The 288,358-nt window shown below is 37.3% G+C and overlaps 12 protein-coding genes and 1 long non-coding RNA gene across 18 annotated transcripts; 6 read left to right on the forward strand and 7 right to left on the reverse strand.

Moving 5' to 3' along the window:
* Positions 1 to 3,311: 3,311 nt before the first annotated feature.
* On the reverse strand, positions 3,312 to 11,201 carry LOC135721946 (uncharacterized). Of its 3 annotated transcripts, XM_065244313.2 has the most exons (7): positions 9,718 to 11,201; positions 9,365 to 9,637; positions 9,198 to 9,286; positions 6,933 to 7,277; positions 6,590 to 6,664; positions 5,134 to 5,250; positions 3,313 to 4,063 (listed from the first exon to the last, which is right to left on the reverse strand). In XM_065244313.2, exons 3-7 carry the CDS (start codon positions 9,238 to 9,240, stop codon positions 3,903 to 3,905), a joined length of 741 nt encoding a protein of 246 aa, XP_065100385.1. In that variant the 5' UTR covers positions 9,241 to 9,286; positions 9,365 to 9,637; positions 9,718 to 11,201; the 3' UTR covers positions 3,313 to 3,902. The 3 variants fall into 3 exon arrangements, with proteins under 3 accessions (XP_065100386.1, XP_065100385.1, XP_065100384.1); XM_065244312.2 differs by having other exon boundaries at positions 9,365 to 11,201; XM_065244314.2 differs by lacking the exons at positions 9,365 to 9,637; positions 9,718 to 11,201 and having other exon boundaries at positions 3,312 to 4,063; positions 9,198 to 9,355.
* Positions 11,202 to 24,464: 13,263 nt separating this feature from the next.
* p3h2 (prolyl 3-hydroxylase 2) lies at positions 24,465 to 75,035 on the reverse strand. The gene is made up of 15 exons (XM_065247115.2): positions 74,431 to 75,035; positions 39,775 to 39,927; positions 39,294 to 39,483; positions 35,711 to 35,842; positions 34,762 to 34,889; positions 31,107 to 31,196; positions 30,049 to 30,089; positions 29,874 to 29,959; positions 29,658 to 29,785; positions 29,428 to 29,523; positions 27,694 to 27,844; positions 27,398 to 27,515; positions 26,427 to 26,502; positions 26,210 to 26,350; positions 24,465 to 25,467 (listed from the first exon to the last, which is right to left on the reverse strand). Exons 1-15 carry the CDS (start codon positions 74,836 to 74,838, stop codon positions 25,375 to 25,377), a joined length of 2,031 nt encoding a protein of 676 aa, XP_065103187.1. The 5' UTR covers positions 74,839 to 75,035; the 3' UTR covers positions 24,465 to 25,374.
* A 1,426-nt stretch (positions 75,036 to 76,461) lies between these two features.
* On the reverse strand, positions 76,462 to 78,925 carry LOC135729462 (claudin-1). Its single transcript, XM_065247149.1, has 4 exons — positions 78,072 to 78,925; positions 77,830 to 77,994; positions 77,324 to 77,402; positions 76,462 to 77,218 (listed from the first exon to the last, which is right to left on the reverse strand). Exons 1-4 carry the CDS (start codon positions 78,286 to 78,288, stop codon positions 77,059 to 77,061), a joined length of 621 nt encoding a protein of 206 aa, XP_065103221.1. The 5' UTR covers positions 78,289 to 78,925; the 3' UTR covers positions 76,462 to 77,058.
* An 8,040-nt stretch (positions 78,926 to 86,965) lies between these two features.
* ccdc50a (coiled-coil domain containing 50a) lies at positions 86,966 to 105,300 on the reverse strand. 2 transcript variants are annotated; one of them, XM_065247128.2, is made up of 12 exons: positions 104,972 to 105,300; positions 101,358 to 101,420; positions 98,538 to 98,667; positions 93,485 to 93,575; positions 93,176 to 93,272; positions 89,334 to 90,176; positions 88,935 to 89,059; positions 88,799 to 88,843; positions 88,607 to 88,711; positions 88,378 to 88,475; positions 88,144 to 88,250; positions 86,966 to 88,061 (listed from the first exon to the last, which is right to left on the reverse strand). In XM_065247128.2, exons 1-12 carry the CDS (start codon positions 105,018 to 105,020, stop codon positions 88,042 to 88,044), a joined length of 1,773 nt encoding a protein of 590 aa, XP_065103200.1. In that variant the 5' UTR covers positions 105,021 to 105,300; the 3' UTR covers positions 86,966 to 88,041. The 2 variants fall into 2 exon arrangements, with proteins under 2 accessions (XP_065103200.1, XP_065103209.1); XM_065247137.2 differs by lacking the exon at positions 89,334 to 90,176 and having other exon boundaries at positions 104,972 to 105,292.
* A 911-nt stretch (positions 105,301 to 106,211) lies between these two features.
* uts2d (urotensin 2 domain containing) lies at positions 106,212 to 108,195 on the forward strand. The gene is made up of 5 exons (XM_065244315.2): positions 106,212 to 106,836; positions 107,270 to 107,374; positions 107,453 to 107,490; positions 107,598 to 107,691; positions 108,024 to 108,195. Exons 1-5 carry the CDS (start codon positions 106,737 to 106,739, stop codon positions 108,047 to 108,049), a joined length of 363 nt encoding a protein of 120 aa, XP_065100387.1. The 5' UTR covers positions 106,212 to 106,736; the 3' UTR covers positions 108,050 to 108,195.
* A 1,262-nt stretch (positions 108,196 to 109,457) lies between these two features.
* LOC135729470 (uncharacterized) lies at positions 109,458 to 112,400 on the forward strand. Its single transcript, XM_065247162.2, has 2 exons — positions 109,458 to 109,502; positions 109,748 to 112,400. Exon 2 carries the CDS (start codon positions 109,757 to 109,759, stop codon positions 111,665 to 111,667), a length of 1,911 nt encoding a protein of 636 aa, XP_065103234.1. The 5' UTR covers positions 109,458 to 109,502; positions 109,748 to 109,756; the 3' UTR covers positions 111,668 to 112,400.
* A 1,375-nt stretch (positions 112,401 to 113,775) lies between these two features.
* Positions 113,776 to 117,075, forward strand: LOC135721243 (regulator of G-protein signaling 8). The gene is made up of 4 exons (XM_065243436.2): positions 113,776 to 113,947; positions 115,604 to 115,659; positions 115,741 to 115,904; positions 116,525 to 117,075. Exons 1-4 carry the CDS (start codon positions 113,871 to 113,873, stop codon positions 116,714 to 116,716), a joined length of 489 nt encoding a protein of 162 aa, XP_065099508.1. The 5' UTR covers positions 113,776 to 113,870; the 3' UTR covers positions 116,717 to 117,075.
* A 3,865-nt stretch (positions 117,076 to 120,940) lies between these two features.
* Positions 120,941 to 123,773, forward strand: rgs13b (regulator of G protein signaling 13b). 2 transcript variants are annotated; one of them, XM_065247181.2, is made up of 5 exons: positions 120,941 to 121,125; positions 121,236 to 121,295; positions 121,415 to 121,476; positions 121,599 to 121,765; positions 121,846 to 123,773. In XM_065247181.2, the coding sequence occupies exons 1-5, from the start codon at positions 121,049 to 121,051 to the stop codon at positions 122,032 to 122,034; spliced, it is 555 nt and encodes a 184-aa protein (XP_065103253.1). In that variant the 5' UTR covers positions 120,941 to 121,048; the 3' UTR covers positions 122,035 to 123,773. The 2 variants fall into 2 exon arrangements, with proteins under 2 accessions (XP_065103253.1, XP_065103246.1); XM_065247174.2 differs by having other exon boundaries at positions 120,946 to 121,125; positions 121,412 to 121,476.
* Positions 123,774 to 130,536: 6,763 nt separating this feature from the next.
* On the forward strand, positions 130,537 to 131,782 carry rgs2 (regulator of G protein signaling 2). Its single transcript, XM_065244316.1, has 5 exons — positions 130,537 to 130,647; positions 130,739 to 130,825; positions 130,914 to 130,975; positions 131,320 to 131,486; positions 131,593 to 131,782. The coding sequence occupies exons 1-5, from the start codon at positions 130,589 to 130,591 to the stop codon at positions 131,767 to 131,769; spliced, it is 552 nt and encodes a 183-aa protein (XP_065100388.1). The 5' UTR covers positions 130,537 to 130,588; the 3' UTR covers positions 131,770 to 131,782.
* Positions 131,783 to 136,482: 4,700 nt separating this feature from the next.
* On the reverse strand, positions 136,483 to 140,996 carry uchl5 (ubiquitin carboxyl-terminal hydrolase L5). The gene is made up of 11 exons (XM_065247192.1): positions 140,787 to 140,996; positions 139,275 to 139,338; positions 139,091 to 139,196; positions 138,875 to 139,000; positions 138,725 to 138,786; positions 138,503 to 138,633; positions 138,253 to 138,316; positions 138,070 to 138,172; positions 137,871 to 137,984; positions 137,626 to 137,724; positions 136,483 to 136,721 (listed from the first exon to the last, which is right to left on the reverse strand). The coding sequence occupies exons 1-11, from the start codon at positions 140,860 to 140,862 to the stop codon at positions 136,677 to 136,679; spliced, it is 990 nt and encodes a 329-aa protein (XP_065103264.1). The 5' UTR covers positions 140,863 to 140,996; the 3' UTR covers positions 136,483 to 136,676.
* A 301-nt stretch (positions 140,997 to 141,297) lies between these two features.
* glrx2 (glutaredoxin 2) lies at positions 141,298 to 143,218 on the reverse strand. 2 transcript variants are annotated; one of them, XM_065244317.2, is made up of 4 exons: positions 142,945 to 143,074; positions 142,388 to 142,451; positions 142,069 to 142,245; positions 141,298 to 141,733 (listed from the first exon to the last, which is right to left on the reverse strand). In XM_065244317.2, exons 1-4 carry the CDS (start codon positions 142,995 to 142,997, stop codon positions 141,602 to 141,604), a joined length of 426 nt encoding a protein of 141 aa, XP_065100389.1. In that variant the 5' UTR covers positions 142,998 to 143,074; the 3' UTR covers positions 141,298 to 141,601. The 2 variants fall into 2 exon arrangements, with proteins under 2 accessions (XP_065100389.1, XP_065100391.1); XM_065244319.2 differs by lacking the exon at positions 142,945 to 143,074 and adding an exon at positions 143,088 to 143,218 and having other exon boundaries at positions 141,300 to 141,733.
* A 34,745-nt stretch (positions 143,219 to 177,963) lies between these two features.
* Positions 177,964 to 200,885, reverse strand: b3galt2 (UDP-Gal:betaGlcNAc beta 1,3-galactosyltransferase, polypeptide 2). The gene is made up of 2 exons (XM_065247212.1): positions 200,181 to 200,885; positions 177,964 to 180,239 (listed from the first exon to the last, which is right to left on the reverse strand). Exon 2 carries the CDS (start codon positions 179,978 to 179,980, stop codon positions 178,661 to 178,663), a length of 1,320 nt encoding a protein of 439 aa, XP_065103284.1. The 5' UTR covers positions 179,981 to 180,239; positions 200,181 to 200,885; the 3' UTR covers positions 177,964 to 178,660.
* On the forward strand, positions 190,208 to 195,195 carry LOC135729501 (uncharacterized). Its single transcript, XR_010525687.1, has 6 exons — positions 190,208 to 191,227; positions 191,439 to 191,459; positions 191,690 to 191,756; positions 192,009 to 192,078; positions 193,443 to 193,613; positions 194,090 to 195,195. It is a non-coding gene; the product is annotated as an uncharacterized lncRNA (long non-coding RNA).
* Positions 200,886 to 288,358: the final 87,473 nt, after the last annotated feature.

A 288,358-nucleotide genomic window follows, 5' to 3' on the forward strand; every position in this document is an offset into this window, starting at 1 on the left:
TGTCATTTGACTTCAACCTTTGGCAAAGTAGTTAAAATGTTATTAAAACTGTTTATAATTACTAGTATCCAGTAAATTATAAACTTGTTAAATTAAATAACAATATTTTCCCTAATTGCTCTTTTTTGTTTTCTGTTTAAAGAAACAGATTTTGAAGATACAGATCCATATGTTTGGGACCATGTTTGGGATCCATTTGTTTATTGTAAATAATTTTTGGTTGACTTTCAAAAAAAAAAAGTAATCCTCAAACTTCTGTATTAGCCCAATTTTTTAATCTTTTAATTTATTATCATACATAAAACTTTGGGCAAAGTGAAATATCTGTTCGCATCTAATTTTCAAAGTCTTTATTTGGGTTGATAACTGTACGATTGTGATCAGATGAATAATAGTCTGCACTGCTGTTGTATGATCACATGATGGTGCTATTCCATCAGGTGTCCTGGAGCTCAATTGGTGGTAGTCCAGTCAATTGCGTTAAGTCAAGCCAAGGAAAGGTCATGATGTGGTCATTCCAGGGATCACACATACTAATAAAATGTATACCTGTGGATGACTTTGAATAAATCATCTGCCAAATACATAAATTATTATTTGAGATTAAGGACTGGTCCCACAGGTTTGAAACAACATAAGGGTGAATAAATGGTGACAACATGTATTTGACTCTTGCTTTAATAGTTTGTATTATGACACAAGCATGTTATAAATGAATAGTCCAAACTTTAATTCCAGCTTTGTGGGGCTTACAATATGATCACCATGTGACCTTCATTGTTTGAAATGCATTGAATACAACTGTTAAACTAACAGAGACATTTTTACCTGCAGTTGTTGTTGCTTTTTCACATATATCAGATATAATAAGCTCTAAACTTTATCAAATATTATATAGTTCAGTTGTGTTTGATCATGACAAATATTTTGGAAAGAGCTGTTTTAATACAACTTAACACAGTGACTTGCTATTGCTTAATGTGACGGAACTAATTTATAACGTTTATAATTTTAATTGATTATTCTAGTTGTATATTTCAATCAGATCCTCAATCTGTTCTTAATGAAGACATTTCACAATACTTAAATTTTTATTTTCTTCTTTAAGTTGTCAAATAAGTCTTTGGTGTCCCCAGAGTGCGTATGTGAAGTTTTAGCTCAAAATCCCACATAGATCATTTATAACATGTTAAAACTGCCAATTTTAGTGTTAGCAAAAATGTGCCATTTTTTTTTTTTTTAAATGCAAATAAGCTGACCTGTGCACTAAATGGCATGGCCTTAGTTGGATAGTGCAGATTAAGGTACAGTATTATCCCCTTCTGACATCACAGGGGGAGCTCAATTTCAATGACCTATTTTTTCACAAAGAATGATTTATCAAAACAAAGTTCCTGTGATGTTCTTTTCCAGACTTGTTAGGTTGATAGAAGCACTGGGGACCCAACTATTGCACTTAAACATGGAAAAAGTCAAATTTTTGTGATATGTCCCCTTTAAATCACAGCTTTCAAGCACAATTTACTTTTAAAGGTGCCAAAGAATGCATTATATTAGAAGGTATGTGGCTTTATCAAAGGCGTGTTGCAAGATTTTTGAAAAACGCTTTGGAAAAGGGAGTTGGGCCAAGTACCAAAACACACTTGTAGCCAATCAGCAGTAAGGGGCGTGTCTACTCACCGATAACGTTGTCTAGGTTGCGTATGTGTGGGGTGGGTCTATCAAAAGAAGGTCCAGATTCTATCGGGGTAGGGGGCGTGTTTGTTAAGGTGATTTCAAATGTCAACATTGGCTTTCAGAGATCGTGCACCCCACCTTTAAGTGCAAAAATTATCTAGAGACGGTTTTCCATGTCCATTTACAACCATAGGATTTGCCTTTTAGAATGAAATGGTCTATTGGTTACTTAATTGTTTTACTATTTTTAAACCATTGTCGTGTGGGTTTGGGGTTAGATTTGGGGTTTGGGTCAGGATGTCACTTTATGTAACAGAAAGTCGTAACCCATGCGACATTTTTTTATAGGTTTATATAAAAAACTTTTATAGGTTTATAAAAAATTTTTATAGGTTTATAAAAAAATCTGGATTTTTAAACAATTGTTGCCTGACGTTAGGGTTAGAGTTGGGTTTGGGTTAAGATATCATTTTATGTAACAGAAAGTCGTTGTAACCCCAAACCCATGTGACCATAGTTAGAAAATAGGAAAAACATAACTGTAACGTCAATAGTGGAACTTCAGCCTAAACGCTAGCATATAGCATTAACTAGCATAAAGCAGTCACAACTAGTTTTTTTAGCATTGTAACAACATTGTACTTAATTTAATGTGTAATTTAATATTGGGAGCGTACATATCGACTGTAACATCAGTTGGTGTTTTAGTTAAAGGGGACATTTCACAAGACTTTTTAAGTCTTTGATGTCCCCAGAGTGCGTATGTGAAGTTTTAGCTCAATGTATCATATAGATAATTTATTATAACATGTTAAAACTGCCACTTTGCAGATGTGAGCAAAAATTTGGTTTTGGGGTGTTTCCTTTTAAATGCAAATAAGTTGATCTCTCCACTCAATGGCAGTGCTGTGGTTGGATAGTGCAGATTAAGGGGCGGTATTATCCCCTTAATTATATTTGGGAGCCAAATTTCTACCTATTTCTTTCACATGTTTGCAGATAATGGTTTCCCAAAACTAGTCACTGGGTTGTTTTTTTTTTTTTCATATTTTGAGGTTGAAAGAAGCACTGGGGACCCAATTATAGCACACATTTTCCAAACATGAAAAAGTCAGATTTTAATGATATGTCCCCTTTAAGATTAGCCTGTTATCCAGGGGTCTTTTGCATGCATGAGGTTTACATAATAAGTTTGAAACAATCCTGTTTTAGGCTCACAATATACCGTTATTATTTATCTACGCCTAAGTAAATACAGTTTTCCATTCTAAGGCACCTTTAAAGTTATGTCAACCACTATAGATTGGTCTATCCACGGCAGTGCATTCAAGCTTAGCATTTTTCCAAGCCTTATGACCTTGTTGTTGCTTTTGCCATGTTTTATTAGTTAACAGGGATTGGTTGTTTTAAACAAATTATCCAGGTTCCTCTTGTCACACTGTGAGGTTTGTAATCTTGTGAACATATCTTTTAGTATGAGTATCGAATATTAAATTTAGAGGTGTATAATCTTGTGCTATTAGTGTGGCTGATAAAATGTGTTTTAGTCTGTGTGTTTGATCTGTGAGAATTTTTCAAAGATGAAAGGGAAAATGTGTGACTCTCGTTTTAGATGTTTCTCATATTTATTTGTAACCACAAGACGTTTCAGTATGACAACTGAAAGAGGTACAAAAATAAATTCCACTAGTTTTCTTTAGGTGAATAACACTTGAATTATTAGAAGTTATGTTTTCCGAACACTCCCATTATATGTAATTGGTCAAACAGAAAGGCCCCACTCCAAACTCACATCATTATTTTAAATGTTTTAAAATCATAGTTTTCAGGAAGAATCTTCAGATATTCACAAATGCGCTAAGTATAGGAGAGAAAAGTATTTAACATAACACACACAAAAAATTACATTTGTACATTAAAAATAAACAAAATATGTATATACAGCTTTCCATGTAGTGGAAAATGCTAAATTACACCATTAAATCAATAAAGAGAATAAAAAATGTATTGAAACATTATGACGCCAATATGGCGTCAACTCCGGTTTTGGAAGGCCAGTGCAGATTTTTATTCTAACCCTAATTCAAAATATGAAATATCTCAAATATCACAAATAAAAAATACATAACAAGCTACAACGTATTTAGGATTGCTTTAAAAGCTTTGATAAGGTTTGAAACTAAACTCTGAAGGACATCGACTCTCCAGCGCTGAATAGCCCTAACTTATGGTCTGTGGTATCTGTTTTCAGAAAGAGTGTCATATTTCCTCAGTGGTTTAATGGTTTCAACTTTTTTGGATGCTGGCACGTTGCATGTGTCCTTCCGACTCCGATCCTGTCGCCAGCAGGTGGACTTCTGCAGTGCTGTGTTTTCATAAATGGCCTCTGGAAACAAACAGCAATGTAGAGTACTTGTAGGGTTACATGAAATGGTTAACCATGCAAAATACAGGCCACGCTGAGGGTCTAAAGAAAGACGGTTTTTGCTTTGCACGCACGCGCTGCACATAACTGCTCCAGTTTAACCACAGGCAAACGACAGGCATTTGATCGTCATAGACAAGACCTAATTCTCAAGAGCTCAAAACCACATGCCCACCCACACCCATTTAAAGACCAGGAAAGACAAATGCCTGTGTCTGACCTTAAACAATGCAGTCTTCCTTAATCTAACTGACTTTTCGATTAATACTCTGGATTAAGTACACTTTTAGAAAAATGGTACAAAAGCTGTCACTAAAGATTAAACATTAACAAGTCTGTATCTTTACAGAAAAAAACTAAAATAAAAGCCGCATGCAAAGCATTCTGGGAGTCCTCATCAACCTTTTACTGTTTTTCCTTCAGATTTTGGTTCCCAGAATGCTTTGCATGAGGCTGTTATTTTAGTTTTTCTGTAAAGATACAGACTTGTTAATGTTTAATGTTCATTTAACTTTGAACAAACGGTTGATAGTAAATAACATCAATTTATATTTACAGTAAGTTACTGGCAACCAGCTGCCAATAACACTGTAATTTTTACAAAACATTTTAACATTGCATTGATTGCATTTTGTTAGTAAAACAGGAAATAATTCAGACTTTCGTTTTTTAAAAAGCAAAAAAGTGTGGTTACATCGAGTTGCGTAATAAAAGGACACAGGGCCGGTGAACATTTAAGCGCACTGTTTTAATAGTGTACAGTAGCTTATAGACAACTGTTGGTATACGACTATGTGATAGAAGTGCTTACTGACTTTGTATATATTGTTATAGACATTTTTCACTGTCATGATCCATAAACTTAAAAAACACACGATAATTCTTGTAACTCTCAGGATAATAGCAGTAACAATTTGTAAAAGCACTTTTTCAAAAGTATAGCCACAAAGATGTCAACATTACACATGTTAAGACATGTTAGCGTATCTGTTATGTATTTTTTTAAATGCAATGATTTCTTACAGACATACCTTTAGTTTTGCATGATAAGAGGCATATAGCAACAACTATTATAATTAGTACTACGCATCCAACAGCCACCACTACCCATATCCACCAATTTTCAACTGCTGACTTGGTCGGTTCAGCTGTAACACAGAAAGAATTATGAAAAGATGTAAAATGTTATGTTTGACGAGTACAGAGTATGAAACGATTGCAGAAACAAGTTATTTGTATTTAATATTTTAAAAGGGATTGCAAAATGTTTTTAATATGTTCCACTTGAATATTGCAGGTATTTTGGCCATGATTTCAATTTAAAGCTTTGAAAAAAATCTGTACATATGGTGGGATTAAGAACCTGATATTCAAAATCTAAATAAACCTTAAAAATGTACAGCGTATTAAAGTTTAAACTAAATGCTATCATGTATGATAGATTCTGCTATTCTGCTAGTATGCAGTATATAGAATACTGATGGATTTAATGCAAGCATGGGGGAATACTAGCATTATTGCAAACACTAAACATATTCCTAATTCATGTTCATTTCTTCCAGTTAAATTTTTAACTTAATTTGTTATGCAGATAATATAATTTGTATAAGAATTTAGTGGAATACAGTATAGGTAACGTTTGCAGGTTTTTTATTTTACTGAATGTCATTTGACCGCTAAATCGATCAAGTAATTGCGTACAAATTTGCGAGAAAACTACAGCTTGACAACACGTAGCCTACTTTAAGTTTCTTATACTCTAAAAATGCTGGGTTATATTTTAAACCTACATTTGGGACAAAGTGGGCCAATCACATCCGTTAAGTTAAAGGAACCTTAAGAATGTCCATATTTGATCCAACCATCCAACAGCTGTGTTTGTCTTTTTTTTAGCTAACCATGGGTTGAAAACAACCCAAAATTTTGAGTGACAACTAAATAACCATTCAAAGGCTTTAAGTATTTATCAATTTTGTTTTCATGCACTGTAAAAATCTAATTGATTATGCAAGTCAATTGAACCTACTCTAAAAATACTATAAAATAGGCTGGGTTATTTTCTACCCAGTGTTGTGTCAAAAAGGGACAAGCCCAGCCATTGGGTTAAATTAACCCTCAAAATGTTTATATTTGACCCAACAATGGGTTAAAACAGCCCAGCATTTTGGGTTGAAACAATCTAGCATAAGGTAAATTACAACCAAACGGCATGGGCTCGTCCCAGCATTTTTTTTTTAGAATGTAGTATTATTTAGTTGACATAACTTATAAACAAGTTAAAATAGTTTAACTTAATTTGTTAAGTTAAACAAAAACTCATGTTCATATGTATGTTTACAGTGTGGAGAAAATCAGTTTGTTTGCAGCCACTTGCGGAGGCCAATTATGTGAATTACAATCTTCACATTTCTTTATTTAAAATGCAAAGAGTTGAATGCAAAGTATTTGAAAGTTATTGAAGTGTATGAAATCTATTAATATATTTACCACTGGGAGAACAAACTGTTGGTGAATTTGTGGTAGTCTGATTTTGATTTGGAGTCGGATCAGTGCTGTTTGGTTCTGTGAGAAAAAAATGTATGGAATGAATTAATTTGATTTTAAAATATATTAATTTCAACAAAATTTTCTGAATTTGAACAAGTAAGAATGTCTTGAAATGTCTGAAAATATGTATGCAAGAAAATGAATTTACATGTATTTATTTAGGAGATGCTTTTATCTGAAGTGACTTACAAATGAGATACCATTTAACATTTCATCTTAGAAATTTGAGAAATGCAATACAAGAGCATGTTTCCCACATTTCCCACAATACCCCTATACTTACCAACCAGAATATAAAGTCCATTACTGCAATTACGTATGAGAAAAGGAATATCTATGATTACTTTGCAGAAGTACCATCCACTGTCATAAATCCTTACGGGCATTGCGAGCTCTGACCAAGTGTCGTTACGATTTTGAATAAAGGATGATTCTTCTATTTTCTTGTGTGTGTCACATTTAGAGTCAGCTGTGTTGTTATCAAAGTGCCAGCTCACTTTGGCGTTTTTATGCGATAGACTCCAAGTACAGTTGAGTTTGACTGAAGCCCCTTCACAAACTGTAATCCTTGATGCTGGTTTCAGATGGACATGTAAAGGGTTCCCGTCAAGTGGACTCCAAATCGATGCTGATCAATGAAAAAGATCAGTTACAAATACATAACGGATCACATATGATTACAATATTAACCTGGCAGGAAACATCCTACTTTTTCCCCCATAATAATTAAATACATAAAAAATGTAGTAAAATGTACTTTCTTATTAATAGTCAAGTAAAACCCTTTAGTTACGTTTTACTCATGTAAAAGTAACTAGATACTATACTTTGAAAGAAATTGGGTATTAAATTAAATTTAATATGAAATGTAGTGGATTCAAAAGTATAATATTATGCTTTAGAATGTAGTAAAGTAAAAGAAAAACACTGTGATAAAGTACAGATACTTGAAAAATGTACTTTATTAAAGTAACAGTAGTTAGTACTTTTACACCACTGGAGATAATAGCTTTAAACACAAAATAATTTATAATATCACTTGAATTAGTGAATACACAACTGAAAACAAGCTGCTCTGAGACTACAAAGCAACATTTGTAGTTCATTTTAATAAGTCTGTAATACACTGTTGTTGTTATAAGAGACTGGGGCTAGTTGTCACAGATTAAATACCAATGTTTTCAAGATTTATTTTTTAAAAATGTAAAGGCATTGGCATTGCATCTTCCTTATTAAATAATATACAATTAATTGAACACACTTTGACTTTGTATAACACAAGCCAAGTTGTCACACTATGGGAACTAAAGTTGTCATAATGGGAACATGCTATAAAACTGCATAATATAGGCTTTTTATTGGCTTTTCCCAGTTTTTATCGAAATGAAGAGAGTAAACGTGCAGAAAATATCAAAACATATTTTATTAGACAAATGATGCTGTAAATAAACACAGCACTCCAATAGAAATGGGACAACCTGCCGCATCCTATTTTTTATTTAAGAAAATAATTATCTTTCAGTTTGAATCCTTTATATAAAGCTAGTCTTACTTAAGTGTTTTTTAATTGTGCATACTTGTTTTTCAATTAAACTTAAAAAAATTATTGGTTGTTTTAATCTGTGGTATGGTAAAATATAAACAAACCATGTTCATGTTTGAAACAACCCAGCATTTTTAATACTGTAAAAAGACTGTGGTAAGACCTACAGTAAAATCCAAAAAGTTATTTTAATCTAAGAAAGTTTTCAGTTGCATGAAACCAATACACAAAACCACAGCGAGAGAAAATACACTTTAACATAAATGGACTTCCTATGTGACAACTAGCCCCAGTCTAATTTTGGTCATACACTGTCAGAGAAACAAGAACACAATGGTACCTTTTCTGTCGCTGTGCACTCTAAAAACAAACGGTGCTATATAGCACCAAAAGTGGTTCTTTGCTCGTAATCATAAAAGAACCGTTTTTAGTGCCATATAGCACCGGTGAGGCACCTGTAGAACCTGTGAAGCACCTGTGTAGAACCACATAGTGCTATGTAGAACCATATGTGGTGCTATAGTGGTGCTATATGGCCCCTATATGGTTCTTCACTGGTGCTTCACGGGTGCTATATGGCACTGAAAACGGTTCTTCTATTATTAAGAGCAAAGAACCACTTTTGGTGCTATATAGCACAGTTTTTTTTTTGAGTGTGGTGGTATTCTGTTTTGTACCTTTACAGGCAAACAAAACATAATACATTGATGTAGCTTTTTGTGTACCTTAAGAACCAATTGTGTACCTTTAAAGGTACAGTATAATGTTTTGTATCCTTAACATTTAACTGGTACACAGTCCATCACAACAGGTCCTTAGGGGATAACATTGTATTCAAAAAGGTACACATTTTTCAATGTGTTGTATAACCATAAAGGTACAAAAATTTACCTTTAAGGGTACCACCCCAGAAGTTTTTAAATTTTGTACATTTTTCTTAAACATTTACATAAAGATTATTTCCAAACCATATGTTTTGTTAACTTAATGGGAAATCTCACTTACTTGTTACTAGCAGTAAAAAGACTCCACTGCCAAGACAATCCATGTCAAAAACAAAGTGCTCTGTAAACAACAAACTCCTAACCTTAACTCTGAAAAATGAAAATAAATAAGTTAAAAAAAGATCCAACTTTTTCAAATTGTAAATGAACAAAGATACACGACAGTACCTTGAGCCTTTACATAAGAATGCACAAAAGAAAACTTCTCATGCATTCATGGTGGTTTAATCTTCAAGTCTGATTATCTAGGCAGGTTCCTGTGTGGTCATGTCTACGAGGTTTTAGAAAATATACCGGCCCCCAAGACCATGATAGCTTCTCAAAAACCTTTTTTTGTTCTTGTTGTCTTCCTGTAGAAGATCAAAGTCCACCATGTTGTGTTTAGTTGAACATATCCTAAAGTATAGTTTCTGCAATTAATTATTTTCCAAATAGAAAGCACTGTAAAACATAGAAGATAAAGATCACGCACTGTACCGGCAAAAGTTGGGGTTTTTCAGACATTAAAATGATACACTTACCACTTTTTAGGTAGGAGGATGAGAATCACTTTGAAGCAACATGCAAGTATTTAGAAAAACTTTGAAAACAGGTCACGAGACACATTACAGTCAAAGACACAACACAGATCTGACATCTCAAGATCATACCACAGCATACTTTCAGTTCACTGTAAAAGCAGAGAAGATTGTATAGAGTTGCGATCTAACATCTTTGTGCATCAGGTAGCGCATGGGATGTGGTCGTGAACCCGAGGGGGAACCTAACCATGGTTTAAAAGTCAACTACAAAATCGAATAAAAATTTAAAACAATAACGGCATTTCATTAAATTGTACACGTTTATAATACTCTACCTTGGTAACAGAGTTTGACAGTAACAAAATTGACACTAACTAATTCCGACACGGTTTCAGAAGCAACAACATAAACAAACGGCTTTTGTGGAAAAAAACGCAATTTCCGCTATAGAATCAATAACAACAGAGTCATTTTACAGTAGTTTATTTCTATGACAAGTAAATTACCTTCATTCATTTATTATTATAGCTAAAGCGTATCAACTACTGAGCTAACGTTACTGTGTAAAGTTAATGTATACAATGTTAGCTACTGTACAGTTCTTTTAATTCTTGCCTTGTTGCCAAGCTTTCACAGTTTTGATTCATGCTCATCAACTCCCCTTGTCTTTAGCAAACCAAAACATTCTATTGTACACAAGGTATTTGTTTCAGAGATCAGTTTAGCCACTAGCTAGACCGATAAATATACAGACTGGAAGTTCACTTCACTTCAGGTAATGAAACAACCTATAGGCACTTTCATCGGATACATGCGCATTGTCGCGGATACGTGTCTGGACGGAACTTAACTTCTGGTCTCTGTTTGTATAAAGAGCACCTATTTAATTGCTTAAAAAACAACGTTATTTTATGTATTTGGTATAGGGAATGTGGAGTTGACGTCACGCCGTGTTGCATTATGGGTACTCTGCCATATTTGCAGGATTGCTTCCTATCCTGTTGTATTTGAGTTTGTGTGTTGGAGATTGTGTTTGGATTTTCTGGCGAGATTTTAATAAACTTTGATATGTTTGGTCAGTACTGCTCGATCAAGAACTGCCATAGGAGGCACGATCATTCAGGGAGGAAATTGAACAACGGAATCAGTTTATTCAGCTTTCATTCTTATAAAAACAACAAGGGAAGCCGGTGGAGGGGCTGGCGAAAAGACGCCAGATCGCGTGGTTTGCCTGCCGCAATCAGGAAAAAAACGTTTACTTTTCAAAAAATCCCTGCGTCACGAGAGTGTGTTCGCTGCATTTTCAGTCATTCAGTAATTTGTGATTAATAAAAGCAGAACCACTTAAATTGTCTTGTTTTTATGCTAACACTGTCAAACTAACTTGTAAATGTAAATTATGTATTCATTCATTTCTGATCAACATAACCACATGAGTTATAAAAATAAATCTTTAGACAATTTTGACAATTATAACAAATATTTTTTATTAAATGCAACTGCTCGAACCCACTGCTTGTGACTCTTTAAAATAACATAACGTTAGCTAAATATTTAGCAATTATACAGAAGTTCCATCTTATGAATTTGATTTATTGCACAGAATACAACGTATAATTTTTTTAATAGAATCATTAAGATACGTAGGTGTTAATACATTGTAAGTAAATGGTATATCTCTTTAGCTGGTTTGCCAACCATCATAAAACTCAGAAAGAAGAAGTTTCATCTTACTAAGAGCTTGAAGGGATTTATAGCTCTTAAACTCCTGCAAAGTGTATGCACTCAATCCAAAAACAAGGTAATTGACCAGATATGTGAGCGGAGGTAGTCTTCTGGATCCGTAATACAGTCTTGGGCTGCTAAATCATATGGATCTATGTTGTTTATTTAAATAAAGTTTTTGGGCAGTAGCATTTAGTTTCTCCCGAAACGGTCCCTTCTCTTTTTCTTTCAACTTATCAATTTCTTCCTTTCTTCTTCAATTTTACCTAGTTTTAGCTTAACACACCCACAATTAAATGGCTTGACGGTCGGCGGTGCCTCTAAACATGGCGCCCACGTCCCATAATGCAACACTGCGTGTCGTACCTTCACATTCCCTAAAAGACAATGTGTTTGCGTGGTTTATGGTTAAAAAACACATTATTTTCCACATACCGTACATTTTTGTAGCTCCAGATTTCACTCTCTTCCTAAAACCCCCTCCCTTCCGTGCTTTCATGAACGCACCCAACCCCCACCCCCAAATTCTTTTTGTCGTTTATTGGCTGGAACACTTTGTTTTGTGGTGCTAGGTTTGGCCACTATGTTGATATTGCCGTTTGTGAAGCCTGGGCTGTCTACAGAGATCGCGTTTTTTTACAGTTTGATCAGCGGACAGGCAGCAAGCAGATAGTGAGGAGATGTTTCCGGTATGTAACAAAAAATGTTTTATGGTCTAAAACGCGTCAATTCGCTTAGAGCGCCTTTAAATGTCTACAAACTGGAAGGTTGGTGGTTCAATCCCCGGCTTCATCTCACCAAGTGTCGAGGTGTCCTTAAGCGAGGCACCTAACCCCAGCTGCTCCTGATGAGCTGGATGGGGCTTTGCATGGCTAACACTGTTGTCGATGTATGAGTGAGTAAATGTGAGGCAAATTGTAAAGTGCTTTGGATGGCCATGGGTCTATGAAAGCGCTATATACATGCAGTCCATTTACAGGCTGTGAGTCCAAAATGGGAGGATTTCTACAGATCACGACCCAAGGTTGGGCTCGCATGCGATTCGCGGATTAATACCCAAATTTAAATAGGGTGAAAGTCAGGGCAGGACTTACCAGGGTGGAGGCCCCTGGGCTTGAATAAATTTTGGGCCCTACACTCTCAGAACAAAAGGTACAAAAGCTGTCACTGGGACGGTACCCTTTAAATGGGTCCTAATGTTTACCATTTAGGTACAGATATAGGTACATTTGTACCCATTTGTACCCAAAGGGTACCACCCCAGTGACAGCTTGTGTAAATTATCTTCTGAGAGTGCACATACAGTAAACAACGTAAAATAAAAAATATCATAGAACTACATTTTAGGGAAGTTTCCCGACAGGGTTTAGATTCCAGCACTAGGCCTATTGCTAGGTTATATCAGGGCATTCAAGTAGTTGAATCTAACCATTCAAGTAGTTGAATCAAACCTTACAAAAAACATTACTGGTGTGCGTCTTGAGAGGCAAAACAATGGTAATGAAATATGTTAAGATTTATCAGTGCAAGATGTGTTTAAATTAAGACAGATCAAACATGTATTTTAGGCTTGGACTAGGATAAGACCTGACTAGGAAACTGCCACTATATCTCTAAAGCAGAACATAAGCCCAGTGTAAAATTAAATCATGTTTTTTTAGGGATGTCACAAATTCACATTAATCCTGCACATTAAAAAATACCCCATAAAAACATTTAAAATCATTGTGTTAGACTTAGCTTAAGAAAAGAATAATAAGTCTTGATAAACATTCACCTTATTACACACCATATAATATTATAAACATAATCAACAAGTGTATTTTTTGCATAAAGCCTACAAGTGGTGCAGTGTTTAACAATGAAAAACAAAAGATTTTAGGATGTTATTTAATAATTATAACAAGACCATCATGTAATATTAGAAACCAAAATCCAAAGTGGAGAAGATGATCATTAATTAATTTTTGCGTCTGATATGAACGTAATACATTAAAACCTTGAACGTATATATAAAAATGAACACTTTTCAGAAGTTAAAACTGTGATTCTGTTAAGCACAAGCAAACATGCTGAAAGAGAAACTGCAGGTAGGCTAGCTACTGGATTATATCAAAAACCATCAGGACATCAACATGGCCATAATTTAGTGCATACTCACCTCCAGATGAAGTAATAAACTGGACTGATGATTTAAATGTTGACATAATCATATGTGCGTTGTTAACTCTCCGGATTTTGTTATGTTTCGTAGCTATGCTTCGAAAACTATGGTTACAGTGTCGTGTGAGCTGCAAACTGCGAGCAGATTGGATTTCATTTGGCGCTACGCAGACTGCTTGGTGATGTCAAAGTCAGATTAAAGATTAAAGTCAGAATTCTGAGATTAAAGTCAGAATTCTGGGATTTAAGTCAGAATTCTGAGAATAAAGTCAGAATTCTGAGAATAAAGTCAGAATTCAAATTCTGAAATTAAAGTCAGAATTCAAATTCTGAAATTAAAGTCAGAATTCTGAGTTTAAAGTCAGAATTCTGAGATTAAAGTCAGAATTCAAATATTTTTTTCACCAGTGGCCCTAATCCTCTTCCGTATTACGAGACCATAGCCTTCTCTAGTAATCTTTTTCATACTGAGCGCTTCATTTTCGCGTTGCTCTTTCTCGTTACATGTAAAGCTCATTCATGACTCCCATTTCGAGTTGTGCTACTAGCATCTATGGGTTTCAAAAGCAGTAAACGCGTTATATTCAGCACCAAGATGACTGACATATATATATATTAACGAATTAAATGCAGCACCAAACAATTCCGCACCAACCAATAGGCTGTAAAATAAAAAATGAAAACGACTGAACAAATCAAACGAACGCAAGCAAGCACGGAGGCCCCTATTGGCCGGGGCCCCTGGGCTCAAGCCCAATCAAGCCCAATGGTAAGTCCGGCCATGGTGAAAGTTGATCATTTGCACGTGTTCCAAAGGCAATTAACAATTTAACCACTTAAAGACGCTAAAGTGAGCAATTTTCTGTACGCACATGCGGTTGAATGTGTTCGGTCCAACTTCGCCCTTCAAAGATCAGAACTCTTGATGTATAAACTTGAGAGAGAGTTGCGCTACTGTGTCTCATACTGTTGTCCATTAAAATACATTTGGTGAATAAAGCACTGAAAAACAACGTAATTTTCACTTTATGTGCAGCGACTGTTTATTAGGGCTGGAACGACGCGTCGACGTAGTCGATTACGTCAATTACGTAATTACGTCGATTTGCCGGAAATGCGTCGATGCGTCGCACTGTTTACATTTTGAAATGAAGGCGGCTTCAGCTCTGACCGGAGGGGTATTGCACAAAAGCAAGATAAGGGATTAAGCTGCGATTTTCCAGTTATCCTGGCTGAATTTAGCCCTGACTCGGTTGCATGAAGGGAGGCTAAATTAATCTAAATGAAGTTACTATGGAGATTTACTCTTTGCAGCTAGCCTGCTCCAGAGCAGGCTAACAACCAGGCTAAGATTAATCCTAGTGATTAATTCAATTCAAAGAATTGTATTAATCCCAGGGGGAAATTGGTTTAATGTTACAATTATAGAAAATAAAGAAATTAAAGAAAAATAAATAAAAAAATAATTATATGGCCATCAATGATTTAAAAATTAAAAGATAATTTTTAAAAGAAATAAAAAAATAATAAACATATAACAAAGGGTAATTTACTTCAATAGTGAATTGTCCCAGCACTTACAAAGAGGAGTTATACAGCCTAATGGCCACAGGTATAAAGGATCTTCTAAAGCCCTCAGTAAAACACTTAGCAGTGATCAGTCTCTGACTAAATGTACTTCTCTGGTCAGCCAGCACCCTATGGGTGAAAGGGATTGTTCAGAATTGAATTAAGTTTTGACAGTATTCTTCTCTCAACCACAACATGAACAGAGTCCAGCTTCATACCAAGTTCAGAGCCAGCCCTTCTAATTAATTTGTCCAGTTAATTTCTGTCCACTACCTTCATACCAATTCACCAACAGACCACAGCATAAAAATTATGCTAAACACCACAGACTCATAAAACATCCACAGCATGGTATAGCACAGTGGTTCTCAAACTGGGGGCCCATGAGATGGTGCCGGGGGGCCCCGGTTTTTATAAAATAAATTAATTTATCATAAATTCTGTGTACTTAAATCTCAGAAAAATTATGATACTAACCAACATCACTACATTGAATAATTTAATATTTTTGTTTAATTAAAATGTTAAGTTTTGCAATTTTTTGCCATAAATTTTCATTTGGGGGGCCACAAAAGGATGCACCATATTCAATGGGGGCCGCACGCTGAAAAAGTTTGAGAAACACTGGATAGCAGACTATACCATTTCAGATTAATCGGCTAGTTCCTGTCATTCCTACTAGATATTCATGTGTTTTAGTCACTTCATGGTCCTGCATTAAAATACTAGATAAATTATAGTCTATCTAAGTATGCATACTGTTATTTTAGTGTTTTTATGAAGACTGCTGTCAGGGGTTTGATGAATACATTTATTGATGCGGTTGTTGAGGTAAGAAATAGCTGATGAAGTTGAAAGGCGGTTTCAATTAAGTACATAATTATGTAGACTAGCATTAATGCATGAGAAATATCTGACATAGAGGTACAGATTCTCAGGTGATGTAAGAAATGTCAGTCTAGCACTGAAATCACTTCTACAAGATTGCAAGTAACAGGAACAGATTCCTCAATAAAGTATTACATTAGGGCAGTCACAGGAGAACAGGCATTCTTTTGTGTTACAGCTTTCCCTGTTGTCATTGGATGCAGTGGATTGCAACCACCCCTGTGGCAGATATACAAGACTTTTTTAATGTTAAAATTAGTAAAGACGATAAAATATGTCAACAGACTTTACCTTATTTATTTCTGCAATCAAGTCACCAGCATGCAAAATGTTCTTAATCTTGATTTTCTGAAAGTGATGGATGGTCCAAATTATTATGCTATTTTAGTTTGTTTTTTAAAATAAAGTCAGTAAGTTAATTTCAATATTAATATGACAGTGTGCATGTTATTCTATTTAAATACATAATTTGACATATTTAAAATGTCAAAAGATACTTTATTACTTTAAAAAATATGCAAATTATGCTTTTCCAAATTATTATGCAAAATGCACTTTATCAAAATTCATTTATCAAAAAGTGTGTTAAAATGATCCACAAAACATTGTAAATCTGTCAAATGTGCTGCATGGACTGATAATAAAAAAAATTGTAAATCAAATAATGTATTTAACACAAGTTACATAATAATATATGAGCATATTTTTGACATGACTTTAACTCTCCCATTCATTAAACTTGTAAGTCTATAGTTTCTGTCTTTATTTCACCTGAAGATTCTAGTATTGCATCCCAAGAGTTGATGTTTGAATATGAATTATAGTGCTGTCCACCTCACACATCTTTCATATAATGATGCTCCATAAAGATATCAGAGGATTGTATTCATACTGTACCTTAATTTGATTCTTATTTCACGCCCATATTAAAATAGTCAGTGTTGCTTTTTTGCAGCATGCTATAGTGTATTATCCTGCATGAAAATAAATTAATTTTACATCTTAAAGCTACTCTATATATCTTCCAGATGCCCTTTTGGCCCCCTCAAGGGACCTTCCATCTTACTTCCCAATATTCCAGTCCAAACCAGCCTTGTTTGAACATGGTGGCTATTCACCAACAATCCAGAATAAACGATTCAGTGTATTATGGCATGTCAATGAATAAAACGGTTTGAAAACTTCATGAAGCTCACAGCAAATGTAATATTTTTGGAAGCTTTAGTTTGGGGGTGGGGTTGAAATCCACTTTTATGCACTGAAGGATCCCATATTGAGGGCTTCTTGGTATTACAGAGACACCAGCATGTTTGCTTCTTAGCAGTGGCATTTTTATTGTTGCCTTTTCCTAATATTTTCCTTTAAAAATTCTTCATATGGTCAAATCCTGTACATAAATTACATTATAATGATTCAATGATTATAAATTGTTATAGGAAATAAATAGCTTTTTTAAGATAATGCACACTTTTTTGCAAGTGTTTGCAGTTGCATGATGAATTTTTATGAGTTTTATACATTTTTGCATCAGTGATTCTGTGATCGATCCCGTGGTCTGTTTAAGAATGCCTTGAACGTTCACTTATCCTAGCTAGCTACACCTGGCTTGACATAGCTGCACGTTCTCATCCTGGCTTAGCAATCGTGCAACAGACTAAGCCAGGATGGGCTGATTAAACTAGGTCAAGCTGGGCCTTTTCTGTTATCCTGGCTTTCTTAATTCTACTTTTGTGCAATACCCCCCGGGTGATACAAGTGTTATACCAAACAAACAGAACGCGATCAAAAGTGTGGGAATACTTTAAGCAGAGACCAAATAAAACACATACTGTGTAAAACTGAAATGGCATACCACAGCAGCGCAACACCTGTGTATGATCATCTTAAAAGAAGAAAACCTGGAGCTCTCCGACCTCAAAATGACGAGACGTCAGCGTAAGAATTTGAACTATTACAGTAAGTTTTTATACTTACTCTATAAACAATAGAATCAATACATATTGTGCTTAATACAGCTGCGTTTACATCTTCGTTTAATACGAGCTGCGAGACGCCTGACAGACGTGAGGGACGTGCACAGGGGGGTTGCTCAGGTTGCCCGGGCAACTGCCCATATGCCCTTCTTGACTCAAGTTGCCCTTCCGAGGTGGAAAAAATTTTGTACTTTCGTTTACACTATGCAGCGTTCCTTCGTTACTGTATTTGAATTAATTACGAAATTTGTATTTTATTTTTAAATTGCTATCTTGTGTTTCTGGCGCATTCGCGAATTAATGACTCGTTTGAGTCGATTCCTTACAAAGTTTTGCAAATAAACGAGTCTTTGAGTCGATTCTTTACAAAGCGAATGGGCCAAACGTTTAAATTGGTTCGCGAATCAGTTTGAATGAATTGTTCAGATCGCTTCAAAAACGGAATCGTCCGAAGCTGTTTTACTCGTAACCTATGTAGAAACACGCAGAATATAACCATTTTTGGGTGACGTGGAAATGAATTTACCAATCTTTTAACTAAAAGCAAAACTTCACACATGTACCCGCCATTACATACACACGACCTGTTCGTCGTCAGACACAGTTAAACGCGTGCAACCTCCAGAAGCATTGTAGCACAGATTGAAGAAAATCCATCGATGATTGACATCTGATTCGCTGTATACTGTACTGTATATGATGTAAGTGATTCTCACAAAACACACGTGACATGACAACGTAAGAAAACATGAGTTTTGTCTAAAATAATTTTTATGTAAGTGTAAACTGTCAATGTCCTCAGACCATCTTAGGAGATTTCTAACTTTATACATATGCAAAACTGTTGTCAGCTTACTTGTCTGATATTTCAGCTATAAGCTACGTCAACATTGAGACTATAGTTAATTTGTTAACTTGAAATGCCTGTCTATTCTGTGTTTGTATTCTTTTTTTCTGTACTGTTTGTGTATGTTGCAGTTTTACACATACTGTAGAAGTGCCCTTCATAAGCATTCTTCTGTTTGTTGTGGAGTCAAGATATGTCTAAACATTAAAAGATGAACATGAGACAAAAGTACAGAATCTGTCAAATCATTATTTTTTAATGGTCACTTAGCTGTGTCCTGATTGTTTACACATGAAAAGCATTAAATGTGTAGGATCAGTTTGATTCACGTATGTGCATTTGTGTACAACATACATAAGTCAGCATTTAATGCTGTTGTTCTTTGTTGTTAAAGCATGTATGTGTTGAAACATAAACAAAGGTTAATAAAATGTGACATTCTAAACTTCTGACATACTGATACTTATCTTACCAATTTCTGGTCTCCACAGCAAACAGAAAAATCTTGTCTTACAGTTCTGATACTTATGGAGGGCACTGTATTGGGTGTGTGTGTGTGTGTGTGTGTGTGTGTGTGTGTGTGTGTACCTGGTAATTATCACGTTGTGGGGACCAATTGTCCCCATAAAGATAGGAATACCAGTGTTTTTGTGACCTTGTGGGGACATTTTGATGTCCCCATGAGGAAACATGCTTATAAATCAAACAGAAGCTGTGTCTGAAACCGTTCCCTCGTTCACTCATTCACTATTCCCTATATGGGGAATGACAATTGAGTCCACTATATGGGGAAGAAGCAAATGAAAATGAGTGAGCGATTTCGGACACTGACGTAAATATCATGCGTCAGAGAGCTGTCGCAGAGATTCATCATAAACACCTGTGTGGCTTTATTGATTGTGCTGTGAAATGGTAAAGTTTACTTTCTTACTGTTTTTCACATTAGTCATGTTTATTCTATTAGTTGATAATAAAGAGAGCAAAACAACTTATAATATTTATCTACTGCTGTTTATTTATTGTTTAATAAAAATGTGTATTCGATTTTAAATAAAAGATAACGCAATTATTTTTCATTTGTTTATTTTCAAAAAGTAGAAAATAACTGACAACAAGAAGTAACAAAAGTGTATAAACCTAAATGTTTGGTGTTTACTGTCAGTATCCTTCAGCTGATTCAAGTTACGCGTTCGTCTCCCGTTGCATCATGGGAAATATGAGTGAACGAGTGTACATCGAATGTACCCTCAAAATCAGAGTGCATTGTGGGTAAAAAGTAGTGAATGAATGTAGGGAATGAAGTCGTTCACTCAGGTTTCGGACACCACTACAAAATGGCCGACACCCGATATAGTGCACTATATAGTGGATAGGGAGCGGTTTCAGACACAGCTAGAATGATGTTTATTGAGAGTGTGAAGTATCAGAAAGTTTTGTGTGATGGTTGGGGTTAGGGAATGGGGCAGGTAAGGGGAATAGAATATACAGTTTGTGTGGTATAAAATACATTACGTCTATGGAATGTCCCCACAAAACATGGAAACCAGAATGTGTGTGTGTGTGTGTGTGTGTGTGTGTGTGTGCGTGCGTGCGTGTGTGTTTGCGCGTGTATATCTAGATTTATTTTTTCATGAGTAACTAGTAACTCGCTACTTGAGTATTATTTTCATTGCATACTTTTTACTTCTACTTGAGTAATTATTTATTTAGTTACTTGTACTTTTACTTGAGTAAAGTTTTTGGCTACTCTTTCCACCTCTGTTAAAATCTTCATGAATCTAGTCTGAGTTTGCCACGTTTAAGCCTAAATAATCAGACAGATAAGCTAGCTATCATAGCTTGCAGACAAGCAGCCTAGGCTACAATTTTTTTGGTAGGCATTAGGCAAACATCTTATAGTAAATTATAGTATAATAAAGACCCTGTTATTCTCAATCCTTCATATAGGCTGTGTTTAAAAAAATATTTAGGGGGGGGGGTGCCCTTTATTTAGGTCAGAGCAACTGCCCCTAAAAATTCCTGTGCACGTCCCTGCATTGAGAACTGCTAGGCATGTGCCCGCGTGCACTGAAAGCCAGCTGGCAGTGCGGAGTTCCCAATGAACGTCTTTTTTGCGAATATGTGCGCAGATATTACAGAAGCTCGTCTTGTAAGGTATTCCTGACATGCGTTTATTTAAAGTAACAGCGGCGTAAACGCTGTTTATAAAATATTAGAAGATCATACTAACTGAACTTGTTTTTTACCCGGAACTTAAGAAAAGTTAAATGTTAAAGTTAAATGAGAATGCAGTACTACTAATAGTAATAATATTAACAGTAATAATATAACCATTACATCTTATATAAGGGTTCATGAATCACAATGAACTTATTTTTACTTCAGTCTGAACTAATGCTGAGTTAATGCATGTACTAATCATAAACTAATGTTTAAAATATTAATATATGCCTATTTTATTGTTTAAGGTGAATAATGCCTCTTTTAAAGTGGCACTGCCACTTTATTTTTCATGTTGAAAATTTTGGTTTGTGTGTTTGTTTAATTAAGAAAATGCTTAAATAAAATGATAGCGTTAATGGCAGATGTTACATTTATTATTTGTTGGGGAATTATATGTATAAAAAAAATCATTAGACTATTCGATTAATCGAAAAAATAATCGATAGATTAATCGGTTGAAAAAATAGTCGATAGTTGCAGCTCTACTGTTTATGCTGCATCTTCTTCACGAAGCACCATTAGGCATTCGTCTGTCCTCCGTATATGTGTGTGCGCGTGTTTAAGTGCACTCAACAAATGTAGTCATGTCAAAATTACAGTTATGCCGCTTACATAATGATGTAACAATGATCAACGTACATTGATCAGCCTACTTATTTGTATGTCCCACATTTGACATGGAACATTATTAACCGGTTCGTAAAATTAATTTTTTTGTTCTAACCGGTTCAGGAACGTCAACTTTAGGGTTGAACCGAAACTGGAAACATTAAAGAGCCAGTCAGATGACAATTTTAAGCATCCTATCACTATTTATAAGTCCCGGACAACAGGTTTAAATGCATGCAAGGTCAAAAAACACTGTAATTTTCTCAAAATATAAATTTAAAATTACCCCATTTCTCAGAGATCCCCAAACGATTCGTGTGAAGCCGTTCAACGACTCAAGTCTGCCTAAACCCCACCTTTCAGTAGCCTACTCTGCTCTGATTGGTCAACTGACAGAGTGTCTTTGCACAGATCACAGATCAGTCTCACAGACCACATATCGGTGGCACAGACCAACAACAGTGCAACATGTATTGACCTCGTGCTAACATGATTTACTGAGAAGACATTATCAACATCAATACACATCATTCATTATTAATCCAAGCAATAACAACGACGATTGAAACTAACATTTTACACTCATTTAAGCATTTATGTAAACTAACCGGGTCATAACAAAACCGTAAATGAGCATGCGTTAGCCGTTTGCTAACGTGACTCTCTGACAGTAAATTAGAATTATAAACACACAACATCATTCATCATTAATCCAAACAATACAAACGACGATTGAAACTAACAATTTTACACTCATTTAAGCATTTATGTAAACTAACCGGGTCATAGCAAAACCGCTTGCTATCGTGACTCTGACAGTATATAAGTTAGAGTTTAAACAACGATATCATTCATCATTAATCCAAGCAATAAAAACGAATATAGACATTTTACACTCTTTTAAGCATTTATGTAAACTAACCGGGTCATAACAAAACCGTAAATAAGCATGCGTTAGCCGTTTGCTAACGTGACTCTCTAACAGTAAATTAACAGTTTAAACACACATCATTCATCATTAATCCAAACAATACAAACGACGATTGAAACTAACAATTTTACACTCATTTAAGCATTTATGTAAACTAACCGGGTCATAGCAAAACCGCTTGCTATCGTGACTCTGACAGTATATAAGTTAGAGTTTAAACAACGATATCATTCATCATTAATCCAAGCAATAAAAACGAATATAGACATTTTACACTCTTTTAAGCATTTATGTAAACTAACCGGGTCATAACAAAACCGTAAATAAGCATGCGTTAGCCGTTTGCTAACGTGACTCTCTAACAGTAAATTAACAGTTTAAACACACATCATTCATCATTAATCCAAACAATACAAACGACGATTGAAACTAACAATTTTACACTCATTTAAGCATTTATGTAAACTAACCGGGTCATAGCAAAACCGCTTGCTATCGTGACTCTGACAGTATATAAGTTAGAGTTTAAACAACGATATCATTCATCATTAATCCAAGCAATAAAAACGAATATAGACATTTAACACTCTTTTAAGCAAGTATGTAGCTATAATCATACTTACAGTTTGTGGTTAGGAGACGCATGTTGTTCCAAATAAAGTGGGTACTGAACCATCTTTCATTGCCAAACGTCTAAATCCCTCCGATAAAAATTAATTTAAACCACTGATTCTTCAAAGCCAGACACGTTTAGTATATTCCTCCTTGAAAAAGTCTCCTTTGGTAGTGAAAACAACACAAGCTGAAAACACTGCGTGAGCTGATGTTTACACTCAAACACAAACTAGCTGTGGGCGGGTCATAGTTTTCGTTTCCCCCGGGCAAGGCTGTAGGCGGAGATTAGTATCTCATGTGACGTGGATAAGTTCGTGTGACGTGGATAATATCAGGAAGAAGACTCACTCCCTATAACGACTCGTTTCAGCGATTCAGAGTCGATTCCCTACTTTAGAAGCCAATAACTTTATTAATCGTGCACTTTTTGGTTTAACTACTTTACACGTTGTTTAGATTGATGGACAGCTACATGACACACTGCAATAAAGGTAAGTTTCGATTTTGGATCTGTGTGGCTCTTTAAAATATTGTTTCTGTTCGGAACGAACCAATTGGGAAAAAATTCTGGTTCAAAGCCCTGCACCAAAGGAAATGTAAAATCGTGAATCAGGTCATTGGTACTCTTTAATGGTCAGGCTAATGGGTGAACTGAACTCTGAAACAAATACCTTGTCGAAAAAACCAAATGTTTTTGTTTCCTAAAGACGAGTAGAGATGGGGTTTATGGATCACCGCTATGTGAACGGAGTTTTGGCAGCCAATCTGTAGTTAACATTGGATACATTAACAGCTGGTTCAGTCCCAATTTATGGGTACTGTATATGTCATGATGGGTAATAGCACCTTTAGAAATATGTTAACTAAAGAAAAATGGTGACGTGTTTAATACTTATTTTACCCACTGTATAAGAACCTTTTTACAGGAAAAAAATACATTTATGCATTTGGCGGACACTGTTTATCCAAAGCGACTTACAGTGGATTACAATACAAGGTATACGTTTTTTTATCAGTATGTGTGTTCCCTGGGTCCAAACCCGTTAACCTTTTGCGATACTTATCAATGCTCTACCACTGAGATACGTAGGAGCACTAAAACTGTAATAAAAATATTGTGTGTAACATCTTGTGATCCATGAAAAGTTATGAAAAAATTGAAAAGACACAAAAATACACAGAAAATGAAAGACAGAGGCAGAAATATTTTAGTCTTTAATTTAATCATATTGCAAACATCATTGTGAATGACATACAACTATAAATACACACGTAATTAAATATCAGTGACAAAAGTGGCCATACTCCTTTCTCGAAATTCAACAACAGTTAAAATAAACTAAGATAACTGCAGACATGATTCATTTCAAACAGCTCAGTGCAACGCACACAGCAACTGTACACGGATTAGGAGTCAATGAATTTGAAAGGAAAGGACAATTTTATGCCACATTTAAATTCAAATTCCTTGAAACAGGAACAAATGCAATCTTTTATTAAAAAGGTCACTAATATATAAAGCTGACGCCTGTTATCATGATGAAACCACACAATAGCTGTGAGTCAGTTTATCTGTAAACAGTCATCTAATCCCATGGTTTTAAAGCATGAGATAAAATAAAAAAATCTGAAAGCACTGTGCGACAAAGTAAATCACAGTGCTTTAATAAAACTACAATAAACTGACAGCTATATCACTTTTAAGTATACAGTAAATACATAACTGTGCAAATTCTCATTTTTCATAGTCTGTTGTCGCTTTGATCCTTAGTTAAATAAAATTGAATATAAAAGAATTCAAAAACAGCTATTACGACTATAAATATACAATGTTATACAGTGTCAATTCACCATATCAATGTAGTTTTAGTCATATATAATTTCCATACAAATTCCCTGTTTCTTGTAAATGATGAAAACCAGCAGTTGCAAAGTCAAACTGTGAAATGAGGTCTTATATGTACCAATAATAAAAATAATATAATTTTTCTCCAAATGGCTGAAAACAAACAAAAACATCCTCACATCAAAAAGTAAAAAAATAAAATAATTCAAATCATTAAATAAATATGTATTGACATGAACCCTGTGCCTGTCTCCCATTGGCTGTCGGACTACAACTCATCTTTTGGGTTTATATGCAGGCCGTGTTCCCACATGTGTTGGTCATCCAAAGATTGAACCACTTCATCTGCTTGAAGCCTTTCCTGTAATTCAATTAAATTTTCGAATTCAGTTTCTGTTTCACATATTTAAATGTAAAGGTTTCAACATAAAATCATCCTACAACTTTGATGCTCCAAATTTCATTATTACACTACGAGATGCCAGACAACGTCACATACTATATATGAATAATAGTATCCGTCTTACTTCCTGCTTATACGTGGGTTGGCCAGGTTTCTGTGCAGCAAAGAGGCATTTCTTGCATGTGGTCTACATGTGGGTGGTCAGGTTTATGACATCAGAAGTTCAATGTTTCCTAGCGAGCCATTTTTGCAGCTTAGTTTAAAAATTAGCTTTAAATCGTTTGTAGGATATTCTGAAAAGTCCTCACGATTACTCATAACAGGTACAGTATTATTATTCAAAGCCGTATAACCGTTTGTGTTTATTTATTTAAAGTGGTCAATGTGGAAAATCACACCAGGTGAAAGGCCTTATAAAAGTTTGTATGGGTATGTAAATACGTTGGTATTATTTCGCTTTGTTGTGAGAACAGGAAGCGGTTTGGCGGTTTGAAAGTACTCATTGGTGGGTATAAAACTTTATAGGTGGGTATCTGTGGCTCAGGGCTCGGGCTTAAGCTACAATAGAAATTTTGACTTAAATGTCATATTTTGCTTATGTAGAGGATCTTATTAAATGTTGAATGCAAACTACAACATAACCTCAAATGTGATGACGTGTTTTTAAATTAAAAAAAAAAAAAACGTGTTTTGTACTCACCAGTTCCCTGTAGAGGGGGTCTAAAGTGAACCATATGGCCACAGCACATCGCTGCCCCCTAGTGACGGCACGCACGCCATGCGGGTTCTCTCCTCCTGATGAGAATCCTACCAATCGCCCGCATCTGGGTTTAACCGAGGCCTGTAACAGGAAACGGGACTTTAACATAACCAATTTGCACGAGTGGGTCAAATGTTAAAAAATATACAGTTCTTACAGTGATAGTCTTGGCATCCATTTCCGTAAAAATAAATTCTCCACCATCAAAATCTCCATTCAGGTAGAGCAAAGCACTGAAATATTAGCAAAAAAGACCATGTTTACAACTGCAGTTTGGGTCTTCAATGTTAAAGCGATAGTTCACCCAAAAAGGAAAATTCTGTCATCATTTACTCACTCTCATGATTGCTACAAACCTCTATAAATTTCTTTGTTCTGATGAAAATTAAGGAATTTTGAGGAATGTTTATAACCAAACCAATCAGAAGCCCCATTCACTTCCATAGTATTATTTTCCCACTATGGAAGTTAATTGGATTTCTGGTTGGTTTGGTAACAAACATTTCTCAAAATATCGTCCTTCGTGTTCATCTGAACAAAGAAATTTATACAACCAAACTGATCAGAAGTCCCATTCACTTCCATAGTTTTCTTTAATCTGACTCTGGAAGTTAATGGGGCTTCTGTTCGGTTTGGTTACAAACATTGCTCAAAATAGTTTTCTTCGTGTTTATCAAAACAAAGACATTTATATAGGTTTGTAACAATATGGAAGTGAATAAACGATGAAAGAATTTTCATTTTTGAGTGAACTATCCCTTTAAGTAATTTTTTTACTTTCACCATCTGATAGGTATTAGAAAAGTGATAGCATGCATCTCCTCAACAATGTAAACATTTAAGGCAGTGGTCTCCAACATGGTGCCTGCAGAGTCTGTGAGTTGCCCGCCAAAGCACATTCTATTAATAGCCTGTATTTTAATATTTATTTATAACATATTTTTACATAAGCTTGGCTTCTTTTATATATGTTAACATTTTAAACAATAATAAAACCAAAAATAAAACAAAAAAGGTTTGAGTAGACTATATCAAAAAAGTAGCCCTCCAGATAGTTTTATCCATTGTGATAGCCCTTGCTCACAAAAAGGTTGAAGACCCCTGATTTAAGGTATAGACAGATCTTACCTGTAGTCTCGGAAGGTGTAAGCGGGTGGCTCTTTCCAGCACTCATTGGCCTCTGGGTCCAAAAGACAGTTGTCAGCATGTATCGGGTGACTGAGGTCATTCCTGTAGTCCTGTTGCCCTTTAATACGGAAATATTTTTTTGATTATAAATGCAATTTAGCAAAAATACCAAGTCATAACCAATACATTGCTTAAGATTACATTAATCAATCATTCAATAATTAATGTCACAATAAGCGTAAAAACTTCACTGTGGTTTAACATGAGGTAAATAAATAAGAGTTGAGGTCCCGTACCAGATATGGCCGTCCGACATACAAGATGAGTGTATGAGAAATGCAAAGTTGAATTAAGCATGAAGTATGACTCAATGATACTCCTGGCCTTCTCGCTGACATCATAAAAGAGACGGGCACTTTTTAAAGGTATACGTCCCTCATATCCATACTGTGGAGGGTAAGGCATAAATAATTAATACAACCGTGACAATTTTTTTAAATAAATACAGAGATGAAAAGCAGAACATATGTGACATGGCAACCCATTCTAATGAATTGCGTATAAATAACTGGCCTTTTGAAAAGGTGTGCAATACATACGCTAAAGTCCAATTTTGCATGCATATTATACACCAGTCCTTCCTGTTCACTTAATATGGCGCATCTTTTCATGTAATTTTATGTATTGGCTTCTCTTTTTTTAAAACCATTGTCGCTTATGGTTAGATTTGGATAGACCAGACATGATAGAGGCGGCAAAAACACGCTATTCGCAGGTAATTAAACACTTGATCATTTTAAGTTTACTCGCTTAATTCTAAATTCTAGTCATTCGAGACATTCACATGGAAATTTGTGTCATGGGAGGGCTTCTGCGACCCCGCTTGCTTCATGTAATCACGTCAATACTAGAGCAAGATCCTGATTCCGTGGCGCAAATATCTGCTTAAGTTCAGATTTTTCAACTTGTGCATTTCCTGTGGCAACGCTCAATTTCGGCGTGCCTTCGGATGCCTATTCATGTCTTTGCATTGATTTAACATGTAAATCACTCTCGCTTGCCGCCTCTTCCGTGTCTGGTGTGAACGCACAGTTAGGATCATTTTATGTATAGGACTCTCCATTTTTTTTCTATTTTCAAAACATGGTTGCTTGGAGTTGGGGTTAGAGTTGGGGTTTGGGTAAGGATGTCTGAAATGTAACAAGAGGCTTGTCGACTTCCTGCGGCGCTGCAAGAATCGACAGCCGAATGAGGTCAACGTACCACAAGAGCGATTCGAGAAATCATATGGAGCAGTCTGCTTTTAAATCACTCTCGTGGAACTTTGACTTCATCCGGCTGTTGATTCTTTCGCGCCGCATGAACAAGTCGAACAAGCCTAAAGAGTTGTAACCCCAATCAACAATGTTACAAAAATAGAAAAACCAATGAAAAGATGCGTGGTATTAAGTGAATGGGAAGGACTGGCGTATCATATGCAAGCAAAATTGGACTTTGGTGTATGCATTGCACGACTTTTCAAAAGGTGTCCTATTTATATGCAATTCGTGAGAATGGGCTGGACATGAATAAGTTTCAAAAATTAGTGTGCCACCTATAGTACCTAGACAGCATTTTAAGACAACATGACGGCCAATTCAAAACATATTGCAGCAACTTTATGCTTTGTTTCACTTTTAGTCCTATTCTAATTTTAAAATTTTATTTTAAATTTTAAGGCAGCACTCTATGTACTCTTATGGAGAAGGCAATTTCAGAATGCATTTGGATTTTTTTTAAATCATATAAAATGGCAAACGAAACGAGGGATCAAAATTTAGACTTATACATCGATATACTTTAAATGTAAGTATATAAATTAAAAAAATCTAAATCCGACATGAAATAGTTAGCATAACTCTCGCTATATACTGTATACTATTAGTATGCTGCCTACATAGGCAGTAGACAACAAGACAGCCAGCTACTTTTTCAAACAGAGCTTGACTGTACTGTAAATATTATTTACTGTAAAATGAAGGAGGTCTTACTTTCAAAGTTTTCAATACTGTTGCCCCTTCAAATTTCTCATTGGGTGTGTGCGGAGACATTTTTCCCTTGTAGCCATCACCTGCTGCAGTGACGCTCTGCAAATGTTCAAAATATTCATACATCAAATCCCACTCAGTGAACACATTCATTAATGAAATATACAGGATAATATACAGCTCTTGATAACAGCATTTGTTAAATGCAAAATAAATGTAAAAAGTACACTCACATATGCCAGTTGTTTGAGCTCAGAGCATTCGTCGTCAGTGATGACATCATCAAGAACCACTCTCTGTGATCCATTCAGAGCTTCAGAGTTTAACACAAGTCTCACATTCTCATACAGCAATGGACCTCCTACAAACACACATAAACCTCAGTGTGGTTCGCAACTTTCACACATTTACAATACCAAACTTTCAGTAGGTTTAAAAGTTTAAATCACCATCTCTAAGTTCTACAGCCACTGTAACGTTCTTCTTTGCTGAAATTGGCACATAGTCCATCCAGCCATCCGTACCTGAAGGAATCCTACAAACATATGTTTAAGATATGAGAAGAAACCTTCACAAGATAACACAACACTGGTAACTGAAGATCATGTAAGATTCATTGTGTACCTGTTCGCATCTTCTCGACCTCCTGTACTGCTCCAGTAATTCTGATGACAAAGACATATGGTATTACTGTGAATGATTTATCATTTATCAAGTGCTCCATAACAATATGCTTTTGAGTGATGTCAATAAGCGCTTTTATTTTGCAACCCACGTATCATATTGAGATATGTTTTGTTTTAATCAAATCAATAATGGCGATGTCTGTACAGATAAATCAAAACAAAATCTCACCATGAATAGGGTGACCATACGTGCCATTCTTCCCGGAGGAATAATCCAGTCATAGAGGATTATTATTATTATTATTATTACAGAAAGCAACCATTACATTTTGAGGTAAGACTGAAACTACGATTGTATGTCTTATGTTTTTAACTGAATGGTGTATGCGGTCAACAAATACGACTTCCAGAAGACGCACCGAAATCCTGGACAAGAAGCGTCCGGGAAAATGGCACGTATGTTCACCCTAACAATGAACTTTTTGTTTTGTTGTTGAATAAACAGATGTAAATCGGCCTAAGACTGTTGTTAGATATTAACTTTAAACTAAAAGTTATTAACTTTTTTGACTGGTTACCAGTATTTTTTTTTTTTAACCAGAAAGGTCTATTGAGATGGAATATTTATTCCAGAGAATCATTGTATGCTTGCTTGACAATCCTAACACAAGGGGGCGATGTAGGTCAGTTATTTATTCAGCTGTTCTGACCACCTGTTCCCCGTCAGCTGGCATGAGCGCAGAGACATGATGTTCATGTCAATAATAGCGTAAAAAAAAATTGTACACTATATACACTGTCACTGGGGAGGTACACTCAAAGGTTATTTTTTGTACCTTGAAATGTTTTTACAATATTATACCCAAGGACTTATTGTGTACCGTAAGGAACAATTTTGTACCAGTTAAATTTTAGGGGTATTATATCTATGTTTAGTATACCTATAAAGGTACAAACCATTGGGTACCCCCCAGTGACAGAAAATGTCCTTTTTGACAGTGTATGTTGTACTGCTTGTGTAAATAAACCAAACTTTGAACCCCAATTTTGACATACCCCTTCAATGTAGGGCACGCCAAGGTTTTGGCTGCCAATCTGAAGGAGATCTAACTCCTGTTTGTGTCGTCTCAGGTACTCTTCAGCTTCCTGTGGAAAACAATGCAGGGTAGGGTTAGATCAATACCAGAGGTTTGGCTAGCCTCTGGAACCTTACATTTTAAATCAATACCTTGGGAAACAAATACACTATTCCTATCCCTAAATCATACTTGGTTTATAAATAGTTTGAACCATTTTTATTTAATCTTTTTTTGTAATTTTGTACCTTGTCATCTTCAGTGTTCATCTAACTTTAACATAGAAAAAAAGAGTTATTCTTTAAATGAAGAGTTATTCTTTTTTGTGTGACTTATATTTTCTACATAACATCATCCTACATAATGTAAAAATATTGTGTAAAATATAACCCTGATATCTTTAAAGCAACACTATGTAGATTTTTTACATTTAAATAATGTCTCTGAAATTATTTCAGTGATAGAACAACTTTTAACAGGACAAATTGTACTGTTGCTGCAACCTGAGCAGCCTCCTAGCTGCTACAAGCACACTCTGAAAGTGGCGGTGGAGGGTAGGAAACACAGCCCCGCCCCTCCCCCTGCCTGCAGAAGAGTGTCTGATACCAGGCACTGTTGCGCTTTTCAACCACATGGGGGTGCTGTAAGTCATTTTTACATGGAAACTACATAGTGTTGCTTTAATATTGACTGAGTAAGGTCATGTCAAAGATTGAAATCAAACTTTGATGCTCCTGATCTCAGATTAAGAGACTTCAACATGGATTTCACAGATGGGATCAAATTGTTTCTTTTTTTAATAATAACTTAAACGTCTTATCTGGCATTGATTTATAGATAAATTACAGGATGAAACAATTACAGTTAATATGAGATATATAGATAATGACAAAAATATAAACATATTTACATAAGATGAATCTCACAAGTCAATGCATTAACTTTCACTTCACTGCCTGAAATACTGATGGTGAGGTCAGGCTGATCTCACGAGAATTCGTACATATTTGACGAAGTGAATTGTACAAAAAATGCGATTATCATAAAAAACTATAACAAACCCCCAACTTTTACCCCAACGTCACAAGGGCAAATTAACGAAATAATATGAATTATCCACCTCGTAAAATATGTACAGATTGCCATAAGATAGCGTTAGTCAGGTACAATAATTTGCTAAATTGTTATTATGTTGTTGTACCTCTGTTTGATTTTGTACTATTGTACGGTGCAAATGCCAAGTTTGGCTTTCAACCACACAATGTTACGCTTTCTACTCCCATTAGATTATTGAAGATTATCACTAATTGTTAATCTACCTACCAGCTTGTTTGCGGTTTAACATAATAAAAAGATACCCGAGGGATACTTGGCCGTTCCGCAACCTGTGCCATTTCTTTTGCCATTTCACAACAGCCACTTTTTATTAAAGGTCCCTGCATGGTTCTTATTAATAGCAGTATGTTCTTGCTGGGATAAAAGGCTGCAAGTGTGGTTCAGACCGCATTTAATAGCAGTCATGTTGCCCTTGGGAGGAAAAGTTGAATGCTATGAATTTAAGTGTTACAAAACTGCGACCATCAGTAGCATCCGTGGCTTTGCGTTCCCCTTCGCTAATCTAAACAGCTACCAGATTGTTTGGAGGTGATTTCATGTCAGCTTCCTTTTCCAAAATTTGAAGACTATTTTGTCAGCACTGTATCTTAGCTTTAGGTTAACAAGATCCCAGGGAAATCGGGCAATAAGAAGTGGCAGCGTGCCAGAGAGATGGAAACATTCTTCAATGAGGTGGAAAAAAACAATGTGGCTGTAACAATGGTCTTGTATTGAAAGACATAACCAAGCATGTTGGCTCTTGACCCAACAAACATGTGTGCCTTTACAGTGCTAATCGTTTCCAGGATTTTTAATGAAAAACTTTGGATGGTCCAAGAATATGTGCAGACATTACTGTACAGTACATTTCAGAAACCGAATACACTAAACACAATGATTGTTCCAATGTGTTTATGCATATATCATAGACTGTAAAAAAAGATGGACGTAGTGTCCGTGATGTCACCCATTGGTTTCTGAAGATCGTTTTTGAAGCTTAAAGTAGGCGTTGCCTTCCGTCCCATCTTGGCCGCGCGTCATCGCGCATCACTCGCGGATATCCGAAAATGGGTAAAGAGTTGGGACGTGAGTGAAGCTGAGGTGTCTGGTTGCTGAAACCACACCTGCCTAGCTTGATTCTAGTGACCGCAGTGGCTGTTCAACCGTCACTCAAGTGGCCACGCCCTTAATTATGCAGAACTTTAAAGCTTAATATTATTTAAACGGAAGAGTTACAAATAAATGTACCCGCCTCACAGTTGTCATGAAGGGCAAACTTAGCTATACAGGCAAAAAACTATTTTGTACCAGGCTGTAAACATGTTATTTTCTGCTGTAAAGTTGGCCATTTTAACATGGGGGTATATGGGAATTGACTCCCTTTTGGAGCCTGCCTCTAGCGGCCAGTCAATGAATTGCAGTTTCTGGAGCAGTACCTTTTCAAAAAATACACTGTTGCACCAAAAGAGTTCAAATTAGAACCTCAGAGGTACATACTGCTACCAAATAGTAATATATACATACTATATTTGTACTTAAAATCTGAATTATTAACACTGTTTAAGAGTTGGTTGTTCAAAAAAGCACGGATGCAGTATTTCTGTGCCAAATGCACTTCCGCAGTGTTTGTACAAGTTTCGGAAAGTTTATTTCGAACATGAAAGATTCATACGTAACAATCTTGCTTTAATTCTTTATATGGGCAATTTTAGTGCAGGACGTACAGTGGAAATCCTTATATGGGCACTTTAACCGGAATAGCGCACGCACATAGCCCACAAAATAAACGTCACCAAAGAGTTGTGTTGTTGTTTGTTAAGAAAATTTGCCCAAAGAACCCAGCATTATAAAAACAATGGATATAGCACCATTGCACCAGATTTGTGCGTGTGTGCTTGTTTAACGCTGGATTTTGTTGAAATGAGGTGGTCTCAACCGGGACATGAGTTAAATAAAATCGCATCAAATATCTGTGTTTTGTTGGCAATCGGCATGTAAGTGCATATTATGTAAAAAACACAAACATGTAGTGAATCATAAGTTATACAGAGATAGTGGGTTAATGTTTTGTGTGTGATGCTTGCTCGTGACATAGTAATGGCATCTTGATATATCCAGTATCTTTGCTCATATGCATTATTGATAGCATGAGGGTGGGTTAATTTCTTACTGGAATAAAAAGTTGTAAGTGTGGTTAACCGCAACTGATAGCAATGTGTTGCCCTTGGGAGGAAAAGAATGCTATGAATTTAAGTGTTACAAAACTGTAACCATCAGTAGCATCCGTGGCTTTGCGTTCCTCTTCTTTGCAAGGCTAATGTAAACAGCTACAAGATTATTTGGAGGAGATTTGATGTCAGCTTCCTTTTCCACAATTTGAAGGCTATTTTGTCAGCACTTGGCTCTGTATCTTGGCTTTGGGTTAACAAGATCCCGGGAAGAAACTAGAAATCGGGCTAATAACTTAGCTACAAGAGTACCTTTTACTATTAAATCAAACCCATAAATCTTCACTGTTGAGTGTTCATCTTGCATCTCACCTTACGAGGTTGACCATCACGGCCAAGTATTTCTCTGTAATGTTGCACGTTCTCGGTCATGAACTCGTCCTCTTCGTGGAACAACAGATATGAAAGAGCGCATGCCAAAGCCTCCTCAATCCTCCCCGCTAAATACAGAGGAAAGAATTTAGCATTAGATTAAGTTGACGTTTCACACCAAAGCAACTTAAAGTGTGTTCAAGTAAGTGTGCTCTCTTTGAATCGAACCCATGACCTTTGAGCTGCTAACACAATGCTACAGGAACACTATAGTACTCTGTTAATGAAACATCTGGAGCATCTGTTTCTTGGTTTATGTCTCTGATTATTCATTTAATGGTACTGTCGTCCTTTCGCACCATAATCTGATTTCCTTTTGCAGACCTGTGAGTTCGGAAACACTCGCATTCCAAGTCAGTGACCACAATGGAAGAAACACAGCAGAGCTGAGCTAGTGGAAACACGCCACTATGAGACATTCAACAGAGACAACGCACACACCTGTGTATCTGCAACAGATATCACTGACTTTTCTGAATATCCTGGGAGCACTTTGGTTGAGTGATGTACTAGTGAATGTGCAGCTGTGATGCTTTCAAGAAAATAGACATCTTATCTTAACCCCGACTGAATTATTCTTAGGATTCGCCCTTACCTTTTAGGCCAAGTGATTCATTTGATTTCATGATTAATGAGGTTGTTTATCTTTTTCAAATGGCTTGCGTTAGATATAATTGCTGTTTATAATTTTCTTTCAAATCCAAATTGGATTCAGGATAAAAATGGAGTCAGAATGAGCACCATTTACCATTGCAAAAGGATGTGGGTTCGATTCCCAGGGAACACACGTGTACTGATTAAAATGTATAGCTTTAATGCACTGTAAGTCACTTTGAATAAATGCATCTTTCAAATGCATAAATGAAACAGTATATAAAGAAAGACATACCTTGGAAATATGCAAACTGTAGGTAGTCATAATGGAGGGGCAAGTAGTTTTCCATAGGTGACAGGCGACCGGGGCGTGTTGCCAGATCTCTCACACATTCATGCTCACAGTGAAGAACCTGCGTGTAATGATCTGAAACATAAAGATCAACATGAATTAGCTGGCTACATCTCTATTCCTATTTGAAAATTCAGCTTTGTAGACTGTGTTTGGATAAAAGCTTCTGTTAAATGAAAAGTTCAAACCCTCTAAGTGCATCTGTCAAGTTCCCTTAGTTGTAAATATCAGGTAAACCTAATTTAACAGGGTAAAAACTCCACTGCATCTTAATGTAGGCGCGGTTAATATCATTATCTCACATTATCTCATTTTTGAGATGGCATTTCAGCTCTTCAAATGTAAATGTAATAAATGTGAATTAGGCAAAATACTCTTAAATTCAAAATCATGCCAGCATTAATATAAATAATGTTTTTTGTATTCATATATTTAAATTAATATTAAATATGTAGCTTTTTGTTTAATATTTTCAATTAAGTGATATAAACATTTATTAATTAATAAAAAATGGTATCTTGTATTTATTGTCAATAGTATTTACAAAAAAATTGTATAGTTTATTACAGCTGTAATCTGTAACTTATAGCCCAATATTGCCATCTCTGAAACATAAAATTGCAATACTTTACCAATCCATACCTGGGTTGTGAAGGCTTCAAAAGCAAAGTTTAGTAAAAAGGTTAAGTAATCATGTTAAATAATCGGGATTATGATTTTTACTAAAATAATTGGGATTATAATTTTCCCTACAATTGGGCAGCTATAGTTCACATAATGTAAAAGCTAAAGGGGCAAATTAAAATCTGCCCATATGGCTCTCAGTTAGGGCTCGCGGCAATTCCATTTTTCACCACGGGGGAAAATGTGGGGCGCTGTTGAGTTCAGCTTGATCATTTCAGTATAGCCAATTAAGCCGTTCACACAATTTCTAAACAAATTTAACCAACTTTACGACTTAAAATAGTCTAAAAACTCTAAAAAAAAAATTGTTGAAAAATATTAGACACATTTACGAGTTAAAGGGGACATTTCATAAGACTTTTTTAAGATGTTAAATACATCTTTGGTGTCTCCAGAGTACGTATGTGAAGTTTTAGCTCAAAATGCCATTCAGATAATTTATTATAGCATGTTAAAATTGCCACTATGTAGGTGTGACGAAAAATTTGCCATTTTGGGTGTGTCCTTTTAAATGCAAATTAGCTGATCTCTCCACTAAATGGCAGTGCCGTGGTTGAATAGTGCAGATTAAGGGGCGGCATTATACCCTTCTGACAACACAATGGGAGGAAAAATCAATGACCTATTTTTCACATGCTTGCAGAGAATGGTTTACCAAAAAAAGTTACCGGGTTGTTCTTTTACACATTTTCAAGGTTGATAGAAGCACTGGGAAGTTGTGGGAACCCAATTATAGCACTTAAACACTGAAAAAGTCAGATTTTAATAATATATGTTCCCATTTAACAGTTTAAATGTGATTAAGTTAATAAAGAGTTCTATGTTTTCAAGTGGATTCATATTTTGGTGGGGCACTGCCCTGCCTGCCCATACAGATAAGCCGCGCCTGGTTGAAGCCAAACTGGCACCAAACTGGCATTCCAGTGAAATGATAAAATCATTATTATAAGCTTACTGTTTTGAATCAGGGTAAGAAGAGTGATTTTTATATGACTTTTACAGACTGTTTAAAACTGTTTCTAACAATAAATTATTTATTTCTCACAGACACCCAAGTTGAACCATATTATTCAGCTGGGCTCTGTCTATATCTGAGGTGCTGGTGTATTTCATGTGGCAAAGCTCAAGGCCAAAGACTGAATTAGAGAGATGAGAAGAGACAGGGCATGGCAGAACTCGCCCACTTTAAAGAGCATGTTGGTCTGTTTTGACAGGGTAGATTAATATGCAGATTATTTTAACAAGAAAGATGAGAGATTAGCTAACAGAAAACATGAGTAAATGCTACTTTCAAAAGACACATTATGGGATAGATAGGGGGTTATGGTATTTGTGTCGAGTAAGTCTATTCACATAATCACAAAGGAATAAAACTAGTTTTTGGCTTTCTTTGTAAAGATAACACAATGACAACCTGGAAACCATGGAATAGCTCAGCCCATTTGTATCAAAAGACATTTTGTTAATTTGGGAGTAAACGAGTTAAGGCTTGTTCACACGAAAGACTATAACTATAAAGTTGCAAAATAGTTTTATAGTTTTCATCGGTCTGGATATAAGTATAGTTATCATTATAGTTATTGTTTTTTGTTGTGAAAGGGCCTTTACACTGTCAAACATCAAACTTTTATTTTCACCGTGGCTTGCATTTGAAGTCAAGGAACAAAGATGATGTTTGTGTCCAGCATGGAAAAACAGTAACATGAATCAAAGAGCAAACAATAAAAAGATCCTAACATACCATCAATCTGACAAAAAATGTATGCACACACACGCGAGTGCCCTCATTCATACAATAAATCACCGAAAGTGACATAAACATGACATCATTCCGAATGTTTTCCATAGATTCCATGCTGATGAACTCGGAGACGTTCCACACTTCACAAAACCCCCTAAAGCTCACATCAACACTGACAAGTCCCTCTGAGAACAAGTCCTTTCACGATTGACCGTGAACATTGGCTCTTCTCAGCCAGCGAACATGTTTTCCACATTCATGTCACGGTTCAAACATTTGGAACTTGGATGGCTGTCAATCATGCAATAGTATCTCAAGGTCTTCCTCGATTCACTGAAAATAACTGGTCATGAATTGGAAACATTAGCTCAGAAATGCACATTGTTTTATAAGCAAAGTGTTAGCGGACATTATGGCACAAAATATGGCTCCCTGTGGGACTTTATTAGCTGAAGTGTTTTGATAGTCTAATGTTGTTTTCTGTGACTTTCACGCTGCTTTTACTTTACTTTCCAAGATTTTGCGTAAAAAAGTTTTTGAGTCTTTTAAATGTAGTTTAGTCCATTGCAAAACAATAGTTTGGCTTTGTGCAAACTCTTTAATGCAAACCAAACATGGCTCACTTTTAGTCTGTATTACTTCAAAGTTTAGTCTGCTTTGAAGGCGTCAAAATAAACAATAAGATAGTGTTTTTGGATGCACCTGGATTTATATCAAAGCCAAATAAAGCTTTTAAAGTTTTAAGTTCAAAACATTGCACAGGGTGATTACAGAGAAAAGTAATGCCGTTTGAAGGTAGTAGTTGTACAATCATGAATTTCCCCTTAGACACAACAATAACAAATTGTAATTACGGTTTGGAAAAACAACTTGCCTACTTCAGCACAAGGTCACAACCCAAAGGTCAGTCAAGGGAAAAATCACTATTACTGGAAGTACAAATAGTTTTTGAAATGAGAGAAACATGATAACCGCAATAGAAAGTCCCAATGAGCCACTCGAGGCCGGCAAAATTGCCAGAATTCCCTTTTCAGAGCCATAGATAATAGCTCTACCATGTTAAAAGGAAGTGAAACGGTCAGAGTAAAAAAGCATGTGTACCTGAGATCAGCTCATACAGGCTGTATTTGTTCAAAACATGATCCTGTTCCTGAAAGTAATGTGGGCCTTCGCAAAGGGCCCGACACTCCACATCAGCACGGTAATATTCAGTCAAAGCCTCTTCGAAGAAGCTCACAGCCCCTTCATAGTCGTTCTTATCGTAGAACTTCACTCCATCAAAGAAGGCTTTCTGTAAATACAATGATGCATCCGGTTCATGACTGACTGACCTAGCTCACATAAAAAACTTAATAAAAAAAAATAATCAGAAAAACAAATAATAATTAACCAGAGACAGATGTTGATGCTAAGTGTAAACATGGTCTGTCTTTGTAGGGTGTAGATTTGGTTTGAACAGCGTCAACTGTACATCATTTTTTCAATAATCATAGTATAAATGTTGGGGAGTTGTAATTGCTTGTTTTAATTATTGGGAGGGTTACCGCCCACCCATCCCTCCGAAAACTGCACAGAAACTCACCTGATGTGGGCGAGCTTCCAGGTCAACAAAATGTTCCTCTTTTACGCCCTCAAGGGCTTTGTACTGCTCTAAGTCATCGCCCATCTCAACATGCTCAGGGTTGGCCTGGAAATAAGTGTGAGCGGCGGATGCGGCTTTATCCAGCTGGCCGAGCTGTTTAAAAAGAGACACAAAACAGAAACACTGAGAAACCGGCGCAAATTAATACAAACTACAAATGTTGTAGGGCAGGAAGAAGTACATGTGCAAAAAATATGACAAAGCCCGAACCACTGTGATATCTCATTTATTTTATCGGCATATGTTGCGTTTGGGATGCTAAAAGTCTCTTGACTACCTTAACCTCCTAAGACCCGAGCTTTGGTTTGTCTTTTTTTGTTCAGATTTCTTCCAGCTATTTTGGGGTTAGGAAGAACTAATAAATATAATAACCAAATATTTTTCTTTGAACATGAAGCAGTGTAATTGTCCACATTTGTGTACAACAGGTTCCAGTTACACAGAATTATTGTACAAATAAGAAAAAAAGTGATGTCCTCGTATGTGGACATCCAGGATTTAGGAGGTTAAAGGGGACATATCATGAAAATCTGACTTTTTCTCTAAGTGCTATAATTGGGTCCCCAATGATTGTATAGATCTAGAAAATGTGAAAAAGAACAACCCAGTAACTTAGTTTTTGTAAACCATTCTCTGCAAGCATGTGAAAAAATAGGTTATGGAAATTTGGCTCCCCTTGATGTCAGAAGGGCATAACACCGCCCCTTAATCTGCACTATCCAACCACAGCACTGCCATTTAATGCAAAGATTAATTTATTTGCATTTTAAAGGACACACCTACAAAGTGGCAATTTTAAGATATAGTAAATTATCTATGCGGTACTTTGAGCTTAAACTTCACATGCATACTCTAGGGACACCAACGATTTATTTGACATTTTAAAAAAGTCTTATGAAATGTCCCCTTTAACCAGCAAGCCTCCCTTGGTCTACCTTTTAAGAAAGACCATGCTGGTTGACCTTCATTTTTGGCAGATGAACATCATCATCACTATGTTGGTCCAATATCAATACAGCATAAACCAAATAGGGAAAAATGCATGAAAATTCTGTGGTCGCTTTTTAAAGATTTGGCTTCTGATGGTTTTGGAGACTTAAATTAAAAACCTGGGGACTTAAACAGCAAAACAAATTCTCAGAAGCCATCATCTGTTAGTTTTCCAACCCTTTATGAATCACAGACCTAAAATCTGTTTTGCACATTTGGTATTTTTGCACATCTTCCTAAAACAATGAATGGTATAAAACAGACGCCTAAATATAATGAGAAATGCCTTGTGTATTACAAAACAATGCCAACATTTGATTTAATATGCAGAAATCATCTTTCAGCTTTTGCATTGCAAAGAAAAGTACATTAAGACATAGAAAACACCCTGAAAAACAAAATAGACACAAAACACTAGTCAGATTTAGTGATTAAACTAAAAATATACAAACCAATACAGGGTAAAAAACAAAAATAAATGTAAATTATGTTACACAAAATCCAATGTGCAATGTACATTTTGAGGACCTCATACAAACATACAGTCCAAAGCAGACTATTAAAGAAAGATCAATTTAATTTGTCGTTCTTTTGCAACACTCAGCCAAAGGTTGGTGGTTTGTTATCCATCAGGAATGAAGCAGGGAGGATAAGGGCTTAGTGAGACATGCTTGGTTTCCTCTGAAAGGCCAAAGTGCAAACTGCCGCCAACAGCATTCCTTCGTATTCTATCTCTGTCTTTTCCGAAAGACACATTGCAACTGAATTGCAAGGACCCTGACTGAATGCAGGAGGTCTCATTTAAATATGATATCAGATTTCAGGACCCAAAGATCTGACTGAGATGTATAGTCACCGGGCGAATTTGGTCCACACCTTTAAAAAAATCCTCATGCTCTGACAAATCCCGAAACTTCACCGAACAATAAATGACTAAAAAGTTCATAAGGGGGAGATGAAAAATGGCCCAGCTAGTCACAAACTCGCCTGTGAATTAAAACAACTTACGGGACAAAAATCCCAACAAACAACAAATCCTAGGGTTATATTATGAAACGTTCACTGTGTGGTGTTGACATTTATTCAACATTTGATGCGCTTAAAAATGCTTATGACCATTTTATATTAAATGTGAGCCCGGTTTGTGTAAACCCAATTAGTCATTTTTGGTGATTTACTGTTTTCTACATAAAATCATCATATATAATGTAAAGAACATATTGTTAAAATACAACCTTATATGTTTAATATTGACAGAGTAAGATCATGTCAAAGATTGAAATCAATGTGAAATCAATGTCTCGACTTCAACATGGATTTTACAGACAGGGTCACAAACGATGACAGCAAAACAACATACGTTTTTAGTCATGAGCCGTTAGAGAGTCTTGCTGACAGGGAATCCTGGGCATTGGCTACTGTTCAAAGGTATATGTCTCAAAAAATGTAACAAAACGGCCAAAATTTCATGTATGTGACCGAAGGAGTGGATGTTAAACAAAGTTGTGACTCATCGACCCTGTTGAGAGCAAGTATTTTAGTTTTACATCTAAATGACTTGAACAGATGGTTTTACAGCTGCAAGGCTCATTTCACACACGCTTACACACTTAGCCACAATGTCTCCTTTTAGCATACTCTCACACTAAATCAATTACATCCTAAATTTTGTATGTATTCATTTTATATCAAAGGATCCCATAAGAACCCACCGGATCGTTGACAAACAAACTGCGCAACACTTTGGAACCGAACGAAGCTAGCTCTTTTTAATCACATAAACAGACATTTGTTTGCTTGTTTTTTTCTCTGGTAAATATTTACCAGAGAAAGCACCTGTGATTCCTAAACTGCTCTTTAATACAAGGGTTCTCAACCTTTTCTAATTCAAGGCCCCCTATAGTCCATTACAAAATTTGAAGGTCCGCCCACTCATAATTTCAACCTAATAAAATATACTAAAGCATGGCATATCTAGACAAAACGTATATATTTATTTCAAAATAACAAAAAACTAAAGAACATCAAAAAAATTGTTGCTTTAGCTTATTTAATTTGTTGTTTTGTCTTATTCTGAATATTTTTAGGTCATCTTAAGGCCACCTTGAAAGTTTATTGAGGCCCCCTAGTGGACCCCGGCCCCCTGGTTGAGAAACACTGCTTTAATATACACAGCCACAGTTTTTTACCCCAGCCGGAGCATACAAACTGTTTACTCACGAGCTGTAAAAACTGAAAAACATCGCTCTTGATGTGGGATACAGCTGAAGCCAATGTCTCCTTTACATGTGTTTTTTCTGGTAAAGCAGTCAAAGAATGTCAACGGGATGTTGTTGGAACTGCAGCTGCATTTATGTGTTGAAAAATTTTACCCTGACACAGAGAGACCATAAACAAGCGAGAGCATCCCTTAGTGTGCTTATTTATTACACTGTAAAAAGTAATAAAGTTGGATCAACTTTACAAATTAACTCCAATTGTTAACACCTAAAAAATGTTTTTTCAACTTAAATCATTTTACAGAGGCGTAAACATATAAGTTGAAAAAATTTTACTTGTTACCAATTTCACTTTTTAAGTATGTATACACAATTTGGTCACACTGGAATTTGTGCACAAGTCGAGTGCAATGTATTGTGGGTTACTGTACTTTGTACAGTGTGGTCTGATAAATACTAAACATTTTGGTAAATGTTAAAGGCCATACAGGTACACTGTAAAAAGATTTGTTGGTTCAACTTAAAAAAAGTTACCTGGTTACATTCAAATTTACCGAGCCCCTAAGGTGACATAGGAGTAAAAAAATCTAAAGTTTAGTTTTGCGTGCTCAGTAGTCTACTAGTACTAGATTACAATCAACTTTTGTATCTTCTATGAACCAACCTTGAGGTAAACAAACATAAAAATGTACTTTTGAGTATAAATATCCTCATAGGGCATGCTGGGAATTCTTGGGTGTGGACCGGACAAACAAAACTGATGGCCTGTGTACAAATGAAATAACTAAAGCAATTTCCTTTCATAGAGTTCATCAATGTTCTCCAAGGACCAAGCATAGTCACAACTTATTAATGGTTAAACTGAGCATAATTTTACAACAAACTAAGTATTACATTTCAATCTGCAACAAATAAACTTTGTGTTGTGTAATCAGTATGGGATTTAAACAGCCATTTGCCTGCCTTTGATCAACACCAAGCAATATAAAAAGGTCAAATACACTAAAACTCTCCCTTGGTATTAAATGTAAATTCAGTATGCTTACAAAGAGGTTGATTTATTCAATATGAAACTCGTCAGAAGTGTGTCAGTTTTTATTTGGGATACAATGCCAGGGAATGGTGAGAGTTACAGTACTTGTGAGCAAAAAATATTTTCGAAAATGTCCTTGCATCATTATCAAAGCATCTATTAATAATAAAGCACATCTACTGTCTAAACCAAACTGTCATACACTGTAAAAAGTGAAAGCTGCTCTACATAAAAAATTACTATTTGTTAACACCTAAAATTAAACGTTTTCTCAATTTAAGTTAAAAATTTAAGATCAACAAACTTTAAAAAATGACTTTAATTGGTAACGACTAATTATTTAAACAACTTCAACTTAAATTTTCACTTAAAAAACGTCACATGAAAAACTTCACATTTTTAGGCGATACCGGTTGAAGTCATTTTTTAAGTTGATCCAACTTTTACTTTTTACATAATAAATTCAAGTAGAACTAGTCCTCTTTCTAAAGCAAAAACACATCCAATTAATCCCTTCTCTCTCCGCTGCAGTCAAAAGGCCACAGGGCACGTACCACATGTGGAGCACAAGCTTCGGAAAATAGCCTGGGTTTGTGGGAATCCTGTGGATGATGTCATACTTGTGGGGCGTGGCTTACGTACAACTTTTTTTAGTGCTGACAGTACAGCACACTACTCCTTTTCTCTTTGCCCGGGCCACACTTACACCGCATACATGTTGGTTTAATAAGGTAATGTCTAAGGAATGCCTTTAAAGCCAGAAGGAACAGACGACCTCTTTCATTAGAGCAAATACGTGAGAATATAGCATAACTGGAAAAAGCGCAAAGTTAAAATAGGTCTGTAATAACCCCCGCTACTGTATACAGCCAGAACCAAAGCCACAGATGAATGGAAAACTGTTTTCATGGGGTCTGGTTCTCAGGCGGTTCTTTGATTGATTCCTACTTAGAAGAGATGTTCGGCTTTAGTCTGTTTATTTTTAACGTAATAGGAGAAGAAACGTTTTAAGAGTAAGATGTAAGTACAGAGTAAAGTAGTCAATTAAAAGCAATTTAAAAGCAAAAGTCAATTAGAAGCAAAATCTAAAGCAATTTACAACACACTTTTTAAATCAGGTCAAATCATGGGCTAAAATGTAAACCTATTAATATATCTAAAAAGTGTTAGCAATGCCAAGAGACTTTCTCATATAGTACAACAGCTGTGAGAGGCTGTCAATGTAAAAAGAAAACAAATGACTGGAAACAAAGGACCTACAATATCTCCTATCTGAAGGACAAATTGAAAACATCCACAGTTGGGAGAACACTGTAAAAATCTTCACACACAAGGAAACCCTTTCTGAGCAGCTTCAAATGTAGATTAATACACGTGTTTAATAACCCTCATCATTTCTTTTTTCCCAGCATCTCGTCTTTCATGTCACCCAGTAGGATCTGTTGGCCTGGAGCTGAAGGGTGAGTCAGTCCTCTCTACACATCCTTCACATTCCTGCTGAGCTCTTGACCTGAGGGAGGCCGGACCCCTCGGATGAGTGCGGATCAAAACCTGAATTCACGCTGGTTTCCTAATGACCAGATTCCCTGCTGGACAGCCGCTGAGCAAAACTAACACACTTAAACTGATGTGAACTTACAGTATAGTTAACCTCTGTTAGTGGTTTATACTGTAAATTTGTTTTTGTAAAATCTAAAATTAAATTATATAGAATTTATAATTATTTTGTTTTTTACTAACAAAGTTTATGCTTAAAAACTGTTTGGCAATAGGGCAAGAAAATGGGCATGTTTCTTAATAGCTGTTCTTTAAAGGCGCTCTAAGCGAATAATGTGCGACGTCACTTCCTGTTGATGTTTGAACTGTTTTCAAACAGACAGAGCGTAGCTAACTCCTCCCCCTCCCCCTCCCTTCCGTGCTTTCATGAACGCGCCCAACCCCCACCCCCAAATCCTTCTTGTCGTTTATTGGCTGGAATACTTTGTTTTGTTTTATGCTGCTAGGTTTGGCCATTTGTTGATATTGCCGTTTGTGAAGCCTGGGCTGTCTACAGAGATCGCGTTTTTTTACAGTTTGATCAGCGGAAAGGCAGCAAGCAGATAGTGAGGAGATGTTTCCGGTATGTAACAAAAAATGTTTTATGGTCTAAAACGCTTCAATTCGCTTAGAGCACCTTTAAGGAATAGTTCACCTAAAAATGAGCCAAACACACTCATAGTTATGTTAAATAATATCTTGGTTCTTCTTAGTTGTGTAACTGAATAGTGCCCAAGTTTTGAAGCTCCAGAAAGCACATTTATCCATCAATATAGTAATCCAAATAACTTCAATGGGTTTCGTTGTGCAAAAAACGCAGTGAACCATTCTTTTTTTTTGTTCGTTTTCATAGTTTTCTTTAGAGCCAAAATATTATTTATTGTAACTCTGATTATGCATGAGGGTGAGTAAATTATGGCATAATTTTTGGGTGAACTATTCCTTTAAAGGTGCAATGATGCACTACGAATGAGGCGTTTTTATCTACATACACAGTGGGTCCCCTTACATGGAAGTCGCCATTTCACGATGTTTCTACAGTAAATGACAAACTGCTCTATAGAGCGCGATTTGTCACTACGTTGTCTCAGTCGATGACGTGTTTGTCCTGTGGCGACTACTGTAGCTTGCCTATGCATTTAGCCATTAGTTGCAATTCACAGTCTCAGTGCTAGATGCCGCTAAAAATCTAATAAAACTATAGTCAACTAGTGAAAGTTTTATCCAGTGTGTACATCAGAAAGCACTATCAGATGTTTACGGATGAGTTCTTATTCAGGTCAATAAGATCATAATGGCTTCTGCTCAAGTGAAGCATATCATGGCCGTGAAACACATAGGTTGGAAACAAAGTCAGCTGGGCTTTGTACTAAAAAGTCTAAAAATCTAAAGCAGCCCTGGACTTTGTTCACACACAACAGAGCTTTATAATAGGCATAAAGGAGGTAATGCTATCACTGCGCCTGCACAATGCCACCATTCATTCTCCCACGAAACAAGCTAAAGCTCCAGCACCCTCCTATTCCTCCCTGGAGACCTCATGTACTGTACTTTATGTTACAGATGCCCATACAGTATTTAAGTGTGTATGTAAAGGAAAAAGCAAAGGCTACTGTATTGACCCTGTCAGGTGTGAACTTTTCACAACAGCTGAGACCGCAAAGGATTCTGGGAAACCACTGATTGCCCTGCGATGAAAGATTTGTCCACGCTGTCGTTAACAAGCTGTAGATGGGAGGTCTGGTTTTCTGGGATATCATGTTTAAATGTGAAAATTAAAGTTAGTCTCCTACATAGAGGTAAAACTGTATACTTTGATTGCACTGCCAAATGCTTTGGATAAAATGTGTACATGTGTAAACATCTTAGACTGTATAAGTTGTACTTTTGGTATAACTAACTATAACACATTTTAGCAACTGTTCATAAACGCTTTCAAGAAAATATTTGTCTCTCATCTGTTTTGCTTATTTGCTTTGCTATGTGGATCCACACAAAGCAACACGAACATCCTGTCACACAGTACACTACAAAAGTCTGATTGATGTGAAGTCTGTATTCAACTTCTCACTCAACAAGATGTGATATGACAAGTTTCACAGGCGAATTCATTTATCCTCCTCACCAACACCACGACACGAACACCACAACAGCCATTGCCGTTTAATACACAGGTATGTAAGGTCGATTTTGACCAATGACATGATTGTAACAAAGCACAAATACAACCGAAATTAACTATAGCCATATCAGGATAAAATATGAGGCATGATTTTTATGATGTTTGGCTTCTGACAATCTCAATTCAGGCCAAGTCTTATAGCATCCAGAGTATACAAAGCTCGGGTCCTAATTTTTAAGATCACAGCATGAGGCAGTTTGTTAACCCAGGGGGACCAGAAAAGGGGGTTTTGGGTCTGTTATTTTTGGAGAAGTGGAGATCTTGACAGTAGTCTGACTAGCGATATTACTGGTGTGGTGCTGCTGTGAGTTTAGTGGAAGCCCCCCTTAAACCCAGGAGTCACTTGAGCATCTCCCTCTGGGGTCCATCCAGACCCCCTGCCGAAAACAAGACTGGCAGTACTCTGACAAGCGAGTATAAGTGGCTGACTTGGTTGCAACTAAACTCTTCTGAGATGAAAATACAGTTCTTAAGTTGATTAGTTTGGATTCATACTTTTAAAAAGTTGCACCTGGTAACATTGTATGCTTTTCTAGTTATTTGTAGTTTCTAGTAAGTGATTTAAAAGAGAATCAATCAACCAGTTTGTGATAAATGCTTGATAAATTTAGTTGCAACTAGATTTATACATTTCTTAAATAAAAATATTTAAAAAAATTCTCATGCAACATTTGGTTACTACTATATGGTCCTTGGCTGTCACTGGGTCAGTACCCTTTCAAAAAGTACATCTTTACCCCTAAATAAGTCATATAAGTACCTCCGAGGTACATACTGGTACTTCAGACAGGGCTTTAGCCGAGTCCCATAATGCATGTTTAAGCTGTCTTAACTGAAAACAGCTTGCACTGACATTTTAAAATATATGTGTCCCTGGATCACAAAGTCATATGGTTATATCTGTAGCAATACAAACAATACATTGTATAGGTCAATATTATCAAAAATATCAAATAAAGATCATAGTTTCATAAAGATATTTTGTCAATTTCCTACCGTAAATATATCAAAAATGTATTTATTATTAGTAATAATATGTGTTGCTAAGAACTTCACTTGGACAACTTTAAAAGCGATTTTCTAAATATTTTGATATTTTTTTGCACCCTCAGATTTCAGATTTTGAAATAGTTGCCAAATATTATCCTATCCTAACAAACCTACCCAGTCTCATGTAAATGCGTCTAAATAGCACGAAGTGGGAAAATTGTTCACTTAAACTGTAGGACTGGCATATCATATGCACGCCAAATTGGAATTTGACGTATGTATTGCACGATTTTCACACTTCGTGCTATTTATACGCAACTCCGTGAGACTGGGTTCAACAAACCATACATCAATGAAAAGCTTATTTATTCAGATAAATGACCCTTATGACTAGTTTTGTGGGCCAGTGTCACATATCAGTGCCTTATACACATATCAGAATCTCAAGATGCACACCAGTAATGTTTTAGTAGGGTACTACTTAAATGTCCTAACAGAACTAAGCCCTTGTCCTGGCTTAATCTAAACCCTATCCATTAAACCAATCCTTAATATACAGAAACAGACCATGACACATTCGATTCCTGATGTTAATACATCAAGCTCCTGTCATTGAAATACTAAAAAATTGCACAGCGTCTAATGTACCACACAAAAACATCTGGGAAATCTTTTCTTTCCTGTAATATGTTCCACATTTCCATCTGAGGACTACGGGTAACTCCACTCCAATCCTCTATGCACCTTATGTTGATCAATAGCTACAGCTTAAATGTCACAAGGTCACCTTTGGCTCGACTCTCATCTGCTTTCAGTCAGTCTCAAAACATTTTGATTTATGACTGATGAGTGGATCACTTAATAACACACGGGCTGAGGGAAAAACAGTATTCAAATAAAATCCACAGCACATAAAATACAACTACAGTTAGGAGCCAATACATCAGCTTTTTAAAAGATGAACAGCTGACACTCTTAACAATAAAGGTGCTTGAAAGGTTCTTCACAGCAATGCCATAGATGAACTGATTTTTGCAATGTAGATATTTCATTCAGTTTTTGAATAAAACCCAAACGAATGTTTGCTTGTTCAGCATAATCGGCATAAGAATGAGTTTGTAAAGAAATCATTTTTTAAATGCATAAACATACCTTAGAGTAAAATGAGAGCTAAAATAACCAAAAAACAAAATGTCATCTGCTGACCTATGCCCCGCTGGGAATAACTCAGATCAAAGGGTGTAAGTTATGTTTCCCTTACATATATTTATAGGAAAAGAAGGGCATAATGGGATGGGGGTCATAAAAACACAACAGGTCTGGCTACAGAGATGCGTATGTGTGTCAGAGGATCAGGGATCTCGACCTGTGGGGGGATGACCTCACTGTAAGGAGACCCTCGGCTGGTGCCAAGAGTCCTATAGTGCTCGGGAACCTTCTGGAATGATCTGGGACGACTGCAAAAGTTGAAAGGTCACACTCGGCAGGATCTAACACATTTCTCTTACAAAAACAAACGCTGAGACAATTTCACTGACCACCCAGACTGCAAAACACAATGAACAGAATGCAGCCAAATCTGTGTCACATTTTATTGCTTAAGGTTTACAACACAGAAACGTCAAGAATTTGGCAAGACTATTGAAAGCCATTGTCACTACAAGAATCCCTGAAGCATTCATGTTAAAAATCTTCTCGAGTCTCCCACAAAGTGGTTTTAATTTAGGCTACAACTTTGTTTTTTCTTTCTTTTTTGCTGCGATGTGTTTCTAAACAAACGTGAGGGATGGCCTTAAGCTGCACGGGCCTGTAATAATAGAAGTGAATTAGCTGTGTTTCGAGGAGTGCATTTGGTTTTCATTGCCCCAGTTTATAAAAAGCAGACGTGCTCTGTTGGTCTTAAGCTGATTTCTGGGTGCATGCAAACACTTATCACACCGACATTAGGAAACCGCAACAGCTTTTGTTGTGGCTGCACAGATTTCTGGTTACTTCATTAAAACCATAATTTTCTATAGTGTCAGAAACTTTATAGCTTAGTTTAAGACTAAAAATATTGGTTTCAATCTGTGATATGTTATAATAAGAACTAAATTGAAAACCAATTAAAGTAATTAGGTTAAAATGCACATTTTACTTGAAAAATCCTTAGCCAAAAAAAATATTAGTATTGTTAGTGCGACAGTTGGAAATACTTGATCGTGATACTTACAAAGCTTGCACATTAACACATGCTTCAGAGCAAGAGTTTGAATAACCTGCTATTAAGTAGTGAAGCCTGCTTGTAATCTGTTACATGTCTTTGTATGTTCCCCAAAACTGATGTACTGATGTAAAATAAATCTTTGGTGTCCCCTGAGTGCGTATGTGAAGTTTTAGCTCAAAATATATAGATAATTTATTATAGCATGTTAAAATTGCCACTTTGTAGGTGTGTCCTTTTAAATGCAAATGAGCTGATCTCTGCACTAAATGGCAGTGCCGTGGCTGTATAGTACAGATTAAGGGGCGGTATTATCCCTTTCTGACATCACAAGAGCAGCCATATTTCAATGACCAATTTTTTTCACATGCTTGCAGAGAATGGTTTACCAAAACTAAGTTACTGGGTTAATCTTTATCACATTTTCTAGTTTGATACAAGCACTGGGGACCCAATTATAGCACTCAAACATGGAAAAGTCAGATTTACTTGATATGTCCCCTTTAAGACTCAAGAGTGAATCTAACCATATCTATTTCCTCTCTTTATCATTTGTTTATTAAGATCTTCTTGTGATGGTGCTACGGTATGACTAAAAGTGGTGCTATCAGCATCTAAAATTAGTTTCAGGTGGTACTTTAGCTGTTGTAATTGATTTTTAGCGTGTCCAAGCTGGTCTTTAAATGATTCATGATGGACTACCAGCCATTTGGGTCCTGGTAAAGTTGGCTGACCTTGGTCAAAGGTGCGGGTCAAGCTGCTAGTTGGTAGTTAATTGGTTTGGCTTGGCAAGAACCAGCAACCATATTCCAAAAAGCATCTTAACCTGCTTTTAGCTAAGGTTAAATATGCAATGCATGTATACTCACAAGTTTAAGCGTTATTGATTAAGAAACAATGCATTTATACTGGGCAAAACTATGCGTCTTTGAGTCTACCATAGCAGATTACATTCCCAGCCAACTTTAGCGGTTGAATCCCAACATCTGGGAAAAGTTTGCTAAAGCTGTGTTGGAGATGGCTAATGAGAGTTACAACACTACCGAGCTCCAATACAGTGCCTAACATTAACAATCTGTTTCTGGTCACTGCCACTACATTGAAAAAACAAACTATAATCTCTTATCAGGACATTCTTCTGCAACAGACAAAATGTCCTACCACTCATCATTTGTCGTAGTTCATATTTACATAACAGAGTGTCAACATTATGATATGTCCATTTAAGGTAATCACATACAACCTGATCTCACAGGAAAGCATCAAAGCGTCTTTTTTAAGTAGCAAGACCTGTCATATACCGCGCATATGCAAAGTTTAATGCTGTGAAGTACTACGGCTGTTTGAATGGTAACAAAGCCCCTTTGTCATTCTTTAACGGTTGACGATTGGCTTTTTTTGCCTGAAGGTAGGACTGGGGAGGCCAATATTGACCGTTGCGATCTCCCCCATTCCCCCATGCAAAAGCAGTGATGCATCTTGTTAATATCAAAGGGGACAATTTACAAGACTTTTTAAAGATGTAAAATAAATCTTTGGTGTTCCCAAAGTACACATGTAAAGTTTTTCCTCAAAATACCATTTAGATAATTTATTGTTATATGTTAAAATTGCCACTTTGTAGGTGTGAGCAAAAAATAGCAATTTTTGGGTGTGTCCTTTTAAATGCAAATGAGCTGTGGAAATACAAACACTGATCGCTATGATGGTGGTTTGTTGAAATTGAAACTCAATTGTGCTGTCAATTGGCAGTGCCGTGGTTGGATAGTGCAGATTAAGCGGTGTTATTATTCTAATAAAAGCCAAATTTCAATTACCTAACTTTCCAAATAATCATCCTGCAGAGAATGGTTTACAAAAAACTAAGTTACCGGTTTGTTCTTTTTCATATTTTTTAGGTTGAAGCACTGGGGACCCATTAATAGCACTTAAACCTAAAAAAGTCAGATTTTCATGATATGTCCCCTTTAAATATCTTTAAAAGTGTAACTATTTTACAAATGAAAAATCCATTTCGTAAGATAATAAAGACTTTGCTTAAAACGTTTATACAAATTCACTACTAAAATCATGTGTAAATTCACAAACAACCTGATCTTAAACTAGTTTACAAAGTGGAAAGTTTGCATAAATGTCATAAGATGTGAATTTGACAAACACTTACATTTATAAGGAAAATTAACATGAAGCCCAACCCCTACATACAAAAACGTACAAATGGGATCAAACAAATTCATCTGATTTAGCCAAAATGTAAAATCATTACAAATTGCCTTGACGTGTCACATACTGTATATTGGCTTGCAAGTCATGCTAAACAATAATAAATCATAAATAACACAAACAGGACTTTATGATGTTATATAAATATTTGAAGATTCTTGGTTTAAATGTCAACACCCCCATATCCTTGAAGCAAAGAGGCCAATGAACTCAAAATATTAAGTTCCTGTTTACTCTCACTCTGAGACAAGCCATTACAGATATTATAGTTAGTTTAGCAAACGCAAATCTTCCAAAGATTTTCTGGTCAGCTGACCTCCAAACATTAATAAACTATAGAGATGGATGTGTATTCAAGGGATGCATGCTTTTAAGTTCGAATAATACATGTTTATGCGTTTTACAAAATGAACAGCACACCACATTCCTAAGCTATACTGTGTAGAGCATTCGTGAGCGGAGTGTTTACAATTACGCATCTGTTTAATGTAAAGCAGCATTTTGTTTTCTTGCTGAAAGAGTTTCCATCCCAGCGCTGTAGGGGTTTAATACATCTGTTTAGATGGAAAATGTGAATTGCATAGTTGCTAACCGCAATTTCACAAAACCCTTGATTACTTAAATGGTTTAGATTAATCCAGGACTAGGCCTTAGATATTTTAGGACATTTAAGTCATCCTTACAAACATGCCTTACAAAAAACAATACTGGTGTGCATCTTAAGACAAAACAATGGCATTGATATATTTTAAGATATGCCAGTGAAAGATGTTTTAAATTAAGACATGCTCAAACATGCATTTTAGTCTGGGACTAGACCTAAACCCTGTCTGGAAAAACCGCCCCCAAAGTGACTTAAAGATCTACTTATGGGGTGGTTTCCCAGACAGGGTTTAGATTAATCCATGACTAGGCCTTAGTTATTTTAAGCCATTAAAGCTTACACTGTCAGTGGCTTAAAGTGTTTATGAAAGTACATTTTTCACCTCACCGGTGCTATGAAATGCAAAGCACTTCTAATAAAAGTCCTACCCATATATCTGCACCACAGAAAACATTTACAAGAATCTATTTATAATCTTATTCTGGAGTTTCCGACTCTGCCGGCCAAACACTGATGAATGAATTGCTTTCAAGATCAGAATTAGGGCTCAAACAAGTCATAGCCTACACCTTAAGGCCGGGGTATACCTTTTATCCGCGTCCGCGTCCAGCTCGCAGCTTTCCAAGTATACTCCCCGCAGCTACTTGCGGATGGCCGCGTTCGACATTATACGCAATACAAATGATTTCTTATTCAAATTGTTAGTCTAACAGGCCGTCAGGGCAGCACTGATTTGGCGAAATTTACAGTACATTAAAACATTAGGATAGGTGAAGAAAAGTAACTGATCCACCATAGTTTAGAACAAACAACAAGACAACAAAGAACAGGAATCAAACATTATGGTAACGAACATTCTCCACAGCTTTCTGTTCTTGGAAGAAGTAAAAGTTAAAGAAGAAAAACGATAGTGTGTGTGCAAAAGCTGTCTATTTCCTTTGTATAATTGTTTGTAGTGGAGTGTCCTGTTTAAATACTTTCACGCGCTGTTGTATGGTCTCAAATTTTGGGCTTCTTCTTCTTCTTCCGTTTTAATGGCGGTTGGCAACTAACTTTAATAGTGCATTACCGCCACCATCTGGACTGGAGTGTGGTACTAGAGTCTAATCCTTTCAAAATATGAGATAAACAAATATGAGAAAAAAAAAAAAAAAAAAAAAAAAATCTAAATTCTTTTAATTAATCCTGTATTCCTCAAAAAGTCAATTACATACTTAAAACAAATTCCACCTGTGCTTATTTGTAAAATGTCCTGTAAATTTAACCTCATATGTTCTACTTGCAATTGTGCTATTAATCTTTGTCTTTCTTCCTGATATTTAGTACAGTGTAAAATAACATGCTCTATTGTTTCTGAATTACCGCAAAATTGACAGTTGCCATCAGCATGCTTCTTCATTATTACCAGTGTATTGTTTAATCGTGTGTGACCATATCTCATTCTTGAAAATACATCCTCCTCCTCCTTACTTCTGTTCGTATTTCTGCCCTTTCCCACTTTGTTCTGTATACTATAGTACTGTCTTCCAGTCTGCCCACTGTCCCATAATGTTTGCCATTTTCCCTTCATTTTGTTTTTAACCATACTTTTAATTTCTGATTTACTGTAATTTACCTCAATATCTATGTTTGGTTTTCCAGCTGCTTGCTTAGCGTATTTATCTGCTGACTCATTTCCTACAACTCCTATATGAGCTGGTACCCATACAAGAGTTACATCAATTCCTGACCTTACCAGATTGTTTGCCACTTTAATAATATCATATACAATATCCTGCCTTGAGTTTGACTGAAACGTTTTGACACTGATTAAGGCTGAACTGGAATCTGAAGCAATTATTGCCTTCCTAGGCCTATTGACATCCACCCAAATCAAAGCCAGCCACACAGCAATCAACTCTGCTGTGTAAACGGCTAAATCATCACTGATTCTTTTACCCACTTCAATTTTTAATTTAGGGATAACATAAGCAACCCCCATTCTTGTATCCGTCCGTTTAGATGCATCTGTATATATAATTAAATCCTCCCTATACCTCTCCATTAAATAGTTCTGCACCCTGTATTTGTCTATGCAAATTTTGGGCTGCACGCGGACCCTCCTGATGACGAAATTGACGTCATGCGGACGGCGCGCATACGCGGACGTCCCTAGTATACTTTCAGCTTTACCTTGCTATAGCCTGTTATCTCATAAATCCCATATACTGAAATTAAGGCTGTCAAAAGATTAATCGTGATTAATTAATTATGTATGTGATTAATCTTTTCAGAGCCCTAATTTAAATAAAAAGTATGGTATCTATACATGCAAAGGTAGTATAAGTTCTGCCTAATACACACAAACAGCAAACTTATTCAGGAGGGTGTAATACACATGCCCGAAAAATACCAACTGTTAACACAGGTATGCGTTAAAAATAGACTAGGCTACTCTCTGTCTGGGCACAATTTGACGTGTATAGAGAATGTCTGATAAATCTATTCCATGATTTTACAGATGGGTATCCTGCATCAGCGTCTAAACAAACAAGTCTACACAACCTAGATTCAAAGCAAATACTTTCTCTGGAAACTCATGTCCTCAGCAATGTCTCACAATCAAACATCGATCACTCACTCAACTTTGCTGCCAGAGAAATGCACAACGGAGTAAGCACATGTTGCGGTTGTGGAAACAGACCAGCATGCGTTCGCATCATCCATCACCTACATCTGACAACAAGGTACGATCCAGACAGAAATCTGACAGCTGTGTGCTATTTGCTTTTTGGTCGGTCATAGAGAAAAGACTCAAACTAAGGCCCAAGGTGAGGCTTAGAGTAAGAGCATGTACTTGATACTCCTACAATGTTGCCTTTAGGGGCCGTAAAACAAAAAGCACCTGGGGCAGAGTGCATGAGCTTTCCTGCTCTCTAGGTAACAGCAGAACTTAACAACAGCGGAAAAAACCTGAAAGAGATTTCAACGACATCGTGATTCAATAAACTTCTTTCAGACTATAATTATGTACAATATGTCTTTAGTAAACTACCATCAGCGGACTGTATAGGAACTTTAAATGTACCCATAGGCATAATGACGCACTGTATGTGGAGTTATTTCTTTGCGATGAAAAGCATCTTTTAATGCAGGAAGCATAAGCGGGTATGGAAACAGAAGACACAGAACCTTTGTATTCACAAAATAAGGGAAAATAACACCCTTCGTTATTCTTATAAATAAATGGAAGTACTGTATTCTGAAATTTGGCATATATGCGGGGATGCGGCCAGTGGGGTTAATTCAACTTTGCAGAAGAAGCCAAGGGTAATGAAAAAGCCAAATGTCATCACTGTTATATTTAGTGTGATGCGATATGTGATTATGACCTCAACATTACACCGGCCACATATATTAATCCACTGCTGCAAGTATATGGACTGACTGGTGAAACTGGAAAAAAATGGTACACCACAATATACCAACAAGATTACAGACGGGAAACATTACAAATTCTTCTGGATGATGATATTAAATAAAAAAAGCTTGATTTGTGGTCTCAACAGTTAGTCTAGATCAGGGATTTTCAAACTTTTTGTTGGCAGGGACCCCCACATATACATTTCCTAAAATGTATACCCAGATTTTTTTATAAAGAAACATTTAAACTGTATTAGATAAAGTAATTCTGATATCATAAAGACAAGCTTAAATAATTGGCTACACATAGACTTTTCTGGGGAAACAATGGACCCCAGTTTGAAAACTCCCTAGATAGCAAATGCATATAGAAAATCCATGTCCTGTGTTCTTGTAACATAGTTGGTACGGTATAGTATTGTGTTGTTAATAGGAGAAAATGATATAGGTTTGATCCCAAGGGTAAACACATACAGATAAATGTAATAAAAGCATCTGCCAAATGCATAAAACAGCACTTGCAAATCAAAAAAAGTGCAATGAAGTTCCCCATCTGGTAGCTTGTAAACCTGGAGGGGAACTCACTCTGGAAGTGGCTTTGAAATACAGATCATATAAATACTCAACTGTTTCGCAATCCGCTCAAAGAACGGTGTCCAGGAAAAGTTTTTCAAACATTAAATCACTCCTTAAACTCGAGACTCAGCGTATGGTTTACAATATCCCAACTGCTAAAGCGAAAATTCTGTTGGGAGCCCATCAAGACAGTTATGTGGAGGTTCAGAAAGCAGGGCGGCCAACAAGTGGGAAGATAAGCACAGATGGGAGTATAGGGTTTCCCACTCTGCTGAGATGATGTCTGTTCTCGGGTAGTCGCACAGACAACAAGGGTACGTCACCGAATTACAAAATTCATTCAAATTGCGGATGAGTAAGATATGGTATGATTTGGCAGATGAATAAATTAGAAAGGATAAATTATGTGCAAAGAAAACCAAAATTCTGCACTATTACCTCCAGATCGAGTTAACTCTGATGTAATTCCTATTGCTGGTCTCATTGTGTTTCATGTCGACAAAATGTCAAAACCAACTACCATCAAAGTAGCCGAACTGAGCACTGGGAACAAAGGATGGGGTGTCAGGTAGCTTTAGGAATGAGATTATTATCTTGTGGTTTTGGAACTGACATGATGCGTTGTAAAGGTTTTAGAAACATCCAAGATTTTTCCAATGGGATTATTTCAGCATGCTGTACTCAATCTGAAAGCAGTTGACTGCTTAATTGTAAACGCTTGACTTTCCAAAGTTTAAAAAGTCATGTCTAGGTAAGCTATAGTTACAGACAAACAATACCTGACTTCTGTGCAAAGCCTAAGGGCATCAGTAATTGTTATGAAAGCAAATTCCACGTCCTGTCCTGACAGTGATCGGGTGAGGTTTCAAGGAACCGTTCATTGTTTGTTCATTGTCACTAAGGAGCAGACTATGAGTTAAGGCCGCAAGCCATACTGAAATCAGCGAAATATCGCAATATGTGTACTGCAATGTTTCGCAATAACGAATTATTTAAAAAAAATTATGTATAGTCAAAGTTTTGTGCCAATGCTTGTTTTAGAGCGACTGGGGAGATAAAGTGAAGCTTGTTTTCGCAGTAAGAATTTGAAACATTTATCTTGTTATTTAAACGTTTTATTATGATCTAAATTGATTTTATAAAGTTAAAGCATTACAGATTGCATATCATACATAACATAAATGACTTTTCACCCAAAATTATCCTTTCAAACCTGACATCCATGGCTCCTTTGTATAGTTACATTAACAACCATTTTAAACATACCCAATGTTTTGAAACTAGATTTTCTGTGATCAGATAAATCATTTTTTGCCCCCTCAAATAAAGCTATCAAATGTCTTGAAATGTCGTTTAGTCATATGGACTACATTTATGGCACATTTTTGTCAGGTTTGGAGCTCGACAGCATTGCTATGTACTGGGAAAGTTTCAAAACATCTAGTTTTGCGTTCCACAGAACAAAGACCATCATGATGACAGAACTTTCACTTTGAAGCGATCCGGTGGGTTTTACAGGAGAATATCATGATTTCCCCACTCATGTCAAATCTCATTGAGATTAAGCAGTGTACTGCCGGTCGAGTCTGGGTGAACCGAAGGTAAAAGCAGTCATGATTCTGGTGTGTGTTCCCAACAGACTGAACAGTGATTGAAAACACATTCAAGCTAAATGACGCAGTCTTCACATGTCCATCATTCTCAAATGGTGAGCGCGAATAACCGCATAACTTCTTGTGTAATGTTCTGTGGTGCTGTTACGAATTAGGGAAAAGGTCTTAGTTAAAATGTCTATTTTAATAGAGTATTCTGATTTGGCTATTTCATATATCAAGCCCTTCGCAAGAATTACAGTATGTCACCGCTCAAACAGACCTCTTAACCTCTCACCTGATGCAGCCGTCGGGTTTTACTTCATAGAGTTAAATTGACATGAATTGGGGTCATGATTATCTTATCCATAACATGCATCCAAACTCACAAATTCTTACTTAGCAATCACTAAAGACAGAACAGTGAAACTTGCTTAAAACAAACCAGTTATAGACCTCCCAGATGAATTTCATCAACATCACTTGCTAGAAAAATATTGGTTTTGCTCACTGCTTCCTGCACCAGTCTGGGATGCCAGAAGACGTGCCAGGCCGAATGCATTGACAGCTCAATGCTTACCATGATCAAGTGTCTGCTCCATGCATCCAACCACAAGCAGAAATCAGATCCAAACACCTTATGGTGTTTCTGCCATGTGCCTTGATGTCTTCCAGAAGCCCTTCGACGGAGCACTTCATACTTGTATTTAAGCTAACCACACCACTGCTGGCAGAACAAACACATAAATCTTCACCATAAAACACATAACCAATCTGTAAAACAAACTGAAAAGCTGTGCAAACTCAATGTCATACTGATAAATGTGCACGGGGGTTATAAAAATTGGATCAATTTAACGAATTACTTCAACTGGTAACGCCTAAAAGATTGAAGTTTTTTCACTTTAAGTGAAAAATTAAGATGTAAAATGTTTAAATATTTTTTATATTTAAAATTACTTTAATATTTAATAATTGAAGTAATTTGTAAACTTTTTTCACCTTAAATGTTCCACTTAAAGTGAGAAAATGTACATTTATAAAAAAAATGTGTTAGCAATTGAAGTACATTTTTTAAGAAAAGCAGCTTTCATTTTTTACAGCGTAATTAACTACGAGCCTAAATATGTAGATAAAAGGAAATAAACCATCTTCATCGTCCAGCTTCAACAAGACTTTGCTGGTGAACAACTTGGCTATGCTTGTTCACCATATAGATCAGTGCCAGACTAGGATGCACCAGCATAACCCTGCTAAAAAATTTGAGATAAAACCAGTATTCAGGCTAAATATGCTTGATTTACTGTACAATGAAGGCCAAGTACTTTTACAGCACACCACGTCCCGGCTCGTGTTGCAAACAGCTGCAGTCTTTTCAAACACATTCAGAATTATCGCCCTAACAATTCAGTGTATGGCTAATATGGTTTTATTATGTTCTGTGTAGATAATAATAAAATGACAGGCATTTTATTAAAAGATTTAGTTTTTTTTTATGTGAAACAGTATTAAAAATGCTAATGTGTTTTCTTCGATTTAAATGATTAATCAGTCCTGTGCACAGCATGTTACTAAAATTTATAATTTAAAAAAAGTAAAACAATTTTACTAAAAGATTTGTTTATAAATCATGCTTTAATTAACAACAAATGTAGACCTAGTGAATGCTTCATTTTTGAGGAATGTCATGCGTTTCCTAATTTAATCTCAAATAAAAACATCCACATTTGAAACAAACTAGACATTGTTGATCATCAGACCATTTCACTTCAAGAAAAAGTACCCATCTTTACAGAGTTTATGGACAACAAACATTCATGGATGAATCATTGAATGGTATAATATTTCTTGTTGAGGTTTTGAGAAATTGCCTGAGGTTTTCTGTGAAATCTGCATCGACTGTAAAGACAAAACATTGTCCAATGGAACAAAAGCAACATGATTTAACCAGCCTTGCCAAAAAGCCCACTGTCAGAAAAACTAAATTCATAGGGTTTGAAATTCGAAGCAAGATTATGGGTATTGCAATATATATTATTATTACCTATATATCCTATACATACATTTAAAAAAGCAAATAAAAACCTTAAGTTAAATATATATAAACCTGAAACATCCTGTTTTTCCTTCTGTGATTTCATAATCACCGCAAGTCATGAGCGTCGGAACCATTATACGTGGGTGGGACAGGACCCACCCACTTTTTAAGACCAATTATAATGGACCCACCCACTTTTTCTCTAATTTAGCGCATTTGTCTGTTCACTTATCAAAGCGCTGTTAGTCCAAATCCATTCCACTATAGCAGGATCCCTAACCTTTGCTTTTTTTACACCGCGGACCCGTTTCAGCTTTTAAACATAATTCGCGAGGGTGAGTGGACGCTGAGTTGCTGTTCGAACATAGTGCTGAAACACCTAATTTGCCAAATGTAACGTTTTAAACAGAAGTAAATGTCAAACAACCATGCATTAGGAAAATTAATAACTGCTTTATTTATAGTATATTTTCTATAGACGTGTAAAACTATATTATAGCGGATTATTTTATTTTCATTGTTTCACGAGTTTGCCTGCCCATTTAGTCTTAATAATTAACGGTAAACGAACTTAGCTTGCTGTTCTTAAAGGCAGCTCAAACCTTAGGTCGGATTCGAGCCCCAAGTTCAAGACACAGAAGAAAAAAGGAGGAGATGATGAGGAGAGATGCCAGAAGAATTGCGTCTGTCGCGGAGGCACAGAGACTCCCGTTTTGCTTTTAATGATAATTAACACAGCACTAAATGGGGTTCCTTTCAAACGTTAAAAGTATAGGCTACTTGTTAAAATATTATTACTGCTGTAAAATAGTTTATTTTGATTATGGCACGATCGCTGGATAATTTTCAAGTTTTTTTTACAGAAGCCAATTACTTTTCATTTGCGATATGAACGTCTTCACGTATTGTTATTATTTGCGAGGTACATTTGCAGATAATTCATAAAGTCATACCTCTGTTTAATCGATTGTGTTTTAGAAATACACATGCTCAAACTCTTATGACAGCATTGTTTCCCGACGGATACCATAAAATAAAGTGATCTCATTTCCAGAATCTCACATTTATATTTCTCTAAGAGAGAGAAAGAGAGATTGGGTATAACAAATAAAAAAGGTATACAAAAGTTGTATCAGTTTACCTTCATTCGTTTTTCTTACCTTTTATTTCCTCAAAATAAAAAATAAACATTGTAGCCTACTGTCAGCAGAGTAGAGAAAATATGTGGGGACCCACCCACTTTTCATTTGCTTCCGACGCCCATGCCGCAAGTGAATTTTCGGAAATGAATTTCAGGTCCACATAAAACAAAGTTTCTCTGTCTTAAGCTTTAAAACTGAAAACCAAACAAGGACGGCCACGATCCTTTAATAAATTTTTTTATTTAGGCATTTTATTCATAATCTCTGAAAGCCAATGTTGACATTTGAAATCACCTAAACAAACACGCCCCTACCCCAATAGAATCTGGACCTTCTTCTTATAGACCTGCCCCACACATACACAACCCAGGCAACAATGTAATTTAGTAGACACTAGGGGTGGCACGGTCCATGAAAAAAATCCGAACCGTTCGGTTCGCTTGTCTCGGTTCGGAGCGCGTGTGTACCGCACGGTTCAACGGTTCATGGCATGCGCAATGTAGTCTCATGCCCTGTATGTGACCTCAGATAGCGTGTTTCCCTTTCGAGCGAAAGAAGAGGTGACTGGTTTGGAGTATAAGTACTGCAGGTTATGTTACGTGTAGAAATGGCAAGTGGGAGAGAAAAGGAAGTCTGCCCGCAGTTGGAGGATGCGCCAGCGTCGTATAAGTTTGGTGTGTGGAAACATATTTTTATTTCATGTTACCTATGATGACAGCGGAAATAAAACAATAGATAGAACTGCAGTCTATGGGTTGAATGTGCTCGAACAGCCACAGGAGATCGCCTTCTCTCCGACCATTTATCTAATCTGAGCTACTGAAAGTTTTACGTCTTTTCGTATTCAGCGCTATTTTTAGCCTTTCATTGATACAATTAAAGCGGCTGATTTCCGCGTAGTTTCATTTTGCTAGCGTGTGAAAGTTGCGCGATCTTATTTCAGAAATTTCCCCTCAAAGTAATCAGGACAGAAGTGGTCAAAAGTGGACAAAAGAGACTTAAAGAGATTTAAATATTACAGGTGTAAACGTTATGCTTCTCTCTCGTCCACAAACTCTCAGTATTAAAGCAGCCTCTCAGTGATAAATCGAAGAGCTACACTGAAGTTGGCATTTTAATAAATGCAAGTTATCTTTGTGTGCTAAAAATGCACATAAAGTTTATGTAGATGGCAATACACATTCTCTTTTTTGCCAAATAAATGAAAAGCATGTTGAAATCATCAATGTCTTCCCTCTTGCTCTATCAAAATCTCATCTGGCTTTCCTCAGAGATGGTCCCAATAATGTGCTTAAAGTCAAATTCAGTTTGTGCATGATTACATGATATAACTTTTTTTTTAATACTGTATCCTAAATTATGGATAATTAATACATTAATAAGATAATACATTTCTGGAGTGTTAAAAATTTAAAGAAAAAATAACAACAAGAACCGTACTGAACCGTGAACCGTGACCATAGAACCGTGATACGAACCGAACCGAGGGTTTTGTGAACCTTGCCACCCCTAGTAGACACGCACCTTACTGCTGATTGGCTACTAGTGTGTTTTGGTAGTCGGCCTGACTTCCTTTTCCAAAGCATTTTTTTTCAGATTTCGTGCACTCCGCCTTTAATCCAAAGTGATTTACAGTGCATTCAAGCTATACATGTTATCAGTATGTGTTCCCTAGGATTAAACCAATGACATTTTCAACTGCTGAATCGCAATTTATACTTCTGTGTAGGACCTAAGTTGTGGCTGTGCGTAGCCTGACACACATCTCTTCAAAAACGTAAGAAAACATCATTACTACGCGGGCCACAAGTTCTGTGATTGGTCTGCTAGAACCTTAGCCTGGTCCAACCAGACTCTCGTACATTCATTTCATTTGTACAGAGAGTCTGGCCACGCTCCATCGCAAAGCGTTACTTCCGTTAAGGAGGGTCCATTGTTGAAGTTTAAAACTATTGGATCTGCCCAGAGTCACTCAGGATCTGCCAAAGCCAATCGCTAACGTGTGGTCGTGACGTATATCATGCACCGAAACCGTCCGAAAACAACAAGTCAGAATAATCAGACAAACAAAACTTAGCAAACCTGGTTCTTGCTCCAGCTTTAACTTCTGTATATTCGCCAGTTTAGCAACAACGGACCGAATAGCTTTTCTCACGTCTTTCTCCGCTGCCATTACTGAACTACAACTCAAACTGACGCACAACCTCAACGTCATCGTTCTTAGCCACCCCCATCTGTTCGCTGATTGGTCCTGCAGATTTTTGCAGGAGAAAACGAAACTCTATAGAGCAATCCCAGACGTACTGCTGAAGCGAAATGAAAATTAAGCGGAAGCATGTAGGAGGGCGGAGCCAGGCTACTAGAACCTCTCCCTTAGGTCAAAAAAAATTTGCGTTGCCTGTGTTCACATACATTTTTCCGCTTGCGACTTTAAAAACAAAAATTGAGCAATAAGTTGAGGAGTGATATTTAGCAACTCAAGCTGCAACAAAGGTCACTGTCCATTTGCCTTCATCCCTGTTAACGCTTCTCTAATGCAGGGTTCACACACGCGGTAGACGCGGCAAGCGCGAGTGATTTACATGCTAAGGCAATGCAAAGACGCGATTAGGCATCCTGCGGTGCGGTACACGCAGTAAGCACAGTGCAAATGACGCAGCGCGGATGCCGCGTTTCCTGTGAATTGAGTGTTGCCGTGGGAAATGCGTGAGTTGAAAAATCTGAACTTCGATGGAATTCCGCACCATGTTAACCAATCAGGACTTTGCTGAAGTAGTGACGTGATTACAGGAAGCAAGCGGAGTGGCAGGGTCTCAGCTGAGTCGCAGAAGCCCCTCCCATGACGGGAATTTACGCGTGAATGTCTCGAATGACTACAATTTCACGCTGGGCTTTCACGCGCGAATGAACTTTAATGTTTAAGCGTCCAGCTACGCGTGAATAGCGCATTTTTGCCACCTCTACCGCGGCTGGTGGGAATGCACCATAACAACGTACACAACAAGCTGCCTCTACTTCGGCTTTTGCCCTGATTTTGTAACATGCCCGTAGACATTGACTACTAGTGATCTGCATGTGTAATTGCACGTTGGCGCAAACAACGACAGAGAAGTTTAAAAGAAAACTGACACGCAGCCATTTTAAACATTTTAGCTGAAGAACATTTTTACGTGTCAAGAAATTAAACAACTATGCTACCCTAATGGCATAAATGGCTTTTCCATATACACGCCCAGTTCCGTTTATGAAAAAAACTAGGTGAGAATCCAGGTTTTATGGGTGGTAAAATTTCAATATGGAACATGACCCAAAAAACACAATCAAAGAGTTCACAGTTAAACGCAGCCAAATTGACTTCAGTTTCCACAGATCTGTGATGTTAGTGAATGGGACTTCTGTTCAACTCTCTACTGAAGCAGCAGACTATGCGGCTTTCAGCAATTGAACACATGAGTCACATCCTGCAAGCCTTCACATCATCTCAACTATGAGCTCACATCATCATCTCAGCAGACATGCTGAGGCTACCCTCTGTCTGTGTTTAAAGTCGGTCTACCACAAGTTTAGGACTGTATACTTTTATTTGTGAAATGATATCGAACCCCTAATGATTTTCACATGTGCTTGAAAGACAAATGTCACCCTAATGGATGATAAAATAAAACATAGACGTATTTAGGGACCACAATATCATAGAGACTCTTTAAACATGTGCTACTATGCAATTACTTACTGTAGCAGTAAGTACCAAAACCCATAACACCCTAGTGACCACCTAAAAATGCCCCAGCAACCAAACAGAACATCATCTGGTGGTGAGTTTTTCTAACCTTCTTTATGTATTTTTATAATTTTCCTGGTATTAGGGCTGCACGATATTAAAGACAAAATGTGATATGCAATGACGATATGCAATATGGTAATGCTTTAAGTTTGAAAAATCAATTTGAATTATACAACATACATGTTTCATAGTCTTTTCTCATAATTAATCACACACAAGCACTCATTGTTCTTAGCTATTGCAAACTATTGCCATATTGCAAACTATTACCATATGTTCATCTGCAATATTTCCATAATATTGTGTAGTCCTATTTTATATAATTTTCCTTTATATATATATATATATATATATATATATATATATATATATATATATATATATATATATATATATATATATATATATATATATATATAGTAATTTTAGTGCAAAGAAATAATATTAATTCAACATATTTTTGGTTACTTTAACTCAACAAATTAAGTTTTAATTTAATGTTTTAATTTTATTCTAAAATCTTTTTTTTCCAAAAAGTTGGTTCAACTTAAAAAATTCTAAAAATGGTTGGGTTATTTTAGACCCATTATGGGTACATATTGGACAAAACACATGCTGGGTAAAAAAGGACATTCATGCTGGGTTAAAAATGACTCAATGTTGGGTTGTTGTTACGCAACCATGGGGTATAATAATCTAGCAGTTGGGTTAAAACAACCCAGCATTGGGTTAATTTTAACCCTGCGGTGTGTTCTGTCCAATACCCATTATGGGTAAAAAATAACCCAGACATTTTTAAGTTACGTACTGTATTTGCCTGAAAATTTTGAGTAAATTTACCCTTAAAATATTAGTTGACACAACAGTTTTTACACAATTTTTGTTGAATGAACTTAAAATTGTATCTTTAATTACATTGTAGAAATAAAAATACATTGGACTGCTACAAATAAACTTATGTCATAGCACTGAAACATCACACTCCCTATACGTCCCACAGGAAAGACTTGTGAAGTTTAAATTTATGGGTCTGTAGTGAACACAAGATCTAAAGCTTTTACTCAAATCCTGCAAGATTTAATACATGACAGTTTAAGAATGCAGAAACTCTCAACTGCACCTTTAACCATCCACCAACAATGAAACAGATACTTAACCCCCTTCGCCAGTGAAATGCAACTGACCCTGAGTAGAGTAGTTTCAGATTTCAGTCTGTTCATCCAACACATCTTTAAATCCCTGTATCAAAAATCATAGTCACTCAGGAACTTATGTTGGCCAAAGTGAGAAGTAACTGAAAAGTACAGAGGAGTTATAATATAAGAAACATATGGGCACATGTAATGGCATTTGTTCTGGGTCAGAGGTTGTAAAAATTAAAGCCAACAAGCAAAAATTTAACCGGCACACACTTTTAAAATGTCTAAAGGGTTAACTTTGATAAATAATAACCTCCCTGTGTCTCAGATGCCCAAAATAGAAACTCTTTTCCGTATTTGCTCTTAAACCGTTACAGACACCCACACCTGTGACCTATTTGAACAGCCATTGTTTTGATGGATTTCACATTTTTTGATGGAGGTCTACAGCACAAGATCATGTTTAACAAAGCTAAGCAAGACTGATCTGTTATTTTCTGTCTGGTGACCTTTTTTGCCTCACAGGTGTAAAAAAACAGATGCAGATGAAGCAACAACAGACACATCTTTTCATTTCACTTCCCAACCAATGAAATCCCTGATCCATAAAGGATGCTACTGTTAGTGTGGAGAGGAGACAAACGGCAAGATGCCTACATCTAAGCAAACATCTGAAAAATCTGAAAAACAAAAGTGGTTTGTGACCATGCCGGTACAATGCTAAAGTGTTGTGGATTTACCGTTCCAACCCCAAGTATAATCCCACCTCATGGTATCTATGCCCCGGTTATCTTTTATGGTAAGTCTATGAAATACTTTCAAATAGATGAAGTCTGACAAAACCCGTTTTAAAACCCCTAAAAACTAACTAAAAAAACACTGTTGTTCATTATGTATATGTGAGAGGAAACCATACTTTCATTAAAAATAAGAGAAACAGCCATTTTCATGGAAAACTGTTCCAGACTCCAGACAGCCATTCGTCACAGCAAACAGATGTTTGCCTGGCTCCTGCATCCCTTTTTCCACTCAAACAGGATCTTTCCCAGGCATTGCCAAAATTCCCCCAAGAGTCATTCTCTTCAAAGACTTTGCCAGCTCTGGGCCTTTCCTGTGACCTCAGACCAAAACGGACTTTTCTACAGTATCTCTTATACAGTGTTAAGAGGGATAAAATTAACTGATATGTGGCCAAAATCTACCATAAAGAGAAAAATACGACAAAACAAGATTAAACAAGACGTAATCTAATATCTGTGAGGACATTTAGCCGAGGTTGATATCTAAAGTGCTTATCTCTACTTTCCATCCAGACCACAATTGATGGTCCTGTGATCTGGAAAATTCAAACCCCTAGAGATATGAAACTCTTGAAAACACATGCATTTCTGTGGTAGGGTTTACTTTAACCTACTTTAACCTGGAGGGTATTTTTTTGTGCAATGAAGTAAAGCAACATGCCCATAGATTCCTGCAGTGTTGTTATCCGCTCAGAATCATTCATCATCCAAGATGTTTGGCTGAGGCACACAATGCTGACTGGCTCAGCACAATCATGGGCAGAAACCAAATAACAGGAAACCCGACACACTCACACATTCAGTGCAGGTGCACTATAAGCTAAATACAGTGTCAAAGCTAATGAGGTACAAAAAATCTTTTTTTTTCTAGCAAAATAAACTGCATTTGGGTTTGGCACAACAGTAAATTGGTCGTCTTTATTTTCATAAAGTTGTGCCATCAGTGCCATAAGATGACATTAAGTACTTAAACTCTATTGCACTTAAGGGATAGTTCGGCCAAAAACGATATTAAACCCATGATTTACTCACCCCCAAGCTGTCCGAGTTGCATATGTCCATCGTTTTTCAGACAAACACATTTTCGGATATTTTAGAAAATATTTTAGATCTTTCTGTTGATTAAATGTAATGTTACGGGGTCCAGCAATAGTCCACGACCTTCAAGTCCAAAAAAAGTGCGTCCATCCTTCACAAATTAAATCCAAACGGCTCCAGGATGATAAACAAAGGTCTTCTGTGGGTAATCCGTGCGGTGTTGTTGTAGAAATATCCATATTTAAAATGTTATTAACGTTATAAACTACCTTCCGGTAGCGCCGCCATCTTAGACTCAGGAGAGAGTATTAGCGTAGTGTACGCACTTTTCTTAGTGACGTATGACAAATTCGGAGGGCGGGGGGACAGAGCAGCAGCAGAGAAACTCTGTACGCTGCGTAAGCTCTCATCCTGAATGCGCATCACTCTAAGATGGCGGCGCTACCGGAAGGTAGTTTATAACGTTAATAACATTTTAAATATGGATATTTCTACAACAACACCGCACGGATTACCCACAGAAGACCTTTGTTTATCATCCTGGAGCCGTTTGGATTTAATTTGTGAAGGATGGACGCACTTTTTTGGACTTGAAGGTCGTGGACTATTGCTGGCCCCCGTAACATTACATTTAATCAACAGAAAGATCTAAAATATTTTCTAAAATATCCGAAAATGTGTTTGTCTGAAAAACGATGGACATATGCAACTCGGACAGCTTGGGGGTGAGTAAATCATGGGTTTAATATCGTTTTTGGCCGAACTATCCCTTTAGGATGATCCAACTCACTTTACTAACCAGCCAACTTGTGTGAGTACCACGGCTAAGCGGTTAGCACGCTGAAATTTTGAAATGTGGTGCTCATGAGTGATGCAAGTTTGAATCTGGGTCATATCTCTTTCTTCTGTCTGTTCTCTATGCTTTAAATTAAAGGTTGCACAAGACATATAAATTTATCTGTCATGGGTGAAGGGTGAGACCACCAAGGGGAAAATTTATAGCTCTTCTAAAACTTACTACATAATTAATGGAAACCTAAATTATGTCACTATGCCTAACTCAGTGTAGAAGCAGAACCAGACTTGCTCTTAACAACAATTTAATTCAATTCAAATGTATTTCTAAACATTTTTTTTTTTTATTAAAGTTTATGAAGGTACATGACTTTATTTTAAATAATGTTTAATGTTTTAAATTGTTTATAATGAACCTGCCATGTTAAACATTAAAAAATAATAACTGTCAAATTTGATTTCATGGGGACTTTAAGGATTGGAAAGTGGTATTACAGAACTCCTAACCTCTAATTTATCTCCCATCCACTGATTTCTTCGGAAGAGTATACAAGTTTATATTTAAAAGGGATCTGCCTTACCCGCAGCTTCACATCTGATGGCTATCTGACCACAGAATGACTGACTACATGCTTGCTGAGCTTTGATCCGTCTCTCATTAGGCCTTTCAAAACATGAGAAACTAACCAATGATGAAGCGGCAGGGGGCACGACGCTGACACAAAAATCATCCATTCATAAGCCTAACAAGCTGGTGCCTTTCCTTTCAGGATAGCAAACATAGAGGAACACAAAATATTTACTTAGATAAATGATGATTGAATTTAGAACAAAATTACTGGAGAAACAGTTGGCGCCTGTAGCCCTTTCGTCCAGGCCGAAAAGCCTTATTATTCCGGGGGCATGTTGGGTAAAAGAGGTGTGTGCGGTTAAAATGTCAGTGTGGTGAAGTGTTATTTATTTTCACAAACATCACCCCATAAATACACACATGGATGTCTCCACTGTTTTCACCAATCAGGAGCTCTGACAGGAATACGTCTACTCTTTCTCCTTTGAATGGGTTATAGCAGGACAGTGCTGACTTGACTACTGTAGTCAGTACATGTCAAAGGTCCTTTAATATCCTTAAAGCTTTCTCTATTCCTAATTCACTTGCAATGATGTGTAGGAAAATAATTTGTTTGTAAAGAATTGAGCACTGTTCTCAGAATCTGTAATTTATGCAAATATAATCCTGAACATTTTGTTTATTTTAAAATATATACCAAATAAAACAAATTTTCCATTGTATAATCATGTTAACCAAATTGGAACCATGATATTTGTCATAGAACTATGGTTATACAAATGATAACCATAGTTACTATAGTTTAACTTTAATAAACCATTGTTAATAATGTTTATGTGCTCCAAATATGATCTTCTATTACAGCCATCCATCATCCCAAGTTTTAGTGAAACTCTCATTACTCTTATTAATTGCTTTATTTATTGACAATACATTTTAAAGGTGCAATGTGTACATTTTAGGAGGATCTATTGACAGAAATGCAATATAATATACGGTTTATAACTTTATTATCACTGGTGTACAAAGAACTTACATAATGAAGTGTTATGTTTTTATCACCAGAATGAGCCATTTCTAACTACATACACCCCGGGTCCCCTTAAATGGAAAGTCGCCATTTTGCGCCGCCATGTTTCTACAGTAGCCGCAAACGGACAAACTGATCTACAAAGCATGTTTTGTCACTATATTGACCTCATTGTTTGACTAGCTACTCTCTGCGGTCTCAGATTATTACATCTTTGTCCTTTGTTGGCCACCATAGCTTCTCTATGTTCATGGAAAGGGAGTGTGCTGTGGTTGTGTCTAGAAGGGAAACTGCAACCGCCGAAACCTTGTAAAATCTGGATGAGTGCTGTTCCTAATCCTATCCCTAAACCCAACATCTTGTGAGATTTCGGCATTTGCTGTATCCCTTTTAGCCAAAACTGTGAGCTGTGGACTGTGTTCACACCACCACCGACGAGAGCATCAATAAAAGCTCTGGCTGTCCTGCCAACGACGCTATAGAAAAGGTGTAGTGGAATCTCTGATGCTCGTATGCATTCTCTAAACTCCTCTCAAGCGGAGGTTTCCCCCTTCCGATTGGTTACTCATAGCTCATTACCATAAAGTTGAGCTGATTTTAACTCTCCTAAACGCTCACACCGTACGACGCGCTCTCATTGAAAATGAATAACTTCTGGCAACTTTGACACTCTCGCCGGTGGCAGTGTGAACCCACAGTAAGCCGTTGATTGCAATTCACAACCTCACCACTAGATGCCACTGAAATTTACACACTGCACCTTTAATATAAATAATGGATACAAGGAAATTGACTTTTATACCAGCTGCTATGGCATTTTGGCAGAAACTGTTGTTACAATAGTAATTTTGTGAGGGATTAAAAACCCACCAAAGTTTCCTAATGTGCAGCTTTGGTTGATGTATTTTTAACAGGAACAGGAAAGTGTAGGGTGGAGCATATTGAGTGGCTCCTCCTCCTTTTAAAACATTTGCCTCACAGTAGAGGTCTTCACGGGTCCACTTAGATCCGAAAACCGAGGTCCGACCTCGGGTCTAAAAGTTTCAAATGTGCCTCGGACACGGGTCGGGTACAATAATAGCGGCATCGGGTCTCGGGTAATTTAAAAATGAATGTGTTTTTTCTGAACGGACCCGAGAAGACCCGAACTCTCTCGCCTGTGTGCGTCAATGTCCTTTTCAAACCTCTCATCTGTTTGCCAAGAGCGCTTGCGACATTGTGTGGTTGTCGGAAGGTTCATTTTCGTTGAGACAGACATGTCAGTCAATTATAAATGTACATTTTAGCGGTTACGTTGGTGTCGTCGTCAGATAACAAAGTAAAACGAATGGAGTAGCTCGCCAAATTGGTTGCAAGGCCACCGGAGTTTCTTTCTGTCTGACTGCTGCGCGTGGGTCTGCAGAATGCACACACATCAGTGCCGTTTACATTCGGTTCCAGTCGGGTTAAAAAAATAATTTCACTAGTTCGGGTCGGACTCGGGTCTAATTTTCTCGGGTTTGTCTCGGGTCGGGTCTTTCTTTAAAAATGTTTTATTTATGCACGTCGGGTTCGGGTATGAAGTGTTTCGGGTCGGGTACATTTCTTTGGACCCGATAAGACCTCTACCTCACAGCCTGACATCTGATGAGAAGCTGAAGTCTTAAAAATCATTGATCCGTAAGTTTATATCTTCTAAATGTAAATTTTGTCCGTTTTTAAGCACACTTCTTTATAAATACCCTTGAAGCTTACATACATACTAAAAGCCAAAATATTATAATTTTAATATCATGGGGACTTTAAAATTGCAGTCAGGGAGTTTTAGCGGCATCTAGCGGAAAGACTGTGAATTGCAACCAACGTCCCTTTCAAAACGCATAGTGAAGCTATGGTAGCCGCCACACGACAAACACGTCATCGTCTGAGACAACGTAGTGACAAAACGCGCTCTATAGAGCAATTTGTCCGTTTAGGGCTACTGTAGAAACATGACGGTGACTTCCATGTAAGGGGCCCCGCGGTGTATGTAGATAAAAATGGCTCATTCTAAGGTAATAAAAACAATACAGTTCATTATGTAAGGTCTTAACACACCGCTAAAACATGGTTATGTATATTATATTGCATTTTTTGTCAACACATCCTTATAAAATTGCACATTTAACAGCGCTGTTAATGTACAATGTTATGAACTTTAACATCGCTGGTAAATACTAAATTACTGAATTTGTGTAATTATAATAATTGCAGACAGACTTTCTAGAGGTTTCTGGACCCTTCCCTCATGACCAGTAGGCGCGGCCACAGTAGCTCTCAGGATTGCGTAACCACGCAGCCGATAAACATTTCAACAACGCAATATGAATTTCAACTTCAATTTATTTCCAACCTGCAACACATTAAAGTTATCTATAATAGAAAGCAAAAGTCTTAACTGCCTACCCAGACAACTTAAACCACAGAAAAATTTATGTAATGTGTTTTAAGCTTTATTCCAGTGTGGTTCCCTTCCACCAGATCCCAGACTCCAACACATTATTAGTAGATATTCACAGAGACCATTATACTTTCTAATAAAAGCAGTTAAATTCCCATTATACCCATTAAATTCATTTGAAATACTGTGATGGTTTCTATTGTAATGACAAAAATATAAGTTATATTATACTATAGTGGGGCTTAAATATGTTCCAGCTCACTAGTAGTCTGGTGCATGCTTGTACCTACCTTTCTGTAGGCAAGCTGCAAGTAGTTGTAGGGAATTCTTCTGCTGAAATCTTGAATGACATCTTCACTAACTTTATGCATAGACTGAGGTCCTAACTTTCCCTCGATGCATTCATTCATACAATGCGCCCTATAAAGAATCACTTCAAAGAAAGTATCCTCCTTAAAGTCACCAAAACGATGCTGATCTCTGCATCTCAACCTGCACGTGATCCTTGTGTGGCGCACTTCAGAGAAAGAGTTCAGCGCGCTCTCCATGTAGCGCACAACATCGCTATAGTCCCCTTTATAAAAAGCGTCAACTCCGCTATCGTAAAGCAGGTCGAAGGGTTGTAGGCTGGCTAATGACAGCACGAGTGACTGGAGGACGCATACTGAAACGCCAAAGATTATAAAGTTCACATCCATCTTCTCCGAAGCTGCTAGTGCGCGAAGTACTGCGCTTTGGTAAATAATGAATAAAATAGTACGTCGCAGAAATATGGTGTTACAAAAGAAAGAGGCTAACGTTAGTGAAAAACGACCGCTTTAAGGCAGTTTTGTTGTCATTCATAATGAATGAGCGATTACCGAGTACGTTTCTGTATTGACCCCCCGTCTCCTCCCCCCTGCCAGTCCAGACCGGTGCAGGCTCCTCCCTTGTCGCCCACACGAAGGGAAAATGACAATGGTTAAAGATGACCCACACTTTCTGACTTTTGCAAAAGTTTAAAAGGAAGTGACGTTTAAAATGTTCTGTAGGGTCACTGTTTTTGATAAAGTTTAGTAAACAGTTATCCCTATTACGCACTAGTATACTTATTTAAAGATATTCCGATGAGATGCTCAGACCGCCACGAACACATATTGTGGCTGGTTTAATGTCTCCCTCTAGAGGAACGAAATCGTACATACACCACTTTTTATGCTTTTTTATTAAAGAACCAGATATAAAAAAATAAAAAATAAAAAATCGACAGTTCACATGTAAAAACAAGAAAGACGGGAAAGACTATAACATGTAAGTCTACATACAGAGACAAAAAAGCGTGAGCAAAATAAACTGATTAAATATATATAAAAATATCACTTAAACTAAAAATAAAATCTTAATAATTAGTACGCCTAATAGTAAATCAATAAATGAACAGAAACATCAATAAGAGGAAAGCAAACGAAAACTTATGTTTACCTCATGTGGCGCTGCGCAGACGAATCGACCTATGACATCAAAGTATCGCTGTTCGAAGCACTCTCGCGGTATTGCGATGTCATACATCTCTGCCTAGCACTGCATAAAGTTGAACACAACTTTACCAAGATATTTTGGGTTGATATTGAAAATTTTATTACAAGAAAACTTAATACAGCTGTTAAATCGGATGGGTCGGATATAATGATTTATGTTAATAATTGTGAAATAGGAAAGGACTAAGCATATGTTATTCAATTACTGATCTTAATGGGGAAGTTTCATGTACACAAAATGAAATGGTCTGGTGGTAAACCCAATTTCTTCCATTTTATCGACGAATTTAAGCAATATTGTAATGTAGTAAACAAATGTAAAAATAAAAAAGCTTTAAGGGCTTCTAATATTATCTGCAAATTTGATATAGACAAGTAATCTGCACCACATATGGGGGTGGGTGTTGTTTTTTGTTTGTTTGTTTTCTCTGGCTATCTTTATGTTATTGTTTTTAGTTTGGATTATATCAATCATTTCCATATGTACACTGACAACATTTACCGTTACATATATTGTTACATTATTCTAACTCTCTTGTTGTTATATATTTATGTTCATATGCAATAAAAAAAAAAGTTGAACACAGCTTATGTTTAACCACTGATCCAAAACAGTGTGTTGTACACTGGCTCTTTTGGTTACAGCTAGAATGTTTAATTTGTTTTCTCGTGCCTCAACTGGTAACCTTGATGCACATAAAATAAAGGTAACAACCAAATTCATGTGTTAATTAAATTCCATTCAAATTTATTAATACAGGTACAAAAAGTTTTTTGTTACAAAGCAACTTAAGTTTACATGCATTGAATAGAAACAAAGAAAAGTACAGAAAATTTCAATCTACTGTAAGCCAGACCCAAAAATCTCAAGGCAACCCACCGCCCCATGCTGAACCAACAAATACTTTCATACTCACAGTGGGGAGGAAATCAAATGTATTTCCTAATAAAAAAAGTAGCCCAATAAGTAGGCTAATGTGAAGTGAAATCTTTAAGAATGTAATTGGACCATAATAATTACCTCACATAATAGCAAACCTTCATATTTCCAACAAAGGATTTGTTTTTATTTTCACTTTCAAATATTTAAGATATTGAAATTATTATTTGTTCATTTAAAGAGCTATATATAGAACAGCTGCCTTCATTTCTCAATGACACAGAATATACATCAAAGCTTAAGTAAAGGTGCTAAAAAGGGTTCTTTGGAGCCATGCCATATAAAGAACCATTTTGCTTCCCTAAAATGTTTTTCACTTTCAATGATTCTGTGCAGCAGGTTCTGTGGATTTCAAAGGTTCTATAGAATAATAATACTTAAATATATTTTAATTCAATATAAGGGACATGTGCAATTTTTTTTTTTACAATATTCTGTTTTTTGTTGTTGATCTTAGGTACTTAAACATAGTCTTTATCAGGATTCTTGAATTTTGGCGGCTTACTAACATTAGCACTGGATCGCAGGTGTGTTGCGCTGCAGATGCACAACAGCACGCCTCCGAATACACAAAGGAAAGCTGCAATGAATCCAGCGAACAGAGATCTGCCGATATCTTTCCTATAAAAATCCAGCACAGAGAGTCAAACAGTCAACATTTTGACCGCCCAAAAAAGAAGCTTACAAAAGTAAATTGGAAACATTATTAATCAGAATGTTTCCCACCTGTTCCCCTGTGTTTCCTCCTGAAAATCAGCAACAATTTCATATATAAACCAGCTGGTTGTTGCCAAAGCACAGAAACCTAGACAAAAGAAGAATGCGGTTAAAGTTGATTTCTAACTGGTATAATAGCAATTGTTACATTTATTACATTTTCTTTCGTAATAATAACTCACTGAATAAATATACCATGAAGGAGTGACAATTATTGATAATGAAACTATGATTTGGTCAAGCAATAACCATATAATGTGTGTGCGTTTAAGGCCCTTTCACTCTAAACACAACAACTATAAAGTTTTAAAAAAGTTATACATTTAAACGAATAGCTTAATGCCACACTTCAACTTAAATGATACAGAGATATTATATTTTTGGTTTACTTACTTAAAGCAATTTTAGCTGCTGAACAATAATACGCTAACGAGCCAATCAAAATCCATTTGAATTTAAAGGGTCCACACACTTAAAATATCATACACTTTAATGTATTAAAAAATAAACGTTACCACTAAGGATGAAAAGACATCCCCCCGTGAAAGAAACTTTGTCCTTCAACCGATCCTCTCCATCCAGACATTTTGTGCAACTGAGTCCAGCGAGACCAAGAAACACACCAATGCCGGAAAGTGCAATGCTGAGGATCATCATTGCTCTTCCCACCCGGATTTCAACTACAACAACACAGAATTCAATGAATACATTTGCATAAGATGACAAATAAGAAATAAGTAACCAAATAAGAACTAACCTGACGGATGTAGGAACGAATTGTAACTTATGCACTTGACCTGAGACGAGCTGTCAATACTGCACTTCATCCACAGGCCTTCAATGATGTCCATAAACGTGACATCTTCATTGTCTTGCTCAATAACTTTCCATTCATTTGTAAACGTAGCTACAATTAACACAAATAATCCACAGATGGACAGAATGTAACCGATAAGTTGAACCGCCATTGTCATAAAAATAAACAATTCTGACGATTTGTTCCTTCTTGTTTCCACAGCTAGAGTTCTTTAGACAGTTGTATTATTTCAGCTCTTCAAACATACAAGAAATACTAGCGGTCAGGATCATGTGTCCACTACTAAAGTATATCAATGCACACTGAGTTGTCTTGCTGTTATTGGGCTGTTATTTATAATAGTCAGTAGGTGTGAACCATCAATGATACAATGACGATCAGAGCAATGAGTCGGTTTTCCTGAAAACAGCGGTATTACAAAATTTAGGTTTTGGGTTGCTTGGTGGTGTGGGTCACATCCTCTGTGGAACACAAATGAGCTCAGGTGCAAAAGCCGCTAAGCGTCACCTCCAACAAAAAATTATATAATGATATTAACCGAATGCTCTCAGCACGTATTATATATTCATCATATAATTTCGCTTCAAATCCACTTAATCCCGACCTCAGTCCATTCAGAAATACCAGTTGTTGGCAGAATAACACCATAATGATTTTGGTTAAAGGATGTTTACTGAATATATTAGGATATTGATCGTATTTTTGAGCCTTTTACATCATTCGGAAAGGACAGAGAAGAGTGACTAGAGATTTTTGCCTGTACCTAGAGGATTTTGCAGCAAAAGACAAATTTGTTAACTACCAATGAAATGACTAAAATGCCATTTGTAAAAAAATAAGGCATTTCAATTACTAACTAATAACATTTTTATTGGCATTAAAGTAAAAATACTGAGCCTAAGTATTAGAGCCTGATATAAAAAATAAGAGATTATCATATGCACATGAAATTCAATCTGTTCACCACACAAAGCTATCATTTGGCTTTAAAAGACTTTCAGTATAACATATTTTAAAATCATCATCCACTTTCTGCGTAGGATAAAAGATCAGTTTTCGACATTATGGAAATTTTGTGTTGCACGAAAAGGTCATAGAGTAACATGAGGGGGAGTTCATGTTTTCAGTCTTCTGTGAACTTTAATGGGAAGGGGTTGATCTGTATGTTTCACGTAAAATGACGTAAAAAGCCCCTTTAAACAAGATAAATCAACACATTCCTGATGACAAATGTGATGAAGTGATACAACATCAGTGTTTCAAAGACACCCATATTAAATCAGAGAACTGTGTGTTTGCAGAACATTATGCAATGTTATTGCACGAACAGCACAGACAAATTCAAAAGAATTTCTATGCAATGCCACATATATGGTCCATAAAGGTATTTGGACATATAGGCAACACTAATGTCTTTGCATCTGATAAAAAATATCAAACCTAGCGGCATCAAACAATATTAGACTTTGTCTCAAAACAACCTAAGGTTTTTTACAGACTGGTCCCAAGGTTACCACATGTAGCTTATCACATTGACTATACACACGTCCCTATATACCAGAAAATGTCAATATATTGTTTTATAACTAAACAAAATGCTTTTTGAAAATGTTTTGCCGTAAAAAGTGTGCTTTAGTGTATTAAACACCACATAGTTTGATAGTTTGTTTCTGTGATGCAATGAATGCAATGTTTTGTACACTGGCTTAAGTGTCCAAATACTTCTGACCTATGTATATTTGGCTCTTACTCATAATCGTATGATGTTTCCTCCTTTTCGCGGTTTATGACTGTACCAGGAAACAACTGGGAGGGTATCAATATTTTTAGACTTAATATGGACAACAATGTGCCGGGAAGATATTTTTTCATTTATTAATTAGTGACTAATACTAGTGTTTAAATAATAGTTTAGGTGTTGAAAGTTTATTATACTTCATAAGCAATATACTTCATACTGTACACTGTCACTTAACAAAGTCTTTGCGTGCATTTATTGCAATAAGGCATGTAGGACATGTAGATCTTCTGTGTCTGCACATAAAAGAAAGAAAGAAGACAAATTTCCCATCATGCTTGGCTTATCATCATCTGAGGTCTAATTCTGCCCATGGCTTCCACATATCAATTACTTTGAATTACTTTGATACCCAAGTACACTAAACGATTATTAGGAACACAATACTAATACTGTGTTTGACCCCCTTTTGCCTTTAGAACTGACTTAATTCTACGTGGCATTGATTCAACAAGGTGCTGAAAGCATTCTTTAGAAACGTTGGCCCATATTGATAGGATAGCATTTTGCAGTTAATGGAGATTTGTGGGATGCAAATCCAGGGCACGAAGCTCCCGTTCTTGGGTTGAGATCTGGTGACTGTGGGGGCCATTTACAGTGAAATCATTGTAATGTTCAAGAAATCAATTTGAAATGATTTGGGCTTTGTGACATGGTGCATTATCCTGACCTGCTGGAAGTGGCCATCAGAGGATGGGTACATGGTGGTCATAAAGGGATGGACAAGGTCAGAAACAATGCTCAGGTAGACCATGGCATTTAAACAATGCCCAGTTGGCACTAAGGGGCCTAAAGTGTGCCAAGAAAACACCCCCACACTATTACACCACCACCAGCCTGCACAGTGGTAACAAGGCATGATGGATCCATGTTCTCATTCTGGTTACGACAAATTCTGATTCTACCATCTGAATGTCTCAACAGAAATCGAGACTCATCAGACGAGGCAACATTTTTCCAGTCTTCAACTGTCCAATTTTGGTGAGCTTGTGCAAATTGTAGCCTCTTTTCCTATTTGTAGTGGAGATGAGTGGTACCCAGTGGGGTCTTCTGCCTGTGTAGCCCATCCACCTCATGGTTGTGCATGTTGTGGCCTTACAAATGCTTTGCTGCATACCTTGGTTGTAACGAGAGGTTATTCAGTCAAAGTTGCTCTTCTATCAGCTTGAATCAGTCGGCCCATTCTCTTCTGACCTCTAGCATCAACAAGGCACAGGACTGCCGCATTCTGGATGTTTTTCCCTTTTTTACACCATTCTTTGTAAACCCTAGAAACGGTTGTGTGTGAAAATCCCAGTAACTGAGCAGATTGTGAAATACTCAGATCGGCCCGTCTGGCACCAACAACCATGCCACGCTCAAAATTGCTTAAATCACCTTTTTTCCCCATTCTGACATTTAGTTTGGAGTTCAGGACATTGTCTTGACCAGGACCACACCCCTAAATGCATTGAAGCAACTGCCATGTGATTGTTATTTTAGATAATTGCATCAATGAGAAATTGAACAGGTGTTCCTAATACTCCTTAGTGTCTGTATGTACGGACTAATACATATGTACACAAGTAAGCACAGAAACTACACTAATTTAAATGTATGACTTTACTGTCAGGTCCTTACAAGCCAACGACACAAAAACAATGTTTGTTTTGACAAGGTTATGTCTGCACGAATGCATCTGATGTCTGAACATGCACTTCGGTTTCACTTCAGAAACCATGTTGATTTTATACAGTTAAGTACTAAAAGATATAAGCAAACAATAAAATTGTTGTTGCTGGTAATATCATTCAAAGTTAAATTAAAATATATATTTTAGATTCTTACTGCTACTTTGCACATAAAGTAATCCAGACATGCTAAAATACACATTGTGGTATACACTCATGAAGCAAAAGCACCTGCTTTCTTGTATTTAACTACAGTACATAGCAACTGCAGGCTTAGTTTACCTGGTAAACATGTTACTGGTAACATAGTTTAACATTTGGTAATACCCAGAACCAGTTGTAGCGTAACTGCACAAAAACCTCAACTGCATCATTGTAAGTTTAAAATACTATACAACAGCTCAGGATTGGGGTGGGGTAGGGTGGGGTTCTTCATTTAACAAAAGATTGAAATACATTACAACCGTCATTTGTTCAAGATCTGTAGGTTTTAAAGGTTTAATAGGACAATGAATAAAAATGAAAAGCCTATAATTACACTAGAAATGGTTTCATGGTTAAAGATAATTAACAAGTGAAAGTGTTGTATCTGAATTTACATGATATCTAGCGCCATCTAGAGGCTTTTCTTCATACTGCCTGAATGATAACTCATTACTGTAGAATTCAACGCATTAGTTAATTTATGTGAGTTAGTATAAACACATATTTGGCTTATTTTCCTTTATATTACGCAACACATAATGCTACAAATTAATCCACATTTTTGACAAATCAACATATATGTTTATGTTATTTTAACTTAATAAGAATTTCAACTTGTTTTTAGTGTTTATAAGTAATGTCAACTTATAACAAGTGAAAACTTAAAATAATAGGTTAAATTGACTTGCAAAGCCAAGTTTAAACTTTTTTAGAGTGTATGAATAAATATTTATAAGAAAGGTGTGATATCACTTTAAAGAGTTTATTTTGCGATAACAACCTTTTGGATGTACATTATCACACATATTACACCGCTATTGCCACATGAGTAAATAACTGGAAATGAAACATTCATTTGAACTATTTTATATGTAACAAGGGATGAAAAAAACGACAGCAAAGTGATGCATTACACATATATAAGTAGTACCGGTGAAAATGACTCGCAGTACCCAGATATGTAATGTTTTGTAGTGAATAACATGAAATGTCATGACTGACCAATCAGAATTAAGTTTTTCAGCGAGCTGTGGATTATTCTATTTTTAATGTCTTAACTGATTAAAAGTAACTAAAGTTGTTATAAAGTTTTATAGGCTAAACCTCCAGACATTAGTTATGAGTTCATGTCAAATTTTCCAGTATGCGCCCCAGGACTGGAACCTGTCTGGTGTCATTCCTGTAAGGGAAGCCTACAGCCCGGGGTGCAACGACCTGTTATTACACAGCGTATGGGAATGCATGAGCTTTCTCTCTTTATACATCCATTATACATCTTTAAACACGTGCACAAATTTTCAAGATAAAGCCTATTAATGAAAGTATGTAATGCAGACACTGCACATTATTGCATTTTTTATTGTCCTGTAAGCTAAATGTAGCCTACATTCACAGACACTTTTGTCCAAAGAAACTTTCAGTGTCAAACCAATGACCTTTATGTTGCTAAATGCATTGCTCTACCAACTGAGCTATACATTGGCCGTATACCTCGAGTTATCTTATAGCTCAATTGGTAGACCATTGCGTTCGCAGCTTAAAGGTCATGGGTTGATAAAATGTATAACATTGTAAATAGCTTTAAATAGCAGTCTACTATACTAAATATTCAAATATACTACAGTATTTATTAGTTTATAAATAGTTAAAACTATATAATAGTGTGGGAAAAAATAGCTTGTTAATATATTATGTTGTTACTACAGTAAAAAAACATGGTTACTGTAGTAAAACCATGGTAAACACTAAATAACCGTTTTGACAACCATTGTTTTCAAAAACCATAGTTAAACCACGGTAAGTGTAGTAAAACCATGGTTTTGTTAATAGTAATTCAAAACATGGTTCCTACTACACTTTACCACAAAAAAACATGGTTAATTTTCCTAAGGGTTAGCCTACTTTATTCAGTGTGAGCTATTTGGGAATCGAACCCATGGGTTCTTGGGTTGCCCAATGCTCTAAACATACAGGAACCATAAATTAACCATAAAATAAATTATTTTAAATGCACCAGGCTGTGTTTTTACATTCATGGGAGCTGTTTGAGTTTGATGAACATTGACTCGACACACCCTCATGTGACCACCTCTACCGGTTTAACCTGAAGATGCGCCGCAGGTCAATGACGAGAATTAAAGCAGGTTCACATTCACACCTGAGGACCGACACGCCTAAAAACTACAGTGCCGACACGGAGGAAAAAGTGTTGAGATTACAGTTCTGCTTGTGTTAATATCTTTTATTCAACAGCAGGCTTGCGTTTCACATCGGAGTGCTGCTTATTGTCGCTTCACAGTTTCCTCAGGTGAGTAACTGGTTCTGTCACTCGCACACTGCATACAGGAGTTTGACGCTGACATGAGTTTAATGTGATGCATAAACGCGGTTAAATTGAGAAACACATTACGTTAGTCCAACAAAGACACTGATAAATTGGTTAAACATGCGTTTGAATTGACTTACGAGGGCGTTCAAGAGGGATGCGTTGCGTCAACGTTGTTTTTCCAGTAAATTGTAATGTGTTTTAATTTTTTATGTGCACGTTTAAAACATACGTCGTTGGACGTAAAGTGGGTTCTCACGTATTGTTGCGTTCTGTGCGTAAAGTAAAAAAAACTTTTAAAAGGCTTGCGACACGATGGCTGCTGCGTTGTGTTGTTTCGTTTGCGCGCTGTGTGGGGCCTGAGTTCTGCTGTCAATCATAAGACCTTAATAAAGTCGTTTACATTATAGTTTTTAAATTTGTAATATTCTTATCATTTTAATAGGATAATAATGTTCAATAACTGTAGACTAAGAAGCAAAAATGATCTGAATATAAAGCTGATGAATGGAAATAAATAAATATAAAGGGAATTATTATTAAACAGGGATGTGTAAAGGATGAAAGGTTTTAATGGATTTGTTTAAACTAAACAAAAATTGTGTCATTAAATTGTTTACCATTTTAACGGTTTCATTTTTTGCAGTATGACAAATAGCGTATTATAAGTATGTCATTTAGCATTTTATGTCAGTTACACTGGTTAGGCTATACAAAAAGGTAACAGGATCTGAGTATAAGATAATTTATATTTGTTTGTTTTTATTATTTCAGATGTTGTGTCATAAGTTGTGTACCTGTAATTTTGGCCTGCAGCGTGCACTGCTGGGAGCCGTGGCTGAGATGAACACGAGGATTTCAGTCATTGTTTCTGGTAGTGGACGCTGCAGATATTCATCTCACTACGCATGCGCGGAAATCATATCTACAAGCCTGGATGGAAAAGAGCCGATATAAAGGTGGTAATATACTGTATATACAGTTCATGGCTGTATAATTGTAAAATGTGTATGGATGTACAGTAACAAGCAAAGTCTCTGGCTGCCCCTGGATGGCAGCAGACAGCAAGTAAAATATTAAGGACGTGTGTTTCAACATGCAAGCAAATGTGAAAATCCTTGGCATGTAGGTGAACCTGCCCAGTATAGGCAGTTGGTTGGCATTTGTACTTCCTCATTCATTTGTAGTTGAGATCTTTTTGTATATGACAACCACACCAAACTTTCCATTTGACTGAAGTTATAGCCAGTCTGCTTTTACACACACGCACGAGTTTTCATCAGGTTATGGGTTGTTTATTCGAGTCAGATATGTTGGATTACAAATATGTTCTACAGACACAAACATACCCTTTAAAAGTAATTTATTTGGTATTTACAGTTGGCCAGTGGAAGCTATGAGAATGTGCAAGATACAAACACTTGTAGCCGGTCACAAAACGTCCCCAGCAGCAGTTGATTGTAAAACAAACTGTCATCAATGTCACTTACACTAAAGTATCTTTCGCTTGGTCATACATACATATACACGATGGTATATCAGGTGCTGAAAGATCATGTTACAGATTCAGACAAAACATTTGTAAACCAGATATTGTTCTTTAGATGACAAAGCATTTTGTCAGCAATACTTTCATCCCTGAAAGTTGAACAGTTGGCACAGGTTCAACACTATCTACAGTGCACATCATGATATGCACTAGATTGACACAGCACTAGAGAGCAATATATGCACATTCATCACTAAGACACACACACACTTAAAGTGATTCAAAACTGAGTCAGCAATACAATTTCACAAAAAAAAGGTTCATTAAACACCACATGTTTAAGCATAGCAGCATGGCAACTCAATACATGTTAAAAGTTTACTGGCCATGCCTTTCGTTGGAATGCACAAACACAAAACAAGCATATCGCCATTCTCGAGAGCGTAAGATGTTAGCGTTTTCAGCACTAGCGACCCAACACTGGTCTTATAGAGGCACTAATGCGATACAAAAGTAGCTGCTGTCTTCAGGTTTATATGTACAGTATGCAACTTGTAGCCCACACAATCATATTCCCATTCCCAAAAGCAAAGTGTGGAATATCCAATGGAATGTAATCCCTTTGAAACACATTTGACAGGAAATATGGAATGTCAACTATGAACAGTAAGGTACCTATAAATAAAGTCCTGATATGCAGATGGCACTTTCAATAAACGGGGTACAAATTGTTGTCCTACTACATTTTTCCAAAGGAACCATGTGGATGCATGGTAAAATACTTTTATAACACCATCCTGCACTAGACACTCAAAAAGGAAGAAGTTTAAAATAAATAGAGTAATAAATAAATAAGTGGTTCCATTTGAATAACTTGGGGTGAGATGTTTCTCCTTAAAATTGAGAACTTGAAATAGGAGACAAATGATGACTAATCTGCAAATGTTACATATTCTTTACCTTATGAATTTATTTATTGCTAAAATATTGAAATATTGAATACTGTAATTGCAAACTTCAAAACCATATAAAATTAAACAGCTCATATTTAGCTTAACCTTTCCAGGTTGCCGTACAGCAAGTCACATCTGTTTATTCACCCTTTGTTGATAAAGAAAATGAAGCTTAATTGTACTGTTTCAAGCCTCATGTTGTATCCCGTTCATGGAAAGTGCCAGATAGCTAGAGTCACACTTGTTTGTTACTGATAAGTTTGATGTCCCTGGTTACTGCATATGAAAATGCAAGCTTATAAACCTATGTATACAACTGTACCAACATCAATGCTACTACATGCCTGTTTAAACTTTTTATTGTTTTTAAACTATAAATAAAAATGTATAAAAATAAAACATGAGTAGAGCTGTATTTTGTGGCCACTGTTTTTGATTCCAAATAACAAGATTTGTAAAGACTCAACCCCACAGACAGAGTTCACATTCAGCTAGCATGCACTTGAACACTGGAGCTATCAGTAGGGCTATAAGCACCTACAGAGTAGATAAGATGAGATGGCACTTTTTGGACACTAGGTGAGAGGAAAAATATCCCAGAGGGACTCGAAGGCTGGGCATCTTGAGCCCACAGCATCCGTAAAGTCTCTCACAAATAATGCACGACGATGAAGTGATGCCAAAAGATGAAAACCAATCACCTTTGATCGTATTCTTACTTTAGAAATAAATGTGAAGGCTACATGACTGACAAGCCTCACTTTGCGGTTTTAATTGACTTACTGTCTAGAAATGTCTAGTTTCGATTACAATGAAAAGTATATTAACAAGCTAAACAAGATATTGGCATTAAATCGAGATATTTAAACTTTGCATTTAAGTAGATCTTCTCAATGAATTGGATCACTGGTTTGAAGTAACAGTCTTGTTAAAAGGGTCAAATCAGCATTTAAAGACAAATTGAAAATAATATTAAAATATATCCTCTCAAATCAATAAATATATAGCACAAAGCTATGCTGTATATATTCAAGCATACATTCTCCTTCATTTTACAACATTTTGGATTAAACAACATCCTTGGAAATCAGAAAGTTTGCTAGAAAACAAATGTTGATCTTCAGTAGCATGACAAACAAATTGGCTGTTTCATAGAGCTGTGCAGTAGATCCCTCCTGTCCAGTCATCCACAATAAGACATCACATCATAAAAGCGAACAGGAACCATCCCCGTCGCTCAGTAGTTCATAACTCCGAGATAAAAGACTCTTTCACGACACAAAGAGACAAATTCAGCTCACCTGATACATTGAGCTGACCGAGAAACTTTAAGAAAAAAATTAAGTGTCAGTAGATTTTTGCTGGAAGCCACGCAAACAGTTTTTGACCCTTTCCTCCTTCATTGATTCGCTAAGTAACAGGCCAAACGCAAGGAACGACTTGTGATTGGACAGCGGCGGAGGCTTACGGTCACTGTCTGTAATAGGCACCTAGAAGAAGGGCAGGAAGGAGATCATATAAGCGATTTGACTTGCAAAACGTGATACCGCAATTGAAAAGTGCATTGGGTACCTTTGTATGCCGCCTCTGGTCTTGATGGAGGTCGAGGAGAGTAGGGGCTCTCCACATAAGCGTAGCTCGGGTTTATGTTCTCGTAGTGATGTGGAGGTGGAGGTGGCCTGGAACGAAAGCAGACAAAATGAGTCCAATTGAAAGATGCCTACTGATTATGGCCTAGTTAGGCCACTACTTCCTTCCTTAAATCTTTGTGAATAAATCACTATAATAAAACTTCTTGAGTAGTACCTTGCAGGTTTGTGATTTTGTCTTGGTTTCTGGTACTCGTCTTCACCTCTATACACTTCTTCTCTTGTTCGTGGTCGTACGACTTCCTCTTGCATCGGCTAGCATGCATTATAGCAGAAGAGAGCATTTCAGACATTGGTGTAGACAGGAACAATAACAGCAGACTATATTAGTCTTCCATCAAATCCCTTGTTCAGCATCATCTTGGGATACGTGGGATGTTAATTACCTTGTATTCCATTTCATGTCGTTTTTTCTCCATGGCATGTTTATCTTTGTCTCGGGATCTCTTGTATTCTTTTTTCTCTTCCTCCATCAGCCGGCGGGCTAATTCCTTAAATTTAAATAGAAACCAGATTACACTTTGAACATAGTCATGCCGATGCAAATTTGCAAACAAAAAAATTTAACAAATTCGTACCTCATCTTGAGCAACTTGTGCGGCGTGTTTGTCAATTTGGCTTGCCTTTAAAATAAGAAGCAATGAGTTAACGAATATGCAAGTAATCAAATACTTACTTTGAGCATTGCGATCAAAGTTAATTTATTCACCATACCTTAATTTCCTCTTCCTGTAACCTGCGTGCCACTTCCAAGTCTATCAACTCCTGGTCTTGTAGGTCCAAGTTTGCCAAGCCATGCGTCGCTTCTGTCATTCCATACTCTCTATGCATCCTTCGGCCTGAAGGGGGCATCAGAGTTCACTTTAAATAATACACTTCAGGTTAAGCATTTTGTTAATCCAAACAGCAGCTCATGCTGACATTTTTGTGAAAATCAATTTAGAAACTGAATCTGAATTCAGATTTAGTGCCAAAGAAATCATGCACACCATTTCAGAGAGTCCATACCCACACCAGAAAAGAAAGGAAGTCACCAGTGCATAAAGAATATGAAGTTTGATAGTATTCCCAACACCAGAGGGCACTGCAAAATCACCGGACCTAGGTCCATACCTCTCTCTCTTTCTCTTGAGGAATGGCCCTCATTTGAGGGACCTCTAAGATTTTGCTCCTCAAACACATCATTAGGACCTGATGGTAGCCTTTGTCTGTTCTTGTGATCCTCCCACTCCAGGCTTTCCTCTGACCGTCCTCTACTTGGGTCCAGACTGTAATCGTCAAGTTCCGGCTCCCTGCTTTTGTGTCTCTCTCTATTGCCATTTCTGCCTCTTTCTCTGTGTCTATCTCTGCTACCCTGTCCATGGCCGTTTCTGTCCATTTCCCTGTCCAAATTTCTGCCCCTTTCTTCAACTCTATCTCCGCTTAGCATTCGATCTCGACTTCTTGCCCTGTGGTCTTTCTCCCTTGGTCTTTCTTTGGTTTTCTGTCCATTACCTTCTCGTTCTCTATCCCTATTCCTTTCTTTTTCCTGTGTAGCAGAATAATCTTTTGTAGGTTTTTCCTTTCTGCGCACTATAGGTTCTTGGACATCTCTGGGTTCTTCCATCAAATCCTGTTTTTTCCTTCTGCGAGGTTCTTTGTAATCGAGATCTAGGGGTCCGTTTCTTTCTTTCGCATAGTCTTCTGATTGTTTTGGTCGTCGCTCGGGTGAATGGTACTCTGGGTACCTCCCCCTCCTTGGACTTCCTGGAGGCCTCAATAATCCAGATTCCGACGGGTCGTATTCTGGATATCTGTTTCGGGTAGCATGACCGTTATTGGGATATCTTTTTCTGTCTGGGTCGGGAGAATCGTATGGGGATCGGCTACTACTGTGGTCCCGATACCTTTCTTTTCTATAACCCGGAGAAACAGAACCGGGATGCTGGTGTCGAGGGTCCAGCGGAGGTCGGGAGGCTAAAACCAAGTGTGGGGGAAAAGGAGTGCAGATAAGGAGAAAAAAACTTAACTGGGTTAGTACACAAGGGGTTAGTTCACTAAAAATGCAGGAAGTCAAACAGCAAACAAGTCTATTACAGATAAGTAGTGCAGAGCTCTTCAAATGAAAATGTTACAGCCAGGGTCCAAGATTAACTTTTTAACAAAAGTGTTTGAGAATACATTTTTGTAAATTACTTTTGAACATGGCAAATTGACAACGTTACAAGTGTTAACTTTGGACTCTGGTAGTAGAAGCTTCATGTGAACACATTAGTAAAGTCCATATTTTCTTCCTTATGAATGTTTCATAAGAAAGAAATTTAGGCTGATACAGTCAAGTCTGTTATTTTAAGAAAGAAACCCACCACTAATTATACAGAGTTTTTTTAGCTGCTATAAAATATTGATGTGTTAAGTCAATGTACTGGCTTCAAACCTGTTAATTATTCTAATATAACTGTAAAACATGCAAAATAAACTGCTTTATACATCTTAATGTATTAACCCCTTATGCGGCTTTCACATAGGATGCGGTGTGCGCTGCGCTGCGCTATGAAACCCATTCATTTCAATGGCTTGCGCCGCGCGAGGGCGGTTTTTTGTTGCGCCGAGCAAAGCGCGAGCGCAGCGGAGCGCAGCTTGCGCTCACGCCGCGGTCAAAGTTCAAAATAGTTTAACTTTTGCGCTGCGCTCTGTGACGATTACCCGCGCGGCCAATAGAAACGGGGCATCCAAACAAGCAAAATGGACGAAAGCTTATACTCGGGATTCTCAGAGCTTTATAATACAAGTTTATGCTCCTACAGAGACATCGAAAGGAAAGCCTTGTCATGGAAACACGTAGCAATTCAAGTTGGCATGTCAGGTGTGTTTTAAGTCAAGCAGCTTGTTGTAGGTATGCTGAAAGTAACGTGAAATGGAGACGAGCAACATCAGTCTCTGTATTCCTCGTCGACTATTTAACGCAAATATAAACACTGTAGTAATTTATTGAAAACCCCGCCTACTTTGGTCTGGCCATCAGAGCACAAATCGCTTGGCTGCGCCGAACCCAGCGGCGAGCGCAGCGCACACCGCATCCTATGTGAAAGCCGCATTATACTGGAACTACTGCTATGACTACAGTACAGCTAGACTGAATGCATACATTAAAGGTGGGATGCATGATCTCTAAAAGCCAATGCTGATATTTGAAATCACCTAAACAAACACGCCCCAACGATGTCGGTTAGTAGACATGCCCCTTACTGCTGATTGGCTACAAGTGTGTTTTGGTACTCAGCCCGACTCCCTTTTCCAAAGTGTTTTTCAAAAGAAGCATGCACGCCGCCTTTTTCCTGGACAGGGCTTATTCTAGTCCCAGACTAAAATGCATGTTGGAGCTGCCTTAAATTTAAAAACACCCTGTACTGACATAATATATATAATATATCGGCGTTGTTTTGACTCAAGATCCACATGAGTAATGTGCCCTAAGCGTTTACTCACAATAATAATAATAGATTTATACTGTAGGGTGAGGATTTACATAAACGTGCCTGATCCCCTCCTTTCAACTACACACATCACTGCATAAATGCTGTGCAATTATATGAATGCTGGCATGTGAATGGAGCTTAGCTATGCTGTTACAATTTGGGAAAGAGACAATTTACCTGCCAGCTAAAGATATCCAACAAAGCCATCTTTAAAAGAGTGTATCTTTTACTCTGTATGCACTGTGCAGCTAATCTGTGATTATTAGGGTAGAAGGGATGTGCAGATTCACATTAGTAAACTGTCTGATATAGAGTTTGTCTTAAGAAAGCCTAGAAACAGCTAGACAAAGTGCAACATGGTGGACATTTATCTTGCACACGTGTACATAGCCAAACAATTGAGGAGCTCAGATGCAGAAGAGGCTAAACTCCACCTCCGTCAAAAATGAGATTATAATATTAGCCCAATGCTCTCGGCACGTATTATACGTTCATTAAATACATTTTCCTTAAATCTGCTTAATCCCGGCCTCAAGTCATTCAGAAATACCGGTTTGTTTGCCGAATCCATTAAGAGCCTGATAAAAAATGCTCATTTACAAGAAAACATGTCACACGCACTTAGAGGGTTTTGCATCTGAGTGTTTAAATTATAGCACGCTGAAGAGTATGGCCCTTACACACACACACACACACACACACACACACACACACACACACACACACACACACTTAAGGAAACATCAAAAAGAAACATTTTAAGATTTTAAACAATGAACAATTGAGCAGTGTTTGCTAACTACACACTACATTTGAAGCTCTCTTCATAGGCTCCTTCTGTATGAATGACAGATCGAGTGCCAGATGAAATCGGATGTTTGTTTAATGAGGCACACAAAGACCCTATGGCCAGCCCAAAATGCCTTAAAATTAGCGCGTGAGAGAATGATTACATAACCGGTGAAAGCGAACATTTCAAATGCAACCAGTGGCATGAAAAAGCAACCAGTGAGGGAGGGCGGGCTCAACAACTTTGGGACACGTGATGAAGAAACAAACATCCTGCATGTCTAGTTTTGCAACATACTTGAGGGGAGGAAGCTTTTCCAGAATACGCCAGTGTTTATTGAACACACAAGAGTTTTAAACTAACATGTGGTCGAGTTATTCGCAATTTGTTTAAGTTCACAACAAATAGATTCGAGTAAGTGTAGTGCTTGAGGCTTGAAATGCATTCAGAAATTAGTTACAGTAACAGTATCCTTAACTGTATGAAAGAGCTGAAACAAACCAGCTATTTAAGGCTTTGTAGATAGCCTGTATTAAATAAATAATATATGCAATATTTTAAGGGGGGGGTTGTGATAAACTTGACATGTGAGGAGTGAAGAAGGTGGTGTTGTCTTCGTAAACCTCATTTTATGAAGTTTATTCTTCTTTTAAAATCCCTTACGTACAATTCACCTCCCACCTTTCAGCAGGTGGTGCTCAACACACCTTGGTCTTCGTAGTACGGGTCTTCAAAGTTTGGTTCCGGCTGTTTTTGACGTTTTCTCTCCTTCATCTCCCGCTCCTGCAGTTTGCGGGCGATGGCCTAGTTGAACACACATAGATAACCTTGAAGAAAGGCGTTTCAAGACAATACAAAAGATGTAAACAAAGTGTGGGTGTAGTTAAGTCTACGTTTACAGAAGTGTTAAAAAAATATATGCTATAACAAACGATGTACAGTATGTGTGGTTATGTGCCGTGCCAATGGCCAACATTAACATACTGCGAATCTGTGTGTGTGTGTCTGGATCTCACCTCATCTTTCTCCTCCTGTTGCCTCAGTTGTTCAGCCTGCCGGACCAGTTGTTCCTGAATCTCCTGAGCTATTTCATTGTCGATGCGTTCGCTGAAGGGACGGAGTACAAGAAAACAAAACACCTGTGTTAACAAACCCGAGTTCTCACATCAGCCACCGCGGGCTTCATTTTGTGGGCAAGAGATGACTGCATTTTTGAATGACAATTGTACAGCGCTGGGTGTGTAACAAGTTATAAAACACATATGTTATTATAAACAGATACATATTTAGTCAACTAATTAATTACAGTGCTTACTAGGGATGGGTCTAACATGTAGGAGTTGAATGAACTCTCACGTAAACAAAAAAAGGTGACGTACGTTTTTACGATGTGAACTGTGTTACAAATTTATTTGATCTTGTGAACAGAAGTCAAAGTTTGTTTTTTAGTTATGTATTGCTCATCTAGTAACTCACTTATGCTAGTTATACTAATTAATTCACAGGTTATTTGTAGTATACAGACAAAATAATTTTTTGTAATGTAATCCCTTCCTGAGAAGAAAGCGCGTTAGACGCAACATGTGAACAGCCCCTTAAAAGTTTAAATCAATTTTTAAATATAAAACTTGGTAAATAAAAATATTTCTGCGGGCCGGATAATGCTATATTTTTGACAGCAGAGGGGTGTAGAATATGCCGCAATTGGCCCGCGAGTCTGCTGCAGATCGGTATTGGCCGATCATCAGATTAAATGACTTGATCGGTACTCGCTAAAATCTCATGAACCAAATGCGGCCGCAGTTGGAGGCTTTTTTATGCAGTGTGAGCATTTTTACAACGCGTTGCTTATGTGCGACCTGCAAATTTGGATTTCTCTCTGCCTTTACAAATATTTGGTCTCGTACACACTGCAAACTTTCGGGAGTGAGAACCGCATTAAAATGCGAGAGTGAATCCCCTAAATATTTGTTTAATGTCTGTACGGAACAAGACTCACTCCCGAAAATGTGAGGATTGACACATAACGACACATTCTGCCATTTTGCATGCTTATCACTCACAGCTTTGACCAAAATAATTTAACAACATTGTGTTTTGCAATAAACCTTCGTATTGGCGTTGTGTATTGTACGCTTTTGTGAGGCTGCTTCACAGCACGCGGTCTTGCAGTGTTGCCAGGTCCTTGTCTTTTTTGTACGTAAATACCGTTTTGCCGCTTAACCGTTCATGGCTTTTGGCTCATGAAGCCATCAAGTTTTTGGTGTTACTAAAGTGTGAAGGTGCCAGTCCCAATATTTTGATCTTTGAGGTAAAGCATTTAGATTTATTTCGGTTTATTATTGGATTTTTCTTTTTCGCATACAGAAGACTTTTTACCTTTCTAGGAATAAATTTTTCAAAGAGAGACCTGTCCTGTTTATGAATCACGTTTAAACACTTAATTTACTAGGCTACTAGTTGTTCAGTTCGGTTATGTACACAGTAAGCAGAGTTTCTGTAAATGCGGTTGTAACTACCTGCATTTTGCGGGAGTTAATTCGGTTTTAGAATGCGGTTGTCAGTTCCGTAAATTACTGAAGTGTGTGTGTACAGAACAGGATTAAGCTTTAAAAGGTGAAGTGACAACCGAATTAATATGCAGTGTGTACGGGACCTTTGTGTATTTTTTATGAAGACGCGGTCGTCCTAACAGTGCGATGTGTCTTCACATCCCCATCAAACAGCATACTGTATACAACACATATAAGCTACAGTAACCTAATTCACCTCTCAATAAAATCACTTTCTGCTCTACACTGAAGAACTGTTGTACTTTATACAAATGCGTGCATATTTAATTCATACAGTTAAGACTGTGAATAAAGGCATATTAAATTGCTCTTTAAAGAATGATTATTTGTTGTCTTTTAAAACAATAATATAGGCTACCTATCTACTGTAAGTAATATAACAAGGCAACATCTGTGGTATTACTTCAGCTAGAAAAAATGTTAACAGTTACAGTCATCAAAGAGCTTTCATATCAGCTTGAAGAATCAGTATCTGGCATTGGTATCGGCCGATACAAAAGACAACAAATGGGTACTCAGTATCGGCTGCTAAAATCTTTATCGGAGCATCCCTAGTATGTACATTACTGGTCAAAAGTTTTAAAACACTGGACTAAAAATTTAACTATGATCAAAATTTTTTAATCTGAAGGTGTATGGTTAAATGCTTGGAATTACTTTTGTAGACAAAATATACCTGTCCCAAACAGATAATTAAGTATTTTTGAAATCGATGACTTAATATTGAAGGAAAAACAGCCAATAAGAGTTCAGGTGAAATGTGAACTCCTTCAACATTTTAAAAAATTCATACTAAGGTAAAACTTTAAAAAGCTTCTTGATAAAATGACATAAGTTTAGTTTTGCAATTTCTAGGCAACAGGTGACTACATTTCAGATGATAAAATATAACAGTTTTGATTTATTTTGAATGCTTTTAGTCACAAACATACAACCCCAAAACAGAAAAAGTTGGGACACAGTAGAAATTGTGAGTAAAAAAGGAATGGAATAATTTACAAATCTCATAAACTTATATTTTATTCACAATAGAATATAGATAACATATCAAATGTTGAAAGTAAGATATTTTGAAATGTCATGCCAAATGTTGGCACATTTTGCATTTCATGAGAGCTACACATTCCAAAAAAAGTTGGGACAGGTAGCAATAAGAGGCCAGAAAATTTTTATGTACATATAAGGAACAGTTGAAAGACCAATTTGCAACTTATTAGGTCAATTGGCAACATGATTGGGTATAAAAAGAGCCTCTCAGAGTGGCAGTGTCTCTCAGAGGTCAAGATGGGCAGAGAATCACCAATTCCCCCAATGCTGCAGCGAAAAAATAGTTTTCTGAGTTTCTCAGAGAAAAAATGCAATGAGATTGAAGTTATCATCATCTACGGTGCAAAATATCATCCAAAGATTCAGAGAATCTGGAACAATCTCTGTGCGTAAGGGTCAAGACCGGAAAACCATACCGGATGCCTGTGATCTTCGGGCTCTTAGATGGCACTGCATCACATACAGGAATGCTACTGTAATGGAAATCACAACATGGGCTCTGGAATACTTCCAGAACACATTGTCAGTGAACACAATACACCGTGTCATTCGCTGTTGCCAGCTAAAACTCTGTAGGTCAAAAAAGAAGCCATATCTAAACATGATCCAGAAGCACAGGCGTTTTCCCTGGGCAAGGCTCATTTAAAATGGACTTTGGCAAAGTGGAAAACTGTTCTGTGGTCCAACGAATCAAAATTTGAAGTTCTTTTTGAAAAACTGGGATGCCATTTCATCCGGACTAAAGAGGACAATGACAACCCAAGTTGTTATTAGCGCTCTTTTCAGAAGCCTGCATCTCTGATGGTTTGGGGTTGCATGAGTGTGTGTGGCATGGTCAGCGTACACATCTGGAAAGGCACCATCAATGCTGAAAGGTTTATCCAAGTTCTAGATACATATGATCCCATTCAGACGTCGTCTCTTTCAGGGAAGACCTTGCATTTTCCAACATGACAATGCCAGACCACATAGTGCATCAATTACAACATCAAGACTGCATAGAAGAAGGATTTGAGTACTGAAATGGCCAGCCTGCAGTCCAGATCTTTCACCCAAAGAAAAGATTTGGTGCATCATAAAGCGAAAGATGCGACAAAGAAGACCTAAGACAGTTGAGCAACTAGAAATCTGTATTAGACAAGAATAGGTCAACATTCCCATTCCTAAACATTGGTCCTCCTCCAGCTGTTCCTTTATATGCACATTTAACTTTTCTGGCCTCTTATTGCTACCTGTCCCAACTTTTTTTGGAATGTGTAGCTCTCATGAAATCCAAAATGAGCCAATATTTGGCATGACATTTCAAAATATTTTACTTTCAACATTTGATATGTTATCTATATTCTACTGTGAATAAAATATAAGTTTATGAGATTTGTAAATTATTCCATTCCTTTTTTACTCACAATTTCTACTATGTCCCAACTTTTTCTGTTTTGGGGTTGTAATTCCCACAGTTACATTGGTGTGATGCCATAGTTTGGACGAGTTTATTATTATTCTGTAATGTGGAAAAATATATAAATAAAGAAACTGAGTGTTTCAAAACGTTTGACCGGCAGTGTATATGTACTTGTAAAACGGGATGCATCTCAGGCTTGCCAAAATATACTGAATACACCAAACCTGGTACTTTTCCACTGGCTCTGTACCTCTGCCGCTGGAAACCAATGTGCATTTATGCTAAAGCAAATAGCTACTACAGTGAGCCATGCAATGACTTCCCCCGAGGCTCACTGGTCTCTGCCGTGCACAAAACCCTGATGATACAATCAGCTCGGAGGCCTTGAGACATCATCCAGCAGGAAGAGACGCTTTATCCGCGAGTGGCATAACTCAACGTCAAAACAATTTACTAGATCTGCACACTATGACCCTCACAAGGCCTTCATGCTTGGTCACAACCCCGCAGCACATTGTAGTCTAAACTATACGTTTTCTGCCAAATGTATAAATGTAAAATGCAAACAGGACATCTTTGTAATGTCATTTGCTCCTACTGACAGTGCTTAGCTCAACAAACAGGATTTCCCATTTGGCACTGCATGGCATGAGGCATCTGACTGCCCCACAGGGGGCAGCTTACAGTGGGATGCATTGATAAATAAATGATTTATAAGAGGACGGCAATGCTTCATGTTGGCTAATTTAAACCAACAGGTACCCAAATGTTTGACTAAACCAGTGGTCACCAACCCTGTTCCTGGAGATATACCCTCCTGTCTACTTTAGATCCAACCCTGCTTCAGCACACCTGCCTCCAATTTTTGGGTAGCCATGAAAAGCATGATTGGCAGGTTCAGGAGTGTTTGACTAAAGTTAGAGGTGAACTCTGCAGGAAAGTAGATCTCCAGGAACGGGGTTGGTGACCACTGGACTAAACTGTTCAATTGTTAGCCTCTGTATGATCAGTATTGCATTGGTGGCCAAGGGTTTAAGAGGTTCTCACAGGTGTTGATGATGTTTCTTGCTCTCTGCTTTTGCCCTCTTGTCTTCCTCCTCCTGCAGACGTTTGGCCACACGCAGATCCTGCTGTACCAAACGACTCTTGTGGACGTTGCTCGCCAAGTGACTTTCGACTGAAAAGGGGAAGAGTGAATGAAACATTGAGGTGTATATAGACATAACATTTCATACCAGTTCATACCGGTTCATACCAACACAAACATTTGCAGACCTTTACATGACACATACTGATACATCTATTAAAAAATACATGAAAAATTGTTCTGTGTCTAATAGAAATAAAGCAAACTCAACCAAAACAAAAAACACTAAATACAATAATAAAAATGGAATATAAATGTGAATTAAAATTTGTTTGTCATGGCAAAAAATCAAACTTGGCACATAAAAGTCTTTACATGAATTCAAGTTGAAATGCTGAATTGACTCTTATTATGTTAACATAACTCTTCGTTGATTCTGATCGGTGCAAAGCAATTTCATTTACGAATGAGAAAAGATTTTGAGAGTTGACGTCAAACATGCTGCCATCTCAGTGAGTCAATGTGGCAGGTCCATAAATCTTAAACAGTGATGCTATACCAGCGTCATGTTCCCATAGACTACGCTTCTTATTGATTCAGTGACAGTGACCATAAAATACACGTAGTGCTGATAATAAAAAAGACCAGAAGAAATTAATTTAAAACATCTACCTAATATAGTAACATGATATAGATGTCTTATGAGTGATTTCATTAAATCATAAAAGTGCTAAATGTTATAACAGATGCTGAATCTCATTCATCAGCTTTACTGAATAAGCTGACATTTTTAATATTTTTTCATAATAATAAATAATCTAATTCAAAATATCAAATACTCTTAAATACATTATGTCAGAATATTATTCAGAAAATATGATTATTATCAATAAAAATAGGATTTTTTTATCTTTAATTTATCAATGTGAATACAGCTGGAAAGAATCATCACCATCTTCCAGTGGGACTAAACAAAGTCAATATGCAGTTGTGACAGACAAGTCTTTGAAAAAAAGTTTAAAGATGTTGATTTAATGGCCAAAGGAGTTGTTTTGTTAAATTGTATAAAAGCTCTTATGGAAATGGACAATTATAAAAATGCCACAGAAACATAAAGGTGGACCACATACCACATCATAAGTAGCACAGGTATATTTATAGCAATAGCCAACAATACATTGTATTGTAAAAAAAATTATGCCAAAAACCATTAGGATATTAAGTAAAGATCATGTTCCATTAACATATTTTGTACATTTCCTATGGGAAATATATAAAAAATGTTTTATCATTAGTAATATGTGTGGCTAAGGACTTCATTTGGACAACTTTAAAGGCGATCTTCTCAATATTCTACACCCTCAGATTTTCAAATAGTTGTATCTCGGCCATATATTACCGACAATGGAAAGATCATTTATTCAGCTTTCAGATGATGTTTAAATCTTAAGTTTAAAAAATTGACCCTTATGACTGGTTTAGTGGTCCAGGGTCACAGCTAGGAGACAACTCCCCCAAAAAATAAAAATTGATTTCTGTAGCTTTTAGTTATAATGTATGCTTTAAGGCCATCAACACGCTAATGTATTTTGAAACGCTGACAAAATTATCTTTAAAATGTAGTTGTTCTCTTCTAGGAAACGTTTTAAACTAAAATATTTTAGAATGAGAATGTGAGGCAAATGCTGGGAATACACTGAGAACGCGACCTTCCTGCAGACTAAACTTTTAGATGTGCGTCAATGTGTGTCCATTTAGAGTTCAGCTGTGATTACAGACTGATAGTAGCCTACAGTTTGTGCAGAGGTTTATGCTTTGACTTAACAACATCTTTGAACAGTGTTATATCAAGAGCAGTGAAGGACTTTCGACCTCAAAGTGGACAAAAACATTCACTGTGTAAAAAGATTTGTAAATGGCTTGCTCATCACCCTAATAACATATGAGCTGTGGTCAATATATTTATTATTAATTAATTTGTTAAGTCTTTAAAATTTAAGCCTTTGTAGTTACTACTAGTAATTCCACAGGGCTCAACATAAAGGACTGCCCGGTGGCCCGGGGCAAGCATGAGAGACGTTCGGGCCAGTAGAAAAGTATTGTCACTTGCCCGATAGGGCCAGTGCTTCACCCTCCATCAATAAAATATATTTTCATCAATGTATATTATTTAACATCTTGGAAGCAGACAAAGAAACAATGCAATATTTTGCACAGTTTGCTATCAGTTTACAAGCTAAAGCAGAAAAGTTTAGAGCCTTTTTTCGTTGGAACGTGTTTGTTGTATATGTATACAATTAACTGAGTTATTATTTTTAAATATGTGACACTGAATTTTTTGGGGGGGACAGTAAACATTTTGGCAGGGCAAGTGAACACCGGAACCACTGGCCCAACTGGGCCAGTATAAAAAAATGATTTGCGTTGAGCCCTGTTCCATCATGCTTTCTTATAAGCACACATTAAGAAAGAGAAGCAAATTATCATTACTATGCATTTGTATCTATGGATTAAATATGGTGTATCTTGGTGGTGTATTGTGTCGTGATCGACCAACATTATACTGTATTTATGTTTTTGTTTATATGCCCCATTGCTGCCAAGGGGGAGTTGGTTCTTGCAACTGACAGTGATTTACATGCCTTACATTCTTTTAACAGAAGAGGAATGACAGTAATGGCCATGAACGACTTGTTCAAAACCTCAAACTGCTAGGTTTCACAAGTCGCAACTTTCCTACATTCACAATCAAGTGCATAGGATGGTACAAAACTACTTACTTTCCTGTTCTTGAAGATTGTGAGCCAGACAGTGGTCCTCCAGCACAGCAAAGTCCCGGCATACTGCAAACAGAGATCAACAGAGATATGCAGACCGGATTATTTATTGTTAACACAGAGCTACGCCACAGTTTTAAACTCATGCAGGCAGCTCAAAGCACAAACCTAGGTCAAAAAATGACCTTTTCCCCATATACTGTAACTATAACATATATTTAAACATACAAGGTACATCTATATCCATATATCCATCAAAGCTTCATGTTTAAGCTAAACCTAAACTATAAAGAGTATGCATGCATTTTCATGAAAAAACAAGTTTTTTCCAAAACAGGGTGGGTTGGTCTAGAAACGTCTTTGTAGCGAGCCATTATCGCCTCTGCCCACAAATAAATATAACTCCAGAAAGTGAAACTGCGTCCTCCACATCCTCTTTTAGTTCGTTCTTTTCTGTCTTCTGTAACTTTCTGCACCTGTTGTTCTCTGTCCACCATTGAGACGTGGTTGATCATTTAAGAGAGAAAAACGAATAAAACAACAGACTTTCGTTTCCATAATCTGAATCAGATAAGGCCAAAGGTCGCAAATCAGTTTGAAAGGCATCACTTTTCTGGAAAATGAACCAAGATTCACATTTATATTTACATATTTCCACTGTACGCTCAGATTAGATGTGTGAACACCGCAACCATTTTGACAACATTACAAACTTCTGAGTACGGACTACTAAAATACATGATTCAGTGCATCACACTGTGTACTCGGTGTGTGCCAGACAAAAGAAGATGATAAGATTAAGCCAGTTTTGCAAACCAGTAAATAAAGATGCTGCCCATCTGCTGCTGATAATCTCACTTAAGCAACACCTTGTTTTTATATCGAGATAGCCCTAATAAAGCCTGGTATGCACCAAGACAACAAGAGATATTCGTAGATCCTGATGAGGAACTGAGATCAACATTTATTTTTCATAAAGAAAGCCCCTCTCATTCCCAGCGAGTTTAATTCTTGTTCAAACATAGCAATGGAATAACTAGCATGCAGATTAATAAACAAGTAACGCTGGATCATAGGACAAGTGTGCCTGTAAGCCACATGTATTTAAGAAATGTGAAAATGACAACTTTAAAATCATCTAGTCGTGGGTGGCCTGAACTTGCAGTCGACTTAATTGTTTTAAATAAGTCCTGAATAATTATGGGTTTGCGTTGACACGATCCTCATGAGGCACATTTAAGGCATAATTGTAGGTATATCCAACCTGACTTACTAAGAAGTTGTTGGTGACTCATGCAATGCCCCACTCTTACTGAATTGCTTTTTCGCTTTAAAACTACCCAAGATTTGTTGGGGTGGTTTCCCGGACAGGGTTAAGATTAATCCAGGATTAGGCCTTAGTTATATTAGGACAAATTTAAATAGTTTTACAAACAAACCTTTTGTGCATCTTGAGACAAAACAATGCCACTGATATGTTTTAAGATGTCAGTACAAGGTTTTTAAATTAAGGCAGCACAAACATGCATTTTAGTCTGGTGCTAGGATGGACCATTTCTGAGAAACTGCCCAGTTGAGATGTATATGACTTGATTCTAATAGGAAATGCTTGAGATATAAAAATGACCACAGTAGGAATAAAAGTAGAGATGCACAGGTATTAATTTTTTCCACCGATACCGAAGAGATATCTGCTGATACTAATAGTTTTGTGGTTATATTAACTTGCATTAACTAAATTCTGAAGATTACGTTATCTGAATGTTATTCTTTTTCACATGATGACCATTAATATTGAACTCTAAACTAGTGATGTTTTTAACATTTTACTATACACATAGCTCAATTTCATTGCATTTTCTTGTTCTTTTTTGATTGAAAGGATATATCGGCAATAACTTTTTGGAAAAAACCTGCACTGCACAATAAAACTTTGCTTATATGACACATTTTTTGGCTTTACCGATACGCAGTTATATCAGTCTATCAAAAAAGGACAAACTGATACATAAGCCAAGCGACTGAATCAGTCAACTGTAAAGACCTGGTCGATTTATGTGTGTTTGTTATCCTTGAGACATAATGGATATGAAAGCATAATTCCGATTTCCCATTTAAACTGATTTATCCATGTATAGCATCGTATTAGCCAAACGCCATGTTTGTCGATATATTCTGGTCATTATAAAACAAATCAGAACTATCACAAGTCCCATAACAACATTACGTTGAAAGTGATCAATTGAGTGGTACAGTACGCAGGGTTTTTCAATACTAAAAGATGCTACAAATTCAAACCAAAACATGTATTTCGACAGCCACGTTGATAAAAATTTCTAATCCATTAAGATGACTTTGATATCAAAGTCATTACTAAACATGACAGGCCAACATTCTGCTCCGTACACTGAAAGTAACAGTCAGCCACATTAGTGAAGTTGAATCCTCTCTATGGCAAACACACAACCAAGATTAAATGCATCCCCAGAGGCTTTAGCTAGGCAGCAAAACCAGCATATTTTTTAAGCCTGCACTTCAAATCCAGGCCAACATCCTCGACATTCCAGAAAAATATAAGAGAAGCTGTAGTGGAAAAGCAAACACTGAAACCTGAACACGAAACAACTAAAATCAAAACAAAAAACACAAAGGGTAAACATTCTTTACTGAAACAAACAAACAGAAACAGAAAAATGTGGATTGTGTTTTTTTCCATCATAATTATTAAACTTTAAAGTTGCACATCTACAGTCATATTTAACAGATCTTCAACAAGGTGATGTATGAACAGTAAAGACTTTGAGGCCTGAAGTACTAAAAAGTTACAATATAAAATGTATATTGATATTCATTTCAGATTCAGAATGCAAGACTTCAATGACTTTACTTAAATTTTTCCCAATTTGAGGCATGAAAACGCATTTTATTTCTTTATAATGTTTTTTCCAGATTGTTTGAGACCATTGGGAGTCAGGTTCTAACATGTAGTGATTGACTGTGGTACAACTGAGATTTAATTAGAGTAACAATGACTTAATTATCTATAAATAAATACAACCAACTCCACACTTTTCATAAATTCTGGAAGAGTAAAATGCGCTTTCAAAGACTATTTTCAGCGCAATAAATCATATTGGAGCAGCAGATTCAGCATTAATATGACGCTCACTGCTAACCCCCTTTTCACGCACGCTACAGTAACAACAATCCTAGCTATCAAAACATAGTATCACCATTTTATTTATACTTATTTTGTGTGTGTGTACTATCGTTAAGACAACACAGGCCACGATTTAAAGAGGTTTTGCTGTGAGCTAGTAAGGCTAATTCTACGTCTGTGTTTGACTATTGCTTTATGTAAAGATTTCCGTACACATTATGACAGAAGACCGGTTAAATGAAAAGGAAAATACCAGTTTACCTTCACAATTTATCATAACGTCAACACATTTAATCGTTTTGGTAGTTTTTAACCTTAACCGTCATCGGACAGCAATCTACCGCCGTAGAAACGGACATGCACTGCCTTTAATGCTTTAATATAGCGCATGCCATTCGCACTTTTCATTTAATGCAGAGACGCACAGTGCCTCACCATCATCCTCATCCTCACTCACCCTCTTTAACGCCAGGCAGGTTGTTCTGATCAATACTGAAATCAGCCATGTCGTCGGCGATATTTCAAAACGCCCTAATGCTTCTCTGGGGTTTTTGAAGGTTAATGTTTGACAGACGGATGGCGGTTTCGGTCCGATAAATAAATCCCGATCGATGTCTACAGCGAGCTGTCGCTCTGATTGGTTTCTGTCGCCAGGCTTTCTTCTCGTTCTTGCTGTCTGTCCCTCCCTCTCTCTCTCAGATGAGTATTATGAGCTCACACGTACACACACAAACAGTACACACACTGGAAAGGAACGCAATGTGTGTATGTTATGTTTCCTACGGATGGCGGGCGGGACATACCACGCACGCGCAAACATAAGGTGTGTTCGACTTCATGCGACGCTGCGCAAACCGATTGGTCTATGTCATCAAAGTACCGCGAGAGTTTACGGAACAGCATACTGTAGGATCGCTCTCGCGGTACTTTAATTTCCTACGCATGTCAAACACACCTACGCCTACGTCAACACGCACACGCCTGAACCAGCGCGAGCATGAAATTCTTTCGGTCTGTGCTTGTCAGGTTTGTAAAAACTCAATTATGGGAAATATTTATGTCCAAGTTTAAGCTCAAATGATATAATGATCATAAGGGAACCATTTACAATAAAATGTATATAACATGTTAGGCTATTTAATTTTTTTGATACATTTAAAAAAGAAGTATTTAAAATCTCTAAGTAGCTGATATTTATTAATTTACTAATTTAATAAACTGCTTCATAAAGCATTTTAAAATTATAGTATGCTGTGAATAAAATAATATAAACCTAAGATTTCTGAAAAAATTGAAAATTTGATGATTTTTACATCTTTTATTCCAAAAACTTACAATGCATTCAAGGTATAGCCTAGCATATTTTATCAGTAAGTGTGCTTCCTGAGAATCAAACCCGTTTCCTTTGCCCTGCTAACACATTGTTCTACCAATTGAGCTAACGCTAGGGTATATAGTAAGTGTGGTTTCTATCAGAGGTGTTTAGGCTTCATCACTTTACGCATTTTGGCAGATGCTTTGAAGCTTCTATCAGCATGTTGCAAGGCAAAAACATAGTATGTGTGTTCCCTGCTTAAACCCATGACCATCTGCGCTGCTAATGCAATGCTCTACCACTGAGCTATACAGAGAGTAACTGTTCCCTTTACGTAGGGGTAGGCCTTCCACCACAGACAAACAAGAATGTCATAGAAATTACTTTGACATGCAAACTTCAAACTAAAAGGCCTCCTCCACTCAAACCAGAGGCCTTCTTGCTGGGAGACAACATTGCTATCCCCTGTTAGGAAAACATGTGCAGATATCAATCTGCCAAAATGGGCTTTTATAATACCAGGCATGTTTTTATATCACCAAAATAAAAGCACAGACTTTTAGGTAAATTAAAAGAAGAATACCAGGAACACTCCACCATCCTCATATAGACTAATGATACTCAGTATTAGTGATTTACTCTTGTCCCAACATGGCCACTCTTATAACAATGTGATTGATATGTGGTCGTTGGCCCTGAAGACGCCTCGGATCATCAGTCGAACCTGTCACAGACCTTTTTCAGATATGGCTGTCTGGCAACACGTACAACGTCATACTTTGATTTACAGCGATGACACATCTTCACGTCTCCACACCTGATTATAAGTGACCCTTCTGATGGACCTTCAGCATTAAGCTGTTCGGTCAGGTACCAGCGAATAGATCGTGTCCAGTTCCTTTGTGCCATGGACGTAGTACCATCAGGAAGTTTCTTTCCACGACTCCTTGCTTTAATTTTTCTGATAAGTGTCCTCGAAGTTCAGACACGAAGTCTTGCAAGTCCAGGTGAGTAAATGTCTTTTTGCAGAAATAGGCATACAGAAAGTGATACAAGAAGATTGTTGTAACTTGATAAAGTTCTTATTGAGTATTGAAAGCGCAATTTTAGCAAGTAATATTAAATTGGATCTCTTTGATTTAATGTAAATATGCACATATAAATGATATTTTAGTGTTGCTCCTGTTTGGGGTTAATTTGAGTCCATTATATAAATAGTGTAATATATAATAAATATAAACAACATACATGTGTATCTCCAAATATGTTACCATGTGAAAATATATTGCATTTTGTTACATAGGCTCTCTGAGATGTAATATAATGTATAAAGGGTGTTTGAAGCATAACATGATACATCTCATTATACATGTTTTTGAGCTAACCGAAAAGGTCTTTTGACATTGGCTGTGTTATACATTTCCAATCTGTTTTTAACAGTGAACCAGGTTTACCAATTAAAGGATGATTCAGATGTCCAGAGCAAGATCCTAGCGTATTTATTACGCAAAAACATTCCTCCTGCCAAAGGAGAGGATGTAATGGGTAATGTCACTTAATAACAAGCATCTAGAATCATGTACAACTATACAACCTTACTCACATGTTTTTGATACATCACAGGACTGGAGTTGGCCAGCAAAATCGCAGAGCTACATGAGGTATGTTTATTTTTGGTCACGTGCAGAGGATTAAGTTTAATATCATTAAATAAAACAAGACCATTGTTAGTTTGGTGCCAACCTTCACTTTAATAAATCTGTTTCAGATTGCAGCCTTACAAGAACAGTTTAATCTAGAAAGGCAGCTGATGTCTAATGCAATAGAAACAGAGAGATCGATACCTAAAAAAAGAAATGACGGTGAGTTAATATGTGGTAATACCTGATAATACTGGCCGTGAACCAGTTGTGCTTAACAGGGGTGTAGCAAATATTTTTATTTATGCAGAATGTTTCGTCACCTATGTTACTTAATATTCTAGAGTCAAGCGAATAAGGTTTATAATACCCCATACGTCAGATCCCTATGCCTCTACAAGAGTGACACAATGTATGACATCATTTATATTTCATAACAAATACACCTCAAATCACTTTTGTTAGTGGGTTGCATTTTTAGTTCAGATTTACAGTGTTTGCCAGTAACATGACAAAAAACTTTGTAATTAAATTTGTTTCTAATTTATTTGTAGCTTGTTTCTGGAAATACTGTGTTTGAGAATGAAGATAAAGGACTGTGATCATCTGCTTCCCCAAGATGTTCCCTAAGAGCAGAACATTTTTGATATGAAATTATATGTGTCATGATAATTATGATGTAGTCATAATGTATTTATGTATCTATTACATATATCTGTACTGCTATGAAAGTAATGTATTTTATGTAAATGTTATATTAATAAAACATTAACAGAAAAATTGTTGACTTTGCTCTTTAATGTCATTGTGCAATATATTACCCAACATAATCATGTAATGATGCATGATTTTACTACATTTAGTATCAAATAAATGTATGAAGCCAAAGGTTATTATTTCCACCTGAAATATACAAAAATGGCTTTACTAAGACCTCCTGTCTCCCTCTAGTGGTTAGACACTGTTTTACATTACATTATTTCAAACATGCAACATTGTGCTTAAAGGAAAAGTTCATTGTCATTATTTATTCACCCTCAAGTTGTTACAAACCTGTATACATTTCTTTGTCCAGCTGACCATAAAGGAAGATATTTGTAGTCATGAAGGAAGCAGAAGCACTGACTTTAATAGTACAAAAGAAAAATACTATGTAAGTGTAAGTCAATTTGCTCAAAAACAGTTTGTATACAGGTATACAGGTTTGTAACAACTTGAGGGAAAGTAAATAATGACAGAACTTTTATTTTTGGATAAACTATTTCTTTAAGGACATGCAGATGCATTAGAAGCCAGACTATAATAAGTGAAAAGATGGATTAACCTAAAATATTACTTTAATTGTTCACACTTAAAATTAAGTTATTTCAACTTAAAATTTAACTTTAGGTGAAAAGTTGAATTCTATTTTAAGTGTTACCAATTTAAGTAATATTTTAAGTTGATCCGACTTTTTACTTTTTTCAATGCATATAGAAACTGCCACAGTCTAAATTTGGGTGATTTTAATAGTAATAGATTATAAATATCCAACAGACACAAATACAAATGACTATATTTCGATGTAAATTAGTTTTTGGGTCACATTTATTTCTACAGCACTTTTCACAGATAGTAGCAAAGCAGCTTTACAGTGAATACAAAGTAGAACAGGCAAATTTATAAAAAAATATATTTTATATAAAATATATATTTTTTAAATAAATCTTAGATAAAAATATATATTTTTCATTTTGTTATTTTTTATTTTATTTTATTTTATTTTATTTTATTTATTATATCGCCCACACAGACCACAAACAATTCCAAAAATAAAAAACTTCTGTGTTAATTTAACCCAACAGCCGGGTTCATCACTTTTTTAACCAAGATAATTAAGAGCCTAGATAAAAAGTTCATCAAGGCGGATACAGGCATCCATGTGGCCAACACTGCAGACTGAGATAAGTATTGAGGAAGAGCACAACACTACACTATGGTTATTAAAAGTACAACTCATCCATTTCAGCAAGACAGTCTTCAGGCTATAAAAGGTAAGTTCAACATATTTCATTGGTATTTATGGTCACAAAAATGCATTTTCCTTTTTATCAAACAGAGTATTGTTTTGTGTTTTTCTTTATTTCAAACATAAGAGAATTAGGGGTTATTTATATCATGCACATCAAAATAATTCTATATTTATGATTATTTTCCGCTTACAAATGAAAACTGATCCTTAACAGTGAGTAATTTGGTCAAAACTGTATATTTACATGTAACTATATTCCCTCCCCAGTTTGACAGCATGTGGTTCACAATTCTTCTGCTTCAGCTTTTGCCTCCGTTCACCCTCAGCTTACGCTGTCCCAGCAGTTGCGTATGTGACATTAAGGGTTCGGCAAAATGCACAGGGGACATCACCGACATACCATCACTCGATCGCGCCATCACCTTCCGACTCCTCCTTAATGACACCCGCATACAAGTTCTCCAAGAACGAAGCTTTCAGCCCTTTGACCTTCTCCTGCGTTTGAGGATTACCCAAGGCTCTCTCCACACCATCCACCCAGAAGCCTTTTGTGGAGCTCCGCAGCTTCGCTCCATCAAACTGTCATCAAACGCTCTGTCTGTCTTCCCACCTAAAGTGTTTGCCGAGCTGAGCAACCTGCAGCAACTGCATTTAGATGATAATCAGATAGTATTCATAAATTCAGGAATGTTTGAGGGACTGCTTAACCTAACCGAGCTGGATGTCAGCAAAAACCACATTTCTCAGTTGGACGCCAACATTTTTCAGAGCTTGACCAAGCTGAGCTTTCTAAACCTGGCAGGGAACCGACTGAGGAACCTCCCACAAACCGTCTTCCACAACCTTAGGCAACTTAAGACCCTGGTGCTTTACTCCAACCAGCTAGAGACTCTTGAAAGAGGTTTATTCGATGACCTAAGCAACCTGTTGGATCTCCTGCTACATAAGAACCAGATTCGAGAAATACCTCCACAACTTTTCTGGCACATGCCTTCCCTGCAAACCCTTTCGATGTCAAGCAACCAACTCCAACTTCTTCCACCCAGGAGTTTTTACAATTTGCCCAACCTGACCAAACTCACCCTGTACAAAAACCCCTTGATATCACTACCCATTGAGCTGGTGGGTCAGATGCCAAGGCTCCAAGAACTTTACCTTTATGAAACAAATCTAGTCACCGTCCCGGGGAACCTCTTTGCTAACATGACTGGCTTAAAATTGCTCCACTTACACTTTAACGAAAATCTTACCACACTGCCCAATGACCTGTTTTGTTGCCTGCCCAAGCTGAACAAGCTCTCCATGAGACACAACAAGCTTATGGAGCTGCACCCTGATATCTTCTCAGCTTTAGGTAACCTTCAAATATTAATGCTTCATGAAAACAAGCTCCAGTCTCTTCCGGCACAAATCTTCCAACATAACCCACGTTTACGTTCGCTTGACCTAAACAACAATGATTTGAGATATCTACCTGGAGATGTCTTTGTACACGCTAGTGCACTAAGTTCACTCTCCCTTAGTGGCAACCAATGGATCTGCAACTGCAGCATTATAGGTATTGCCGAATGGATTCATGAAAACGCAAAGATTGTGAATGACTTGGAAAAAGGAGTAGCATGCCAGGAACCGTACCAATTGCGAGATCATCCGCTGCAGACCCTGACCTATGAAGATCTTCAATGTGGTCAGAGTGTATTCCCAACATCTTATATGATCTCAACTACTACTGCTACTTTACAAACCGAAGTAAACCTGACTTCACCATATCAACCAACAACTGATATAAGCACAACAACTACAAGTACTTCTCCTGTGACCACATCTAACCAGCCATTTACAAGTACTTTTACAGTAACCTCTCTGTTATCGCCTACAAATGAGGAGGTGAACATTGGGTATGTGTACAAAAACGATCCAGGCTTTTATGATACGATTGTCCTGGATAATGGACCTGATATTGTGCATAACAATTATTACAATGGTTGGGTGTACCTGTGGACTGTCCCGTCAACTGGACTATACAATGGTTTCATGATGGCTTTCTATATTGGTCTCTTGACCGTTGGTGTGATTCTGATTGTGGCCGGCTTGTATGCTTTCTATCGGCTCAATAAGGTGATGTGGATTTTGGGGGAAGCTGGTATCGAAGGCCAACAGAGGATAATGGCTCAAAGATATAAATAGAGAGAGCTCAAATGTCTTAATTTACTCTTTAGCAAACTGTTCTTGTATTTACATCTTTTTAGGGATATTGTAACCTAAATTATTATATAGGCCTACATTCTGTATAATATAAACTGTAAAAAATTCATTGTTGCACTAAATTATTATTTAAAGTTCACAGTAAACTTGAATTAACAAGTCATTTCAACTTTCTTGACTAGTGAGGAGTTGGTATAAATTGAAAAACAATAAAGTTGAATAGTATGTTATTACAACTTAATTATTTTAATTTATAACAACGTCTAATTAGTCAAAAAAAGTTTAAATGACTTATTAATTCAAGTTGTTTAAACTTTTTTATAGTGTAGGAATTTTGGGGTAAAACTACTAGTAAAAAACACATTTAATGGTAAAAATAAAGCACGTTTGTATTCTTAATTCATGCATATATTTTTTTAAACATATATTTTATGTCATATTTTTGTCTTTCTTTTTTGCTAAAATGCAGATGCATGTGAGGCCGTGTGACAGTAGTTCCCATTTATACATGACATTCACTTATTATGAATCATTTGTTTCCTTATACAAACCTGAACTGAACCTGCTATAATCTCCACATTCCATTGAGTTATATTCATATGACTGATGTGTACACACCTTTGTTGGCTGTTAGTTTAAGTGTCACAACAAATAAAACGTTTCTCCACCTCCTGTACCGATAGCATTGTCATATGTGCCACCTGCTGGATGAACACCATAGAGCAGAGGTTATTTGCAAAGTATGCATTAGGCTGAAATTAAATACTATTGTGCTTTTTAATGTCTTTAAAATAAATGCCTGTCTAGGAGATCCAGTCTCATAATCAAATTTTGGGATTAACAGCATCAAAGTTTGATTTCAGTTATTGATTTCGATTTTTGACATGACCTACTCATTCAATATTAAAGATATCTAAGTTAGGTTTTCACATTATGATAAAGGATGAGTTTATGTAAAAAACAGCAAACCACTTGTAGGTTTATTTACTACCCTGACCACCTTGGCATATCAATGTTAGCTAAACAAGGACAAGATTTTCTGTTTGGCTGAACAATGTAAGACTCAGGGGTGCATTTGCTGAAATAAAAAAAAACATAGTTTCAATATATAAATAATAAAAACATAAATAATTATTTATGCAATTCAGTCTATAGCTAAAACCCATTCTTATCAATACTGAGTTTATACAGCAAGCACTTCAGATTCACTTCCACATGACTAATAATAATATGACTCATAAGCCCAACCGATGTCTGATATGCCGCAACATACATGTCTCTGATAGGGTGTATCTAGTCTGGGGGCGTGGCTCATCTGCCCATGAAACATCTCAGGAACTCTATTTCACCATTAACAGGATGTGACATGGTACAGTTTGACTCAGTTTTAACATCAGATCTGATCCTCAGATATTAACTACAGGAAATGGAAACATGTACGTTCACATTTAGTGACAACATAGTGCATTCATACTTCATACTATTCATACATTCGTAACATCTGAATAGGTACAAAAGAGGAACAACTGGAGAATAACGTGATGTCTAACTCGAGGAGGCCTAAATGTTAATGGAAAATCCATATAGTAATCTTTAAACTGTGATGTCGTAGCATCTGCAGATGGAAATGATCAGGAATGTCAAGTATTTGTTACAGTATACATTAATACACATATGCACTACAAAATTCAGAAATTTGTACTTTACTAGAGTATTGAAATAGTTTATTTAAAACAATACAACAAAGCAAACAAAATTATTCTGCGCTCTCAGAAAAAAGGTACATCGTTACAAAAGTCGTCATCGGGGAGGTACCTTTTGTACCTTAAAGGTGCATATTGGTACCTCAAGGGTACACACTGGTACATTTAAGGACCTTTTTAAAAGATACTGTCCCAGTGATAACTTTTGTACCTTTTTTTCTGAGTGTTCTGTATATTATTGCATTTGTTCAAAAGTAACTTTCATCTGCACCAAACTATAACTCAGTATTAATCACAGGGAGCAAATGGTGAACTTTGCAGTCTTAGTGGTATCTGGAGATGTGTATGAACACGTTCAGGTGTCACAACATTCACTCCATCCACCTAGCAACCACATGTACAGAAACTTGAGGGAAAGAAGGTTTCAAAACATGAACTCTTAACAGATAGTGCTCGATAGTCATTCTACCTGCGGTCCAGCGATGCCTAAACTACTGTTCTCCAAGATCAGAACCAACGAGTTTAAGGATATCATTCAGAACATAAAGCAACCAGAAACGTAAATACATTTTTATTTTGTCTTTTAGCATTTATATGAGTTGGAAGGCTTGATGGTGGTTATTATTGTTGTCACAGACATGACGTTTTAAGCAAAAAAGCAGGAGAACAATATCAGATGTTTTTTAAATCAGGAAAAGATTTACGCTGATAATAAGTAAGCTCGTAAGCAATCTTTATTGTCATGTACATGCATGTGTTAAACGTAGAAACAATTGAACACTCTAACAAAGAAAGGTTCCTAAAAGGTTCTTCATCAGCTTTAATATCAAAAGATTTCTTGTACACTGTTAAAAAAATAGTCAATATGTATCCATATTTACTTTCATTGGGGTGGTACCCTTTTATATGGTACATATAAGGACCGTTTTAATGGGTACTTCTGCCCTAGTGACCGCTGGGGTACATATTTTTAGGGTTTAGTAACAACCTTTGACTAGGAGGGGTTATTTGGGGAACCAAATATAATTCTTCCATGGCATCACTGCAAATAAATCATTCATTTATAAAAGTGCAACAGTATTGAACACTGAAATCACAACAGAAATGTGAATACAAGGTGAACATATTGTTTAAAAGGAATGAATACTTTATGCCTTTCAATGGCGTAATAATTTTGCACCAACAAAATACTAATAAATCTTTTTTTTGTAATACATAACAGTAATTTCAATGCTTTAACAGACTAACTAACTTTCACTGTGTTGCGGTATTGCCACTGCAACACTAAAATGTCTGCTTATACGAACAACAACTTTTTAACTGGACACTATTTTATTTTAAAGCAAGATATGTATATGCCAGGTAAAATAAAGCCTTTAAAGTCACAATAAAAACAAAAGTAGCGAATGTCTTATTTTCCCCGTTGTGAGGGTTAAAAAGGTAGGGTGGGACTTGAATTTGTCTATTTAGAATTAATTGAATCATTGGAAGTTGGGTCATGTTGCTATTTACTAATTGCTGCAATTTTTTCTCGGGCCCCGCCCACCTGCCATTCCTAGTGACCGGAAGTAACAAGAAATCGTTTCGAGGAGGGGAGCGAATTTGCTCTTTTAATGAAAGATTATGAGGGCACATTCATTTCTAAAAATAATGCTCACAGATAAAGTAATTTGTAAAAAAAATACCACAATATTGAAACAATATATTTTTAATTAAAGATTTTTTCCCCCAATTTTTTTTTTAATATATATTAAATGTAAACATCAAGGCAGGGTGCATGATTTTTGAAAAACACTTTGGAAAAGGGATTTGGGCCAAGTACCAAAACACACTTGTAGCCATCAGCAGTAAGATGCGTATCTACTAACCGTCATCGTTGCCTGCATTGCGTATGTGTGGGGCGGGTCTATAAAAATAAGGTCCAGATTCTATTGGGGTAGGGGCGTGTTTGTTTAGGTGATTTCAAATGTCAACATGGGCTTTTAGAGATCATGCACCCCGCCTTTAATGATTTAATTAATTTTGTGTAAACACAGCTCTTACCTTGTAAACAGTATCACAGAATTTGTCTGTGGTTTTGAAACCTACACCCTTTAAAGCCTCTGTATACCTTGAAACCGGTAAACGGCCCATGCCTACTAACAACCCTTATAAAATGTATGAAAATAAAAACTTTAAGGCACAACCTTCTTACATTATTGTTTTTTTCTGTAAGACTACAGGAGCATTCGACACCTGGGCTAAAGTTAGCAGATCTGCTGATAAATAAAGGTTAGTAACTTTTAATCAAGTGCATAACCAACTAATGTAATGTTCCTACTTTCTATTTACTTTCACATTCTCTCTCAACAGAATACCTGGCAGCTTTTCGCTCATTCCTTGAGACTGAGTTTAGTGCGGAGAATGTGGACTTTTGGTTGGCCTGCAGGGAGTATAAGAAGATCTCACCTGCCAAACGCTCCTACAGAGCAGCAAAGATCTATGAAGAGTTTCTTCATCCTATGGCGCAAAAAGAGGTCGGCATGTGAATCATTTCAGAGCAATAAATGTGTTCACACACGCATTAAAGTACACTGTCAGAAATAATGGTGTAAAAGCTGTCAGTGAGACGCTAAAAAGGTCATTATGTTTACCTTTGAGGCACCAGTGTGTATCTTTGAAGTACCAATATGTATCTTTGAAGTACAAAGATGTACCTTTGAAAGGGTACCACCCTACTTTTGTACCTTTATTTGTAAGCATGTAGGAACATGGCAAACATATTAGCATGGATGGAAAATCATTACATCATAGCATTTGCCTATTTATTTTATTTATTAATAGGATAGGTGGGTTGACATACAGCAGTTATATTTGTAGGTTCAAATCTCTCTGTAAATTATAATTGTAATGTGATACCAAATTAAAAATTGAACTTGAATATAAATTCAAGATTGTATCAAAATTATGATATATATTTTAATTGTTACAGTACCATAAAAGTCAAGATCTCCATTTTAAAGAGTAATACAGGCGTGCAATGTGTTAAAAAACATCTAATTTCCATGCTAGAGTCATTGAATGTTAAATAAATTTATCAAACATATGAAAAGTTGTATATCACCACTAAAATGTAACCAATGTACAATTCGCACAGGTCAACATTGACCATCACATTCGTGACAAGATCAAGAAATCCTTGGCGAATCCTGACCTCACTTGTTTTGATGAAGCAGAGGCCCACATATACAGACTGATGGAGAAAGACTCCTGCCCAAGGTTCCTCAAGTCTGAGGCCTACCAGGACGTAAGGAACACAAGACAGGAACCCAAAGTAGACCTGCTGTAGACAACAAAAGCAGAGAAAGTCCCTCATCGAAAGAGGACACGCGCACGTGGTTTAGGGGAAGTCACTTAAAAAAACAGAAAGTATGTGGCGAACCGTTTGAACTTCATTGGTTCTAAGTGACAAGATGAAAAAGATGATAAAACAAGAAGATAAAAATGTCACCATCACTTGCAGTTATAGTAAATGACATAGAATGAAGAGAAATTGGGTTGCTGTTTGGGAAGGGCAGGGTCAAGTGACTTTTCTGTTTTTATGGGTGATTTTTGGAGTACATTTCTGAACAATGCCAGTAAATAATGTATGTATGATAATTAAAGGTGTTTACATTGTGTGATGTATATTAAACAGTATTACATTTACATGTTTTAATTGTTTCATTCATTTAGCAAACTTAACCATTGTCTATAAAGCTATGTTTATAGTTACAGTAAATACAAACAATATAGAATATAGAGGGGTTTATATACATATTTTGTGCCTCGTTGTGGCATAACAATCAGGCATTGCTTATGTACTGAATGTTTAAGGATTAATACGCACCTTTAAGAAATAAGAAATAAAGGCAATTTGGTGATTGTCCTGAAAGTCATTGTCAAAAATGTGATGCCGATGGCTAAAATAAAACAGACAAGTAAGATCAAGAGGTCTTTCTATATGGAATCTCTTTGGTTAACTTAAAACAAGATGCAGTCTGGATCCTATACAAAGGTGTTGTAATGCTGACTATGAGGGCATCTTTTATAATTTATATCTTTTAAAGTTGATATATGTGACCCTGGACCACAAAACCAGTCATAAGTCGCACGGGTATGTTTGTAGCAATAGCCAACAATACATCGTATGGGTCAAAATTATATTTTTTCTCTTATGCCAAAAATCATTAGGATATCATGTAAAGATCATGTTTCATTAAGATATTATGTACATTTCCTACCGTACAGGACCACAGGGAAGTATTAGTTTGCTGTTGGTGATCTGTTGCTATGACAACTGATGTCATGTGACCCGATGAAGATTAAATTAAAGTATTAAGAATATATTCATATTATAATTTATAGAAAGTGTTAAATAAATATATTATAGGTAATTATTCCATAAGAAATGAATAGGGATCATTTTGACCCACTTTATGCATGCCTAGATCTATGTCTTGGGGTAGTGATGATTTCCACGAAGGTCAGAAACAAGTTGTTTGAGAAATTCATGAAATATTAAATAAATAAATGATTTCATAACTAAACTACAAAAAAAATCACAGCCTGTCAGAGTCAATTTGACCCGCTTTATGCATTCTAAGGTTAATATTGACTGAGCAAGGTCATGTCAAAGACCATAATTTCTTATAGGACTTTAGCCTGGATTTCACAGACAGTGTCACATAGGAATATGTGGAATGGAACACAGTGAAGTTTTAAAAGAATAATAAAAATCCACAGTAATAAACCCACTCCATGCAAAGATGGTGATGTCATCACTTATTTATAGAATAGTCTATATTTTACTGTATGATGGGTTCTCCCACTCATTTCTGATGGTGATGATTCAAAAAGTGTGCCACACATGGACATAAATAGCAAAAAAGGCTATATTTAGATCACCTTAGGACGTTGACTAACTACTGTATGTGAGAAGAAACTCCTAGTCAAGATTTTCCACAGTCTATGAATAATTGTGTTTTGGTCACATGTCCAAATTGATGCTTAAAGGAACATGTTTAAAGCAAGAGACGCAGACATTAAATACAACAATAATACCACAGTGACAATTACTTCTTTCCCTAATTTTAAGGATTTAAAGGCAAATCGAAACTGCTGAGATTAACCCGTTTAATGGACTTAAAACTTTACCATTGCATTGAATGTCATAAAATCTGATGGAGAATAAATCACCAGCACATGTCCTTCTTGGGAAATGTGATTTAACAATCGATGGTTTACAAGCACAGACCATGCACTAAGAATATCTGACGTCTAATAATGGAAAAATATTACATTCAATAAAAATATTATGTACAAAATATAAGAGGACTACATACAGAACATCTATGAGCTAGTCCGTGACACGCAGCTAAAGTCATTTATGTGATTTACATAAAGTCATCCTACATAATGTAAGGAACATTCTGTGAAAATATAACCTTGATATCTTCAATATTGACTGAGTATAAGGTCATGTCATATATTGAAATCAATGTGAAATCAATGAGTAAAATCAAACTTTGATGCTCTCATTGTGAGACTTTAGCCTGGACTTCACAGACAGGGTCATATATTCAAAATGATTTTGCAAAACTGCTTAAAGAAAACAAATAAGACAGGGATTTCCTGATTGTAGGAATGCAAAGACTTAAAATTTACATTAGCTTCCCATTGAATCTCATTCATGAGCCTAGAAGAAACTATTGCAATATCAAAGATCTCATTTTTAAAATGCACATGTATACAGAATCGTTGCTTCTGTAAATGTCCTATCCTTGCCTGTGCCCAATGAGTACACTACTGTATACAGTATGTGCATACCTTATCTACACACTTATCTCTGTGCAGTTTTTCCCAAACATGCTATCATTCAGAGGCACAACGGATGTCAAATCATGTGGTAACACATTGACATAAGGAAATGAATTTCCACAGAGGGCCTCACTTTACAAACCCTCTCGCAACTGTGGTATATACAGCGGATGCCCAATTATTGCCTACAATTAAAAAAAAAAGGTGCAAAAGCTGTCACTGGGGTGGTACCCTTTCAGAAATTACACCTTTGTAGTGCATATTAGTACATCAAAGACGTATATTGCAACATATTTGTACATAAATGTTACACAATAGGACGCTTTTAAAGGGTACTGTCCCAGTGACGGCTTTTGTACAAATGTTTCCGAGTACCAGTCCATACAGTGTAAAAAAAGGGTTGTTTCAACCCATGGTTAGGTAAAAAATGAACAAACCCAAGCATTAATCTACAATAAACTTTGTAAATGTCAATTTTGACCCAGCATTGTTTACAGTGTACAGTAAGTTACCCTGTTTTGACCTGCGGATGACGTGCTGACCGAACTCTCCCGTGATCTCAGGTGAAATACACGATTGCCATGGCAACTGAAAGGAAATGAGTGAGGTTCAGAGCTGCTGAAATGACCAGAGGAAGAAAGTTGCCCAAGTGTTCACGATGGACAAACTGACAGCGTTACAGTGAGATAAAGCAAGCCGATCATGTGACTTAAGCGCTAGTCTGCACATGTACTTCAGCATGAATGCTCGACTGCCTATATCCATTTTTGGACAAACTCGAGGAGTCACCGCAACCCAGAAAAGTCGCTTATCATGGTTTCATACACATTGTCTGACCACAGAATAGACTAAAATGACGCTGCTTTGTAAGCTGAAGGCAACTTTGTATTATTATTACTTACCTATGATAAATTGCATTGCTGTTTTTCTAACTTTTGGAGAAAACATTTGCTAAATACCTAAATGCAAATGTAAGATAAGACTGTAAAAGGTTTTTGAGTTAATTTGAGATTAATGTCCTGAGATTATAAAAGTACTTGACTACATAGATGGTTTTCATAAATTTGAGAAGGTGCAATCATATTTAGTAGCTCAAGAGCACAAAGGTCATGGGTTCAATACCAGGGTGCACATATACAGAAAAAATGTATTGTTTGAATGCACTGTAAGTCACTTTCGGTAAAAGCGTCTGCCAAATACGTAAATGTAAATGTCTTTGTGAGACATCTGTAATCACAAAACTCTATTTGGTTCTAATGTTCAATTTTAGTACAGGGTTACACGCAAAACTGGTGACAGCCTGTCCATTATTATCTAAACCAAATGTATTCATGTAGCTTTATTTAAAAACAACAACACTGTTGAAAACAAAGAATGATGCACAGGTTGTAACCATCTCATTTGACTCTTATTTTCATTACTGGGCCCGAATTCATAATTCGGACCCTGTTTGCATCCGTGTATTTTTCCAAGACACCAAATCATGCAAAGTTGTAATTTGCTTATCTGTTATATATGTGGCCACCCATGTATTTACATGTCTAATAATACGTTAAAAATACCCTCGTCAACATCACTCCCCATCTGACAGCAAATATTTCTTGAGGGTGCTTTGTGTATGTCAAGTGGGTGGAGAGTTGTGTGGCTTCCTCTTTGCTGTGGTTCGACGAGTCCCTGTTGGTGACACAAGCCCCTAGCAACCGTCGCAGGACATAAAAGGCAGAGCCGGATACGCAGAAGGGAAGCCGGTATACACCAAGTGCAGTATGATCACAACTAGAGAGAAGCTGAGGACTTTTGGACAACAATCCTTCGATCTACCATGCCTGGCCTAATCGTGCAGTATCCTACGAAAAGTTTCAACATGGAAAATGATGATCATGGAAGAAACAAGAACTTGTAAGTGCTACGTTTTAATGGGAGTTGTGTTATATTACAGCATGCTTTAGCATACGTTTGCATGTGTGAAGCATGAAATGTCGACAACAAAGCTGATGTTTTCTTCGTAGAGGAAAGAACCTCATGTGCCGACTAAAGTGTATGTTCTCCGACTCGCCTGCTCAGGAGAGGTAATGTACATAAAAAAACGTAATTTGTGCAAGAATGTTTTTTTAATCCAAAAGTTACTGCTCCTAAATCACTCCTTAATGTTATAAAGTAGTAATAAAACATCTCGCTTTTCTAGCAGGCTAAGTCTGGAAGATATCCAACAATGGGCCCAGTCTCTGGAGCGCCTTCTCGGGTCGAAATGTAAGAGCATCTATTTTTTTACAATTTATTGCGGTTTGCTTTCACTAGTTTGAATGAAAACATTCGGAAATCAAAGGAATTACTACATGTGTTTTGACATTGATGCCTCCTTGCCTCCATAGATGGCTTGGCCACATTTCACACCTTTCTCAAATCAGAATACAGCGATGAAAACATGGAATTCTGGTTGACGTGCGAAGACTTCAAGAAGATCACGTCCTCGCATAAGATGACATCGAGGGCAAAAAAAATCTTTGAGCAATTTGTTAAAGCCGAATCTCCAAAAGAGGTAATGCTAATCCACCAAATCTAACAATCGGAGTCTAATACTCAATATCTGTGTCTTAATTCTTTCCATTTGCATTGCAGATTAACATTGACCACCAAACACGAGAAGAAATTAAGAAAAATGTAAGAAGGCCGACGGTGCAATGTTTCGACGAGGCTCAGAAGATTGTTTACGGACTGATGGAACGGGACTCTTATCCTAGGTTTCTACGATCTGAGATGTACAAGACTCTTCTCGATTCCCTTGCTGTGGACACTGAGCAAGCATAACTGGATTTGTTATACAGTACCAAAGCTAAAACTGGAATATTGTGAACTTCTTGTTTGTTTTTTTTTTTTAATGCTATTACAGCATCTATGGCTATATGGTGAGAACTGAGTAATCTATAAACAATTGGGGAAGGACAATTTGCCATTTCCAATTTACCTAAACTATGGTAGGAAAACGGTGTCCCCGGAATAAACCCATGCTGACTCAGGAAGAACATGTAAATTCCACACAGAAACACCTCATCTGACCTGGCTAAGTCTTCTGGACTTCCTTGCAAAAGCCGAACCCTGCAAAACCTCAAAACATGGATCCCAACTCGGGTGGACCTAACATAACCCTCAAAGAACCTTTGGGACTTAAAGATCAATGCAGTTAGAATGTATCTGATCTACAACAAAGCAATACTTCTGGGACTAGGAGCCTCATTGCACTAAACCTACAGTTAGCCCAAAGCGTTTTTATTATTAAAGTTTTTTTGACAACTTCTCTACTGTGGAGGTTTCCTGTGTAGATAAGCGTTCAGCTCCTTAAAGCTTTTCCGGTGGTTTTATAAAACTACAATGTTGGCACAACACTATCTGCTCCTGGAGCTTTCAGGAGATCTTTAAGAACTGTTTTGCCATGCATTATAAAGACTTTCATACCAAGAAAAAACTATCCCAGCTGGTTGGTTGAGGTTTATATGAGATTCTTGCAAGGGGAATTGTTATAAACTGTATTGTAACATTGCCAAAGATGTATAATTTAAACGTTATGACCAATTGAACTCCTAGAGTTCAAATAAGAAAATAAAAACTGTAGCATGTGTGCCGCACACACAAACTGTAAGCATTGCATTACTTGTAATGTCATGAGGTTTAAAGGGGTCATATAAAGAAAATGATTTTGTTTATTTGATGTATTGCAATGTGTTTATGGGTTAAGGTTCAAAAAACACATTATTTTCCACACACTGTACATTATTGTTGTTCCTGTATAACTGCGATTTTTACAAAGCTAACGTTTTGAAAAGCTCAGTGTGCTATGATTGGCAAGGCATCGAGTGCATTGTGATTGGTGGAATACCTCAAGCGTGTGACGGAAATGTTACCATATTTGGAATATCAACTCCTAAAGCACAGGGTCTTCACAACATGGCGGCGCGGGTGGTGGCAATAAAACTACAACGAGAATAAAAGTTATGTCTTCTTTCTTTGCGTATGCAAAGTGGGTGGTGTTATGCAAATCTTCCCACATAGTGGGGTAGATCTGTGGGGGCGTGTTTGAATAAAACTTTTAGAGAGAATCCCTCAGGGTTTAATCTTTGTGACTTTACGGATCCTATACAGCAGTGTTTCCCAATCCTGGTCCTTGAGTACCCCCTTCCAGAAAGTTTTAGATGTCTCCTTATTTAAAAAACCTGATTCAACTAATCAGTCTCCTTCTAGAATGGGTAACATGTCTCCATAACAAGCTGTTGAGTAAAATCAGGTGTGTTAGATAAGGAGACATCTATAACTTTCTGGAAGGGGGTACTCAAGGACCAGGATTTGGAAACAGTGCTATACAGTATATGCACAAAAGCATTAATACTCCAAAGAGAAACGAAAATATAAAAATCACATCATATGACCCCTTTAAAGCAAATGTACTACTGTACTATGATTGTTATTTATTAGATGGTTGGATGTTGACATTTGTTCTGTCCACTTTAATTATTAAGAAGAATAAAATTAAAATTGGATATTGTTCAACTTTATTCTTGGATTATGTAGTTACTGCAGAAGAACACAAATTTGTCAGAAAATACATTTTGCTTTATATTAAATACAGTTTGCTTATTTTAAGGAATTTCGCTTTAGTTTAAGTTTGTAAAATTTAGGGGGCGTTTTCCCAGACAAGGATTAGCTTAAACCAGGACTAGGCCTTAGTTCCATTAGGAAATCTAACTAGTTTTAACAAACATGCCTTACTAAAAACATAACTTGTGTGCATTTTGAGGCAAAACAAAGGGCACTGGTGTATTTTAAGATGTCAGTGCAAGTTCTTTGCCGTTTGGACAGCTCTTACATTTATTTTAGTCTAGGATTAGTCTAATCCCTGTTCGGGTAACCGCTCCTAGATGTTTAAAATGAATCAACTTTAATTCTGAAAACTGTCAAACATTGTCCCTAGCTTTTACCTTTGCACCTATAGTTCATATTAGTACCTCAGGGGTACATATTGGTTCATGAGAGTGGATATTAGTACCACAAAGGTACATACTGGTACCAGATGTATACCTGTACCTAATGGTACACAATAGGACCTCTTTAATATTGTGACTGTAAAGTAAATGCATTTATGTAAAGGACGTTATACTGAACAACACCACTAAAACTTCAAGTTTCAACAACATCATTGAGATCATGTGTTTGAATTCTGAGGAAACACACACACATGCTGAAAAAACCAATGCAAATGCGCTGATAATCACTTTGGATAAATTTCTATCAAAATACACAAATGCACAACTTCATGGCAACACTATAGGAATGAGTCTGACAGGTCGCATGACTATTCTGTGACAAAACAATTACCTTTGAAACAGGAACATGTGAGTTTCATTTCCCACAGAAGAAGGAATTAAGACAGAAAGACATCAGACGCTGCAGAGAAGTGTGTATTGCAGTGCCGGCTGTAAAGTCAGGACATCTTGCAATTTGCACATTTTTGCTATTGCATGTAAAATATTGCTAATCGAAATTGATGCAAGCTTTCCTCCATGTGGCACAACACTTATAAGACACCAATTCACATTAGTTGCATGCAGGCCTACTGTGCTGTCTCAACGAAAAACAGTCTTCTTGGTCAAGCGTTCACATACTACTGGATACATGACTGATAAGCCGAAAAATGAAATTACCCCATGATTTACTTACCCTCAAGCCATCCGAGATACATATGTCCATCATATTTCAGATGTTATTTATTTAATGTTCTGGTTTTTCCAAGCTTTATAACCATAGAAAGCAGAATCCACGACTTTCAAGCCCAAAAAAGTGCATTCTTCCTTCACAGAAGGTATAATAGTTTATAAAGTTTTAAATATGGATTTTTTTTACAAAATTGCACCCCCATAAGGCCTTTATTAACCCCCTGGAGCTGTGTGGATTACTTTTATTACAAAATAAAGAGATTCATATCTTGAAAATACAATTTATGCCTCCCTCCTAAACAGCTTATCTAAACCGACAAGAAACTTAAATATACTCATGCATAATGAGGTTATTTCAAGTTCACCAAAACATGCATCATTTCACCAAATACAGTGACAAAATATGTGATGTTCTTGTTTTCGCACCAAGGTACTTTTGGAGTCCCAGACGAGTACAAAACAAGTGTCATTACCGGGAAATACCTTGTGCGCAAGACCTCTGGAGAAGCGTCTGTTTAAATGGAAACTTGGCGAGATTGTGCAGAAGAGCCCTTAAGTAGCTCACTGTTATTTACAGTCTGAACACCATAACAGATGATAAGTCTTTTAAAAACACAAAGCCTTTATACTCCCAAACGTCTGTGAGGCTGGGTGATGTCTAAGAGGTCATAAATGAGACTTTATGTGTCGCAGATGTATTTGGTATACAGTAGGTCTCCAAGCCTGGCCTTTCAGAAAAATGCTTATCATGTGATTGGTGTCGGTTTGCACAACACTTGCCTAAGCATCTGATATTATCAAAATGGATGAGATAACATAACAAATAGGAAGTGGTCAGAAAAAAGTTCACTGTGTTGTAAATGATGCATTTTTGAAACCAGAGAGGATGTGTCAGGCAAAATCCCTTTCACAAGCATCGCAATTTCTATTACTCATACTTACAGTAGCAATATCGATTTTTTAAAAACACTCATCCTGTTCTGTGCTTTCGACATGAAATATACTTCACATTTCACGGCTGGTTTACTCACCCTTATGCCATCCCAGATGTACTTCCTTTATTCATGATTTTATATTAAAAATGCCATTATGTTCTTATATTAGGTTCAACATGCTGAAGCTCCAAAAAGACGATTATCCATGATTAAAGGCGCTCTAAGATAATCTGTGTGACGTCACTTCTTGTTGACGTTCGAAGTAATGTCAAACAAAATGTGCTTTCTGAAAGAGTCATGAACGCACCCAACCCCCACTCCCAAATCCTTCTTGTCGTTTATTGGCTGAAACACTTTGTTATGTTTCGTGGTGGTAGGTTTGACCACTTTGTTTTTTTTTGCAGTTTGTGGAGCATGGGCTGTCTACAGAGACCGCGTTTTTTTTAACAATGTGTTCATGAGACAGGCAGTTAGCAGATAGTGAGGAGATGTTTACTGTATGAAACAAAAAATTTTTTATGGCCTAAAATGCGAGAATTCGCTTAGAGCACCTTTAAAGTAATCTAAATGACTCCACTGGGTTAATATAGTTACAAAACGATACATTTGTAAGAAAAAAAGATTCATATTTTAAGCTTATTTAGTTATTGATATAGCACGTATCCATGGAAACATCATGTAAATCATTCAGCTGCGAATTTGTCACTTGATCTGCTAAAGGCCTAAAAGTAAACACATAGCTTGCAATAGCCAACAATGGTTGTCTGTTTCACACTTATAGTAGGAATGCACCCATAGAGATTTTGGCATGGGTTTTTATCACTACCTAGCAACCACAAAGGTTGTCCGAAATCGCCCCTTACACCCTCATTCAATATTCCACTTGAATAAGTAAATGAAAATGAGTGCCGTATTTTTCGGCCTATAAGCCGCGTTTTTTTTTCATAACTTGGCTGGTGCTGCGTCTTACAGTCAGGGGCGCCTTGTAAATCAGTATGAATTAGGGTTGTGACAATTAATCGGGCAAATGCTCGTTTTCTCAATGAATGAATTTGAATGAATTACGGTGAAATGCCGCTGCATTCAAAAGCCAGGGGGCGCTTTCGTGCAGAAACTCCATTTGTGCCACAGAAGAAGTATCATTACAAACACTATTCCAGGAAATGTCTACAGGAATATTTATATCGCTGTTCTTCAGATTGTTTCAGATATTTTCATGATTGAAAGATTGTGTTTGACGAGTGTTGCTTTTTTAAATACTCGTTATAAATGAGTCAAACTCATAGTGATTTTAGATTGATAAGGACTTCCTACTGATCACGGAGCCGTAGTACATGCACAAGCTGTGCATGAAACACTGAATCGGAGTCTTACGATTCAGAATCGATTTTTAGACAGGTCTTTTCAACGGGAATGCGATGCATCGGTGCACATCCCTAGTATGAATACATTTTGACATTTATGAGGCAAGAGACAACATTACCGTCTACAGCCGCGAGAGTCCGCCTTAGTTATATTAGGACATTGAAGTAGTTTTTACACACAAACCTTACAAAAAACAATTGAGACAAACACTAACACTGATGTACAGTATGTTAAGATATGTGGGTACAAAGTGTTTTTAAATTAAGGCAGCTCAAACATGCATTTTAGTATGAGACTAGGATAAGCCAGGAGACCGCCCTATAACTGTGAAAAGCGGTATATAAACAAAATTGAATTTTAAGTACATGGAAACTTTTAATTTTGATGTCTATGCAGTGTGTCTATGCAAATTGAAGCATTTTCCATGTCCTCTTAGCACAGCTGTCAAAAACAAAACCGATAATAGTCACATACACAAATCTACATTTGCCTATCATTGAATAAACAAATGGAAACATGCATTTTCCATTGACACACTGGTTAAGCTCTGTTCATTCCATTTAGGGATATGAATCAACACATAAACCGGTATTTCATGTTCAAAGTGAAAATTATCAGGTGAGTTATGCGTAACACACTTAATCTGATCAGATTAAGGACAAGCGTAATCAAATTCTTCATCCTTGTTCTTAAATATTATTTTAGGGTTGATGCTTGAGATTTTAGCTTACGTGTTTTATTTCATAAAACATTACACACAGTCACCACAAAATAGACCAAATGTTTTTCATAAACACACTTAAGTTCTACATTTTGGTCACTGGGACAGTACCTTTTAAAAGGTCCTAATATGTAACATTTAGGTACAGATATGTTCCTTTGATGTCCCAGTATGTGCATTTTAGGTACAAAAGTAAAAAGGTACCGCCCCAGTGACAACTTTTGTTTCTTGATGTACTTTTTTTTAAAGAGTGCAGATGGGAGAAAAAGAGATCACAAGTGAAAATGTTTCAGTTTTGCATTCTTTCATAATTAAATGCAGACTTAACCATAACAGAATATTTGTTCAAAAAAAGAAAGGTCAAGGTCACATGCCAACCATCTATGGAATTAAAGTTAGCAGTTGTTTAACCTGTTCAAAATGTTTCACGGTCCTAACACTTTAGTTTTAGATTTAGAGAATCCCGAGAACGTGGTCTCAGTATTTTGCATCCCCAGTGAATTTATAAAACTGTGGATCCATATTGTGATGTATGGCTATAGGAACTACACAGTGAAAAATCATTGCTGCTTTAATTTTTAATTTGAATCAATTGGCTGTTCAAGTCATTTCAACTTAATATTATACATTTTGACTTGTGAAAAGTTTCAGTTGATATAGGTTGCATGATCATTTTTAAACGTGCATTTAAAACGTTTTAAAACTTTTTAATGTCTTGCATTTAATAAATCAGAAAATTGGTTGGTGTCCTGCAAGTAACTCAGTAAATTTCTGGAACCCCTGCAACATTTCTCAAATTCTTACCAGCCACAATTTTAGTTAACATCTGCGGTCAGTCTTGTTCAGAATTTAAAGCACTTCTCTCAAAGCACAACACTTATATACTTCATGTGCTTACATGGTACAACAACTATAAATATTAACATGTTAATCTAATTTAGTACTCTATACCAGGGGTTTTCGAACTGTGGGTTGGGACCCACGAGTGGGTCAGACAGTGGGATCAGGTGGGTCGTGCAAAGTCACTTGGTTGTTGCAGTGAATGACACATGCATTGTCCTATTAATGACAATAATGGCAATGGTTTTGATATCAGATATGATATCAAAACCATATGCAATATGCAATTAAACTTACATTTAATTGATACATTGACAATAAAAATATAAATAACTCTCTTCTAATTCTAAAAGAGTTTTTGCAGTTTTTCTGCATATTTCTATAAAAAAAATGGTATTTGATAAAGGTCTTGATTCTAGACAAAGATTTAAGATCATTTTTGCATATTCACTTATGCAACAAAAAGTTTTTTACAAACTTGGTCACATATGATGTGAAGATGAACCATTTCTGGTATATGACTGTGTGTAAAATCCAGACTAAAGTCTCATTACCTAATTTTGAGGCGCATCAAAGTTTGATTTCAGTCATTGATTTCAATCTTTGACATGACCATGCTCAGTCAATATTAAATATATCAAAGTTATATTTTTACTGAATGTTCTTTCCATTATGTATAGGATGATTTTATTTAGAAAACAGTAAATTAGAAAAGTTGATCTTAAGCTTGATCTTAAACTTTTCACAGGGTCACAATAAAAAGGTATGCGTGACCTCAGACTGGTTCACTGCATGCATCAACTAGCAGATCTAGAATACCTGTCCTGACAGATTTTGTAAATTTCACCTGATATCTGTTGCTGAACAATTATGTCAAGAAAGGCTAAAGTTTTTTTGTAGTTAAAGTAACACCCACATTAATTAAAACATTGTAAGCTATTTATATAAATGAGTTTCTATAAATACAACATTCCTTCTATATATAGAAACATCAAGAACGTTGTTTAGTAACATACCAGTTTGTTCAGTACTTTAGGACAGACGGATGTTGCGTTAATGTCCTCGTATGACAAAGGTGTGACGCAGCGTATTTGAAAGCTTTGACCTTTTGTAAACCTTTTCATTTATAGGAAACAAAGCTTGATTAGACAGGTGAGTGTTGATCCACACCTGTAGAGTACACAGATTTTCCATGACTTACTTTTGGAATAATAGTAGTCATTAAAACTATCCTATTACAAAAATAAAACTTTAGGAAAAGGAAAGTTTAATACATATTCCTACTTTTACATCACCCTATTTTTTTGCAGTATTTTCTAATCTGTTAAGCAAAACTTATGTAAGTTTATGCTTAAAACAAGAAAAATCTTGAAATGGAGTTAGAAAAAGTCGAGTATAGTTAATAAAGACTTAAACTTAATTCTTTTTATTTTTCTCAGCCCCAAAAATATAAAAATATTTTTTGCAGTTTATTTCATTTAACTGCACCCACGTGTTTGATTTGTGTATGTCATAAAACAGCACTAGGTTTAAACTCAACAACTTCATTATTTATTTTAAACAGTAAAGTCATGTTTACTTTAAGAAAAAAAAATCCAGTGTTCCTGCCAACAAGACCTACACAAGCACTAGCACACAAACACTCATGCATGCAACCAATCACATGCTTCCTCCACTGATAAGGCCCCTCCCTCAGCACACAGCACTGAGATATAAAGAGCAGCACAGAGTACCATCCTTTTTTAGTTGTTACTGATACACACAGAAAAACAATAAAAGCAACTATATACACAAGCATGGATCGACTGATCTATTCAGAGAATCCTGAACCGGTCACGGGAGAAGAGCACATGAGGTGAGATTTGTTTTATGTTTGTTTTAATCTTTATTTTGTCAAAACAGTTAGTATGTGGTTGCTAATGTGATGTTGGTTATACAACTGACAGAAGGAAGACTTGGAGGTCAAAGATGCCCTTCAGGAGCTTTCCGCAAAAAGAAACGTCCAGGACCACAGTGCGGAAAAATGCATACAGGTATGGAAACGATTAATTATTAACATAACTAAATGCAAAAAGATTTTTTACGGAATAAATACATAACAATCTTTCTGTATTCGTGTAGGTTGTCTGCTGAAGAAGTTAGTCAATGGGCACAGTCTCTGGACAATTTACTGAACAGTAAATGTAAGTACAGTTTTGTGTCATTTTCATTGCTTTTATTGCTTATTTCTAAGAAAATACACTTTTAGAAAAAAAGTAAAAAATTAGCTGTCACTAGGGCGGTACACTTTCGAAAAGTACACCTTTGCACCTAAAAAGATTATATAGGACCTCAGGGGTACATATTGTTACCTAATGTATAAATATCTGTACCTAAATTAAACATAATATGACCTTTTTAAAGGGTACCGTCTCAGTGACAGCTTGGGACCCTTTATTCTGACAGTGTAGGTCATTAAGAAAATAAACTGTGGCACATACTGAATGGCTTCATAAGACATTCACTTCATAATTCTCTCTCCTCATAGATGGATTAACTGCATTTCGACTTTTCATGAAGTCTGAACACTGCGAGGAGATTATCGAGTTTTGGATGGCCTGCGAAAAGTTTCAAAAGATCAAATCCAGATCGAAACTCAGATCCAAGGCAAAAAGAATATATGAAAAATTTATCCGGGAAGGTTCTCCAAAGGAGGTCAGGTGGCCTACATCTCATCTTACTCAAGTGCTATTGCAATGCCAACAATGAATATTCGCATTGCCGAAAAATACATTTTAATGTATTTCGTCTCTTCTTTCAGGTCAACTTGGACTACCGCACAAAGGAAACAGTCGACCAGTGCCTTATGCTCCCAACACAGACCAGCTTCATAGCCGCTCAGAACAAAGCATATCACCTAATGGAGCACAACTCATACCCTCGCTTCCTGGAGTCTGAACTCTACTGTCGGCTTTGTGAATTAGCAAAGAGAGAGTAACATCATCATAATGGTTTACATTAGAAATGCTGGACATTGAAATGTCCGGACAAATGGAAAAACAGGAGCTGTTGCACTTAAAATTTCAACATATTTATATTTTGCATATTTTGCACAATATATGTAAATAGTTATTAAAGTGTGATTCCTAAAATGAATAAGTGGTCACATGATCAACTGTATTTGTTTTTTAAAAAAACAGTAACCGTTTGTTTAAGATGTATTGCTTTTGGTATGTTTGTATATCGTCATCTTGTTGACTGGTTCAACAAGTAGGCCTACATGATGTTTGATATCTTTTTTACAAATAATTATAAAAAATGTTTCATTCGTGATCTGTTTGGTCTGGTTATTGTTAATGTTTATTAATTTGGTTTAATTATAATCTCAAATAAAATTCGCAAGAAAAAATATTATCCCTCATAAAACATTGAGTCCCACCCTAACCCAATTCCATTAGTTGGCACATTTTTAACAAATAGGCCAATGTTTTCATACACTGTAAAAAGTGATAATTTGATCTACTTCTAAAAAATTAAGATTTATAAACTTACATTTTTACTTTTTAAGAAAAAAATTAAGATGAGAAACTTAAAAAATTACTTCAGTTAGTAACACCTAAAACATTAAAGCTTTATCAACTTATATTTTCACTTCAAGGAACACGGCTCCAGGATGATAAACAAAGGTCTTCTGAGTGTAATCCGTGCGGTGTTGTTGTAGAAATATCCATATTTAAAACTTTATTAACGAAAATAACTACCTTCCGGTAGCGCCGCCATCTTAGTCGCGTCCGCTTCAAGATCAGAGCTTTACACAGCTTACGGAGGTTACTCTGCTGCTGCTCTGTGCCCCCGCCCTCCGAATTTGTCATACGTCACTAAGAAAAGTGCGTACACAACGCTAATACTCTCTCCTGAATACAGAGGAGTCTAAGATGGTGGCGCTACCAGAAGGTAATTATTTTCGTTAGTTATTCAAGGTTATTCACCATATCCCCCAGAGTTAGATAAGTCCATACATACCTTTCTCATTTTCGTGTGTGATGTAACTCTGTCTGACGCAGCCCCTGCTAGCTTAGCTTAGCACTAAGACTGGAAGTGAATGGCTCCAGCTAGCAAACTGCTCCAAATAAGTGATAAAATAATGCAAACATTTTCCTATTTATGTGTTGTGATTTGTTTAGTCATACTGTGTACAAATAACAAGGTCAAATGAGACAAAGCCATCTTTTACAGAGTTCGATCAGAGTTGTGCAAATCACTCCGCCCATATAGCAGTGCTTCACTTTCTGAGAATCTAGTTTCCAGTATATATACAAAGTTAAAAGATGGCTGTGTCTCATATGACCTTGTTATTTGTACATGGTGTGACTATACAAGTCACAACACATAAATAGGAAACTGTTTGCTTTATTTTGTCACTTATTGGGAGCAGTTTGCTAGCCGGAGCCATTCACTTTCAGTCTTTGTGCTAAGCTAAGCTAGCTTGGGCTGCGTCAGACAGAGTTACAGCACCCAAAAAGATGAGAAAGTATGTATGGACTTTGGGGGATATGGTGAATAAACTTAATTCCCAAAATGTGGGCGTGTTCCTTTATAGTGAACAATGTTACCAAATGAAGTAATTTTTTAAGGACTCCAACTTTCCCTTTTTAAAGTGTAGCTCAAAACAAAAACAAAAATTATGAATGTTTTTTGGTAACTGCACCTTTGCACATTAAGTTGAGATTATTGTATATCTTTTAAAAAAAATACACACATTTCTTTAAATATGTTTTTGCAGTAAAGTGGCTCAAGATAAATTAAAAATTAAATACAAATCAAAATACAATCCAAATGTTTACAATGAAATGTTGATGTCCTACAAGTGTCATTAACCAAACCATCACAAAATTGTATTACTTTCACTTGAAATCAGATGTACACATTTTAATGCAGCCATAGTAAACATCATTGCATTATGTTAATACACTTTAGATTTACTTCTTAGACTAAATCTATTTACAACATGAACTAAATGTCAGCAAACGTACATACACATCAATACAAACGCCACCCAAGTACAAACATTTAATGCAAATAACAGAGATCCGAACACTGTGTTTGTTTTTTACCTAGGTTTGTTCCAAGTCCACATATCTGACGTAACCTAACATATTTAAGTGTATGTGACTTGATTCTACTTTTGCCATGATCTCATAGCAGACTGACACTGTCCAGATACCAAACAGTCCATCTGGTTTGACTAATCCAAGAAGAAAGTGTTTACAGAAACCAAAGTGGCTTTTTACAACAGCAACGACTTTCCCATATCAGTCTGCAACATTTGACCTCAAATCTGCTGTGGTCCTAAAAGTATTTGGACACTTAGGTCCAAACTGACTAACAGTGCATTTAATCCATACATTTATCAGTACACCTATGGACTACCCAAAGATCAAACCCATGACATTTGCATTGCTCACACAATGCTATATCAGTTGAGTATACAGGAAGACTTAATAATAAAACATTTCACAAAGGAAGTTGGCGAGTCTCAGATACCTCAGTGAACTTGAAACACCAAAAATTCTGACTGAGTAGACGCATGCATTGTAAAAATGGCTAAGATCCAACCCAGACACACCCAAAACCAGCTTATCAAGGTCTTCAGGAATACTTGGAAACAGTAAGACAGGTGTGTTATAGCAGAGTTAGACTGCAACGTGGTTGTTTAGTAATTAATCTGAATATCCATGACATGAATCCGGTCGCTAACGTTTGTTATAAAATTCATACATAATGAAAAAAAAGTCTTGATACTGTATGTACAACTGTATGTACAAACACTATTGAATGATATTTTTAGCCCATTTTATTTCTGTTGGTTAATTTATTACTGTTGTTTTAACTTCTTATGCTTTTATTTCAAATCATTCACTTTTAAAGCTTTTTTACTTGTGCTTTATAAATTGCCTATGATAATTTCATCCACAAAAAAACATATTTTAGATTTTTTTCAAATAGATGTTTGATTTTCAACACAAATTTTTGGAACAAAACATTACAGACATGCAAAACATTGTACAGTAAATACGTCACGAGTTTGGACTAGATTAACATTTCTCGGATTGTTAGGACTACGACTCACGCCCTACTCTTATGTACAAATAAAAATTATTCCCAAGAGCAAGTGTACAGTTTGTTCTTTTCCCAATAAGATAAATGTGGTTGTCAAATAATGGTAATCATGCATTACAGTGTTTTTTTTTAGATCACTACTGGCCTGGAGACTTGAATTTAAATAAACAGTTTAGCAAAAATAGAAACTAAAGTTATGTGTCATTGTGTACGCAACCGGTACGACACTGCCAAGTATAGATTAAAAATAGATAGCATCTGGCAAATGCCTTTAGTTTCAAAAACATTTGTTCAACTTTATTAACAGAGTTTCTTTCACATGTCAAATGAATTGGAAAGTGCCATTTTAAAGAAATATACTTGCTTTGCCAAGCAGAATTGCATAATGCATAATTGATAATAATATTTACGTTTAATTAAATATTTCAACACACTACATTTATGTATGAAAAAGCAGCAAATACTTGTTGCTACGAACCTTTATTTAAAAAAAAAAAAAAAAAAAAAAAAAAAAACATTTTAGATAATAGATTTCGTTTTTAACTCAGTTTGTGCATTTTCCCCACTAAACATTGCATTTCAAAGTAACACGCATCTGCATTTTTCGTGTTTCAACCTCGATTATCTCATAAGATATTTTTGTGGAACGACACATGCAAATCAAAGATGCTGCATGGCGACCGGTTACTACGGCCATGACCACAGCAAATCCGTGTGAATATGCGTCATGTCCCTCTTTTAAACATCCCAGACGACTGGAAACAACAAGACAAAAAACATCTCTATTTACAAACACATGAGACCCGAAACTGCTATGTAAAGCAGACAAATTGGAGAAAAACAAGAAGTTGTTACTTGAGCTCTTGCTTAATAGACTGAAGTTAAAGAGGGTCTAGATCTGTGGTCTCCAACCTTTTTGTGAGCAAGGGCTACTACAATGGATAAAATAATCTGGAGGGCTTCTTTTTTAATATACAGTCTACTCAAAACGTTACACAAATAAAACAAGCTATTATATTAAAAAATATAATTAATAAATATTAAAATTGAGGCTATTGATAGATGGCAGGCAACTCACAGACTCCATGTTGGAGACCACTGATCTAGATATATGGCATGTCATTAAATCTAACAATAAATGGTTTTGCTGGTATACCAAATTGTTTCTAATAAAAAAGCGAGTTTGCATTTTCAGTTACTTGTAAACAATAATACCTTTACTGCAGTAATAATAATAGTAATATGATGTGATTATTTTTGAGCAGCAATAAAAAGAACAGTTCATCCTAAAATAATATACTTCATTATTTACGCGCCCTCATTCCATTCTAAATTTAGTTTAACATTCACCAAAAAGTGTTGACATCTGCCCTTTCTATCCATCTGTGAAGTGGCTTCTAATCGTTAACACTGGATCTGTAAACCGGACCAACTATTTCCTTGAAAAATTGTACACATTAAGTAACAATAATTTGAAAATGTGCTCAGTCACTGGCTTGGAATGACATGAGGATAAGTAAATGGTTCTCATTGTTGGCATTAAATACCTCTGTATATTGTGCACTTTTAAGAAAAACATGAAACCGTATCATTCCTGAACAAATGAAATTTATATGAAAATAAGACATTGGACATCTCTTCGCATGCATGCACAGACATATAGGAAATGACAGTAAGCACCACGCTTGACATCACTTCCTGGTGCTCCTTTTATGTGATACAGGTGACAACTGAGCATTGTGTGATTCCGTGGCATATACTTTTATAAGGTTGAACAGTGTGGCGTTACTTTGCTCCTTGCACTTTTTTGGCACTTTGCTTTTCCTTCGCCTGAGGACAAAAAAGAACGGGAAGAAATTCGTAATCAATTCTCTTAAGCTTAATTTAGAAAATGTGACCGTAGACCACAAAATAAGTACCAAGGGTTTATTTGTAGCAATAACCAAAAATACATTGGGTCAAAATTATTGATTTTTGTCAATAATCATTAGGATATCAGGTAAATATCTTATTCCATAAAGATATTTTGTAAATTACCTACCATAAATATATAAAAATATTTATCATTAGTAATATGTGTTACTGAGGACATAATTTAAAAGCGTTTTTTTTCAATATTTAGAATTCCCTCACAATCCAGATTTTCAAATAGTTGTATCTCGCCAAACATCGTCCTAACAAACCATACAGCAATGAAAAGCTTTTTTTATGGATATTTACTTTTGAATTGTTTTGTGGGCCTGGAACACAAATATGCTAACACTTAACAATAAATGCATTTGCTACTCAGAATTAAATAAGAATTTGTTAAATTTGGCTATTTGTTCACATCATCCAATAGCCATGCAACATGTGTAACATCAGAGGTAAGGCAACTTATTTTAATGGAAGAGAAAGTTATTACATTTTATTTTGAAAATACAATCAGAAACATTTAGCAAACGTTGATGCCAATGAACTGAAAAGAACAAAGTAGTGTCAGTTTAAATCATCTGTTAAATTACCCAACCAACACTGCCCTCTAGTGTACTGTGGAGCGTCACATCAGACACCTTCAACTTCCAACACACATCACTGCTCAATCACAATAACGTATTTTTGTCTATCAACAGATTAGAATCTCTTTCTCTGTTTGTCTTGTTGATTACCACTGTGACCTCATAAATAAACCTCATACGGTTTTTCACCAGTTCTACCTGATCTATCAAACTTGCAATTTAATAATACACGTTACCTTTTCAACCAATGGTATCAGCTGCTGATATTCAGCCAATGTCTTCAGTAACTCCATAATAAAGGGTAGATAGTTGTGTTTTCTTCTAATGTTTTCGACCTAAAAAAGCAGCCAAAACAAACAACACATTATTCATAAATGTCCTATATTATCAATTTAAATTAATCTGCTTACACACTACACGAAAGCATACAGAATCATACAGTATGTGTGAAATAAGCAAGTGGGAAGACGCTGGGACATACTTTGTATCTTTTAAGTTTATGATTCTCTACTTCAATCAGAAGCTGATACTTCTCAATCTCTAATTGGATAGAGCGAAGATGATTTCCACTCTGATCTGTGTCCATTGGCTCTTCCTGTCAACGACAAAGTTGTTTATGAGTGATCTTTCTCATTGTATGTGCAAACAACTAGTAATGTTTTACAGTTAGTGTGACGTACCTCTGTTAGCTGGGTCTGTAGTTCAACAATCTTTCTTTCGTAAATCATCTTTCGGTCTGATACGATTGCCATCAGGTTGAAACGAATCTCTCCTTCACTGTATCTGATATTGGCAGTAATGTAATTAAATGTAATGTAATTTACATCAAAAACAAATATAAAACATCTATATGCAGCACTTACTTCTGTATTCTTTTCTCAATAACGGGTCGCACAGCACCAATCCAATCATCCTGGTTACACACACCTAAGGTAGTGTAAAAATTGGCAAAATGAAAAGAGGAGAAAGAAATGTTGATCATTTGAACAATCTCATAATAATTTATCTGAAAATCTATATGTTTATTAGAGGATCACAATATGACATACTAACGACCCCACAATAAAAATACCTAATTTTAATAGACAGAAGAGGATTCAAGTTTCTATATACCCAGGTCTATTGGTCCTTCACGAAGTCCATCCAGCTCATACAGTCTACCATTAACAGGAACGTAGCTGACAAAGTGAAACGCGTCTTCTTCTTTAGCAGAAGATTTGGAATCAAACTCAAACATTTGCTGTCTGAAAAAAATAACAACACATATTATAACATATTACACACTATTTGTCACATGGTAACTAAGAAAACAGTTCACAAAAGCAAATACACAACCTGGCAAAGCCGTTGTGGACTTGTCGAATAACTTCTGAGTTACTGAGTGCGAGACCTTTCATCTTGAAAAACAGACAAAATATTAAATCTAAATTTCGTAAGAGTTATTTTTATTGCCTCTTATAAAGATTACTTGAAACAAATACTTACTGCTGCATCAAAACTGTTTGAAAACTCCTTAAATTCTGTCAATGTTTCCCCAAGATGGATATCAGGATGTGTGCAATTTAACAACACGCTGATGATCGCTTGGGTTGCACAGGCATTGTTGATGACCTTCGAAGTTAAGCATATAGAAATTATGGTTTAACAGTTGGATGTTGCTGTAACGTGAAAAAAGGCACACAAAAATACATAACTGAGCACCTGCTTGGCAAAAAAGATCTGCTCTAGCCTTGAGTCTTCAACTATGGACCCTGCTGGCTCTTCACCGGGTTGCCACTTGAAGAGGAAAATCAGACCATGAACAGGCCTGAAATTGATTAAATTACAGTTAAATATGGAACATGTCAACAAAAGCAATGCTTATACTGTAGGATTCTTGGCTTACTTGAGATTTTCAAAGTTCTCTGGCTCCATGCTCCATATTTCTTCCACCTGTGCACCTTTGCATCCTAATAAAGACAAGTTTGAGAATGTTTATGATCAAAGTCTCTGTTTAAATTTAAATCTATCTGTCTTTCTTGGAATCTTACATTAGATTTGATGCCATGTAAAAATGGCTAAATCAAACGCCCTAATGATGGTCAACATTCTTATGAAGCATTAAAATACTAAATCGAACATTTGAAAAATGTAATGCACCTATGATACACCAGAAAACCCAAATCAAACACTGAATGACGTCACAAAATCCTGAATCGAACCTTTCAAACATCTCTGTAATGTCACAAAATCATGATTTGAACATTTAAAACATCTCTGCATTGTCACAAAACACGATTCAAAACATTTGACTTTACAAAATCATGATTCGAACATTTTAAACATCTCTGCATTGTCACAAAATCATGATTTGAACATTTCAATCATCTCTGTAATGTCACAAAATCATGATTTGAACATTTCAAATGAGGTCTCAAATCCTGAATAAAACATTTAAAAGGTATTGCTATTGGTGGCATCACAAAATCCTGAATCAAACAATTGTCAGTGACATCACAAAATCCTGAATGTCCTTAATCAAACATTTCAAACATCTTTGTGTCCTTAATCAAACATTTCAAACACCTCTGTGACGTCACAAAGTCTAAATAGAATATTTCAAATGTCTCTGTGAGTGACTTCACAAAATCCTGAATCAAACATTGTTCATGTATCTGGGATGTCACAAAATCCTGATTTAATAATTTTAGACGTCGCTTTGACATCACAAAACCCTGAATGGAACATTTTAAATGTATCAGTGATGTCTTAAAAAGCCTAAATCAAACTTTATAAATGTATCTGTGATGTCACATAACCTGAATCAAGCATTTTAAACGTCTTTGTGACATCACAAAATCCTGAATGTACCAAAGCAAACATTTTAAACGTCTCTGTAACGTCACAGATGCTGAATGGAACATTTCAAACGTCTCTGTGACGTCACAACACCTGAATGAAATATTTTTTGAACCTGTCTTTGATTCCAGAAGATTTCAAACTGAACATTTCAAATGTGTCTATAACGTTTCAAAATCCTGAAACGATAATGATAAATGTGTGTATGACTTTATAAAATCCGAAATTGAATATTGAAATCATATAAATATAATTATTTATCTATGCAATCTATGCATTGACAGAACAGCATAAACGAGTGACAGCTGTCATTCTGAATGATTTAACAAGCACTGTGCAGCTGACTCATGCACTGATCTCAGTTCAGTGGATTTGATGCTGATGGCGTAGGTACTGTCTGGCGATCTGCAGACTACATTCATTGTATGCTGGCGATTATCTAAAACAAGCCTCAAATAAATTTCAGACCATCCGTTATATCAGTGAACAAGAACACAACAAACGCAGTTAACGTTACCCACACCGCTAATGTAATAAATAAAAAACAATGACTACTCACCAAAGCCTTTAATCAGCTCTGTAAAAACGCCCGGGTCACTTTCCATAAGACACCATTCCCCTGCGCTTCCCGCCATTTCTGAATATATTTTATTTTACTGTTAACAGTATGTAAGCTCGTGTAGCAGTTAAACAATGCTAATACTGGACTCTCATTCACACATACAAACGTTTTCCCGGCATTCCTTTCGACACGCATCAATCTTCTTCTTCACGTGTTACATTGAAAGAGCACTGCCCGCTTCTGCCACCACGTGGTCTGGAGTATCGGTTTTTGGATCTTAAATTGTAACGGGACTGACAGAACTTAAAGCTTTATTCTTAATGTCATCCTAATTTTTTTTAGAAAAAGCAGAAATATTTAAAACTGAAAATTCTACAAATATGAAGATTTCACTAATGAACGAATTAACAAAAAGATTTACTAAACAAAATCATGTTTTTTGAATGCTTCTATCACTGAAAACAATAAGAATTTCAAAATTTTTCTTGAAAAAAACTTTAATAATTTAATTAAAATATTTCTGTACACAAAAGAACAGTGAGGTAGAGCTATTTGGCTCATGGTTATTTAAAAAACAAATGACCAAAAATTTTTTTTACAGAGAAACATACAGCAAAGTGTACTTGAGTACAGTTAGTTGTTTAGGGTATTTATAACAACAAAAATAATGTGGGGGGGATAATATATACATACTCAATTATTCAACAATTGGGCAGATCAGATGCTATTTTTCATTATAGCAGCAATACAGTACATTTTAATAATACTAGTGTATAACCACAACAAAACCAATATTAATTATTCTGCTGAGATTAGGTATTCCCTGAGCCTTCACAGCATTGCCTACACTCCTCGATAAGTGGCAGTAGTTTTCCTTGCTGGTGAAGCTGTTTTGTATCAGAGCCTCCACCAATGCACTGTCCATTAACAAAGACCCTTGGCACCTGAAAGAGTTAAAAAGATTTAGACTAATATACATACTGTTACACGAGTTGATTGTGCATCATGTGTATATGTTTATATACATGGAGCAACTGACAACTGCATACCCCATATAATCATCTATCTCTCTCTCTCTCTTTATATATATATATATCTATATCTATATCTCTATATATATCTCTATATATATATCTCTATATATATATATCTATATATATATCTCTATCTATCTATCTATCTATCTATCTATCTATCTATCTATCTATCTATCTATCTATCTATCTATCTATCTATCTATCTATCTATCTATATTCACAATATAAATGACAGTACTTACCGTTCTGGCACCTGTCATTTGAGCCAAGGTCTCCTGAAGACGTCGGCCATCATTGTGCTCATCCAATTCAATGACTTTATACGAAGCCCCAATCTCGTTGAATACATTCTTAGCCATATTACAATAAGGACATGTGGTCTTGGAGAATATCACAACACAGTTTCTGGAGACAACATCCTATATTAAAAGCAACAATAAAGATTAAGATTATTTAATTATAAAGCTATTTTCAAAAGGATGAAATATGTTGCGACCATGGCTATTGTCATATGGTCTTTATCGTACACACCAATACAATACAAACTAGTGTAAAGCTTACCTGGACAAACTGAGTACATGGTGGGCTTGACAACGCTGGAGCAGAGGATGTAAAGTTCCCCATTCTAGATAAATGACATGAACTTAGTTAAATCAGTTTGAATACTCTATTCACATGAAAACAGACTCAAACTAATACAAAATATAACCTTGTGATGATCACAGGTTTGTACAGAAGACATGTTGAAGATACAAGAAATGCAAATACACTCAATACAGACAAAAGAGAGTTTGGCTGGCAATTTAAATCAGTCATTTTCCAGAAACTACTCTCTGGTTTCTGGTTTAAGCTATTGAAGTGAAGCAGGTAACAGAAGATGCAGAGTAACAGCTAGACTTTAATCTGATCAACTCCCCGAGGATTTAAACCTTTAGTGACCTTTTAAACAGCATCGCTTTTGTCACCAGAAGTAGGTTAACTTGTACTAGTCTGTACACAACACAACTACTGTTCTGATTTCTCCATATTTACTTTAAATAGCACAAACGTTCTTTTGAACAAGCTATAATCTAATATGTAACGTTAACGTATAAATAACAAACAGTTATGCTTATGACCTTAGTATTTGATAAGCCGGTTTAGATTTGAACAGAAATCCCCTCGTAAACATTTTGACGATAAATCGTAAGGCGCTGTTGGACAGATTTCTTTCGACTTAACCTATAAAGATTTTAATCTGTTAAATACAAAACACACATACCTCTCAACCGGAAGCTCGTTGATGACGTTTTACGCTCCGCTCATAAGCCCGCCTCTCACGCACACTATGGGTGAATTCCAAACGGTGTTTTTGCGCCCTAGAAAGGCACTTTAAGTAGGGCACGTCGCATAAACAGTCGCTTCAAATAAAGAGAGAATTACGTTGTTTTCATTGCTCTGCTCGGCACGTATATTTTAATCGGCCACAGTATGAGACCATAGATATGAGACTGCGAAATTCCTCTCTAGAGTTTACACATCAGAAGTTCTGATCTTCGAAGGCAATAGGACATAGGGATCCGATTGGGTCCGTGTAACGCTTTTCATTTCTGTTTTCAATTTGCACCATCAAAATGAATCAAATGAAAAATTGGTTTCAAAGTTTCATTTTTCAATTTTCATGAGTACTTTACAAACGGAAAATTGTCTCTCGGTTTAATTTTCAATTCTAAGTGTTTAGGTTGTTGCTTTAGAATTTCAGGTTTTGGAACAAACAGAAAAATGACGACTTGTTCTAATTTTCCATTTCTGTGTTTGCGCTTGCGGCTGGAACGTACCATTATCGCCGGGGGTGTAGTGTAGTCTACAGCCGGTCACGGACCCACAGAGCTATCGCGTTAAATCTCACCATATTTATCTCCTCTATGTATATTACACATTTATTATATATATTTTGAATAACAATAATGCCTGTAAACATTTATCTATCGGACCTCGGTTGCCGTTTTGGTTTTTATCAGTAGATGGCGATACGACCTGGCAGTAAGTGCATGCACTCGAGAAGTGATGGATAAACCTGTATCTTCCGCAGTTCAGCCTGCATAATGGCTCGGAAATTTTAATCATGTTACCCCGATATATTACGAGGTAGCGAGTCAGGTTTGTCACCTGAAAGTTGCCGTTTCGAGTCTCACGGGCGGCCGCTTGGGACGTGTCATTGAGCAAGGCACTTTACCCATTGCTTCCCGGGCGCTGGGTGCCCACTGCTCCGGGTGTCATGACTAGCAGTGCGTGTGTTGACTACTTACTGGATGCATTCCTTACTTGAAAACCATGTCACTTTCACTTTTGTTTTCCTTTTTAAAAAACTTTATTAGCCGCGAATGCCCACCCCGTGACGCCTGCCCTGTTATATTGGCTCATTTACTAGCCATATTAATATTTGAGATATCCACAGTGTATCCATTCCCAGCTCTTCTACCAGCTAACGGATCACACCTACAGTGGTGTTAAAAACATGGTAGTGTACTAATAAAGGTGAATAAATTGCAAACATTTTATAATTTGATGCTGCATGATCATAAACAGTGGTGTTAAAAAAATAGCAGTGCAACATCAGTAACCTGATAAACCACTATTGTTATTAGTAGTAGTTATATTTCTGGAAATTATTTATAGAAAAAAATAGAGCCATTGGTAATGATATCCACATTACTTGCTCTGAGTGATTCATTTATTGAAAGTGGCGTGATCAAAATAATAGCAGTATGAAGTTTAAAATGAGTTCAACCTGTGAAAACAGCTTCTTTCTGTCCTTTATTAAGAAAGAGAGAAGGCAAATGTTTTGCCCATTGTTATAAAATATATAATATGCTGCTGAATTTCTAAATAAAATGGGTCGTTTCAAACATTGCTCAGAGGAACAGAGCAATTTTATTAAAAATTTGAAAACCTTTAGAAAGTTAAAAGATGATGATCTTGTGACAGTCACTGATGCAAGAAGCCCCAGTAAAGCACCACTGTTGAAAAAAGACATCTATAGAATTACATCAATACATCAGCTGGCCCAAAGAAAAATAGTGTAAAATTTTGTGGCCTGATAAGATTAAAATCTTTCTTTTTGGGGTCTTTACAGAACCTCAGGCAACCCCCGGGTACTGAATTCAAGCCACAGTACAGTGTATCATGGCGGTGTAAAAGTCATGGGATTGGGATGTTTTTCATACTGCCGTGTTGGGACTATTTATCAAATACAAGGGAACATGGATCAGTTTGACTACAGTAGAATACTTGAAGAGATCATGTTGCCCTTTGCCGAAGAGGAATGCCCCTAAAATGGGTGTCAACAAGACGACAAACACAAATGCAAGAGGGCAAAATCTGGTTCCAGACAAAAAGGATTAAGATTATAAAGTGGCCAACTCAATCCTCTGATCTCTCTGCACCATTAAAAACTTGTGGGGTGACATTACAAATGCAGTTTCTGACACAAACCTAAAAATTGACAGGAACTGTGAATACTGTTTTAAATTAAGGCAGCTCAAACATGCATTTCAGTCTGGGACTAGGATAAGCCCTGTCCGGGAAACCACCTTTAAGTTGTTAATGCTTTGTTTTGGAATTGAATGTGTAATGTTTTCAATACATTTAAAATAAAGAAATAATCTCACTTTATATTTTTTTTTGCAATTTATTCACTTTTATTAGTACCATGCTTTTAACACCACTGTAGGTGTGATCTGTTAGCTGGTAGAAGAGCTGGGAATGGATACACTGTGGATATCTCAAATATTAATATGGTTAGTAAGGCAATATAACAGGGCAGGCGTCACGGGGTGGGCATTCGCGGCTGATACCCTAATAAAGTTTTTTAAAAAGGAAAACAAAAGTGACATGGTTTAAAATATGGAATGCATCCAGTAAGTAAGCAACACACGCACTGCCAGTTATGAACACACACCCGGAGCAGTGGGCGCCCAGCCCCCGGGGAGCAATGGAAGGTGCCTTGCACAAGCGGCCGCCCGTGAGACTCGAAACGGCAACTTTCAGGTGACAAACCTGACTCGCTACCAGGCTCGTAATATATCGGGGTAACATGATCAAAATTTTCGAGCCATTATGCAGGCTGAACTGCGGCAGATACAGGTTTATCCATCACGTCTTGAGTGCATACTGCCAGGTCGTTACATCGCCATCTACTGATAAAAACCAAAACGGCAACCGAGGTCCGATAGATAAATGTTTACAGGCATTATTATTATTCAAAATATATTTAATAAATGTGTAATATACATAGAGGAGATAAATATGGTGAGATTTAACGCGATAGCGCTGTGGGTCCGTGACCGGCTGTAGACTACACTACACCCCCGGCGATAATGGTACGTTCCAGCCGCAAGCGCAAACACAGAAATGGAAAATTAGAACAAGCCGTCATTTTTCTGTTTGTTCCAAAACCTGAAATTCTAAAGCAACAACCTAAACACGTAGAATTGAAAATTAAACCGAGAGACAATTTTCCGTTTATAAAGTACTCATGAAAATTGAAAAATGAAAGTTTGAAACCAATTTTTCATTTGATTAATTTTGATGGTGCAAATTGAAAAAAGAACTGAAAAGCGTTACACGGACCCGATTGGAATACACTCTAAACCAGGGACGTGCACAGGGGGGTTGCTCAGGTTGCCCGGGCAACTGCCCATATGCCCTTCTTGACTCAAGTTGCCCTTCCGAGGTGGAAAAAAATTTGTACTTTTACTTCGTTTACACTATGCAGCGTTCCTTCGTTACTGTATTTGAATTAATTACGAAATTTGTATTTTATTTTTAAATTGCTATCTTTGTGTTTCTGGCGCATTCGCGAATTAATGACTCGTTTGAGTCGATTCCTTACAAAGTTTTGCAAATAAACGAGTCTTTTGAGTCGATTCTTTACAAAGCGAATGGGCCAAACGTTTAAATTGGTTCGCGAATCAGTTTGAATGAATTGTTCAGATCGCTTCAAAAACGGAATCGTCCGAAGCTGTTTTACTCGTAACCTATGTAGAAACACGCAGAATATAACCATTTTTGGGTGACGTGGAAATGAATTTACCAATCTTTTAACTAAAAGCAAAACTTCACACATGTACCCGCCATTACATACACACGACCTGTTCGTCGTCAGACACAGTTAAACGCGTGCAACCTCCAGAAGCATTGTAGCACAGATTGAAGAAAATACATCGATGATTGACATCTGATTCGCTGTATACTGTACTCAGAGCCGGCCCAGCCACTAAACGACACTTGCAATTGCAAAGGGCCTCGTGGCCAGCAGAGGGCCCCCTAGCTAGGGCCATCACTTAGCTAGTGGTTGAAAAAAATCATTCATCAAAAGTAACATAAAATAAATATTCATTATTTATTATTATGGCAATGTTAAAAAGGCTGTTACTTGTTATTATAGTTATTATGAAAGTTCGCTAATAAATAAGATCTCTTTCTTTACCGAGATTGATTGACACACAACATCCAGCGCAGCAGCCAATCAGTGCCCGCGATCTATGTGCAGGCGAGCATCCCGCCCACAGAACGCAAAGTTGAGTTGAGCCAGATCACTGATACAGACGCGAACTTTTGCTGTTGCTTTAAGGACAATTTCTTTAATGCTATGTGTGTTTGTGCGTAAATGCGAAGTAAGTGGATCTTATTTGACTTCGGTAATGACCAAACCTGTGTTCTGTTTGACTTCTCTTTCTTATATTTGCCATCATAACGTGAATTGGTATATTAAGCTTAATAATTAATATTTAAACGGTTTAACGTGGTAAATTAATTCTGTTACGCTTATATTTCACGTATGCCATTGTCATTTCTACATATGTATGTCATTAGTGTAATTATATTGTTAAACGTCTGAATTTAAAGTGTTTTATGTGTAAGAGTAAACAAACTCATGCGCATATGCGTGGTGGTACATGCCCAGACAGCGAACTGTTTTTAAAACCACCTGCTGGCCTTTGCAAAAGTTTATAAAGTCACTGTTCAGTCTTTAATATTTAAACTATAGCAATGCATATGACATACAGTAGTCAGCTTTGTTAGATTAATGTTATGAATGCAATGTTAATTGTTAATCTTCAATTATTAATATTATTTGCAAGTTAATTGTTATTATCCACAAACCTATGTTTGTGTCAGATTTTGCTCATCTCAAACAAGCCTATTAACTTTTGTTATGCTATTTACGTAAGGGATAATATATAGTGAGGCGAATGTTAGGTACTATTAACCTTGTTTGTGATGTTTTAGATATTATTGTTAATTTTGTTTATTTGAAAAATTTAAACATTTAAGTGTTATATTTATTATTTTATATTATATTTTATTTAAATGTTATTCTATTTACTCAATTTCATTCAAATTATATATAGGCTGTTGTTTGTGCCTCTTTAACTCTGGTGTCAATTAAAAATGTTTCTTTGATGGTCAGTGAAAAGTCTTTTTATTTAGCAAGTTCATCAGTGTGTGTTTGTTGCACTGCACTGCCATTCAGTTCAGTCAGTGGTATCATATTTTTTCCTGTTAGACATCAAACATGGAACTCAAATCAAGAACTCAAGGGGGCAGTTTCCCTGACAGGAATTAAAGTAGTCCTAGACTAAAATAAAAGTAGGCTAAGAGCTGTCCAAACTGAAAAAAGCTTGCACTGACATATCTTAAAATACACCAGTGCTCTTTGTTTTGCCTCAAAATCCACACAAATAATGTTTTTAGTAAGGCATTTTTGTTCAAATTAGTTATGTTTTCTAATTAAACTAAGGCCGAGTCCTGTCTTAAGATATTCCCTGTCCGGGACCACCCCAAGGTCTTTTATTGTCATTCTGTAGGCTACATGTTGCCACATAAGAACGAAATACGTACTCAGGACCAGCAATGTAAAAAAGATCATTAACATACAGTATACATAGAATAATTAAAACATAATTTAATAGACACATTTAAAAAAAATAACATAGTAGAGATAATATGTGCAGTATAGTCATAAGGTAGTCATTGCTTTTCTTTAGGCCTTACTTAAAACGGTCAAAGGGGCCTCCGACGAAATTTTGCTTAGGGCCCCCAAAGGTCTAGGGCCGGCTCTGACTGTACTGTATATGATGTAAGTGATTCTCACAAAACACACGTGACATGACAACGTAAGAAAACATGAGTTTTGTCTAAAATAATTTTTATGTAAGTGTAAACTGTCAATGTCCTCAGACCATCTTAGGAGATTTCTAACTTTATACATATGCAAAACTGTTGTCAGCTTACTTGTCTGATATTTCAGCTATAAGCTACGTCAACATTGAGACTATAGTTAATTTGTTAACTTGAAATGCCTGTCTATTCTGTGTTTGTATTCTTTTTTTCTGTACTGTTTGTGTATGTTGCAGTTTTACACATACTGTAGAAGTGCCCTTCATAAGCATTCTTCTGTTTGTTGTGGAGTCAAGATATGTCTAAACATTAAAAGATGAACATGAGACAAAAGTACAGAATCTGTCAAATCATTATTTTTTAATGGTCACTTAGCTGTGTCCTGATTGTTTACACATGAAAAGCATTAAATGTGTAGGATCAGTTTGATTCACGTATGTGCATTTGTGTACAACATACATAAGTCAGCATTTAATGCTGTTGTTCTTTGTTGTTAAAGCATGTATGTGTTGAAACATAAACAAAGGTTAATAAAATGTGACATTCTAAACTTCTGACATACTGATACTTATCTTACCAATTTCTGGTCTCCACAGCAAACAGAAAAATCTTGTCTTACAGTTCTGATACTTATGGAGGGCACTGTATTGGGTGTGTGTGTGTGTGTGTGTGTGTGTGTGTGTGTGTGTGTGTGTGTGTACCTGGTAATTATCACGTTGTGGGGACCAATTGTCCCCATAAAGATAGGAATACCAGTGTTTTTGTGACCTTGTGGGGACATTTTGATGTCCCCATGAGGAAACATGCTTATAAATCAAACAGAATGATGTTTATTGAGAGTGTGAAGTATCAGAAAGTTTTGTGTGATGGTTGGGGTTAGGGAATGGGGCAGGTAAGGGGAATAGAATATACAGTTTGTGTGGTATAAAATACATTACGTCTATGGAATGTCCCCACAAAACATGGAAACCAGAATGTGTGTGTGTGTGTGTGTGTGTGCGTGCGTGCGTGCGTGCGTGCGTGCGTGTGTGTTTGCGCGTGTATATCTAGATTTATTTTTTCATGAGTAACTAGTAACTCGCTACTTGAGTATTATTTTCATTGCATACTTTTTACTTCTACTTGAGTAATTATTTATTTAGTTACTTGTACTTTTACTTGAGTAAAGTTTTTGGCTACTCTTTCCACCTCTGTTAAAATCTTCATGAATCTAGTCTGAGTTTGCCACGTTTAAGCCTAAATAATCAGACAGATAAGCTAGCTATCATAGCTTGCAGACAAGCAGCCTAGGCTATAATTTTTTTGGTAGGCATTAGGCAAACATGTTATAGTAAATTATAGTATAATAAAGACCCTGTTATTCTCAATCCTTCATATAGGCTGTGTTTAAAAAAATATTTAGGGGGGGGGTGCCCTTTATTTAGGTCAGAGCAACTGCCCCTAAAAATTCCTGTGCACGTCCCTGCTCTAAACAAAACAGAAACATACAATTAAGCAAGGCAAGTTTTTTTTTTTTTTTGTATAGCACATTTCATAAACAGAGGTCATTCATTAAAACAATTAAAACAAGACATAAAAAACGAAACGAAAGTGGGCTTACAGTTTACAATACATACATAAATACCTTCATGAATATAAAATTTACAACAAAAAATCATAAGATTCATTATAAAGTTAACTGATATATGTTTTTGATTCAAGGATAAATGTTCCCCAATTTCTTTTTCATTTATTTTTAAAGGTGCATTGTGAACATTTTAGAAGGATCTCTTGACAGAAATGCAATATACATAATCATATTATCAGTGGTGTAAAAAGACCTTACATAATGAACTGTATTGTTGTTATTATCTTAGAATGGGACGTATTTGTGACCTGATCCAGCAAAATGAGTCACAGTGACCCAAATTTCAAAATTGAGATTTTGGTATCAGTGGAAAGAGGAGATAATAAGCTTTCAAATGATATCCTAGTCAAAGTCATACCTTGAATGGTTTTAAAGATATAGACATTTGAATTAAGGTTGTCTGTCTTCTTTTTCCAACTGAAAACCTGAGAAAAACGCCTTTAAAGTTTTTTGCCCCTTTTTTGTAGATATCTTTCAAAATCCATTGCATTTTTAAAGGGATAAACAATTTATTTTACAGCTTAATTTGACCAAAGACATTAATATAAATGCTATTTCAGTAAACCAAGAAACAAGCTTATAAATCAAACAGAATGATGTTTATTGAAAATGTGTAACAGAAAGGTTTCTGTGATGGTTGGGGTTTGAGTTAGGGGAAGGGAATAGAACATGGAAACCAGAATGTGTGTGTGTGTGTGTGTGTGTGTGTGTGTGTGTGTGTGTGTTCGCGTGTGTGTGCGCGCGGGGGCGCGCGTGTGTGCGCGTGCGTGTTCGCGTGTGCGCGCGCGTGTGAGAGAAAATGAGAGAGACAAGCAAAAAGAAAACAAATAATGCTTGCCTATGCAATCATATCTTTGTGTAGGCTAGTTAACAATAACAGTGCAAACAATTCAAAAAGGAGTTAAATAGGAGAGTAGTGTGCTGCGAGACTGACAAGAGGATGGCTGGACCAATCAGGTGCCCCGGGGTTTCCCATTGACAAACGACAGCGTTTATGAAGATTTCTGATTGGCTCTAAAACAACGTGTAACACCATATTTGGAGAGATAGTGACGTTTCAGGGGATCCCCGGAATGCTCGGAGGTGACGAGAGTATTTGAGAAAAGCAATTTCCAGCGGATTAAGTAAAACCAGAGCCGGCCCAGCCACTAAACGACACTTGCAATTGCAAAGGGCCTCGTGGCCAGCAGAGGGCCCCCTAGCTAGGGCCATCACTTAGCTAGTGGTTGAAAAAAATCATTCATCAAAAGTAACATAAAATAAATATTCATTATTTATTATTATGGCAATGTTAAAAAGGCTGTTACTTGTTATTATAGTTATTATGAAAGTTCGCTAATAAATAAGATCTCTTTCTTTACCGAGATTGATTGACACACAACATCCAGCGCAGCAGCCAATCAGTGCCCGCGATCTATGTGCAGGCGAGCATCCCGCCCACAGAACGCAAAGTTGAGTTGAGCCAGATCACTGATACAGACGCGAACTTTTGCTGTTGCTTTAAGGACAATTTCTTTAATGCTATGTGTGTTTGTGCGTAAATGCGAAGTAAGTGGATCTTATTTGACTTCGGTAATGACCAAACCTGTGTTCTGTTTGACTTCTCTTTCTTATATTTGCCATCATAACGTGAATTGGTATATTAAGCTTAATAATTAATATTTAAACGGTTTAACGTGGTAAATTAATTCTGTTACGCTTATATTTCACGTATGCCATTGTCATTTCTACATATGTATGTCATTAGTGTAATTATATTGTTAAACGTCTGAATTTAAAGTGTTTTATGTGTAAGAGTAAACAAACTCATGCGCATATGCGTGGTGGTACATGCCCAGACAGCGAACTGTTTTTAAAACCACCTGCTGGCCTTTGCAAAAGTTTATAAAGTCACTGTTCAGTCTTTAATATTTAAACTATAGCAATGCATATGACATACAGTAGTCAGCTTTGTTAGATTAATGTTATGAATGCAATGTTAATTGTTAATCTTCAATTATTAATATTATTTGCAAGTTAATTGTTATTATCCACAAACCTATGTTTGTGTCAGATTTTGCTCATCTCAAACAAGCCTATTAACTTTTGTTATGCTATTTACGTAAGGGATAATATATAGTGAGGCGAATGTTAGGTACTATTAACCTTGTTTGTGATGTTTTAGATATTATTGTTAATTTTGTTTATTTGAAAAATTTAAACATTTAAGTGTTATATTTATTATTTTATATTATATTTTATTTAAATGTTATTCTATTTACTCAATTTCATTCAAATTATATATAGGCTGTTGTTTGTGCCTCTTAAACTCTGGTGTCAATTAAAAATGTTTCTTTGATGGTCAGTGAAAAGTCTTTTTATTTAGCAAGTTCATCAGTGTGTGTTTGTTGCACTGCACTGCCATTCAGTTCAGTCAGTGGTATCATATTTTTTCCTGTTAGACATCAAACATGGAACTCAAATCAAGAACTCAAGGGGGCAGTTTCCCTGACAGGAATTAAAGTAGTCCTAGACTAAAATAAAAGTAGGCTAAGAGCTGTCCAAACTGAAAAAAGCTTGCACTGACATATCTTAAAATACACCAGTGCTCTTTGTTTTGCCTCAAAATCCACACAAATAATGTTTTTAGTAAGGCATTTTTGTTCAAATTAGTTATGTTTTCTAATTAAACTAAGGCCGAGTCCTGTCTTAAGATATTCCCTGTCCGGGACCACCCCAAGGTCTTTTATTGTCATTCTGTAGGCTACATGTTGCCACATAAGAACGAAATACGTACTCAGGACCAGCAATGTAAAAAAGATCATTAACATACAGTATACATAGAATAATTAAAACATAATTTAATAGACACATTTAAAAAAAATAACATAGTAGAGATAATATGTGCAGTATAGTCATAAGGTAGTCATTGCTTTTCTTTAGGCCTTACTTAAAACGGTCAAAGGGGCCTCCGACGAAATTTTGCTTAGGGCCCCCAAAGGTCTAGGGCCGGCTCTGAGTAAAACTGTTTCAACTTTAATAGTCATTTAAACACCTTTACTCAATTATTTGGACTACGAAACTTTGGGAGATTATGTTTTAATGTCTGTTCTTTGAAATTAGCTAAAAATATTTTTTTTGATAATTTCATTGTTTTTCCACATTATCGGCTCATATCTTAAAATAGAACGTTGCGACTTCCGACTCATTTCGCCAGATCGGGTCACATTTATCTCCATACATCACTGGTCCCCTTACATGTAAGTCGCTGTCATTTTTCTACAGTAGCCCTAAACGGACAAACTGCTCCAGAGCGCGTCATCCCTACATTGTTTCAGATGACCACATGTTTGTCCTGTGGTGGCAGCTACCATATGCGTTTTAAAATTCAGTGGTGAGCTGTTGGTTGGAATCACTGATCTATAGCTAAATGACTGGATTGCGCATAGAACGCTTAACGTAACAGCGTGAGGTGAAGTCAGCGCAGAGTTCGAGTGGCCATCTTGGTATTCCCAACCAGCAGAGGGTGTCATTGACTTACATTCAAAATCATGATCTAAATTCACCCGGTTTACAGTGTATCAGTCATACAAAATATTTTTTTAGGATATGTGTACTTAAATTAATTGTTAATTCTGGTGTTATTTGCAATGTTTATGTTTTAATTGGGCAGGATAAGGGATTTATAAAAAAAAACGTTAAGGTGAGTCTGCTGCATTCTATTAATGACACAGGTAACATTATAAATAAAGTTTTTTGACAGGAAGCTACACGGCCAGCGTTATTTCTCTGAATAAGTTAACTGGTAAAGATAACATAATAACAAAACCAGCAAATTATTGCATGCACATACGGTACAAAGCATGATTATTTATTTAGATTTCAGAATGAGCATGTTTATGATTAATACTAAATATGCTGCTGATCTGATACTGTAATGAAGATGAATGTATTTACTGTTTAAAAATCAAAATGAAAAAAATTCAGTAAATAACTCTGTACATGATTAGGACGTTTGCGTTGTAATAAGGCACAGGGAGTCTTCAGATATAAAAACAGAGAGTAGTAAAGTGATGTTGTATCATTAAAATCTGATAACGTTCATTGATTTAATGAACAGTGGCTTCACAATTGTGACCTCATGTGTCATCCAGTCATTTATATATAGATCAGTGGTTGGAATTTGCAATCTCACCACTGGATCCAACTAAAATTTACACACACCTCATTTAATGGTAACATTCAAACAGGTGTTTTTCTGGCTGATCTGAACAAAATGAGCAATTTCCATCGATATCAATAGATTTTGACGATAACGAACAAAAATATTATGATGTATTTTAAAATGCAGACTTTCCTCCTTTAATGTTTCAGTCATAACAGGGGGAACACATCTTGACAACTAGGAATGTTGCAGTCACTGTTCCCCTTCCAATCAATGTCTCATTCATACTGCTGCTGCTTGCTTGGTCTGGAAGAGGCCACATCCTAATTACCTGTTTTTAATTAAATTTTAATAATTATAATATAAAACCCAAACTCTGTATTTTTATTTATCAATCTATAATTAAATCTATTTATCTATATTGTAAAAAATAAAAAGTTGGATCAGCTAAAAAAATATTTTAATTGTTAATTTTTTTTTCTTATAATTATGTGTAAGTGAAACTACTTTAAGTGAAATATTTAAGTTGAAAAAAAAATGTAGGTGTTACAAAGTGAAGTATTTTTTTTAAATTGATCTAACTTTTCACTGCAAAAAAGTTAAAAACAACTTGGATTTGCAAGTCATTTCAATCTACTATTTTAACTTGTGATAAGTTGACATAACTTATGAGAGAATTTTTAGCTTGTCACTGCAAGTCGCTTTGGTCTCTTAGTTTCTATGACTTTAAACCTGACAATTAAAAAAACAAACTTTAAATATGGGCTACACACCTTCAATGAGGAAATAATAAATTACTTCACCTTCAGTCACTGTCGTTCTTCACCCATAGGGTGGCGCTGTGACATTCTGTAAATGTTTTAACCATGAATAACAATTTTTCTTTTGCATCTGTTATTCCTTGATTTTCGTCCCACTTTCCTTCTTTTATGACAAGTGATGTAACACAGCCCCTTATCTCTTTTTCTCAAAAGGTGCCACCTTGCCGTCTGCTAGACAGAGACAATTGATTTTTAACCGCTAAGCCCATAGAATTACGGCAGGATTTTATGTTTTTTTATCACAACAATAAATGTTTTGAAAACCCATAAACAAGGAATTTCATAACACTCCTTTCTTTCTTTTATACGGCAAACATGTTGGTTTGTTTCAACTCGTGGTTAGAATAACTACGTTAAACAAATTAAAAGAGTTTGTCCATATTTGACCCAACCATGAGTTAAAAAAAGCAATTTTTACAGTGTTCTTTATTTCAGAATGTCAGGAACAAAAGAAACTGAATTATTTATAGGTTACATGTTTTAAAGTTTAATGGCCTGAACTCCATCCCCATTAATAATGTTAAAGACAGGCAGTGTGTCTTCACCTTTCACTTTCTGTAACAGTACACTGTACTTAAAAGGCCACTGTAAATTTTGTTAGTTCAAAAACCTTCTTTTCTCTCATGATCTTTGTTCTCAACAAAAATGCATCTGCTCCAGGTGGTAATGTTTCCAGTGGGTATTTTGCTTTGTAGAATGTATAAAACTTAAAGTAATAGATTTACATAACTAATCAGTATTATATTACATTATCTCATTATCAAAATGTGTGCTATATAGTCCGTTGGAATCAATTTTAAAGTGATTTTAACATCTGTGACCCTGTGTAAAATCCCAGCTAAAGTTTTTACTGTTTTCTATATAAACTCCTACATAATGTAAAGAACATTCTGTAAAAATGTAACCTTGCTATATTTAATATTGGCTTAGTAAGACCATGGCAAAAACGCAAATCAATGTCAAATCAATGTCAAAACAATGATTGAAATCAAACTTCGATGCTCCTAAACTCATCAAGATTATGAGACTTTACCAGACATTGGATTGGATTTCACAGACAGAGACACATTAATATTTATATATTGAGTTGAATATGTAGGCTATTTGAGCTTTATTGATGTGACGGTGGGTACATAAAAGAGACAAAACTGAAAAACACTGCTTTGTAAATCCATCATTTTTTTCCCATTTTCTCAAACTCTAATATGCTACCTTGTATAGCTCTTTTCATGCTTAAACCCACGCATAACCCACGTGTTAACCCACAAAATCCTCTTTATCATTTACACACTGCAAAAAATGACTTTCTTAATATTTTTGTCTTGTTTTTTAGGACAAATATCTAAAAATTCTTAAATTAAAGGCATACACTGCAAAAAATGATTTTCAAGAAAAAAAATGTCTTAGTATTTTTGTCTTGTTTTCATTAAAAAGATCTAAAAATTCTAAAATTAAGATGCTTTTTCTTGATAAGCAAAACGAACCAAGAAAATAAGTGTAGTTTTTAGACCAAAAATATCAAATTTTAGTGATTTTGTGCATAAAACAAGCAAAAAAAAAAAATGTAGTGAATTTAGTGTTTAAGAAAAATGTTAAAGATTTTTTGCTTACCCCATTGGCAGATATTTTTGCTCGTTTTTTTGCACAAAAGCACTTACATTTTATATTTTTGGTTTCTTGGGTCATTTTGCTCATCAAGAAAAAACATCTTAATTTAAGAATTCTACTGAAAACAAGACAAAAATACTAAGTAAGAAAGTCATTTTTTGCGGTAAGGTTTACCCAAAAATGAAAATTCTGTAAGTAAATGGGGTCCACAAACGGTTTGGTTACAAACATTTCTCAAAATATCTTCCAATTGTGTTCTGAAATGTATACAGGTTTGTAACAACATGACAGTGAGTGAATGATGACATATTTTCATTTTTGGGTGAACTATCCCTTTAATATGAATTTTCTTGATGAGCAAAATGACCTTAGAAAATAAGTTTAGGTTTTAGTCACAATTAAAGTGAATTTGTGCTTAAAACAAGCAAAACAATCTGCCCATGGGGTAAGCAATTTTTTCTTTTTAATTTTTCTTGAATGAAGTGTGCACTTATTTAAAATAAACTAAAACAACTAAAACTCAAGATATTTCTTTGTTTTTGGTTAGTTTTATAACAAGCATACATTGTAGTGCCATACCGTATATTTTATTAGGTAGAAATTACGAGTAGGGAAATGTAGCCTATAGTTAAATATTATTGTGAACAACCGGGGGCCTTAGCTTGAGGTCAAAAAGGTTGATATCCACTGATTTACAGTCTCGTGAAAGTAACGAGCGCCATTCACAAAACCATCGGCGAACCCATCACAAGCCTTAAAAACTTAATTTCCGACCTCCACAATGGTTTATACCGGTGCGCAGACGCCCCTCGCCCCCGCTCTCCTCAGTGTCATCAGAATACACCCGGCTGATTTAACGTCCACATGCATTTGCGGGCAGCCATGTAATCAAGCAGGAAGCGAGAGTTGAGGCTGCCCTCATAAATCACAGTCCCTGGCGGACAATCATCCCTTGCTATAAGAAGGCAAGCAGTAGTGAAGGCACTGATTACACTCACAGCCTTATTAAAACTAGTGGAGGCGAAGAAAAAAAATGCTCGTCTTTTATTTATCGTCCCCATGTCATTTGCGTGCACGCTTATTCTAGATCTGCCGTTTGCGCTAAAATGATTGCCGCAGTGATGGAGTGATGCTTCAGTTGAGTTCACTGGAGAAATGGGTGCCGTTTCAATATTCTCCTGCCTCACTGAGCTGTGATTCCAGCCTCCTGTCAAAGCCAACTAACGTCTCCTTACGAAGTAGTCCGAGAAGGTTGTTTTGCCAATGTGATGTGACATTTTGTTAGAAAAGGTTACTGCACTTTGTTACGCAGGGGCTCATCTTCAAAGACATCATCGCAACCTGTTTGTTATAAAGCAATAGTTTACCCAAAAATGTTATATGACTTCTTTTTATCAGTTAAATACAAACAAATCATTTTTATATTAACCCATAAATGCATATCTCAGGTCTTTAGAGATGTGGAATGTCATTAGTGCATAATCCTAATGGGTATTTTTTGGCATACGCTCAATTGTCCACTTTTGATCCGATCGATTAAAAAAAGCTTCTTAACAGGTATAAACATATTGTAAAGACCCAAACATTATGCATTTAACTAAGGATTAAAATGCCATCATCTTAAAGTTAAAACTCAAAATGTTGAAGCACCAAAAAGTACAAACATTCTTCATAAAAGTAACCCACATAACTCCAGAGGGCCAATAAAGGGTCATGAGATGCAGCAGAACCAATGGCGGCCAGTGACTTCTGTTCCGAGGGCGCAAATTCAAAATATGTATTTGGAGTGGCCAAAATAGTTTATGATAAAAGAGATGCTCACATCCGCCAGACACTAACTTTACACTAAACTCTTATTACACATGAGATTAAATGAGTATCTGGCAAACGTGAGTGTCTTTTTTATCATAAACCCCTTTGACGCGTGTGCAGTAGGTACGTATTATGACATGATGCGTGATGCACATAGTTCACATATTTTGACATGATGGACCACACACATCATAAATTAAATACATGTTTTAATGAGCTTTGCATCGTGCGCCCTTGAAAAAGAAGCCACCGGCCACCACTGGCCAGTACCAATAAGATTTGAAGCTATCAAAGTGCCATCATATTTGAAACAGTTATCAGATCTCCTTGTTTTGATTTCAATTTCGCTAAATAAGCTCAAAAAATATATAATTTTCCCTCAAAAACATATAATTTATTAACACACTTAAGTCATTTACAAATAATTTTCAAAAATCTGAGGACGACATGCATAAAGCATATAGTACAGTAACAATGCAAGGGATCTTTCCCTACCAGTGTGTTTAAGTGGTAGCCTGTGGAGGGGGTTTCCGCTCTGTATTCGGCAGGAATGGTTTGCCCTTTGTTGAAAAGGCACAGACTGGTGATCCTGGTTGTTCAAGGTCTCAGAAGGGATTTCACAGCTTCTTGATCTCAGTAATCCACTGGTGTCCATTCAAGACGGCAAATGAAATACACCCCAAAGAGGCGCTGCGGGAAATAGATACCTCCATCCGAGTGTAGCGCCGCTGTAATTGGACAGTACCAGGTGTGAAAAAGTGAGAATCATATTTTGATTGGGAGGAAAAAGCAATGTCATGGAGACTTCACTGCTGTACAAAGGGCCAAAGCTTGTTCTGCTGTAAATCAAGAGACTCGAAAAACACTGCAGCTGGAAATATACAAAACACTAGGTTTATAGGCCAAATCAAGATAAAAAGAATTAAAAGAAAGAATTAAGAGAATGAACAATAATCTTAATTAAGATTAAGCCCTAATGTGGTTTACTCTTTCTTCTGTAAAACAAAAAAGAAGATATTATGAGAAATGTGTTTAGTGGTTTTGTCTCACAGGTTTTTTCTTTAATATATGTGGTCCTGGATCTCAGGACCTATCAGGATTTTTTATCCTTGGACCTTTTATCAGTTGGCTTCAGAGACTCTTTCTGCCCGCCAACAGCTTGACTATTTTATCTCAGGCATTCCGCTGACCTTGCAGCATCTCCTTATCGCTGCTCCAATAATCTTTTCTCACAGTAAAACACATCACAGCTAAATGACAAGTTCCCCACCGCAACCTTATATCATGACCGCCGAGTCTCTCTGAACGCTTAACATTTAGCTCCTGCGTCTAGACTAAATGCGTATTTGAAACGATTGCTCTTGGTTTTGGAGGCACATTGTGTATTTCAGTCATATTTGTTCAGGCTAAACTCAATGGATATGGATTATTATGTGGTTCAGTAATTCATATACCACATTCATTTGAGTATTTGATTAGCATTTTTGCTATCTGTAGTGCCAAAGTCAGCAGCCCCTCAGTGCGGATCCGATGTAGATCCGGCCCGGAGCCGTCTGCTGTCTGGGTAGTTAATGAACATGCATTATTTCAGTTGTGTTGGTAACATTGTGCATATTTCTTATTGCATGCTGGGATTCTTCAACTCATGGTTGGGTAAAATATGGACAAAAAAACTGTTGAGTTTAGATCAGGTGTCTCCAATCTTTTTGTCAGCAAGGACAACCAATGGATAAAAACCTGGAGGGCTACTTTGATATAGTGCACTCAAAACTTTTATTATTTTACTTTATTTTATTTTATTTGTTGATATGTTTTATCATCGTTTAAAATGTCAACATGCATAAAAGAAGTCAAGCTTATATAAAATATGTAATAAATACATATTAAAATTGAGGCAATTAGTAAAATGTGCTTTGGCAGGCAACTCACAAACTCTGCACGGTCAATGTTGCAGACCACTGGTTTAGATTAACTCCTAGATAGCAATAGACTCAGTGCCGGATCCACAACAGAGGTAAAGCGGAGCTGCCGAATTAGAAACAGACCTGCCCCAGAGTCTATATTGCTATCTGGGCCTATGCTTTTTGTTTTACCCAAAATGTTAAACTGTTTCAACCTGTTTCTTAGTTAAAATATAGATATTTTCTAGGTTTAAATCAACGGTTGTGTTTGTCCATAATTTTTACAGAGTGTACATCATCACGTGGCCTTGTATTTTAATATATTATAGTTATATATATATTCCAAAATAGAGCTTATGTTGGTATATTAACATTATATATAATACAGTTATATGGATATAAACGGCAAATTTAAAGCTGCAGACTTTTAAAGGTGCTCTAAGCGAATTGACGCGTTTTAGACCATACAATTTTTTTGTTACATACAGCAAACATCTTCTCACCATCTGCTTGCTGCCTGTCCGCTGATCAAACTGTAAAAAAACGCGATCTCTGTAGACAGCCCCGGCTTCACAAACGGCAATAACAACATAGTGGCCAAACCTACAAACAGAAACCATAACAAAGTGTTTCAACCAATAAACGACAAGAAGGATTTGGGGGAAGGGGTTGGGCGCGTTCATGAAAGCACGGAAGGGAGGGGGAGGGGGAGGAGTTAGCTACGCTCCGTCTGTTTGAAAACAATTCAAACGTCAACAAAAACTAACGTCTCACAGATTCGCTTAGAACGCCTGTAATTCATATTTATTTTAAAGAGCAAGTATTGTCCGATTGACTTATCATGTCCAACATAAATTTCTTTTCTTGGACTACAACAAACACATGGATTGTAGGCAACAGTTTACTTCATCGGCCTGTAGACATGGACATGATGATCATTATCATAATTCTGCCCGCTTCTGACTCACAGCCTTTAAGTAGCCTATGTTTAAATATTTAAAGTATTTACTACTGACTAAACCATGATTCAAACGCAAGTTTTAAGCAGTGCAAAGTAGCACTTGTTGTTTGTCATTTCTACAAACACAAATGCAGAAATGATTTTAATGTTTTAGTTTCCTTACCTTACCAATCTGTTACTTTCTGCTCAAGCCGTGTTGGCAAAGTTGATCGATCAGCTTGGCCATCTGCATTTTCTGGATCAGATTTGGGCTCATATTGATAAGGTAGTAAAAACGATATTGACTCCTCATAGTAATGCATTGGGAGCTAATCTTCAAAATATGGTAAGGAGCGTCACATTTCCAGCTGACGTCAGAAGTATTCAGGCCAATCACAACGTAATTGGTCAGCTGCCCAATCAGAAGACACTGCACTTTTCCGAACGATGAGCTTTGTACAAAATCAACGCTAGGTAGGAAGGGCATAAAGGGGCAACAATAACGTACAGTATGTGGAAAATAATGTGTTTTTGAACCACAAACCACGCGAACACATTGCATTATACCAAATACACAAAATAATGTTGTTTTTATCAATATAATAGGGGCTCTTTAAATTAATTTTCTGGAAAATATAGCTGTCACTTTTTTAGTGCACAAAAAGAAATTAAATTTTTTGTTATTCTTTGATGAATGTTGGTAATTTTGAATAAAGGAAGTCTTGTAAAAAGACATCAAAAGGGCTTTAATTTACATTTCATTTCATTCGGTGTTTATTTAAGAACATAAATGCTTAAATTTTTTCTTCTTGTTTCATCACAGGTGTCTGTCTTTTTTTTTATATGACAGTCTTTCTCTCTCTCTCTCTCTCTCTCTCTCTCTCTCTCTCTCTCTCTCTCTCTCTCTCTCTCTCTCTCTCGTTATTCTTTGATGAATGTTGGTTTCTTAATTTTGAATAAAGGAAGTCTTGTAAAAAGACATCAAAAGGGCTTTCATTTTCATTTTCATTTCATTTAGCGTTTATTTAAGAATATAAATGCTTACAATTTTTCTTCTTGTTTCATCACAGGTGTCTGTCCTCATTTCATATGACAGTCTTTCTCTCTCTGTCTCTGTCTCTGTCTCTGTCTCTGTCTCTGTCTCTGTCTCTGTCTCTCTCTCTCTCTCTCTCTCTCTCTCTCTCTCTCCCTCCGGAGAACCGTGATGTGTTCTGTCACTTTCCCTGCTGCTGCCACTCCCCCCACAACAACTCCGTGGATCAATGGTCGGTTACCATGGCAATGCAACAGCCCGGTTACTCTGAAGCCTTCTGTGGATCTGAACACCAAGGCTACCTGCAACCAACTGTCCTCCCTCTGGCTTACAGATTTGAAGCCGTCACCCTCCCATGAACATGCCTCAAGAAACAGAGCCAAGAATAGCTCCTGCATCATAACACAGACACAAGTATTCCGATCTCGGGATTGTGATCATTCCCTAATGCGGGAGATTCTGTGTTTCCGAAAACAGCCACCTCTTACGAGGTCTGACGTATAATGTGCTATGTTGAAACTCTGCCTGCAGAGCAGAGGAAGTAATTTGTTTTTCCCTGTCATTCCTGGATGCGCCTATCCAAGCTTCCCTACCAACGCTAACTCCGAACACATTGAGCGGATCCACGTTATTTATGGAATGACAGATGGGCCAATTATCATAAAACCAAGAACGATGCCTTTTGCTTTTCAAACAGTTGACTTCATTATCCGCAAGAGCGGAGGAGAGGATGGAGAGATATGGGAGGATAGAAAAGACGGAGAAGGATGGTGAGTTCTTCTGTACCTTTGGAGCCTGACCTTGCGAAACAAAGGTTGCCATGCATAGCAATAAGTTTCATAAGATAAAGAAACAGGAAGGCTGCAGAATACAACTTAGCACTTTAGTGTGGAACTGTTTCTAGTAAATCGAAGAAATTAATCATTTTTGCAGCAGTCACCTCAAGAAAGTGGCACTCATAAAAACTGATGGACAATATATCCATGCAAACACAAGGAGACCCAGTGGAATATGTTATTGCTTATAGGTTGCTCTTTTATAGCTTGACTGGTAAAGCAATGTGCTAGCAATGCAAAGGTGATGGGTTCAATCCACAGAAGCACACATATTGAATAAAAACATTTATATCTTTAATACACTGTAAGTTGTTTTGGTTAAAAGCTTCTGCATAAATGTTCTCGCAATAAAAAAATCGGGCTGAAAATATGCAAAAATGTTACAAGTCAACATTTGTTGATTTCAATGTTTTGTGACAGTCCTAAAATGCCACATTTAGAGCTCTATCTTACACCCGGCGCAATGCAGCGCAATGCGCGACGCAAGTGTCTTTCGCTAGTTTCCACACTAATTTTCACGTTTAGCGCCGCGTTGTTTAAATAGCAAATGCATTTGCGCCCCCTTTTGCGCCCATGGGCGTTCTGGTCTAAAAACGAGGTGTGATCAGGCGCATTGTTGGCGCGTTGCTATTTTGAGGCAACTAAAATAGACAATGGGCTCTATCTTACACCCGGCGCAATGCAGCGCAATGCGCGACGCAAGTGTCTTTCGCTAGTTTCCACCCTAATTTTCACGTTTAGCGCCGCGTTGTTTAAATAGCAATTGCATTTGCGCCCCCTTTTGCGCCCATGGGCGTTCTGGTCTGAAAACGAGGTGTGTTCAGGCGCATTGTTGGCGCGTTGCTATTTTGAGGCAACTAAAATAGACTACGCCATTGACCAACAAAAACCTGGTCTAAAGTCTAAAGTCAATGGCGTAATGTGTTTTATGTTATTTAAAGAGCGCATTAGTAAAATGCGCCTAAACACGGGAGGACAACGCGGGTTTGCTTATCACAAGGTACATAATGCGCAGCAGCACAAAAATGCTTTTAAATATGAAAGATTAAAGGATTGAATGTAAAAGATTATTATTGAATCTCTTGGACATAAATGAGGACAGATTATGAGACGTTAGAAGGCGCAAAGAGCTGCTTCACCTGCAGCCTGGTAAGTAAATAAATGCTTTGCTTTAAACAAATGCATCTGTTTTTAAATGTTTTTTAATGCTACCTCACGGATTTATTGTATATGATGACTCTGTACCTGTGGATATGGTGAGATGAGAAACATTTTTAAGTAATGCTTAAAAAAACTCTTTGCTAAAAACGCTGTCCAAAGTGCTGAAATGTGAGGAGAGCCGTTTGTAAATTCTTTATCTCCTGTTTGTTACAAATAAAGTATTTTTAGAGTACAAACCTTATCTTACATACTTGTAAATTATGTTTTGATGATATTGGATAGCCATACATTTAAAGCAATTAAAAGCCTGCTTTTTTACTTCCATGACTAAAAGAAAACGGGTTTTAAAAGTCTTTAATAAAAAAATAACAATTTCAATACAAGTGAAAAACAACACAATTATTTAACATTAATCTTAAACTGGGGATCTTTTTCCTCCGCTTAGTTTTTCAGTTTACAAAGTCCGTCATCTAAATAGGGATAAGACATAGCGCCAGCGCAACTTGCCTTTAAAGGGGATGAGAGCTGAGTCTCTCATTGGTTTACTGCACGTTACGCCCAAAATACTCCCATTACAATAGGACCAACCCTTTTCGACCATGCGCTCGGCGCACAAACCATTTTTCCCGTCGTTAAATTAGCAAAAGTGGATTCGGACACGCCCATTTAGACGTTGCGCTGTGCGCTTTAGACAATGCGCTTAGATCGTTAAAATAGGGCCCTTAGTGACACATTTGCCTTTTGTGTAACAGTTGTAGCCTACCATAAAAAATGAAAACAGACAGCACTTCTCCTCTTTTATTAATTTGATTAAAATTTGATGATGTTTCGTGCATGAACTTGCCTGACCTGTTCTTCATACTGTTCTTCCTTAAACTTTCAGCAAGCTTAAGGGAAATCCCACTAGATGGCATAATAAAGGCTTTGGACATTACAGGCTGTTTAAAGTCCTCAAGCGAGCTCAACGCCGCCTCCTTCAAGTTCTGCAAGACATCCCAGATTGACATACTGGCTGGTTATTTTACACATGCTGTTGAACCAGTCAACCCTGGAGTCTTGCTTGAGCTGACAAGCTTGAATTTGTTGGGGGGTCTGCTGTTACAAGTTACACTAGATATCAGACAGTGTGTCTTAGGAAGTGAGATGTAAGCTTTTTATGAAAATATGACTTTCCAACAACATACTGTATATGATTGCTAAGATTAGCAGTGGGTATTTTTGGAGACCCTCATAAGAAATCTTCTATCAACACATAAGGTCTACATGTTATGAAGATTCAAAATTTATGTTACTCTTCTTGGCATTCTCAAACAGTTTGAACCACGATGAACTTAAGTTCACATACCGGGTGATAAATTTTGGATTCACTACAAACTGAAGCAGTCAGGATTTGTAGCTTTGGCATAGACCACTAAATCAAATCAATCAAAAACACAATGAAAAATTCATGCGACTGTGCAGCTTGAACCACTGTGCCAACATGCTAAAAATAAACTCTTTCAGAAGGAGAACCACTTTAAAAGATTCAATATGCCACCCATATTTAAGGAAAAGATGTTAGCAAATCATTCAAGTTATGCGTTTAATTGAACAAATACGGCCAAATTTGTATTTCTTTTTTGCTGTATACACAATGTTTGATAAAAATATGTATTACATTTGAGGTTACATAGTCTGTGTCATGAATATTTATTTAAAATGTATTCAGTATTTATGAATAAATTACCAATGAAAGCAAAACATCAAAGCTATTGCAGTTTCTTGTTGCAGTGTAGCCGCTTTTTAGCATGATGCACACAAATGTATAACAATCAAATGGTTAATGTAAATTTTTGGTCTGTGGTGCAATGAGTGTAACTTATATCCCAAAACGTACACAGTAAATTATTTTTGTAATTTTAACGAAATAATAATTTAAAAATGCTACTGTCAGGGATGGTGGAGGATGCAGTGGCGGTTCTAGACAAATTTCACTAGGGGGGCCAAGGAGGGGCCAGTGTTTTACCAGAGGGGCACATAAAAAATGGCAAGAAATTATATTTAAAGATTATAGGGGTGGTTACAGGAATTAGTTTGAGACAGGACTAGGCCTTAGTTTAATTAGGAAATATAACTAGTTTTAACAAACATGCCTTACTAAAAACATTACTTGTGTGCATTTTGAAGCAAAACAAAGGGCACTGATGTATTTTAAGATATGTCAGTGCAAGTTGTTTTCAGTTTGGACAGATCTTACATTTATTTTAGTGGAGGACTAGTCTAATCCCCTTCCGGGAAACCACCCCTTACACTTTATTTTACTTTACAAATTACAATCATATATATATATTTATTTAATACAAGAGTGAGTGCAGGTGCAAAAGAGGAGCTGGAATCTTTTCTAAAGCCCTCCAACTGAAAATCATGCAAGCCTACTCAATAAACTTTATGAAATGCAAACTTTTATAAAGACAAACGTTTGTTTTAGTTTACATATAAACACACATTGCTAGACAGTTAGGGACCACAATCTAATCAATATTTAAAATAATATTTATTTTAGATTGTAAACATTTTTATATGTAACATTTAATTATATTCCTCCAATTTTATGCACGTATATTTAAGCGCTTTTTACAATGTACTATTTAAAAAGTCAGCGAGATGTTGGTTTTGCCGGTTGTTGATGAGTGACAGCTGTGAATGATCACAACGTGCAACAAGCAGCCACGTCACAGGAGAACAAGTGAACTGTGTCCCAATGTGAAGTGAGCTAGAGTCATTACCAGTGCCCAAACCTGCATACACATTCTCAACATCGGGAGATTGGGAACGAATTAAGACACTCGCCGAGCATCACCCGCAGCCCTCAGCCATAGACAGTAAAAAAAATGGACACAGCGACCCCATTGAATTCAACGGAGACAAGTGAAGTCAATTAGAAGCACCCACTTCCTGGGTGTCGAGCGTACTGCGCAGAATCAAACTGAGCTTGATGACGTAGATATCACGTGAGCAACCTGTGTGACAATTGTAAGTCTTCTAATAGCCGTGCCAAGAGAAATCTGAATCACCCGCCGAATCTTGCAGAGACGGCGAGCGTGAACAGGAACACATTTGGGTAAGTATTCTGATTAATAATCTCCCTTGATTTTATGCCTCCATGTCCACCCGATTGCCTCATAGACAGTAAAAGATTGCCTCCGAGCTTCTCCTCCTGTCCATACGGTAATTTCTCTACTGTGCGACAGAGAGTCGCAGGTTATGACGCAATCGCTAGCATATTTTTACAAAAACTGCTTCTACTGGGACATAACGTAAGATACAAGGTAATGGTGCCTTTTATACATTTTCGTGTTTCTTTAGAAATAATTAAAGGACAATTGGAGTCTTTAAACACATCAGATGAAAAGTTATTCACTGTCAAAGTGAAGCAGAAATGAATGGGAGTCAATGGGATGCTAACAGCAGATGGGTGTTCGCTAAGCAATGGCGGCGCCCGTGGAAGCTTCAATAAAATATGAAACCCTGCCCCCCTGCCCTCAGCCAGCTACAGTGCAGTGGTTGGGTGCGCCGCTCTAATTTGCCCGTGTAGAACGTTGCGTCGCATTAGTTCCGCTTTTGGCGCTCGCGTGTAAAATCAAAATAAATGTATACTTTTTTATTTGGTCAGCACGGGGTGGCCACAGGGGTGGCCAGGGACATGTCTACAGAGGCACGGGCCACCCTTGGCCTCCGTGTAGAACCGCCACTGGGAGGATGAACCCAAGTGCAGACAGCTCTCAACTCAAAAGACTTTTATTAATGAACAAAAACTCCCTCGAGGGGGTAAACAAGGCAAGAATGAAATAATAACAGGCATGACAAAACTAGACGGACTCCTGACAACATACAAACACAATGATCCGGCAAAGACAAGAGACACAATGGCATATAAATAGGGAAACTAATTAGGGGACAATGACAAACAGGTGAGGAACCTAATCATACATAATTAGGAAACAGGAGGGTAAGGTTAAGACTAAAGACAGGAGAGCACGTGCCACACATAACACATAGATCACGTGACTCTCCACACAAACACAGAACACATATACAGGGGTGTCAGGATCCTGGCACCAAACAAGACTAAATACACTTAATAACATTTGGGATCCTGACAGCTACAGTATGAAGCTTTAAATTGGTTAACTGTAAAACCTTTACATAAACAGAAAAACTGTTTTATCAAGATATCAAATAAAAGATATGAATATTTTACAGTAAAATATCATTAAGTATCATTATGTTTATTGTAATAAAAATTTAAAATAAAATGTTATGGTAAAAATGGTGAACAAATGTTTACCTAATTGCTTATAGGGTTTTGTTTTTCTTTCTTCATGTCTCGTCCTCAACCCCGAGGACAATGAGACAAACAGACCCAGTTCCGGTAAATGTGAAAGTCAGCACACCTCTGATCCACCAGCTGACCTTCAACATGATGCCCAGCTGATGCCTGACCAACGACCACCGGCAGAACCCGCTTAACCTCCGACTAATCTCCTTAATCGTTTCAATGTATATATAAATATATCTCCCAAGGGTTTTTCCCTCCTAGGACTTTTTTACTTCCCCGGCTAAGCCTGGGGTTTTTTTTCTCCTAGGGGGTTTTTCAACCCTGGGAGGCAGCCTTCTTGCGCTTAACTTAGCACCCTCTTCTTTACGTTACATTAGCAATACGCACGCTTATAATGTTGATTCATAGCTGCAGCAAATTTAGCTGCTTGTGCTATCGTGTATTATGTTGTGCTATCTGTCGATTTTCTGTGCTTTCCACTGCTTCTATTAATGTAAAGCTGCTTTGAAACAATCACCAATTGTGAATTATATATGTGCTATATAAATAAAATTGAATTGAATTAATTAACGTGTATACTATTATTTTTATGTCACATGTGTTACCTTTATAGTGTTTTGTATTTGAGTGCATGACACTGTGCACTGTAATCTGGTCATTTAAAATTTTTGTTATGATTTGGCTGTCCATTTACTGCTTGTATTATGGTGACTAACTACATTGTCAGGTAAAATATTTACAGTATCAGTTAACTAAATATGCAGTTTTATGCAAAACCTTGCTGTAAACTTTCTGGCAATGACAGCAATTTTTTTACAACGCGATCTCACAAAGTTCCGTGGGATAGTCACGGAATTTTTTGCTCATTTTTCCGTGGCATTCTCATGGATTGGTTACTTAACTGCTTTTTCCTATTTTCAAACCATTTTCGCTTCGGTTTAGGGTTTGGTGTTTGTATGACACTTTAACTATTGGTTTATACAATTTTTTTCTGATTTATTCTTTTATATTTTCTAAACTTTAAACAATTGTCGCCTGGCGTTGGGGTTAGAGTTGGGTTTGGGTAAGGATTTCCTTTCATGTAAATCTAACCCTAAACCAAAGCAACAATGGTAAGAAAATAGGACAAAACAATTGAGTAACTAATCCGTGAGAATGCCACGGAAAAAGACAGTCTGTAGCAGGGCCACAGAAAAATGCCGAGATCTGTGAGAATGCTATAGAAAAATGAGCAAAAAATTCTGTGACTATCCCACCGAAATTTATAGTGTATGATGTAAATTCAAAAAACATTTTCTTTCTTATTCTGCATATAATCAAAGAAAACTGCTTCTGAATTGTTTAATATGACACATTATGAAGATTGAGATCTGTGTTGTTGACCTCTGTTGTTTTGATAACACAAGTTGCATATCTTTCATAAAAATCAGTTGCATTCCATCAATCTGTCAATCTGTGGTGCTGGAATCAGGGATAAAGTGGGAGAGGAATGTGGTTTGGAATATGCGCAATAATGTCAGCCATCAATTGTATGAGACATTAGATTTTTTTTATACTGAATCGATGTGAGCCTGCCACTGGGTTATAAATGGTTCATATTGTCTGAAAGATTCTCTCAGTCATTTAACCACAAGTAACAAATGGGCACATGAGGCCATTATGTTGTAATGCTTGTTTACAAGCGTGTTTTTAACAGAATACGAGGGTTTTAAAAGATGGATTTCTCTGCTCAGCATATATATATATATATGTGCTGGTGAAAAATAATGCCAAAGTCTTTTCCTTGTCAGCCTTCTCAAGAGTTACATTACGAACCCAAGTCCTTTTCAGCAGCTACACCTCAAAGCAGATCAACACATTGATTTTTCCATTTGGACATCTCCCGGAAAACACAGCTATTATTGGTTAAAGAAATTGTGGTCCTTAAAGGAGCTGCATGGTCCTAAGTGCTGGTCTAAGACTATTTTCCATCACAACAGTTTTACCTCGGTAAAGCTCCAAGAGGATATCTTTTGACGGTTCTGCTATACCAAGGCAACAGCAGAGAAAAATAAGATTTGTTTGGTGAGAAAGTAAAATGCATGAAATCCTGTAATGCAGGCTAGTCATTCTTTCGAAATAAAGAGTTCAGACATTTATATTCTTGGTGATTCTTTTTTGCCGGTTGAGTGCTAATGAGCAAAGTGGGCTTAGATAAATTTGCCTTCAATTCTTCAGTACGCTCTTGTTCGTTACACTTTGCATGGTCTCATGCGGAAACCCAACTAAAACTGACCTGGATTAAATAAGGATTTTTTTTACTCTATTGTATGTGAGTAAATGAGGGCTGCTATTCCTTATAGGACGTCAAAGACCTTATGAAGCACAATCCTAAATTCCTTACCTGTTTTCCTTATGAAAAGCAATGACTTCAAAAGCAGCATAAAATCAAAGGTACCATCACATTCGAAACTAGCTTCACATCACCCAGAATCTTTAAACGTCATGATGCTAAACTGATTTCAGTTTGCTTGGTTTTTGGTACAGATCTTCAAATATAAACCTTCTCTACAACAGACATCTAGATGAAATCTGCATGCCTATAAACGACCATGGAGAATTAAGGCTGTACTCATTCAATAGCGCCAATTGACTTTGCTATGTTATAGGGTTTTTCATAGCATCAGGGCATTTATCACACTCCAGCACTCGCTATATTTCTGGAAATGCGTGTCGCGGTGACCCACTCCATCACGCCGGACATCACGGCCCTTTTCCCCGGGTTCACTTTTCACACATTTAGAGAAGCACAGGTTTTCAATACTGATCAGTCACAGCCTCTTTCCTGTTCATTCATCACCCACAGTCACTTATTTTTTTCCTTCTATTTCTCCCTCTCTTTTTCTCTCTCTCTCTCTCTGGTAAATCGTTGTTGGGGATGAAGTGCACTAATCTTTCTCTGTGATTGCACCCAGAGTCGCCAAATGAAAGCCGGTAGTGTTTGTTATATTCTCTTGCCCTTGGCCACGACTTTGATTCCTATTAATTGAGGAAGATAAATCCTTAAGAACAGATGAGGATTTAATAGATTGCAAGCACCGGGTTACTTATTTTTTTCAAGAGAAAAGCTCATTCTCATCAGATGATATTCAGGACAATTTACACGTTTGTGTGTTAACTGCCATGTTCATAAACGTAGACACTTATATAGTACAGTACACTCTAAAAAATGCTGGGTTATTTTTAACCCAGTGTTGATTCAAAAAGGGACAAACCCAGCTGTTTCAACATACTGTTTCAAATACACATTGTTTGGACAAATACAAATATTCGGCTGGGCTCGACCCTTTTTGACCCAGCTAAAAATAACCCAGCATTTTGTACTGTGCAAAAGTCACTTTACTGAACAAAATGTTGGCTAAGTTATATCTGCATTTCCTGTTTTTGTGACTTTAAATAGGAGACTGAAGTCAACATGTGTCTATGTGTGCTCTATCTATTTTTTGTATATTAACGAGTTCACACTTACAAATCTTTTTTTTTTTCACATGTGCAGTTTGTTGTTCATATTAAGCTGCAACTCATTTCACATTTACTTTTTCAAATAAAATAAAATTCATATAATAATTTCTGAACATAGCATTGCATTTGTGTTTAAAAAAATAGTTTTTGACTTGAAACAGTTGCATATTAAACTTAAAATTAGCTTATCCTACCTATTATGTTGTTTTTTGGGTGCGTGTTGGAGTGGGATTCTTTCTGTTAGGTGGTCCTCAGAAAAAAACTGGAAGATAAAGTGGTCCTTGGGCTGAAAAAGTTTGAGAAACACTGCCCTAAACCTAGGGGGGGGGGGGGTAATCTGTGGTCGGGCCCATCTCCCCAAGTGTTGCCAGGTTTGCGGTTTTCCCGGACAATTGGGCTATTTAAAAATACAGTTGTGGGAAAAATTTTGAAATTGCCTTTTTTGGGCTAGTTTTATAATTGTTTATCTGTAGGCTTATAAAATGAACGTTATTTATTTTCCTAATGTGCATTAATCCCATAACCTCTTACACTCTGAGGCTATTTGGGGATTTCCGCCTGGATTTGGCCTACCCAATTTCAAAAGCTTCTCATACTCACAAGCAGAGATGCACATACAAAAGTTTGGTATCATTTTACAGGAAACCCTTTGAAATTACATAAAACACTGTTAAAAGTGCTCAACATGTTTATATGTGTTGTCAGTCCTCTAACAAACACAAAAATAAATAGGCGCTTTTTGATGTTTTTTTTCTAAAGTCTGTATTTAAAAGTGTATAACTCTGGCCCTAAGTGGTAACGAAACCTGCAGACAGTGTTGTTTGATTCCAGCAATTGCCAGCTTACAGAGGAAAAAGGAATTTTTTCTCTATCATAATAAATGCAAAAGTTATTATACTCCAACTGATGGGAGGAATAATACCCTTTTTGTATACAATTTCTGCCTAAAAACATTTGAAGTGCTCCCATAACCACTTACAGTGGAATAAATGCAATATCTTTATATCATTTTGCAGAAAACCCTTTGAAGTTACATAAAAAGTTTGTGACAAATATTGTTTTTATGTTGTTTTTCATATGATAAAACACCAAATTTTCTTTTTTTATGTTGTAAATACTGGTTTGATAGTGTATAACTCTGGTTCTGGGTGGTCTAGCAGACTGCAGACAGTTCTGGTTGTTACCAGCAGCAGACAGTAAACACCCAAAAAAAGAATGAACTCTTTAGCATGTCGCATTCAAAAGATATTCTTATTTTACTGAAGGGTGTGAAAATACATTTTTCATATAAATATTAATTTTTTGTTTTGCACATATAATAAATAGCAAGGGATTAATTATGCACACAACCAAAGAAAATGCTGTGAATGGACTCATTTTTTAGAGTAGGACCTAAGATTAAAGATGGTGTATCATTTGTGGCTATATGTGCTATCTGAGGCAGTCCACACTCAAGTTTCCCATATGTTTACAAAAGACCATTTTTTACCTTATTATTCATTCAACGATTGTTGGATATGTGTTAATAATAGAGCAAAAATATGTGAATATTAAATCATATAATAAATTGTTTGGGGGGGGGTGATAGTGTAAACTAAGTGTAAATAACTTTCTTACAGAAAAACATATCTCAAAGTGATGCATACATCATTGAAAGAAGGAAGTGCAACACTGAAATCTGTATTTCTCCTGTCTCAGTGGCAACTGAGAAAATTATGCATGACCATTCAAAAACATGACTGGGGTTCCAACTATACAAAGCTTAATGCAAATGGGTGAAGTGTCCCTTTAAAGTCACAAAAATAGGAAATGTTGGCTGGGTTATATCTGCATTTTCTATTTTTGTGACTTTAAATAGGAGACTGAAGTCAACATGTGTCTATGTGTGCTCTATCTATTTTTTGTATATTAACGAGTTCACACTTACAAATAAATTGGATTTGTAAGTGTGAACTCGTTAATATACAAAAAATAGATAGAGCACACATAGACACATGTTGATTTCAGTCTCCTATTTAAAGTCACAAAAATAGCAAATGCATCATTAAAAAAGGAAGTCCAATATCTTTGTTGAAGGAGTGAGACTACAAATACCCCTTTTCTCGGTCAAATAGGCATCAAATTCTAAAATTCTTAAAGGTAAAATGCTCACAACTGTATTTTCAAAATAGCCCAATTGTCCGGGAAAACCGCAAACCTGGCAAAACTTGGGGAGATGGGCCCGAACACAGATTACCCCCCCCAGGTTTAGGGCAGTGTTTCTCAAACTTTTTCAGCCAAAGGACCACTTTATCTTCCAGTTTTTTTCTGAGGACCACCTAACAGAAAGAATTCCACTCTAACACGCCCCCAAAAAACAACATAATAGGAAGGATAAGCTAAATTTTAAGTCAAAAACTAATTTTTTTTAAACACAAATGCAATGCTATGTTCAGACATTATTATATGAATTTTATTTTATTTGAAAAAGTAAATGTGAAATGAGTTGCAGCTTAATATGAACAACAAACTGCACATGTGAAAAAAACTGCAATTAAATATATTGTAATAGCCTAGGTCCTACTTAATGTCATGTCAAAGAGCCATTAGTTTAAAACTAAGGTGGTGGGTATATGAAGTCTATGGTTGTAACTATGGTAACAATAAAATGCTGATTTTTTTCCCCTTTATGTCCAAAATCACTGAAATTACAGGGATTTTACAAATGAAACAAAAACTAGTACATTACAAAACTAATAGATCTGTGGATTTAGCTGCTTTCAGTTGACGCTTGATCTTTTCTTTTGACTCCTCTTTGGTTTAGCCACGATCCATTTTTACATTATTAAAACAGAATGGGAAGATCACAGTTTCGCAAGTGCATTAAAAATCTATTTAAATAAGTGACAATTTTGTATGAACACTTGTTTAGTTTAGGTAATCTTTTGGCGGACCACTGGGGGGGGGGAATTTGGCGGACCACACTTTAAGAATTATTGGTTTAGGGAGTAACCTGGTGAGTGAGAGGAGACAGGGTGGTGGAGGGATTCTGAAGACTGTAGAGAATCCTTAGGTGAGTTTGACTGTGATTATATATGGGCTTGCCTTCATGCTGATTGGGTAAATATGTTGATTACTGATTGTAGACAGCTTGTGATACTAGAGTATTTGTCGATTACTGATTGTAGACAGCTGGTGATACTAGAGTATTTGTCGATTACTGATTGTAGACTTGAGTAGTTTATTTGACGTGTTCCTCCCGAACTACGTTAATAAAACATTATTAAGTGGTATACATATAAAAAATGCTGGTTTTTTTTTCAAAAAGAGATGAACCCAGCCCACTGAGTAAGAAATTTAACCTATGCTGAGTTTTTTTTAGCCCAAAATGGTGAATTGTTTTAACCCATTATTGGGCCAAATAGTATATATTCTGGGTTAATTTAAACCAACGGGTTGGGTTGGTCTATTTGACCCAATGCTGGGTTGAGTGTACAGCGTGTTTACTGTATATACAATTGATTTACAGAATTTGCTTTGGCAATGCAAGCAAAATGTTTAACAGAAGCACTGCTGTAAATCTAAATATAGATCTGTCATATATTCCCAGTTATTCCATATTTGCTTCACTTAACTTCAGAGAGCCATTCATCATATCAAGAAAGCAAATCCAGTCTTTTATATTTAGTTACCATTTTCTATATTGAATCCTATTTTTAGCATTTACTGAAGAAAAGCAAAATACGCACAGATAACAAATGTCGCTTTTATTCAAAGCGACTTACAGTGCATTTCAAGGAATACATCCCTTCAGTGTGTGTGCCTGGGGATTGAACCCATGACCTTTTTTGCTACTAACACAACACTCTACCAATTGTATCAGGTGTATTGTGAAACCAATGTGCTTGACTAATGTGTAAGGGTCCATCAAATTATCTGGGGCCTCATTTATAATGCGTGCGTACGCAAAAATCCGCAGCAAAGTCCATATTTATAAAAATGGTCTTTGACGTGAAAACGTGCTTAGTGCCCATGTCAGGGTCTGAGCAGACGTACTCAGTTTTTTCTTGTCCGATTGCTGCAGGTTTTTGTAAATATAAGCCATTCTTGCTGCTTGAAAACATTGACAAACTCTCTTTTATATGTCAATGACAATAATTAGGGGCGGAAATCTAAACTGCTCAGCTGCGCACAAGTTCAAGATAATTTGCAATTGATAGATTTCCCAGGGGTACGCATTCTACACGTACGTTTGTTCTATAAATCACACATACGCATTTTTGATAAATGATCGTAAATGAAGGAAGGTTTCTACGCAGCGTTTTATGAATGAGGCCCCTGGTGTCACCTGTAATTTGATGTGATGCGCAAACTCTGCATCTAGCAGTTATCATAGTCATTCGAATGCACAGTTCATTAAAATCAGCCTGACAAATGAGTTATGAAAATGATAAATAAACTCTTCAAATGTTGCCCACTTCATTTTAATTGGATTACTTTCTGCTAATGTATCATGGAACCCCTTCACTAATTATATATTTTGACCCAGAGCAACACCAGCATCTTTATCATTAAAGCATTAGTCTTCTCTTCCATCTGGGGACTGATTGCGACAATTTCAAGTTTCATTTTAATTTAATGAGCACATAATGGTGATTTAAATGTTGATATTTCTCCATAATGTTTGGAAATTTGCATGAATTATGCACATTTTTGAACAGAGTAAGTTTTTAACATTGCAAATGATGTGTGCAACTGTCTGTAACAGTCAATTAGAAGTGAATTATTAGCAATTATATTTATTTTATCAGACTCGCAGTCACATTTATTTTCATTTTTACGCTAAACTTATTGCGAATGTAATCATTCCTTGGGTGTTTCAAGAGTGTTCGATGGAAGCAACTCTTCTTGTTGTACAGTGGTTGTATAGGCCTAAAAGTTATAGGAATTTATAGGATAGTATGTGAGCTTTCTTCTATTTGGAGGAAGTGGAGTCAAAACTGTGCTAGGTTAAGGTCGAAGTATGGTCCATTTTTACACATACGTTTTTTGAAACGCTGCATACATTGTACGTGTATGTCGCCTACAGGAGACTGTATTGTGTAGCCCTGAAGATGCATTGCATTTTTTTGCAATGCACATACGTTGAACGTCTCTGTACACATATGAGTCAAACAAACTATACTTTGCAAGGCTGTGCGATCGACAGTGCGCGTAAGTTCACTTACACGTAAAAAAAAGGGCAATAAGCCTGGCTTTCTAGAAGGTACAGAACACAACTCATAGACAATGTGCATAAGAAATACATTTAATAAATAGTTTTGCCTGCACCTTCATCAAGGGCAGGTTTGTATACAGTATTTCGTCAATGTAAAGCTTTGAAAAATATTATTTTAACCATACCTGACATCTATGATGCAATTAAACTTCATATATATATATATATATATATATATATATTCTTTTGAATTACACATACTGTTTTATTTTGGTTCGTTTACTGTAAACCATTTGTAGGTTTTAGGTAGATAGAAAAATGAACATCTCTTAATGTCAAAGGTGGACATCTTTGAGAATCAATGAAAGTGTCACGGTACAGATACACCACCATATGATATTCCCTGTTTTTATACAGAAACAGTGAGGATCTCAATAAAATTGGCCCTTGATAAATTCGCTCAAGCCTTTGCTTGAAGAGGAAGTTTGACAACCCCTTAATTTGTCTCGGGTAATTGGCACCTGAAAATGGTGATATCACCATTGTATTATTTCTGTTGTGCATGCTATATATTGCACAAAGTTAATATCTCTCAACTCCTTTAAAAAAGTTTGCAACAGGTTTACAATACATAACATCTCTTTAAAAGAAAAAATAAATAAATAAAATAACTTTATTTGACAATACCAAAAAATCACTGTGCTGTTCTTGTACACTGCTGAATTATGCACATGCTGTGGTAACGCTACTGCACCCCTGAGCTGTGGTCCATCACCGAAGACCTTCCCATTGCAACTTCCTATGCCGCGGTCGCCCGCTCCTATCCTTCGCCATATTAAGGCAAGGATTGTGCTTGTTGCTTTGCAAGTGATTCCAGTATTTCATGAGTTCGTTGGGCTGGAACTGGTGGGAGGTGATCAGGTGACTGTATTTGCAACTGGAGTAAGACACTCTCCAATGGTTGAACAGAAACTCATTTGGTGGCGGCACCGGGTCGATCCGCAGTTTCGCCAGGCAGATCCCAACATAAACATCCTCGAGGTGAAGACGACGTATACTCAATGAGGCATTGTAGATTTTTGCCGCCATGTCCCCCGAGAACACATAGCCAGTTCCCGAGCAAAAGATAGGGTACCTCTCGCTGGAATACAGCTCTGGTGGCATGTACCATTTACTGTCTTTGTTGCGGTTGGGTGCGTAGCCTCTCATTAGGTAGCCTGTAAAATAATTTTGTCGAGGTGCCGTGTTTGGCTTTAGCAGCTTTTGAATGAGATATTCTGTATTGACGAACATGTCACTGTCCGTTTTCATGACGTAACGGGTGTGCGGGCAATACTGAGCCACCCAGCTCATGCCCATGAGTGTCTTGATAGTAAGGTTGTAATAGGTGTCCATGAAGTCCTGCTGGATGATGTCATGGTACAGCAAACTCTCCTCCTCGATGGAGCTCTGAGGATACACATCAGGTCTCTTTCCCATGCCCAGCAGGAAGAGGCGTACAAACCCATAACCCATGGCCACGCTCTCATTCCCCCAGGTCCGCCTGATGGCGTTCCTGGCCTCCAGTTGCCTCGGTTCTGCCGCAATTAGCAAAACCAAAAATGGGCCGCTATCATTGCACTTGTAAGGCTCATTAAGCAGCCAGTGATAAGGCTGGGCTGCCAGACGTCCGCCCACTCCCATCTCCCTGTGCAAGCTCTTGGTGTTGCTATTGATGTTAGTGTTGTTGGTGTTCGCCGACATCTCCAAACCTACTATCCCCCGGGCAGTGATCTCAACCTGGTGAGAACTAAAATTGAAGTTAACGGACGGTTTGGGCAGCACGTAAGTATTGTCTTTCCAGAGGCTTCGCAACGAGCTTTGGTTTCCCTTTGTGCGCTCCTTGTGGGGGCGCAAACCCCGCATGGTGTAAACCAGGGGGTTGTCTCGCAACCAGCTCCGGCCCTGCAGCAGATCCTGATGGCAGTAGATGAGGAAAAGGGCGAAGAGTGAGGCCAGTGAGAGAAGGCCTGCTACATGTGTGCGGAAGAGTGACCGCTTGACATTCCAGGTCATCTTGATGGGGCAGCAGTGTCGCCGACGCCACTGCATGATGTAGAGCGGGGCTGCTTAGCAAAGCGTGGCGGTCACAACCACTCACATCAAACATGTGTTGCAAACAGCCTGAGGGTTATTTGAGCTGGCAGATGGGTGTGTTCAGGGCCCTAGGTGGACCTATGAGGGGTTGACAAACTGTTGATAAGAGTTGCAGAAATGCGTTTCTCTGACCCTCGCCAGTGACAGCCGCTCATGCTTTGGGGCAGTTCCCTTCTGAAGGACGACTGCTTCCTAAGACTGATGCATCTGTGATCTACCAAGGAAGAGAGAAAAGCAATGAATAACACAGCACATTTGTAAACCGTATGCTGTGTAGCAGTATATGCATAAATCCATGGCACAGTAAAATTGCATAAAATAAACAGACCAATATTCTTTATAAAAACATCATCATAAAAGTGGTCCATGTAGTTTATGCATGCAGTATGGCTGAATCATAAGCATAAGCTGTATTGCCGTGGACTGGTTGATAAGAAGATATTTTTTGCATTTATTTGTGATATATTAATCAATGAATCATTGTCCATGAAATGCCATGTAAAAATGATGAAACTAGTTCAAATAGGACAGGGTTATTTTCAAAAACAATTTATAAGAGGTTCAGTCTCTAATTGTCCTTTACAGCTAAACTATTACAAATGATACAAAGGCTTCAGTAGTTGATGGGTCATTCTGCAATTGGGTGGCAAATGAGAGGCAGATATTTGTAAAAATATTTATTTTATTTTATTGCTAAGCAGTTAAAATTGGTTTAATATGCTATATCCAGTAAAATAAAAGCTTAAGAACATTTGTTTCTTTTTTGTATCATGTCTATGGAATTCCTATAGAGTCTGTGGTGTTGCCGAAAAAAAAAAAACAGTAACGCCATAGACAAATTAGCACAAATTCAAATAATTGTAATCATGAAGATTGTATTTATCACAATTTTAATCTAAAATATGTCAGATCTGCAAGTTATCAACATAACACAACAGACACCAATAAAGTGTAACATATAAATTTTTTTAGAAATGTACACTGTTAACCCAGAAATTGTCTTTACTCAAACAATCAAGGAAAAATCATTAATATTTTCTGTTTTGAAGCCAAAGCTTAAATTGATTTGTTGATTTAACTGTTAACCTTACAAAATCTATTAAACTAAAACATTCAAGTAAATTGAACTTAAAATTATTAGTTCATGTTGTGAGGAATACACATAATCCTTTGCGCCTGAATATTTGGATTATTTTCTGCTTTTTCACAAATTAAAAACTGATAAGAACTTTCTGTACTCAAATATTTGTTAATAAAATGTCATATAGGTTCAAGCTCTTATATTATTGATGTTGTTTTGTTGTAAATTATAATTTTGTGAAGTCACCGTTCAGGTGATCAGTGTTTCCTTACATGAACCCTGTTCAGAACATTTTATTGTATTTCTCTCCACAGTACTGACAATGTATGTCAAAACACATTTTTTGTGTGTTTCTGTGGAAAATCACGTTTATTCAATGACTGACTTAAAGTCAGTCATTGATTTTTGTTATAAAACCATTTATAACATCAAATGTAATATAAAGTAATAAAAACTAAAGTTATATGCAATGGGTTTTCTCACACATAATGTCATCGAATCTGGGTTAAGAGTGCAGGAATATTGGAAGAAATTAAAACATTAAGTACATTAAACTTAAAATTAATTGTTATTTCAACCAGGCAAAATTAACTTTTTTAGGGCAATGAGTTTCCATAAATGTTTTAGGTTCAATCAACCCGTATGGGCTTACAGTGTACCTAAATTTAAAAAAATTAATAAGAAAGCATGTTCTCAACATACACCCCTCAGATCAACCAGCACCTGCAATGACCTTTAGACACAGGAAGTAGTCCAAACAGATTTCCCCCTTTTCTTAAAGGGGAAACATCAATTCTGGCTAAAGGGGATACAGCTATGGCTGCGTTCCACTCCAGTTTTAGAAACGCACTTGCGAACTTCCCTAAACACTTCCCCTCGGGGGAATCCCTGTCGCCATTTTGAAGTGCATTCCACTTCGTCAAGTGGACGAGGAAAGTTTGCATGGATAGACCCTCGCTCCCTCGATTTTGACCGAGGTCAAATTGTACACATATGTACACTTCAGGCAGCTCCATATCCCACAATGCAACACATTTTTGACGTACTTCAGCAACTCGCGCTTTGCACAGTTCAAATGATGGAGGGGGCGGTCTCCACTTTCCATGTGACTAAGGGCTAAGGGCAATCCATTTGAACCTACTTCAAGTGTTCCAGCAGTAGTGGGCACTCGTACAACGTAATCAATGACGTACATCCGAGTGAATGAGACTGAGGGAAGTAAGTGAAAGGAAGGTCATAAAAATGAACTGGAATGCAGGGAAAGGCCAAATCTCACAGGATGTTGGGTTAAGGGTTAGGTTTTAAAACAGAGGATCTGGCTAGATAGGATTCAGCTGCGGCCTAAATCCTGGAAAATGTTGGGGTTAGGTTAATGAAAACAGCAAGATTTTACAAGATTTTGGCCGTAGCTGTATCCCTTCTAGCCACAGCTGGCAACATCTATTGATCTGAACAGACATGAATTTTGAGGACACAATTTTGTCCTTTAATATTGTACAATATGCATTTTCTTTAACTATTACATTAAATTGTACATGTTATAAAAAATCTAGATTCTCATTATAACCACTTGATTCGTGTTAAAAATGCTATATTGTTGCAGATACATTCAGGGCCTTTGCTGATGAGGTGAAAGGTGGTGAGAATTATAGTGGCCCCCACTATATGCCTAGAGAGCCCCATAAAATCCAGTAGTTATAATATACTGGCCCCCATTCTGTTTATAATATGTAGTACATATTAGGTTTATGGCTAGGATTTTAATGAAAACCACAGAAAAATGCTTCTTGGTTGCCAAATATCTCATTGTCCCTTCCTCTAATAAAATGGTTTAATTTGATTCAGAGTTTTTAAACTATTCAGTTCAATTCAGGGCTCGCAAAATTTTTTAATACCTGATAGCCCTTCGGGCAGGCACTCTTTCATTTTTGGTAACCCGAAATGAATTCAAGTAGCCCGAATAAAAACTACACTGTTTAATGTAGAATATTGATAAATCCTGGATTTCCATGTAAGCCAACTATTTCTGCCCATCCCCAGCTAACAATTTGGTACCCAAAACGGTCCCCTAACATTAGTTTTTGGTTTCTAGAATGTTATTTTCCAAGGATTTTGTTTAATAGCAAGGAATGTTTCCTTAAAGAAAATAAACATTCCCTTAATGTTATTTTTAGGTTATTTTAACGTTCCCCTAACGTTAGAATAATTGAATGTTATATTACTGAATGTTATATTATATGAATGTATTATAACACAGGTTATTTTTAATTTAATTTAATATAATAAAATACCTCAACACATATTTAGATAACATGGTATTTTCTATCAAATATATAAACAACCAGTGACTTTAACACAATATATTAAGAAGACTTAAAACAGATATTTATTAAAAAGGAAAAACATTTAATTCCCTTTAGGTTAACAGATCTTACCATAGCTGTTTCTTTTCGCTAGAATAATGTTAGACTCTGAGGTAAAACGAAATGACAAACACACATTCTATTCGCTTTAGGTAAACGTAATATATCTTACCACTGCTGTTTAGTCACCTATCAAAAGCTTCTAACATTAAATTCTCTTAAAGGAATAGTCTACTCATTTTCAATATTCTTCTTCTTCTTCTTTTGTGGGTTTACTGGCGGGTTGCAAACCAACTGAAAGGTGCATACCGCCACCTACTGTACTGGAGTGTGACAAGGAAAGTCTGCATGACTCAGATTAAACTCTATGAATTACCGAAATGTTTTTTAAAAACCTCATTAATGCTCTTATTAGCCTACCCGTGTATGTCCCTTCATTTAAAATATTGCCCATTGTAAATTCTGTAATCCCCATTTCTTGAACTTCTCTAATGTACAATATTCTTTCCTGCTGGTATTTCACACATGTCATTAAAACATGTTCCACTGTCTCCCTTTCCTGACACCCATCACAAAGACCTGAATTGTGTTTACCTATTATGTAATTATTTGCATTGAGCCTAGTATGTCCCATTCTTAATCTTGTAAATATTATATATTCCCTCCTACTTATATTATGATTTATATTGCTTTGCTTTAATTTACCTTGTATGTTATAAAAATGTCTTCCCTTCATACATAAATCCCAAGATACCTGCCACATATCTTTACATGCTTGTTTAATAATCGATTTCCCTTCTACCCTACTCAAACTTACTGTTAAATTGATGTTATTCAGTTGTAGTGCTTCTTTAGCCATTTGATCAACCACTTCATTGCCCTGAATCCCAACATGGGCTGGAACCCATACAAATCTCACCAGTATTCCCACATTCTTTAATCTATATAAACTAATAAAAACTTCTGTTAATATATCATTTCTGCATGATTTAAAAGTTTGAAGACTTAAAAGAGACGCCATTGAGTCTGAGCATATTAACACCTCCTTAACAGATACCATCCTTGTTTCCTCAATCCATTGTAGAGCCATTTGTATAGCCGCTAACTCTGCCGTGTAGACTGACGTTCCATTAGTTAATCTCCCTTTATTTCCATACTTTAACTCTGGGACATAAAAGGCTGCACCAGTGATCCCTAACTCAGGGTTTTTCGACCCATCAGTATAAATGTGAACGGATGAATAATGAACAATTTTAATATGCTCTTTTGCCATTGTTTTTATATCCCCTCCACATTCTCCCTTTTGCATTTTTTCATGTATTGTGAGGTCTATTTGTGGTTCACAAAAAAACCAAGGTGGAATTGGTGATATTGTAATAGTTGGCCCATACTTTCTTTTATCCAGGTTCATTTCTTTTGCCCATATGTTAGCTTTCCATGCAAAACCTGATCCCTTTATCTGTCTAGTTTCCCAACTTTCTTCTAGAATTTTCCTAGCTAAATGATCTTTATTGTGACCCATTAAATTAATCCAATATGCCATTGATAATTTTTTCCGCCTTAGATGTAGAGGCATTTCAGACAACTCCACTTGCATAGCAGCTATTGGTGTGGTTTTAGCAGCCCCTAAAATACATCTTAAAGCTCTAGTTTGTATGACATCAATTCTCTTTAGTTGTGTTTGAGATGCTGACTCATATACAATACACCCATAATCTAATATGGACCGAAGTAGAGCATAATAAACTCCCATCAAAGCCTGTCTATCTGCTCCCCACTCCTGTCCAATTATACATCTCATTAAATTAAGAACTTGATTACACTTCTTTTCAATATGATCTATATGATTTTTCCATGTTAATTTACAGTCCATCCATAAACCTAGATATTTAAATAACTTAACTTTTTCCAGAGGTTGTCTATATAAATATATCTGCACATTTGGATCTATTTTCTTCCTAGTGAAAAATTGACAACATGATTTTGAAATAGAGAATTTAAAACCCCACTCAAGTGCCCACTGTTCCACATTCCCTATTGCTTTTTGAATTTTTTGAACAATAAAACCACAGTTTCTTCCCCTTTTCCACAAGACTCTATCATCTGCATATAGAGCAGTGCTAATGTCTTGACTAACTTCTTCAAATATATCATTTATCATTATATTAAAAATGATAGGACTAATAACACTCCCTTGAGGAGTACCATTCTCCACATATTCTGATCTTGATAAAACATCCCCCACTTTCACTTGAATTGATCTATCAAATAAAAAACTTAATACCCAGTTATAAAATTTCCCCCCAATTCCAATTTTATGTAACTTTATTAACAACCCCTCTTTCCACATCATGTCATAAGCTTTTTCAATATCAAAATACACAGCTACCAATACCTCTTTCATAGACAAAGCTTTTTTAATATCAGTTTCCAGTCTTACTAGTGCATCTATGGTAGAATGTCCAGGCCTGAACCCATATTGATATAATGCAAATGAATTTTTCTTCTCCAGTACATAGTATAATCGATTTGTGATCATTTTTTCCATCAATTTACACAAATTTGATGTAAGAGCAATAGGTCTATAATTACCTGCAATTGACGAATCTTTTCCAGGCTTAGCTACCGGAATTATTATAGCTTGTTTCCACTCTCTTGGCAATTTACCTTCCTCCCATACCTTATTAAACAGGTCCAAAAGCATTTTAAGCACTTCCTCATCCACGTATTTAAACATGATGTAACAAACTCTATCCTTCCCTGGAGCTGAATAACCAGCTTGTGCTAGAACTCTTTTTAATTCAAACATCTCAAATTTAGCATCTAACGGTGTCTGACCTGATGTTTTCTGATTATATATATCTTGATTCTGTTCCAAAATTTCTTTTCTTTTTTTCCTGTACGATTCATCTAAATTCTCAGTGCTGTGAGCTTTCTTAAATGTACTAACCAGCCATTCTACCTTCTCTTCCTCTGTAACAGCTGTCCTTCCATCTTCTATTAATACTGGTATACTGTTAAATCTGTAAACCCCTTTCATTTTCTTTAGCATATTCCAAACCTCTCCCAACTGTGTTTCCCTTCCTATAGATGAACAGAAATTTTGCCAATATTTCCTTTTCGACTCTTTAATAATTCTTCTTGCCTGAGCTTTTTTCCTCTGATATGTCAGGAGTGATTCAGGTGTTAAAGACCTTCTTAGTTTCTTAAAAGCTACATTTCTTTGTTTAATTGCCTCACTACATTCCTGACTCCACCAGGGAACGACCCTCTTCCTTGCTCCTCTCTTTATTTTTGGAATAGTCTCATCAGCAGCTTTAATTATGCCATTGGTTATCTTACTATTGCAACAATCAATATCCTCCTTAATGTCAAAATTACTCAGTTCACCCATACATATTCTGTTAAATTCCTTCCAATTTGCTTTATCAAACCTCCACTTTGTTGTGGTTTTAATTGTTTCCTTCTCTACCTCCAACCCAATCCTGCATAATATTGGAAAGTGATCACTCCCTATCGTCGTATTTTCTATAATTTCCCACTGACATTTTAGTGATATAGTTCCAGATACCAATGTTAAATCTATGCAAGACATTAAAGTATTCCTAACATTAATTCTGGTACCCTTCCCATTGTTAAGACACACAAGTGAATGATCTTCCATATATTCTTCTATTATTATCCCATTTCTATCAGAATTAGGACTTCCCCATAAAGTATTATGAGCATTAAAATCCCCACACCATATTACCTTACCATCCCCCTCCCCTATTAAATTCAGACTTTCAACTGTTAACTGATTACATGGGTTGTAAAAATTCACAATTTTAACCTTCCCCTTATTCATCCACACCTCAATTACAACACACTCCATTTGTGAATCAATAATTAATTCTCTATGAATCACCCCATTTTTAACAAAAGTTGCACACCCACCACCACTTTTTCCAGTTCTATCCTTTCTAATTGTTTTATACCCTGGAATAACAAAGTTTAATTGAGGTTTAAGCCATGTTTCTTGGATACATATGATTTCTGGCAGTGTTGGTAATTCATAAACCCATTTTTTTAATTCCTGACCATTGGCTATTAGACTTCGAGCATTCCATTGTAAAATGACCCCTGTCATTTAGTTTTACTTTTCTGGCCTCTTGAAGCATCCTGAGAGACACCAATTCCCTCTGCATGTCCCAGCATTGCCTGAATCTGTTCAACTGAAGTATCATTTATATCCAAATGCCGTGCTGCTGCTGCTATTATAATTTTCAGTTTTTCAGTTCTTTTGTTTGTTTGAGCCGCACAGTTAATTACTTCAGCAATGAAAGCTACAAACTTGGTTTTATTTACTATGAGCGTGTTTTCATTGACTGAACAATTATGATTACACTCTAGTATTCCAGGTTCATTCTGCATTTGAGTAAAGTTGTAATTTCTGCTAACTCCTTGTTTAGTCTGTTTAACTTGTTTAACTTGTTTTACTGCTTCTGCATATGACACTTGATTTGTGGTCTTATAATGTACAACTTCCATGGCTTGTTTCTGAACCTCACACCCTAGGTATGCTGCACTATGTGGTCCTCCACAGTTGCAACATTTCACTTCAACCCCTTCTCCACAGTTTCCATGTTCATGATCTCCCCCACATTTACTACATCTTCTTCTCCCTTTGCAAACTGCTGCTACATGCCCCAGTCTTTGGCAATTATAACATCTTAAAGGAGGACGCACAAACGGGCGAATAGGAAAACTCACATACCCTATTTTGATACGTTCTGGTAGGTTCTTGCCATTGAATGTTATTGCCACTGTATTACTTGCCTCTTTCTTCCCATTCCTACTTGTAAATAAACGTTTCACTTCAATAACCTTTTGATCCTTCAATTGTGTTTTCATAACATCCTCTGCTAGTGACATTGGCACTCCCGTAATCACCCCTATAGCATTTTCTATTTCTCCGGGAATGTGTACTTTGATAGCCACTCCACCCCATTCCTTCATTTTTAACACTTTGTTTTGCTGATCTTTATCCATACAAAACATGAGCACTCGGTTATTTGTTAGATATTTGGCAGCTTTAATATCTCCAAAAGTTTTTTTAATTAGCATAGTCAACTTTATCGGATTACTAATGCTTTCACCTTTATCTCCAAACGTAATCATGGCTTTAAACTCATCCTCTGTTTTCCGTGCCTTTGCAATCCTTAATCTTACTTGTGGAATGTTGTCATCGGATTCCGACTCCCTGTTTTTCCGTTTACTGTTTTTTCCGCCCTGAGACCAATCCTCTCCATCTATGAATGAGGAATCATCTTCCTCATCCATACTTCCTGCAGACATCCTTCTCAGTCACAGTACAGCTGTTGCTAACCCACCAACCACCGGTCACCACCATAGACAGTAAAAAGCAGAATGCAACCACACCGCGGGTGAATCAACTGTCGACTATCCGACTGCTCGCTTTTCCCCAGGGCTCCCATTTTCAATATTAAAATATGTTATTACCTTAACTAAGAAGAGTTGATACATCCCTCTATCATCTTAGTGCGTGCACGTAAGCGCTGGAGCGCGCTGCTACACTTCGATAGCATTTAGCTTAGCCCCATTCATTCAATGGTACCACTCAGAGATAAAGTTAGAAGTGACCAAACACATCAACGTTTTTCCTATTTAAGACGAGTAGTTATACGAGCAAGTTTGGTGGTACAAAATAAAACGTATCGCTTTTCTAAGCGGATTTAAAAGAGGAACTATATTGTATGGCGAAATAGCACTTTTGGGAGTACTTCAACTCGCCTGAAAAATCCGCTCCCCTTCTCCCTCTCATAATGGGAGAGGGAGAGTGTTACTGCGCCGAGTCGAAGTACTCCCAAAAGTGTAAAATGATCTACAGTATAGGCTATATGATTATAATCAGAGCATGTGCATGTTTGTCAGTGATTTATTTATATTAGGTTATTATATTAAAGCATTTAAAGAACACAGACCTACACAAAGGAGGTGTATTTCATTTGTGAAAAGCATTGTAAGAAATTATGGACTCAAATATAAAGTTAACCACAGATAAATCCGACATTGAAGTACAGGAAACATTAGCCTATATTAATCCATATATCACAGCTTAAATAACATATGGTTATTATTTAGGCTCATTATTTTCTATTAATTATGGTAATGTTATGGTTAAATGAATGTTAGCAGTTATCACTATAACCACTGCATATAGAGATGTTTTTCATATTTTGTTCAAATGTTTAATATATCTGCTGTTCATATGTTCATATTATTAGAATGTTGTCCTGGTTTTAAAATAAAGCACAGCAATGCGATTTGAGAGTGTTTCTCCCTTTTCATGAAAAGTATCGAAAAGTATCGGAACCACGATTCTTGACCTGGTATCGGCACCGAAACAATATTTTTGTTGTCACGTGATATTTTGTTACTGTACCGGTGCAGTCACACGTGTGTAGTTCATTATCAATAAAAATGAAAAAAAAAATGGCTGGTTCACAGGTGGAGCGGAGGCTCGTGCACCCAAAATCCTTCCCTTACCACCAAGGCTCTTCCTGGCAGGCGGCGCTAAAAAAATATTTACACTAAGGCTGGATTTACAAGAGCAGCTGTGAGGAAAATGCGGCCAGTAGTGACATTAGTAGTGACATTTCGAGCACACAAGCCTGCGATAGCTTTTTTAATAATAAACTTTTTTATACTTTCCAATACTCCCATAATGAGATTACACTGTTAACGATTTCTGTAAATTACACTGTATTTTACTGTAATATGAACTGTATTTTACCGTAGGGCATGTTATACAGTATGTTGCTGTATTTTGATGTTGCATTGTGGGAAATGTAATCTTTGTGCCAGTAAAATACTGTATTTTCTATTTACTTTAAAATTTACAGTTAATTAAAAATACTGTATTTTAATCGCAGGTGGTGCTAATTTTTTTGGGGGATTAACTCTCTGATTAAGCTATCTTATACAAATAATGTAATATTATTGTATTTATATATTGATTTAAAATGTAAAGTAAAATTCAGAAGACTTAAACAAAGTCCTAAAAACAATCAAACAACTAAATTAGTGCAAGTAGAGCTGATTTATTTATCAAAACACAATATAATCATCTTCATTAAAGTATTTTGTATATTCGAATTAATTTATAAATGTAAGTGTTTAAAAATTAGAGATAGGTTTTGCCGGTTGTTGATGAGTGATGAATACCAGCTGTGAATTTTCTCAACGCGTGTAAGCAGCCATGACACAGGAAACCGAAACAGTGTTCCAATATAAAGTGAGGGTCCTTGACAGTGGCCGAACCCGCATACTACACGATATAATGATTCCCCATCTCGGGAGCTATAGGGAACGAATTGAGACACAGCCCTGGATGTAATCACGTCTGTGCTGATCACGTGCCTGTACACAAACCCGCCGCAGCTCACTTGCAAAAGATTATCCTGTTATTTATTACACGTATAGTAAACGTTTTTAATGTTATCATGAATCAATGTTATAGTTTTGTATGTCACATTATTTTTTGAGAAGAGTCATGACTCAACGCGGACCTTACACGCTGTTAATTTGTGTGTGCATATGGCGGTACAGGCTCTTTTGCACTCTATGACCAGCCATCATTAAATCGAAATACAGTAAAAAAATTAGCGCGAAACCCTGACACTTTACAGAAAGGCACGGATATCCCCGCCCGAAGAAAAAAAGAGCACAGGACAATGGTTGCAAGTTAAACAGCTGGTAAGTAAAATGAGTAATCCTGTGATTTCTTAACATATTTAATTTTTTATTTGGTTAAATAATTTGAAACAACACGCAGTTAACGGTAATTTACCTCACACGTTAGGACTGTTGTGACTAGATAGGGAAAGCGCTTTGTGGTGAAAACTCTTTTTAAGACTCAACAACACTTTCGGTGCACATTATCATATATATTTATTTTCCTTTTTAGAACATTTCACCATCTGCAAAGGTAAGTAATCTTGTGATTTCTTACCATATTTAATATTTTTGGTTTAGTTCATTAATTTGAAACACTTTTTTTTAAACACTTAACAACACGCAGTTGATGGTAATTTACCTCACACGACTGTTGTGAACAAGATAGTTAGAGAGCTTTGAGGTAGAAACTCGTTTAAGACTGAACAAAACGCAACTTTCTGTGCAAATAATCATATTTAATTATTTTCTTCCCCTTTTTAGAACATTTCACCATCGACATATCAACATAAACGGTTCTCTTTTTCGTGTTTGACTGCGTTTGGTACAGGTGAGTGTTCATAATGCTAGGCGACAAACTGAGCTTTTGTGTTTAAGGCTATTTTGAAGTCAGTCTCTCAGTTTCTCTCTAACATGCACATCTAACAAGGAATAATTGACGATGGGTCGTTGAATTAAATTGATATAACTGCCAGTAAGAAAAAGTGTGTGTGTGTGTGTGTGTGTGTGTGTGTGTGTGCGTGCGTGCGTGCGTGTGTGCGTGCGTGCGTGCGTGTGTGTGTGTGTGTGTGTGCGTGTGCAGGTCACAACAACAACGGCAGATGCAGAGACCACGCTTTCCCTTGCTTCCACTCCACAGCTGATCATGCTTGGTAAGATTCTTTAACACATACTTTGGGAACATTAAAAAGATTAAAGGGATAGTTCAGCCAAAAATGATAATAAACCCATGATTTACTCACCCCCAAGCTATCCGAGATGCATATGTCCATCATTTTCCAGACAACACACATTTTCAGATATTTAAGAAAATGTTTTAGATCTTTCAGTTAATTAAATGTGAAGTTACAGGGTCCACGTCCTTGAAGTCCAAAAAAAGTGCGTCCATCCTTCACAAAATAATCCAAACGGCTCAAGGATGATAAACAAAGGTCTTCTGAGGGTAATCTGCGCGGTGTTGTTGTAGAAGTATCCATATTTAAAACTTTATTAACGAAAATAACTACCTTCCGGTAGCGCCGCCATCTTAGTCGGGTCCGCATTCAAGATCACGCAACTTACAGAGATTACTCTGCTGCTGCTCTGTGCCCCCGCCCTCCGAATTTGTCATACGTCACTAAGAAAAGTGCGTACACTACGCTAATACTCTCTACTGAATACAGAGGAGTCTAAGATGGCGGCGCTACCGGAAGGTAGTTATTTTCGTTAATAAAGTTTTAAATATGGATATTTCTACAACAACACCGTGCAAATTACCCTCAGAAGACCTTTGTTTATCATCCTGGAGCCACTTGGATTTATTTTGTGAAGGATGGACGCACATTTGGACTTGAAGAACGTGGACCCCGTAACTTCACATTTAATTAACTGAAAGTTCTAAAACATCTGAAAATGTGTTTGTCTGAAAAACGATGTACATATGCATCTCGGACAGCTTGGGGGTAAGTAAATCATGGGATTAATATCATTTTTTGGCCGAACTATCCCTTTAATCCTTTGTTAATGTTAAGCATTATGCTTAAATTTTGGCATTCTTCTTGAGTTTTGAATATCAAGAGTAATGAAATGATGATTGGCCTTTTTTAGGTAACCCCCCCCCCAAATTGTATTCTGTACTCATTTACTTATTCTTGTTTTGTTCTTAACCTGCATGAGTTAAATTTCTTGAGCGAAGATAATATTTTGATAAATGATGGTTATCTAATAGTTGACAATACCCCTTGACCTCCACAGTATTTGTTTTTCTTACTATGGAAGTCAGTGGGTATACCATCAACCGTGCTTACCATCAATTATTAAAATATCTTCTTTTGTGTACTAATAAATACAACAGAATCAACTCCTACAGGCTTAGAACAATACAAGGGTAAGTAAATGATGAAAGAATTTTGGGGACATATGAACTATCACTTTAAAATGATAGATTTCAAATTATTGAGAAAAGCTCTAACATCTAAATATTGTTACTTACACCAAAATCAAATAACAAACGCTATTATTAATTAATTATTTTCAGAGGATCCAGATCTACAAAACAAAAAATGGATGCTGCCGATTGAAGGCTAAGTCCGCTTTCCTGCGATTGACCTACCATTTCTTCAGCTTTTGCTGTTCACTTTGGTTGCTACTACGTGCTCAACATCGAGTACCAAGTGGAAGCAGCCACTACTTTGGAGTTTATTCAGAGGTAAGTACATCTTTCAGTATGCTATAACATTTGGTAAATATTGAAGAAAGACTCATCATTTACTTACTTTTATGTCCTTCCTAACCTGTATGCTCTCTCTTCAGAGGAACACAAAAGAAGATATTTTGAAAAATGTTGTTTACCAAACATGTTTAGTTGGTTTGTTGACTCCCATCAACAAAAGTGGTTTGGTAACAATCATTCTTCAAAATATCTTCTTTTGTTTTCCCCTAAAGAAAGTGCATACAGGTTAGGAAGGACATAAGGGCTTTTATATATGATTTTAGATTTCAGGAAGTGGCAAAGTCTTGTCATCTATTAGCAACTGCTGGTCCTTTGTGGTAATTACAGTGGGCCTGAGCAATATGAGGATATTATTGTATAGCAACGATTAGGAATGGCACTATTTTTTAAAAAAGTGGAGTGTCCCTCTCTTACACATCAAATGATCGAATGAATTATTTTTTTATGTAAAGATTTATTGTGAGGATCAGCCCCGACAACAGCAAGTGCTCCTCTAAGTTCCAGGTGAGCAAAAGAAGTGGGAAGATGGTGCAAAGGAAGAACTCTGGCCTGAACCATCATGTATATATCCACCTTTATTAAGGACTTTATGAATTAAGCAAAACTATTAAGCTACTAAAGCAAATACATTCTACTCAACTCACCAGAGGTTTGTGAAGTTCTTTTTTATCTTAAAGGTTTCTTTTAGTTAATTTGTCCATGCACTGATTTATAATATTGTAATATGAAACTCCAGTGTATACATGTTACTACTGTTGCTTCTAAAAGCAAAATAAGTCTACGCAGGAGAGGTTTTGTTACATTTTTTTTATTACGGTATTCTTATAGACTGTTTCATCGGATGCACGTGATACACGTCTGGATCCGAACCTTACTTCCGGTCTTGCTTTTTTAATGGTCTGACTAGTTGCTAAACTGATCTCTTGAACAAATGCCTCGTCGAAAATAACAAATGTTTTGGTTTCCGAGCTAATCTATGTGTTGTTTTTTTTTGCTTGTTATATAAATAAAATGCGTTTAAAGAACTTTGTTGTTTTTTATTCTTAGCGGAGTTTATCGGAAGTTTATGCGGACCGCGACAGCCGTTTGTTTATGTTGTTACTGCTGAAACCGTCTATAGTTATAACTGAATTTGTACTAAGATTATTTGATAATACTGTGAAATGAAACGGTGAGTAAATGTTACATTGGCTTTGAAAAAGCTGTTGCTGCAAGAAATTACAATTTACTCAGAATAATATTTTGAATGTATGAGTTTTTGACATTGCTTATGACTGGATTTGAATGTATTGTTCGTGAATTGATGCTGTGATATGTGTGTGTAAATGTTTTGTGTGTTACAGGATAAAAGATTTGCTAAAAGTATTTTGTATTTGAACATTGTTATTATGACTGAGTTAGTGCATGACTTGATTATAAATTCTGTAATATGATATCTATGAGTAAATGTTATTGCCGGTTTTAGAAAAACAGTTTGTGATGCAAGCTGAAAGTTCAATGTGCAAAAATATGAAAATCTGATTTCATGTATTTGAAAAACTAAAAGAAATTTTAAAAACATGTTGTCATTGCTTATTTTTGTTTTTACTTAAAGCTGTTTTAACACCTCCATTTAAATTTTGTGCAGTTTTGTAGTAAATAGAAATGGGAAAATGAATCACAGGAAATTTTACGGTAAAATACACATTGTAATATATACATTGTAGTATAAAATTATTGTATATTTTACAGTAGAAAATATAATATACTGTAAATACAGTTACAGCATGTTAAACAATACTGTAAAATGTATACAGTATTTTAAATAGTACTGTAAATTTGTATACAGTATTTTAAATAGTACTGTAAAACTATACAGTATTTTAAATAGTACTGTAAAACTGTATACAGTATTTTAAATAGTACTGTAAAACTGTATACAGTATTTTAAATAATACTGTAAAATTGTATACAGTATTTTTACTGTAAGTTAATTTACAGTAAGTTGCTGGCAACCAGCTGCCAGTAAGTTACTGTAAATTCTACAGGAAATTTTTTACAGTGGGAGCATCACATTTAATCATTAATTTCAATCTTTGTCATCACCTAACTCAGTCAAAATTAAACATATCAAGATTATATTTTTATTACATTATGTAGGATGATTTTACACAGAAGACAAAAATATCACAAAAAATTACTTTAGCTATGTTTTCACAGGTAGTTTCACAAATGTTTGTTGGTTTTGGAAATTGGAACATGGAAATTCAGAAGTTTCATTTTTGTGATCAATTTACCATGATTAATTTGGACAAAAGACGCTATTTATTTTAATGACGTCACAAACCCCACTAGACACTATTAATTTAGTTTGCTCGCTATAGGGGAGATTGCTAACAGGGGTCTCTGCATATCACAAGCTAACCTTTACTGCCCTGCGTGAGAGTTTAAATTGCAGGTTTGCACAACATTGCATTCACCATGAACACTGCTGCTTGTGAAGCCGTCTAAGCCACCTCCCTGCCCAGATGCACGCTTAACAGCCAGAGAGGGGAAGCATCCGTCAAAATGAATTTTCAGGCTCCAGCAAGCAGTGTTGCAGGATCCACAGCCAGAAGCGGCGAATGATAACAGGCCTCACCCCCATATTCACCCTCCACCTTAAACTTATCAACACCGCACCAGAGGGATATGCCTCCCTGCCAGCAATTTCCTCTCTTAAACACTGCTTTCTCGCTCACTGGGGGTTATTAGATTGTCGAACCGCTCCTCCTAGTAATGGTGATCTAAAAATAGAGGGGGAATTATTCGAGAGATAAAGAACAGGTTTTGTTTTGCTCTGGTTCATTCAGTGAGCATATGTGCTGGGAGTTGCGTTTGATATAATCTGTGCAATTTGTGAATTCACCTTCTTTCTACCTGCCTCCTAAATGTTTGCATGTCTGTTTTGTTGCAACAGCTGGATTGGAGGGCGATAACCTTTTCAACCAAATATGCCCACCCGGTGTGGGCAATTACAGTAAGATGGAAAGAGGCTAAGCCTGACTTTACTTTAAAGGTTAACACACTTCAAAACAGAGCGAATGAAATGCTCCAAAGGTTCCCTTTGTCATCCATTTCATATCCTGTAATGAGAGCCCCACTAGAGAACACTCTGTGCTGAATTCACTAGCTGCTATGTGTTTTTGTTTTAGTCAAGCACAAAACACTGTTTGGACGAGCAGGGGGGTAAACAAATATTTATGTTTAGCTAACAAACGATTTCTCAGATTTCAGCTACACCAGCGCCTATTTCATACAGTTAAGGAAATTACGAGCAAGATGTGGCCACAGCGGTCAGCAATTAGAAGAGCAACATGAGACCATTAGACATCTAATAGGAAACACCTGCAAATAAAATTAATATGATAGAGAATTAGAGATCAACACTATGCTGCAATCTGTGCATCATACACAACAAAACCCAGGAAGCTTTAGAAGCACAGCTCCCAGAGGGTGTTGATTTGTGTTTTTTTATGGTAACTGGTGTGTTGTTACGTTTTCCCATTTAAAAGTATCGACTATTCAATGTGTTAACAGAGGCTGCTGATTGATAGATAAACGGTGAGTGTTGTGTTCAGTTTGTGAAAGGTAGCACATTTGTAAAGAAGACACGCATTAGCAATGACATTTATTCATGAGGCTGGGACATATGTAACACATAATAATGATTATGATTAATTTATACACTTTTTATTTACGTTTTTGCGTACAATTTTTTTACGGTAACTGGTGTGTTGTTACGTTTTCCTTTTTTGACTATCCAGTGTTAAGGGGTCATATAATTAAATTTTTTTAAGATATAAAATAAGTCTTTGGTGTTCCCAGAATGTGAATGTAAAGTCTTATCTCAAAATAGCCCACAGATAATTAATTATAGCATGTTAAAATTACCTTGTAGGCCTGAACAAAATTGAGCCGATTTTGGGTGTGCCTTTTAAAATGCAAATGAGCTGATGAAATACAAACACTGATCGCAATGATGGTGATTTGTTGAAATTGAAACTCAACTCAATCTCTCTTTCCCTTTGCACTAAATGGCAGTGTCGTAGTTGGATAGTGCAGATTAAGGGCTGATAGTATTGTAATTTGCCTTGCTTCCTACATCAAAAAAACAGGCGAAATCTGAACAACCTAATTTTTTACATGCTTGCAGATACTGGTTTACCAAAACAAATTTACTGTGTTTTTTATGTTTTCTAGGTTGATAGAAGCACTGGGGACCCAATTATAGCACCTAAACATGGAAAAAGTCAGATTTTCACGCTATGACCCCTTTAACAGAGGCTTTAGATTAATAGATAAATTCTGAGTGTTGTTTTCAATTTGTGAAAGGTAGCACATTTGTGAAGAAAACACAAATTAGCAATGACAATGAGTCAGGGACAAATGCCACGCATAATAACAATTATGATTAATAAATACAGTTTTTCTTCATGTTTTTTGTGTCAAATTTGAGCAGACCCTTACCAAGGGGCTGCAGTGCTTCAAGTAGGCTGTCTACAATTCGGAAGGTTGGTGGTTCAATCCCTGGTTCCAACTGGCCGACGGTGTATGAATGAGTGAGTGAATGGGTGAATGTGAGGCAATATGTAAAGCGCTTTGGATGGCCATAGGTCTGTTAAAAGCACTATATAAATGCAGTCCATTTATCGACAGGCGAACAGGAAGGAAAAACAGCCTTTCAAGAGTACCATATCCAAGCCAATCAAAAACCTGATAAACAAACACCGTGGTTGACATTTAAAATTTAAATAAATGGAGGGGAATAAAAGCGATGTACAATCACCACAAAGGCGTAGCAGATTCAATAAATCTCCACGTACGCTGCTGATTCTCCCTGGAGGAGTGATTAATTCGACATTGTGTGTCTTGTGTGAAAACACACATCATCGGTTTTGCATTTCACACTGTGACTATTCACGTTATTGTGATTTGTTTAAATATACCACCACAATCTGACACCACATTTCGATGTTTTCTTAAAAGTGTGCGCTGTGACCCTTACAAGCAATATTTGGGTCGTGCCTGGAACGTAATTGCACCCATTAGTCAAATGCCAGGGTACTTTATAAACCTTGTACAGAAGTTTGGAATTGCTCCTTTGAAAGGTGCATATTTTGAAGATGAAGCACAGATCATTTCATTCTCACACCATCTGTCATTCATTACTGGATTCAGATGAATACTATCCCTTGACTACTGTTTAACAGAGGATTGTGTTAAAATTAAACCACACTACATCATACCCTAATGTAAAATGGCAACATATATCTTGGTCCTCAAATAGTTTAGCAGGTTGTTTTGATTGTTTTTATGTCATATTATGGCTTATGACTAATGTGACATCTCATCTGTGATGATAGCAAATGGGTTTGTTGATCTATGCTCACAATCTGTTGACGTTTGGCATATTGCTGAACAACGTTAGTCTTTTTAATGAACTGCAACATTGCTTTTTCGGTGCATTAATAACAAAAAATGACCCCAGGGTACAACACTAAATGTAAATGCTATGCTTGCTACTAGTTGTCTTTGTTCTGATCTATAACTGATAAACACAAAGGAAGATTGATTTGAGGAATCTTTGTAACCAAACCGATCAAAGGCCCCATTGACTTCCATAGTATTCTTTTATTTTACGATGGAAGTCATTAGGGGCCTCTGATCGGTTTTCATTTTTGGGTGCACTACCCCTTTAAGATTTTTATTACCTAGGCAACTGGAAAAGACTCTTATTGACAATAAATGCTTTGTGCAATGCAGAAACAGGCCAACATGATTTTTTTGCCATAACCATGGCTATAAAGTGCTTTTGAGAAGAGTTGTAAGCTATTGGTGGTGGTCAGCATGCAAAAGTCCATCTCGCTGGGCAGCTGTGGTGCTTCCATGCCTCACCGCTTAAGGCTTAGCCGAATCCAGGGCACTTCACCAAAACCACTTCATCACCTGCTAGCAGTCGCACTTCCTACATTTATATATCGTCCAACTACACTATTATTAAATTACCCCCCCCCCCATTCCACTTATTTTATCTGAAAGTTGAGTGGGTGAATAATTGAGCAGGGTCATGTATTTTTAATCTGGTATGTGCTCTTAAGTTAGAAGTCCGGGTGTAGACAGTTCCCCGAGGATTTGGATCAGGTTTTGGAGGTAGTCATCTGCATTGTGTTATATGTTTCCACACCCCTTACGAAAATATGCACTGTTAATTTTATTATAGTTAAAGGAAAGTTATCACGTTTTTGTTTTTTGGCAAATTTTAGGTAAAGCATGATCAAACTATGGTTACTATAGCAAATCCATGGTTAATTTGTGATAACAATGGTTTAACTATAGTTACCATGGCGCTTTAATTTATTTGTAGTAAAACCATGGTAAATTAGTCACTCATCTATACTGATGTGGTCAGTAGCTTTCTTCATCAGTACGCACTGTAGGGTTAATACTTAGTGGACGGCAAAAAGTAATTCATTGGATGAAATGGTCAAAACAAACAGATTCTCAATAGATTATGAGACCTACCTCACTCTGTGGGAGAGTGGAAAGATGCGCGCCGTCTGTAGTCCCGTACCGCACGCCATCATTACCTCCAGCACCACCAAAAACCCACGACAAACCTCCTGTCCACTTCCACCCGTGTCACTCACAAGAACTTAAAATCGTCCCCTCGTTTTCCATCGTTGTGTAAGTGCACAAAAAAACTCCGTCAGGGGTTGTTGTTGTCTAGCGAGCTACATTTCGGGCTTCATCCCTCTTGCCCTGACTGTGCTGGATCCTTAAATGCCCGTCGTGCTGTCAACGAGTAGGCTACTTTAACTGTTTCTTATGCTACTGCATACGCGATTCCCACAAATAAACAAGCAGAAGCGGGAAAACAGAATTTTGAAATAACGAACTTCAAAGGTCTATTTCATCGCATTCCACCGCTCGGGTCTGCAATCAATCTGAGACATCGCTCCAGCGCAGTAGCGGAAAAAATTATGGGAATGTGACTGCTCCCGCGGTTTCTTCGTCTCGGAATAACGGCAAACGGATGCACGAGGCCCCTCTGCGACCCGTCGAACGGAAAACGGCCCTGAAGTGGAGCAGAAAACGACGGCTCTCCGTTCACAATTGTACCGAATGATGTGGGGTGGGCTGGTGGGAGGGGAAGCAGCTGTTGAAATGAACACCGGTCTAACGCCGTTCCTCTGACTGAAGCCCTCCGACGTCACCGCCTACTTAGATGGGAATCCCACGTGATCCATTTAGATTTACTCCCCCCACCCACTCAGACCCATTCTCTCTGCGTTGATGGAGTGAACGGATTTTACGGAGGGGTCAGGGCTTGGCAGGTTAGCGCGGTCCAGTTAGCCCCTTCTTGTAGATGGAGAAGATGCCACAATTATGGGGGAAAAAAGCATCCTTCTTCACCGACAGCCTTTATAAAGTACACGCGTGCATTGTGACGAAATATTTTTGCAAGAAACATATAAAAATTTAAATATGGCTGAAAAAGACAATTATTTTAATTTAATTTAAATAGTAATCACATGTTTTTAAAATGCTTTCCAAAACTCTAAAACATTTTTTTCTTTTAAATATAATTTTCCCTTTTTACTGATGTCACAGCCTAGGATGGTCACTACTCAACCATGTTAATAATCCACACCCAGTGTGTTAAAAATAACACTGAATCAGTGAACTATTTTGTATTTCTTACTAAAACGACAACAACACTGCTGTATTATGGGTTTAAGAGTTCAGAAATCTAAAAGTCTAAAAATGACAGCCCTACTGAAAAATCCAGCTAAGACCATCATAAGATGGTGAGCTGGTTTTAGCTGGTCTCCCAGCTTGGTTTTAGCCGGTATTGCTGGTATAGCAAGCTGATCTAGCTGGGTTTTGGTCACTTTTTAAACTGGTCTAGCTGTGTTTTGGTCACTTTCTTTCTTTTAGTTTCTTCACTAAATCAGATTTTGTTGTTGTTAAATGCTTTTATACGGGTTTTGCTTACATTTTAAATGTTTGGGTTGCTTGAATTACAAAATCAAAATTGTAAGTTAAATTGTTGTTCATTACAGTGACGTAACTCGTGAGGAGTGATAAAGGAGGGAAATAGGGGAATGTTGGAGAGATACAAAAGGGGAATGGTCATATTGACTAAGTATTGGCACATGATCATCTATGGCGTGTGAATGTGTTCGCAAGCGCTATGTATAACTGAGCTGAAACCCAATGCCATTCTGTTTATATCATAACCAATTTATAGACTCTTACAAATGCTGGGTTATCTTCAACCCAGCGTTGGGTCCAATAGGGACCGTTGAGTTGTAATTTAAGATTTATCAATGCTAAAATCTTAATTGCTCATTGTTACTGTAGTTTAGTATACACAGCATTTACTGTTAACAAATACAAGTTTATTGTAGTGTTACTGTTTAAAAATACAGACTAATAAATACAGATGTTTTTCTTTATTCTTTTAAAGGTGTTGTTTTGGAGGCTTTAATTAATGATAACGTGACAAAATGTGTTTTAATTTACACAGGAAGAACTGCATAAGGCTTTGTTCATGTTAAACTGGGTCTAGCTGTCACAATTTTTCCTCCAGTAAATATTTCACGTGTTAGGTTCATTTATGAAAGACTATTTTTTTGAAAAAACTGTTTTTAGCTAACATTTTTACTGTTGTTGCCCATGAGAAAGCAAAAGTTTAGATCCAGCACAAGATACTGTCTATTGAACTTACAGTGACCTATCAAATATATATTTAAAAAGTTTCATCATGCACAGGAACTTGCCATTATACAATTCTTGCAAACATGATAATAATAAAAAAATACCTTTAACATATTTTATGTCCAGGTATTGTTAACTCAACCTCACCTACAAAATTATGATGAATTGTTAGTTTGTAGAATTCCCAAATGTAATTATCCAAAAATTCTGTAATTAAGAGACTAATTTATATATATTATCAAAGAATGAAGTTTCTGAAACCAACAAACAGTACAAACAACAAAATACATTTTATTAATGGACATTGTATTTAAAACCCAGTAGTTACTCAGATATGCGTACAGGCCTTATGACAACTTGCCCCAGAAGGTTTATATCTGCAAATTATTGTATCTATACAGTATCTAATTTTGTCTTTCTTTCAATTTTGTTTTAATTACCAAATCCAGGGGGAAATATAGTAAGAGCTGACTTTCTCTGTGTCAGCAGGTGCTGAAGACTGTTGTGAATACCACGCAAAGGTATCACTGTGGTTTCAAGGCCACAGTGAGAGTGAATAATTAATAAATGTCTTCTCGTTGACAGGAGTACTTTGGGAGCCATTAGCTCAGGTACCTGACCAGCGTGAGCATATTAGTGAGAAAGAGGTGATTCTGGAAAGATTGATTTCCCCACAAGTTGACGGATAAGAGCCATGGCCTGCACATTAATACCTGACCAGATTTCTATTCAGGGTGTGACTTCCTAACCGTAAGCACAAAAAAGCAAAGCATAATTGACTAAAGGAATGCTTGATGTGATTTCCTTAAAAACAATCTTTGCTCAGTGTCATGAACAATAAAATAAACCTTTCTTTTCAGATTGTGTATTGTGTTAGTTGGGTCACAGAGAGTCAACAGCTGTTTCAAAACCAACCAATTGTAGGCTGCCTCACTGCCTGCTTAATCCACCCAAAATAGAAGCTTGGTTGAACTTGAATACAAAGTAATCTGCACAGGAGACTTGACTTAAGTTCCAAGTAGAATAAATGATGCCTATCAGTGCACTTCGAGAGAAGTTGTAGTATCATTCCAAACAGTGCCCAAAAATACTTAAGGGCGAGTCAAAATTAATGCTTCTCTTTTATTTTGCTGATTGATACTTTGCTCCCAGAATTTTCTGAAATTTCATAGCACAAATTTACTTACATTGAATTTCAGATCTGTGGTTTGTTACACAAGTTAAACCAGTTGCAGCTTAAATGGGAAAATGTGTGTGTTACGTACAGAAAAAAGCACTCGATGTTAAATAATGTCAACATTTGCATGGCCATATAACAGAAATAGAGTAGATGTTAGGGAATAAACAGGAACAAAGCAAATGAACCCAAACAAGACTGCTAAACACTTTACATGATAGATTTATCATAGACCGCTGAAGGTATTTAAACAAATATTAAGGTAATTGTCAGTACTGACACCTGATATGTCTGAATAATTAACTTTTAGGAAACAGACTCTCCACGGTTAATGAAATACGACTCAAATTTCTGAATGAAAATATTAAATAAGTTTAATACTCAAACAATATCTTCACTTATAAGTAATGGAGAAACCTTGCTTGAGAAAGACATTTCAATGTCGACTTTAATAAACAACTAAACAATTGATGTATTTATTATCAAAATGTAAAATCTACTGTCATTAAAGTGTTATCAACATCAATAGTATTGTTTTGCATAAACAGGTGGAATAAACATTCAACTGAGATCAGTTTAGAGTACTCAGTACTCTTTTATTGACTAATGAAGATCCACAAATAGAGAGGTTTGATGATGATTCATAATCCCCATTGTGTCTTTGAGCAAAACACACAACCCAAAGTTATGGATTGAGCTTGGAATGAATAGCTGTTATTATTAATAAATAATTATTAAATTAATAAATAATATTCTTTACATTCTTTGCATTCTTTCTCCTTCATTTCTATTTATTGAAGCTACTAAATACAGAGAGTAGACTACACATATTAAAACAACTTTAAGTGAGCCATAATAACATATGTGAATTTTAGAGACTATACTTGGCAAATGTTTTGCACCTCAAATGTCAATGCAAGAACATTTTACTAATTTACAGATTGAGATTTAATATCACAGAGAGTACAGGGTCGAGAGCCTTTATAATAGCATATTAATAATAAATATTGAAATACATACATTGAGATTATTTTTTATTGTGAAGACAATGAATAAAAATGAGACGTAATGGAAAAAATTGCAATATGACATTTTGTATGCAATAAGAAAACTATAGTTTTAATTGCAATAGCTTTTTATCCAACATGATCTTAAGGAAAGTCGTATCTTGAGAACGAATGTCTTTGTCGTGTCACTCCCACATATTTCTATAGTTTTTCGTGCCCGTGGAACGACTTTCTTTTTTGTGTCATTTTATGTATTGTTTTCTCATTTTTTTTCTATTTTCTTGCCATTGTCGCTTGGGGTTAGATTTGAGGTTTGGGTTAGGATGTACTTTTATGTATTGGTTTCTACATGTTTTTTTTCAGCTTTTAAAACTATTCTTGCCTGGTGTTGGGGTTAGAGTTAGGGTGTCTAAAAATATAACAGAAAATGATTCTAACCCCGACCCCAAGCGACAATGGTAAGAAAAAGAGAAAACAATACATAAAATGAAATGAAACGAAAAAGAAAGTCAAACAACGGACACGAAGTGACACGACAAAGACATTTGTGCTTAAGGCACGGAAAAAGCTAAATTTTGTGCCATAGACACTAATAAATTAATAATTTTTTATGACTAGAACATGACTTTCCATAAAAGTCTGTTTTTATCTCATTTCTCATCTTTTAGCATCATTTGTTTCTTAACCTAACAAATTGGCGCTTAATGCTGAAAGAAAACTATTTAATCACGTGGAGATTCTTTCCATGATTTAATTATAAATTCAAAGAATAGCTTTTGAGTGTTAATAAATTAAAACCTTTATAACAAACTCATGGGGCCCTATTTTAACGATCTGAAACGCAAGTGCGAAGCGCAACGCGCAAGTGAGTTTGTGGGCGGATCTTGGGCGCTGTTGCTATTTTCCCGGCGTGAGAAATAACTCTTGCGCCGGGCGCAAATCAATAAGGGGTTGGTCTGAAGTAGGTTCATTATTCATAGGTGTGGTTTGGGCGTAACGTCAAATAAACCAATCAGAACGCTAGCCAACATTCCCTTTAAACGCAAGGGCGCAAGTTCCATGGCGGGTTGCTATTCTTATGACGGATTTACCAGGCGCACGCCAGGAGCGGTTCACAGCCGAGGAGACCGACGTCCTTGTACGGGGGAATCCCACGCTTGCCAGCATAAATCAGGCATGCAGTGTAACGGGAGGTGGATCTGCCTCAGGACTTGACGCCAGCAGAGGACATCGCTGCGTCCACCCTCACCGCTGAAAGGGTTTGGGGGCTTTGAAATCGGACCCAAGAAACGCAAGGTCCAACCCCAAAGTAGACTAACAAATCAAGTTCATATACATTAAGGTTTCTTATGAAAACATTTAAATTATTATTTACATAAAATAAACGTAATACAGCCACACAACAAACTTATGAAAATATTTTAATCGTTATTTGCATGAGAATAAATAAAAACTATCACCACAATGCTCACCACTATGATTCCCCTTATCTCGTGTATTAATATTTTTTAGTGTAACAATTTATGATTTGCAAAAATAACTGTTGCATCTGTGTAGATTATATGCAATATGCGCATTGTGCAAGCTATACGGTCAAGCATGCGCCCTTAAAATAGCATAATGAACAACGCGCAACGCGCCACTGACTTTAAACTTTTTTTTTCTGGTCAGTGGCGCAATTGTTTTTTGAAACTGCAAAATAGCATCAGGGATGGTTTGCGCCGGAACACGCCTCTTTTTTGCGCTGAACCGCCCAGGGAGCGCAAGTTCATTCAATAGTTTGTCGACGTGCGTCTGTGGAGGGAAAAACCCGCTGTGCGCCGTTGCAAAATACGAATGATACATGCGTCACTGACAAAGTCAATTGCGCTGGGTGCAAGATAGGGCCCATAGTCTGTTCAACAAGGAGAAAACAAAAGTTAATTAAAACAAAAAATGTTTTGTTAAACCAACTGTCAGTTTTTATATTACACTAGCATAAGCATATGTTAGTATGCTGCTAATAATAATAATAATAACATATGATAGATTGGATGAGCATCTGAGAAGAGACTGATCTCCAGTAGGTCCTACGGTGTAGCCGCGACGGCGTAGGTTCGCTTCGGTTTTCATTTATACTTTTGCGTCGTCGTCCGTGACAACGTGCAAACACGCACGCAGACCGCTGGAAGGCCATTTCTACGTGTGTAACCACAGTAGCAGGGCGACCGTCAAAGAAGAAGAAGCTTGGCAAGTTAACCCACAAATGAAGAAGAAACAGCAACTTGTTGCGTATGATATGAGAAGACCAGCAATGATGGAAGTAAATAAACAGTGACTTTTTGCAGTTTGAGTAAAATCAGTCCTCAACTTGGCCATTCTTTATCGCAAACGGAAATACCTATGACGCAGTTTTTTTTACCTGACAGGAGGGGTTCCCTTTCAGTCGGTCACTACGACGTCACGTCGTGACCGACGAATTGGGAACCGCTCCGCGGGTGACCTATCTACTTCGAGAAACTATAAAAACGCCAATGAACTTGGCATGCAGGTATTTGCATAATGCCGGCGCCGCCCCGCCAGGTGCGTATATAAGCCGCAGGTGCACAATACCAAATTAGCTTTTATTGCTTCGAAGCCGGCAGACATCTGCTCTCGAGAAGCTTTCTATCTGATCTTCGTAGATCCTGTTCTGGAAGGGAAGAAAATAAGATCTCAGCTTGCTGAAGTTGGTTGGGCAAAGACACCTCAGCGGAGGCTCGCAGTGTTTTTTCTCCACCCTTTCTCTCTCTCTCTCTGTCTCTTTAATTTAGGACTTGAGTTCGAGTGAGTGCGTTGCCTCTCCCTGTGTGTTTCACCAGCTCGGAAAAAAGAGTGATTTCCCTAAAAGAGCAGCACGTTTGAGCTTTGTGTCTTTTTAAAGACAGCCACTCATTCGTGTCACGGTCGGGGTTGTCTTTTTAAAGATGGATTTCCGTCCGTGTTTGGTTTCTGGATGCGGTGTGTTCATCGTCCCCCGGGATGGCCACCAGCGTTGTCTTTCGTGTCTGGGGCTCCAGCACGCAGAGGCAGCGTTGCGTGATAGTTCATGCTCCATCTGTGAGGGCATGACTATGGCGGATTTGCGGAGACGGGTGTCGTTTCTCCGGGAACGGCGCCCGCCTTCCAAGTCTGGTGCTGCTAAGAGCGCAGCTACCAGACTTGCGAAGGATGATCTCCGTATAACGGTGCTGGGTCGGTCTGCTGGTTCGTCCAGCAGCTCCCAGCGCCCTGATCCGTTGCCAGCGGAGGTCCCGATGGAGACGAGTGGCCCGTGTTCTACGGTGTCCTCGCGCTCTGTCGAGCCTCCACCCGACGCGATGTCCACCGTAACATCGGAAGGGGGGTTGTCAGCCTCGGACGTCGATCCGGATCCGCTCCCGCCTTCGGGCCAGGTTGCGGCTTCTGTGTTCGACCCCGAGATGGCAGCCATGCTCGCTCGGGCGGCGGAGGTGGTCGGCTGGGAGTGGACTAAACCTCCGCTACCTGAACCGTCCCGCCTCGATGATTGGTTCTTCGGGGGTGCCAGGGCTTCTCAGTCCTCGCCCCCGGTGCCTTTCTTCCCCGAGGTGCATGAAGAGCTGACACGGTCGTGGAAAACCCCGTTTTCCGCCCGGAACCAACCGTTTCAGCCTTCACCCCTCACCTCTCTCGAGGGTGGAGATGCCAAGGGGTACACTGGTATCCCGTCAGTGGAGCGGCCGGTCGCGATGCAGTTGTGTCCGGCCGGTGTCGCTTCCTCCTGGCGGGACCAGCCTACTCTCCCCTCACGGGCCTGTAAGCAGTCTTCGGCGCTGTCCGGTGCTGCTTACAAGGCTTGTGGGGAGGCAGCCTCTGCCCTGCATGCCATGGCATTGCTGCAGGTCCACCAGGCTAAGGCTCTGAGGGACCTGCACGCGGGAGGTCACGACTCGGCGGAGTTCTCTGAACTGCGTGCGGCTACGGATCTGGCGCTTCGTGCGACCAAGGTCACCGCACGTGCCGTCGGGCGTGCGATGTCTACCCTGGTAGTCCAGGAACGCCATCTCTGGCTGTGTCTGGCGGACATGAAGGATGCTGATAAGACCCGGCTCCTGAATGCTCCGGTTTCCCAGACCGGCCTGTTCGGCGAGACGGTCGAGGAGTTTGCCCAGCAATTCTCCGCGGCCAAGAAGCAGACTGAGACGGGCGACCTAGAGATGGAGGGGATTGCTCTTCGGGAGATGGTGAAAGCACCACTCCCCCCACCGGAGGAGGGCCGGTTGGGGAATCCTTTGTTTCAATTTTCTGTTCCGCCGACTTTTCAGTCGGCACCCACAATTCCACAAAAAGAGCGAATTCCACTTCCATCTCTAGGTCTTCAGATGAGCGCCGGAGACACGAGCGGGCTCATAACCCCCCCTCGTTCTCCGACTCATCAGAGGAGTACGAGAGCAACGCACGGGCTCATAACCCCATCGCGCTCTCTGACTTCTCAGGGGAAAGAAGACAATCACGGACTCATAACCCATCGTCTTCCTCCCCCTTCGCCAGAGGGTGCAAGGAGTGGCGTGAGGCGTCTTCAGCAGAGCCTCCCTTACTCACCCACCCAGCAGCGGACTCAGGTGAGTGTTATCATGCACAACACTGCTGTCGGTGCGGCCAATACGCACACACCGGCGATCACCTCCGTTGCGCCCGCCGCGGGTACACCGATCGTGCCTTTAGTCCCTCTCGCATGGTGTCTGGGGGCGTGGGAACAGCTTCCCAGCCCGTCGCGTTGGCTTTTACGCACGATTCGTCTCGGCTACGGGATCCAATTTGCCCGGCGTCCCCCCAAATTCTCCGGCGTTCGTTTCACTGCGGTGAGAGCTGCCGATGCGCACGTCCTCCGTGCGGAGATCGCTGTCCTACTGGCGAAGGATGCGATCGAGCCGGTCCCTCCAGCCAAGAGGAGGTCGGGGTTTTACAGCCCTTACTTTATTGTACCCAAGAAAAGCGGCGGCTTGCGACCGATCCTGGACCTGCGTTCGCTGAACCGTGCACTTCACAGAATGCCGTTCAAGATGCTGACGCCCAAGCGCATATTTCCATGCATTCGTCCAAACGATTGGTTCGCATCTATCGACCTGAAGGACGCGTACTTCCACGTATCGATTCTCCCCCGGCACAGGCCGTTTCTCCGCTTTGCGTTCGAGGGGCGAGCATACCAGTACAAAGTCCTCCCATTCGGGCTCTCTCTGTCTCCCCGTGTATTCACCAAAGTAGTGGAGGGGGCTTTAAAACCCCTGAGATAGAAAGGTGTGCGCATTCTCGCGTATTTAGACGATTGGCTCATAATAGCTCAAACACGTCAGACGCTGTGCGATCACAGAGATTTAACTCTAAAACACCTCGCTCGTTTGGGTCTTCGGGTCAACTGGGAAAAGAGCAAGCTTTGCCCCGTGCAGAGAATCTCTTTTCTCGGGATGGAACTGGACTCGATCGATTTGACAGCTCGTCTAACAGAAGCGCGTGTACAGTCGATTCTGACTTGCCTGAATACATTCAAGAGCAAGAGCGCGGTCCCGCTGAAACAATTTCAGAAGCTCCTGGGGCATATGGCAGCAGCTGCAGCTGTGACACCACTCGGACTGCTTCATATGCGACCGCTTCAGCATTGGCTTCACGATCGAGTCCCGAGGAGAGCGTGGCTGCGCGGCATTCACCGTGTTATCATTACACCTGCGTGTCGTCGCACTTTCACCCCGTGGTCAGACCGTGCGTTTCTCCGAGCCGGTGTGCCTCTGAGACAGGTCTCCAGGCATGCAATAGTATGCACAGATGCTTCGGACACGGGGTGGGGGGCCACGTACGATGGGCTTGCGGCTTCGGGGGTCTGGACGGCACCCCAGCTGCATTGGCACATAAATTGCCGAGAAATGTGGGCTGTATATCTTGCGCTCGTCCGTTTCAGCAACGAGTTACAGGGCAAAGATGTATTAGTTCGCACAGACAACACTGCGACCGTGGCGTACATCAATCGTCAAGGCGGTTTACGCTCGCGTCACCTGTCGCATCTCGCCCGTCATCTCCTCACTTGGAGTCAGAAGAATTTGAGGTCTCTTCGTGCCATTTACATCCCGGGCACGCTCAATGTAGAGGCGGATGCGCTCTCTCGGGCTGCGCGTCCCGGCGAATGGCGACTCCACCCCATTGCGGTTCAGCAGATTTGGAGACGTTTCGGCAAAGCGCAGATAGATCTGTTTGCTTCCCCAGAGACGACCCATTGTCGCCTGTTCTATTCACTAGCCGACGACTCGCTCGGCGTGGATGCATTGGCACACAGCTGGCCGCGAAACATGCGCAAATACGCATTCCCTCCGGTGAGCCTCATTGCGCAAACCCTATGCAAAATCCGGGAGGACGAGGAGAGTGTGCTGTTGGTGGCACCGTATTGGACAACCAGGAGTTGGTTTCCAGAACTCTCTCTCCTCGCGACAGCCCCTCCTTGGAAGATTCCCCTGAGGAAGGACCTTCTTTCTCAACAAGAGGGCACATTATGGCACCCGCGCCCCAACCTGTGGAACCTCCATGTGTGGTCTCTGTACGGGGCACGGAGGATTTGAGTGATTTACCGCAAGAGGTATCTAACACTATTGCTGCAGCGCGAGCGCCGTCTACGAGACAGGCTTACGCGCTTTAATGGAACCTGTTTGTCGACTGGTGTTCTTCCCAAAGTGAAAACCCCCGAGAATGCCCGATTAGTGTTGTGCTTTTGTATCTCCAGCGTCGTTTGGAGAATAGGCTGTCACCATCCACTTTTAAGGTCGCCCGTAAACAGTAGGACAGTGGGTCAGCACGACCTGGTCATTAGATTTCTTAGAGGCGCTCGAAGACTGAATCCTTCGCGTCCTCCCTCTATTCCTCCGTGGGACCTGTCCTTGGTGCTGAAATCACTCCAGGAAGCCCCATTTGAGCCTCTGCATAGTGTGAGTGTTAAATTTCTTACTATGAAGACATTAACTCTCCTCGCTTTGGCTTCTGTTAAGAGGATAGGGGATATTCATGCATTTTCGGTCGACGATTCGTGCCTCCAGTTCGGGCCGGCTGCATCCAGCGTAACACTGAGACCCCGGCCCGGCTTTGTGCCCAAAGTTCCCACCACTCCTTTCAGAGATCAAGTGGTGAACCTGCAAGCGCTGCCTTTGGAGCAGGCAGACCCAGCCATGGCTTTGTTATGCCCTGTTCGTGCACTACGTGTGTATATAGACAGGACGCAAAGCTTTAGGACCTCAGATCAGCTCTTTGTTTGTTACGGTGGTCAGCAGAAAGGAAAAGCTGTCACCAAGCAGAGGATGTCCCATTGGATTGTGGATACTATAGCCCTTGCATATCAAAAGCAGAATGTGCCTTGTCCGTTTAATTTACGTGCCCACTCTACACGCAGTGTGGCATCATCTTGGGCACTGGCTCGCGGTTCCTCGCTAACAGATATTTGTAGAGCTGCAGGCTGGGCGACACCTAATACGTTCACAAGATTCTATAGTTTTCGTGTCGAACCGGTTTCCACTCGGGTTCTTTCTACTAACTAGTTAAGAATGCCGAGGGTCGGCTCGTGTGTCGGCTTGGAGCCTCTATTTTGGTGCTGCACATCTGCACCAATATGGAAGGCCATCGGGGCAAAAACGTCTCAAAAACTGTTTTTGCCTCTCCTCCACCGCCCTGATAGCTGGTGTTGCGGAGCATCCGCTGTCAACCTATCACTGATGTATTCTCTGTAAACCTGTGTAGGCTAGGCGTCCACATTTGTCCCCTACGTGGGGTTCATTTGTGTGTATACTCCGTGGGGTACTAATCCTCCACGTTTTCCTTAGCAGAGCCTGCTCTGCATCTCTCTGCATACTATGTTTTGTTCAGAGACTTTTTATGAGCAACCTATCGGTTGTTTCATATTTTATGTCATCCATTCAACCTTCTTAGGGGATGGCTTCCGCAGTGTTCTAGCTCCGCTCAGTTTAGACGCTTCCCCAGTTCGCTGCTTCACTATCATGGGTTAAGGAACAGGTAGTGACTGGCCTTCTGCATTTCGCCTTAGGTTCCGCCCCTTACGTGGAGGGCGGAGGGCTTTTGCAGGCACTGGAAGGGTTCAGCTGCAGTGGCGTTTTGGTAGGGATTCCCAATTCGTCGGTCACGACGTGACGTCGTAGTGACCGACTGAAAGGGAACGTCTCGGTTACGTATGTAACCCTCATTCCCTGAAGGAAGGGAACGGAGACGTCACGTCCCGTCGCCACAGTTTGCTGTTCCATTGCTGTTTTCAGGCCGGGCACTGTTGCTCGGCTTCTCAGCAATAATATAGCTAATTTGGTATTGTGCACCTGCGGCTTATATACGCACCTGGTGGGGCGGCGCCGGCATTATGCAAATACCTGCATGCCAAGTTCATTGGCGTTTTTATAGTTTCTCGAAGTAGATAGGTCACCCGCGGAGCGGTTCCCAATTCGTCGTGACGTCTCCGTTCCCTTCCTTCAGGGAACGAGGGTTACATACGTAACCGAGACGTTCTGGTTGACCATTCACAGTGCTTGCGGTCCGCATAGAACTGACCCGCTGTTAAAATCTTTGCGAGGTGCACGTCAGGCCATGCAAAGCTATGCACAGGCTACGGATAGCCTACGCCATAGCTACAGCGTAGAACTTACACACGACTATAAATTGGGCTTAAGTGCTCATTGACAGAAGTATATCACATCCACAACTTAACCAAAAGCGCCACTCTTCTGCACGATGGTAACAAAAAAAATATAACAAAAACTCTTCTAAATCAATAAGATTAACGAGTAAAATAACACTTACTTTTAAAAATTACTTTTCAAAGGCAGTTGCCTTTAAGTTAGAAGTGACCAAACACATCAACGTTTTTCCTATTTAAGACGAGTAGTTATAAGAGCAAGTTTGGTGGTACAAAATAAAACGTAGCGCTTTTCTAAGCGGATTTAAAAGAGGAACCAAACAGCTAGGAGGTCTAGCTTGTATGGTGGAACAGCACTTTTGGGAGTACTTCGACTTGGCGCAGTAACACTCTCCCTCTTCCATTATGAGAGGGAGAAGGGGAGCGGATTTTTCAGGCGAGTTGAAGTACTCCCAAAAGTGCTATTCCGCCATACAATATGGTTCCTCTTTTAAATCCACTTAGAAAAGCGCTACGTTTTATTTTGTAGCCTACCACCAAACTTGCTCATATAACTTCTCGTCTTAAATAGGAAAAACGTTGATGTGTTTGGTCACTTCTAACATTATCTCTGAGTGGTACCATTGAATGAAAGCTAAATGCTATACTGAAGTGTCGCAGCGCGCCCCAGAGCTTACGTGCACGCACTAAGATGATAGAGGGATGTATCAACTCTTCTTATTTAAGGTAATAACATATTTTAATATTGAAAATGAGTAGACTATTCCTTTAAAGACATCAAGATTATATTTTCACTGTTTATTATGTAGGATGATTTTATGTAGAACACAGTAAATCACAAAAAAATTATTGGGCAGGATTTTGAAAGGCTGAGTCACAAATGTGTCCAAACGGTCAAAAATATATATGTACTCTATTATGGTCAAACATTTAAAAAAGAAAGACCAACAAGCTTACAGGCAAATTTTCCGAACAATTTAGGGAGATCCCTCTGTGGTCACGTTCATCATTCTGCACATGTGACGTATTATAAAGGGTCTAGTGCTGTTATATATAGGGTGTCTTTACTCAGTGGTTGTCGTTGGTCTTTTGGTATCAGCTGTTTCCTCTGCTTTTTACCACATCAAACACGCAACTATATGTGATGCGACACTTCCAATGCAGCCTGTGCTCCAATTTGCATGCTAAAGTCTGAGCGTCTTCTTTCATCTCTGCTCTTGATGTTGAAAGCACAAATGCTGGAAAAGGAAAACAAAAGCAGAACCCGTGGATAAAATATCCAGGAGGTCTAGCTGATAGCAAGTGCCTGTTTATGGCAACTGCCACAAAATTTTTTTGTGTGCACTCAAATCATATGTAGATTGTGTCTTCTTTATAAAATGTAAGATTTGTAGAGTATAAACATTTGTGTTTAGCAGTGTTTGCTTGAGAGGTCAGAAGCCCATACTTTATTTATTTTTTTACTATAAAGTAGGTCCATTACCTTGGATAACTATTGACCCATATCTGTGAAATCCAGGCTAAAGTCTCAAAGGTTGATTTCAGTCAATTTTTGACATGACCTTACTCAGTCAATATTAAAGATATCAAGGTTATATTTTCACATAGTTTCTTTACATTATGTAGAAGGATTTTATGTAGAAAACAATAGTTTCAAATATTTTGAAATACAGCCATTGGAGAAATATTTTTTCAGAGTTAATTTTATTACCAGTATTTATGCACAAAAAGTAAATACTTAAAATTGACTTTCATTGATTTATTTATTTAGGTTTGTATTACATATTTTAGGTACATACAGGGACAAAAGTTCTGTCACTGGGGCATTTTTTACACTTTACCTAAAAGGTACATACTGGTACCTCAAAGTGTATATCCGTACCTAAATGGTACATATAAGGACCTTTTTAAAAGGTTCCGCCCTGGTTGGAGACCCCTGGCTAAGATGATGTCAATATTTTAAAACACTGTAAAAAAATTATTGCAGCATGAGGTTTAACCAACTTAATTATGCAAGTCAAATTCACCTACTTTTTAAGTTTTGACTTGATAAGTTGACATAAAAATTTTTAGATGTACATTTCAACATATCCAAAATGTTTACATTTTGTATGCTTAAACCACACTTTACATCATAAGGCCAATTAATACTAATTAGATAATATTGGGATGTTAAAAAGAGACTGAATTTGCTTTTAGAAAACACAAAATGCATCACAATTTGAGACACACAGCAGATGCTGGTGGTCTGAAGGGGTTTGCAATTGTCATTACCTTCATTGCCATGAAATAACTTTAGCCTAGATAAAGGGTTTTATTATCAAAGCAAAAGCTGTACTATTGCTCGGCCTGCTCTGAAAATTCTGACTGGCGCAGTACTGTAGCCTGCATAAAAGTAGATCTCGATGCAGATTAGCAGTGGCCCTCAAAGTGAAAAATTAATCAAATTCCAAGCGGCTTTGAAGTTCAGGATCACTCTGGTACTGAAATTAAAATCATGAAGAAATATAACATATGATTTTCCCAACTCCTACTATACAGAATGTGTTTGCTGAAATGTTCTTTCTGACCTGCCGTGTCTTTAATAAGCTTGACCCGCACTCTCGTTTCTTCCATCAGATACGATCGGGATCCTACAGAAGAAAGGTACTCAAGAACTGTTACAATTTGTAGAACCCATACATGCACCATTTTTTCTATTAGCTATTCCTCATCTAACTTAATGAGCTTCCCTATTGAATCCCAGCTTCTGGAGAGCCGTTGTGTGACAGTGTGTACAGTTAATACTGAGCACTAATGGAGCATCGCAAAGCATTACTGTCTGCTGAGCCCGTAAAGAATCTCGTGGGGCAGGTTCATTTGAGGACTGAATGTTATTAGGACTACTGAGTCTCTCATCTAATGTCAAAATCACCCAAAGCTATCTGGGAGCTATTAGAAGCATCTCCAGCAGTATTAAGCCTATAATATATACTGTACTGTACTTTTAAAATCCTTTCTGGAGGATCTTTTAGTTTAATTAATGCTTTTCAAAGTTGATACATTTTAATAATTTATTCATTAAGCAGACACTTTTATCCAAAGCGACTTAGAGACTTGAGTAAAAAAATATTGAGGATTTTAAATGTTATATATATTTATAATGTAAGTGAGAAAAATTTATTAGCATTATTTGGTGTTATCAACTTTCACTTTTTCACAAAATCACCCTTACATGAGTATGATAACGTTAGATGATAAAATATAACAGAGTTTTGTTTTTATTTTGTATGCTTGGTTACACTTTATTTTGATAGTCCACTTTAGACATTCTACTAACTATAAATAACTTTGCAACTACATGTCAACTAACTTTCAATAATTTGCACTTATATGTCAACTAACTGTCATCAGAGTATTAGTAGACTGTAGGGGTTGGGGTTAGGGAAGAGGTTTGGGTTAGTGGAATAAGTTGACATGCACCTGCAAAGATACTTATAGTCAGTTGAAAGTATGTTGATATATCATCACAATAAAGTGTTAGTAGATATTAAGCAGACAGTTTACTAAATCTCTAAAGATTGGTAGTTGATAAGTAGTTGCAAAGTTACTTATAATTAGTAAAATGTCTAAAGTGGACTATCGAAATAAAGTGTTACCGTATGCTTTAAGTCACCAAATTAATTCCCACTTAAATACGTTGTTAAGTCATAGTTTGGACGAGTTTATTATTATTCTGTAATGTAGAAAAATTATATAAACAAACTATAAGTGTGTGTGGGTTGGAGCTAAACTTTGCAGGACAGTGGCCCTCCAAGACAAAGAATGCCCAATTTTGACTAAGAGGGTTTTGCAGTGAAAAATGTGTTAAATACCCATAAAATGACAATGACATTTGGGAAAATAAGGCATTTTAAATACCTGACTCATAACCTTTTCATTGCCACTGAAATTAAATGACTAAACCGCAACACATGTCCGACGCAGACGTACCAGGATTTTTAATCTGAACTTAACAATTTTTATTTATTATTACAGAGGAATAAGAGAAAGCCATGCATGTTTGAAAAAAACATATGAAGATAAATGTGATGACAACATTTTCATTTTAAAGCGAACTACCTCTTTAAATAATTCAGTAAATAAAAACAAAACAAAACATGAAAACCTTTGCTTTTTCTTTCACATTGATGTCTTTGCTTCTTTCATCTTACAGCGAAGTCTTTTAAATCTGCAAAATATTGCTTCTTGTTTGTTTGTTTGTTGTGTTGCATGGTTGACGACGTCAGAGTAAACAGTGTTTGGCAATGCTGATGTATTGGGCTCTTCTGGGAACAGACACACAAAATCCAGTTTTACACAGTCCTTCAAAACTCCCCTGATGGAATTGCTTTGCATTTAAAACATACAATTAATTATTCCCTTTTGGCCTACAGGAAACACTTCAATGGCCAGAGTCGAAAACAAGGAGCTTTGGGGTCCTGCAGGGTGGGATTTTTTTCACGATCCAGTGCACATCCCCTGTGTTTCTTTGTTTCCGAACCATCTTGTTTCATTTATTGTTTTGTAAACTGTGAATACGAGCCATGCAAACATTGGCTTTAAGCCTTTTCTCGGATTATTGCCCGATAGCTAAGGGCATTATTAAATCGGTAGGTCCAGTGGTGCAACGTAAACTCAGCTGTTCACGGTCAGGTCTGCTTAATGGATGCTTGTACTACCTGCTTGCAGCATTGACCCCCACTACACCCACAATGCATGTAAAGGACAAAGACATAACATAAGCCAAGCTTGCAAGCGACACAGCTATTCACTTTTTTCTTTGTTTCGCTAGGTGTTTTGCTGGCAAATGGAAAAGTTATATCATTATTTTCCTGCAAAGGGATTGAATTTTGCTTGCTGTGTTAAACAGGCTAAAACAAAATAAACTCAGTGCCCCGAATTTGGGTTATTGACTTAGCAATTACCTTTTTACGTCTTCTCAAATCCACAAAGATTATGAGAACACAAAGCTGAGGCTGTGCTTATTGGTTCACATGCTTCATTACCCTATATCAGCATGTTATCATTACTTCATAAAGATGACAAATTAATCGAATGAGAAGACACTCACTAATGGTATATCTCATCTGTGTTGGTTTAGCTTTAGTATACACATATATATACATAAATTATGTCTATTTACAAGTCTCATTTATAGTTCTTATACAACACAATATGGTTATAACGCAATAAGGGCACTGAACTCCAATGCTGCGATTTCAGATAATACCATCAGATAATTTGTAAATGCCATGCATTTGACAGTAAAGTCACAGACACTTGTCATAACCATTACGCTTACCTTGTATTAATATCTGTGTGGCTTTATGGATCGTAATACAAAAACAACTGTTTGTTGTTATGTTATGTTAATTACACTCTTAGAATGAATGTGTTAAAAACAACACATTAATGTTGATTCTGGGACAACAGACTAACTGCGTTGTCCCAGAATCCACCCATCTCTGTGTTATTTTTGAAACAACACATTTTGTGTTACTTTTAACACAACATGTGTTATATTTTAACACAAAACCAACACAAAATGACACATAATGTGTTAAAATTACACATCATGTGTTAAAAGCTTACCGCACCATGATGTGTAAAAAATTAACACATCCTTTCTAAGAGTGTATATGTTATCAGTTACCTAACATTACATTACGCTTTGTGTTGTGTTATGATGAATTTGGAAATGTTGTTTTTGCCAAAATAACTTGCATTATATTCACTCATGACAAGTCAGCAGTGAAGAGTAAGGTGTTTATTTGATTTATTTATTTATCTTATTTTCAGGCTATGGTTAGATGTTTATTAAAAATTCAAAACTTGCCTTGTTTTAGCCTAGACATCTGGCCTGTGTTCAGAGAATATATAAATGCAAAAGGTAATGGGTAAAAAGAGTGAATTACCTATAGACTCACATGGATGACGCAACGCATGCTTCATTTTATTGTAATGACAATAGGCGATGACACGTTGCCCAAAAACATCAGTTTGGAGCCAGGGCATGCACAAAAGGAATCGTCTGTGGAGCCAGAAGGCGGAGGAGAGTTATCAAACTTTCGTTCACATGCTCACAGGCCCAATTCAACTACACCCCTTGAACGTCTCATTTGACTGGCTTGCTAAAATAAGGTAAGTTAAATACAAATACAAGTAACGACTTAAATTTAAAGACACATAATACACTAAATATTAAAAACAGTACAGCTTTTTTACATTATATAAAATAAACAACTAGTCTATCACAATGTGTTGGGCAGCAAAATTAACAATCTTTAGTTCATTCAGTCTGTTGTAGCTAATAACATTGATTAACTAGCTTATTAAGCCCACATCTAATGTAACCTGAAAAAACTCAGTGATCCGTCAGATACTGTAGGCTGGTTAGTACAGTTTACGAAAAAAATCGAAAGTCAATATTAGTTATATCTTCAATCTTCCCTTAAAGCTCCGACAGTCCACTCACAGCAGATGTCAATCACAAATGTCAATCATAATGACTCACCCAATTTCTATAGCATCAAATTACTAACTAAAATGAAACTTATCAAAATGAATAATTGAACACATAACAGCGTGATAACAACTACCTTCAAGGACCATCTTTCGGAAAATTTTGTTTGAAAAAATACTTTTTTTTTTCATTTTGACCCGATACCCGTTCGTTTGCATGGAGAGAGTGGGGTTTTAGTCACCAGGGGGCTGTCAAAGAGCCAGCAGCTTAACTTTTCAGGACACCCGTTTGGACACCACCACAAAATGTCTGCCACCCAATTAAGTGCACTACATAGAGATAGTGAGTGGTTTGAGACATAGTTTGTCCTGTTGTCATGACTGCTGGGTGATCGATGGCTGTGTGATCTGTGTGTGTGTGTGTTGTTTACCTGTGGTGCCGGTTCCTCGTGTGTTCACTAACTCCGCCCCCTTGTTTCGGTAATTGTTCACCGGTGGTGTCTCGTTTACCTTTTCCTTTATATTGCACGTAGTCCTGTCCTTCGTTGCGCGCTCATTGTTTTCTGTCAGGAAATGAACTTCGGAGTCAAGTGCAAGTTAACAATATTTATTTAGAAAAGGAGATAGAGAACTGGAGAGCAAAGTCACTGGTAGATCCACACACGGCACACACCCGTGACTCACTCTGGATGATAACACTACTGTGGGAATGAAGCACTCCCACAGTAGGAGAGAGTGAGTCGGCGCTACACAATAATCCAGTACAGATCCGAAGGGAGAGAGAGAGCCACCCACGCACTCCGTCGAGAACACCAGCACAGTCACCACACGCAACAGAGGGATGATACACGCCGCCCTGAAGGTGGATGACAGGCGGAGATGGAAGATGGAAAATCCAAGTTCTCAGACGGGTAATCCACTGTGAAATCCTGATGTAGAAGAGCCACCCGGAAACCACTGGTCACCGCCTAAAAACGAAGCGAACCAGCGGTTCCGAGAAACAACAGTCGTTAGAGTCAATGTAATCCACAATGGTAAATAGGTGTACTCCACTCACGGGTGATGATGCAAACCGGAGAGAGACAGAGACAGCTGGTATACCGCCTAGAAACGAAGCGAACCAGCTGTACCGAGAGACAAACAAAGTCAATGAGATCCAGTACTCCACAAGCGAGCGGTCCGGGTGAAGACGAGTCCCCGAACGCCGAAAACCAAACCTGGGGTAACAAGAGGAAGAGACAGAGAGCGACTGACAAGACAAGGCAGGGCAGCAGGACTGTGATAAAACAATGAGCGCGCAACGAAGGACAGGACTACATGCAATATAAAGGAAAAGGTAAACGAGACACCACCGGTGAACAATTACCGAAACAAGGGGGCGGAGTTAGTGAACACACGAGGAACCGGCACCACAGGTAAACAACACACACACACAGATCACACAGCCATCGATCACCCAGCAGTCATGACACCTGTATGGTGTAGTTCAGGATAGTGGCAATGCTACATTGACCCATCAGTATCAAAAACGAAACCGACAGATTTAATACTTAGGAATACTTAATACTCATATACAATTACACAGACAATATATATATTTTATTCCCTTGTTCCCCCGTTTGTCCCTTTATAGTCCTTCAATGGTCAAGCCAAAGTGTTAATTTTTCAGGTGAATCATACTGCAAATGTCTTACCTTCTAGGCACATTGTGGATATCATGATGTGCTTCATGGGCTATAATGTCAGGTGGGAATGGCGGCTGTGTATGCTTTAGTTTTTATTTCGTACCATAATGTGATAGCATAGCATTAAGTGTATCAGAGGGAAAATTAGACAAGTCCTTCTTTTTCTCCATACAGAATGGGCGGATAACAAAGGGGTCTATAATTGGTGTGAGCTTGAAAGCTAACATGTTCTAAAGCTGCCACATGCCTCACATTAATGAATTAAGATAAAATAGGAGCCCCCTCTCTTTCTATCTTTTACTTTTCTAAAGGCAAATTCTCTTAATTGGACCTTTTACAAGCAGCCAGCACTCTCTTTTTTGTTGCTTTTATTTTATCTGAGGTCTGTTCAGATTGACTGCACCAGCAGCGTGGTTCAATCTCATTCAAGCCCTTGTGTGGACGTACAGTAACTCTGTGATTACTTTAATAGTATCAAAGGGGAGAGTCACATGCCCTTAGAGAAGTTCACAGAAAAATATAATAGGAATAAATTACTCTTGGAAGTGATATAAAGAGATCCAAGAATCCAGCTTTTTCATTTTCTTCCCCCTTGTATAGGTGTATTCTATATCCTCTTAGATATTTTTTTTGTTATGGAGAAAAGTGGAACAAGGACAAAATGGCTTTTAATTTTGAGCTTGACCCATATATATATACATACATACTTTACGTTATAGCTTTACGTTATATGAATTTGCAGATCAGATAAATAATAAATACAATTTATTTGCAGTAATAGTCATGTGACTGTACTGTAGATTATCCTTTATTTAAATATTTAAGTAAACAAATGAATCATTTGAACACACCAAATATTTGTAAATGATTAAATGATTATTTAACAAGACATCCTTCAGCATCCTTTGTTTGTGGTCCTGGAACAACATTCTTATCTACAGTTACTCTTTAAAGGGGCGATTTACGGTTAAGGTTACAACCGAATTGATTGAACAGAATGTAATCCAGAATAGTCCTAGACTAAAACATTTTTAAGAGCTGTCCAAACTGAAAACAACTTGAAATTACATAGCTTAAAATACATCAGTGCCCTTTGCTTTGCCTCAAAATGCACACAGGTAATGTTTTTAGTAAGGCATGTTTGTTAAAACTAGTTATATTTCCTAATTAAACTAAGGCCTAGTCTTGGATGCTAATCCCTGTCTGGGAAAGGTTTAGAGTTATCCAGGACAAGGCCTTACATAAGTTATATTAGGACATTTAAGTAGTTTTTATTAACAAACAATACTAATGTTCATAGAGACAAAACATTCACATTGATATATTTTAAGATAAGTCAGTACAAGGTGTTTTTAAATTAAGGTAGCTCAAACATGCATTTTAGTCTGAGACTAAGAAAATTCCTGTGCGGGAAACCAGCCCATTTTTCTTTCAAGGAAGGTTAATTAAAGATTTTTTCACATTGATCCATATGTGAAAATGGAAAACACTATCCAGGGATGTTATTTCAAACCCTCACTCATATAAAAGGGTTACTATCAGAGCACAATAAGAGGAATTTTAATGGAAGGAAATTAGATGCTTTATTTTTGCGCCTCTCATTAGGGCGTAATTGCGAAGGCTCAAATTACCGGCTAAGAGCTTAATAATCAGTAATATGTTTTGACAAAAGACCAAGCATTTTATAAAGGTTAGAGTTGCCTAAAAGTCCAAAGTTCTCAGTCAATGAAAAGCTATTAATCGGCAGAAATCACTCCATGGTGCTATATGGGTTGTGGTATAATTTTAGCATCGTCACCTTTTCTGTTTCAAAGGTTTCACCTTTCATCCATTTGCTGCTCTGACACCAATAAGCATTAAGAATTAAGTAGCTTAAAAGGTATCACTCTGTAGTGCAATTCAAGCCTTCACTGGTAGGACATATTCACCTCTGTTTGCTGAAAGTAATGCTGATCTGAGAGAAGAATTCAATTATCTCCTTCATATCCATGACCACAGGCATTCTGTTCACATTATAATGTGTGAGATACATTTTACTTAAAGGTACAGTGCACCAAAAAGCCTTTGTTTCCTCACTTATGTTGCATGTTTTTTCTACTTACAAATACAAAAAAATGTGGTTACACTTTATTTTGATAGTCCACTTTAGACATTCAACTAACTATAAATAACTTTGCAACTACATGTCAACTAACTTTCAATAATTTGCAACTACACGTCAACTAACTGTCATTAGTGTATTAGTAGACTGTAAGAGTTGGGGTTAGGGAAGAGGTTTGGGTTAGTGGAATAAGTTGACATGCACCTGCAAAGATACTTATAGACAGTTGAATGTCTGTTGAGATATCATCACAATAAAGTGTTAGTATATATTAAGCAGACATTCTACTAATTCTCTAAAGATTGGTAGTTGATAAGTAGTTGCAAAGTTACTTATAGTTAGTAAAATGTCTAAAGTGGACTATCGAAATAAAGTGTTACCAAAAATGTTACTTCAGCATATTTTAAAGGTTCTGGAATTATGTCAATAAAATATGTCATAACGTCATGATGTCATCAAGTTTTTTGTATTACACACTCACAAAATTCAGTTAAAAATTTTGGTATTATAATTTACATTTCTTTACAGGAGGACAAAACACAGTTGTTTTGGCTTCAGGCATTCTTCAGTGTGTTCACTCATTTAGTGACTCCACTCCACCCAAAATTAGCTAAAGGCAGGACTAAGTCTTAGGCAAATTAAGGTGTTTAAGCATATTTTATTCACATGAAAACTGACATATTTAAAAATCTGCTGGTGCAAGTTATGCCGAGTTCAGACAGCACGATTTTAGCCCTGATTTTGACTCGCGACAAATGCCCGAAATCACAGGCAAATCTATGCTGTTTGTATGGCAAGCTTCTTGTGGGCTATACCATTTTTAATAATAATCCCTCACGTGAGAACTCCGGTCTTGCACGCGCGACATCGCATTGATTCCTTGTCACTTCTCGCATGTGTTTGGCTGTGAAACGTAGTTTGCGGACCGCGGACAAAGTTGTCGGCAATTCTTCCTATGGTGAAGCCATGCCCTGTGAAACCCCCTGTCGCCGATCCGTTGTGCATTGTGAAACAGCAGCAACTGAACGCTACCCCAGATAGTCATGCAGTATGAAAAGATCTGTGACCTGACTAGTTTGAAAATCATGCAGTCTGAACTCGGCATTAATTTAAAATAAGACAGCTCAAACATGTGTTCCTTATGCCTTGTCTGTGAAACCAGGACTTAAAGTCCATGTAAAGTCCGATATTAAATGTCTTCTCAATTTGTCACACCACAGAAAAATTTGTTATTAACCACCCAGACAAATTTAAATGATAAAAAAACTGCCAAGTAAGCTATCAAAATTTAGGAAAAACAGGCAACATTCTCTGCTCTCAATTGTGGGGGTGTGTACGCTGCCTGCACTGAAACCACGGCCACTGTCCTTTTCAACTTTCAAATACCACTAAAACCTGATTAAATGCTCGTGTAGCGATTGGGTAAGGGATGGGGCCATGCTCTGTGACTCCAGTGCGTCATTGAACCACCGTTTTACTTTTAGAACCGCCCAAATAATCCTGAACACAGAAATTAGGTAAAACTGTAACTCCACAATTCAGTACTACATAGTTCACAATCTTTGTAAAGTGTTTCAGCAATACATTTCTAACAATTATAAGTTTATAACATTTCTCTGAAATGACTTTTCACCAGGGGTTCTCAACCTTTATCCCATTAAGGCCTCTCTATTGTCCACATCAATATTTGTAGGCCCCCAACTCACAATTTCTACCAAAAAAATATATGAGAGCTTGACAGATGTGTATTCTTTACAAAAATCATCAAACACTAATGCTGCGTTTACACCAGCCACGGTAGAGGCGGCAAGCACGGGTGGTTTACATGTTAAGTCAATGCAAAGACGCGTTTACATGCGGATTATTATCCTGTGGCGTGGTACACGCGGTAAGCGTGGTGCGAATGGTGCGGAACGTGCACACGGATGGCGCGTTCCGCACGAATTGACGTTGCCGCGGGAAACTCGCAAGTTGAAAAATCTGAACTTTGGCGGATTTCCGTGCCACGTTAACCAATCAGGACCTTGCTCAAATGTTCAAGTGTCCAACTATGCGTGAATAGCACATTTTTGTCGCTTCTACCGCAGCTGGTGTAAAGGCAGCATAAGAAATAGTGGAAATTGACATCGCCCCCCTAATTGAGAAACACTACTTTATGCAGACTTTAATTATGTTAACATCATAAGCAGATTGGCCAATGTTGAGTCTTTAAAAACTGTCTGTTGTGTTTAATTAACCTGGAAAGTCCAAATCTGACCCAACCATGGTTTGAACAATTCAGCATTTGGGATTTTAAACAACCCAGTAGAGATTATTTTAAATCTAATGGCTGAGTTTAGATTGTGTACTGTATCCTTGATTCAATCCAAAATTTCACACAGGCCAATACAAATACAGTATGATGAATCGAATAACATGCTCTCTGCAAGCTACATTCATCTACTGAACTTCAGGGTTTTCCTTTTATACTCCTGAGAAATATGTGTCAGGGTTCCTAAAGGATTCAGCGAGCACATCTTCAGCCGTGCCAAGAATGCTTCAGTAAATGACACATTCCCCGTGAGCCGATTATGAAATTATGAAAACTTTCCAGAAATGTTTTTATTTATCATCCCAGGCCAGGCACCAAATGAATCAGCCCCCCCCCCCTAAAAAGGAATGGCAGACTCTGGGTTTACTTGAAGAAAATACTGTACCAATTCATGGCTACAGACCGGAGGGCTTTTTTATGTCTGTCTTGGGTAAAAAGTCAGCAGTCTTCATGACTGAAGTGTACGTGTGTTATGTCCTTTCTTCCTGCACCACTGCCATCTCATTTGGTTTATGACTAAGGCGGCCATTCCCAAACTGTGGTCCGCGGACCACTAGTGGTCCGTGAGGGTACTGCAGGTGGTCCGTGTAAAGGCAAAATAAGAATATGTATATTTTAATATACAAACTCGTTCATATTTTGGGCGAACGTGAACTGAACGTACTGTATTACTGCCTAATGAACGTTACTGTGAACTCATTAATTCTGGTGCCTGTGAACGCCACGCTCTCTCAGTTAAACGTCGTTCAATAGGGTGCCAGATTTTTATATTCTTCCAGGAGAAAACCCGACTAAAACACACTGTATACAGGGCTTAATGTGTAGCGAAAAAAATACCCAATCTGGCAACACCGCCACCAGGTAAGTGTTCACCAGTCACTCTGCATGCGTCATCAAAACAACACAGACGCTGCTGAAATTCCTGCCGCCCCACTCAAATAGTTTAACATTAAATAACATCATATTTGTCCTAAATCGTTAACGATTAACATAGGCTGCTAACGCTTCCGAATCTTGAAATAGACTTTGACTAAGCTCACGCTATTTAACGTGCACGTGTGGTGTGCAATACCTGCAAGTTGTCATACACGCAATGCCTCGCAGCGCTTCTCGCCCGGGGTGCGACCTCCACCCCGCTAGCCTTTCAAGGTATGTGCAAGCAAATACAAAAATTAAAAGACAGTCAATGCTAATGTAAACCCTGGTTGGATAAGGATTTAAAGTTGGATATGAAGATGAAATCTGACGCATTTAGCTTCAGTGTTAAAACTGATCAAATAATTGCTGTCTGTGGTGGTTCTATATGGGCTATAATGGCAATCATTTAAAAAAAAATTATATGGGAAAAAATAACTATAAATTAGTTCATTTTTGGAACTGTGAACTAGTTCAACATTTTCAAATATGAACTATGAACTGAACTAGTTCATATTAAAATTTGTGAACTGTGAACTAAACTAGTTCATGTAGAAAGTGAACTTTCCCAACACTGAGAATATGCATATAAATAATACTGATATAAGGTTAAGAAACCTGTTATACTGATGTGATGACCAGTTATAGTTTTAGTGCTAGTAAGACTATTTAGATGTGCAGATTAATTCAGGACTTTGTGTAGACATATTTTATAATAAGTATTATGAGGTGGTCCGCGAAAATTCTTGATTACAAATAGTGGTCCACACACACAAAAATTTTGAAAACCCCTGGACTAAGGGACTGTTCGTTTAATGAATTTGACCAATAGATTCATCGTGTTTTATTTTCGAGTGGGGTCAGGTGAACCCAAAAGCAGCCTAATTATCCATGGCTTCCTCAAGTTCAAATTGACCACTTTGACCACTAAAAATACTTAGTTTTGTACTTCCTTAATGATTCCAGAGCTCAAAATTAAAATACAGCAAAAGACCTATCATTTACAGCCAATGGTAAGTATCCTTTTAAAATAAAGGTTGCACAGGATTCTTTGCAGCAATGCCATAAAATAACCATTTTTGGTTTTCCAGAGTTTGATAAATAAACCATTTCTTTCAGACTTTTTTAGTCTAAAGAAACCTTTTCCACTACAAAGAGTATTTTGTGCAACAGAAAGCTTCTTTGGATGTTTAAGGTTCTTTATGTTACTATACAGCTTGACAAAAAACTTTTTAGGAAACTTTATTTATAAAAGTGTAAGTTGATTGCAGTTTGTGTGTTTTTAAACCCAGTGGTATGTGTAAAAGTGAAACACTGCATTATGTCTGTAATACTTTATGTATGTTTTTAGGGTGTAAATGAACTTTCTACAGTTGTAGCCACTGATCTATATAAATGACTGGATTGCGCATAGAACGCTTAACGTAACAGTGTGAGGTGAAACCAGCGCAGAGTTTACAGCGTATCAGTCACACAAGATTAATTTTCAGGATATGTGTATGTAAATTAATTGTTACTTCTGGTGTTATTTGCAATGTTTATGTTTTAATAGGGCAGGATAAGGGATTCATAAAAAAACATGCGTGTCTGCTACATTCTGTTATTGACATGGATATAAAGTTTGTTGACATTAAGCAACACAGTCAGCGTTATTTCTCTGAATAAGTTTAGGTAACTTATAAAGATAACATAATTACAAAACCAGCAACTTATTGCATGCACATACGGTACAAAGCATGTTTATTTATTTAGATTGTCATTAATACTAAATATGCTGCAGTCTGTCCGCTGATCTGATACTGTAATGAAGATGAATGTATAGTAACTTACTCTTTAAAAAGCAAAATGTACAACTTTCAGTAAATGCAGTATACTCAAGGTCCCAGTAAACCGACTGACAGCTAAAATAAGACAAAACAAACCAAATTTGTTTAAGTGCGCTGAGCATAGACCCCCACCTTTAAAATGTAATGATCTACAGATCATAAACATGACACAGTCATGTTTCTGGCCATTTTAGATTATGTTGTATGTCATTTGTGCATATAAAACAATATGCATCCTATGCAAAATCTACATATTATATAGGCTACTGCAGATTTAGTATGAGTAGTATGGTAATATGTGATTATGACAAATACAGTCCAAGTGTTGATTACCTGTAATGTAAGCAAAGCTTAAGTAAATTGTTTCAATAAACAGCCCTGATCTTCATTCTCAACCCATATACCCTCAATAGTAGTACATATAGCAGTGCACAAGTGCATACAGTATACGGTACAGCATGTTAATAAAAGGAAAGCTTTCAAATATTTAAAGTGACACTGATGCATTTGGATTTTGTGTTAGTAAAAATATGAACAGCAGCTCAACGCTGAGCAGATGGCTGACCAATGTCCTGGCTGGAAGCAACGTTTTACATAATTTCATAATCTTCTGTTACTTTGTTGTGTGACTCAGAGGCTGCATAACAATATAAAAAAATGACAAGAATAAATGACAGCTCGAAGACAGCAAAAGGTTACAGAATTTAATGATACGTAATGTTTTTGATGCTAAAATATGGATAGAAAACTTTATGTAGTTAAGCAGTATAGGTAGGTTGGTAGGTATAGGTAGGTATAGTAGGTTGATTTCACCATAGAAAATGTAAGCATTCTGTGAAGAGTTTTTTTTATATATATCCTTACCAGCCCAGTAGAGCAACACTGACTCTACCAATCTGCTTGGTAAGTCGCTTGGTATGTAGTCTGCACACATTCATATGAGTCTTAAATCCCAACAGCTGTTTATAGCACTTTTAATTCATATCACGCATTTAAGCTATATTATATAAACACGTGGTGTACACTATATTCATTAACGCCGTCCTGGATACCAATACAAATCATAAAAGATGAATTACTTTCTGGCCATCTGGGATTTCGGTATGGAAAAAAGGTTACAGTTGTGATATTTGTGTAGTTTCTCAGAGTGTATTAGTATAGTTTGTTGTTTGCTTAAGGCATCTGATGGAGCATTTGGACTCAGAAGCTGTGGCATGTGATGTGAGATTTAACAAGCAGATGGCGTGAGTCTAGGGACATTTTGTTTACATTTTTATATTTATAAATTCGGCAGACGCTTTTATCCAAAGCGACTTACAAGGTATACATTGTTTTATCAGTATATGTGGGTTTGAACCCCCGACCTTTTGTGCTGTAAACACAACGCTATACCGCTATACTGCAATGAAAGGAAGGGAAAGAAAAAATTGCTATAGACCATTTCACAAGATGTAAACGACACTGGTCCAGAAGCACTTCCTGTTTCCGTTTTTTAACACTAGATAAACGTTGGGATAAAATAAACCAACAGAACATATAAACCTGAATTAACTGAAGTTAAACAAACATCTTAAAGATAATAATACATGTGAAATAAAAAAAATAACTGTCACAAACTGTAACAGGAAGTGTTTCTGGACCAGTGTTGTTTACATCATTTGAACTGGTCTATAATTTTGGTGTTAGATAGATAGATAGAAGAAAAAATTATTAAAACTGGATCACCAAGTAGCAAAACTCAACACATTAAAGTAATTTGTAAGTAATGAATTGATAAAAATTATTATTAATTTGGCAAAATACTTTTATCACAAACAGGCCAAGTTGCAGGTTCTGCCTTGAAGTTTAATAACACAGCGAGCGCAAACGCACTTTGGGTAGCTGGAGTGATACAACTCTTTTCTCTGCCAGTAATGAGTCTCTTATCATTGAAAGGCTCTAATCTTGAAAGATTTCCTGTGAAGTTGTCTTGCGTGCAGGACGCTGGCATTTAATCCATATTTAAAGCATCACAATTTATACTTTCCCTCTAATTGCTTGAGTGTTTTTGGCTGCGGTGTTCAGCCATTAGTGGATTATTTATGGGGAAATATGTCATTGAAGTTATTTAAAGTCTGTCTTTAGAGAAATATGGTTTGGGGTTTTATGATGAAAATGTGGCTTAGTGGTAAGTCTGTGTTCGCTGATGCATTGAGCCGTGATGCTCGATTGGGTTGCAACCCTTGGAGAGGAAAGGAAGCAAGAAAAGTAGGGTGCACAAATAAGAATTGAGAAGCACCCTAAATGAGCCAAGTGGAATGTATTTGAGGAAGCAACAGCTTGAAAGTTAAGGCTGCAGACAAAACACGTAAAAAAATAAAATGTATTAAGGCATTCCCACAAGTTGAATGAAATTGACTGATGATGCTCTGATAAGAGAACAGATATATGTCACAAGGTGACGGTCTTTTCAGGGGCGGAACCAAAGTTAGGGAAGTTTGGTTCCGCCCGGATGGTTTCCGCCCAGGCTACATTAACGATGCACTCTCTCACTTCCTGGTTTCCAGGGCAACGAAATTAGGGCTTTATGAGCCACAGGTGAAATACATTATGAAGCGGATGGTGATTGGAGGCTGGGGGTTGATGAGACCCATAAATAGCTCTACAGGAACACAAGTAAAGCAGCGATGGACACGAAGTGAAGCAAAGGAAGACGGGAGTCCTTTTTGTGCACTGAGCGTGGTGGGTGAGTCTTTTGTGCTGTGAAAACCTTTAAGCTTGACGTGGTGTTGTATATTGCTGTGGGTTGCTGTGGATTGCTGTATGTCTTGTCTGTCACCCGCCTTCACGCACTTCGCTAAGGGAAGACCAAGAGGCTGCTGGCCTTAGCTTGATTCAACCCTGCATATGTTGTGAGCGTGTTTCAGATCTTAAAAAGTAGCACGGTGCCCCGGGACGATCCTTTCCCGCCTAGACATTTGGTGGGTGGTGCGAGCGTCAACAAAGAGCTGGAGAAGCAGCAGCATTGTGAGTACGATTTGTGGCTATTACTACTCAATACTGTAAACTTTGTGAGTCTTATTGTTGCAGAGAGCGAGTTGAAGTGATTCTCATCGTCCCGTGGCCTCTACAAAGGGGCGCCCCTGTCCAGAGTTCGAACGCCTGACGGCAACGAGGAAAGGGAAGCGCTCGGCCCGGTGAGACGTTGAGTTCTTCCACCCCCCCTGCCACCGCACAGCCGTCGAGAGGGTTCCCCCCCGACGCCACGTAGGGACGACTTACTCCATCAGACGTTTCGGCCAAGTCGATACCTGAGGAGAGAGAGTGATTATTCTGAGGAGAAACAGAGTGACAGCCTGTACTTACGGTACGCTGAGTCCAGTTGAGAGGTGAGAGCCATTGTAAAGCAAATTAACTGTGCTTTGTGTCCAAGTCGATACCTGTGGAGAGAAGAGGAGAGAGTGATTATTCTGAGGAGAAACAGAGTAAAACGTGTACTTACGGTACGCTGAGTCCAGCTAAGAGGTGAGAGCCATCGTAAAGCAAATTAACTGTGCTTTGTGTCCAAGTCGATACCTGTGGAGAGAAGAGGAGAGAGAGTGATTATTCTGAGGAGAAACAGAGTAAAACGTGTACTTACGGTACGCTGAGTCCAGCTAAGAGGTGAGAGCCATCGTGAAGCAAACTAACTGTGCTTTGTGTCCAAGACGATGCCTGTGGAAAGGGAAGAAAGAGAGCGAGTGGACGACCTGAAAAAGGAACTGCGTGAAATCCTGCCAGAGAGATACCGAGAGCCTGAAGAGGCCGTTATTTTAAGTTCCCCTCCCTCTCTACCCTATTTATTTTATTTTAAGTAATTTAAATAAAGAGTATTTTAATACTATGCATACTGTGTGTGTCTGGTCATTGGGGTGGCTTTGGGAATCTCCTCGAGGTGGAGAAAGGGGCGTGACCTTATTTACATCTGGGTCCACCCCTACCTGTGACATATACACTCACCTAAAGAATTATTAGGAACACCTGTTCAATTCCTCATTAATGCAATTATCTAATCAACCACTCACATGGCAGTTGCTTCAATGCATTTAGGGGTGTGGTCCTGGTCAAGACAATCTCCTGAACTCCAAACTGAATGTCAGAATGGGTAAGAAAGGTGATTTAAGCAATTTTGAGTGGCATGGTTTGTTGGTGCCAGACAGGCCGGTCTGAGTATTTCACAATCTGCTAAGTTACTGGGATTTTCACGCACAACCATTTATAAGGTTTACAAAGAATGGTGTGAAAAGGGAAAAACATCCAGTATGCGGCAGTCCTGTGGGTGAAAATGCCTTGTTGATGCTAGAGGTCAGAGGAGAATGGGCCGACTGATTCAAGCTGATAGAAAAGCAACTTTGACTGAAATAACCATTTGTTACAACCGAGGTATGCAGCAAAGCATTTGTGAAGCCACAACACGCACAACCTTGAGGCAGATGTGCTACAACCACAGAAGACCCCACCGGGTACCATGTTTTTTAATGGTCGTGCATTATTCCCTCAGTTTCTCCTGAGACGGGAGAAATACTGATTTCAGTGAGGCACTTCCTTCTTTCAATGATGTAAAAATCGTCATTTTGCGTCATTGAAAGAAGGAAATCCTGTATCTTTGTTGAGTGTGAAAGACTACAGACACTTATTCCTCATTTTTCCAAGGTGGGGGCTATGGGTGGGACCCACTAACGCTACAGACCTATTACAGATCAGTGGGTGGGACTTACAAAAATATATGAACACAGAAGAAAAAAAACGATTAGCCGCCATCTTTATGCTATGCTAAGCTAAACAGAAGTTGTGGAGCGAGCCAGATTTCATGTTACAATAACAGCGGACGTTAATCAATATTATATGGAAGAGGGTGATTTCGCAAGCGTGTTGCTCTAATACGCTGTTCATTGCACCTTTATGAGCCTACAGCAAAGAGCTGAGGCAGATGGAGGAACAGAAGCCCGAGGAGTAGGCCGGAGCCTGGGCTTCGGCTGAGTAGAGGAGCCCGTGGAAGACGCAGCAACCATCGGCCTCTGCTGCGTAGAGAAGCTTGGACAGACTACTGCCTGTACTCTCGCTGTGTGCTTGCTTTATAACATTTCTGCAGCAGATCAGGATTTGGACGTTTGTTTGGTGAATTTTCCAGGTAAAAGAGCAAGAAACAACAAAAGAGCAATTTAATTTTACAGGTCGCATTTGCAACTAAAAATAAATGCATGAAGCAAAAAAAAATATTTATTCGAAAAACGAATAAACACCATTTTAATCTGGTAAGGCAGAAAACATTCACTTCATTTTAAATAGATCACTAAAAGAAGAATAATGCATGGATATGCATTTCTGAATTTATGGAAGGTGCTTTGAAAGTCGCGGCAGTCAAGTTTTCTGAGCGGTTTTACAAGCGAAATGTGTACAATTATGTTTAGCCTATAATAGTTCATTCTTCAGAGTTCATATTGATGATCTTATAGTTCATTTAAAAATGTTCTTACGAACTGACTGTATTCGTCAGAAAAACACCAAATAACTTATATTCTCTTAATGTCGCTGTTCTCTGTGTGTCTGGTGGTATGTGTTCCGTCCTCTGCTCATGACAAACGTGGGCGGCAAAATTAAAATTAATATTACGTTGATCTTTAAGAGTGTGCGCGCTTCGCCCACGCACGCCCTTCGCCAGTGACACAGAAATTGCAAAAAGCACAATTGGCTAAAGTTTTAAATATGATGTTGATTTCAAAAGCATGCCGCAATCAAATGTGCTGCTGATGGGCATTCAAATTTAATTTTTTTTGAAAAGAGATTAAAGTCATATACCCCCTAATATGATTTTGCACATCCAACATCAACTATCATTACAAAGATAATACTGCATGTTTTGGTATTTGGTAGTAGGCTATATTGCAGTAGTTAATATTTGTTACTTAATGAGATGCATGGTGTTCTTTTTAATGTTCTTTTTCTTTAATATTCACAACACTTATCAACAAAACATTGATTAAAATTATTTGAGACAAATTATATTTAACGAAATTCATTTAAAGCAAACATTTGAAGCAAACAAAACTTAATTTAAAGTTGAAAATTATCTCTTATGACCCACTTCAGTTGTACCGTCATATTAGCCTTCAATCCATTACAACGCTCAATATATAGCGTTTAAAATTTTATAATTTTAATATTAAATAATCAAATTAAATTAAAACAAAACATTAACAACAACACAACAATATCAAACATAAATATAAAACAGACATTCTGTATTAGGATGCATGTTAAAAACAATCTGATATAGCGTTTAAAATAGCTGCAAACCCTTGCTCTTGTGACCTATTGTCAGGAAGTCAAGTCAAGTCAAGCTAAGTCTAGTCTCGTGTGGTGTTTTCTGTCTTGTCTAGTTGTTGTTAGAGTTTGTCTGTTGCCCCCTTGTGGGCTTTTTGGTTAATAAACCCCCCTTGAGTTCAACATTACCTGCACTTGGGTCCCGTCTCTCTGTAAACCATGACAGGACGATTTAGCCAGTTAGGGACCCAGCAGGATTTAACGGACTCAGATTGGACCTTAATGGACCAGCTGCTAAGGTTGGCCAGTGCACCGCAGCCACTACAGCCGTCCGGACCGCAGCCACTACAGCCGTCTGCACCGCAGCCCGCGCAGCCACGGCCGTCTGCACCGCAGCCCACGCAGCCACGACAGCCAAAGCTCCCGTGTAGGCCTTTGCCCAAGCCTCCTTGGACTTTCTTTTGGACTCTCTGTTATGCTTGCCTTTATGAACTTTTGTTTCAGTATTTTTAGTTACGTTTGTCACCTTAGACTCTGTTTATTCTAGTTTATATTCATTGTATCTGTGGTCATGTTTTAGTCATAGTCTTGTCTAGTCAATTGTCTTGTGTACCCCCTTGGGAAACGCCAGGTGGCGTTCCCTTAAAGGGAGGGTACTGTCATGATTCTGCCAGTTCGTTTATAGTTATTCATAGTAGTTCATAGTCATGTGACAGGATCGTGGCAGTACCAATGTTTTGTGTGACAGCACATGGCCTTTTGTTTGGGTAGTGTGCTGCCGTGTCTTGTCTCTGTCCCCGCCCCTTGTCTCCTCGTTTAATATTCATTATTGGTTAACTCCCCGCACCTCAGCTTCCATTGTTTTCTTGTTTAGATTTCTCTATTTAAAGAGTAACTAAACCCTAAACCAACTTTTTTTAGTTAATGATCTGTAAGAATGGGGCTTTATTAGGGCTGTTCATTGATTTTAGTAAGTTTTTTGACATGTGGATGTAAAGTGTTTCAATACTACAATATATGGTGTAAAAACGTCTGAGTGCTGCCCTCTTCAGGTTGAATGGTGGCTACTATAGTAGAATTTTCCTATTGGATGGTGAGTCCAAAAAATGACTCGTGACGTAAGCAGGTTCAAGATCACCACGCCCTTGTTACGATCTCACCACACACTTAGTTCGTCCCCTCTATCTCCTTGGGATCTGCCCACTTTTCTTGCATTTTTCAAATATTGTCAGTGGGTGGAGTCAGGCTCTAGCCAGGGGTTTAGTTACGCTTTAAGGCCCCAGTGTGTCTTGTCCTGTGCTGAATCGTTTTTTATTGTTCTGTGTGTTTTGAACCCTTGCTCTTGTGACCTATTGTCAGGAAGTCAAGCTAAGTCTAGTCTCGTGTGGTGTTTCCTGTCTTGTCTAGTTGTTGTTAGGAGTTTGTCTGTTGCCCCCCGTGGGCTTTTTGGTTAATAAACCCCCCTTGAGTTCAACATTACCTGCACTTGGGTCCTGTCTCTCTGTAAACCATGACACAATATGAATATTTCAAAGATGGCATTACAACAATTAAAAAGAGCTCATACTGTTGTAATGACATCTCTTTTGTCAAGTTCAGGCCTTTTTAGTGTAATTCTTCCACGATTCAGTCACACAATCAAGATATCAGTTAAGGGTATTCCAGTCTATACTAGAGGACAAGAATCCAGATTGATTTTCTTTCTCTCTTTATTCCTCCCCGCAGTGCTAAGAGCAAATTAAGTTCTTCTATTTAGCCCTCGGGCGATTTCTGCCATGTCACAGCGAGAATCTGGCACTCTGCTGTGATTTTTTTTCAACTGCATTTTGTGTATTGAACCATAATCTGGCACAGACTTGTGTTACGACGTCAGCTTTTGGAACCCATTTAAATCAGTCTGGTTCATTCAATAGTATGCTATAAAAAAGATTCAGGCCATTTCTATGGGATGGCAATCAAAATAATTCCTATCATCTGATGTCTCTAAATTAGGTGTCATGAAGTCTCTGCACTGTCAGAATAAATGGTCAAACCATGTACCCTAGCTATCAATGGGTGTGTACCCTTTCAAAAAGTATAGCTTTGCACCTAAAGAGTTCATATTAGTACCTCAGAGGTATATATTGGTACCAAAGTGCATATTAGTAAAGATACATAAATATACATTCAAAGTACATATTAAAATGAAAAGTACATGAATTATTTTAAGGGTAATGTCCTTTACCAAATCTTATCAGATTAACTACCACCAAGTAGTCATGAACAAAAAGAAATTTATCCACATAAGTAGAAAAATAGACCCACGTGGAATAGGGCAGTAGCTAATTTACACTTCACTGGTAGCTCTACAATATGGAACCATATCCACCGTCAAGGGATGACGACACTGCAGTCAGCCTGAAAATCCTTTTCACTATGTTAATGACTAGATATTAGCTTCCTTTAATCTCTTCTTTGCAGTAATTCATCTGTGTAATAAGCACCTCAAGCTGGATGCCGTCTTAGTGCACGGCATTATATTTCTAATGCAGAGACTTATGAAGCAAATCCAAAAGTGTGTGTGCACAACCTGCTGAGATATCTCAGTGGGCTTCCAACACAGTATTGGGAGACAACAAGGTTCTCAGCAGGAAGGTCTGACATCATCTCTCTCAGTTTCTCTTTTTTCTATCTCTTATTTCAAAAATTCATTCAGAAAAAATAAGACAGGATACTGATGCATATGGAACATCAAAACATTAGCCAGACTCGAACTTGCATCAACCGCACCATGTCTACGGCTCCTTTCTAGACCTCATAATGCAAAAAAGAAGCCATTAACGAGCTTCATTTTGGCTTTCTACTTTCATTTTGCAGTATAACATTACCTTATTTACATTAATCTGTAAAGAAAAAAAACACAAAAAAATCTCGTTTTTAAAGAAATCTCACTGACACATGAGTTTATTAATTCCTGGTTGTGTTAACTGCTAAATGCTATGCCACGGCTCCAGCCAGCCCTATGCTTTCTTGCTAAATGTGAAGATAATGTGAGTATAATGTAAGCGGCTGTTATCTCCCTTCATTTAACACCTCTTGACATGTAATCCTCTGCAGATATACTTCATTGCCCTAATCAAATAAATATGTAATTATACAGGGATGACTGCTGCCCTTGGCAAATGAGCTGTTACAATTTCCAAATCTGAATTGAATGCGAATTAACACATTTATACTACTGGAATATTACCAAATGTTATTTAAAGCAGTACAGATGGGGAAAATACAGTCCTAATAACAAAGTTAAAGTAAAGTTAATAGTCAGCCTCTATGGGTGCAGTGTAGTAATACACAGTAGAAGGGCAAATATGATACTGTATATTTTAGCATGATGAGGCTGTCTAAGCATGTAAAGTACTGTGCAAAAGTCTTAGGGCACTATGCAACCATTTGAGCTTATGTTTTTGCAATGGTATAATGTTTTTGCAATGGTATAATGATCATATATAATTATTTCCTTTTTATCAGAATATTAGAAAAGACAGGAGATGTGCATGTAGTAAGTAAGGAGTAATTAATGACGGGCCATCAAAAATAATGCACAACCAAGGTGGTAATGCAGCACAATGTAAAGTGGAGTGTGGTTACCGCGGGTGTGCATTATTTTTGATTAACCCTTGTGCATCAATTAAAAAAAGTTACACATAGGTTCACAGGGGACAAAAATGTCCTTGTCCAAAAAGTGTCATAAAAATATTATAGATTTATATTTTTTTCCACTTTCACTGATGCCATTTTTTTTAACCAGCATCAGCTCTAATCACAATGACCAAACATTCATTAATTTTCAGAATTTTAACCCTTTAAATGCTGGTTTGTTTACACCACTGCTGTTTTTTTATGAAAAAAAGAATTTTTTTAATTATTTTCAATTTACTAAATGCTAAGCAGATTTTTTTTCTTTGAGTATTACAGCCTTGGATATGTCAATGATTAACAACAACATTAATTTTTATGCATTCATATTTTTTATGCAGTATCAGATTAAACAAAAAAGTTACCTCTCAGGTCCATAAAGGACAAAAATGTTCATGTCAAAAAAGTGTCATAAAAATATTATAGATTAATATTTTTTTCCACTTTCACTGATGCCATTTTTTTAACCAGCATCAGCTCTAATCACAATGACCAAACATTCATTAATTTTCAGAATTTTAACCCTTCAAATGCTGGTTTGTTTACACAATGCCACTGTTGTTCTTTATGAACAAAAACGACACCTCCTTTGCAGCGGTTGTAGTCTTGTGATATCCAGTACAATATATTTTTTTTCATTCAAACTGTTCACACACGCACACACACATGCTCACACACATGCTCACACACACGCTCACACGCACACACACACACGCACATTCTGGTTTCCATGTTTTGTGGGGACATTTCATAGACGTAATGCATTTTATACCATACAAACTGTATATTCTATTCCCCTTACCTACCCCATTCTCTAACCCCAACCATCACAGAAACCCTTCTACTACTTCACATTTTCAAGAAACATCATTCTGTTTGATTTATAAGCTTGTTTTCTCATGGGGACCTCCAAATGTCCCCACAAGGTCACAAAAATACTGGTACTCTGATCTTTGTGGGGACAATTGGTCACCACAACGTGATAATTACCAGGTACACACACACATACACATAACATTTTCAGTACACACATACAAACCACACTCTGACATCCATACCAACACACCCACACAATTATAGCTTCGTAATATATTTAATAGGCTCTATAATATGCATAAGCAGAAAACTACAATAAAGCGATAATTTGCTTTATATGCCAAACCTAAAAAAATGGCACCATCTGGTAAAAAATAGTAAAAATTTAAATTTTGAAGCCTTGCCAACAGAATGAAAGCCTGTTAACAAAGATTGCATCATTTTATAGTTGAATGGCACCGGGATTAAAAATTGCTGTTTTAATGGGTTTCAATGGGGACATTTTTGTCCAAAAGGTCCTGAGAGGAAGTATTTTGTGTACCTAGTAGAAAATTGATTTTTTTTAAAGGAAATGAAGGTGAAATATTAAAATTCCAATAAAAATGCACACCTGTGGCAAATTTTATGCAGTTAGCATTAACGCAGGCAAAGTTATCAAAAAAACAAAACTGAAAAGGACAAAAATGTCCTCAAGGATGCACAAGGGTTAATTTAAAGGACCTGAGTCAATTATTCTGCTTATACCACGGTTACCACAGACATTGCTCTGGTGGTTATTTTAATACATTTGACATGTCAGGTGCGCTTTTATCGGAAAATAATGCATACCGTTCTCAACCAATCAGAATAAAGGATTCAACAGCCCTGTAGTATAATGAAAAATAAACAGAATACAACTATAAGCTATAGTATTAAGTATTTACTGTGAGCTATAGCAGGAACTTGAAGGATCTCTTAACGCAGAGATCAGCTCATTTGCATTTAAAAGGGCACACCCAAAATGGCTATTTTAACATGCTGATAAATTATTATTTTGAGCTAAAAGCTCACATACGTACTCTGGGGATACCAAAGATTTATTCGACATCACATCTTAAACAAGTCTTGTGAAATGTCCCCTTAAAACCTTATTAAAATAAAATCCTAATTTCTAATTCTAATCTACTGTAATGACTTCAGGACTTCAGTCTTCTCAAGAGTTTACAATCTCAAGCTTAGTCCCAAAAGAGGTCACACTTTGTGTGCCATTTTCAGTTTTTTACATTTTGTATACATATTTTTTTCTGTTTGTAATAAGGAGAGAAAATTATACATTTTGGGGCAGTTATCCTAGTCCCAGACTAAAGTGCACGTTTGAGCTGATATCATTTAAAAACACCTTGTCCTGACTGATTTTAACATAAATCAGTGACATTGTTTTGTCTTAAGATGCACACCTGTAGTGTTTTTTGTAAGGTATTTTTGTAAAAACTTCTTAAATGGCCTAATGCAAATAAGGCCTAGTCCTGGATAAAGCCGACCCTTAAACTGCTAAAACAACAAAGCTGATAGTGGCTTAAGACTTTTGCACAATACTGTTTAGCATATAAAATTGTATATAACACAGGAAAACATTACTATGACGATTCTATCATCATACACATTATCAGATTAAACAAACCTAGTATATGTAAAACCTCTGTCAGTGTATTTTCTCTCCAATAACGAACAATGTGATGTTTCTCATCTTCGTGAGTGAAATACACTGCTGCTGTTCATTTTCCTCCAAGTTTCTTCTGTTCAATCGGTCCCTGAGGAAATTTAGCCAGGGTTTTATTAATCACATTCTCTGACTCGGCGAGAGAGATTTCTCTGAGTGCTGACTCATAAAAATGATGTAATTTCTGTTGTGTTGATTGCCGATATCAGCTGGGTGTAATTTTGCTGCAGTGGCCACTTATCATATGGATTTCATCAGTCCTGCTTGCGATGAACGAAATTAACTCCTCTACATTTGTTTTATGGTTTGATCGGGAAATTGGCCGTTCAAATAAATCAAGCCAGAAATCCAATCAAATAATTTTATTTCCTTTTCCTTGTTCCTCATACCACATCCGAAGTACAGAAGCTACTTAATATTAACTAAGAAAATGCAGAAACATGGTATGGAAGTTGTTGGTGTTTGCTAAGATCTATTTTTACCAAACATTGTCAGAAAAAAACGGTCATAAAAATTGTCCCGGTACTCTTTCCCAAAGTACACTTTTGTCCCTAAAGAGCTCATATTAGTACCTCAGAGATGGCATATTAGTACCAAATGTATACATATTAGGGATGTAACGGTATTATACATTCTGTGGTATTGCGTTATCAAATTTTCCCGGTTCCACTGTGGTCATATGATTCGATAAAACGTCTGGTCTTCCGGGCAATACGTATAGTTTTTTTCCATCCAAGTGGAGCGAGCAGAGGGATGCAGGAACTACAATTCCCATACTCCCATGCCTGCCACTCTGATGCCTCTCTACAAGTGGAGCGACAATGGCTAGTGGCAAAGCAAAAGAAACGCGATTCTAAATCTGATCTGTGGAAAAATTTTGTGTTCGCTGTGACAAGAAACGAGAAAGGACAAAATGTGATGGACATACAAAAAACGAGTGTGAGTAAATCCGTGAATGAGGAGAGTGTGTATGCCGTTTCTCAATTGGAAGGCTGCAGCCTCCTTAGGTCGCATTTGCAGGCTGCATCCGTCATTACACGCATGGTGTATTTAAGTTAACTGAGTATTACATTCGCAAGTCATAAGCATGTTACAACAATATACAATTAAATAAGAATAATAGTCAACTTGAAAAATTTTAATATTCTGAAATAAGACGGTCTTCATGACGTATGCAGCCTACAAATGCGTCATAGGAAGGCTGCAGACTTCCGATTGAGAAACGTCCTGGAATGCGTTTCCCAAAAGCATCATTGCTAACCTGTTAGCAACTTAGTTGGTTGAAAATGGGAAATTGCATTGCATCCAACAAAGTTGCTAATTTAGCAACTATGGTTTTGGGAAACGCACCCCTGTAATCACTGAGTGAACTGACCTCAGCTCTAGGTCCAGCTACAATAAGTAAGCTGCTATTTTCATTTTTACTGTTTTTTCTTTTTTTAGGAATTGACCCATCTTAAAACCTATCATCTTTTCTTGATTCTACAATCACAACTGTTGCTTTGTAAGATATAAGACACATTTTACTAGAGCCCGACCGATATGCGTTTTTTCGGGCCGATACAGATATTAGGGAGTAAAAAAAGACCGATAACGATATATCGGCCGATATTCTTTATGTGTATATTATAGTTCAGTATATACTACTATTATACTAAAGTACTGTACATAGAATACACTATATACTTTAACATAATATACTGTATATGAATAAATACAATGCAATGCAATGATCACTCACATATGTGGTGATCACTCACAAATGTGGTAATCCAACACTTATATTGATGTGACAAAGATATGTACTATAGGCAAGAAGTTAACAATAAACTTTATTATCCAAAATTAGTTGGATATCAGTGCACTAAACAGTAAACTTGACTTATTATAAATAACTTTAAAACACAAAGAGAACAAAATACATAAAACTTGCATCATTTGCAGTTTTGACGAGAATAGCGTTATAAAGAGAAACTTATGAAGTCATTGATTAATATTAGCTTTACAGTAAGTTGTGTTCTTCACAAATTAGTTAGCCACTCACAGTTACGAAGACAATGCTTGACGGAGCACATACTAATGTACGCTATGTTTAATGTTGTGCACAACGTTTTTATAACACAAACCCAGGGTTCCGTGCAAACTTTAGACTTTTATAAAAATAAAGCGTCTTCGCTCCGCCTCTTTTATTTAGCAAGGGTGTAGAGTTGCGCGAGCTTATTGAATCAATTGCTAACTAACAACACAAGCAGCAGTAATCTCATATAGTGATATATAAGTGCACGGCTGCGCGTAGTTTAAACGTGTCATTTCTCCGTCTCGCGTCATTTCTCCCGCTTGCGTTTTAACTCGCAAGTCGACAAAGAGACGGATTAAAAACACCAAATGTAAGCGGGAATGCGTCTCTCTTGTCCATTTATAATCCAATCGACCAAAGCGCGTCTTAATACCAGGTGTAAAAATGTTGTGAAGAAGACACTGCGTGACTGCTTCAATGCCACCTGAACTGAGAGACTGACTGAACTGAAGTGAAAGGGGTGGGGGATTGGCTGGTGTCACTACAGTGAGTGATCTGGGTCGCCATTAGCAACCAGTATGGCGCACTCTGCTGGACAAACAAGTACTTACATCTTTCAAATGCATTTAATGTGTTCTGTAACAAACGTTCATATCGGCGCATATCTGCGGCTTATACGCCGATACAGATATATCTGCGACATGCTCATATCGGCCGATAAAATCGGCAAAACGATAAATCGGTCGGGCTCTACATTTTACACCAGACTACACGAAAGTGTACCCCTGTCAGGCCGGCTAGTTGCTATTTAGACCTGTTTAAATGAAATATAAATAAAAACAGTTTACATAAATAGTATAAGCAGCTTATATAAATTGTAAAAGTGATTTACATATTTTAATATAATTAACAAATAATTGGGTTACACTTTACAATAAGGTTCAGTAGTTAACATTAGCTTACTACATTAGTTAACATGAACTAATAATGAACTGCACTTATAAGCAATTTTTTAAAATCTTTGTTAATGTTAATAATACATTATTTTAAATGTCGTTAACATAGTAAATGCACTGTGAATTAATTAACATGAATAAACCATGAATAGCTGTATTTTTATTAAGTAATGTTAACAAAGATGAACAAATACAAATGTACTGCTTACGGTTAGTTTGTGTTAGTTAATACATTAACTAATGTTAATAAATAAGAATTGTAGTTGCCAATAATTGCATAGGTCTTTAGAAATATTATGTTATGGGGGGGGGTGTAAGGGGGCTTGTGAGCAAAGCAATTGGTCGGGTCATCAAAATGTCCCGTTTTTTTATCAGACATGGGTGGTAACCCTAGTCACAAGAGCCTATTCCCAAATCAGTTATTCAACAAAATCTAAAGTTATAGTTCACCAAAGTAGACTGTTGATGTTGCTTTCTTTAGTGTTCTTGTAGAGCATTGCATTAGAATCACAAAAGGCATGGGTTCAATCCCACATCCTGATAAAAATGTATAGCTTGAACAGTGCCGCTGCTAACCATTTTTTGTGCCCTAAGCACAATTCCTTTATGATGCACCCCACCCTGACCCGGAGAAAAAAACTTTTTACCAAACATATAACTCAATACCAATAACACAATAGCAGCATCACAGTATAAAATTTAAGAACACTAAAAAGAGAAAGAAAAATCTTCACAGCTTTGCTGACTTTGTAAACATATGTAAAAAAGCCAACACACTTCAGTAAATAGAATTGCAAAATATCAAAATAATACAGACATGTTTTTCCCAAATTCAATGTCACTTTGAATAAATTACATTACATAGTTAGCCTGATGTTGTCGTACTCAATTGTAGTCAGAATATGAGTCTGATACCGCTCCATTAGGCTGTTATTATGGGGCGTGTTTTAAATGAACCAGGACAAAAAATGCCTCTGCACTCAATTGGATAGACCTAAAACTAATCAGCAACGGAGTGTGTGACGTATGTTAAGCGACGCTTACTTGTTGTCAACAGAACTCAACTGCACACACACTGGAAGAAGTTGTTTTAAAAATACTGTTATGGTTTGGTTGTTAACCTACCAGCTAGCAGATGCAAGCGAAAAGTCAATAGGAGCCTCATAGTAATGAGCTGTAATTGAGTGTTTGCTGCTAAAAAAGCATTTTTTTTGTTTCATCTGACCATAGAACCCATCACTTTTGAAGTTCCAGTAGTGTCAGATACTTTTCAAATGTTCTATGGTCAGATGAAGCAAAAAATTGCTTTTTTAGCAGCAAACCCTCAACATTACTTTGGTGCACACAGGGGTAAAATGTACCCCATGTGTACAATGAAATATACTGCTGTATCTTTAATGTTGTGGGCCTATTCTTCTGCTGGAGGTCCTGGACATCTTGATCAGATACAGTCTTGTTCAAAATAATAGCAGTACAATGTGACTAACCAGAATAATCAAGGTTTTTAGTATATTTTTTATTGCTACGTGGGAAACAAGTTACCAGTAGGTTCAGTAGATTCTCAGAAAACAAATGAGACCCAGCATTCATGATATGCACGCTCTTAAGGCTGTGCAATTGGGCAATTAGTTGAATTAGATGAAAGGGGTGTGTTCAAAAAAATAGCAGTGTGGCATTCAATCACTGAGGTCATCAATTTTGTGAAGAAACAGGTGTGAATCAGGTGGCCCCTATTTAAGGATGAAGCCAACACTTGTTGAACATGCATTTGAAAGCTGAGGAAAATGGGTCGTTCAAGACATTGTTCAGAAGAACAGCGTACTTTGATTAAAAAGTTGATTGGAGAGGGGAAAACCTATAAAGAGGTGCAAAAAATGATAGGCTGTTCAGCTAAAATGATCTCCAATGCCTTAAAATGGAGAGCAAAACCAGAGAGACGTGGAAGAAAACGGAAGACAACCATCAAAATGGATAGAAGAATAACCAGAATGGCAAAGGCTCAGCCAATGATCACCTCCAGGATGATCAAAGACAGTCTGGAGTTACCTGTAAGTACTGTGACAGTTAGAAGACGTCTGTGTGAAGCTAATCTATTTTCAAGAATCCCCCGCAAAGTCCCTCTGTTAAAAAAAAGGCATGTGCAGAAGAGGTTACAATTTGCCAAAGAACACATCAACTGCCCTAAAGAGAAATGGAGGAACATTTTGTGGGCTGATGAGAGTAAAATTGTTCTTTTTGGGTCCAAGGGCCACAGGCAGTTTGTGAGACGACCCCCAAACTCTGAATTCAAGCCACAGTACACAGTGAAGACAGTGAAGCATGGAGCATGATATGGGCATGTTTCTCCTACTATGGTGTTGGGCCTATTTATCGCATACCAGGGATCATGGATCAGTTTGCATATGTTAAAATACTTGAAGAGGTCATGTTGCCCTATGCTGAAGAGGACATGCCCTTGAAATGGTTGTTTCAACAAGACAATGACCCAAAACACACTAGTAAACGGGCAAAGTCTTGGTTCCAAACCAACAAAATTAATGTTATGGAGTGGCCAGCCCAATCTCCAGACCTTAATCCAATTGAGAACTTGTGGGGTGATATCAAAAATGCTGTTTCTGAAGCAAAACCAAGAAATGTGAATGAATTGTGGAATGTTGTTAAAGAATCATGGAGTGGAATAACAGCTGAGAGGTGCCACAAGTTGGTTGACTCCATGCCACACAGATGTCAAGCAGTTTTAAAAAACTGTGGTCATACAACTAAATATTAGTTTAGTGATTCACAGGATTGCTAAATCCCAGAAAAAAAAAATGTTTGTACAAAATAGTTTTGAGTTTGTACAGTCAAAGGTAGACACTGCTATTTTTTTGAACACACCCCTTTCAACTAATTGCCCAATTGCACAGCCTTAAGAGCGTGCATATCATGAATGCTGGGTCTTGTTTGTTTTCTGAGAATCTACTGAACCTACTGGTAACTTGTTTGCCACGTAGCAATAAAAAATATCCTAAAAACCTTGATTATTCTGGTTAGTCACATTGTACTGCTATTATTTTGAACAAGACTGTACATGGCATCATGGATTCTATGAAATACCAACAGAAAAAAAATCAAAACCTGACTGTCCCTGTTAGAAATCATTTAATGGGCCATGTAGTTGGGGAGCAAAGTCTCAAAAGCTCAATAAAATGGGTTGAACCTGACATGCTCTGTCATACTTTTTATTTGTGTTTTCTCTGTTAACTTTGACCCCAAGAACCAATAATTGGAGGGTCTGCTCTGCCAGAAATATCTCGAAAAAAATGTGTGGCCTTTTTTTATAAGAAAATTGTGAAAAATTATTTTTTTTCCTCAAATTCTCAGTGGGTTGGGTAAGCTGTCAATAAATGCATTCCTGATACACAGAACACATGTGCTGACAACATCCACTGAAAAAAATAACTCTTAAAACACATTTCTGCATAATTTTGCATCAATTTAATGCAAAAAAGCAGGCTTTTTCTCACTTTTTTCCAATATTTTCATCTTTACTTTACTGGCAATCAACTATTCCCCCAAGTTATGACATCAGTCAATATGCCATTCTTTTCACCAAACAGTATACTCATTCCACAGAAAAAAATTATAAAAATCCACCCAAAATCAATGGATGTGTGATGATTTCACTACTAGTTGGCGATCAACAGGCTCAGAACCTTAATAGAATTTTTGCCTACTTTCAAAATTCCGAAAGACTTACTGGATAACATAATTGTTAATGTCCACCAGTGTTGGGAACGTTACTTTAAAAAAGTAATTAGTTATAGTTACTAATTACTTCTCACAAATAGTAACTGAGTTAGTAACTGCGTTACATTATTATAAAAGTAATTAATTACCAGGAAAAGTAATTACTGCGTTACTTAAAAAAAAGAATATTTCAAATAACTTGAATTTTGTGGCAGCATGTGACGATGTGAGGTGCTTTATTAGATCAGAATTACTTGCCACAGACGTGGAGAGACTTTTTCTTCATGGGCATAAGTTGCACATTACACAAACATTCTTGCCTTTCACCTCAACAATGGAAAAGTAGTGCTTTATACTTTGTGTTTGCGACTGCTACCTTTGAGCTTGTTGTACTTGCCATCGCCCAGTCGCCGGTGTTTTCGGAGTGATTGATGCGCGATGACCGGGCTGCATGTCAGTGCTTTGAGATGGGGCACTGTCAGCAGCAGCACCGCTGCTCGTTGAGAAGAGAAAACGACGCGTATTTTCATGTCAGTCTACAAAAGTCTCCAACCACGCCAAAAAAGAAAGCTAGATTTGTCCTATAAAGTCGCTAAAGTGATAGAAAGTTGCTAAATCTAGCGACAAAGTGACCAAGTTTCTCAGACTTTTTAACACTGCTGCTCGCTCCTCGGACTTGGACTGCGCGTGTGGGCGGGCCTTTTTGTGAACTCTGCCTCTGGTTGGCTACCGATGGAAATTAAGCCAATCACCATCCGTTATGTTTCTCACAACACACACAAGAGAAAAACAGTGTTTGGCTGAGAGAGTGAGCATACGCGGCTGAAAATCACTAATCACTACAGTAAGATCAATTTTAGTAACGCGCAGCATTTTAATGTCAGTAACGATAACCGCGTTATAACGGGGGAAACAGTAATTTATTTGATTACTCGTTACTGAAAAAAATAACGCAGTTACTAACGCCAATTACTTATAACGCCGTTATTCCCATCACTGATGTCCACATTATTAAACATCATGGTCTAAGGATCTTTTTAATTTCAACATAACCCCTGTTCTCCCAATGGAAATGTGTCACACAATAAATATAATACAGCAAAATTACTTTAATTATTTTATTGCCTCAGATGACAACTATTACAACTTTAAAGAGACACTTCACCCATTTGCATTAAGCTTTGTAGCTTTAGAAACCCAGTCATGTTTTTGAATGGTCATGCATCATTTTCAGTTTCCCCTGAGATGGGAGAAATACAGGAGGTAGAAGACCGAGATAGAAGACCTGCCTGTAGAAGGTAGAAGACGAGGTAGAAGACCTGCCTGTCGCAGGCGAGGAGCCTGGACTGACTCGAGCTGGGAGGGCCTGAGCTCTTGCTGTGCGCCTACGGACACAGAAATAGAGTCCGTCTGCTGCAGAGGATTTCAAAGAGGCCAGTTTCTTCTGGACGCAATTTCTACATCAGTTGAGGATATGGACGTGTATGGTGAAACACCCAAGCTTCGCACCGCATATGGACAGCAGCGTTCTGGATACATATTGTAGAATACCAAAGGTCAACTTGAAGTGACAGCCAAAGCCTGTAGGGACAAATGGACGTCTGACTATAAAATAAATGTTTCTATTTTATTTGGGAGTGGCTTGCAGAGCTGTGCATTGTGGGAGTTGTTGTCTCCCTGCTGAAAAAAACAGCATACCAGCAAGACCAGCATATGTTGTGTTTTGGTGCTGGTTTGCTAGTGAACACCAGCTAAACCAGCATCAAACCAGCATCAGCACCAGCATTAGCACCAGCTAAACCAGCACCAAACCAGCATTAGCACCAGCTAAACCAGCGTTAGCACCAGCATCCCATGCTGGTCATACCAGCATATGTTGTGTTTTGGTGCTGGTATGCTGTGACCACCAGCTAAACCAGCATAGACCAGCATAATTCCCATGCTGGTCCATGCTGGTTTGATGCAGTTTTTTTCCGCAGGGCTTCCATACAAATGCGCCCTAAAGTCACTTTCTGTCTTTTTTCGGTCAAATAGGCAGCACATTTGAAATGTATGTTACATTTTGACTACAAAAATGACCCACTTTCAATAAGGATTAATGTTTCCATGTGTGAAATGTCCTTTTAACGGATAATCAGAAGGGTGGCTTACTGCAGATACTGCTCTGGGGTAGGGCTGTTCAAAAAATTGACTGCCATAATCATTCGCGTGTCATCAGTAAAGCCGGTTCCGTGATTAGAAGTAAATCGCCATCAGCTGCTTTCAGATGGAGCGGCATTTATTACACAGACCCGTAGTTCACCGAGACGCTAGGCAGAATTGCATAGATAATCGGAATCGATTTTCCTTGACTATGAACCCGGTTTTGCCTAGCTTCTCGATGAACTACGGGTCTGTGTAATAAATGCCGCTCCATCTGAAAGCAGCTAATGCCGATTTTATACTAATCACCAAACCGGCTTTACTGATGACACGCCCATGATAATCGCAGTCAATTTTTTGCACAGCCCTACTCTGGGGACAGACCTTTACACTCACCACCTGAGGAGACAGCAAACAAGAATGACAGGGTGGGTAATACAGCAGTGTCATAAAAGATACAACCCCTCTCTCTCTAACACACACACGCGCGCAGCCTACTTACATGTCCCTGTCTTCAAGCGCAAGTTCAATCCTTAAACATCCCCGGTGTAGAGACATGCAATGCCACACTTCACATTGGCTCTTGCACCAGAGCATCCTCGGGCATGCATGCTTTTCTTACAGCGGCAATATTTGCTGTGTTTGAGTTCAGAAGGTTTTGCCTCTTTTAGCATCATGGTTGCCACCAATTTGCCATTGACAAGTTGTCTCCCAAAATCAGTGGCAGCTGGGTAGGTTGGCTGAACCATGTGTGCCCGCTTACCCACAGCCAACTGATGCAGGGATCGGCGAAGGTGTAATTGGAAGGCATCTTCAGTTGGTTGAAGGCAACGCATGTCTCCTTTGATGCTCACAAAGAGATGGGCTTGAAGTGCATCTAGAGTACCACCAAAGTCACTCCTGTCATAGAGTGAATGTCTGTCAGGTGTTTAATAACAGTTGTGTAAGCCCACCTCTTTTCTCTTCTGTACAGATAGCTCACTGTGTCACATCCGGTAAGTATGTAGGTGCTGAGGAGAAGGGATGTAACATCTGAAGCAGCAACATTATACTTCCCTGTCAGAGCTTCTGTGGTGGCATGAACAGGTAGGAAGATATCCATTGTCTTCACCCACAGCTCCTGCAGCCCATCCATGTGTGTGATGTAGTACATCATGATCACATCTGTGTCAGTTGCAACAACTACAGCACGTTCGTGGTGCAGAATTTGTACGGAGTATGCAATGTGAGCAAACATCCTGGTATCTGCCTCCTCAAGTTCTGGATGCTCAACCTGACAATCCAATGACAAGGGGACAGTGCGACAAGGATCACAAAAGATTCCACCAAGAAGGAAACAAGGTAGACTACCTGGCTGCAATCAAGACAGCCCTTGCCAGCTCATGGGGGGAAGTGGACAATCTAACGCCATCTGACAAGCCTGTTGTAATGTAGTAGATGCAATGGCATTCTTTCAAGGTTACTAACATCTTGGCAGCAGCACCTTCCATGAACGGCAAGGAAAGTACCAGAGGAAGCTCATTGGAATCCTCCCAGAAAAGTGTGACTGCATCCACTTTGTTAGTGATCGATATGATGTCTATCCTGCTGATAGTCTGAAAGGTGAGGAACGAGAGAAGAGGATGAAAACCTGCCCCATCAAAATGAAGGAGTACAAGCCACATGATACTCTCCCTATTCCTGAATGGAAAGGCTTCATTCACAATTCACTGAATAAAGCTAACCTGTTGAACTACATGGGGGAAGCTTGGGCAGCTCAGAACAAGTCACTTCCTGCAGTATGCACACTTTTTCTGAGTGGAATCTATTGTGATCCTGGTCGCACTGTCCTCTTGTCATTGGATTGTCGGGTTGAGCTTCCAGAACTTTTCTGTGAGAAACATGAGGAGGCACATACCAAGATGTTTGCTAACATTGCATACTCAGTACAAATTCTGCACCACAAATGGGCTGTAGTGGTTGCAACTGACACAGATGTGATCAAGATGTGCATGTACATCACTCACATGGATGGGCTACAGGAGCTGTGGGTGAAGACGATGGATATCTTCCTACCTTTTCATGCCATCACAGAAGCTCTGACAGGGAACTATAATGTTGCTGCTTCAGATGTTACATCCCTCAGCACCTACATACTTCCCGGATGTGACACAGTGAGCTATCTGAGCTAAAGGCGTGCCTACACAACTGCTATTAAACACCTGACAGACCTTCTGCCACTGTGCAGGTATGGTGATCCTGAGGAAAGCCTGGATGTTCAGTAAAAGGTTACAACAACAGCACGGCGATACAAGGTGTCACTCTATGACAGGAGTGACTTTGATAGTACTCTAGATGCATTGCGAGCCCATGTCTTTGTGAGCATTAAAGGAGACATGAGTTGGCTTCAACTTACTGAAGATGCCCTCCTATTACACCTTCGCTGATCACTGCATCAGTTGGCTGTGTGTAAGCGGGCACACATGGTTCAGTCAACCTACCCAGCTGTTTGTGTGTGTTAGAGAGAGGGGGTTGCATCTTTTATCACACTGCTGTATATCCCACCCTGTCGTTCTTGTTTGCTGTCTCCTCAGGTGGTGAGGGTGAAGGTCTGTCCCCAGAGCAGTATCTGCAGTGTGCCACCCTTCTGATTATCCCACCTCACATGGACCTGCATCTAGTTAATTAAGTTATGATATTTTTTCCGTCAAAGGGACATTTAGACCCATGGAAACATTAATCTTTATTGAAAGTGGGTCAAATTTGTAGTCGAAATGTAACATACATTTCAAATGTGGTGCCTATTTGACCAAAAAAAGACAGAAAGTGACTTTAGGGCGCATTTGTATAGAAGACAACAACTCCCACAATGCACAGCTCTGCAAGCCACTCCCAAATAAAATAGAAACATTTACTTTATAGTCAGACGTCCGTTTGTCCCTGCAGGCGTTGGCTGTCACTTCCAGTTGACCTTTGGTATTCTAAAATATGTATCCAGAACGCTGCTATCCATATGCGGTGCAAAGCTTGTGTGGTTCATCACACACACGTCCATATCCTCATCTGATGTAGAATTTCGTTCAGAAGAAACTGGCATCTTTGAAATTCTCTGCAGCAGACGGACTCCATTTCTGTGTCCGTAGGCGCACAGCGAGAGCACAGGCACAACCAGTCCCTCCCAGCTCGAGTCAGTCCAGGCTCCTCACCTGCGACAGGCAGGTCTTCTACCTCGTCTTCTACCTTCTACAGGCAGGTCTTCTACCTCCTGTTCTTCCATCTGCCTCAGCTGCTCTTCCCTGTATTATGGCTCATAAAGATAGCCATGAACATCCGATTCAAGATTCATGCTTTCGAAATCACCTTCTTCCATATCATATTGATAACCTTCCACCATTGTTGAAACACATCAAGCCTGGCTCCACAGCATCTGTTAGCTTAGCTTCCAAAAAGATGGCAGCTGTATAATTTATTTTCGTGTATTTTTGTAAGTCCCCCCCACTGATATCTAATAGGTCTGTAGCGTGAGTGGGTCCCACCCATAGCCCCCCCTGGAAAAATGAGGACAGAGTGTTTGTAGTCTTAAACCCTCAACAAAGATATAGCAATTCCTTCTTTCAATGACGCAAAATGACGATTTTTACATCATTGAAAGAAGGAAGTGCAACACTGAAATCTGTATTTCTCCCGTCTCAGGGGAAACTGAAAATGATGCATGACCATTCAAAAACATGACTGGGTTTCTAAAGCTACAAAGCTTAATGCAAATGGGTGAAGTGTCTCTTTAAAGTTGTAATAGTTGCCATCTGAGGCAATAAAATAATTAAAGTAATTTTGCTGTATTATATTTATTGTGTGACAAATTTCAATTGGGAGAACAGGGTTATGTTGAAATTAAAAAGATCCCTAGACCATGATGTTTAATAATGTGGACATTAACAATTATGTTATCCAGTATGTCTTTTCGGAATTTTGAAAGTAGTCAAAAATTCTATTAAGGTTCTGAGCCTGTTGATCGCCAACTAGTATTGAAATCATCACAGATCTATAGATTTTGGTTGGATTATTATACTTTTTTCTGTGGAATGAGTATACTGTTTGGTGAAAAGAATGGCATATTGACTGATGTCATAACTTGGGGAATAGTTGATTGCCAACGAAGTAAAGATGAAAATATTGGGAAAAAGTGAGAAAACGCATACTTTTTTGCATTAAAAATTGATGCAGAATTATGCAGAATTGTGTTTTAAGAGTTATTTTTTTAGTGGATGTTGTCAGCACATGTGTTCTGTGTATCTGGAATGCATTTATTGACAGCTTACCCAACCCACTGAGGATTTGAGGAATTTTTTTTGTTTTTACAATTTTCTGATAAAATAAAGGGTGCATACACTAAAATGGCCACATTTTTTTGCGATATTTCCGGCAGAGCAGACCCTCCAATTATTGATTCTTGGGGTCAAAGTTAACAGACAAAAAAAGTATGGCAGACCATGTCAGGTTCAACCCATTTTTGAGACTTTGGCTCCCCGACTAATGGTTGGATCTTTCTTCAGGGCAAGGATCCAAAACAAACTTTAAAATGAACACAAAAATTAGTCACTGAGCACAAAACAAAGCTTCTGTCATGACAATCCCAGTCCCCTAACCTGAACCCTAAAAAAAAATGAAAGGGATGGACTGAAGAGAAGAAGCACGAACATGGATCTGCAGAGATTCTGCATGAAGGAATGGTCTCTGATCTTTTGTCAGGTGTTCTCCAAACTCATCAGGTATTATAGGTGAAGACTCAGAGCTGTTCTCTTGGGAAAAGGAGGTTGCAAAAAGAATTAAATAAAAGGGTATGAATAAATGATTAACTGTGAGCAGTGTGTATTAGAGAAAAATATTTCTCTCATTTTAAAATGATTATTCTCCAATGAAAGGTTGGATTTTTGTAGATTTTTTAAATTAAAGATCAAAAGTATTAACGATGCAGATTTATTTTCACAGCCTTCTTTGGTCATATTTACAAAAGGTATGAATGATTTTGAGCTCGACTATATATATATATATATATATATATATATATATATATATATATATATATAGAGAGAGAGAGAGAGAGAGAGAGAGAGAGAGAGAGATATAGATATAGATATATAGATATATAACAGAAATTGTTAGCCTACCATGTGCACTGCCTGACTGCTAATGTTAACTGTTACTGAGAAATTATTAACCTCTGTCACGTCAAAATAAACCATAGCTACTACTCAATATCTAAATAAAGATAGTAAAGAAAGTAACAACTAGCTGGCATCAGTTATATGCAAAATGCATATGCATATGTAATGTTTAACAGTAAAATTTCAATTTAGCTTGCACCAAAGTTCTAAATTTAAACAACATATTTGCTAACATTAACGTCAGCAAGTTTCAGGCGCATTACGATCAGCAACAGCACACATTTCACAAATATTAGACTGATTAAACATGGACTTACCTGCAAGTTATGCACAAGCATCATTTCGCTGTTTCTTATTCTTTCTTTTCTCAGATCCTGAATCCTGCTGTCTTTTCGGAGCCATTTCCATAAAAGTTGCCTTACTGTCTGTCAAATTTCGTTAGGAGCCCGCGCAATCAACCTGCGCAAACCATCCAAGGCCGGGGGGACGTACTTTCTAGACTAGAGCAATTAAATTATCTAGTTCCCCCTTGTTTGTTATACATGGCTAAAAAGTGCCTAATGATATTTCTATAGGATAATGAAATACTATCGGCATTATTTTTTTTTCATTAGGCTATTTTTGGTGCCCCCTCAGAACTTGGTGCCCTACGCACAGCGCATGATGCCCGTGGTGGGAGCAGCGGCACTGAGCTTGAATGCACTCATAAGCATGTGCTGAATGTTAAAAACACATATGTAGGATTTCACCACTAGAGGTCACATTTTCAAAATGTTAATGAAAACGAAGCTTAATGACATTACTGTATATGGAGAGTGGAACGATGAGAGATGTTGGTTTTCACCATCCGGAGACTTAAGGAATTTGCCAATCATGTTCACAGATGAGGTTATGAATAAATTTTTTATTACTTGCACGTTTGATCACATTATGCCATCTTAATAAATTAGCTACAAGGCACAATAGCTGCATGCCAGATGTATAACCAACACTTCTGCCTTTGTTCACACGTGTTGCCATAGTTTAAACAAGCGGAAACCAAAGATAGTGTAGATATTACTTAGTTGATAGGTGACAATGAGAAGGGACACTATTTTTAAAATAGGAATTTCTCTAGAATTACAAATCCTTAGAAAATTTTGAGATAATGTACTGTAAGTAAATAACTGCATGCCATAAACAATATATTACAGCAAGTATTATTTGTATATTTCATTACAAAAATCCATAAACCATATTGTGGACTAGACCCATTCAATATTCAAAAGTCATCTTAAGCGATTTCAAAGTTATATTTCTACACTGTAAAAAATTTCTGTAGAAATTACAATATTACTGGGTATTACTGGCAACTAGCTGCCAGTAACTTACTGTAGATTTTACATTTATGTTATTTACTGGCAACATTTTGTTCAAAGTTAAATGAACATGAAACATTTTCAGACTTTATCTTCTACAGTAAGTTACTGGCAACCAGCTGCAAAATTACAGCAATTTTTTTACAGTGTATGTTAACATTATTTCTGTATAAAAGTGAAGAAAAAAAAAGAAAATACTGGGTTGGGTAAAAATATGCTGGGTTGTTTGAACCCATGGTTTTGTCAAATAGTGTATAACTCAACCACTGCGTTAAACTTAACCAGGAAAATGTCGACCATTGGTTTAAACAACCCAGCATTTCTTTAGAGTATAGGAAATACATTTCACTAAGACTTTAGATCCATTGATGGGTTTCAGGAGCTTTTCGAGCTTTATTGCTCACTGAGATCCACCGAGATCATGCATCATCATGTCTGTGAAGAAACATGACTGTGCCAGGGTCATACATATGAACTGCTCATTATATCACACCTAACTCTCCACAGCTAATCTGGTGTTTCTGATGCTGGCACGTGAGGTGTTTTCACAACCCGGTGACACCTACCTTCTGTCCTCGATGGTTCAGGAAGTGTCTGAAATGTGGGCTGTAACAGGTGGCGGTTGACAGGGCACTGCGTCATCCTGTAGTATATTCCTCCCCTGCTTGTCTGCCGTACCGAGGAAAGACTTAAAATGATGAGTTGTCCATACCATACACCATTGATTCTGAGAACGTTCAGTGGAAGGTCCACGATACAAAGGACACCGGGAGAATCGGGGCGTGAAAATGGGCAGAGTGGTCTGAATGATACATGAATCCCCCTGAAGGCGCAGAAACTTTAAGTTTGGCTGAGGACAGGGCAGCGTTTTAGAATTTATCATTCATTAATTGAGCTAGGGAGTGTTTTCTAAGTGCACTTTAAAAAGTCTGGTTAATCAGCATACAATCACCCAGTTCTTCCAAAAATAAAAAGTCTGCCATCATTTATTCACATTTTATGTTCCTTCAAGCATGTGTGACTTCAAATGCAGTAGAGAAAGTCTTTGAGTATTGCAAGATTTATATTCAAAGAGTCATTATATAAGTGCCGTAATAGTAAATCATAATATCAATTCTGTGCTACTATTTACATCTTCTGAGTCATATGGCTGTCTTTATCTTTGTTTTTATATCTTTTTAAATGTTTTTGTGAGCAGTTGCTTTAATATGACAATATGAGGTCTTTTCATGGTTTTGAAAGAGAAGGCTATCACAGAAAAATGTCTGCAACCTCTTTAAAAAGCATTTTATTACACTTTTACACTGTGTATATTTCCATAACCAACATGATTTTCTACTGATTTCTTCTGCGTTTCTTCGTGGTGATGCAAGAGCCGACAGTTATATTATAGTCTGATGAATCTATTTATCTTTGCTATTGTTTAGCTCAGAGTGACATGCAAGAGAAAAGAGAATTGCTGCTCCTTATTCACAATACAGCTTTAGAAAAGCTATGGTGTGCTCCTATTTTTCTATATTGTTGTATTAGCAATTTGTCTTTGTGGCCTCGGAATGACAGGAGAGGCCACTGAGGGTCTTTACAATACCAGTTACTGACTACAGCACTTCCATTAAAAGGTATCCGCCTCTACTGCAGATATCCTCTTACCTGGAATGCTTAAGAAACTGCATAAAATCACCCTAGTAATCACATATTAACATGATCACCTTAGAGAGTGCATTGCTATGCCTTAGCAACCACATATCTACACACTAGATCAACTAAAACATAAAACCATGTCTGCATATGTGATTGTAGAAACGACAAACAAGTGCTACTCTACACTGCTCAAAACTTGTGTTTGAATCATGGTTAAAAAATTCTTTAAATTCTTTAAAGGGCCCATGTCACAGGACTTTTTTAAGATGTCAAATACATCTTTGGTGTCCCCAGAGCACATGTGTGAAGTTTTAGCTCAAAATACCATATAAATCATTTATTATAGCATGTTAAAATTGCCACTTTGTAGGTGTGTGCAAAAATGTGCCGTTTTGGGTGTGTCCTCTAAAATGCACATGTGCAGATCAAGTGCAAACACTGATCACAATGATGGTGGTTTTTTTAAATTGAAACTCAATTGTTCTGTGAATTATTTTCTCTCTGCACTAAATGGCAGTGCTGTGGTTGGATTAAGGGGTTGGATTATTATAATAAGAGCTCCTTATGACATCATAAGGAGAGCCAAATTTCAACAACCTATTTTTTCATGTGCTTGTAGAGAATGGTTTACCAAAACTAAGTTACTGGGTTGATCTTTTTCAAATTTTCTAGGTTGATAGCATCACTAGGGACCCAATCATAGCACTTAAACATGGAAAAAGTCAGATTTTCATGTCATGGCCCCTTTAAATATGAATGCATAGACTACTAACAGGCTGTAAAAGTCAGAAGCGGGCAGAATTATAATAATGACCGTCATGTCCACGTCAACAGGCTGAGGAAGTAAACTCTTCCCTGCAATTCTTGTGTTGCAAAATCTCATCTTTTTTAAGAAACCTACACATATTTGAGAGGTTATAAAAAGAGAACAAATGAAGATAGGATAATACAGGATTTTTAGTTTGAAAGTAGAGAGTCTGTTCTTTCATGTATTATATTGTATGTTTATATATATATACACCCTAGCAAACACATATAAAAATGATAAAAGCCACCAAGAACATTTAAGAAACTGCAAGAAAATAGACTAATTTTCCAGCTCCCCTAGAGTTAAACATCTGAGTTTTACCATTTTGGAATCCATTCAGCCAATCTCCAGGTCTGGCGGCACCTATAGACCCCTTCAAGGTTTGTAAACATTGAATGATTATCGGGTGCGCGCGCAGCATGGGGTCAAACTGTTATACTATCCTGGCTTTATAATTTAACCTAACAGGGCTGAAAAATGATGACTTACCTCAAATGAAGTGAGCACTACAAACACAACCTCTTTGATATTTGCATTGTCCCAGTCTGCATGTTAATTGCTTGCAGCCGCAGATGTTGTATTTTTTTGTTTTTGAGATTCTGCATAAATCGCGAAAACGTAACGGAAGACCTGATGCGATTTTCAAAGCCCACGACGCAAGTAAGCATTTTTGACGATACCGAATAATACGCAACTCAATCTGCTGTACTGACTTTTCTGACCCCGACATGCGCAGTGGGAACCGCCTGTGACGTGAACCGTGAAGGGGTCTATAGCATAGCTTAGCACAATTCATTGAATCTGATTAGACCATCAGCATAAAAAATGACCAAATAGTTACAATATTTTTCCTATTTAAAACTTGATACTGTAGTTAAATTGTGTACTAAGACCTACAGAAAAATGTTTGAAAAAAAAGTTTTGATTTTCTAAAACACTAAACCTTTAAAACACTAAGGGGGCACACCAAAGCTTTTACGCCGTGGCCGGCACATGTTTTCAATTGATTCTAATGTAAACTCTGCGTATTTCAAATAAGCCAACAGCTAGCGGTTTTATTCCGTGCTGAAAACCGACGCTCTGCATTTTTTCCGCGCCCGGCACTGAGCGTCGAGAGTTGAAAAATATTTAACTTTGGGTGAAAAGCTCCGCTTGTCAATGTCAGTTCTCACACGGCCATCCAATCACAGTGGAGAAGGGGTGGGACAAGTATCACAACAACCAACCGGCTCATAGCTCAAGTATCACAGCTACCATAGCGCTCGGCTGAAGAAAGCTGGCACTCAGCTGAAAAAACAGTTGACATTCAGTGATTCAGACAGTGGCTAGCTGCCTCAAACTGTCTAAATATAAAACAAAGAATATCACTGTTTGCAGATTTAGGTGGCCCAGGATATCTCCAGCCTTACTCTTAAAGTTAAAAGAAAGAAAATCAGATTACCCTGAGCTCCCCAAACTGGAAAAGGCAACAAAAGCACTTTATTCTTTTTTCCCTCGCCAGACCTAAGCTTCTGTCCCAGCTGCTATGATTTATTGATCTTTACGTGTGCAACCTGAGCTAAGGAAGGCCTGTTTCCTTGTTTCCTTGGTAACTGCTCTCTTGCTGTCATAGACTTGCAGTGTCAAAAGCTTCAACCATAAACAGTCCAGCAACCAAAGCCCGATGCTGTATGCCATTTATCACACACCATGTGTCACTTTCAATTACTGTAAAGAATTAATTTAGTGTGTAAGTTTACGAAGTTGTTTTGTACTTGAATGGGGACCTTTTAACAGCAGATGTGAGGTTAGCTACAAGCGTGACACCCTCACGTGCAACGTTCAAAAACGGAAGATTTAAACTTCATCTTTGCCAATCGATTTTTGAAACAATATAAAGTTAATGTGACAACACGATAATGTGAGTTGGAATTGCTAGTCTGTAATTAGTCTGCGACACCTAAGGTCACAATATGCTAATGATAATCACAAAGAAATAAAGCGTCAAAAGAAATTAGCACAACGGAGCTGAATCACCACAAAATCCTACTAATGTGTAATATCTGAATTAAAATCAGTATGATAAAATGCTTATGGCAATGGAGAGCGACTTTAACCTGCTTGTGTATGAGAAATGATGCATGAGTGAATGAACTTACTTTGCGTTCTCTTTTGTGTGCGATCGTTCTGCTGATAAGTTTCCAATTTCAGAATGGCAACAGCCATGCTGTCGCAGTCGGTGGTGAATGAGTCTCAGTCAGCCGTTTTAAGCAGTTTCATATCTTCAAAACTGTTATGTATGAGATGTTCTATAGTGCCAAACGTTGCTTATATTTACTGCTTTTCAAACATGTGCCTACAAAAAACATCACAATGATGCAGCATTATTTTTCTCTGTTGTAAAATGTCATTATTTATTTTTACAATATTTTTCAGGTATAGGCTCATACAAGTCTTGGCTATAAAAAAGATATGTACAGTCTTGTTCAAAATAATAGCAGTACAATGTGACTAACCAGAATAATCAAGGTTTTTAGTATATTTTTTATTGCTACGTGGCAAACAAGTTACCAGTAGGTTCAGTAGATTCTCAGAAAACAAACAAGACCCAGCATTCATGATATGCACGCTCTTAAGGCTGTGCAATTGGGGTATTAGTTGAAAGGGGTGTGTTCAAAAAAATAGCAGTGTGGCATTCAATCACTGAGGTCATCAATTTTGTGAAGAAACAGGTGTGAATCAGGTGGCCCCTATTTAAGGATGAAGCCAACACTTGTTGAACATGCATTTGAAAGCTGAGGAAAATGGGTCGTTGAAGACATTGTTCAGAAGAACAGCGTACTTTGATTAAAAAGTTGAATATAGGGGAAAACCTATAAAGAGGTGCAAAAAATGATAGGCTGTTCAGCTAAAATGATGTCCAATGCCTTAAAATGGAGAGCAAAGCCAGAGAGACGTGGAAGAAAACGGAAGACAACCATCAAAATGGATAGAAGAATAACCAGAATGGCAAAGGCTCAGCCAATGATCACCTCCAGGATGAAGCTAATCTATTTTCAAGAATCCCCCGCAAAGTCCCTCTGTTAAAAAAAGGCATGTGCAGAAGAGGTTACAATTTGCCAAAGAACACATCAACTGGCCTAAAGAGAAATGGAGGAACATTTTGTGGACTGATGAGAGTAAAATTGTTCTTTTTGGGTCCAAGGGCCACAGGCAGTTTGTGAGACGACCCCCAAACTCTGAATTCAAGCCACAGTACACAGTGAAGACAGTGAAGCATGGAGCATGATATGGGCATGTTTCTCCTACTATGGTGTTGGGCCTATTTATCGCATACCAGGGATCATGGATCAGTTTGCATATGTTAAAATACTTGAAGAGGTCATGTTGCCCTATGCTGAATAGGACATGCCCTTGAAATGGTTGTTTCAACAAGACAATGACCCAAAACACACTAGTAAACGGGCAAAGTCTTGGTTCCAAACCAACAAAATTAATGTTATGGAGTGGCCAGCCCAATCTCCAGACCTTAGTCCAATTGAGAATGTGTGGGGTGATATCAAAAATGCTGTTTCTGAAGCAAAACCAAGAAATGTGAATGAATTGTTAAAGAATCATGGAGTGGAATAACAGCTGAGAGGTGCCACAAGTTGGTTGACTCCATGCCACACAGATGTCAAGCAGTTTTAAAAAACTGTGGTCATACAACTAAATATTAGTTTAGTGATTCACAGGATTGCTAAATCCCAGAAACAACAATGTTTGTACAAAATAGTACAGTCAAAGGTAGACACTGCTATTTTTTTGAACACACCCCTTTCAACTAATTGCCCAATTGCACAGCCTTAAGAGCGTGCATATCATGAATGCTGGGACTCATTTGTTTTCTGAGAATCTACTGAACCTACTGGTAACTTGTTTGCCACGTAGCAATAAAAAATATCCTAAAAACCTTGATTATTCTGGTTAGTCACATTGTACTGCTATTATTTTGAACAAGACTGTATAACTTGGGGTGACGTTTTTCATTTAACTATAGAGTAACAAGCTATGTGATATTTTTAAAGTCCCCTTAAACAGGAAGTTGAGATCAACTTTACTTTTGAATTGTGACGTATTTCCAAGTGAAATGGAATATCATGCAAGCATGGCCGTAGCCAGGGTTTGAAAATTACCGAGGTCCAGGGTGGGGTGCAAAGAGTTAACAAATGCTATCCCAGGTGAAAAAAGTACACTTAAATGAAATTCACTTTTTTAAGTACACTTAGTAAATTTGACATCTAAGTGTTATTTTGACACATCATTTATTTCAATAAAAATCTAGTTGGTACTGGTATTCTTACTTTTTCATATAAACTGAAGTACTGCTCAAGTAGAACTTTACTTTTGATAAGTATATTTGTAGCATAACTTTACATAACTTACAAATGTACTTGCTAGTATTTAAGTGGTTTAAGTACATTGAAGCATACTTTATTTTTACCTGGGATCTAAAATATTCTGTCTTAACCTTTTTACACTTTGGGTACACACTCTGTTTTGGGGGATGGACTGGGACTGCTGGATTATTTATAACTTTTTCATGCAACAATGTTTATTTTTGTAATCATTTTAATAAGAAATATTATATAACAAAAAATGTTACAAGATTTTAAACAAGAACTTGTTTAGTGCTCTTATTGTTTTCAGCATAACTTTGTTAAAGGTTAACTTCTAAATTTAATTAAATAACAGAATTCTTAATGCTTATGTTTTGTTGAGATTAGCTTTACCGTTTTATGCTATGTGTTTTAACATATTTGGCATATTTTATTTAAACCCAATTCTTCTACATCTTTGTACCAGAGTTATTTTCAGTTTTTCGATAGTTTTGTTGATACGGTTGATACTCTTACAGACACAATTATGATGATTACTGCTTTTATCTTACCGAATGTAGTATCAGCAATAACCTGCTCGCGCTAAATGATGCGTCTTATTTTATAACTTTCAGTTTCCATGTTGCCAGATATTAGTTCGAAAAACAAGCAAAAATAATTGGCCTTAAAAAACAAAGTTCGTCCAAACCTTGTATTTCAGAAATAAATCAGAAAAATTGCTAATACTAACCTACACCTAACAATCACTTTATAGATAATGTCAAAGTGTCACATTTGCTAAAACACTACGTCTAAAGAGGATTTTTAACAATGGGATCTGGCAACACTGCAAATTCTGTACCCGCCCTGTCGCAGCTTAAGCCAATCTTCGTCATTTTACACTAAACTATACAGTAAACTGTCCAAACTTAATTATATATGCGGATTCGTTTTGAAAAACTAATTAGTCATTCAGAAAACGTAAAAAAAAAATTTAATATGAAAAAATTACCGAGGTCCGGACCTCTGTGACCCAGTGGCGAAGCCAGAAATGTTTAAGTGGGTGGGCCTTTATAAAACAGGGTGGGCAAAGCATAGAATGTACATAAACTGGGGGCGTGCACAACAAAGTTTTTACGCCCGTGGTGGGCGTATGTTTTTTTCCCAATGGAAGCATGGCGTTTTTCAAACAGCCAGCAGCTGTCCATTTATTGAAAAAGCTCAGCTCGTCAATGTAAGTTCTCACACGGCCGTTTAATCACAGTGGACGAAGGGCGGGACAAATATCACAACAACCAACCGGCTCACAGCTCAAGTATCACAGCAACCAAAGCGCTAGGCTGAAAAAACAGCTGGTATTTGGCGTCCTCCAGGCGTTTTCAGCCGCGTTTAAAAACGTTGGTGTGCACGCAGCCAAAATTATAAAACAACTTATAAATAACCAACAGTAGCTTGTCTACAGTATATGGGCAGGTGGGGCTGTGCCTGTTTTATACAGTCTATGGGCAGTGCCACACCAAATTATTAATCCACTTGAAAACACAGAACTCAATATAAACTGGATTAGTAAAGGAATTAGTTTTTACGTTATTTACGTTACGTGAACATAGTTCCGTTCAATGATTTGTCATTCCTCGTCAGCAAAATGCATGACGTGAAAGCGTCAAGGGATACGACAGATTCAACAGGTAACGTTAGTGATTTGATTTTACTAAAGAACTCGTTTGAGAGATTGTTATTTAATGAGAAAATGGCCATCAAACAACATGGCGCAATACAAAATCGCATGTGTTGTCATTTAAGTGTACATTTTATTCCAACAACAGTAAATCATACAGCCTATGACACAACACAGAGTCTGCCCCCTTAAATAGTTGACTGGAGTAATACTCCTGACTATAAACTGTAAATAATAATGACACCACTATTAACATTAAGAAAATGTCTGAACTCACCTTTAGATGTCCTATTGTATTAGTCTGAGACGGAGCTTCTGATTAAAGATGGAGAAAGTCTCGATCATAATAACAAAGTCCAATATCTTTGATCATAATATGTCCCTTCGCGCAAAGAAAAGCAGAAATACATTTCTCAGACGAGCATTTATCATCGATGAGCGTAACGTTATATGTTTTTGTACAATTATGTGGTGAAGAACAGTCTTTGACACAGCATGACGTCTTATCAAAGTAATAAGTGCTCGTTTCATTTTGGCGACGTTTGAAAAGATGTCCTCAGTAATCCAACATTTCCATGAGTGATGTATAGTCTCTGTCTCCAAAAGTAAACAGGCATAAGCAGATGTCATCGTGGAAAGGCTGTTAAACGCGGTGATTTGCGACTTGCTATTTTCAAATTCAGTTCAATCGCGCGTAGGCGGAACTAACAATGACTGACGAATCATATTCAACGTTTCATGTTGACAAGCGTGTGCACCAATAGGGTAAAAGAAAACTGCGAAACTGCTTGAACATGCAAACTTGCACTTATATTTTATATTTTAATTATATTTATGATGGTATTACATATATGAAATTATAGTGTGATAAGACGTCTATTCGTAGTACTAGTATTTATTTTTGTTAAATTATTTACACATTTGTCTGGAAAATGGCCTTCTGATTGGATGGGCCACAACTCAAAGTGGGCGGGCCCAGGCCCGGCCAGGCCCACCCGTAGCTTCGCCACTGCTGTGACCTCATAACTGGCTACGGCCATGCATGCAAGGTGTTGCATTTTTTTCAGTTAATTGGAGAAAATTAGGCTTTTTATTCAGAAATGGAAGACAGTTGGAGGGTGCAGGGTTAATGGATGTGCCCACCCAAACCGTTTAACTGACATCATCAGAGAATAATCACAACAAATGGACAGAAGTACATTTCAGATTTTGATTAAAGTTTATGGGGGCACATGCATTTCATGAACAGATAATAACCCACACAGATAAATAGTTTATAATGAACAATATTACAGTTAAAATAAGAATGGTCAGTTTTGATTTCACTTTAAAGGTAGGGTTTCACATTTTGAAAAATGCTAACAGTACCCGTCTAGCAATGAAATCACGATCCCACCCTCCAGTCAAATTGCCATCCAAAGTCACGCCTCTTTCAAAACACATGAACACGCACAGATCAGACGGTCACATCTCATGTCTCATTCACCAGTGAGAAAACTTTGTAGTACAAAGTGAATAACATTTCCAAAATAACCAACATCAACAACCGGTTTACATCAGAATTAGTTAAAGTACACTTTTGGTTGTGTAGACGTAGTAACTATATCGTTACGCTAATCTGTAAACGAACACAAATTTCATAAGCAACACAATGTTTCATCACAGTAGAATATCTGAATCCATCTCAATACAAACATATCGCGTACCTACCTTACCAAAATAAACAGTGCAACGACCCTTTCAGACCCTTTGCCTCCTGCAGCTGTTTGCATCTCGTGGTAAAGCAGTAAAGTTACCGATGTTAATTTGGGTTTTTACTCTTTGCTGATCCAGGTAGTTTTTGCTGTTCCCGTAGCGGTGGGCATTCAAATTACGCTTACGTATGAGGGACAAAAAAGGAAACGTCCGTTCGGATCAAAATCTAAGATTGGTTAAACATTTTTTGGTCCTACGCCTTTCACAGTTGACATAAATTTCTACAAATACATTTAAACAACTTAACACAGTGATTGCTAGGGCTGAATGATACATCGAATTTTCATCGTCATCGCGATATGAACTCACGCGATGAACACATCGCAACAGACAGCCTTGACGCGATGAATGAAGGGAAATGAGTAAGTGCATGTAATGAACGTTTGACCCATCAGGTTTAGTCCTGAAGACATGCCCTGCGTCCCAAACCGCATACTTCCATACTATATAGTAGGCGAAAAGCACTACACGGATGGTTTGCGCGTTCAGGGGAACCCCCAAGTCAGCTACGCTCAGATTGATTTGTGAGGTGTCAGTGCGATGCTGTCCCTGTTAGCAAAAATGATGGCGAGAAAGGAGAGAATAGTGAGGAAAATGTGTTGTCAGACGAAGACCTTGTGGTAAAAAGGAACAGCACTTCAGCTGGAATTATTTTGGATTTAGGAGAGATGACGCCGCAAACAGGGCCGGCCCTGGCCAATTTGCTGCCCTAGGCAAGATTTCACCTGGTGCCCTTTAGAATCACAGAATCATAATTGTGTTCCAATAATTTTGTTCATAAACTTAAATAAATATTCTGTAAACACACACATGCACACATACACACAATACCCTGTTACTCAGGCATTTGATCTTGACATTGTTAAAATCTTGTCTTTTTTACACTGTACATTTAACTTAAAATATTTAATGTTTGTACAAGAAAACAGCTCTTATAAATGAATTATTAGTAGCATGTTGTAGTGTCGCGGGAGATTGTGCTCATTGATAAATAGCTTTGTGGCTATACTGCATTGAAGCGGCAGTTTAAAATATAAACCCAGAATTCAGCCAACGTCAAGAACAAAAAAAAAAAACAATAAGGCCGAGACGCGGGATTTAAATTACGTTACACGGACCATGGTTTAAATTTCAATGTTTCTGGACAAAAATACCAACTTTGTCTGGTATTAATAAGCTGCACATTGGAGTGCTGGCTGCTCCCCGCAGTGCTGAAGACGCGTGATGGCACATATACACAGATATTTACGTGCAATCTATTGGAAAGCGGAGGAGTCATTAATTGGGTTAGTAAAATAACGAAATTACAGCTTTTAAATAGAAGAAAAAAGTTTTTTTGTAAAGAGATATTTTTTTAAAGTTTAAAAGTGCAGAACTCTTCTCAATGGGAAGAAAGCTATACTTTTCCCCTTACGTGCAACCTATCGGAAAGCGCAGATGAGTTAGTTGGGTTAGTAAAATAATGAAATTATAGATTTAAGTACAAAATAGTATTTATATAAAGAGAAATATTAAAATAAAAAAGTGCTGAACTCTTCTAAAGTGGAAGTAATAAAGTAAAATAACGAATAATAATTATATAATAACGAATAATAGTTTCCAATAGGTTGCACGTAAATATCTGTGCTGCCACCAGTACTCCGTCCGAGCGCGTCTTCAGCACCGCGGCCAGCACTCCAATGCGCAGCTTATTAATACCAAACAAAGTGAACAAGTTGGTATTTCTTTGCAGAAACATTGAAATTTAAACATGGTCTGTGTAACATTATGTAAATTCCGCGTCTCTGTCTGATTGTTGTTTCCGTTTTCTTGTTCTTGACGTTGGCTGATTTCTGGGTTTATATTTTAAACTGCCGCTTCAGTGCAGTATAGCCACAGAGCTATTTAACAGCATGATCTTCCGAGATACTATGCTACTAATAATTCATTAATTACTGCTGTTTTCTTGTGCAAAATTAAACATTTATAGTTAAATGTTTATATACATATATTAAAAAAATATATAATTTTGGCGCACGGACGCCCCAAGGGGTCGGCGGCGCCCTTAGCATTTGCCTATTCCGCCTATGCCCAGGGCCGGCCCTGGCCGCAAACACAGGTACTGTGAAAGCGGTGATTCACATATATTGCGTCTATTGCGTGTCAAGTTCATTATTTCGAATGTATGTGCGCTCTGGAAGCGCCGTGGTCACGACTCGCACTCGGTGCGACGCGCTCGTTATTTCCAGGTATTTCAAAAACATTTTAACTTTTCAGAATGACACAAGCGCAGCGTGCAGGTCATGTGACAATAACCTACGTGTCTAGCGTTTTCTACGCATTTTTAGGTGCGACATGTGAATGGCCCCTAAAACATGAAAAAATATAAAATATTTATCGCAACTCACATCGTCATCGCAACATTAAACAATGTCATCGCACATCGCAACTTTTCCTCACATCGTGCAGCCCTAGTGATTGCTATCAGGATGTGAGGAGACTTTTAACCAGCAACTAAAAATGTTTCATTATCAAATGTGTTACCCTACCTTTAAGTCTTAAATATTGATTTTATTGCTAAATTCTGCTCCTGGTTTAAAATTATTGTACATTTCAAATTCTCTCCATGTTCTGTATACGCAGGCAGATGACCTTCGTCTCAAAGTGTGTCCTTCACGTAGACCTGAAACATTTTTTCATCCTTTCAGTACATTTTTAAACCCCCCTCTGAGAGCTGTACAGAGCATCTAGTAAACATGTTTTAGACAAGTCAATCAGCTTTTCCCCCGACCAATCAATTGAGTGTCCGAGGCTTAAAGCAGCCTGAAAATAGATTGAGGTTTTTCAAACAGTCCAGAGTGCACTTAAGCATGAGGATAAATCGGCTAACATTTCCATCCGTGGTCCGGCGTGGCATATTTATGCCTGTTATATTTCGTTTGGTCACATCTGAATGCTGAAGAAAGCTTTAAAAGGGCCCATTCAGCATTTACCTGACGAGGAGAAAACAGAAAAGCTGTCAAAGTTTTAGGGATTTATGTAGTTCTGCCGTTTGTTTTTTGCCCACATGCAAAATAAGATACGGGAGATAAGAACGATACTGACATTTTGGGCTTTCCAAATGCAAAATCTAAGGACTCTAGGTTTCTTGGATTTATGCTCAAAGACCATAGCCTGACGTTGTCATACTCAATTCTAGTCAGAATTTGAGTCTGATACCGCTCCATTGGGCTATGATTATGAGGCGTGTGTCAACCGAAAAATTCCTCTGCACTCAATTGGATAGACCTATGACTAATCAGAGCAACGGAGTGTGTGCGTATGTTGAAATTACGTCTTTTGCAGCCTGATCGAACTGCTAGTTATTTCGCTACAATGACACTAACATTGTGATTTATACTAAGTCTGAGTTAGCGAACGTACATCAACACCTAATATGTTTACAACATTTCATTTATATCACAACATTAAGTATTTACTAAGTCATACAGTAAGACTATCTCTTACCATTTGTACATTAGGTGAACTTCATCCACGACGATACCCATTACGTTTGCTTTTAAAATATCTTAGCCTAGCATGTCCCTCCACTTATTCAGAAGCCACAATTCCGGGGTTCCGAAAAGAAGCTGGCAACGACCGCTAATTATATCCATCTCGTCGTGCACGCCGAGTTGCATCGCCGTGATACCCATTTCAATTGCTTCTTTAACTTGGTCCTCCATAAGTGCGACCAACTTTTGCCAAATCCCGTAGGAAAGACGGCAAATGCCTTGATCGTGTTTCTCTGTTCCTCTTTTAAAATCAATGCTCTGTCAATATCTTTTAGAACAGAATGTCAGAATCCACACATCTGAATTCTACAGCGGCAGCCATTTCATTGTAAATAGATTCAACACACGCGCTCTTTGGTGACGTGGTTGATTACATTACTGTTGATTATCTGTTTATCATCGTATAAAGCCCGCCCTGACAATTTGATTGGTCGACCAGCTTTGGGTCTCGCATAATAGCTCCTTAACGGAGAAACCCCAGACCAATCTTCCCGTCCCACAGTACAGGGCAAATAGCATTGGGTACTAAATGAAAATACACCAGATTTACAACTTTCAAAGACATATGGCTTGTCTACAAAGGATATACCACAGTATTCACAATGCACTGCACAGTGCACTACTCTTTGTGGCAATCTTTAAGCTATGATAAAACTGTTTCATATGTATACATTTATATATTCAATTCAATTAAATTCAATTTTAATTATATAGCGCTTTTCACAATTGTTAATTGTTGCAAAGCAGCTTTACATGAGTAGATGTAGAGGAGAACACTGAAAATCAATAGATAGTATAAGAAGTAGAATATAGCGGCTAAGGATAAACCGTACAAGCGAGCGTATTAATAATGTAACGTATACAGTAAAGTGCTAAGTTAAGCCAAAGTTGGCTGACTCTCCCTGGGACTAAAAAACCCCCTAGGAGAAAACCCAGTGGGAAAAACTCTTAGAAGGACAAAAAACCCTAGGGAGAAATTAATATTTATATATATAGACATGGTAGGGATAGGAAGCGGGTAAGGGGATTAAACTGGTTCAGCTGGGCTGGGCATCACGTTAAAAGACTGTTTGAGTAGAGTCTGTTTGTCTCATTGTCCTCGGGGTCGAAGACGAGACAGGGAGACAAAAACAGAATTCTATTAGCGTAGGGGCCGTTTGCATGTACTGCAAGTGTCATACATTATAGTGGTTTAATTCAGCTCGGTTCCAGACAGGCTAACTATTGCGGCAAGAGTAAATTACCCATATGAGGTATGTGAGTGCTTTGTTCTAAACAAAATAACTACTGCGGGAAAAGTACATTTACTGGACAATCTATGTGAATGCTTTGTTAAAGAAAAATGTTTTAAGTTTAGATTTAAATTGCTTGACTGTGTCTGACACTCGAACATTTTTTGGTAAATCATTCCAGAGCTTAGGGGCCAAGTAGGAAAAGGATCTACCACCTTTAGACACTTTTGATATTCTAGGGATAATTAAGTAACCAGAATTTTTTGATCGCAGTTTACGTGGTGGATTGTATTATGATAGTAGTTCTTTAATATACGAGGGCGCTAGGCCATTTAAGGCTTTGTAGGTGATTAGTAATATTTTAAATTGTATCCGATATTTAACTGGTAGCAGTGTTTCCCATACGTTGATTTACTCGTGGCGCACCGCCACAGAATCAGTGCTGGCCGCCACAAATAGATTTTTCATGATCCCCATTTACATTTATATTTTACTGTTTAAAAACGTCTTAATTCATTGTTACAAGCACCCAGCGCGCCCTCCCTTTCTATGTTGCATGCAGCGCCCCCCCCCCCTCTCTCTCTCTCTCTCTCTCTCTCTCTCTCACATGAGCGTGAAAAGGTGGCGGTGTTTCAATGTCTGTTCCTCCGTATACTTTCTTTTTCGCGTAAACGTCAACAGTCACAGATTTTACTGACAGAGAAGACGGCGATGACTTGACGAAAGGTTAGCATTAGTGTTTCCCACACACACACACTTGTTCTCTCCCTCTCTATAATGCGATATGCCTGCGCACGTGTTTTGTAGTAACTTTGTGTAACTGTGTATTCTCTCATATTTCTGAATTTGCACCCAATTGTCTGTGCAATACGCGACAATAAAACGCGCATTTAAATAAAAAGGGGCTGATAACAAGACATTGATGAGAAGAGCAACAGCAGTAAGACTTCAATGTAAATGTATGGTGATTTATATACCAGCTGTAAACATACACGTGCGTTTCGTAATTTCTTGTTATTTTGCGGGTTTCTTTCAAATATAAAAGCGCTTAAGCATTTACTTGTATTCTAGGCGAAAAAACAAGTCAGTGGCAAGTCAGTTCCTGAATAACACGACACAAAAAAATCAAATTCACTACTCAGAGGCACAGAACTGTTCCTGAAACTGACGTTCTCCCCAAACTGAAATTAAACACAGTGTTTCGAGTTTTTCTCGTCATGTTGATATCAAGAAGCAACATGCACATGACGACGAGAGAGGTGACCTGCTGCGCAATCGAGTTACCCCTCCCATTTCTTAATGCTTAACTGAGATTTCTAATCCCGTCCGAATTGACCATCAATATTACAGACGTCCTGTGGTAAAATTACATCACGCCATCTACAACCGTAAAACTAATCCCATCCGAATAGGGCTATAGTCTGCTCATTTTATGTCTGACAACAGAACTGATAATATGTAAATAATAGCAATCAGTTGTGTTAAAATGCAATATAACGTGACAGATCAAAGAGTAGAAGTGAAACATATTTCAGGTGCCAACACTCGATCAAACCGGATCAAACGCAAACACGTGATGACGTCACATATATGCTAATTAGAATGTGATGTCATCACCGCCACAAGTCTCTCAAAATCCTGTGGGAAACACTGGGTAGCCAGTGTGAAGATGTCAGAATTGGACTAATGTGGTCAAATTTTTTAGATCGAGTAAGCACTCTTGCGGCGGCGTTTTGAACCAGCTGTAGCTTGTTTACCTGATTTGCATTGCATCCCCCGAATAACGAGTTACAATAGTCATAAAAAGTCATAAAAGCATGGATAAGCTTTTCTGCATCTGATGCAGACAGCATATGGCGTATTTTTGAGATATTTCTAAGATGGAAGAATGCTGTGCGGCAGACGTTGGAGATATGACTATCGAAAGATAGATTGCTGTCAAACATTACGCCTAAATTCTTAACCGTGGAAGATGGCACCACTGTGCAGCCATGTATGGGCAACTTGTAATCTGACATATTATGTTTGGAGCGATTTGGTTCAATAATAAGTATCTCAGTCTTTTTGGAGTTTAGCAAAAGAAAGTTATGTGCCATCCAGTACCTAATATCACTAATGCAGTCTGTTAGCTTAGCAAACTGGTGGGTTTCGCTAGGATGTGATGAGATGTAAAGCTGGGTATCATCCGCATAGCAGTGAAAACTTATGTTATGTTTCCTGATAATGTCTCCTAGAGGTAACATATATAACGAGTATAGGATAGGGCCTAAAACTGATCCCTGAGGTACGCCATATTTAACGGGGGAGTGATAGGACTCTTCCTCATTTACATAAACAAAGTGATATCGATTGGTTAGATACGATCTAAACCAGGCTAACGCCTGACCACTGATGCCAACATAGTTTTCTAGTCTATTGAGTAGGATTCTGTGATCTATTGTGTCAAAGGCTGCACTAAGGTTTAATATATGAAGAGTTTGGTTACAAAACGCAATAAACGGCATTTTAAAAAAAAGAGTTACTGCCAAAATCAGTATTATATCAGGTCAGTATTTAAAAGTAAATTCTTAATTTTACGCAAAATCCAATATCCGCCGTGTTATTCTGTCATCTTTTCTCCCTGTTTTCCCAAAACGCAATAAACGACATTCCTCCTTTTCTACAGAATGCAATAAATCGCTCCACAAATTACAGCGCACCATTCCATGCAATGTAAACAAATAATGGCGGCGTGTTGAATACACAGAGTCCTAGTTTTCCTCATCTACTTTGTACTTTGTGATAAACAAACAAACAAAAACGAAATAATACTTTAATAGCATTGATAAACCTGTGGTTTTCTGTTACGAGAAAGAAACGTAAGCCATGAGTATCTAATAAGTTACGCGAGATGCACTCGGGATACGATCGCTTGTTCTCCCGACAGCATCTATCTTCTCTCGTGCTAATGTCACGGAGTGACTTTTACAGGCGGTTTACTCCTGACCGGTTCCGGCCGACTCCGGCCAAGAGAAATCAGGATTAATTGGGACGTCTGTTGTGAGTCTGTTTCAGTTACTGTTGTGTGTAGGAGTTAGCAGGGGAGAAGAAGGAGGAGTCCTAGGATTGTGGCTTCTATGCTTCCACGTGCTTCCCTTCCGCCTCTGTCGTTCACTTATCCAGGTCTCCGAACCTGGGCCGAAGCCGTGAAACTGACCCTAATTCACTGTGAGTGTGAGGATTGCGGTGGGTGATTTTATTGAAGTGAGTACACGTGGAGAATTGTAGTGCTGTGCTGTCATCAGTGTTTGTCAGTGGTCATATCCTAGGCCGAGGAAAGAGCCCTGTGTATAAAGAGCCGAGAGGTGGCGTTGGACAGCCGTATTCATAAACGTACACGACTGAGGGACCCGTCTGGTGGTGGCGCTGTGGCTGTGGAGGATGTCAGCCGATGGTCAGTTCCCTTCTGCCTTTTCTGCCGTGTGAAGAGTCTGCAGGTCCTGAGCTAAGGGCTCTGTATCAGCGTTGGACTGGTCCACTTGTGTTGGGAGGTCAGCGCCCGGGTATTTACCGGTATACCTACCAGCACGTAAACCCCAAAGGCCTAAGTGCATGTTTATACTTTTCCTGTCTGCCCAAGAGCTAAAAGCCCAGTGTGTCCACCTGTATGCCCATAGTTAAAGGCCACGTGTACTTATCTGTCTGCCCAAGAGCTAAAAGCCCAGTGTGCCCACCTGTATGTCCAAACGTTAAAGGCCCCGTGTACTCACCTGTCTGCCCAAGAGCTAAAAGCCCAGTGTGCCCACCTGTATGCCCAGAGTTAAAGGCCCCGTGCACTCACCTGTCTGCCCAAGAGCTAAAAGCCCAGTGTGCCCACCAGTATGCCCAGAGTTAAAGGCCCCGTGTACTCACCTGTCTGCCCAAGAGCTAAAAGCCCAGTGTGCCCACCTGTATGCCCAGAGTTAAAGGCCCCGTGCACTCACCTGTCTGCCCAAGAGCTAAAAGCCCAGTGTACTTACCTGTATGCCCAGAGTTTAAGGCCCCGTGCACTTACCTGTATGCCCAGAGTTAAAGGCCTTGTGTACTTACCTGTCTGCCCAGAGTTAAAGGCCCCATGTACTTACCTGCCTGAAGCTAAGAGCTGTGTTACGGGCTTGCATACCTACCTGAATGCCCCTGTGTGAGCCTGGGAGATGAAGGCCAGAGGACTTGCCTGCGGCCCATGTGCATGGCGAGGAGATGCCCGCTAGAAACTCTTTTAGTATTTAAATCCCCCTTCTTGTTTTTAACATTTAACTCTTTCCCCGCCATTGACGAGATATCTCGTCAATTAAGAGAAAACGCTTCCCCACCAATGACGAGATTTTCCGTCTTACCGCAATACCGCTATTATCCACCAGGTGGCTCCCTTCCGCAACTTTTTAAACCCGGAAGTATTGCCCTATGGCAAACGGCTGCATGTCCGTGTGTGTTTTAAAGATCGCTCTTAAAGCAACACTATGTAGTTTTTTTTACCTTTAAATAATGTCTCTTAAATTATTTCAGTGATAGAACAACTTTTAACTGGACAAATTGTACTGTTGCTGCAACCTGAGCAGCCTCCTAGCTGCTACAAGCACACTCTGAAAGTGGCGGTGGAGGGTAGGAAACACAGCCCCGCCCCTCTCCCTGCCTGCAGAAGAGTGTCTGATACCAGGCACTGTTGCGCTTTTCAACCACATGGGGAGCTGTAAGTCATTTTTACATGGAAACTACATAGTGTTGCTTTAATGGGATCTCTATGAAAAGTCTGTCAAAAAAATTATCTCTGCTTTTTGCTCAAAATGTGGTGTTTTTGCAGAAACCTACCCATATTCAAAAGCTGATTGCAAAAGAACCACTGAAGGTAGGATGAAACGTTTTTTTTTTTTTTTTGAAAGCAGAGGGTCTGTTCTTTCATTTGGTATATTGTATGTTTATATATTTAAAGAAGAACATTTAAGGCATTAAACTTTGGTGAAAATCATAAAAAATGCTGGCGCTGGCTGGCAACTTTTTAAAAAAATGCTGGCGGTGAAAGAGTTATTAAAACCCGTTCAATTTTATATTTTTCTCGTCTGTCTGGTCATTGGGATGTTTTGGGACCTCCTCAGGGTGGAAACAGAGGGAGGAGCATGACCCGCGACAGGGGCGGTCCGCTCCGACCTGTGACACTAACACATTGACCCCAGGGGATCTTATGAAAAACTTTTCTTAATTTTACTCAAAGTCAGAGAGAATCACATTGGATGGCTGTGAAATATGTTAAGCGACGCCGTCAAGTATAACCCAAAGCAATGACAGTGTTCCTAATATGACAAATTAAGTGTTTTGATTAATGCCATTAATGTTTATTTTTTTAATCAGTGTGTACAACTGTTCAACTAAATTAATATAAAATGGCAAAAATAAATGCACATTTATACATTGATTGAATAGATTTATAGACTTTTGAAAAAAATTTGTCATGGATTTATTGCATTTTGCAATTTGTTTTTATAATAAATCTTTGAAAATCAAGTTATGGATTAGAATTTTTTTATGTTTTTATAACCCAAAGATGCTATGTGAAAGTTTGTAACAGTAAATAGTGGTTTTCATCTTGTCACGTTCTTGGTATAGAAAACACGTTTTTACCGAAATTTGTCAAAATGGATTCATATATACATGTATTCAACACATACTGTGAAAACCCAGCTAATGTCATTTTTCTGATTTCATCCTACATGATGTAAATGTAAAGAACAGTCTTTGAAAATAAAACCTTTCATATATCTTATTGACGTAGTAAGGTCATGTCAAACATCGAAATCAATGTGAAATCAAATGCTTAATTACATTGTGAGTTTTTACAGACAGGGTCACAAATACACACACATTCCCAATTCCCATTTTCTGGAATAATTTGCAGTATAGACCATTTGCGTGTTTTCAAACAGAGATGACGTTTTTTGTGGGCGGAGCCCAACTGGTGGCAGAACGTGAAAGCTCTGCAGTAGCGGTGTAAAGTGTTCAAGTGTTAAACTGTGATTTTTATGGATCCGGTATTCTGTCAAAGTCTTTTTCCCCTATGTCTCCCTTTAGTGTTATGTTTCTTATAGCAATTTCATCCTGTTACGTTTATTTTTTAGATAAATTAAAAGTTGAAATGGCTTGGCTACTGATATGTGCATGTATGTAATGTATAGCCTATGTCTTGTTCTTTACTGGTAAATCAATTATTTTTACAGTATAAATCGCTAAAGTACATATAAAAGCAATACTATCATGTATTCTATATTATACCATTTATTAAATATTTCATAATTTTCTATTGTTTTCTATTATTTCTTCCTAATATTTATAGCCTACGTGTTTGTTCTAAAATTATTATAAAACTATTATGTTTACATAGAAATTAATATGCATAGGCCTGTTTATATATTAATAACACTTTACATCGTGTGTGTGTGTGTGGGGGGGGGGGGGGGGGGTTGCAAATGTGGTTTACGGGGACATGAATAGTGTATAATGACATGTTAACTATGCTATTACCATGGTTTATGGGGACACAGGAAGTGTGTCAACAGGTTTTTGTGACATTGGGGTTAGGGATTGGGGTAGGTTAAGGGAAAATAATATAACAGTTTGGACAGTATAAAATGCATTGCGTCTATGGAAAGTCCCCATAAACCATGTATGCCTGACTGTGTGTGTGTGTGTGTGTGTGTGTGTGTGTTATATTTATATATTTATTAAATATGTAAACATAATACTTTTATAACAAACAGGAAGAAGGTAAAAACAAATAATAGAAAACTGAAAAAATAGGACATTTAAATAAATGGTGATGATACTCCTTTTTCAGATTAACCTATTCAAATATTTAATCCTTTATTCTTTCATAAATTAATAAATTATAAACGTAATGTGATGAAAACGCTATAAGAAACACATAGAGGGAACAGACTTCGACAGAATACCGGACATCTTCTCTAATTATTTTCTATTCTTATAATTAATAGATTTCCAGATGATTTCATCACTCCAGTCTGTCCGTTTAAGGGCTTAGTGTAACCATGAACACCTACGTTTATCTTCAAACGGTGTCATCGACGACAGTATTCTATAAAAATGAAGGCCATCTTTTTTTGGCATTCCTATTCTGACACTCAAAAGCACAACAAGACATTTTCTAGTGAGTTATCTTGCTCGTTTCACTTGAGTATAATTAATTTCCACTGTTTTTCTGCCACCACATTGCGCGCGCAGCTTGCAGTGACGTAACTGTGACGTCTACTCGCAAAAGATCTATAATACAGCAGGGAGAGATATTTTAATAAACAATTGGTAATTTCATATACAGTAGAGGGTCCTGTGGGATACTGTGATATTTATTTTCATCAGGTAAGTGAAGCATTACCATCTCACATTTAGTCTTCCCCAACATCACCATATGTGAATTCACTTTGTACACCAGCATGTATTTGACAGCCAATGTGTTTTGAGGCCCACCATAGTGCTCCATAGATACAGCGACCATCTGCATTATCTGCCAAGTTGACATTTTCCAGAACATAATCTCTCAAGAACCTCACCAACCGATTTCCTATCACCTGATGTTATCTCCAGTTCCCATACTCCAATTGTTCAGTTCAATCACAGAACAGTGAAGAGATAAAAAGTCACCCTCAATTTAAAGATGGCTGAGAAAAAGGGAGAGATGGCATTCTTTTGTGGATCTGTAATTTGGGAAGCTTCTCTGGTCATCAGATGACTATTACATGTCGCATGGTTTCACTTTTCTGTGATCCAAGCCCCCCTTAAATAACATGTTGGTTTTGTATAATCTACTCTAATAAGAAAGGATTTAGTAATATTCTTTGGTCAAGATCAAGCACTTTAGCCTTATTTATTATAACTTGATTATTTACACAATTGCAAGAACAGTATAGTGTGCCCTACAGGATAGAAATAAGGAGCTAAAGTTAGCCGTTGCTCAGTCAGAGTTAAATCACGTGAGGATCATTTTGATTTTGTAATTTTATCTCGCAGGATAAAATGATTCAGAGTGAAGATTAAAAAATGTAATGCAACAAAACATCACATATCTTTATTGACATGCATTTCTTACTGATATCTGTGCTATTGTTTTTCCACCAAAAATAAGGTAATTCCTAAATGATGATGTCATTAAAGGACTAAAAGACCATAAACTGTGTTTTTACCTGCCAGAATTGCTTGTTGAAGACAGGCAGTATTAAGGGGAGAAGCATTTTTTTCTCACAAGCATTTAATTGGTCAAAAATCTGCAGTGCAAGATGAGTCAATGTTTGGTGGTTAATTACTTGCTCCATTACTTGCATTCTGTTTACCTTCTGACCTGTCCTTGTGGTTTACAGTACATTGGTTAAACCTATAGAAAACTCTGCACTCAGATTAATGAACATTGTAGCTCTACAAAGGTAAATTAAATTCTCCAGTTGCTGAAAACCACTCATCCAGACCACACACTTTCTGTCTTTGGTGTTGATAGAGTTACACTTTTCCATACATAACATCAACAATCATGCTATGCGGTGTGTGATCGCTTGGACTTTTAGTTAATGCAGAACAACCTTTAATTCTCATGTGAGTCATTTCTATCAACTTAGTGTTGTCATGGTCATTAGAGCGTGTACTATAATTATCAACGGCTACATGTGGGTGTGAACTGTCGATTTTTTAATTTAATGATTTTCTCAATCGTGATCAAGTGCTTTAATAAAGAAATCAACCCTGGCTTTGAAAATATGTATAGTACACATATATTGTTGATTAAATATGTGATATAAATACATCTTATACATATACCGTAATGAAATTAGTCTGGAATTAAACGATTGCTTATTTCTTTTTTACATTTTTTTTCTTACAGTACAATGCCGTGTCCCAAATTGCCTATTAATAAAATGCCTTAAAAGTTTGTATTGTTTTTGCTGTGGGAAAGTATATACATTTTAGCATGTTGCAAAAAAAAGGGTGCAATGGGACCCAAAGATATTTAATATTAACAAGATGCTCACAGGTATTGATATGAATGGAGGAGATCACAGTGTTAGTATGGCCGCTCAAATCCCGCCATCCAGTAAAAAGAGCCAATCATTAACCGTAAAATAATTAAATCCTGCGGGGTGGGTCTATGCGCATGCACAGTATCTGACAAGTCTTGCTTCTGACAAGACCTGGAAGTGTTGCAAATATGGCGGCGCAGTAACGTGACTTCCTTAAAAAGAGTTTTCTAATGTGCAACGGAAGCGAACGTTGTAGCCTAAGCAACACATCAGCTTTTCTTTATTAATTTCTTAGGTAATGTTGACTATATCTAAAAATCTGTGCATTCAGTAAGGCAGTGGTTGTAAACAGTGTGGACCCACAACACATTTTGCATGACTCCTTTATCTGACACGCTCAGTTTATTCCAGTGATCTCTCTTCTATGAAGATTTAAATCAGGTGGGTTCAATAAGGAAAACATACAAAACACAGAGTTCTGTGGTTTTCCTGAATGCCCACTGCATGATGGGAAATATATATCAAAAAAAAAAAAAATAATAATTACAACGAAGCGTTTCTGTAATAAATGACATCGTCCATTTATTCTGATGGGGAGGCTATGAAAGCCATAAAAAACGACACTAGGTCTGGTATTCACATGTAATTGCTCACCCAGGGAGGAAGCACAGAGGCTTGTGGTCGACTGCACGCCCATGGTGTCAGGTTCTGTCAAAATGATGAAACTACACACGGCCCACAGACTTGCTTTGAGACTGCCTGGTGCCAAGGGGGACGTCAATTTTCGACTTTATAAATCTAAAATTGATGAAATATGAGGACACTCTTCACCAGCTATGGCAAAGTTTTATATTTAAGAGATCCTTTACTGCGGCCTCTTGGGATTCGTCCCCTGATTCATGTTACACCAAAGCCAAGCACCTTTGAAATGCAAGAGTTTGTTCCCAATACCACAACAACATTGCCTATGAACGATTTTATTTCAGGCACTTATGATGTGGAAGAAGTAAAGGTACACTCATGAATTAGTTATGACTGTTTCTTGGACTATGGTCACTTTTGGCCCTGTAAACCTTTAGAAAAGAATCTCTGTTAAAACTGAATTTCAATTTAAACACATGTATCAGCTGAGAATTCGGATATTTTGTCAATTTTATGACGTGTCATGAAGATTTCCAAATAAATGCCATTTTTTATCATATACTTCAAGTTGTGTATTGTGATTATTAATTCTTAGTGTTAGAAATGAAGATAATTAAAATGACATTTTACTTCTTCTTTTTTTTTGGAAAAACCTGAAAACTGTTAGAAGATTTTATTTAACAAAGCTGAAAGTCATATTACTGTACCTTGATTTTATTTATTTTATTTTCTATAGGCTTTATGTCTCATTTCATTCCATTTAGTAGCTAACCAAACGTGATGTACAACTCTAAACAATTGACATCTTTGTTCTTTTTTAAATATTTTATTAAAGATGCCTCAACATTTATGAATGCATGTTGCACTGGTGTGTGTTGGAGTATAAACTGAAGCTCAGCTTTGGAAGAATTTAAGGAGGCTTGTTTAAAAATTACACACAACACATGTGCAAAAATCTATATGCTTTAGAAATAGCTCAGAACAATGAAATATTACCATAATTATCAACACATATTAATTATATGTGATAAAATTGTAGTCAATGTATGATTTATTACCTGTGAGCTTTTTATATTTTTACTATATTCAAATAAAATTTCTTGCTGTGGTTTCCCTTTTTTGCCAAATTTATTTGTCCAATAAACACAACGTTTAATATTTTGTCTATTCTGTACACTCTCAGAAAAAAAGTTACATGAACATACATTTGCTTATATCTATTAAAAAGCAGTGAATGTTTCCCTAACCCCAGAAATGAATCAATGTCATTATGCACCAGGTCATATTCTACATGCAGGGAAACTGAATTGATGTAAAATAGTCATAGATTCCTTCCCAGAAGGCTAATACTGGCAGAAGGACAGACTTTTAAAGCCCTAAAATAACCTTAAGTTCAATGTTAAAAACAGACTGTACTGCCTGCCTCAACTCAGGATGAAATGTCTCCACAATTAGACTCATAACATTTGATGGGAACGGGAGAGTTCTGGAAAAAAATTAAATATGCTATTGAATATGATTTTTTTATCAGAATTCATGTCTGTTTTATTTAATAACAATATCTAGAACAATCCAGATCAATAGAATTGTTGTACACCGTTTTTATTACACATTGTTTTAAGTGTAATCATAAGTTAAACTTTCATTGGAGAGGTTTCAGGGTATAATGCTCTACAGAATCCCCCTTGCACGGTCCTTTCTAATTAAAGTCATCGCCATCTTAAATTAAACATAAAACTGTCACCTTTTATATTCTGTAAAAGATTGTTTGTTAACAGATGGTGTAATTCTAGGATCACAGGTGGAATCAAACCGACCCTTAGCTGCCTGTCAGATAGCTGACAGCGAACGCCATGTTCAATAAAAAAGATAAACAGTCGCGAGCTGTGACCCTGGGCCAGGCAAAGAGAGGAGAAGTCAGGCATCAGAATGATTTTCATAGCAGATTAAGCTGCCAGCTGGGCCGTTTCAGAGGCGGGCACAGCAAACATTTCGGATTAGGATCAGAGCTTATGCACCCGTTAAGGCGATTGTGATTCAGGAAAGAAGCTTTCTGTGCATTTATTGAACACAGGGATTTATCTGATCCTCTAAGTCAACCCAGATCATTTAATGCTACAGGGCTTCCCATTAAATTAGTTACAATGATTTGACCAGGACAGATACAATCAACCTAAACATTATTTAGAAACTGTTTTATGGGGTGCCTAATCCTATGAATTCGCACAAACTCATTTGTAAGTTTTAGTTTGATCTGTTTTTACCATTGAGGTTTTGTCCATGCATTTTTCTGAAAAGATTGTGCTTCAGTATCATTCACATTGTACAAAATCATATACATTTGCTAGCTTGGGAAAATGCTAGCTTCTGTTTTCCTGTGAGATCTGGTTGGACTGATTTTTAGAAATCTTGGCCAACTGAAAAGCATAAGCATGAAAAGTATGACCTTTCTTTGTATTGGTCTTAAAGGAATAGTCCATTTTCTTAAAAGAAAAATCTAGATAATTTACTCACCACCATGTCATCCAAAATGTTGATGTCTTTCTTTGTTCAGTCGAGAAGAAATTATGTTTTTTGAGGAAAACATTGCATGATTTTTCTCATTTTAATGAACTTTAATAGACACCAACACTTAACACTTAACTCAACACGTAACAGTTTTTTTTCAACGGAGTTTCAAAGGACTATAAACGATCCCAAACGAGGCATAAGGGTCTTATCTAGGGAAACGATTTTCATTTTGACAAGAAAAATAACAAATATACACTTTTAAACCACAATTTCTCGTCTAGATCCAGTCCTGAAAGCGTCAGCGTGACCTCACGCAATACGTCATGACGTCAAAAGGTCACAGAGGACGAACGCGAAACTCCGCTCCAGTGTTTACAAGTGTGTTGGAAGAGGACCGTTCCGACGTTGTTGTATGTCAACTGATACTAATTAATGTCTTTGTGTCAGTATATTGTTTACAATGGTCCGCAAATTTGCGTTTTATATATGTAACACATGACCTCCCTACGTCACTATGGCATTTACGTTAGGTCGCGCTGGACCGGATCTAGACGAGAAATTGTGGTTTAAAAGTGTATATTTGTTATTTTTCTTGTCAAAAATGAAAATCGTTTTGCTAGATAAGACCCTTATGCCTCATTTGGGATCGTTTATAGTCCTTTGAAACTCAGTTGAAAAAAAAACTGGTACGTGTTGAGTTTAGTGTTAAGTGTTGGTGTCCATTGAAGTGTATTATAATGAGAAAAATCCTGCAATGTTTTTCTCAAAAAACATAATTTCTTCTCGACTAAACAAAGAAAGATATCAACATTTTGGATGACATGGTGGTAAGTACATTATCTGGATTTTTCTTTTAAGAAAATGGACTATTCCTTTAAGTAATATTCAAATTTTCTGAGATACTGAATTTGGGATTTTCCTTAATTGTCAGTTATATCATCAAAATGAAAATAAATAAACATTTGAAATATATCAGTCTGTGTGTAATGAAGGAATATAATTTACAAGTTTCACTTTTTGAATGGAATTAGTGAAATAAATCAACTTTTTGAATATGTTCTAATTACATGACCAGCACCTGTATATAATTATGTGTATATAAAATGTGTATTTGTATCTGTATAATTGTATACAGGTGCTGGTCATGTAATTAGAACATCATCAAAAAGGGGATTTATTTAACTAATTATATATTTATATGCCGCTGCATATAGTGGAAAAGAGCAGTGCCGGTACTTGAATGAAAATAAGGTCAGAAAAATATTTGCATAGTCAGCCAAACATATTTAGCTTCCCCTGCCAGTTTGCACCACTGTAGATGTTATCTAGGTTATTCGAAAAAGGTAACCCTGAGCCTTCTTAGAAGCCTATGAGAAGAAACTGAAAGGGAATACCGAGGGAATGCTGTCAAAAAAAGTATATTTTCCATTTAAAATGGTTTGATATAAACAGGACGAATCTACAATTCCATCTACAGTAGCAGAAGTCTCACATGTATGCAGTTTTCTGCAAGCCACATGCAACCAGGAGTGATAAGCCCTGCAATTTCGCCCAACAAGCCTTCCAAATCCATTTATTAACAAATGAAGTCTTTGGATTTTCATCAGAACATTTTTTGAGCCAGCACGACCTCAGAGGAAAAGATGCTCTGGCATACTGTACCTGCCAAGACAAAATCTACCCGGGGATCTGTCAGCTTACTCAGATGCTTGTGTTTACATTTTCATCAAACCTTTCCTGTCTCAAGCAGGCTAAACAAAATCACATTAATGTCATGTCAAGTATCTTGAACAGATAAGTAACACCCTCATGCCATCCCAAATGTACATGACCTTTCTTTTGTTGAACACAAACAAATAACTTTATATTAAAATGCTGTGATGTCATCTTCTTATATGGGGCATGACAAAGCTCCAAAAATCAACAAAGTAATCCAAGTGGGTTAATAATTGTCTTATGAAGTGAAAAGATACTTTTTTTAGCAATTAATACTGTATGTCATGTATCATAGAAACACAGAGAAAGGTAAGTTCAAATATGGCGGCACTTTGAAAACATTGATAACATTAAATCTTATTGGTTCTTAAGTGTCACATGAGTCGTGACGAAAGACACATATAACAAGACACAAGTAAACCAGTTAGATTCGACATTATTGATGTGCTACCATATTTGTGATAACCCTAACATTATCTGAAAGTTGAATAAAGCTTTTATTCAAGCTTGTATCTCAAGTATTCAAGATACAACTCTTTGAAAATCTGGGATGCAAAAAAAAAATAATTGAATTAAAAGTTGTCCATATAAAGTCCTTAACAATTGCATTCACTCAAAAAAATACAGTTTTGATCTATTTATGGAAGGACATTTACAAAACATCTTTACTTAATACCCTAATGATTTTTGGCATTAAAGAAAAATCTATAATTTTGACCCATACACTGTATAGTAGGCTACTGCTCAGGCCCAGATTGGCCATAGGGAGGACCGGGGGGATTCCCGGTGTGCAGGTCTGTTTTTTTGGCCACAAGGGCCGGTGTTGTCATGCATCCGGTAATCTCAAGACCCACCATTTTTAAAGAAAATAGAAATATAGGAGAAAACACATTTGTTCCCTTTCAGTAGTTTTTCAATAAGTTTAATTGAATAATATTAAAATACCTTATGGAAGGGCTGCATGGAAAAAATCATAATTGTATAGGCTACTGTTTTTACATTGAATTGTAAATGATATATTTGAAAAATGCAATGAATTGCAAGGCTTCAGAGAACAGTGCACTATTGCATACTTATATACTACTGAGGATTTAATTATATTACTTTAATATAGTCTGTCATGAACTAAAGTGGGCCAGTCTAAGACATCAAACTCCAGGGCTGAAAATGAGTCCCACTTCGGCCCTGCTACTGCTACAAATATACCTGTAAGACTGGATTTTGTGGTCTAGGGTCACATTTGAACTTATGCTGTTGATGCGTAACATATAAGAAGATAACATGCAAGATGCCAGTATTTTAATATAAATAAATAAAAATATGTTAGCCATAGCTGTCATGCAAACCATAGCCATTTCCATACCAGACACATGGAAAAGTCTCATTTATATCAATTCTGTTTTTTGTGCAAGTCTCTTGGGACCATACAGGCAGGCAGCAGATTGATTTTTTTTGCCTCTGTTTGAAACCATTTTTTTTCTTCAATTATTCAGCTAGTTGTGCACAAAGAATTCATGTTGAAGTATGTTTGAAATCCTGCTTATGGAAACTCTTTCCACCTGTGCAAAGGATCAGGAAGGGTTTGAACAGTCTGTTCATTTGCAGAACCCCCGGGTGACCTGTACAGTCAAAAATTGCTCTAAAATATTAGCTGCCTATTTTCCCCACTGTACTCCGAAGCTATAATGATAAATCCTTTTTTCCACCATTTCACTTCAGAGCCTACGTAATATGTTGCTATAGCAACCATATATTCCAATAACTCATACAAGCCTAGAAAGGGTTATAATACCCGCATCTATACCCACACCTTTAGCGTTAATGAAATCTCCTATTCTTATACAGGGCTAAAATATATATATTTTTTCTTTTAATGCCTCACAGATCAAAGCCCTGAACACATCAAAGACATGTTCGCCCATTTGCAATTCACTTCAGAAATGTCTAATTTACTCACATCTTCCGTATTAAAGGTATAAACTGCAGAAGAGATTTAGCCTTAACATACCGTAGGTACAAACAGCACATTTACAAGTTAATCAGTTTGATAAGAAAAGCCCATTAATGCATTTGGCGTTTTCAAAACTGAAAAAGCCAATCATTAATGACTACATCTAATGACTCACTTATGTACAAAAACTGCCATTCCACACCTACACGAAGCTCGCTGCAGTAAGACAGGTTTTATTTTCATTTATTTACGCTCTCGATCTCGTAATTGAGAGGCACAAAGTGCAACAGGGTCAAGGATGTTTTTTTCATTCCGGTGTGGCGAGAAGAGACAAACATCCGGTGCTGTATTGAAGAAGCAATCACCTCCATTCATTCTGCCATGTAACCCTCTTCATGTTATTGATAAACAGCCAGCACTCATTACGACGCACTGGAGGATACTTTCTGCTAGCTCTGCTCGATAAAAAAAAATGGGAAGCACGAAACGTCTTGACCGCAGTTCACTATGTTACAGTACTGTTTGGATACAATGTGATATTAACCGAATTAATCTGAACTTATTTAAACTTGAGCTTTAATATGCAATTTCTAACACTACAATAAGGTTGTTTCGTTAACTTTAGTAAATGCAATAGCAATGAGCAATATAGTTTTTCAGCATTTATTATTTATCTTAGTCAATGCCTATACAATTCATATAACAAACTTTTATTGCTTGGCATTGACATTATGAAAATAAACTGAGCATAGCATGCCTAATAGTGGATTGTACAACACTGTAAAAAGTGAAAAGTTGGATCAACTTAAAAAATTGACATTTTACCAGTTACAGTAATTTTTTAAGTTCATCCAACTTTTCACTTTTTACAGTGCATTTATATCCAATTTAAGTCTTTCGGCGACAACACTGCACAAGTAAAAGTCCTAATAACATTTCTGTCATGTTATCAAATACATATTTAACATCACATTTTTCATGTAACCAAACAAATACAGTAAGTTATGTTGTATTAAATTTGTAGGCAGCATTAACTTCATATTCTGACTGCAACATAACTTTGCTAGTTGGACAGGAACACCCTAAATACAGAGACCTACTTTCCTGTATTTGGGCTCAGATGTCTCTTTAACTTAATCTAGGCTCTCTGCTGGATGTCAGAAAGGGAGCTCT

Source organism: Paramisgurnus dabryanus, chromosome 24, assembly GCF_030506205.2.
Source record: "Paramisgurnus dabryanus chromosome 24, PD_genome_1.1, whole genome shotgun sequence".
Lineage (NCBI taxonomy): Eukaryota > Metazoa > Chordata > Actinopteri > Cypriniformes > Cobitidae > Paramisgurnus > Paramisgurnus dabryanus.

Bases quoted from the DNA above. Each gene is read 5' to 3' on its own strand.
- LOC135721946 (XM_065244314.2), bottom strand. From the start codon at position 9,240: ATGGATTGTCTTGGCAGTGGAGTCTTTTTACTGCTAGTAACAA. The intron at 6,665-6,932 runs GTAAGTATAGGG...TTTTTCTCACAG, and splicing joins TGGACTTTATATTCTGGTTG to AACCAAACAGCACTGATCCG. The intron at 5,251-6,589 runs GTAAATATATTA...TCTGTGTTACAG, and splicing joins AACAGTTTGTTCTCCCAGTG to CTGAACCGACCAAGTCAGCA.
- p3h2 (XM_065247115.2), bottom strand. From the start codon at position 74,838: ATGGATGTGAACTTTATAATCTTTGGCGTTTCAGTATGCGTCCTCCAG. The intron at 39,928-74,430 runs GTAGGTACAAGC...CTTTTTAAACAG, and splicing joins TGCAGCTTGCCTACAGAAAG to CTCGGCCAGCTGGATAAAGC. The intron at 26,503-27,397 runs GTAAGATCTGTC...CTAATATTTCAG, and splicing joins TACACCTTCCGAGACTACAG to TGCTTTGCTCTACCTGAATG.
- LOC135729462 (XM_065247149.1), bottom strand. From the start codon at position 78,288: ATGACAATGGCGGTTCAACTTATCGGTTACATTCTGTCCATCTGTGGA. The intron at 77,403-77,829 runs GTAACGTTTATT...TCTTTTGTCTAG, and splicing joins ATGTCTTTTCATCCTTAGTG to GTTTCTGTGCTTTGGCAACA. The intron at 77,219-77,323 runs GTGGGAAACATT...GGATTTTTATAG, and splicing joins GAGGAAACACAGGGGAACAG to GAAAGATATCGGCAGATCTC.
- ccdc50a (XM_065247128.2), bottom strand. From the start codon at position 105,020: ATGGCTGATTTCAGTATTGATCAGAACAACCTGCCTGGCGTTAAAGAG. The intron at 93,273-93,484 runs GTGAGATCCAGA...GTGTTCAACTAG, and splicing joins AACAGGAGGAGAAAGATGAG to GCCATCGCCCGCAAACTGCA. The intron at 88,062-88,143 runs GTACCCAATGCA...CCCTTCTTCTAG, and splicing joins ACCAGAGGCGGCATACAAAG to GTGCCTATTACAGACAGTGA.
- uts2d (XM_065244315.2), top strand. From the start codon at position 106,737: ATGGACGTAGTACCATCAGGAAGTTTCTTTCCACGACTCCTTGCTTTA. The intron at 106,837-107,269 runs GTGAGTAAATGT...TGTTTTTAACAG, and splicing joins ACGAAGTCTTGCAAGTCCAG to TGAACCAGGTTTACCAATTA. The intron at 107,375-107,452 runs GTAATGTCACTT...GATACATCACAG, and splicing joins CAAAGGAGAGGATGTAATGG to GACTGGAGTTGGCCAGCAAA.
- LOC135729470 (XM_065247162.2), top strand. From the start codon at position 109,757: ATGTGGTTCACAATTCTTCTGCTTCAGCTTTTGCCTCCGTTCACCCTC.
- LOC135721243 (XM_065243436.2), top strand. From the start codon at position 113,871: ATGCCTAAACTACTGTTCTCCAAGATCAGAACCAACGAGTTTAAGGAT. The intron at 113,948-115,603 runs GTAAATACATTT...TTTTTCTGTAAG, and splicing joins AACATAAAGCAACCAGAAAC to ACTACAGGAGCATTCGACAC. The intron at 115,660-115,740 runs GTTAGTAACTTT...CTCTCTCAACAG, and splicing joins AGATCTGCTGATAAATAAAG to AATACCTGGCAGCTTTTCGC.
- rgs13b (XM_065247174.2), top strand. From the start codon at position 121,049: ATGCCTGGCCTAATCGTGCAGTATCCTACGAAAAGTTTCAACATGGAA. The intron at 121,477-121,598 runs GTAAGAGCATCT...TTGCCTCCATAG, and splicing joins GCGCCTTCTCGGGTCGAAAT to ATGGCTTGGCCACATTTCAC. The intron at 121,766-121,845 runs GTAATGCTAATC...TTTGCATTGCAG, and splicing joins AAGCCGAATCTCCAAAAGAG to ATTAACATTGACCACCAAAC.
- rgs2 (XM_065244316.1), top strand. From the start codon at position 130,589: ATGGATCGACTGATCTATTCAGAGAATCCTGAACCGGTCACGGGAGAA. The intron at 130,648-130,738 runs GTGAGATTTGTT...TACAACTGACAG, and splicing joins ACGGGAGAAGAGCACATGAG to AAGGAAGACTTGGAGGTCAA. The intron at 130,976-131,319 runs GTAAGTACAGTT...CTCTCCTCATAG, and splicing joins CAATTTACTGAACAGTAAAT to ATGGATTAACTGCATTTCGA.
- uchl5 (XM_065247192.1), bottom strand. From the start codon at position 140,862: ATGGCGGGAAGCGCAGGGGAATGGTGTCTTATGGAAAGTGACCCGGGC. The intron at 139,339-140,786 runs GTGAGTAGTCAT...TGTCTTTATTAG, and splicing joins AGAGCTGATTAAAGGCTTTG to GATGCAAAGGTGCACAGGTG. The intron at 138,173-138,252 runs GTAAGTGCTGCA...TGCCAATATCAG, and splicing joins ATTGAGAAAAGAATACAGAA to ATACAGTGAAGGAGAGATTC.
- glrx2 (XM_065244317.2), bottom strand. From the start codon at position 142,997: ATGTTTACGAGGGGATTTCTGTTCAAATCTAAACCGGCTTATCAAATA. The intron at 142,452-142,944 runs GTCATAAGCATA...TCATTTATCTAG, and splicing joins CCGGCTTATCAAATACTAAG to AATGGGGAACTTTACATCCT. The intron at 141,734-142,068 runs GTAAGTACTGTC...TAACTCTTTCAG, and splicing joins AAATGACAGGTGCCAGAACG to GTGCCAAGGGTCTTTGTTAA.
- b3galt2 (XM_065247212.1), bottom strand. From the start codon at position 179,980: ATGCAGTGGCGTCGGCGACACTGCTGCCCCATCAAGATGACCTGGAAT.